General features: G+C 45.7%; 2 protein-coding genes and 1 long non-coding RNA gene across 7 annotated transcripts; all 3 read left to right on the forward strand.

Moving 5' to 3' along the window:
• Positions 1 to 1,969: 1,969 nt before the first annotated feature.
• On the forward strand, positions 1,970 to 202,581 carry coro1cb (coronin, actin binding protein, 1Cb). 5 transcript variants are annotated; one of them, XM_085961356.1, is made up of 13 exons: positions 24,024 to 24,109; positions 38,288 to 38,369; positions 39,141 to 39,213; positions 89,947 to 90,149; positions 139,919 to 140,041; positions 159,561 to 159,690; positions 169,647 to 169,828; positions 174,062 to 174,181; positions 180,352 to 180,456; positions 186,928 to 187,073; positions 196,117 to 196,174; positions 198,790 to 199,023; positions 201,913 to 202,581. In XM_085961356.1, the coding sequence occupies exons 4-13, from the start codon at positions 89,949 to 89,951 to the stop codon at positions 202,030 to 202,032; spliced, it is 1,419 nt and encodes a 472-aa protein (XP_085817482.1). In that variant the 5' UTR covers positions 24,024 to 24,109; positions 38,288 to 38,369; positions 39,141 to 39,213; positions 89,947 to 89,948; the 3' UTR covers positions 202,033 to 202,581. The 5 variants fall into 5 exon arrangements, with proteins under 5 accessions (XP_085817480.1, XP_085817484.1, XP_085817481.1 ...); XM_085961357.1 differs by lacking the exon at positions 39,141 to 39,213; XM_085961354.1 differs by lacking the exons at positions 24,024 to 24,109; positions 38,288 to 38,369; positions 39,141 to 39,213 and adding an exon at positions 1,970 to 4,404.
• Positions 202,582 to 213,627: 11,046 nt separating this feature from the next.
• On the forward strand, positions 213,628 to 232,553 carry LOC147103617 (uncharacterized). The gene is made up of 2 exons (XM_085961359.1): positions 213,628 to 213,837; positions 228,602 to 232,553. The coding sequence occupies exon 2, from the start codon at positions 228,620 to 228,622 to the stop codon at positions 229,841 to 229,843; it is 1,224 nt and encodes a 407-aa protein (XP_085817485.1). The 5' UTR covers positions 213,628 to 213,837; positions 228,602 to 228,619; the 3' UTR covers positions 229,844 to 232,553.
• A 13,935-nt stretch (positions 232,554 to 246,488) lies between these two features.
• LOC147103618 (uncharacterized) lies at positions 246,489 to 262,996 on the forward strand. The gene is made up of 3 exons (XR_015072387.1): positions 246,489 to 246,759; positions 257,333 to 257,415; positions 262,592 to 262,996. It is a non-coding gene; the product is annotated as an uncharacterized LOC147103618 (long non-coding RNA).
• The last annotated feature ends 25,362 nt before the right edge of the window (positions 262,997 to 288,358 follow it).

Raw genomic sequence — 288,358 nt, forward strand, 5'->3', positions numbered from 1 at the left:
ACCTCACCATCCTCGGCCTCTTGCATTGTTCCACGGAAGCTCAGCGTAAGCTCGAGGAACAGCACTTCATCTTTCGATTAGGCACTCTACAGCCCTCTGGACTCAACATAGAGTTCAACAATTTCAGATCATAACCTGGTCCCTATCATCATATATATATTTTTATATCCACACTTTGTTTGTGTCTTCTGTTCTTCTCTCCCATATGGCAGCTGTCTTTCATTCTGCCAGCGCAATTTACACTTCATCTAGAGCCATCCTTTGTTTCTTAACCTGCCCCATTACCATCTCCTTTTGCCTTTAATATCTCTTAATGTCTCTTTACTTCTCCTGCCTTCCATCCTATCACAGACCTTCTCTTTTGTTCTTGCATCCCCTACACGTGCTTAAAAATCTGTTCCATTTCCTGCTTTTTTCCAGTTCTGACGAAAGGTCATCGACCTGAAATGTTAACTGTGTTTCTCTCTTCACAGATGCTGCCTGTCCTGCTGAGTATCTCCAGCATTTTCGGTTTTTATTTCAGATTTCCAGCATCTGCAGTATTTTCTTTCTGTATAGGATAATAGCAGGCTGGTGCTCGGTAGAATGTAATAATGTGGTGATGTAGCACATTGGAGAGCCAATGTGTGGCCCTCGGCAGTTTTTCCTGCTTGTTCTTCCCTCAAGGTGCTTACTCAAACTATTACATAAGAATTAGGAGCAGGAGTGGGCCATAAGGCCCCTCGAGCCTGCTCCGCCATTCAATAAGATCGTGGCTGATCTTCGACCTCAACTCCACTTTCCCGCCCAATCCCCATATCCCTGATTCCCCTAGAATCCAAAAATCTATCGATCTCAGCCTTGGATATACTCAACGATTCAGCATCCACAGCTCTTTGGGGTCAAGTACAGTATCAGATGTGTTGTCAATCCTCCCCACAGTACCTCACCCAAGTACATATACTTTGCATATCACAGCCAGACCTAATCCTGTCCAGACAAATGTATTCTCCTGCACAGTTACTGGATAGCTATCAGGGAAGAATCTAGCTGAGTTTTTCTTTGTATTTCCTCCTCTTTAGCCCGAGACTAAATTTTAACTCTCTAGCTGAGATTTACCACAAATTGGGATTTGAACCTGGGGCTTTCTGCCTTGTGCAGCTCAGTTGCAGAGCAGGTAGTACATTTACCAACTGAGGCATCAGATTCTACTTGTGCAAGTCTTTTAATGCCTCCACAAGTTGACCAGTCGAGGCCTTGGTGTGAATGCTGTTTGGGAGGGGAAGAGAGATCCTATTCAACCCAGTGAAGTCTCTCTGGGATTGAAAGAAAGTGCACTGTGTCCCGTCAAACACAGAATGCAGCATTCAGTACATTTTACAGCCAACAAGCTAAGTAAATAATTGAGATCCTATCTTTTCAAAGAACACAGATACTGGATTTAACCAATGAGCAGATGTAGAGGTTACAATGCAAGCCATTATGCGTGTTGATATGTAAACCAGAGGTCAGTGATCAAGATAAGGGATTGTGCCACTGCATCACAGTTTGCCAGAGCCTTCACCTCAGCTGCTTTCAGTGTGTGTTCTCTGCAAAACTTACTTCTGGTTCTGCAAAACTTACTTCTGGTTCACCTGCAGCAAAAAAACTGGTAAGAATCCATGGGCAAGTAACATTAAACAAACTGGGTTGGAGGAAGTCGAACATGAAGAGTGCGTATACCTCTTGACTGGATTTTACTGCTTGTTTATCATTACTGCAGTGGATTTTCTTGGCATAAGTCATTCTGTATTACTCAACTCAGTTAAACCCAGCCAATCAGCTGTCTCTTGTTTAAATTCTGCTTTCGGACTGTCCGTTACATCACCCTAGTAGGAAAGGGATGAGTACTATGACAAGGCATCCAACAACATAGCTTTAAAAGGACAGTGTCTGGTGCACATTCAGTGGAGGTTGGTTGTCTCTTAAACTGGCTTTGCTTTCTGCTATAACTTATATTTTTTTCTCCCTCTTTATCAAGTGTTAAAATGGAACAAATGAAAAACTCTGAAGACGTTGAGGAAACCCAGGACAGGCTAGATGATGATAGCCTCTCCCAAGCAAGAAGTACAAATGTTGAAGTGAGCTTGAACAAGGTGGAGTCTGTTGCTCCCTTCTACAGCAGTGTGAAGCAGGGCGACACAGAAACTTCACTCCCTGAACAGGGAGTGAAGCACCAGGAACAGGAGGCCAAGGGACAGTTTCACATTGAGGAAATGGATGAAGGGAATTCTGTTTGGAAACTGGGTTCAACTGTTGTAACAAGTGAGAAGGATATAGAAAATGCTAACTCTGAAGAGGAAGCCGATTCCATTCGTGACAGAATGGAAGCAGAAACTAAAGATAAATGCAACAAGGAAAATATTTGCATTGTTTCAACATGCAGGAGCGTTGTGGAAAACAAGCCCGTTTGGCAACAACAGGAAGGTGAATGTCCGAGAGATCTGCTGTCAGCTGTTCAGCAGAATGAAAGTGGCTCAGAAAGTGTGAGAGACAATGAGATGGAGAAAGTCAAAGAACCGAACAGTGCAGTTCCAGAACCCACAGAACAATTGTTTGAGGAGAAACCACTGAATGAGCAATGGCTAAAGAAAGAAGATAACTGCGAAACTACTGAGAGCCTCAGCAGGGCACCACCTGGAGGGCTGAACACCCGGGAAGGTGAGATTGTCTCAAACTCTGTTGTAACCGAGCAAAAAGAGACTGTAGAGCTAGTAGGTGAAATCGATGGAGGTCCATTTGAGTTGGCCACAAACCAGATTGTGTCAGCAGAGAAGCACAGTAATGAGGAAGCAAAAAAACAAAGTGTCAAAGGAGAAGGAACTGAAAACACAACAGCAGATTCATGTAAGAATACCTTGGGGAAAAATCTAGAAGGTGATCATACTGTCGATGAAAAAGTAAAGACGTATGGAGGTGAGCGAAGTCTGAAGCGTTTTCTCTCTCAGACTGAGCTATACATCACTAAACCAGATCAACAAGCCAGCCAACTCAATGAAGCAAGCTACTCATCAGGTCCGAGTGCAATTCCTTGTGGCGATGTAGGTGTGTGCAACCTGAACCCACAAAGGGATCAATATAGTCCATCTGACTACAGAATGCTAAGTCCAGAAGCTGGTGAATGGAATCAAACTAAACAAATAGATGATAAAAAATTTGTGCTGAAGCGAGCTGTGTCTGCTGAAGAGAGTGGATATGTTGCACAAGATGATGAACCTGAGAGGAAATCCAGCTCTTCCATCACTGGGGAGGAGGCACAAATGGATAGTAACATGACCAGCCGTGCCATGGTCAGTCAGTCAAACCAAACTTCGAAGACTGGTGATTGTTGTGACTTCAGCCAGGCTGAGGAGACCAAACTGGGTGACAGTTGGTTAAACCAAAGTGCACCATGCAGAGAGATAGACAGAATTAATACCAAAGAACAGCCCAACACATCTTGTCAAATTGATTGGGTGCAGAGCAGTGATCCGGAGCAAGCTGCATGGCATGAGAATGCCAGCAAGTCTGATCAGAACGGAAAAGGTGCCTCACCGTACCAAGTTCTGGAAAGTGTGCATGGGTCTGGATTGGACCATGTTGCGCTGGTTAGGCAGAAAGTAAATGCAACCCAAACTCTCTGCAGTGGAGAGGCCCGCTTTGACATAAATATCGAAGAGCTCAGTCCATCTCGTAATACTGACAGCACTGGACAGGACAATCTGTCCCAGCAAGCAGATCAATTCACTAAATCTGATCAAACGGTACAGAGTGTACAGAACAAGAAACACCATGTGAAGCACGTCAACTCTTACGAGACTGAAGACAGCCAATCTGATCACACAACACAGAGCAAGGAATACAGTCTTGTACATGGTCTTGTACAGGCTAGCAAAGCTGATCAAACCCCAAAGAAGGGGCAAGTTAGGGAAGTTGACGAAACTTCAGAAGATAGTGAACTGTGCAAAACTCCACTGGGCAAATCAGTTGATGGACATGACCAAGCTAACATTGGTGGATCATCTACCCAAAGCATTAGCAGAGAGGTTGAGTTTGGTCAAAACTTGAAAGGTGGACCGACCAGTGTACCTGAAACAGGCAGCAGAGCTATTGACTCCAGCGCCATGACGGTTGGGCAAGGAAAAGAGCATGTCTACCAGCCAGGAGCTATACCTTCACACACTGGGATTAAAACTGCTGTTGATGCAGCTGCAATGCGTACGCTGCCAGAACACCGTGTCTCGTCTGCAGATGCAGAAATACCAGAAAAGCAGATGTCCGAGATGGCAGAAAGTTTGAGTGAGAGGGAGCCTGATACCGAGCAACTCATTAATGTTTCCAATATGAAAAAGGCATTTGAGAAAAAGGACCAGAAAAAGGAGAAGCCAGATGTCCAAAAGAAACCTGGTAATTGTCTTTTAAAAATAGCTTGTAGCATGGTACCAAAGAAGGGTAAATACAGTGTTTTTCTGCCACCATACTGCTGTGTTGCCAGTCTCCTTCGATATCAGGAGTGGGAGAGTTAACTGGTCACTGGGGAGTCTTGTGCACATCCTGGCTGTTGGCTTAGAACAGTGTTGCATTGATCTGGAAGGAGGTCATCTGACCACCCTGTTTACCACAACTGCTGCATAGCCCGACACCAAGGAGTGGGTTGAGAACATTTATTCTAAAAATAAAATGGGGGTGGGTGTGGCAGAGGAAAGGAGAGCGGTGGTTGGAGGGGGGAGCTAGCAGTGGCTGGGGAGGGTGGGAGGAGAGGTGGTGGCTGGCAGCGGCCTGCATTCTTCAAATGTTCATTTAAGTCTATTCGACTGAGGGAGGGGATTGCATCACAGCTGAGTCCAATCCTGTCCTTGTCCAACAGTTACATTCTTTCCTGCGGGAGAGGTTGGGTGGGGGGAGCTGGTTACTGATTAAGGATTAGGACCAGGAAGAATTGAACAATTTACATCATTCCCCTTCCCACCCCCTCAGCGTGGGAGGCCAATCGAGTGCCACACTGCTGTGTGGCTGAAATCTGAAGTGCAATGTGTTTAACCAGTGAATTCAAATGATTGTGGAGGCTGAGTTTGAGCCTAGAGGGTGCAACACAAGGTTCCGCTGAGCTAGGAGGGGATGGGTGACTGAGTTTTTGATCAATTAATAAAATTACTGATCAGTTTTAGGGTGTGAGCTAACGTGTCAGGAACATCGCAAGTGAAAGTGTAATTACTAACTAAATTCCGATAGCACTGTACAAATCAGAACATACTGAAGTACTGAGGCAAAACTGCACACGGGGCATAGAAGGGTCACGAGACTACTCCCCACTGCCAGGGGGCTGTTAGTAGGAAATGTTGGAAAAACTCAGGCTCTTCAGGCCTGAAAAATGTAAAAGAGTAAGTAGAATATAAACGGTTAATTCGGAGCACGAGTTAAATCATGATTGCAGAGCAAGGCGACATTGGTAAAATGTGAGTTTAGGATTGATGTCAAGAAGCACTTCTTCAAGCTAGAAGTGATTGATTTGTATCTGGAATGGGGAGCCAATGAGCAGAGACCAGACACTTATCCTTTAAAATCTGAGCTACAAATTGCATCAGTGTATTGCTTATCCATATAGTTAGAAAAAGTAACACAGGCTTGCCGATGTAACTCACATACTGGATTTTACACTGGAACATATCACTCATGGTGCTTGTAATCTGTCTGGCTTTCATGGTGCTCTCAAGTTTTACTCTATTGCCCCTGTTACCGATTTAGAGACCTGCTGCTGTGGTTTTCATGTATCAAGTCACTGCTCTAAGAGAACAAGAGCCAGACTGATTGTCAGGAGAAGGGATAATAAACAGGATTACTGGGAGTACAGTGAGATTTATGATGTTCCAAAGGAATGGTAAACCTTCAGGGAATTTTAAAAGCCTTTAAAATGTCGAACAGTAAAAGGGAAGGTGGCGCAGGAGGGTTGTAATGGACTGTTTTGGCCTGATTGGTTAGAGGAGTGATATCAACAACCCCAAAGGCTCACAGCTAAAGACACTATGGCCGATTTTCCTTGCCTCTGCTGGAACATAAGAACATAAGAAATAGGAGCAGGAGCAGGCCATACGGCCCCTTGAGCCTGCTCCGCCATTCAATAAGATCATGGCTGATCATCGAAGGGAATAGGGCAGTAGCGCTCCGAGAATTGTGGCACAGCATTTCCTGTCCTGTTGCAACAACAGACCATTTTGTTGGATGTCTTGAGAAGGGCGGCCCAGGCGTCTGTCAGAAGCAGGCAGAAGCCTCAAATCAGGGTCCTATGACGTAGTACTTGGCAGTACAGGTCAGAAACAGCCATTCCCAGCACTTTTTTTTTAAAGGGGCACTCACCTCCAAATGCTCAGAACTATTGGAATCTATTGGTAAAAAAAACCTTGCTTGATTTATACAGACATTGTTGACTTGGCCATCGCTGCATTTTTTTCTAGAATTTGTTTCAAAACCTTCAGGAAGCTCAAGTACTGATACTGCAGAACATAGGAGTTACCTTGGCCAATCCATTTTAGTTGGAGGAACAGCAGCAGCTGGGGGGAACTTCGGGGAGTTGCAGTTGGGGCTGTTAGAAGTCCACATACGGGGACGACTAATAGACAGGCGTCCTTACGCTGCCATAAGGGTCGATAGGCCCAGTTTACTGAGGAGCAGCGCAATAGGAGGCTGCGCTTCTCCAGAAAGGCAGTCACAGATCTTGTGCAGACTCCTACAGCAAGACCTGTATTGCATTACCTCAGCTGGTAAGACATTGCCTGTGTTATGGAAAGTCACTACAGCCCTCGATTCTTTTTTGCCTTGGGCTCTTTCTAGGCTGCAGCAGGAGACATAAGTAATATTAGTCAGTCTGCACTAAGCAGGTGACTGACACCATCTTTGCCAAGGCCAACCAGCATATCACATTCCCCATAGACACCAGGAGCCAGCAGGAAAGGGCTGTAGGTTTTGCGAACATAGCAAGCTTCCCCCAAGTACAGGGTGTGATTGACTACACCCTGCCAATGAACCAGCAGCCTTCAAGAACTGTAAAGGCTTCCACTCACTGTTCAGCTGGTAAATGATCAGAACCAGGACATCAGCAACAGGTGAATGTGTGATACTATTGAGGAGGGTTGGTGCAGTGTCCCCTTGTGATTGGAAGAGAAGCAGCTGGTGCAAGGGAAGGGTTTGGAATGCTTTGTGGGGGAGGGAGGGGGTGAATGCTGTGGAAAGGTCTCATGCTGAGAAATAGAAATAGCAAGACATCATTCTCAACCTTGCTGTCCAGATAAGGTCACTGACCTTCTTGTGGTGCGCATTCATCCTGTGGATGATGCTTTTTGCATTTATATTCTCTGCCACCTTCCTCCAGGCAGCATCTTGCCTGAACACCTTAATGCCATCGGAGAGGACGAGGACCTGTCTCTGGGTGTTCACCTGCTCCATCAGAACCTCCAACACTACATCATTAACCCATGGAGCTCTAGCATGAGAGCTCTCAACCTAAACCGTAAAATCGTGTCAACAATTTGAATACAGTTAAATGACACCTCTCTTTAAGAGGTGCCAGCACGTTTTAAGCAGGCACTGGGCCCTCCGGAAATTCCGGCCTCGATCAGTGAGCTGCCCATCACCACTGAAATCTCGCGGGCAGCTTGTCAATGAGATTCATTTCAGGCCCAACCATCAAAATGGGTTGGGCTGCTCGATGATGACTTTCGGTGGGCAGACAGATCACCCCATCCACCACCGCCTGCCCGATATGTGCCAAAACTTAAAATCTGCCCCATTGGCTTCAGTGCCAGATAGACCAGGAAGGTTTCAGGTTTGCTTCCTGGTCTGTGCTGCATTTCCTGATCTTAGCTAGAATGGCAGTAGTGGTGCTACTGTACTATATGCCCCTGGGTTAGGGAAGAGAAAATGGACTAGGGTTCCGATTCTTGATCACTATCCAGCAAGCACAGCTAGAAGTTTATGTGTGTGGATACTGGGAGACAAGATTGGGATTCACTGTGATACCCTCCCATAGTCGAATAGTCTGACACTATTGAGGTACCACATATGAACAATGGCCAATTGGGCAAGGTACTGCTGTCTGTGGAACGTTACCCCAGTAAAGAGAGTCAATGGGGGAGAAATTGGTTAGAGCCCTACTAAGGCCCCAAACCAAACAGCAAACACACACACACACGAAAATCAGCCCGAGGTTCTTCCGAAATTTGTCCTTGGGCCTCATGACCATGGAACCAGTGAGCTGCTGGCACCAGTCGGGGGTCCCGATACAGCTTGCCCAGTGCAAGATCGGCCGACTTGGATGTCGGTAGGTTCTGGAAATAGGTGGGGGGCAGGAAAGATACGAACGAGAGAGGGTCAGCAGTGGGCCGTCGTATAGCTGTGGAACAAGCAGGAGCACTCCTGCTGTTGAATGAGGAGGAGCACCCTTGTTCCTCCTGACTCCACGTTCAGGCAAGTGGGAAAAAAGTGCACTTATCTTGTCTTCGGCAGCCTCCAGCGGTTCCTTCAAGGACCGCTGGTTAGGCCACTATGGAGCCTGAAAAACTAGTTGAAGCTTGTGCAGCGCAACCTCCACCTAGTTTTTGACTAATTTAATAGACCCCAAATCAGCACATGCAAGGAGCCTAGCGCGTGTTTAAGGAAGCGGCCAGGGTCGCCTAAATATCGCTCGAGCCAATATATTCTTGGGGCACAAGACATAGCCCAGAGAAATTGGGGGTCATTTTTTCTCTTGTTTTACACCCAAAAATGGATAAACGGGGTCCAATTTCTCCTGCAATGTCGTTAGGAGGGACAGTAAAGTATTTTTTTTAAATGAAGTGGGGCGGTGTTGCTGGAATGGTGATCTGAGAACCAACCCACTGGGCTGTCTCTGCTGGAATGTTCATATTGCAGAGACACTATGTACTTGCTGAAACAATAACTCTTACAATTTTTTTAGATTGTTTTTAATTTCTAACTATGGTACTGTAGATACCGTTGGTGCTGTGATGCTATCAGCTTCCTCTTTGTAGATTCTATTCATTTCTCTTGCATGACACTTGGGGGTTGAAATTTTACTGTGCAATATTAGTAAAAGAACACGTTAATGTATTCAGATGTAATTATTTTTCTGCTCTTTTAATTAAGGCACTAGCCTGAGTAATTTTAAAATACTTTCATCAAAATTGCAGATAGAGGAATTTCATATGACTTGTTGACTTACTTACTAACATTAAACAGCATGATTTCAACCCCCTTGCCACTTTTTAAAAAATCTATCCATTTTATCTGAATATACTAGATTCTAGATAGACCCCGTTTAGTCTTGAGCTTTATATAAACACAATTATAACCTACGCACTGTGCTGAATAAGCTGCTGTTGACTGGGGTGGCAGCTGGGGGCACATTCATTGACTTTAGCATCTGTGGATTAGGGAGAGCAACAGGGGCATACCCAGGGTTTTCGAAAGATACCACACACTAACATTTGATCAGTTACATGGACAGAGGACAAATTTCAAATGCTTCATTTAAAAACAGAGAGGCTATGTGAGAGAAAAAAAATGACAGGTTACTGATTACACACCTGTAGCAGTCCTTGTTGGTTTTGAATTATAAATCTATAGTAGATTAGATTTGTTAATTATGTTGTCCACTCCTTATTTGGGCAACACCAGTCTGTGGCACACAGTCATCTTGCAGCTGCACACTTCTACCACAAGATGGAACTTTATAAACTTAAAGCTGCAGATCTCCATTCCTACACCATAATTAATGCACTCTGAGGAAAATGTACTTTGTCCAGACAGCAGAAAACATATTACGTTGAGAGAAACACACACGGCATGTCTGTCATCATCCTAATTTGAGTTGAATTTTAAACACAAACAGAAAGCATCTGTATTTTGTGATAGTTATATTCTAAATTCTAATACCTGAATTCTAGACTGACAAGAGATACAAGAACCAATCACAAAACATCAAAATTACAACCCGACCTTGGATGCCCCGACCCCCACTCCGTGCTCTTACGCTCATGCCCCCCTTCCCCTCACCACTGATAGACATCAGGGCATGGGTATTAACAGAGTTTTAACTCCACAGCGTGCCTCTTTTCTCCTTGACTGGTTCCAGTTGGGCGGGGAGGACTCAGGAGCAGGTAGATCTGATCCCCGACCCGGGGGGGGGGTGGTGAGATCCAATCCCTGGGGGTCCAATCCCTGACCCCAGGGGTCTTTGTATGGGGGCGTACTGATTTTGGGGGGGGGGGGGAGCTTGAGGGCCCGGGGGAAGCACTCCTGGCTCACAAGCAGTGCTGTAAAGGCACTTACCCTCTCTCTGAAGCTGTCCTCATCTCCCTTAAGCTGCCGGGTTTCCTGAGGCATGGGAAACCCGGCTGGCCACTGTTAAACCTGCAAAGTAGATTAAATCAGAGACTGACAACCTCATTAAAATATTTAAATTGCCAACCCGCCTCCTGGGAGCGGGTTGGCTGCCTGCTCCTTGTCCCGCCCCTGTTAAACCCGGAAGTGGGTGAGTTGGAGGCGGGTTGGGGTCGGGTTTGTGATTTTTAACATTTTAACATCTGACCTGACCCCAGCCCACCCTTTCTTGGGTGTTAAAATTCAAGCCCCAGGAATCCAACAATAAGCCATACATCATATTCGACCCCCCACCCCCTCCCCCAGTTCAGCCATAGTTAATGTAATAGTTAATGTAATAGCTTTCTAAAGTGGTGTGTGTATATAATACATACACACACACCACTTGTTTTTGGTTTACACAGAATAGTAGACAAGGTTGTGGAATTCAATCTCCAAAGCAAAAATCCCACAATACCATTTAATGTAAATAGATTTGGACCTATTCAGTGGTCCTGATATCCCTAATATGGCTTAATATTGTTATAAAACTGCAAATCCAGCGGGCAATACCATTGGTCATCTAATAGTATACATTAAAATATTGTGAAATAGCTCTTCAAATGTTGAGCTGCTCATTTTTTAACCTGGTCGCAGAGCCTATACGTAACTCTTTACAGCAAAGAGTAGCAAATGAACAATCCCTTGAAATATTGAAAAACAATGACATATTTTTTAATTTTTTGGCCAACTGGGTGTCTGATAACCACCCCAACCCCATGCTTGAAAGTCTCCAAACCAAACTAGAAAGAAAAGACTTGCATTTATATAGCGCCTTTCACGACCACTGGACGTCCCAAAGCACTTTACAGCTAATGAAGTACTTTTTTTTTGAAGTGGAGTCACTGTTGTAATGTAGGAAACGCAGCAGCCAATTTACGCACAGCAAGCTCCCACAAACAGCAATGTGATAATGAGCAGATAAACTATAGAGAAATCCACACAGAGTTTCTATTTGCCTGATATGGAGTGCACACACAGACACACATCCCACTCACCTAAGTCCATTTAGGTATCTCCCAAGTGCACACAGGGCATTGTTCAATTTCCAAATGCTTATCCAGCTCGGGCCACCTGGGCGGGCTCAACAAGGTCAATCAAGTTAAAATCGCGTGGATTGGCCACATCTCGATGGAGGCGGGACTACAACCCCGAAAGTTGTAGTCCCGCCTCCTACCTGACTCCTGAATGAAAATCCAGCCCTTTGTGTGCCCAGCCACAGTCTGTGCACTTTGGTCGCTAATCATTCTCTACCCAACTCTCTCTATTTGGTCTTGGACCTATAGGACCTTGGACCAGAATAGTCCCAGCAGCTAGCCAGCAAAAAACACAAGTGAGAGGAAGTCACTTCAGATTATTATATGTACACAAGAGTTTGGATCTATCCTTGGGCGAGTGAGGGGGAAAATTAGCCACTCCTGATTGTTATCCAGTGACCCACTGGAAAGTGTGTACACATGCATGGATGGACATTGGGTGGGGCGGGATTGGGCTTGACTGTGATGTGCAGCAATCAAATAGAACTATAGCGATGGTACCTGCTGTTAGTTACTGTTGTGAGCAACAGTTTCGTTCCTCCATTATTTTAGGCTTAGAAAATGGCTGTATCAACCTTTAACGTCGTCTCTGTAATATGGTCCCCGTTTATATTGGCATTTGAAAACTGAAGCATTTTCCAATTTCTTTAGCTTATGGTTTACAGTAAACAATAGTACAGGCTGCCTGTGGAGTGCACTTCCCCACAGCTGTGATCAGGGATGAATTCACTTTAGGTGGGTCATCAGCATGCACCTGAACCTAAAGAACATTAGAAACTGGTATAGTTTAATTGCAAAGTAACAACAGAAAACGCTGGAAAAACTCAGCAGGCCAGGCAACATCCGTGGAGAGAAACAGAGTCAACGTTTCGGGTCGAAACCCGTCGTCAGAACTGAGAAAAAAAAGGCAGGAAATGAAACGGATTAAAAGGCAGTTTGGGGGCTGGAAAATGGGGAAGGGGATGAAAGAGATTTAAGAGATATTCAAGGTGAGACGAGATAGTAATAGTACAGGTGAAGAAACAAACAATGGCTCTAGATGAAGTGTGAAATGCGCTGGCAGAGTGAGAGACAGTTGCCATGTGGGAGAGAGAAAAAAGGAAAAGGCACAAACCAAAAGTGTGGATAAAAAATATAAAAATATAATAGGGGCCGAGGTTATGATCTGAAATTGTTGAACTCGATATTGAGTCTGGAAGGCTGTAAAGTGCCTAATCGGAAGATTAGGAAGTTTAATTGCAGATTGCTTGGTATTTACCTGCAGGTGGTGCTATGCTTTCAGAAAGGGCTTGCAGCAGGAGATAAGGGATTTTTTCTGTATATAAATTTTTGGTGTGCATTTTTTGATTTTACAGGATTTAGGATCTGGGTTCTAGACTTTTAGATTTTGAATAACAATTCACAGACTGGTTTAACACGAGTTGTTTATATGTATAATGGTGCAGTTAATTATTTAACTATTCCGTTTGCACTGGCTGTGCAATGAATTACTGCCCAAAAGAGACGGGAGATTGTTTAAATATGCAAATCGGGGTCCGATGCCAGTTGTCGGACCCCAATTGCAATTTTCATGGGGAAATGGGTGGCGCATGCATGGCGCATGCTAGTCCCACTTTCTCCAGGCACTGAATGGCCCAGACTGCAGGCCGTAAAGGGAGGCCTCACCATAAAGGCGAGTTTATTCGATTTTAAATTTTTGTGGAGCCAGGATGAGCAAAAGTGCAGCATTTTCCACCACAGGAAACAGGCGAGCTGCTGACAGCTACTTGTTTGATGCTGGCAGCTCGTCGGGAAAATGTTAATGTGCTCAAACCTGAAAATGGTTCAAGCGTCCCCACTGCCACATTCAGAGGACTCAGTTCTGAGGTAATTAGCAAAAGGACCAGAGGAGAGACGAGTAGTAGTCTTTTTACGCAGCATGTTGTAATGATTTGGAATGCACTGTCTGAAAGGGTGGTGGAAGCAGTCAATACTTGAAGGCGGGGGAGAAACTGCAGGGCTATGGGGAAAGAGTGGGGCAGTGGGACTAATTTCAAAGAGCAGGCACAGGCACGATGGGCTGAATGGCCTCCTTGTGCTGTATGTATGATTCTATAATTGGGCGGGGGCCGCACGTTCACTGCCAATATCACACCTGTTTGCCGCCCAAGTATAAAATCTCACCAATTGTATTCATTGGTTTCAGTTTAACTAGCACAATTATTTTGTAATTCTGCAAGTCTACAGAACTGGCTGACCTTGTCTGTGAGACGATGGTGTCTCTGCATCACAGGTCACATATAACTGGTTTAAAAATTAATTCAAAATGGGGCTGAGCCCTTTGATGGCACAGTGGGTAAATGAGTCACACAGACCAGAAATCCCTGATGTGTGCTGAGTTAGCTGATCTTGGCGACGATGGTGGGGATAGCGGCACTATACTTGCCCTCAGGGCAGAGGGGAGGGGGCGGACCTGGGGTTTCTACTCCTGATGTGCTTTCCAGCAACTCCGACTGGGCAACAACAGCAACAATTCGCATTTATACAACACCTTTAATGTGGTAAAATGTCCCAAGGTGCTTCACAGGAGCGTTATCAAACAAAATTTGCCACCAAGCCACATAAGGACAGATGACCAAATGCTTGGTCAAAGAGGTAGGTTTTGAGGAGTGTCTTAAAGGGGGAGAGGTCGAGATTTAGGGAGGGAATTCCAGAGTTTAGAGCCTAGGCCACTGAAGGCACGGCTGCCAATGGTGGAGCGATTAAAATCAGGGATGTGCAAGAGGCTAGAATTGGAGGAGGGCAGAGATCTTGGAGGGTTGTAGGGCTGGAGGAGATTACAGAGATAGGGAGGGGTGAGGCCATGGAGGGATTTGCAAACAAGGGAACAAGAACAAGGCAAAGTAGTCGAGAGCAACCATAACCTATGAACAGTACGCCAGCAATGAATCAAAATTGGCAAGGGAAATAAAAATGACGGAAGATGAGAAGCTTGCTTTAATGCATACTTTCAGTGTAGCAGAGATTTCAGATCAGGCTGTAACATGTACTGGGTGTTTCCTGAAACATTCCCCAACCAGATACCAAAATCTCCCTCTTCAAATATTTCTGTAGCTTTCATCTACTTACGCCAATTGGTTTAAACATTTGTTGAATAGCTGTGTACCTACTTCCCGTTCTGCTACAGGTGATTGTTTAATCGAGCTGTCAGGCTTAAGAAATTCTATTTGATTTCAACTTGATGCATAATTGACAGTATGTGTTTTGGATTTGCTTTAGTGATCAATTATTTATGTAACTTGTATGGGCTGAGCATGCTCATCTTGGGAAATTGTGCACTGCTTTTAAAAAGGAAAGATTTGAGCATATGTAGTGGGATGTAGAAAATATAATGCATATTTACTACATATATTTTATACAGGTATATAAAAAAAACTATAGATTTTGCTTCCTTTTTCCACCAATGTTATTCCTTCTCTGCTGAAGATGTTAACTTCTTGATGCTTGAATATTCCATGGGCTCTAGCACCCACCCAATATCTTGCCCAAGTGATCATTCCTCAAGTGTCAGACTTGACAGTGAGTGTTGACAGATTATTTGACATCCAAGCCCAATCCTGTTTTACCCTGCATCCACACACACACATACTTGCCAGCAGGGGTCACTGAATAGTGATCAGGATTCGGAACCCTGGCTGTTTTCCCCTCCTTCTTAACCCAGGGGTACTAACGTGAATTGTAGCATCCCTACTGCCATCCAATTGAGATCACAAACTCAGTGCAGACCGTAGACTAGATCCTGGCACTTTCCTGGTCTATAAGTGTGCTGCTGAGTCAGACTTACCCAGGGAACCAAAATGTTAGGTTATATCGTCTTGCATAAATGTAAAAAAAATTGGCACTCCTTTTCTCTCTCAGCCTTTCATTCCTCTTTCCATCTACACACTTTTAAAATCGAAGGTGTTCGCCTCAGCTCAGTAAGAGAAGTGAGTCCCACTGTCAGAGGTGCCATCTTTCAGATGTTAACCTGAAGACCCGTCTTCCCTCTCAGATGTGCATAAAAGATCCCATGGCACTATTTCAAGAAGAGCAGAGGAGTTCTCCTGGTGTCCTGTCCACTATCACTAGAACAGATTGTCTGGTCATTTATCTCACTGCTGTTTGTGCGACCTTGCTGTACCCAAATTGGCTGCTGCGTTTGCCCACATTACAACAATAACACTTTAAAAGTATTTATCCTGAGGTTGCAAAAGAGGCTATATAAATGCATGTTCTTTTATTCTTTCTTAAGCTCTGTGCTGCCTCATCACTCCTTCCCCATTCGCCTGTCATTTCTCCTACTCTTGTCAATCATGATGGAGACTTGGCACTTACTTTGGTTTCTCAATTTAAAAAGAGCATTGCAGGGTTGTGTTTAAACAGTTGAGGTTTGGAGTTTCAGCTAATAGCTCTCCATATTCTATAGTTTTATATCAAAACATCTACTTCAGGATATTATTCAGGTGAAGAGCAGAGGTTCGCATATGTCACTGCAGACCACTAGTGGAAAGCTGATATAATTAGCAATGACTGTGAGAAACCTTCCACTCTACTCTGTGACATTGTCCAATCAAGGGGCTGACTAATTGACTTGATCGAAACCCTCGGCGAGTCTTGCTCCATAGCCTGTGGTTTTACCAGGGATCTGAAGTTGATGTGTGTGTGGGAGAGAAGACAAAGTCCAAGTCAGTACCTGCATCCCACCATTGTGTGGTGCAACAAGTTTTGTACATGATTAGATGCCTTTATGACGTAATGAATGTTACACAAATGCAAGTTATTGTGACATTTTGGGCTGGATTTTCATTCAGCAGTCAGGAAGGAGGCGGGACTACAACTTTCGGGTTTTAGTCCCGCCTCCATCGGCGTCTGGCCAATCGACGCGATTTTCCCTTGATTGACCTTGTTAAGCCCGCCCAGCGGGCTCAGCAGACCAATTAAGGGCCACCCGGCAACAGGTGACGTCACAGACTGAAATTTCATCTGTCAAGAGGTGTTGACAGATGAGATATCAGCGTTTTCACAGCTGTTTGAAGCTGTCAAACACTGACAGTCTTACTTCTAACCTGAGTCTTCTACGCAGACTCAGTTAGAACTGTCACCGGCACTGAAAGCTGAAGGCTGTCACTTTTGACAGTTCGCAGCCATTCAGCTTTCAGTGCCAGCTGAGTGATGGACTCCCGACGCCTAGAGGAAGAAAGGCTGTTAAGTACAGGTAATTTAAACTTCTTTACACACTTTAGACACACCAAACACACTTACCTTTGCACTCATGCACCCATCACTCACCTGTACACCGACATCTCGACCCCTCCAAGTCCTTCAACCCGACGGCCCGCCTGCTCTAACCTGGCGTGGTTTGGAGCCGTCGGGAATCCCACACGACACCCCTCAAAATAGGGATTAGGCTAAAAACTGCCTGTTAACTACCTGTTAACAGGTAGTTAATTGGCACTAATCCCTTCCCGCCTCGGGTCGGCGGGTCCCAGTGCGGGGCGGGTACCCGCCTCCTTTGAAACTTGCATGGAGGCGGGTTTTGGGCGGGATGGTGTCGGGACCCCCGAATTCGGGATTTTTGCCCCCCGCACGCCTAAAAGCCCGCCTCACGGCACACTGAAAATCTGGCCCTTTGTATTTACATTGTGTATAAAAGCATCTGTGCTTAAAAGGGCACTGTCAAGAGCCAAGATCACGCTAGTGATAAGAAGTTGGGTGGATGCTGTTGAATCTATTAAAAATTGAATAGACTTTCAAACACTGTTCCACTATAAACTTTATTTGCTACCCCCCTTCTCCTAAAGGCACTGACTCACACAAGGTGTGGTTCCACAGGCACTGACAGCCCTCTTGTACCTCACCCAAATGGACATTCTTGTTTGCAGTAACGGTGAATGTTGTCAGCATAATTCAACTGTGAGGACATTACAGCCCAGCCTGTTCCAGTCCTTAACCGGCATTCACACATACGAGGGATCGAATATGCGATTTTCTGTTACATGCTACATTTGCTGACTGACCCATTGGGGAAGCTAAATCTACCTTTTTCAATAGAATACAAGATTAAAATTGTGCTGCAGATGATGTAGTATTTGGTGCCCAAAATGGCTCTGTAACAGCATCGTTTGTGAACCAGAGCTGTTCCTGGAAATAAAGCTGCCTGAAACGTTCCAACTGAGATGCTTACTCATCGACGCATCTCTGGAAATTTTTATATTTTACTGCCAGAATCCCAACTCTGTTTCTGAAACTTTTAACACCATACATCAACTAATCATTACATGCTGTGATTACATTACTAGCTGCAGCCCAAAGTTCCACAGAGCTGCAATAATGCTATATCTGATCCTATGGAATTCTTCAGAAAATAATCTGTCATATTGCCAACCAAGTGACGTCGGTGTGTGTGTGGAAGTTAATTTTCTTTGCATATAAAATTTAATATTCAGTTTTAACACTTGGGTTTCATTAGTAGATATACCATGGATTTTACTTGTGCCAACAGTAAAACATTTTGGATAGAGTTTCACAAGGATTGACAGTGAAGTTTACTTGCTTACTTACTTTGGAAGGGTTTATAGAGTGATAAACAGTGCTGGGTGGGTAGATTCACTCTCTGGAATACTTCCACTGTGAGTGTGCTTGGTTAACAAGTATGGAGGAAGTATTTTCTTCCTCGAAGTGTAAGTTTTTGGATCTGTTACTTGGCAAGTGAAAAACAAAAATGGCTCCCATCCAGCCTTTTACTCCCAAGACTGCTCTTGTCCAGCTTTGAATTCCTGCTGCCTCCTAACTAAAAGCTGTTGGATGTATTTATATTCTATCAATTCTCACTGATAACTTGGACCCACGCCTCTGTCTCCTCCAGGCACATTTCCTGCAATGCCCTCCTGAAAGGTCTTCTGAGCTCCACTCGACACAAATACCAATTCTCCAAATCAATTCATCCTAACCTGCATTAGGTCCCACTTGCCTATTACCCCAGTCCTTGCTGGCTCCCCAACCCCCAGCACATTGAATTGAACATCTTTGTTCTCATTTACAAATCCCTCCAAAGGCTTGCCTGACACTACCTCTGCAATTCCATCCAACCCTATGTGCTAGACCACACCCTCTGCTCTCCCTCCATTGCATCATATATCTCTGTGTTCTACTATTGCTGGCACAGCTTTCAGCTGTCTTGGTCCCATACTCTGGAAATCCCTTTGTAAATCCCTCAGCCTTGCCTCCCTCCTCATCTTGAAAGACCTTCTCAAACCATACCTCTTCAACGAATCCTTCAGTCACTTATACTCAGTCTGCTATGGCTCAAAGTCCATTCTTGCCTCTGTGAAGAACTTGGGTGGTCCATTCATTTTGCTGTATGCTTTTGGTGTCGCTGCTGCTAAGTGATCTTGAACCACAGAACATGGCTTGAAAGTGTGTTATTGTCCGCTGGCCCTTGCTATTTGATATACAATCTATTTTAATGGGAAATTATTGTACAAAAAAAAACTTTTTTGATAAACTGAGATGTATAGGTTGTGAACTGGCATTAGAGAGAAATTGCAGGATTAAATTAACCTGAGCATTTGTCAAAGAGTTAAAAAAATCAACCAAGTGTTTCAACCTCCAGGTACTAGGAATAGCACACTGTAGAGAGGCACTAGTAGTTCTGTTAGTTTTATTAGTTTCGCCATTTTTATCAGTTGAGTTTTTTTTTGTCAAGTTCTTCCCTCTTCTCTGGAAAGGTTTGACTGTTGCTGGAATATGGTTCCAAGACACCGGCAGCCCTCCTTTACTTCACCTAAGTGGCCATTCTTCATGTGTGAGCAATGTCAGTAAGCAGGGGCTTCACAACTGACCTGACCTGATTTTCACATACAAGCATTTTCCAGCAGAAGTTATTGGACAGTGTTCAGGTGTTGGAATTCTGGTTGGTTCCTCCACCCTCCTTCCTCCAGGGCGCTCAAGCCAATTGTAATGCCCTAACTGCTGTCCAAGCTGACATCGGCTCAACACAGACCATGAATCATCATAAACCTTCTGGTCTGTATGTCTTAGTGCTACATTGGGTGGGGCGTTTACATACTGGGTCGGCTGAGAGCCCTGCAGGTGAATAGTGTACGGTTTCCACGGGCATCAGCAACCCTCCAGTACTTCTCCCAAGTGCAAATTCTTCACCTGTGTGGTTAAACATTGCGTGTTGACACACTATTCAGGGGGCGGAGGGCACATCACAACCATGATGATCCTACAGTCATCTAATGTCCACATAACTGTACTCTTTATCAAAGTGTTGGTGGATTGCACTCAAGAGTGGAATCTATGGTTGATTTCCCTTCCCCAACCGAGGGGCACAGACCCCAAGTGTAGCAACCTCCTACCTCTCCAATTAATCCATTGCAGATTGGCAATTAAATCTGGGTCTTCCTACTCGGTAGGACTTAATTGTACACTTTGCCAACTGAACCAATTAGTGAGCCTTAACCCATGCTCTCCTTTTTGAAATATCGTGACACAATAATTTCTGTTATCAGATGCTAACATTGTAATTTAAGTTGCTCTTTAACTCCTCTTGCGTCACTCATAGTAAGCTCTCAGTCCCGGAACTCAAAGTGTTCTTTATGCTCAAGCTATTCAGAGCAATGCTTGAGCCTATAATTGGGTAGTTGCTGTCATTATAAACATTCCTTTCTGGAATGGCCAGTGTTTGTGGGTTTGCTTAACCTTTTTATTCTCTGACCTTATATTACTGACATCTTCAGTTACTACCTAACATCACAATATTGACCATATTTATATTTTTGATAATTTGACAATGACCTTCATTACGGATGTCCAGTGTTATGAATTGAGTTAAGACATGGATCCCAAGGCTTTTCTGGAACCTGAATGCATCTCATGTACGACCCTTAAAACTGGTAGAAATAAATGAGACTTTCATCCCATTGGACTGGATTACAGCTCAGGTCCCATAGCTGATAATGGCTCAGATTTTGCTGTCGAAATAACGGCGAGTTTAATGGCGCTCACTGTTATTAATGTGTAAATCGTTCAGCAACTTGTGGCGAGGAAGAGATAACCCATGAGCTGCAAATCGCCACAAGTTGCTGGATGACTTGTGCCACTCTGCCATTAGCCTCGCAAAAAAGGGCAGCTCACCCTCAACCTCCCAGAGTTTCATGAAATTGCTGCATTTGCGCATTAGTTCCAATTAAACTCGCCACAGAAAGTTAGGGCTGCTACATAACAGTGTAATTACCTTTTTAATTAGGAGATTTATGTTTCTACAATGCCAATCAACCTCTCCAGCCCAGAAAGGGAACAATTTAAACTGTGGAGTCTTATTTCTACAGGTAGTAAATTATTATTAGAGATTTAAAAATGTTTTAATTTAATTCTTTTTCTTACTTTTCCTGTCTTTTTTTCTCTCTCTTAATCCAATCTTTCTTTCCCTCTTTTAATTTCTTTTGGTGCCTGATTTGACGAATTAACCCTATTTTCATCTTGTTATTCCCGTTTCTTTCTCAATCCTTAAATCTCATTGGTTAAGGAGATAGACGGTTGGTCCCATCATTCACCAACGTTCCATGGAGTGCATCATCTCCCCGGCCGATGTAATTTTAATTAAATTTGATAAGTTTTATTTAAATTTCTATTAATTTACAGTTAATTGGTTCAACAAAAAGACCAACGTCCCAGATGTCCCGTTGCCCTCTCCGTGCTGTTAACAGCTCGCACTTCCGGCAACTTACAGGGTGAAACTTTTTCGAGGTGAAGGGTGAGGGAAAAAGTCTAATTAACGGAGCACACCGTGAGATGCCCCACTCCAGCAAAGTCTGGGTCATTGTTTTTCTACTCTATTGCACTGTTCAATTCATCAACACCAATTCAGGCTCATTAGAACTCTGATCTTCAGTTTGACCCCACACCATAGCCTTCCATAGCCTTAACTGTTTTGTTATCAAATAAACCCACCCTTCACTTCCTGGACTGTAACCTCATTTTGGGCTGTACCTCAAAATTAGGAAACCAATCTACTTTAATAGCTCCCCCACTTTGTCGAGATGGTATATCCACCAATTGATATTGTACACTCTACAAGGTTCCAGGTTCGATTTCCTGGTATCGAGATAGTTGATCACATTGCGCAGCACGGTGACACTCTGAATGGCCTTTAACTTATATCGTCTTCCTGTTGTACAGCAATTGGTAAAAGGTTTTTAAAATCTACCTAACGAGACAAAAAACAAACTCTCTCCGCCCCTTCGTTGAAGACAATAAAGTTTTTGTTCATGGATTATGATTTGTTAGAGCGTCTTGCCAACGGCAGCAGGTTTATATTTTAATTGGCTCCGTATAAGAGGTGGTTTTCCAGTCAGACATGGGCGTGAGCAGGTCCCAGACCGTCTGCTGGTTTTTATTGATTGTATTGTATATCTGAGCATCGAGAAGTTGGATCTATGAGAAGCGAGAGCTTGAGGTTTGTGTTATTATTGTATTTAAGGTTTAAAGAGAGGCATGGACGGACATATGTGTGGACATAATATAAGCTGCGGACTTCGTATTTGCTATAGAGTTTCAGATGAAGGTGCTGGGATTTATAAGGGCTGTTTTGCGCGCGCAAGATTTTGCACTCCATCAGTTTGAATTTTTTCTCCTCCACAGTTCAAGTTAAGGTGCTGTCAGCCCCTTGAGCCTGTTCTGCCATTCAATTAGATAGATCATGGTTGATCTGTATCTTAACTCCATCGACTCGCCTTGGTTCTGAAACCCTTAGTACTCTTGCCTAACAAAAACCTAGCAATCTCAGTTTTGAAAGTTTCAACTGACCTAGCCTCAACAGCTTTTTGGGAGGAGAGTTTAAGATTTCCACTACCTTATGTGTGATGAAGTGCTTCCTGACATCACCCCTGAACAGCCTAGCTCTAATTTTACAGTTATGCTCTCTTGTTCTGGAATCCCCCATCAGAGGAAATAATTTCTCTCTACCCTATCAAATCCTTTAATTATCTTAAACACCTCAATGAGATCATCCCTTAGCCTTCTATACTCAAGGGACTACAAGCCTGGTATCGGCAATCTGTCCTAATAATTTAACCCTTTTAGTCCCGGTGTCATTCTGGTTAATCTGTGCTGCATCCCCTCCAAGGCCAATACATCCTTCCTGAGTTGTGGTGCCCAGAACTGAACGCAGTACTCCAGATGGGGTCTAACCAGAGCTATCGTGAGTGTTCTGAAAGGTTTCTGAATAACGACAGCAATCCAAGAACCCTGGAACAGGAACGATATCCAAAAGAGCTGTCCACACCTGCTCAGTGAGCTGTATGGGCTGGGCAGTAACAGACAGGCTACTCATTGCAATAACATTTGCAAAGTTTGCAAACATTACATGATCAAACCTCCAGGAGTACATCCAACCAGAATTGGCAACCGTACAAGTAGCCTGCCAGCATTCATTGTCTAGACTTGCTAAGGAAGATTGGGAAAAGTACTGAAGGACACCTGTGGAACCATACCTTAGCAAAACTGAGCAACTTCAAGAGAGGAAAATTGGGGTAAGGAGGCAGAAGAGGGCAAGAAAGTCAACGAAATCACCTGACCCAGCTATGTTTGATCATTGTGACTGGTACATAGTATGAACCACCAGTCCATCTGTCAATCACAAACCCAACTCGCTGCGGCCCGTGGCATGGCGGGATGGTTGTTCTGGCTGCCTGCCTCCCTTCCGTGGCCTTGTCCCCACCCAGGTGGGCATGGAGAAGGTGTCCACCGGTATGCTTGAGGCTTTCTGCAACCAGTGGGCACTGCAGGGACAGAAGGCTCAAACTGGATCCTTGGGGTAATATTAAAAACATAATAATCAGGAGTAGGCCATACAGCCCCTTGAGCCTGCTCCCCCATTCAATAAGATCATGGCTAATCTTCGACCTCAACTCCACTTTCCTGCCCTATCCCCACATGCCTTAATTCCTTTAGATTTCCTTAATATCCACAAATATAATACATTTTATACGTTTCCTTTGTTTTACGGTTTAGTTGCTCGATAGCTATGCCTTTATTTGATGACAGTGGGACAAGCAACCCAGTGTCTCTCCTCATGGGTCTTATCAGAAAAGGCACACCCAACTGGCTTCCACTGGATCACACTGTGATTGGTTGAAATACCTGTCCATCACGCGTTGGCCCCGCCTAAATCCACGCACTCACCTAACCGTAAATGTAAATGGTGGCCTATCGGCGAGTTAATCGCGTGGGGAAAACCTTCTCATTTCTGGAACCAATATTGCACCGGGGCACTTTTCAATAAACACTGGCGGCGACGACGACGACCAACCCCGCCCGTCTCTGGCCCGACCATCGCTCATTCCTCCAGCCACTTGCCGCTTCCATATTAGGGCTCCCGGATGCTACTGGATGGGGAGGAGAGGGGGAAACCCGCGATTGGCTGGCCGGGCTGTCAATCAGGCGAGGGCGGTGCCTGTTCCCCGGGGCCCGAGAGCCGAGGCTGCGCAGGCGCGCTGGGCGCAGGGCGTTGCTTCCGGCGGGCTCAGTGGCGGTTTGCGAGTGAGGAGCGAAGCGCTCGGAGCCCGGCGATAGCGCGACACATTGACACACACACACACAGCGAGAGAGAGAGAGAAATAAAGGAGTCAAAACTCGAGGTAAATGGCACCGCGAACTCGGGCTGAGGGAGGCTTGAAATACTGCCGGCAGCGAAGCTCGTTATGAACGGGGATATTTCTGATTCTGTAAATCTGGCATCGGCGCTGGAGAGTTGGCATAGTTACTGTGGGGACCACGAGAGCCATGCAGAGACACTGAGGGGAATGAATGAGCTGCATCCAGGGGCTGCTCAGCTGAGGGTCCCTGCTCTTCATCCTCACTGTGTTTGCCGAAGCCTTTTTTTTGGTTGTAGTTTGCGTTTGTGTAGATTTTTTTTTGGGGTGGGGGCAATTTAATGGTTAAAAGGTTTCCAACTGTATTGGTTTTCAGTTGTGGATGTTGGTAGGGAATCAATATCGGAATTGGTGGGGAGACGTGAGTTTTTTTTAAGGAGTAGTATGTGCAGTAATTAAAACGAAAACTTAATTGAGGATTGAGACGAGCACTTTTTCTGATTTATTGTATTCAGTATTTAAATTCGGAATTGATGTGCAGTTTGGATGTTTGATGTGTTAAATGAATTGCACCTTGATGGTGAGAAGCACAAGTTATTCTATTTAAGAGGAAACATATATTTAATGTGATTTAAAAAAAAAAAAAAATGTAATGCATCTTTTTTGATAAGTTATGGTATTCAGTGTTAAGTCCTTTTTGTGAGTGTTTTGTACCATTGATCCATTGCTTTGGGAATTACCCATGTGTGACCTATGTACCAAATTAGTAGTAGTTGTTTTAAGGCTTTATATTGTAAAAATTGGTTAATAACCTATATCTAATGTACAGGCTTGATTGAAAGAAAAGGGACACATTTGGAGAGTGGGGATGAGATGGAAAGCTTTTACAGAAAGTTGAAGGGTTGAACAGTTTGTGACTACCTGAGTGGTATGTTTTTTGAACTGCAAGAGTTTGGGTGTGTAGTTGGTCCTCATCCTTGTTATAGTTGCATTGGCACAGGAGGCACAATGTGTTTTGAGTTTCTGTAAACTTTGCATTAAAAAAATATATATAAAAGATCCATGAATTGTATTGTCACCTCCAGTAGTTTTCTAGACTTGTAACTCTCCATAGTGTTAAATGCCGGGATGTCAACAGGCCAAACCTATCTGTCTCTGAAATGCTGTAGGATTAACATGGGACAGTTAGGTGCTCAGCATGTGCGACACCTGGTCTGATCATGATTTTTCCAATCAGGATTGATCCTTATGCTGTCTGATATTTTGGGTGACTGGACTGCTAATGTGTTAAAGTTGCAAAAAAGCTTAAATAGCATTGTTGTATCCTCGAGAGTTCAAAGCGTCATTACCAATTTAAAGAAATCAAGCCTGTAATGAATGGAGGATAATGGTTGGGAGTGATCTTATTCAGGAGCTCAGATGACAGCAAACCTCATGAGCTTTGCTCTTGTAGTTTTAGGACAGACATCTGAGGTGAGATGGCAGTCTTTGTAGATATACATTATAAATTGGCTTTTTGTTTAAGATTTTAGCTGGTAGCAGGTGTTGTAAATGGCCAAAGGCAATATACTGTATGCAATGTACACATTGAAGGGATGTGATAAAAAAACTACAAATTTAATTAAGTTAATTACTGTAAAATCCAGTTGATGTGAATTTTCTCATTAGTGATGCCACTTTGTCATTGCTTGCTGTAGAATGGAGGGGGTTGAGGAAGAAGAGATTGGCTTAGAGGAGTTACTGAGCTTAAATGAAAGCTGAATTGACATTACAGTATTTTGTCATTGATATTATTTAGTCATTAATATTGGGTGCTTCAGCAGTCTTGTTTTAAACCTCTTAATTCAGGCCTCTTTACTGTTCCTACTCTATGCCTACAGTGAAGGACCCTGTCTGTCCCATTTTATTTCTCACCAACTATTTTTTGTACTGTAAACCTTGTTCCTCACAATGTCGACTTTAAAATCCTTGGCCTCATTTTCAACCCTTTCTGTGGTCTCACTTGTCCCAACCTATGCAGTCTTGTCTCACCTTGCATCCCAGCAGGCAAGTTATGCTCTTCCAGCTCTAGTCTACTGATCATTTGCTTCATTAGTGGCAGAGCCCTCCGCAATCGTACCCCTGCATTCTGAATTCTCTTCCTAAATCTATTGCCTTACTGCCTCTCAGCACCGAAAACCCCCTGAAAATCTAGGTGTTTGTACTTTTGGCTACCTTCCCTTATTGCTCAGGTCTCCCTTCTCTCTCCTTTCTTCCCCTTCCTTCCTACCCCTGTAAAACTCCTTAGGACATTTCATTGAATTAAAGATACTTAAAGTGCAAATTTAAATTTGATCCCTTGCTGGGAGACCGCGATGAATGTCAACTGGTTATTTGACAACACAACAGAGCCCAAAGCTGTCTCCATCCACTGTCCACAATATGTATGGTTCCAGCAGTGGTTGCTGGATAATGATTAGGAGGAAGAATTCCTGGGTGCTTTTCCAATAGTGAAGTCTGCCCCATGACTAGTAGCTTGACGTCATGAACCTGCAGATGACTAACCAAGTGTTTGTTTCCAGGCCACCTGTTGTCACCATAATACAATCTCCAACTATCTAAACATTTTACATCAAAGTAAATGGAGATGATGCCAGATACTTCCACACATTGAGCTTGACCGTGTCGGCCATGGCTCAGTGGGTAGCACCCTCGCCTCTGAGTCAGAAAGTTGGGGGTTCAAGTCCCGCTCCAGACACTTGAGCCCAAAAATCTAGGCTGACACTCCCAGTGCAATACTGAGGGAGTACTGCACTGTTGGAGATGCCATCTTTTAGATGATACTTTAAACCGAGGCCCCGTCTGCTCACTCAGGTGGATGTAAAAGATCCCATGGCACTATTTTGAAGAGCAGCAGGGGAGTTATCCCTGGTGTCCTGGGCCAATATTTATCCCTCAACCAACATCACTAAACCAAATTATCCGGTCATTATCACATTGCTGTTTGTGGGAGCTTGCTGTGTGCAAATGGCTGCTGCGTTTCCTACATTACAACAGGGACTACACTTCAAAAGTGCTTTGTTAGCTGTAAAGCACTTTGTGACGCCCGGTAGTCGTGAAGGGCGCTATATAAATGCAAGTCTGTCTTGTGTGTGCCTGTCTACCTGAGATCAACTAACTCAGCGCAGACCAAGGACCAAATCTGGGACCTCCTTGGTCTGCATTACTGCGTTCCATGCTAAGCAGTGCTGTTACTAATTGAGATGTCAGAAGTGCCAACGATTTTATTTTTACACTGTTATCCTAGTTGTGTTGGCTACCCGCTAAGCCTGTTGCAGATAGAATCTCAAATTGACCAAAGCCTCAAGTGAGTGACTCAGTCCTGTGAGTTCCAAAATGGAAAAGAATATTTTCATTGTTTTCAGTTTTAAAATGCTGTGTTTGGGTGATCATTGCATAGTGTATGTACTGTTTTGAGCTGCCAAGAATGCCCAGTCTTTCCACTGGGTCTCCCCTTCCTTTACTAAGAGGAAGCCCTGGGACCTCAGAACTGAAAAGCCCGAAGCGCACTAGTCGTGATGACATGGCCATAAATGGCTCCACATTAGCATAAGAATTGCCGTTTGCTATTGTCCATTTAAAAAGTGGCTTTAATTTACCGGTTAATTGTGACTGAGTCATGGGATGTTAGAATGAGCTTCATTGTTGGTATACTGTGCAGAAATGACAAAATATCTTAATTAAATAAAATGCTGTAAATATCCTTATTCACTGCAGCGAGGGATTGATTCCTGAATTTTGCCTCTAGTGTTTCTTGCCACAGTCTCTGAAGTGTGTTCCATATATTAAACTTTGATTGCTTTCTTTAAAGTCTTATTACCAATATTTTTAATGAAAAAATGTAATCCAAGCATTCAATTCATTTTTTTAAATAGTTTTTAAATGCTGGATCTGCATGTTGCAGCTGCAGATACCAATCCTGATTTATTGAGCGATAAAAGAATCGAAAGGGCACTGCTACCTCTGGAGACTCTGAGCCCCACCAAAAGAGATGCCTTTTTTTTGTCGGTGGCAACAGGTGGCAATGTAAACAGTGCTGCTGCGGGTACAGCAATCATTTTTGGTGACATCTTCAGCAGCCTTAGTTTGTGGTTTCCTCCAACATTAAGGAAGGTATGTCAGGCAAAAGTGAAGTTGAAAAGCACAACTGTAAAATTCCTGTGCTTGCACACTTTTTTTTTCCGTGTAGTTGCTGAAGAGTCTGCCATTTATTACCAGGGTGAGATTCCATATCCTCGGGAAGCTGGGTGATGTGATTTTATTGTGCTGTGAAAGAACACTCAGTGGGACTTGAGGTGAAGGTGAATGAGGACGGGTAGTCAGCCCATCTGTCATTCATAAAGAAAGACTTGTGTTTATGCAGCACCTTTCACGACCTCCGGACGTCTCCAAGCGCTTTATAACCAATGAAGTATTTTTTGAAGCGTAGTCACTGTTGTAATGTAACAAAACGTGACAGCCAATTTGCGCACAGCAAGGTCCCACAAACGGCAATGAAATAAATGACCAGATCACCTGTTTTAGGTGTTGGTTGGGGGATAAATATTGAGCAGGACACCGGGAGTGTTCCCCATCTGCTCTTTGAATAGTGCCATGGGATCTTTTATATCCACCTGCGGGCGGAAAGACCCTGCAGGTGCCCGCCTCCCCCTTCCATGTTGCAATATTTTTTTCTTAAATGATCCACGGGTTTCACATTTACACTGCTAAATTTGGCTTTCTTATTCATGGGCCTGCAATTGTCACCGAGACCAAATTTAGCAGTGTAAGCATGAAGGGCTGGCCTACACAACAACTTGCATTTATATAGCATCTTAACATAGTAAAACGTCCCAAGGCGCTTCGCAGGAGTGTTATTAAACTTGACACCGAATCACACAGTAATACTAGGACAGGTGACCAAAAACTTGGTCTTTCTAGAGCATCTTAAAGGAGGAGGGAGAGGTGGAGAGGTTTAGGGAGGGAATTCCAGAGCTTAGGGCCTAGGCAGCTGAAAGCACAAGTCACCAATGGTGGCACTGGACTTATAAGTTTGAAAGCGCTGTTGAATTTTATCTAGATGAATTCAATTCTGAAAAGTAATAACATTTACAACTTTTAGTGCACCAAACTGCAACAAGCTAATAATTTAACTAGAGGGAGAAACATTTTAATGTAAACAGAAAATGCTGGAATTACTCAGCAGGCTAGGTAGCATATGTGGAGAGCGAAACAGCGTTAATGTTTCAGGTCAATGACCTTTCGTCAGACCTGGAAGAAGTTAAAGATTTAACAGTTTATAAGTGGAACAGTGTAGGAGGCAGAGGTCAGAGTGGGACGGAGAATTAAAATGGCAAGCGACCGGAAGCTCAGGGTCACACTTGCAGATTGAAGCTCAGAAAAGCGATCACCCAGGATCTTTTTGGGCCATCCAAGCAATGTTTGTTGCTCTAGATCAATAATACTGCTAGTATCTTGCCCCAGGCTGGCTGGAGAGTGGAATATGCATTTTCTTTAGCTGAGGCATTTTGTTTTCAGTGAGCATTCAGCCCAGTGCCAGAATGAAAGATTAAAAATTGTTGGCACTGATCCTCGCCACTCTTTTTCACGAGAGGCTCATAAAAACACGGGATGTTCGGCATAATTTGTATCCTACTTTCAAACTGTATGAATGACTTGTCTTGCCTGCAGCAAGTCTGGATCTGCTTTGGAACTCATAATATTCTTCAGAGACATTCGAAACAGTGAAAGTATTGGAATGACACGATTAGGACCTCCGTTCTGAGCTTGATTTAATGTTTACAGGCCCTTTCCAATACTGTTTACATCACAGTACTGGTGTCTGAGGCAGCCGTGCCCTCAGTTGCAGCACTGTAACATTGACACTGGTGTCTGTGACAGCACAGCTACCGTGGGCCACTCTTTCTAATTCAGTTTGCAGTCTGCCCAAACACTCCAGGGAAGGTCCATGCTTTGAAATATGGTCAGGGGAACGTGACTTGGAAGCATTTTCTGCAGTGTTGTTGCTGGTGACTTCATTGCTTCCAGTGGAAGCGATTCTGTAATATAAGCACAACACAGTGCAACTGCTTCTTTAGGAGCTGTATAGAACATGGGGTGGAGAACACATTATTTAACACAAAATCAACATCCTGTCTCTCTCATTACTGCGCAGCCCAGTGAGTGTGTTGCTCTTCTCATTTGGTCTGGTTCTTTTGTCATTTTTATGTTCTCTTCATGTGCATGGCAAATCTTTGTTCTGCAAATGACCTGCCACATTATGGTTATCTTTTAAATATTTCTTGTGTAAAAGAAGTATCTGACTACTTGATTTTAAAAGTGACCACCAAGCAGGGAAAAGGGAGAAGCTTTTAAGTGGTGACTCAAAAAAAAAAAAAAAAAAGAAAGTGAAGGCAAAGTGGTTTTCCAGAGAGAATTTTAGAAGGTGGAAGGGTAGTGACTGACCTATGATGGTGGAGCAATAAACCACAGCAGTCCAGAGTCAGAGGAGTGAATGGTATGGGCGTATGGCTGACTAAGGTGAGGACATGGATAGATTTAAACAGGAGGCCAAGAATCTTGGAGCCAAGTTTGAAACTGGGGCACAAGGAGCCAGTGGATCTTGGCAAGGGTGGAGATGATGGGTGTGTTGGACTTTGTAGGTGTCGGCCTTTCCTCGGTGGTAGCACTCAAGTCCGAAGGTTGTACATTCAAGCCCCACTCCAGAGATTTGAGCACATAATGCAGGGTGACACTCCAGCTTTCAGATGAGATATTAAACTGAGGCCCGCTCTGCCCCCTCAGGTGGACGTAAAAGATCCCGTGCCACTACTCGAAGAAAAGCAGGGGATTTCTCCTGATGTCCTGACCAATATTTATCCTTCAATCGACATCATCTGGTCGTGCTGCTTCTTGATGTTTTGGGAGCTTGCTGTGCACAATTTGGTTGCCACTTCAAAAATACTTAATTGGCTGTAAAGCACTTTTTGATGCCCTGTGGTCATGAAAGACACTATGTAAATGCAAGTCTTTTCCTTGTACGGGAGAGGACTTGGTGCCACAAAGTTCTGGATCAGTTGAAGTTTCTAAAAGGTGTACGACAACAACTTGCATTTATATTGCACCTTTTAACATGGTGAAACATTCCAATGCGCTTCACAGGAGCTTAATTGGCTAAAAAAATTGATACTGTTCCAAAGAAGGAGACATTGGGGCAGGTGAACAAAATTTTGATCAGAGTTGGGTTTTAAGGAGAATCTGAAAGGAGGACAGAGGTGGAGTGAATTCCAGAGCTTAGGGCCTTGGCAGCTGAAGGCACGGCCGCTAATGGTGGAGCGATGAAAATTGGGCATGCGCAAGAGGTCCAAATTGGAGGAACGCAGAGTTTTTGGTGGCTTGTAGAGCTGAAGGAGATTAGAGATGGGGAGGGGTGAGGCCATGAAGAGATTTGCGAGTCCAAAGATGTGCGGGTTAGGATGATTGGCTATGATAAATTGACCCTTCGTGTTAGGGGGATTAAATACGTGGGGTTACTGGGATATGTGTTGGTGTAGGGGTTACGGGGATCGGGTGGGATATGTGTCGGTGCAGGCTCGATGGGCCGAAATGGCCTCTATCTGCACTGTGGGGTTTCTGTGATTTGAACACCAGGGTGAGAATTTTAAATTCCAATGTAGGTCAGGAGCACGGAGGTGATGTTAGCAAACGCTCTAGAACATTCATTGCATAATTTCTCCAAGCCTTGTATGTGTGTATATATTTATATTAGAACACCCACCCAATTTTACAAGTATTTCTCATCAGTTCACTCCTTTGATCGGTTGCACACTCTAACAGCTTGAGCTAGCAGTAGGTGTGAAAGTCTGCCGGTTCAGATTTGTGCATCAAATCAAAGGTTTTAGGAGGGAACAGTGTAGCACCAGGTTAAGTTAATACCATATCAGGACGAGGAGACATTATACATCTGAGATTTAAAATACTGTATTTGTGCAGCTGATCAGATCATAGCAGAACAGCTAGAACCTGTAGACCAGTGACTACATGAAGACCGAAAGCTTTGCCCTTTACAAGGCAATAAACTGAGGTCTGTCCAGTGGATGTTGTAGTGCACAAGGAGCAGGCAGTTCGTCCAATGTCCTTCCTCAGCGAATAGCCTTCTGATGGTCATGGCACATTACTGGTGCAGAATGGTTACCCCATTTGCTTCCACAAGTCCTAGAAATTCTAGAAAATAATTTATTTTGCCAAGTGCTTTGAGATGCTTGTGTGATAAAGGTTCCTGCTGATTACTGTTTCAAGTGATGCAAGTGTTTGGTGTCCTGGCCAATATTTATCCCTCAATCAACATCACTTCTGGTCATTATCACATTGCTGTTTGTGGGAGCTTGCTGTGCGCACATTGGCTGCTGTGTTTCCCACATTACAACAGTGACTGCACTTCAAAAAGTACTTCATTGGCTGTAAAGTGCTTTGGGACATCCAGTGGTTGTGAAAAGGCGCTATATAAATGCAAGTCTTTATTTAGTGATATTAAACTGTTGGGCGAATGAAGTGTTACAAAGACAGCTCCATTTTTTTTGTTGACGTGTAAAGAGAAAACCCTGGAACCAACACGAGCGTGGTACCACAAAAATTACAGCTCATTTCCTATTTTGCTTATGATCTTCCTGCAACGTTGATGAAAGGTTCCTTTCCTGATCTGCTATTAGTTATTGCACACTGCAAACAGACGAACCAGGGATGATCATTTTTAACTTTAATCTGGAATGGGTGATTGGAAATTTTCACTTCATCTGCTCTGAGGCGAGGCGAGGTGCATCGCTGAACCTTTTCACGGGAGGGCAATTGCTGCTTTTTCCAAAAGTGCTAGTTTTTCTTTAGTGCCCTACTGGTGGTCTGGCAGTTCTGCAAGTATTTTTCATAGTCCCCACCCTAGTGAAGTCATAACCACTAAGCCTGCGAGCCGATTGGGGGGTAGGTAATTGCTTGCTAAGGGAGTGTTTTAGGACAGCTGGAGTAGTATGATAGCGGGCCCATGTTTTTCCACATATAACTTTATTTAAAAAAAGCCTCCTGTCCTTGAAAGGGCCTAATGTGCTGGGCTGTCGCTCCTTGGATCTTGACCTCCTTTAGTATCTCAACCAACTAGTCATTTTTCATGTAACATTGAATGATGATGTGCTATTTTTCTCTTGAGCCTGACTCTATTCTCTGCTGATGCCCACGAGTGTGTTTTCTATTAAGAGGTCACTGGATAGCGATCAGCTTCAAAAATCTTGGCTGATTTTTCTCTACTTCCCTGAATGATGACGGCGAGGTCAACTGTAGCACATGGTGTCAACTGAGGTCAGCTAACCTACTGCAGACGGAAACCAAATCTGGGACCTCCTCTCTCTCTGACTTCAGTGCCACGCTCTGCCATTGAGGTTTTGACTTGGACCAGGATTAAAGTAAAATAATTTGGCTTGAAGTAATCTCCAGTGATTATACCACTAACAGTAGCTTTGTGCTGAAATAGTTTATTTTCTGTGCTGTTGTGAGCTGACACTAATATAGAGGTTCCATGCTTTGCCAAGTGTGAGTGCTGCTCTAGCTAGCCCCCAGGAGGCTTGCAGTAGGGGAAGGCTGTTCTTGTATTTTATCTTTCTCTCTTTCTCTCTCTCTCTCTCTCTCTCTCTCTCTCTCTCTCTCTCTCTCTCTCTCTCCTTCACCACTTGCCACTATAATGGACGCCACCCTGTTCAATCCACCAGAAAACTCCACACCTTAACTCCCTTGCCCTCTCCCCCATTCCATCCCTTCCTTCCTTGAGTGCTTGTGGGAACATAGAAACAGGAGTAGGCCATTTAGCCCCTCGAACCTGTTCCACCATTCATTGAGATCATGGCTAATCTGTGACCTAACTCCATATACCTGCCTTTGCCCCATATCCCTTAATACCTTTGGTTAACAAAAATCTATCAATTTCAGTTTTAAAATTAACAATTGATCTAGCATCAATTGCCGTTTGCGGAAGAGTGTTCCAAACTTCTATCACCCTTCTATAACTCCTCTCCTGAAAGGTCTGGCTCTAATTTTTAGACTATGCCCCTAGCCCTAGACTCTCCAGCCAGTAGAAATAGTTTCTCTCTATCTACCTTATCTGTTGTTCTTGTTTAACGCTAATCCACCGTAGTGCAATGCCATCCTGTTTGAACCTCAGCCCAAAACCCCATATCCTCTCGATCACTAAGACAGTCCACATCCACCTTCACAACATGGCCTCGCCTCTCCCGCTGCTGTAACCCTCATCCATGTCTTTGCCATCTTCCAGGGTCAAATAGCCTGCTGATATTTGCCCTCTTCAAATGTGAACATGGCTCGTGTGCTAGCTACCAAAGGGCCATCTACACTGGTGTGCCATTTTCTGAACACATTGCCCTCGGCACAATGTGGGACATACGGACTGTTGCTGCAATGCATTGGTCCACTTCATCAGTTTGCAGTGTTACTTCTTTGCCTTGGGGGCACTGATGATTTATTGAAACTATTATGATGCAATTGACTACTGCTAGTTGATGATAAGAGCAACACAAGTCAAGTATGTAGCAGCTTTCCACTCCCAAAAAGGAAGGAGGGTGTAATGGACGCCAAGCATTACAAGAAGAATTAGGGGAGATGATCGAAGGTATGGTTGAGCAAAGGTTTTGTGGTAAACCACTGTTATTGTTATTCACTGTTGTTGTTGCACACTGTTGTACCTATACATGTCTCGGCTGGCTCCACCCACAGGCCCAGGTATAAAGGTGATTGACCTGCAGCCCCCTGCCTTCTTGGAACCCAGTCAACCACGAGAGGCATGCTCTGTTCTTTGCTAATAAAAGCCTTTAGTTACTCTCCTAACTCGCCGTCTTTTATGAGTAATTGATGGCGCATCAGGTTTTAAGGAGCCTTTTGAAAGTGAGGAGAGAAGAAGCAAAGTGTTTAGGGAGAAAGTTCCAGAATTCAGGGCTGAGCCAGCAGTAGGTGAGCAGTGTTGTGGAGGTGGACATGGGCAGCCTTGCTGATGGATAGGACAGAATGCGTCAAGCTGGGCTGAGGGTCAAACAGGATGTTGAGCATTGTTGGGTTAAGCCGGGGCACTGGGGGAGGAGGGTGGAATTGGGGTGGGCTGCTAGGGAGTGGAGTTTGTGATGAGAGCTGGACAGGGTGGCTTCTTGTCTTGCTACTGATATGGCGTGGAAAGTTCTGGCACGTTCACGTGTCAGGCAGCATGTTGGCCATGTGGAGCTGAGCAAGTTGACAGCAAGATAGATTTAGCATACACTTGGAAGTTGGCCCCACACTGAGGGGCAGCGTGTGGGCGAGGGATAAGAGGGTGCCAAGGATGGAACATTGCGCTCCCCTGAGGTGACCATGTAGGTGTGGAGGAAAAGCCATTACAAGAGCTGTGCTGGCCAAGAGGTGGGCAGATGGAATTTAATGCAGACAAATGTAGTGCTGCACATGGGAAGGAGAAATGGGCAATACACACACACACCATGAACAGTGTTGAAGTGGCTATGGCTGGAGCTGGAAAACACCTAGGAATTATCCACACTAAACATGGCCAACTAATGCAGAGTATCAATTGACAAAGCCAATAGAATGTTGAAATGCATAAGCAAGACCGTAGACTACATGTCAGGGAGGTAGTTTTCAAATTGTATAATGCTCTGTCCAGACCGCACCTTGTACATGGAGTCCAGTTGTGGTCAGTGAGACAATCGAGCGCTGGAGTCAGTGGACAGAAGGGCCGTGAAGTTGATCCCTAGTGTCGGGCCTGTGTTATGAGGGAAGACTGGAGACACTTGGGTTTTTCAACCTGGAAAGGAGGCATTTGAGAAGTGATGTTATAGAGGTATACAAGATAGTTGAGGCCTGTTGCGCATCCCTGATTTTAATCGCTCTGCCATTCACAGTTGTGCCATCAGCTGCCTGGGCCCTAAGCCCTGGAGTTCCCCCCCTGAAGCCTCTCCGCCTCTCTACCTCCCTCTCCTCCTTTTAAGACACTCCTTAAAACCTACATCTTTGATCAAGCTTTAGTCACCTGTCCTAATATCTCTTTTTATATGGCCCGGTGTTAAATTTTAGTTGATTACACTCCTGTGGGATGTTTTAGTACGTTCAAGGTGTTATATGAATAGAAAAATTAAGCCTGGAATATTACTTTTAATTTGAAAGTAAAACGAGGTGACACGGTAAATTTAGGACGGATATCGAGGAATTCTTTTGACCGTGATCAATGTGTGGAATTGTGGAGGTGAAAGCTCGAATTATTTAGAACAATTGGTTGCTTCAATTGGGAGATGTTGGGATCTTTCTGATTGGTTCAATTAAAATTGCTCAAATGGCCTTCCTTATCTGTAACTAGGTTGTGATTTCTGGGGAGCGAGTTCTATAATTACAATTTGCAACAGATCTGCGAGGGGTATTTAAAGGTTGACACTAATATTTAATAACCCTGGTAACTTCTTGAAAATCTGCTCTTCAGTATGTAATTAAAAAAAAGAAACACATTTATTGTGTGTACCATCCACTCTTGCCTATCTAGTTCAAATATAGTACAGGTACTGCTTCCAAATTTGAGACTAGCCAGATATACCCTCCAGTCTAAGGTGCTGGGTGAGGCTGCATTTACTGAGATTTGGATTACGAAAGGGATGCAGAGGGAGCACTCCCCTGCCCCATGTCAAAAATAGTACTAGAGGAGACAAAAGAGAGAAAGATGCTTGTATTTACATTGCAAAACCTCATCCGCTAGAAGCAGCGCCAATACATGAGTTCCTGACACTGAATTTTGCCTTGTTTTTAGTATCCTCCTGCGGTGTTTTAATGCTTTAAAAGAAATGTGTTCAACAAATGGAATAGTTGGTCTTTTTTTGAGGGGGGTATATGTGTGTGGAAATAAAATGATGCCTATTTGGGAGCAGCGAGACTGATCCCATGTTAGTTGTCGCTGAAGTATCAGACAGGCTGTTGTTTCATAGCTGCTTTTTAATTGAGTGCTTCAGATGTCATCCTAAATAACGAAGAGGTCACAGGCAGTCAGATCCTCATCCCGGGCCTCTTCTCCCTAAGGGACAGGCCTGATGGGCTCACTGTCGTCTTTCACTCTTCCTCCCCACGGTATTCTCTGGGTTGAGGTTAACCTCAGTTGTTGATGTTTTGAAATGGTCGGTCTGGCTGAGATCCATGAAAGACTCAACAATTGAAATATTTCTGTTTTGGGTGGGGATAGGAAAGGAACAATCAACGCAATGCCTAGCAGTAAGTTTAAAGTAGTCATTGAGTTTACTTCTATCGATATTCCCTCAAGCTTTATTCTTTTGAACACAAAACTGTTGAGTATTGTAGCTCTTTTTCATCCTGCCTTGCGGCTTTCTGCAGTGCTTTATTGATGTAATGTCGCATCGTTGTCAAATGAGTTGATTAAAGCCAAAGTCTATTGCGTTTGTAATGGTTTTTGGCATTTAAACAAAGCCCTTCCTTCACATTGATGAGGCTGCACAGGATTGCGGAAGTCAACTGCTCCGTGAGGGATATTGGATTAGAACATCATGGAATATTACAAACTAGCTACACCCAACAAAAGTCAGGGGAGGGGAGGGAAGGGACTGGGATGAACCTGGTGCTGTCAACCCAGCCTGGCCTCGTTGATTCTGCCACCTTGTGTCTATAGAGGTGTCACCTCCTGTGCGTCCTCATGGTTTTAACCATGAGCACTGAACGTTACATCAGTCTGCGGAGTTTAGCGCTGTGTTTTTTATCTTTAAGCATCTCGATTGCATACAGTGGGGATCCTTAATTGAGCCCTATGCAAAGCAATTTTAAAATGAGACTCAGTATTCCAGTGCAATTTTTAACCCACTCCATACTGGATTTTCTTTGGCTTGGTATAGCCTTTGTGTGACAGCTGAACCTCGGATGTTGTTTTTGCAATGTGTAAAAAGGAATTGTCACATTGGAGTATTCTGACTGTGGGCCCGGAGACCTCATTAGGAGTTACTGGTTGGGAGGGACTCCTGTAAGGAACTGAATTAACATCAGTCACACATGAACCAGGACCGCTTCGACCTAAACGTGTATGTAAATTTTGCTCTTCTCGCATTCAGGCTTATTAATGCTACAAGCTCATTTTTCCTCTGGTAATAGTTATCAGTATTTGTTGCTTATTTTTTTTTCCAGTTAAGCTGATGTGACAGCCCCGTGTCCTCCATTAGGATTTCAGTAAGGGGTAACGGGCGTCCACATATCCATCCAATTTTTGGTAAGAATATTTGAGTTGTATGTCACTATTGTGCAGGGCTGGTGGTTCTAGTTCTTTGGGTTCCATTTTCAGTAATGCATTAAGAGCATTATAGAACAATAAGCATTGACTAAAATGTGTTGCAGTATTTGTTCTCTTTCTGACACCACCCCCACCTCTACAGCATATTTCAACCAATATGCAAAATAAGCCCAGCGCCGATGCTGGTAGCTTCTAAGGCGCACGAACAGCCTGTCTGATACTTCAGCGACAGCTAACATAGCACCAGTCTCTCTGCTGCCAGCCAATTTAGCCTGGTTTTTAATAAGGTGTTTGAGAGCGTCCTGCATGTTGCTGGCTGTCTGTTTGAATGGCAGACGTTGGTTCTGAATTGCTGCCTCTGGCGCAGCAGGTGGTATCTGCAAACCTTTGAATTGCTGAACTGTGAGCTTTATGACACAAATTTGTTCTAACTTCAGTTGCTGCGATGGAGTTTCAAGCTAAAAGCTATTTTGCGCAAACTTGTCTCTTTTTTTGCTCTGGTGTTGATGAACCGGACTCATCGGAGCAAATAAACACTCTTTCATATGCCATTTCTGCGGTCATTTTAAAACCAAAGCTTCCAAAACACAGCATTGCCCTGAGCAGACCATTTTCTGAAAGTTTTCCCTTGTGACAGGCGCTTGTGTTCATTTCATGCATTACGTAACTCGCAGTATAATTAGCCTCATCAAAAAAAAAAAGTTTCAGAATTACTGCAGTACTCACTTCGACCCCAATTTTGTGTTTCAGGATTTTGGGAGGAGGAGGAATGGCTTAAGTTTATAGTAGTATCCCGCAGCTACTAGGAGCCTATGCTATATAGGTGTGTTGCTTTGTTTTACAAAAGTTTTGTATTTTTTATGTAATTTTTTATAGTTCCATCCTGCCTAAAGAAATTATCTTTTTCAAGTCCCACTCCAAAATAGCTGGAAGAATCCTACTGTGTTGTAGTAGGGTGTTATTAAATGCTCTAGTTTTAGATGTGGAGGAAGGAGGATGAAAGAAACAGGAAAATACAAATCCAGAGACTACTAATACAGATCAAAAAATAACGATCCCAGCCCTAGCATACCTCCTTGATTTGGTATGATTTCTGCTTCACTAGAGAATTCAGAGCAAAGTTGTGGGGATTTACATAATCTCTAATTTGTCAGGCTGGGACATGCCTACTTACTTGCCTGAGAGGGAGTGACAGGAGGGTGTTTGCAGCAGCACTGACCAGTTAGGAAGTGCAGTGCTCTTTGTGACTGTGTGCCTGAGCTGGCAAACTCTACATGAAGACTGAAGCTGTGTCCTTTTCCCCTCTTGGAAACTGCGCCTTGGTTCTCCAGGTACCACCATTGCTGATCACCTTTTCAATCTCAAAATTTAGGAAGTCTAAAGAAAGAAAGACTTGCATTTATATGCGTCTATGGCCCAGAATTTGCGGCTTATGGCGAAGCAAGATACTGCCAGTTCGCCGTCATCAGGACCTCAAATTCCAGGCCTGTATGGGCTGTCTCTCCAGTCACAATTTTTCATGCTTGCTCTCGTGCGCTCTGGGAGTCTCTGTCTCATCCATTATTTATATTCCATCATAAAGCAGAATGAGAAATCCCACTTGCGTCTCTGAATTATTTTGACTTTGTTTTTTAATTGGAAATCTGCACTGTGATGTTTCTTTGGTTTGGGTATAGCAAGGCCCTGTAGTTTTAGCTGTCATGATGTAGACGAGCATTTGTGTCAGCTACGCTAGCAAATTTTTGGCTTAATCCAGTGGGGAATATCTCTGGTGAAAATGATTCCCCCCCCCCCGCAAAATCTTTCCCCGCCTTTCCTTTTTTAAAAAAAAAAGCTCTGCGCTGAGATGGTTCCCTTGGCACCTCGTCCCTGACCTTTGATAGCAGGTGTTGGCAGGGTGTTCAACCATAATGGGTGGGGGCTGTCACAGCTGAGCTCAATCCTTTTACTTGCCTGATGTCTGCATTTGTGCACTTCCAGCAGGAGAATCTGTATAACATGCTGAGATTTTGGCCCTTGCTAACGTGGCTCTGACTCATCAGCAGGAGGTGCAGGAAAGTGCCAGACCTCTGCACGCTCTCTTGTGGAGAAGCTTCTTCTGTCGGGACACGATTAAGACAAGTCACTCCTCATACAAGAACCACGGCTGTGAACCTGTATCCATCTACTCTTTTTCTTGCATTAGAGGGTAAACATTCTGGGCTACAGGAAACTTTTTTTTATCCGGCACTGACTGGACCGACGTGGTGCCGGTTCATTAAAAATTCCAGATAACCGAAAGCTATAGTAAAAGCTACGGAGAGCTGAGAGCTCCGTATAAAGCAACAAACCCTGTTGCTTAGCAACAGGTTCAGAACAATGGCCACAAGTTCCAAGTGTCTCTGTAGCTTAGCAACAGCTGCAGCCACACCCTTGCACAGCAACAGATCGAGGAAGGCAAGTAATAAAACTTACCTGAACATACTCCTGAATTTTGCCGGTTAACCGAGATTTCCGGTTATTTTAGGTGCCGGTAAATCGAAAGTTTCCTGTACTTTGCTACCTTTTCCCCCCTGGCCTATTCTGCACAGGCGTTCTTGCTGAAACAAGAGGGCGGTAGATGCCATGAAGCGACTGCTTTGCCACATCCTGACTACATAACCCAAGTATTAAAAAAAAAGGGCTTATTGGGTTCCAGTTGTCTTTATTGCAATAGTGTTTCGACATGATTTAAAACTGACAACTGCATTCTTTGTCTGCACCACAGATCTACCACCGGAAGTGGTTGTGGATCAAAAGCATCCTCAATTGGAACTTAAAGAAAAAGCTTCCAATTGCTTTTTCATAAACGCAGACCTAATGTAAAGTAGAGGATTGGAATTATATTGCAGTGCTGGAAAACAGCTTTATACCAGTATATAACCTTAGTGAATGGCGTGCTGTATGTGAAGCCGTCCGCTGTTTAAAAACTGATTTATTGAAACCGCCTTCTGTACCTGGTTTTGTTTTTATGGTGAGTGCCGGTGACCTCACTTACCACAAAGCCTAACCAGTGTCGGGGAGTTGAATTAACGGATGTAGAAATCCACTCATTTTCTTCCTGTTCATCTTTTTAATTCCAGCTCCTTCAGTGTCTGGCCCACTGGTTACATAGAATGGTCTGTTTCTGTGCTGCACATTCAGCCCAACTGGTCTATGCCGATGTTGATGCTCCAGACACGCCTGCTCCCACCCCACTTTATCTAACCCTATCGGCATATCCGTCTATTCCTTTCTCTCCATGCTTATCTAGCTTCCTCTTAAATGCATCTATTCTATTTGCCTCAACTACTCCTCGTGGTAGCGCATTCCACATTCTAACCACTCTCAGGGTAAAGAAATTTCTTCTGAATTCCCTATTGGAATTATTAGTGACTATCTTGTATTTATGGCCCCTAGTTCTGGTCTCCCCCACAAGTGGAAACATCTTCTCTACGTCTCCCCTATCAAACTCTTTCATAATTTTAAAGACCACTGTTAGGTCACCTCTCAGCCTTCTCTTTTCTGGAGAAAAGAGCTCCAGCCTGTTCAGTCTTTCCTGTTAGGTTATCCATTCTGATCTTATCCTTGTGAATCTTTTTTGCAGCTCCTCCAGTGCCTCTCTATCCTTTTCATATTATGGAGACCAGAACTCTGTGCAGTACTCAAGTGTGGTCTAACCAAGGTCCGATACAAGTTTTAACATAACTTCTCCCAAACCAGATTTTTATCCTAGTGGCCTCATTGGCATTTACTGTTGAAACAAATATTTAAAGGGCAAATTTGGTGAAGCGCTAAATGAAGAATGCTTTCTGGAAAAGACTTGGCAAATCTATCATTTTATGCCTCTGACGAGCACTACTTTAGCTTGGTGTGGATGGGAGGATTTATTCTTGAAGGGGGCAGGCTCGCTCATGCTGGTTCCGTAGCTGCCGAAGAGGCCATTCTTGATGAACCAAGGCAGTATCCGAGTGCTATACTATAAGGCAGATGTGAGGGGCAGAGGGAATCACAACCAAGCACTTAGTAAAACACCCATACCTGCACTGCCAACTCGGGGAAACCAACTCCTCTGGTCTGGTTGATGGTTACATAAAATTGCCATTCTATTCTCTTACCCCCACCCAACACACACATGAAGACTGTCTTCTTGAGTGCTTTAGAAGGAGAATGCCGAGTGGGAGTGTCAAGAGGAAAAAAAAAAAGACGTTCAGAGGTTTTTAAGAGGCTGTTGAAAGAAGAGAAGGTAGAACGGCAAAGTGGTTTTGGGAGAGTTCCAAAGAGCAACGATGGAGCGACTGAAAGACTGGCTACATACAGAGCAGAAGGAATAGGAGACTAGTAGTAATCCAGAGTTAGGAGAAAGGGAGTGGATGAGGAAATATGGCTGGAGAAGATTGCTCGGGTAAGGTGGAGGGATTTGAAAACTAGGATAATGACCTTGAAGTTATAGCTCTGAGTGTAGACTGAATCCTCAGTAAATGCCATGTGGTGGAATGAGCCCAATGAGCCATTTGGGTAGCTGTACAGCTAATTTGTTTCATGGCCAAAGATGTGATGAAGTGCCATATGTCAAGACAATACCACAAGGTTTAGCATTTGGAGAAAGCTCTGCTGCTGAAATGAGCTTCTGACCACATATCCGCAGCATGACTAAGAGAGCCTATTTCCACCTTCATAACATCGCCTGTCTCCGCCCTTCCCTCAGCTAATCCGCTGCTGAAACTTTCATCCATGCCTCTGTTACCTCTAGACTTGACTATTCCAACACACTCCTGGCTGGCCTCCCACATTCTGCCCTACGTAAACTTGAGGTGATCCAAAACTCGGCTGCCCGTGTCCTAACTCGCACCAAGTCCCATTCACCCATCAACCCTGTGCTCGCTGACCTACATTGGCTCCCAGTTAAGCAGCGCCTCGATTTCAAAATTCTCATCCTTGTTTTCAAATCCCTCCATGACCTCGCCTCTCCCTATCTCTGTAATTTCCTTCAGCCCCCCCCCCCGCAGGAGATATCTGTGCTCCTCTAATTCTGCCCTCTTGAGCATCCCTGATTATAATCGCTCAACCATCGGTGACCATGCCTTCTGTTGCCTAGGCCCTAAGCTCTGGAATTCCTTCCCTAAACCTCTCCACCTTGCTACCTCTCCTCCTTTAAGACGCTCCTTAAAACCTACCCCTTTGACCAAACTTTTGGTCACTTGCCCTAATTTCTCCTTATGTGGCTCGGTTTTGTCTTCTAACACTCCTGTGAAGCACCTTGGGACATTTTACTACGTTAAAGGCGCTATATAAATAGTTGTAGATAGTATCGCGACTGTCTTAAAAACTGTGGTGAATTTTTCAGCCTTTTGTGACTTGTTTTGGGCAGAGCACTGGAAATATTTCTGTTTAGCGATGCTAGCACTTTGAGAAGACTTTTGGAAGTGTGTGAATTAATCTTCTAAATCAGCAGAACATGGACGGATGAAATTCGATACAGATAAATGCATGGTCACACACATTAAACAGAAACACCGGTGCCATAAGTATACTGTGGATGATGTAGAATTTAGCTTAAAGTGGAGAAAGTTCAGATAATACGTACCGGACTGGTACTGATTAAGATCAGTACAAATGGCCTTCCTCATCTGTACTGATCTTAATTTATTTCACTAAACTTTGCAGTAGACTTTAGTGGAGCGGTAATTGTGTTTTGTAAGTCCTTAGCATTCATTGTCGTGTGACCCAGGCTGGCAGTAAACCTGTGCTTTAGAGCAAGTGGAAAGATTTGATAAATAATTCATTGTGGCTGATTGTTGGTGCAGGGATTGAAGAAGGCCAACTCTTTGTTCTGCCTGCTTCAAGTGTGTTCTCTCTATCCATGTCGGGCATAGAATCTTCATGCAATCTTTTATCTTTAGATAAGCTCCTGTGGTTCCTACAGCAACCAGATATCAGACACTTGATTTGACATGGCCAGACTTGTGTGAAGCTGCCTGTGCAACCATCTGTGCCAGTACATTAATCTAGTTTGCTGTATCTCCTAGTAGATGGGCAGTTTACAATTCTGTTAATCCTGCCTTAGCCAAGACAAGATGTCATGGATGAGACAGAACCTCCAGCTCAATAATTGACAAACCCTGCTCCCTTGCCACTTGTTCTATTCCTCCCTACGGCCACTTGTTGATGTTGGACTAGACCATGTGCAATCTCGGTGTCCTTATCAAACCTGAGCAGAGCTCTGAACCTCGCACATTATTCACCATCAAGGTAGCCTTTATACACCTCCACCGCTGAAACCCTTTATAAAGTTGTCCCCATCCAACTTCCATTTGCTCCATTCTTATCTATCTAATCGTAGCCAGAGAATCACTTGCTTCTCTTCCTGCTCCCCCATCGTTACCTCTGGTGTCCCCCAAGGATCTATCCTTGGCCCCCTCCTATTTCTCATCTACATGTTGCCCCTTGGTGACATCGTCCAAAAACACAGCGTCAGTTTCCACACGTACACGGACGACACCCAGTTCTACCTCACCACTACTTCTCTCGACCCCTCCACTGTCTCCAAATTGTCAGACTGCTTGTCCGACATCCAGCTCTGGATGAGCAGAAATTTTCTCCAATTAAATAAGGTGAAGAGCGACGCCATTGTTTTCAGTCCCCTGCCACAAACTCCGTTCCCTAGCTACTGACTCCATCCCTCTCCCTAACATCTGTCTGAGGCTGAACCACACTGTTTGCAACCTTGGGGTCATATTTGACCCTGAAATGAGCTTCCAACCACATATCCGCGGCATAACTAAGACCGCCTATTTCCACCTCCGTAACATCGCCCATCTCTGCCCTTGCCTCAGCTCCTCCATGCCTTTGTTACCTCTAGTCTTGACTATTCCAATGCACTCCTGGCTGGCCTCCCACATTCTACTCTACCCTCCATCCCCCACCCCACTGCCGTAAGCTCTAATTTATCCAATTCTCTGCCGATATTGTCCTGCTCATTCGTCACCAACCTACATTATCTCCCTGTTCCCAACATCACTTTTACAAATCCTTGTCTCCAAACCCCCCCCCCCATGGCCTGGGCCCACCCTATCTCTGCAGTCTCCTTCAGCTTGTGTATGCTCCAGTTCTCTGATTTTTGTGCGCATTTCTCTTCCTGTCACCCCCCCCCCTGCCACCTTTGTCCCTCTGGTAGCAGAGATTTTGGCTGCCTTGTCCCTGCTCTCTCTAACTCTCTCACTTAACTTCAGTGTCTCAGACTTTCTTGCAACCTGTCTTTTGGCCACCTCTCCTAATCTCTCCCTTTCTGGCTAGGCATCAGTTTCCTCACTTCTCCCTCTCACGTCCAAACACCGACCAAAACTGTGTTTGTATTTTGGTGCATACTTTGGTTATCAGCCACTGCCATCAAATTCTAACCCTGCAGAGTATTGGCATAATGTCATCAATCTGAGCTGCAGAACAGTAAATTATAACTGCTCAAAAATAATCTGGTCAGGCTGAGGCTCGGCCTTTGGAAGTGGTGCTGGTTTGAGGCTGCAAGCTTGTGTACCAGTGCATGATTCGATTCACAGAGAGCATCGCTGTTAACCCACTGATAAACCACCTGCAGTCAATGTTCCCTGTGAGCTGCGCTTTGTTCTGCGCGGCCTGTTTCTTTTAATGCACGGTCCCTTTAAATTTCCGCGCATGCGCAGTATTTACAATGGAGAAGACGGTGAGCGGCCTGCACGAGGCATTTCCCATTAAAGGAACATTGTCTGCAGTATTGTTATCAGTTTTGGGCACTGCACCTCTGGGAGGGTATATTGGCCTTGGAGGGGGTGCAATGTAGATTCACCAGAATGATACCGGGGCTGAAAGGGTTAAATTATGAGGACAGGCTCCATAGACTAGGCTTGTATTCTCTTTGATTGAGGGGTGATCTAATTGAGGTGTTAAAGATGATTAAAGGAGTTGATAGGGTAGATAGAGAGAATCCATTTGCTCTGGTGGGGGTGTCCAGAACAAGGGGGCGTAACCTTAAAATTTGAGCTAGGCTGTTCAGGAGTGATGTCAGAAAACACTTCACGCAAAGGGTAGTGGAAATCTAGAACTCCTCTTCCACCTGCACCCGCCCACCCCTGGGGGGGGGAAAAAAACAGGCTGGTTGTCAATTGAAAATTGCAAAACTGAGATTGATAGACACTTGTCAGACAAGGGTATTAAGGAACACGGAACCAAGGCGGGCAGATGGATTTAAGATACAGATCGACCATGATCTAATTGAATGGCGGAACAGACTCGAAGGGTTGAATGGCCTACTTCTGTTCCTATAGTAACCAATTTCACCGATTCCGAATTTTTTTTTTTTTTTTTGGTCATGTAAACCTGTAATTTGCTCCGCAGACGATGGCCAGCAGGCAATTTGTTCTCTTAATGCCGCTCTGGATTAGTTTGGGACTCCTTTCCCCACCCATCCTCATGTCGGAAAGTGTGGTTCCCTGCTCAACACCTCGACACAGATTTCTATCAGATCCTCTGTAGCAATTTCTCTCTCTCCTCTCCTCTTACTCCCCCTGACTAAGTCTCCCTGCCCTTGACCCAGCGGCTGTTGGGAAATGTGCAAGACCAGCCTTTGTTTGACTACACCAAACAGGGGCATTGGTGGAGATCAGTAACTTGCTGTGTCGGAAAAGTTGGAGGTGAAGACTGAAGTTGTATCTGACAACTTTTCTAACATTAGACACCCGCGTGCTACCAAAGGAAAGGCTGTACGCTAAATATCTGCAACCAGCTGCTTTTGAAGCACAGAATACAGGAACAAAGAAAAAACTGATACTCAAGTAAATGTTCTTTTATCATACACTAGTTCTGGTCACCACATTACAGGAAAGTTGTGATTGCACTAGAGAGGGTACAGAGGAGATTTACGAAGATGTTGCCAGGACTGGAGAATTTTAGCTATGAGGCAAGATTGGACAGGCTGGGGTTGTATACTTTGAAGCAGAGGAGGATGAGGGGAGACCTGATTAAGGTGTATAAAATTATGAGTGGCCTAGATAGAATGGATAGGAAGGACCTATTTTCCCCTAGCAGAGAGGTCAATAATCAGGAAGCCTAGATTTAAAGTAATTGGTAGAAGGATTAGAGGGGAGTTGGAGAACTTTTTTCACTCGGAGGGTGGTGTGGGGGTCTGGAACTCACTGCCTGAAAGGGTGGTAGAGGCAGAAACCCTCATCACATTTAAAAAGTGCTTGGCTATGCACTTGAAACGCTGCAACCTACAAGGCTTCGAACGAAGAGCTGGAAAGTGGGATTAGACTGGATAGCTCTTTTTAAGCCGGCACGGACACAATGGGCCGAATGGCCTACTTCTGTGCCGTGAATTTCTGTGATACACTTCAAGTTCTTGTTCTGGGCTAATCTAAATGTGTGTTATTGAAAGTGACAGTGAGCACGGCTTTTGTAAGTGTTCTCACTGAGTTTCAGTTCTCCATACCAGACTGGGCTGCGAGTGTTTACTGTGCAGTCTTTACTGGCCTTGTCATAGGTAATGGTACAATAAAACCTGTTTTAATGACCCTCTTTGAGACTTGGGTTGTATTTTTAAATGCAAGCAAGTTAATACAACTTCAGATCTCCTCTGTTGACAGAACGAATTACTGATGGGTGAGCTGTTTGTACAGTTTTTCAAACCGGTTTCACTGAACAGGTGAACGTGTTTTTTTTTTCCCCTCTCGCCAATTTTCTCCTGTCCTGAAGCTGGAGTTACATAGTGCAGCTGCTACCCACAGAGCTGTATGATAACTCCCTTAAGTAGCCGCTGTTCATGGTTGAGCCTAGACGGTGAGCATCAGACTGGCATTGCAGCCTAGCTGGATCTGGTCTTCAGCTGACGTCCACGCACCCGCACCTTCTAATAGAGGTGGCTGGAAAATCCACAGGCGCAGGAACTGCGGCTGATTTTTGCAGCGCAATCTCCCCCACAACTGAGGCTCATTGTAGCCAAGTAACCTCGAACCACTGCTCCACTGTCTAACCAAGCACTGATTAGGAATTGTACCTGGGACCTCCTGCTTTCTATGGCTCAGTTGGGAAATCACATGCAGTTTTGAATCTGCTTAGTCTAGTACCATTTCTGTTCCAAATTCTGCTACAAAATGTTTAGTATTTTCATGATGCATAAATGTACCGTTAAACATAGAGGAGTTGTGAAGTTACGAGGGAAATTTCCACGCTGGTTTTCTGTCTAAAATAAATTAAAATTTGCTGGCAGCTGCCCCACTGGTTGGGGAAGTTCAGTAGAAGCGGGGTGGGGGGGGGGGGGGGGCAGGCAGATGGACTTTACTAATGTTTACCAGTTACTATGCGACTTGTAATTGGTTAGTGACTGCACCTGGCAATTTCCCCTCTGCTGATTCTCCCCACCCTATGTCCAACCATTGTTGGGATACAATTCAACAGGCCCCAGTTGCTCATGAGAAAATGTGTGTTTCCAGAGAGTAAGTGGTTTGCGTTCACACCCCGCAAGTGTACTGGGTGCTTGCAAGTGAACAGCACTCCATTAACGTGAAATACCCTGAATCTACACTGCACCGCTCAAGTAGGTAAACTAGGTACCTCGGGAGCCTACTGTTAACAAGGGCAGACATCGACGATGAAGTCCAACACTGCCTTCAGTGTGCCAGTGCAGCCTTTGGTCGCCTGAGGAGGACCAGGACCTCAAACCCGGCACTAAGCTCATGGTCTACAGAGCAGCAGTGATACCCGCCCTGCTGTATGCCTCAGACATGGGCCATGTACAGCAGGCACCTCAAAGCACTGGAGAGGTACCACCAACGCTGCCTCCGCAAGATCCTTCAAATCCATTGGCAGGATAGGTGCACCAACGTTAGTGTTCTTGCTCAGGCCAACATCCCCAGCATCAAAGCTTTGACCACGCTCAGTCAGCTCCGATGGACGGGCCACATTGTCCGCATGCCCGATACGAGACTCTCAAAACAAGCGCTCTACTCGGAGCTCCAGCACGACAAGCGAGCCCCAGGTGGGCAGAGGAAACGCTTCAAGGACACCCTCAAAGCCTCCTTGGAAAAAGTACAACATCCCCACCGACACCTGGGAATCCCTGGCCCAAGACCAGAGCACAAAGTGGAGGAGAAGCATCCGGGAAGGCGCCGAACACCTCGAGTCTCTTGGCCGGGAGCAAGCGGAAGCCAAGCACAAGGAGCGCACGTCAACCCAAGCACCCGCCCCTTCAACCACCGTCTGCCCCACCTGTGACAGACTGTAGGTCCCGCATTGGACTCATCAGCCACCCGAGAACTCATTTTTAATGTGGAAGCAAGTCATCCTCGGTTCCAAGGGACTGCCCAAGAAGAAGAAAGGAGGCAAATTAATAATGGTTCTGACGAAGCGTCATCGACCTGAAACGTTAACTCTGTTTCTCTCTCCACAGATGCTGCCTGACCTGTGTATTTCCAGCATTTTCTGTTTTTATTTCAAAATTAATAATGGCTTCTGCTCCCAGTTGTTGGCCACTGATGGAAGACGAGTTTGTGTAGATGTTAGATCAGATTGTGTGTTGCTCCTCGAATAAATAGTAAATCTTTGTGAATTGTAACCCAGTGCTGTGGATTAATAGCTTGGAGTTCTCATCAGTGTTATTTTAATGTTTTCTAATGCATTCTTATCTATCTAATCGTAGCCCGAGAATCACCTGCAATGGCTTCTCTTCCCAGTCCCACATAGTTACCTCTGGTGTCCCCCAAGGATCTATCCTTGGCCCCCTCCTATTTCTCATCTACATGCTGCCCCTTGGCGACATCATCCGAAAACACGGCGTCAGTTTCCACATGTACGCTGACGACACCCAGCTCTACCTCTTCTCTCGACCCCTCCACGATCTCTAAATTGTCAGACTGCTTGTCCGACATCCAGTTCTGGATGAGCAGAAATTTTCTCCAATTAAATATTAGGAAGACTGAAGCCATTGTTTTTGATCCCCACCACAAACTCCGTTCCCTAGCCACTGACTCCATCCCTCTCCCTAACATCTGTCTGAGGCTGAACCACACTGTTTGCAACCTTGGTGTCATATTTGATCCTGAAATGAGCTTCTGACCACATATCCGCAGCATAACTAAGACCACCTATTTCCACCTCCGTAATATCGCCTGTCTCCGCCCTTGCCTCAGCTCATCCGCTGCTGAAACGCTCATCCATGCCTTTGTTACCTCTAGACTTGACTATTCCACCGCACTCCTGGCTTGCCTCCCACATTCTACCCTACGTAAACTTGAGGTCACCCAAAACTCAGCTGCCCGTGTCCGAACTTGCAATAAGTCCCATTTATCCATCACCCCTGTACTCGCTGACATACATTGGCTCCTGGTTAAGCAACGCCTCGGTCAAAATTCTCATCCTTGTTTTCAAATCCCTCCATGTCCTCGCCCCCTCCCTATCTCTGTAACCTCCTCCAGCCCTACAACCCCTCCGAGATATCTGCGCTCCTCTAATTCTGCCCTCTTGAGCATCCCTGATTATAATTGCTCAACCTTTGGTGGCTGTGCCTTCTGTTGCCTGGGCCCTAAGCTCTGGAATTCCCTGCCTAAACCCCTCTGTCTCAGTACCTCTCTTTCCCCCTTTAAAATGCTCCTTAAAACCTACCTCACCTACCCTAATTTCTCCTTATGTAGCTTGGAGTCAAATTTTTTGTCGTCTTAAACTCCTTGCGACATTTTACTATGTTAAAGGCGTTCTATAAATACAAGTTGTTGCATGGAATAAACTGAGGGGACCGGGTAAGAAGTTCCATTAGAAGTTTAGTTTTCATGTACCATGTTTCCAGCCGTTCAGTTTTTGGTTTGAAACAGTATGAGGTTGTTTGTAATGGCAGCTATGCGAGCAAATGTTGAACATTCTTTTCATGTTATCTGCCTGATTGCATAGCAGGGCCATGTGCTTCAAACCCTGTCAGCAAGGGATTCTCTTCTGTCTTGTCTGCCTGGGCAAGTCCTGCTTTAAAGCTTGAATGCTCCAAATATTTAACCTTGCATGTGTTTTCTGGGGGGAGTGGTTAGGTAGCGGAGAGAGCAAGCTGACTGTTAGTTAGTGTGCTGCTTGCCCAAACTAGTTCTGTTGTGAAATAACTGACGGTCAGGAATTTTTTTCTAAATTCAACTGCGTGACAGTGAGGGAGAAGTTGCTTTCTGTGAAGGATGCAAAGTGATGAGTGTCCAACCTATTGATCTAACGCTGTCAGATGCCCCAGCCACATTTTGCACAGGACTCCTAGATTGATTGCCATGGGAGACTAGGATGTTCACCAAGCATTAACCGAACTTATTCCATATATTTGCTACACTGTGGGAGGGGGAATCTAGCTGCACCAGTCTTGTTCAAGGCTTGTTAATTTTCTGCAGGGTTTTATTTGGTGTAATTGAGAAGTTATACCCATCAGGAAAGGTTGAACAGGCTGGGACTCTTTCTCTCTCTAGAAAACAGAAGACTGAGGGGTGGCCCGATAGAGATCTTCAAGATTATAAAAGGGTTTGATCGGGTAAACGTAGAGATGTTTCCACTTGCGGGCAAGACCAGAACTAGGGACCATAAATATAAGATAGTCACTAATAAATCCAGTAGGGAATTCAGGAGAAACTTCTTTAACCCAGTGACTGGTTGGAATGTGGAACATGCTACCACAGGTTGAGGTGACTAGCATAGATGAATTTAAGGGGAAAGGAATAGAAGGATATGTTAAGAGGGTTCGATGAAGAGGGGTGGGAGGAGGTTGGTGTGAAACATGAACACCAGCATGGAACTGTTGGGTTGAATGGCCTGTTTCTGTGCTATAAATACTTTGTAATTGTCCTGTTTGAATCTGGTTAGTGTGCTGCTGGGTTTTTTAAACAGTCAGCTGGGTGTTTAGACATGTGTAGAAAGCCATCAGTGTGCTTGCACTCCAAACTGAAGTACTGAGAAATGCACGTGAGTGCCCTGCAACCACCCTTCACCAGAGCTCCTAATTTGTATGTGCTCAAATCCAAGAGTTGTGGCTATTGTCCAGTTCTCTGGACTGAAAGTGAGTAACTTATAAAATATGTAATACTGACTTGGGTACAAAATGGCTACTTGGATAACATGGGAACAGGAGTAGGCCATTTAGCTCCCCGAGCCTGTTCCGCCATTCAGTGGCAAACTCCATATACCCGCCTTTGTCTCGTATCCCTTAATACCTTTTCGTTAACAAAAATCTATCAATCTCAGATTTAACATTAACAATTGATCTAGCATCAATTGCCGTTTGCAGAAGACAGTTCCAAACTTCTATCCCCCTTTGTGTGTAGAAGTGTTTGCTAACTTCACTCCTGAAAGGTCTGACTAATTTTTACACTATGGTCCCTAGTCCTAGACTCTCCAACCAGTGGAGATAATATCTCTCTATCTACTCTATCTGTTCCCCTTAATATCTTGAAAACTTAGATCAGATCACGCCTTAACCTTCTAAATTCCAGGGAATAAAGCCCTTGTTTGTGTAATCCCTCCTCGTAATTTAACCCCTGGAGCCCAAGTCAAAACGTTGGTGTGACCAACATAGTCGCCCCTGAAAGTGATGGCACTACAGGAAACTCTCAATTTACCAGCACCGAAATAACTGGAAATCTCTGTTAACCAGCAAAATTCAGGAGTAGGTTCAGCTAAGTTTTACTTCATATTAGTGGCCGTTCCTGGATCTGTGGCTGTGTAACCGGGGTTCCTGTGGCTGTGTAACCGGGGTTCCTGCACCTGTTGCTAAGCAACAGGGACGCTTGGTCTGTGGCCGGGGTTCCAGCACCCAGGGAAGTCTGGATTTGTTGCTGTGTGCGGAGCTCTCGTACCTTTTACTATACCTCCTCTGTAATCCGGACTTTTTGATAAACCGGCACCACGTCGGTGCCGGATAGAAGAGTTTCCTGTAGGTTTTTTTTGTAGAGTTGCAGATTCCAGTTAAACACATACTGACTTTTTACAATTTGTTACGTACTTGGCGCTGCAGCACCATATGGAGAGTTAATTGAAAAAGATTCTGCAATGAAAATAAAGCCAGAGGAAACACCTTTTGCATTGAATCTGCTTTCTTTGATTATGGGGAGTTTCATGTGACATTTGAAGTGGTTGGCTGCTTATTTCTGCACTGGTTGCACTTGAGCCTCTTAATCGGGATCACTGCAGGGTAGCAAATGGGAGCCGATTTGAATCTTTGTTTTTTGTCGCTGGTGAGTGTGGAACTGCGAGGCTGCGAAAAAGAACCAAAAAAGATCAGTTGGTCCACCGGGCCTGTCCTGTCTACTGTTGAACCCATCTCTCCTCCTTCCCCACAACCACCTGGTGAGGCAAAAACTGAGCCATGAGGTACTGGCAACTCCTAGGTTCAATCACTGGTCTGGGATGTGTTAGCTGATGTGGGGAAAGGGGGTGATGGGAGTCTTACAATGTGCCTCGGTGCTGAGCAGTTGGAGGTCTGAATTGCGAGTGTAAACTAAAGTACTATCAGCTTGTAAGCTTGGTTGAAGATGGTCTATATATTTGTTATGCCTTTTCACTTTTATGGGTTTTGTATCTTTTTATTAAATGCTGCTTTCCCTTTCCCAACCCCATCCCCAAAATAATCTGATTGCACAACATCCCATCAGATCAATTCAGCAGTGCTCCATTCTTCTGTCTAGTTGTTGTTTCGTATGACGGGAAAAGCTTATAACATGATGTCTAGTTTGGCTATCCCATCCGATGGCCTCCTGAGCGGAGAAATAAGGTGTCTCCTGCACCAAAACTTAGTGGGCAGGTTGATGTGATGTGTTCCATTTTCTGGGACTCATGGCAACAATCGCACTTCGGGTCGTCCCTCATCTTCCACATAGTCATAACGGCACAGAGGGAGGACATTCGGCCCATCGAGTCCGTGCCGGCTCCCTGTAGAGCAATCCAGTCGATCCCATTCCCCCGCTCTATCCCCGTAGCCCTGCAAGTTTATTTCCCTCAAGTGCCTATCCAGTCTCCCATTGAAAACATTGAGTGTTTCCGCTTCCACCACTTCCGTCAACAGCGAGTTCCAGATCCTCACCACTCGCTGCGTAAAAAAGTTTTTCCTCACTTTTCCCCCCCCCCGCCCCCCCCCCCTGTATCTCTTGCCCAAAACCTTAAATCTGTGTCCCCTAGTCCTTGTACCATCAACTAGTGGGAACAGCCTTTCCCCGTCTAGCCTATGCAAACACGTCATAATCTTGTACACCTCCATCAAATCTCCCCTCAACCTCCATTGCTCCAAGGAGAACAGCCCCAGCTTCTCCAACCTAACCATGTAGCTAAAATCACTCATCCCTGGAACCATTCTGGTAAATCTCCTCTGCACCCTCTCAAGGACCTTCACATCCTTCCTAAAGTGTGGTGATCAGAACTGGATGCAGTACTCCAGTTGTGGCCTAACCAGCGCTTTATTAAGGTTCAGCATAACTTCTCTACTTTTGTACTCAATACCTCTATTTATGAAGCCCAAGATCCCATATGCTTTGCTAACCACTCTCTCAATATGTCCTGCCACCTTCAGGTCCCTCTGTCCCTGCACTCATTAAAACTGTGCCATTAATTATATATTGCCTCTCCCTGTTCCTTCTCCCAAAATGCATCACCTCTCACTTCTCTATTGAATTCCATCTGCCGATTCTGCTAGCCTTTCTATGTCCTGTTGCAGTTGATTGGTATCATCCTCACTGTTTGCCACACCTGCAAGTTTGGTATCATTGGCAAATTTAGAAATTCTACTCTGTATTCCAATATCCAGGATATATATATCTCTCTCTATCATCCCTCTCTCTCTATCATCCCTCTCTCTCTATCATCCCTCTCTCTCTATCATCCCTCTCTCTCTATCATCCCTCTCTCTCTATCATCCTCTCTCTCTCTCTATCATCCTCTCTCTCTCTCTATCATCCTCTCTCTCTCTCTATCATCCTCTCTCTCTCTCTATCATCCTCTCTCTCTCTCTCTCTATCATCCTCTCTCTCTATCACTCAAAAAAAAACAGTGGCCCCAGCACTAACCCTTTGGGAACACCACTGTCTACCATCCTCCAGTCTAAAAAAAACAGCCATTGTCATAACTCGCTGTTTTCTGTCCTTAAGCCAATTCCTTATCCAAGCTGCCACTGACCCACCTATTCCATGAGCCTCAATTTTGTTAACCAGCCTTCTATGTGGTACTTTGTCAAACGTCTTCCTAAAGTCCATGTAGACAACATCCATTGCATTCCCTTCATCAATCCTCCGTTACTTCATCAAAAAATTCAATTAGATTAGTCAAACACGATCTGCCTTTTACAAATCCGTGTTGGCTCTCCTTAATTAGCTTAAACCTTTCCAAATGCCCATTAAATTTTTCCTTGATTATTGTTTCTAAAACTTTACCCACCACTGATGTTAAACTGACCGGCCTGTAGTTACTAGGATTGTCCTTGCACCCTTTCTTGAACAATGGTGTCACATTTGCCACTTTCCAATCCTCAAGCACCTCCCCCGCAACTAGGGAAGATTGGAAAATTATGATGAGCCCTTCCGCTATCTCCTCCCCCAATTCCCTTGGCAATCTGGGATGCAAGCCATCTGGAGCAGACGACTTATCTACTCTAAGCATACCCAGCCTTTCTAGTACATCCTGTCTATCAATTTTCACCCCTTCCATTACTTCTACCTTTTCCACTTCTATTGATATTTTGTCAGCATCTACCTCCTTAGTAAACACCAATACAAAGCACTCATTGAGTGTTCTAGCTTTGCCCTACACCTCTAAGCATATATCATCACCTTTGTCTCCAATAGGCCCCACCCCGCCTCTCGCAACCCACTTACTGTTTACATGCTGGTAGAAGATTTTTGGGTTCCCTTTTATGTTAACCGCCATTCTACTCTCATATTCTCTCTCTGCCAATCTTATTTTCATAATCACTTCCCCACTCGGCTTATTGTATTTGGTCTGGTTCTCCCTTGAAGAATTCACCTGACATTCATCATACACCCTCTTTTTTGTTTCATCATCTTCTCTATCTCCCTTGTCATCCAAGGAGCCCTTGCTTTAGTTCCCTTACCCTTCCCTCTTGTTGGAATGTACCTAGCCTGTACTTGGAACATCTCTTTAAAGATCACCCATTGTTCCGTTACAGTTTTTCCTGTCAGTCTTTGGTTCCATTTTACCCTGGCTAGATCCTTTCGCATCCCATTGAAGTTAGCCCTATTCCAGTTTAGAAGTTCCACTCTAGATTGTTCTTTGCTCCTCTCCATTGCTAATCTAAATCTTCTGATACGTTGATCACTTGTACCCAAGTGTTCTCCCACAGACACTTGTTCGACCTGGCCCACCTCATTCCCCAGCACCAGATCCAGCAATGCCTCCTTCCTAGTTGGGCCAAGAACATACTTGACAAGTAAATTTTCCTGAACACATTTCAGAAATTCCTTTCCCTTTACCCATACATTATCCCAATCGATATTTGGGTAATTAAAGTCTCCCTATATCACCACTCTATAGCTCTTGCATATCTGTGATTTCCCTGCAGATTTGCTCCTCTACCTCCATCTCACTATTTGGAGGTCTATAGAATATCCCCAATAGTGTGAATATACTCTTTGCTCCTCAACTGTAACCAAATGGATTCTGTCCTTGTCCCCTTAAGAACATCCTCCTTTTCCAACACTACAATGTCTTCCTTAATCAGAACTGCCACCCCACCTCTCTTTTTTCCTTCCCTATCTTTTCTGAACACCTTGTACCCTTGAATAGTAAGTGCCCAGTCCTCACTGTTTTTAAGCCACGTTTCCGTTATAGCTGCAACAGCATATTGCCACGCGGCTAATTGTGCTTGTAGCTCACCAACCTTATTCACCACACTTTGTTTACGTATATGCATTCTAAACCCATTTTTGAATTTTTTGTAGTCTTTCTCAGTCTGATTCTATCTAATCTGGTACTACTTCTGCCTCTAGTACTACTTTCTTCTCTAGTACTATCCAACGCACTCTCACTTTTATGCACCTTATTCCTCTTTTCTACTCCTATATGCTGGTGCCCATCCCCCCTGCCAAGCTAGTTTAAACCCTCCCCAACAGCACTAGCAAACCTCCCCGTGAAAATATTGGTCCCGGCTCTGTTGAGGTGTAACCCGACAGGCTTATACAGGTCCCACCTTCCCCAGAAATAATCCCAATGCCTCATGAATCTAAAGCCCTCCCTTCTGCACCATCTCTCCAGCCACGCATTCATCTGTTCTATCCTCCTATTCCTGTACTCGCTAGCACGTGGCACCGGGAGTAATCCGGAGATTTCTACCTTTTTGAGGTCCTGCTTTTTAATCTCTTTCCTAGCTCCCTCTAGTCTGCCCGCAGGACCTCATCCCTCTTTCTGCCTATGTCATTGGTACCAATATGGACAACGACCTCTGGCTATGCACCCTCCCCCCTCAGTGTGTCCTGCAGCCGCTCAGTGACATCTTTGACCCTGGCGCCAGGGAGGCAACATACCATCCAGGAGTCACGTCTGCGTCCACATAACTTGTGGAGCAGGCGGCCGCATCGTCCATGTCCTGTGCGGATTGGGTTGAGCACTGTCCACTCTTCGAGGGAGGTCGAAGCCAGGGACCTCTGCTGTTGGGTCAGTGGTTCTTTATGTTGCAGGCGTCCCATGATTCCGTCCATCTGGATAGTGGGTCGATACCAGCGGCATGAATATTGACTGCTGTTTCCCAGAATGTCTAGTTAAAAAAAGGAAAACTGTTGTTCATCCAGTCAGAGCTGTAATAACCAAGTGGCTTTGACATGGCATCAGGGTCGTTGGGTTATTGAGAGCACTTAGCTCTTTAAAACTGTTTGCACGTACTCTGTCCCTTGTGCCAGCAGACAGCTTTGATCACCTTTTTAAGCTTTCCCTCCCTTGCCAATTTTCACTGCCAACTCTTCTGTCCTCTCCCCATCCCTTCCTGAAGGTTTCGACTCCTTGCTGGGGTATTATTGGTGTATTGTCCAGTGTCTCGTCAACAGGCCATTATTCATTAGTGAGCGTTGATGAGTGAGCCCAATCTCGACCTCCCAAATGTGTAGCTCTGGCAGGGATCCCTATCATGCTGGGACCCTAGCCATTCCCCCACCCCTAATGCAGGGATGCGGAGACCCAGCTGCAATCAACTAACTCGGCACAGACTGGGGGGTCAAACCCTGAGACCCTCCTGGTCTGCATAGCTTAGTTACTCATGAGACCAAGTCTCAATCCTTGGAGGAGCCTGCTGGTCTGTTATCATTTTAGTAATTCACATACAACTACATCTTCTAGATTTCTGGTGTTCAGTAGAAGAGGAGAGAATGTGTAATCTGTTGTCTGAAAAACTAGCAGTAGTATAGTGCCAGTCAAATGTCATTCTTGCTGTGTGTGTGCGTGTAATTTATGTGACAACTTGCATTTATATAGCGCCTTTAACGTAGTAAAACGTTCACCGGAGCACTGTCAATCAAATTTTGACACCGAGCCACATGAGATATTGGGGCAGATGACCCAACGTTTGGTCAAAGTGATGGGTTTTTAAGGAGCGTCTTAAAGGAGGAGAGAAAGATGGAGAGGTTTAGGGAGGGAATTCCAGCGCTTGGGGCCTAGGCAGCTGAAGGCACAGCCGCCATTGGTGGAGCGATGAAAATCGGGGATGCACAAGTGGCCAGAATTAGAGTGCATAGATCTCTGCGGATTGTAGGGCTGGAGGAGTTTAGAGATTAGAAGGGGTGAGGCCATGGATTTACAATTCACTTGTATGACCCAGTTCACGTTACTGACCTGCATGGCACTTGACCTAAATCAAGGAAACTTTGGTGTTGCCAGCAGGACTTGTCTTCAAATCAAATCAAATCAAATCAAATCAACTTTTATTGTCATTGTTAGTGCACAAGTGCAGTACAACGAAATGTAGGCTTGCGGCTCCCGAGAGTGTACATTTAGATTAAGACATTTAAACATTCAACATACGTTTGGCTTGTAGTATATTAACATAAACATAACCATAATAAAGTGCATTGGCAGATGTGCAGGCTTTAGAGTTTATTTGTGGAGTTCAGTAGGATGACAGCCCTGGGAAAGAAGCTGTTCCTAAATCTGGTCGTATGGGTGCGAATGCACCTGTTGCGTCTCCCAGATGGCAGGAGGGCGAACAGACTGTGGCTGGGGTGGGTAGGGTCTTTGATGATGGACCGTGACCTCCGTAGACAGCGTTTCTGGTATATGTGCTCTATGGTCGGTAGCCGGGTGCCGGTCTTGCAGTGTAACCTGGACAAATTCCGAGCACCAGTGCACTTGACACAATGGGAGAATGGCTCCCACTGGAAGCAGTGGAAATGAGGCATAAACCTCTGTCGTTTTTGCTCTTTCACCTAATTCTTGCGATTGCTATTGGACTCAGCATGCCTTCCACAGAAGGATACATTTGGTGATGTACTCCAAAGAATAGCAAAGCTGGCAGAGAGTTGAAGCCAGTAATTCAGCCTGGCGGTTCTGTTGAGATTAATGGCTTGAGTTTTGCTTTTACGGTTTGATCTGACCAGAACCACACCATTGTCTTGCTGCTTTCTGACTCTATTATTCTATATTAGACCCTTAGACTGAGATGCTATTCATTATTGAATGTTGCAGGTGAACAGTTTTGCTATGGCTCACAAATTTATAGTCCGTGGTAAATGGTTTTCAATAAGCAGCATCAGGCACTGTAGCTGCCTGTTGCCTGCTGCGTATTGACATTTGTACATAATCCTTTAACTGGCTATTGTTTTGTCAAAAATTCTCTCTGTTGCAATCCAGCAATTGATGGAGAATGAACATTGCTCGGGTTGATCCATTCAGAAGACGTGGCATTAATTGTGTGATGATCAGATCATCTCCACCCCCATTAAACTCGGGACAGACTTTTAAACATGCCCACTTCTGCTGTAACTAATGTCTACTGATGTCCCTTTAAAATAGTTGGTTATTGTGGGGGGGAAAAAAAAGCTTAACAGGCATTTGGAAGATCAGGTATCCCTGTTCAAAAACAAATCTTTGAAGGTGACAGGACAAGTTGATAAGGCTATTTATAAAAAAAGAAAGCATATGGGACCCTTCGTTTTATAAATAGAAACTTTCAGTACAAAGGTGAAGAAGTTATGTTAAACCTTTGTAAATCACTGGGTGAGGGACGTCAGTTATGTGGAGACTAGAGAAGCTGGGATTGATCGCCTTCCAGCAGAGAAGGTTAAGGGGCGATGTAACAGAGTGTTTAAAAATTATGAAGGGTTTTGATAGAGTAAATTGGGAGGGAAAAAATGGTCCCACTGACAGGAAGACACAAATTTAAGGTAATTGGCAAAAGAACCAGAGGCAGATGAGATTTATTTTTACACAGCAAGTTATGATTTGGTGAAAAGGTGGTGGAAGCAGATTCAATAGTAACTTTCAAAAGAGAATTGGATATATACGTAAGGAAAAATGTGTAGGGCTATGGGGAAAGAGCGGGGGCAGTGCAACTAATTGGATAGCTCTTTAAGAGCTGGCACGGGCACGATGGACTGAATGGCCTCCTGTTCTGTATGATTCTTTGATTCTGTTGTGTTTTTAAGCAGGCTGGATGCTGCAAACCACTGTAACCATTCCATGCTACTGTATATTTTAAGGAAGTCTTTTATCACAACAACAACTTGCATTTATATAGCGTCTTTAATGCAGTAACAACGTCCCAAGGCGCTTCACAGGAGCGTTATCTGACAACATTTGACACCAAGCCACATAGAGATATTAGGACAGGTGACCAAAAGCTTGGTCACAGGTAGGTTTTAAGGAGCGACTTGGAGAGGCAAGCAGAGTGGACACAACTGAAGTGTTAATGCATGTTTACAATACTAGCTGGGGGGAGCCCGGCTTTGCCAGGGCTGTTTTGGGCCGGGCGGTTTAAATCGAGTGCCAGGCTTTGGGCCCTATCTGTGTCCCTCTGTGAATCTGCTAGCGGGCAACATTTCTACCTTTTTAATACCTTGAAAGATGAAAGTGAAAGTACTTATAAAACGTTTTTGGTAAATCTTGTTATTTTTAAAAGAGATACTAACTTTCAAAGTAGTTTGAGCTGGAAGCTGAAGTCATGGCACTGAAACAATGGCTGCCAGATCCCAGAGATGAAAACGATTAGTCCCGCCCACACACACACACCGATTGGCCAACCATCAGGGGACCGTACTGTAGGATTGGTCAATCGTGACGGCACAGGATTGGTGGAACCTTGACGACAGTCAATCAATGCTAAGTAGCAGATAATGAGTTTAATTTTGAAGGTTTTTTGCATAAGGCGCGAACAATTTTCGTCCGACCGAAAAGTAAATACGCTTACCAGCGTCCTGGAAGCGTAAGCTTTCTTCGGAGGTAACGCGCGCGTAGGTACGCCGTATAACTTTCGAGCGCATAGCCGGACAGACGCACACCCGAGGACAGACCGACAGACAGAAGGACAGACAGACAGATCAACCGCTTTATTATATATATATATATATATATATTATATATATAGATAACAGACATGGATGATAACACCATGCAAGTGTACAATATCCATTCCTGAGATTGAAAAGTTTCGAGTGGATTAGATTGCAAGTATAGGAAACTTTCTGGTATCCGGCACTGACGGGACCGAGCTGGTGCTGTCCCATCAAAACTGCTGGAGAAACCAGCGCTAATGTTAAAACATACGGAGCTTCTGAGCTCCATGTGAAGCAACAAACCCTGTTGCTTAGCAACAGCTTCAAAACAGTTGGCGCAGCTTGAGCAAGCGTCTCTGTAGCTAAGCAACAGCTTCAGCTAGATGCTTGGGAGCCACGACTGGAGAAAAAAAGCAACGAAAAGTGAAAGAACTTATCTGAACCGACTCCTGAATTTTGCCGGTGGATAGAGCTTTCTGGACATTTAACCTCTGGTTAAACGAAAGTTTCCTGTACTGTTACACTTTTTTTGGTTAGAATTCTTTTATTTCCAAGTGTCCCTTTTCTGGGTTGTTTTTGTCTTGGGCTATGGTGTGGTCAGAGCTGGAAAAACTTCCATGAGGTTGAGTCCAATGAGATGATTAAAAACATTCAGTTAAAGGAAGTTTAAAACAATTGAGTGATTTAGATCTGGCTGGAGATCGCTGTCAGTCCTGCACTAGTCAGTCAGTGACAGCAGCCATTAAGCATTCTAAAGTGTTTTTTAAAGCCCTTTTTATTCTCTCCCCACTTTTGTCAATCCATCAGAAAGTTGAGTTTGAGCAGTGTGTGATGAGGCAACTGCATCATCACCACCACCCCCCCCCCCCCCCACCCCCTGCCAAATGGGCCGAGAAGATGGAGCATGTCCTCTTAAAAGCTGAAGGACAAGTAGGATTTCAGCTTGTCAGTTTAATGCTCTTCAGTTTGAAATGCAGGCATTTCCTTTCATGAGCCGTTGAAACATGTTTTTAAGTGTAATTCTTTTTTAAAATGTAGACACATTTTATATTCATGTACGCTTATTGTGGTGCATGACTAAAAATATCCCGTCATGGAAATTAAATTAAATTGCAAAGCTTTTTAGCTGGAGATTCCTGTTGGGTTTAGATGCATTGATAACTTTCGCAACCAGTGGCTCCTTCAATTTACGGAATTATGATTTTGCCAATAAAATGTAGTGATTATAAAGGCGCCTTAAAATGTATCACTCATGATTTTGAAAATCCAAAGTGTAGTAAATGTAATGTAGTAAAATTGACTCTCAGTAATATACTGAGGACAACTAACCAAAATGATTTAATCTCACAATCTGAACTCTTCTGTTTCTAGCCTTATTTCCACTGTAGCCTTACAGTACTGCTCGTGAGATTTAGATTGTAGCAGCACCTCGCGTGGTTGCTCACTGCAACATAATGGAAGTAGGGCAGAATCTCTAACCTTCGGTTTTGAACTGACCCAAATTTGGTCCTTTTGCGTAAATGTTCTTATAATGCGTGGCTTTTTATTTCACCAATCTTCTCTCCTGAAGGTGTTGCAGGAGTAGGGTTCCAAGCATTTGCCCTCTTTCACCCAAATAGCCATTCACGGATGAGCCGCGATGGTGAGTGGTGGCAGGATATTTGACCAGGGGGCAGGAGACGAGGTACCGGAGCTAAGTCTGATCCTGCCCTCACTTGGTATTCACAAGTGCTTCCAGTTGGGGCTGTTGAGAGCCCTGGATGTTTGCCTGTAGATGTCTGTGTTGTGCCTGATTTTTCTGTCCGCGTCTGTCTATCTTTTCTGATGCTTGTTTGTGTCGCCTGATTTTTCTATCCTGTTCCTGTTGAGATCATCTACCTCAATATAGATCAGGGATCAAACCTAGAAACATAGCAGATAGGAGCAGGAGTAGGCCATTCGGCCCCTCAATCCTGCTCCGCCATTCAATGAGATCATGACTGATCATCCAAATTCAGTACCCTGTCCCTGCCTTCTCCCCATATCCCTTTAGCCTTAAGAAATATACTATCCAACTCCTTCTTGAATATATTTAATGAACTGGCCTCCACCGCCCTCTGTGGCAGAGAATTCCACAGGTTCACCACTCTCTGGGTGAAGAAATTCCTCCTCATCTCTGTCCTAAATGGCTTACCCCTTATCCTTAGACTATGACCCCTGGTTCTGGACTCCCCGGCCATCGGGAACATCCTTCCTGCATCTAGTCTGTCCAGGCCTGACAGAATTTTATAGGTTTCGATGAGATCCCCTCTCAATCTTCTAAACTCCAGTGAGTATAAGCCCAATCGACACAATCTCTCCTCGTATGTCATTCCTGCCATCCCAGGTATCAGCCTGGTGAATCTTCGCTGCACTCCTTCCATGGCAAGAACATCCTTCCTCAGATAAGGCGACCAAAACTGCGCACACTACTCAAGGTGCGGTCTCACCAAGGCCCTGTACAACTGCAGCAAGACATCCTTGTTCCTGTACTCGAACCCTCTTGCTACGAAGGCCAACATACCATTTGCCTTCTTAACCGCCTGCTGCACCTGCATGCTTACCTTCAGCGACTGGTGCACAAGAACACCCAGGTCTCTTTGCACTTCCCCTTCTCCCAATCTATTGCCATTCAAATAATCTGCCTTCCTGTTTTTGCCACCAAAGTGGATAACCTCACATTTATCCACATTATAGTGCATTTGCCATGTTTCTGCCCAATCACCCAACCTGTCCAAATCGTACTGGAGTTTCACAACATCCTCCTCACAGCATACTCTCCCACCCAGCTTTGTGTCGTCTGCAAATTTGGAGATATTACATCCAATTCCCTCGTCCAGATCATTAATATATATTGTGAACAGCTGGGGTCCTAGGACCGATCCTTGCGGTACCCCACTAGTAACTGCCTGCCACTCGGAAAACGAGCCGTTTATTCCAACTCTTTGCTTTCTATCTGCCAACCAGTTCTCTATCCAAGTCAATACCTTGCCCCCAATCCCATGTGCCTTAATTTTGCACGCTAATCTCTTATGCGGGACCTTATCGAAAGCCTTTTGAAAGTCCAAATACACCACATCCACTGGTTCTCCCTTATCTATTTTACCAGTTACATCCTCAAAAAATTCCAGTAGATTAGTCAAGCACGATTTACCTTTTGTAAATCCGTGTTGACTTTGTCCGACCCTGTCGCTGCTTTCCAAGTGCTCTGCTATTACATCTTTTATAATAGACTCTAGCATTTTCCCCACTACCGATGTCAGGCTTACAGGTCTATAATTTCCCGCTTTTTCTCTACCACCTTTTTTGAACAGTAGGGTAACATTAGCTACCCGCCAATCCATGGTTACTGTTCGAGTCTATCGAGTTCTGGAAGATGACCAGCAATGCACCTACTATCTCCAGGGCCACTTCCTTAAGTACCCTAGGATGTAGATTATCAGGTCCTGGGGATTTATCGGCCTTCAATCCCGTCAACTTCCCCAACAGCATTTCCCTACAAATACTGATTTCTTTCAGTTCCTCCCTCTCATTAGTCCCTATGTTCCCCGACATCTCTGGGAGGTTATTTGTGTCCTTTTGTGAAGACAGAACTAAAATATGTATTTAATTGGTCTGCCATTTCTTTGTTCCCCATTATAAATTCCCCTGATTCTGACTAAGGGACCTACGCTTGACTTCACCAATCTTTTTCTCTTCACATATCTATAAAAGCTTTTACAGTCAGTTTTTATGTTCCCTGAAAGCTTACTTTCATAATCTATTTTCCCCCTCTTAATTAATCCCTTTGTCCTCCTTTGCTGAATCCTAAACTGCTCCCAATCCTCAGGTTTGCTGCTTTTTTTGGCCAATTTATATGTCCTCTCTTTGGATCTTATGTTATCCCTAATTTCCCTTGTTAGCCACGGTTGAGTCACCTTTTTTGATTTATGTTTATGCCAAACTGAGATAAACAAATTCTGTAGTTCATCCATGCGATCTTTGAATGTTTGCCATTGCCTATCCACCGTCAACCCTTTGAGTGACATTACCCAATCAATCCTACCCAGCTCGCATCTCATACCATCATAGCTCCCTTTATTTAAATTCAGGACATTAGTCTCTGAGTCAACTACTTCAGTCTCCATCTTAATGAAGAATTCTATCATATTATGATCGCTCCGACCCAAGAGGCCTAGGACTTGTATTTGTACGAGTCCACTATTCTCTCGTTAAACTCGCTAAGCCTGTTGGTTTTAAGTTGAATTTGTGGAAATGCCACAGTGGTCAGCAGCTTATTTTAATCTTTTTGAAGGAAATTGTGTGTCTTTATCTAACCTCAGTAAGAATTAAATCCTTATTTATGCCTCAACATAGTTTACAATTAAAGATGTTAAGTTTGGTTTAAAAACCCAAAATGATTTTCAAGAAAGATGATCTTGTCCATGACTTGTATGGAGGCAGCTAAGGTGCAAGAAAGTTGGATTTTATACCATTGTGGGAAATCAATAACTTTAATTAAAAAAAACCTTCTTGCCCTAATGAGCCATGCATGTGCGCAGGGGATACTTGTACTAATGGGGTAATTACTGATGCAAGCGGTATACTGATGGGTTTAGTACAGGGGGATGTCCAGCATTTCAATTTGGTTACTGTATATACTTGTGTATGATTAGCAATGTAGGTCATTGGGGATTGAAAGTAACAAGGTAGGTGACGTTACACAGTTGCGTTGGATGGCATTGTAACTTGCCTTGGGGTGTTCACTTGTCTGCTCCTAATCCAGTCCTGTGGTCATGACCTACTTATTCTGCACTCTCCAGTACTGCTCTCTTCCCTCCCTCAAGGCTCCTGGTCTCGCTGTCTGCATTTGGAGTAGAATCTTGCAGCACAGAAGGCGGCCATTCGGCCTGTTGTGCCTGTGCAGGCTCTCTGAAGGAACTATCCAACTTTGTGCCACACCCCAGCCTTTTCCCCATAACCCTGCAAAATAGTCCTCTCCAAGTACAGTGCGTTCGAGTCTCATTTCCCGGATTGTGGGGAGGCGGTGTGACTGAGTTAGGAATTGTTCATTATCTCTTTGGGCTTTGCTTGGAAAGTAGGGTGTGGTTGTCAAACTTTGGGATGTTAATTTTTCTCAAAGGGTTGGAAAAAGGTTACTTTTAACTGTTTGGGTTCTGTTGCCTCAACAACAACAACAACAACTTGTATTTATATGCGGCCCTAAGCTCTTTAATTCTCTGCCTAAACCTCTCCGCCCCCTAACACACTCTCACTCTTTTAAGACGCTCCTTAAAACCTACCTCTTTGACCAAGCTTTTGGTCATCTGCCCTAATTTCATACGTGGCTCGATGTCAATTTTTTGTCTTCTAACACTCCTGTGAAGCGCCTTGGGACATTTTACTATGTTAAAGGCCCTATATAAATACTTGTTGTTAAAGCAAAGTTCATTCATACACGTTTTAAAAAAAAAAAAAAAAAAAGGCAATGATGCTCGTTTCTCAAGTCTCTGTAATCAATTAAACACCTCACAATACCATGGTGTTGGGATGTTTTTGATCCCCTGCGCTCAACAATAGTTGTCTGGCAGGCTTTCCCTTCTGGTTCTGAACACTTGAGTGATTCAAAACAGGTCTTCAAGCAGACATCTGAGGGGCAAAACTTTGACCAGGCTCAGACGTTTTGAGTGTAGGAGGGAAGGAGTCATCAAGTCAAGTAGGATGACCAACTGATGTGGGGGAGCATAGCGTGTAATTTTTTTTTGTAGATGAGTTATGTTGAATTTGATTGAGAGTTCAGTCATAACTGTTGATCTGTACGTTCACTTGCTGAGAAATAGAGATTCTCAAAAATAAAAGTGCACGCAGTTGGAGGTAACCTTTGTACTGTAATATGGGTTGGCAATTTGTTGGGCGGTCGGAGACAGTAGGGATAAAAAGAATGTACTCTGGTGGGTTGTGACCAGTGGTGTTCCCTATGGATCTGTACTGGGGCTTCAACTTTTCACCATATACTGTATAATGACTTGGATGAAGGAATAGAGAGTTGTGTTTCTAAGTTTGCAGATAACACTGTTAGGCACAGGTCATTGTGTGGGTGGGAGGAGGAAGTTACAAAGGGGCATAGACAGAAGTGAGTGGATAAAACTGGCAAATGGAGTTGCATGTGGGGAAGTGAGGTCATCCACTTTGGAACTGAGACAAATCAGAATTTTTCTTAATGGAAAGGCTGAACTGGAGGAGCAAAGGGATTTGGGTCCCCATGTATACCAATCACTAAAATCTAGTGCACAGTTACACAATGCAATCGAAAAGGCTAATGCAACGTTAACCTTTATCTCCAGGGGGCTGGAATACGATGGGGGAGGAAATTCTGCTTCAGTTATACAGAGCATTAATGTGACTTGTATTCCCTTGAGTTTAAAAGGTTGATCTAATTAAGGCCTTTAAAATGATGAAGGGATTCAATAGGATAGATAGATCTGGTGGGAGAATCCAGAACAAGGGGTCACAGTCTTGATTCAAGCTAGTCCATTCAGGAGTGAAATCAGGGAGCATTTTTCACAGTGGGTAGTGGAAATCTGGAATCCTCCCACAAAAGGCTGTGGATGCTGGGCCAATTAAAATGTGCAAAACTGAGCGATAGATTTTTGTTAGGTAAGAGTATCTAAGGATATAGAGCAAAGGTGAGTAAATGGGAGTTAAGATACAGATCAGCCATGATCTGATTGGAGGGCTGAATGGCCTACTCCTGCTGCTATGTTCCTGGTCCTTATGTAAATAAAGTAGCTTAAAGGATTTGTGTTGGGCCTTGTCTTTCTCGGGTACTTTCTCAGCCTGCCTTTGAAACGATTGCACTTTGTAGGATTCCTACTGTTCCCTTTTTCTAATTGAAGAGCGCTGTGATCAATTCCAAATAATCCAGATTCTAATTTTAAACTATGGAGATATATTTTCCAGATGTGCTTCACAAACTTTATTTTTTCCATCAACACTATCACCCACCCTCTTTCACCACCCCCCCCCCCCCCCCCCCCGCCTCAATGACTGCTTGATCTTCACTGGTACTCTACAACCAGAGCTTATGTACCATCTCTCCACTGTCCAGGGCCCCAAATGCTTCCCTGCGAGACAACAGTTGACATGTGCTCTTTTTCCCTTTCTATAGTGTGTTGCATTTGCTGCTCGTAGCACAGCTTACTGTACATTGGGGAGACATTAGAAACATAGAAGATAGGAAAAGGAGTAGGCCATTCGGCCCCTCGAGCCTGCTCTGCCATTCAATGCGATCATGGCTGATCATCCAAATTCAGTACCCTGTCCCTGCCTTCTCCCCATATCCCTTGATCCCTTTAGCCTTAAGAAATATATCCAACTCCTTCTTGAATATATTTAATGAATTGGCCTCTACTGCCTTCTGTGGTAGAGAATTCCACAGGTTCACCACTCTCTGGGTGAAGAAATTCCTCCTCCATTCTGTCCTAAATGGCCTACCCCTTATCCTTAGACTGTGACCCTTGGTTCTGGACTCCCCGACCATCGGGAACATCCTTCCTGCATCTAGTCTGTCCAGTCCTGTCAGAATTTTATAAGTTTCAATGAGATCCCCTCTCATTCTTCTAAACTCCAGCGAGTATAAGCCCAACCGACCCAATCTCTCCTCATACGTCATTCCTGCCATCCCAGGTATCAGCCTGGTGAATCTTCGCTGAACTCCTTCCATGAGACCAAACACAGACAGGACAGTCGCTTGCTGGGTACCTCCATTCTGTCTGCAGATTTGATTGAAGGGTTCACATGTGAAACCTTAACTTGTCTAACCTACTGTGTCCAGAATTTTTTTTATTTCCAGCATCTGCAGTTTGTTCTTTTGCCAGTTCTGATGAAGTTCTACACCTGAAATGTTAACCCATCTATAACAAAATTTCATCTTGTCACTGTATGTAGGTAGGTAGATAGAGGTGGAATTTGCTTGGCATAGAAATAATATGTATTTTGTAGTGCCAGGTGTAAAGCTATGGTTAGTCTCCAGCATGCCTGATTGCCAGAAGCTGCCCTTTGTCTTTGAGTTCCAAACCGTATTGTGTTAAAGAGAGAACCTGTATTTGTACATTAACAGGCGTGAACGTCACCCACCTATAGATCATTCAATCTGGAAATGGGATTATCTGAGGGAATATTAATCCTTTTGGAGGAATAGTAAGCCACTGATGTGCCGTCTAGACAGTTCCGAGGCTAACTGCTGAATTAAGTCTGATGCCCAAGTGAAAGAGACAACCAGAGAAAGCATGAGAACCAGGCTGGTTCTGGGTGAAACCACTGCAAGCCAGTCCTGGAGCATATTGCAGACTGTTGGTAAAGAGACTGAGTAAGCAGAGTAAAGAAAATAAATATCAGACCATTTACTGTGGCTGTAAGTTTTTTTTGCAGTTCAGTCTCTGTACCTATGGCCACGGGTTTAAATAATCCATTGGTCTTCGAACTGTTTGGGATGTACATCAGTGGCTTAATATTTCCTCAGATGGTCCCATTTGCAGGTTGAATGGTCCTTTCACGACCTTGGGACGTCCGAAAGTGCTTCTCAGCCGACTTTTGAAGTGTAGTCACTGTTGTAATGTAGGATAATGACCAGACAATCTGTTTAAGTGAGGTTGGTTGAGGGATAAATATTGGCCAGTTCTTCTGCTATGGGATCTTTTATGACCACCTGAGGTGACAGACAGGGCCTTGGTTTGACATCTCATCCGAAAGACGGCGCGTTCAACAGTGCAGCACTCCCTCAGTACTGCACTGGAGTATTGGCCTAGATTTTTATGCTGAAGTCTCTGGAGTGGGACTTAAATGACCTTCTGACTGAGACGAGAGTGCTACCAACTGAGCCATGGCTGACACTATTACAGGTGGGTGCTGTTCACACCCATCTTCTAACCACGGTCTTCCTATCTAAACACATTAATACTGTTTGGAACCCAAAGATAAAAGACCTCTTGTGCCCTACTTGTGGAATTTTTGGATTTAAATCTAGATAGTTACTTTAGAGCCAGAGACGAGCGAGACTGTGGTGTTTTGATTAAATACAGTCTTCCGGAGTGGCTTGGAGAAAAAATGTGAAGTGCAGTGAACACTCGTGTTTGAGGATTATTTGAGTCCTAAAGGATGAACAGTCTCTGCAGGGGTAGAAAACAGTAGGTTTGCAGCCTCTGCCTCGTAAGTGACACTATATAGCTTGTAGGAAGTGCGCTGACCATAGCAAGAGGGTATGGCTCATCAAGTGCCCTACGTCGCTCTGTTTGTAGCGAGTTGAGATACCTGTACTGTCACCATCTCTTCCAGCCCTGACAGACTGACGTTTATTTCCACGATATTACGACTTTAATTCTTCAAAATGTAGATTTTATATCTGTGTGTTTGTGTATGTCACTAATTTCTGAAGTAATTACTTACAAGTGTCACTGGGCAATAATTTTTCACAAAAACTTTTACTTTTTTTCAGCTCACTAATTGCAGATAGTTTCCAGATCTCTCTCTCTCTTTCTGATTCATTGCTGCTGCAATCATCCGACATTAAACCCTCACCCCATACTCCGAATCATTCTGTCAGACTGAACTGAGCAGCTTCTGTCATGTCAAATCTCAGATACGTTCAGAAGTTTGTCCCAAATACGGAAACCATACAAAAAGCCTCCATATGCAGCTATTTAATCTTCATTCCAAATTGCCATTCCTCTACCAAAGAGCTGGCACAGGCACAATGGGCTGAATGGCCTCCTTCTGTGCTGTATTACTCTGCTTCACCGTGACCTAGCAGACACAATGAAATGGGTCTTGTGATATTTTTGAGTGATGGAAAGCGAACAGCAAACATCAGGCTATCTCTGCCTACTCTGATCAGTGTTAAATTTGCAATGTTCAGAAACCAAATTAATGTTCATGCATATCTGAAGCTTACCTTCACCGTTGCAATGAAATCTATAAACCCTTGGTCAGCAGTGTCACCGGTGACAGCCGGATCTCAGCTGCAGTATTGATAACCACCTAAAGATGTTAATCTTCTCGGCCACTGCAACATAGTTCAGTAGAAGCTGCCGAATGTTTGAGCATGGTCACTTGAGTGCTCAGATCACCTGTACAGGTCATTGTGATTTTCCAGTTACTGCCCTATACAGATCTTACTCCATTGTTGTAAAATAAAGGAAGCATTAAACACATATTAACCACTCACTGACTGACTACTAGGGTTTTCAAATTAAGGTGAATTGTTAGGGCTATGTTTCTCATTGATGAGGGAAGTAATTATCCCCCTTGGCTTGCAAAAATAAATCTGCAAACATTACATTTTAGTATTTTGGTTCATAATTTGCCAGACAATACCCGAACCATTCATTATGGCTGACTTTCCCTTTACTGTATTTTACAAGATATCACTTGTTTCAGGAGCTCGATAAAGCAAGTAATTTTTCTACCACTTTTTTCTTCGCGAAATGCTGGGTTTCATTGTATAGTCTGCAAAAGCAAAAATTGCTTCAACCAGACATTCTTCCCAGAGGAAGTCATTTACTGAACAAAATAACTTGAATCCTGCTCCGCAAGCGCGCACTGCTGGGTTGAACAATTCAATAGTTGGGGCCCTTCCTGCATTTTAATCCCAGGCAGGATGCATTTCCTTTGGAGTGAGAGGCCGCTGTGCTTTACCTCAACACTACAGCTGTTGGTCTTAAAATAGTTCTGGGGTGGGGGGGGTGGGTGGAAGGAGAAAAGATAAATTATTTAACCAGAAGTTAGTTTTGATGCAGGTGAATCACTGGAGACGAGGGCAATTGTCAAATCCATTCTTAATTGCATGGCATTTTACTGGTCTTTTGGATACTGTGTTCTGCGATTTGTATTTGGGCCAATTGCTGCTTAACGATTGAACAAGCTAAATTACTTTTTCTTATTGATGAGGTAACAGAGGGTTGATGAGGGCAATGCAGTTGACATGGTGTATATGGACTTCCAAAAGGTGTTTGATAAAGTGCCACATAATAGGCTTACCAGTAAAGTTGAACCCCATGGAATAAAAGGGACAGTGGCAGCATGGATACGGAATTGGCTGAGTGACAGGAAACAGAGAGTAGTGGTGAACGGTTGTTTTTTAGAATGGAGGAAGGTATACAGTGGGTTCCCCAGGGGCCAGTACTAGGACCACTGCTTTTCTTGATATATATTAATGACTTGGATGTGGGTGTACAGGATACAATAAAAAAAATTGCAGATGACAAGAAACTTTGAAGGTATAGTGAACAGTGAGGAGGATAGTGATAGACTTCAATAAGACATAGGCAGGCTGGTGAAATGGGCGGACACGTGGCAGATGAAATTTAGCGCAGAAAAGTGCGAAGTGATACATTTTGATAAGAAGAACGAGGAAAGACCATATAAACTAAAGGATGCATGAACAGAGACCTGGGGGTATATGTGCACAAATCGTTGAAGGTGGAAGGGCAGGTTGAAAAAGCATATGAGATCCTGGGCTTCATAAATAGAGGCATAGAGTACAAAAGCAAGGAAGTTATGATGAACCTTTTATAAAACACTGGTTTGGCCTTAACTGGAGTACTGTGTCCAATTCTGGGCACTGCACTTTAGGAAGGATGTGAAGGCCTTGGAGAAGGAACAGAAAAGATTTAAGAGAATGATTCCAGGGATGAGGGACTTCAGTTACGTGGATAGACTGGAGAAGCTGGGGTTGTTCTCCTTAGAGCAGAGATGGTTGAGAGGAGATTTGATAGAGGTGTTCAAAATCATGGGTCTAGACAGAGTAGATAGAGAGAAACTGTTCCCATTGGCAGAAGGGTCGAGAACCAGAGGACACTGATCTAAGGTGATTGGCAGAAGAACCAAAGGCGACATGAGGAAAAACTTCTTTACGCATCGAGTGGTTAGAATCTGGAATGCACTGCCTGAAAGGGTGATGGAGGCAGACTCAATCATGGCTTTCAACGGGGAATTGGATAAGACCTGAGGGGAAAAAATTTGCAGGGCTACGGGGAAAGGGCGGGGGAGTGGGACTAGCTGAAGTGCTCTTTCAGAGAGCCAGCACAGGCTCGACAGGCCGAATGGCCTCCTTCTGTGCTGTAACCATTCTATGATTTTATTACAAAATTTTCCTGGATATTTAGCAGTATTTCCTGCTGTCCTGTTAACATCTATCCCTCAACCAACACCACTACCACAGTTTAATTGGTCGTTTATCTCATTGCTATTTTCGGGAACTTGCCTTGTGTAAATTGGGTGCTGTGTTTCCCTATATTGCAGCAGTGACCACACTTCAAAAGTAATTCATTGCCTGTAAAGCACTTTGGAACGTCCTGAGGTTGTAAATGGCGCTATATAAATAAACCCCACTACCCTCGCTTCCAACAAGTGTAAAGAGTTCATGGACTTCCCTGTCCTAGCAACAGGAACAGGCCATTCAGCCCCTCAAACCTGTTTTGCCATTCAATTAGATCATGGCTGATCTGTACCTCCAATACCATTTATTTGGCTTTGATCCTTATCCCTTGATACACTTGCCTAACAAAAATCTTATCTATTTCGGTCTTGAAAGTTTCAATTGACTCAGCATCCACAAACTTTTGGGGAGAAAGTGTTCCAGATTTCTACTGTCCTTCTCCTTGGACTGGTTGGGCCGAATGGCCTGATTCTGTTCCGTATATCCTATGTAATGTGAAGAAGTGCTTCCTGATTTCACTCCTGAATAGGCTGCCTCAAATTTTACTGTTGTGCCCCCTTGTTCTAAATTCCCCTACAAAAGGAAAGAGTTTCTCTGAATCTACTCTATCGAATCCCTTAATCATTTTACACACCTCGACTAGATCACTCTTTAATCTTCTAAACTTAAGAATACAAGCCAAGTTTATGCAACCTTTCTTCATAATTTAACCTCCTCACAGGCTCTCTTGTGGCCTAGCCTGGAAAACATGTCACTTCCATTTCCCTCGTGCTCTCTCTGCGCTCACCTTGTCCTTGATGCACACCTTTTGCTCCCTTGACCCCATTCTCACTAAACTGCTGACCATCTAACTTCCCTACCATGTTAGCTGACATTGTAAATGGTTCCCTCCTCGGGTACTCACAGAATCACAGAAACCCCACAGTACAGATAGAGGCCATTTCGGCCCATCGAGCCTGCACCGACACATATCCCACCCAATCCCCGTAACCCCACGTATTTAATCCCCCTAACACTAAGGGTCAATTTATCATAGCCAATCAACCTAGCCCGCACATCTTTGGACTGTGGGAGGAAACCGGAGCACCCGGAGGAAACCCACGCAAACACGGGGAGAATGTGCAAACTCCACACAGACAGTCACCCGAGGCCGGATTCGAACCCGGGTCTCTGGCGCTGTGAGGCAACAGTGCTAACCACTATGCCACCGTGCTGCCCTGTCCCCTTCCTTTCAAAACTCCCATCATCACCCCTCCTCTTGGGAAAAAAAATCATCTTTGACCCCTCTGCTGTTGTAAACTGCCGCTCCCTATCCCATCACCCTTTTCTCTCAAGTCCTTGACCGAGTTGTCGCCTCCCGAATTCAGGCTCATCTTCCCCGCAACTCTGTTTACATCTCTCCAATCAGATTTCCACCCCTGCCACAGGACTGATACTGTCCGAACCAAAGTCACACATGACCGTTCTCGATGCCCATGATGCATTATCCCTCCTCATGACCTCTGCAGCCTTTGATGTGATCACCCACACCTCCAACACACCTCTTGCGTTGTCAAGCTCAGGTGGGACGGCCCTTGCATGGTTGCACTCTTCTGAGCATAGCCAGAGCACCATTGCCTCCTCTCTCTGCCACTGCACTGAACACCAGAGTCCCACAAGTATTTATCCCTGGCTCCTTCCTCTTCCTCATCTACATGCCGCCTCTTGGCGAAATCATCGGCAGGCATGGAGTTACCATACACATATGCCAATAACACGCAGCGCCACCACCTCTGTTGTCAACATCCGTTATTGGATGAGTCGCAATTTCTTCCAACTTAACATTGGGGAAAACGTAGCCATCATCTTCGGCCCCAGCCACAAACTTCCATCTCCCTTCCCGGCCATCATCTTGAGCTGAAGTAGACAGTTGGCAATTTTGGTGCCCTATTCGACCCCATATTCTCTCCATTACAAAGACCTTTTGCTTCCACCACCATAACATTGCCTGCCTCCACCCCTACCCCAGCCCATCTGCAGAAACCTAGGTCTTTGACACCTCTAGACTCCATTGTTCCAATGCTGTCATCCTCCTCTTTAAATCCCTGGATACCCTCACCCATCTCTTGCTCTAATATCCTCCAGCTCTACAACACCCTCTCCAGATGCCCTGTTCATTCAACGTTGGCCTGGTGTGTATCTCCCCCTTCCTTCATTCTACCATTGACTGGTTTGCCTTCAACCACCTAGGTCCATGCTGTGTAATTCTCTCCCTCTACCTCTCCACCTCCCTCTCTTCCTTTAAGATCCTTCTTAAATCACACATCTGACTAGGCTTTTGGTCCCCCCCCCTTCTAATATCTCTTCCTTTGGCTCGTAATCTATGTTTCTTCTACTTCTATGCAGCACCTTGAGATTTTTCTACGCTATATAAATGCCACTTCCTTCCTTCCTTCCTTCCACTGGTTCTGTTTCTCTGTTCCTTTCCCTGACTCATCTGTGCATATTTCTGCAGCCAGGAGGAACTGGACCAAGTATACCCTGGAGTTGCTTTGCAGGAGCTGTTGTGGTCTAATGACGAAGAATGTGATTGTCCTATGGTCCTTCCTAGATTGATGGGTGTGGTCACAATTTGCATCAAGTTGGTGACATAGTTGAACTTTGCATTGAATTCTTGTAACCTGTTTGTACAGTATCGATTGATGATATCTTGACTGATCTACGAACAGTATTGGGTGTGTCTAATTGTGAAATGTCATCCAGAGCGCTCTTGGGTTCATTAATCCACTTGTTCAATGACTAACTCCAGTTTCCATTAAACTGTTGCTTTTTAGCCTTTTGTGGGTGGATTAGGTTTCTTTAAGATAGTTTAGCTTCAGGCTGCAGGCCTAAATCAGTAGGTTATCGAGTGCTGCTGGCTAACAAAATGAGTTTAAAATCTGATTTCTAATCCACTCAAAGGGAAAGCATCTGTTTGTTTAAGGCAAGGAATGTGGGAGGGCAGTTTTTAATAACTGTTCAATGCTGGCAATAAATTAGTCCTCCTGCATCTGAAAATAAAAGCTGGGTTAAGGTTAATTTTTGGGGGGTTGAGATGCTAACAGACCTGCTCTGCGATTCCAGCATTTCCTGTATTTAAAAAGTGGAAAAAAGAAATGAGCCCCTCCAATAAACCCTCAAACAGTGAAAGATGTAGCAGGAGCAAATTTAATATGACTAAAATATATATGCAATGGTACGTACAAGATCTTCAAGCCACAGAGTGTTTACCTACTTGTGGCCAAGGTTAATTATGAGGAGCGACTTGAGATACTGAGACTATTTCTGCTGGAGCAGAGAAGGTTAAGAGCAGATTTTAGAGGTCTTTCAAATTCAAAGGATTTTAATGGTGATTAAAGAAAGACACTTTACACGGGGCCATTAATTTCAAATTATTACGAAGGGCATAGGTTAGGAGAAATGTATTTACGTGGCGGATTATTAGATCATGGGATGCTTTGCCGCAGGGACTGGTTGAAACATACACCATTGCACCTTGTAAGTGAAAATTGGATAATTTTTTGAAGCAGAGGCGGATAAGCGATGAGCAAAGAATGATGTAGTGGGAATAGTTTGGATCACTCTACTGAAGAGCTGGCACAGACATGATGAGCTGAAATGCCTCTGGGCTGTAAACGTGTATGGTTCTACATAAGGCAAATGTGCAAAACCAGGAATGAGGAATGGAAAAGAGCAGGAACCAGCCACGTTAATAATGCAAACCTACAAGAAGTGTAGCACAGAAACTTAACAACCTCCCTATCAGACCCAACCCAGTACAAAGGTGGCCCCAACAGTCGAGTGCAAATCTACTGCTCTGGCAACACCTCGATTTTAAAATTCTCATCCTTGTTTTCAAATCCCTCTGTGGCCTTGCCTCTCCCTATCTCAGTAACCTCCTCCCAACCTACAACCCTCCGAGATCTTTGCGCTCCTCCAATTCTGGCCTCTTGCACATCCCCGATTTTCATCGCTCCACCATTGGCGGCCGTTCCTTCGGCTGCCTAGGCCCTAAGCTTTGGAATTCCCTCCTTAAATCTTTCCGCCTCGTAATCTCACTCCCCTCCTGTAAGATTCTCTTTAAAACCTACCTCTTTGGCCAAGATTTTGGTCACCTGTTCTTATATCTCCTTATTTGGCTCGTCGAATTTTGTTAATCGCGCCTGTGAAGCGCCATGGGGGGGGTGGGGGTTTACTACGATAAAGGCGCTATATAATTGCAGTTTGTTGTAGTATGCAGTCTTGCCAGCGCCCCATTACAATAATGCGGAGATGTTTAACCACACCCACATGTCCAGAAAACCTGATTTCTCAGATTGCGCTATTTGCCAGAGTCTTTGAACCATATTGAGTGTGAAGCGCAGCATAATCTGCTGCAAGTGAGCCAGAAGATGCTGGTGTACCACAGAAAGTTCAGTGAGATGAGTTAATATAGACACTCAACGGGATCTCGACCAGGAACCTGAAAATGCACCACGTAATGGGTTGAGTTCCAATGGGCAAAAAACCATCGAGTTTGACCCATGACTACTCCAAAGAATTTGTGGTTTAAAAAGCAGTTTTTTTTTTACGTTTGTGCTGGAGGAAACCGAGAAATGTATCGCTAAGATTAGTGAAAGATATTTGCACGTGTCTTTGACCTTTTGTTACTGCGGCACTTACTGTCATCCTGTCCTGAAGCAGTGCCTTGTGTTGGGGCGAGGTTTCACAGGTACTTGGCAGCCTTCCCATTGTTGGGCAATAGCATTGTGGGAAGCATCATCGTTGTGCTTGATCATGTCTGTGTGAACACGTTCCAGCTAGGTCACTGGGTAGCGATCAGGAAGTGGTGACTCAGGCTGGTAACTTCTATCCTGGCCTAAAGCAGTAGGAGGAAAAGCTCTTAATGTTCACGCCAATACCCTAGCTGGGAGCTGCTAACCTGATGCACAACAGGGATCAAATCTGAGACTTTCTCTTACTGTGTGACTTAGTAAGTCACTAAGGTTGGTAGCACTCTCTCCTGGGTCAGAAGGTTGTGCGTTCAAGTCTCCCTCCAGAGACTTGAGCACAAAATCTAGGCTGACACTCCCAGTGCAGTACTGCACTGTCTGAGGTGCCGTCTTTCGGATGAGACATTAAATCAAGGCCCTGTCTACCCTCTTGGGTAAGCGTAAAAGATCCCATGGCACTATTTTGAAGAAGAACGGGGAGTTCTCCCCGGTGTCCTGGCCAATATTTACCCCTCAACCACCATCACTAAAACAGGTTACCTGGTCATTATCACATTGCTGTTTGTGCGCAAATTGTCTGCCACGTTTCCCACATTACAACAGTGACTCCACTTCAAAAAGTACTTCATTGGCTGTAAAGTGCTTTGGGACATCCTGAGATTGAGAAAGGTGCTATAGAAATGCAAGTCCTTCCTTGTGCAGTGCATTTAACCATTGAAGTGTTATAGACATCTGTGTTGTGATTTTCAGACTGTCAATTGGAGATAGGCTGGGTAACAGTCATTTTGTGTCATGCAGTCCGACAATGTGACGTTCTTCCAGCAACACCATGAAACGGGACTTTGAGTCCATTTCATGTCATTTCAGGGGGCATTCTACACACAATGTATAGCAAGGTGCCTTTAACCAGCAATTCTAAAGTGCAGAATGCAGCATCGGGGGGAGGTAGCAGTATTAAGTGTGTACAGATGTCACACTTGTAACACTTGGGATTAAATTGCAGAAACAGGCCAAGCTCTGATTGGTCTGCAGTTGTGCTAGAAACTCCCACTGACGCGCATATAATATATACACCATTTTGAAGGTGGGAGAATTTGATGCCTGTACTCCCAGACTTATTCACAAATTCCGTGGTGTGAAGGAAAAAAGGTGCTGGCTGCCGTAGAATAAGCCAAAATATGTACAAACTGGAGCCTAACATGTCAACCTTGAAAGTTGTCGGTGTCAAAAGTCTTGGCTTTTGCCTTATTCCTTGCTCTCGAGACCAACAACCCAGAAAGATGGGGGAGGGGAGGCAAAAGGAAATATTCAAGGAAGACTAGCTCAATGTTGTCACTAGGTTTACTGTATTCAGTTCATTACAGGTAGACTATCCTTTATCCGAAAACCTCGGGACCAGCCGTGTTTCGGTTTTCGGAGAATTTTGGATTTCGGAAGGTGGGTGATGTGCCATCAATTACTCAAAAGACTGAGGTTGAGCGAGTAACAATCAGGCTTTTATTAACTAAAGAATGAAGGTCTTGTCTCGAGTGGTCGACCCGTCCAGAGTACTAAGGGACTGGGAGGTAGTCACTTATATACCTGGAATAGTGGGAGGAGTCAGCCGAGGCATGTCCAGACCTGTACCTAGTGGAATACACATACAGACAGGTATGACAGTGGTTTACCACATTCACCCCTTGTTTAAAAATGAGTCCGGCGGGGTGAAGTGTATTTAAAAGTTCGTGTATTGGAGTCTCTCCGGAGGTCTTGTCTGCCGCTGTGATCGACGTGGCGACGGCAGGGGTGGTGGAGCTTCCGGCGTCGCGTCCCGTGTAGGCTGGGGCCCTGGAGTGTAGTCCTCGTGGGTGACGGTCCAAGGCGAGCCGGCTGCTGGGGTTGGATATCGGGTCGTGGGGGGGGGTGGTAATGGGTAGTGGGTTACAGCGGTCCCCGAGGGTGCGAGGTCTCGTATGGAGACTGTGTCCTCCCGCCCGTCCGGGTATGCAATGTAAGCGTACTGGGGGTTGGCGTGGAGGAGGTCGACCCTCTCGACCAGGGGGTCCGTTTTATTGGTCCTCACGTGTCTTCTCAGTAGTACCGGCCCTGGGGACGTCAGCCATGGCGGTAACGATGTCCCCGATGTGGACTTCCTTGGGAAGACAAACATTTTCTCGTGAGGGGTGGCATTGGTGGCAGTGCAGAGCAGTGACCGAATCGAGTGGAGCGCATCGGGGAGCACCTCCTGCCAGCGGGAGGTCGGAAGGCCCCTAGACTTTAAGGCTAGTAGGGCGGCCTTCCAAACTGTTGCATTCTCTCTTTCCACCTGTCCGTTCCCCCGGGGGTTGTAACTGGTGGTCCTGCTTGTGGCTATACCCCTAGCGAGCAGGTACTGGCGGAGTTCGTCGCTCATAAACGATGAGCCCCGGTCGCTATGGATATAGCTGGGGAAACCGAACAGGGTGAAGAGGCTGTTCAGAGATTTAATGACCGTGGCACTGGTCATGTCCGGGCAGGGGATAGCGAACAGGAACCGGGAGTACTCGTCAATGATGTTGAGGAAGTACACATTGCGGTCGGAGGAGGGGAGAGGCCCTTTGAAATCGACGCTCAGGCGTTCGAAAGGGCGAGTGGCTTTTATCAGGTGGGCTCTGTCTGGTCTATAAAAGTGCGGTTTGCACTCAGCGCAGACTTGGCAGTTCTTGGTCATGGTCCTGACCTCCTCGATGGAGTAAGGCAGGTTGCGGGCCTTGATGAAGTGGAAGAACCTGGTGATCCCCGGGTGGCAGAGGTCATTGTGGAGGGCCCTCAGCCTATCGATCTGCGCGCTGGCGCAGGTGCCACGCGATAGGGCGTCTGGGGGTTCATTGAGCTTCCCAGGCCGGTACAAGATCTCGTAATTGTAGGTGGAAAGTTCGATTCTCCACCTCAAGATCTTGTCATTTTTGATTTTGCCCCTCTGCTTGTTGTTGAACATAAAAGCAACTGAACGCTGGTCAGTGAGCAGGGTAAATCGTTTTCCGGCCAGGTAGTGCCTCCAATGACGCACAGCCTCCACGATAGCCTGGGCCTCCTTCTCGACCGCGGAGTGTCTGGTCTCCGGGCCCTGGAGGGTTCGTGAGAAGAATGCCACAGGTCTCCCCGCCTGATTAAGGGTGGCGGCCAGAGCGAAGTCGAACGCATCGCTTTCCACCTGGAAGGGGATGGATTCGTCCACTGTGTGCATGGTGGCTTTGGCAATGTCTTCCTTGATACGGTGGAAGGCTAAGCGGGCCTCTGCCGTCACGGGAAAAGAGGTGGACTTGATCAGCGGACGGGCTTTGTCTGCATAGTAGGGGACCCACTGAGCGTAGTAGGAAAAAAACCCTAGGCACCTCTTCAGAGCTTTTAGGCAGTGGGAGTTCCATAAGGGGACGCATCCGGTCCGGGTCGGGACCGATGACCCCGTGTTCCACAACACGGCCAAGGATGGCGAGGCGGTCTGTGCGGAATATGCACTTCTTGTTATATGTCAGGTTCAGGAGTTGGGCGGTGCGGAGGAATTTCTCGAGGTTTGCGTCATGGTCCTGCAAGCCATGGCCGCAGATGGTCACATTATCTAGGTAAGGGAAAGTGGCCTGCAGCTCGTTTTGATCGACCATCCGGTCCATCTCCCTTTGGAAGACGGAGACCCCGTTGGTAACGCCGAAGGGAACCCTAAGGAAGTGATAGAGACGGCCGTTTGCCTCAAAAGCAGTATACTGGCGGTCTTCAGGGCTGATGGGGAGCTGGTGGTACGCTGATTTCAGGTCAATGGTCGAAAAGACGCGGTACTGCGCGATCTGGTTGACCATGTCAGCTATGCGGGGGAGTGGGTAGGCGTCCAGCAGGGTGTAGCGGTTTATTGTTTGGCTGTAGTCGATGACCAGGCGTTGTTTCTCACCGGTCTTAACGACCACAACCTGGGCTCGCCAGGGGCTGGAGCTGCCCTCAATAATCCCCTCCTTCAGGAGCCGCTCCACTTCGGTTTTGATGAAAACCCTGTCCCCGGCACTGTATCGCCTGCTCTTTGTGGCGATGGGCTTACAGTCGGGGGTGAGGTTAGCAAACAGTGGGGGGGGGGTGGGACGCTGAGTGTGGAGAGGTTGCATCTGGTGCACGGCGGGCAATTTGGAGGCTGCTGGCTGCGGACTGTGAGTGGGGGGAGGGGGCCACCATACGCCATCGTAACGCTTTTGAGGTGGCACTGGAAATCCAACCCCAGTAGAACGGCAGCGCAGAGGTCGGGCAGGACCAGGAGTTTAAAATTATTGAACACAGTCCCGTCTACTACTAGTGTCACCACGCAGTAGCCGCCAATGTCCGCTGACTGGGACTCGGAGGCCATAGAAATCCGCTGGTGTGCAGGCAGGACTGGGAGAGAGCAACGCCGCACCGTGTCGGGGTGGATGAAGCTCTCTGTGCTCCCGGAGTCAAAAAGGCAGTTTAATGCATGGCTGTTTACCTTAACGTCCATTTTGGACCGAGCTAGCTGGTGCGGTCTCGTTTGGTCCAGCGTCACAGAGGCCAGCGCAGGGGTCGGTGTGTCACTGCGAGTATCAGATGGGGGGGGGGGGTTGGCGGTCTGCTGCGTCCCGGCTGGTGTCCAAGATGGCGGCGTCCATGATTCCCATGTGGCTGGAGTCGTCCAAGATGGCTGCTACTGCGGTGGTTCGCACATGGCTGGGGAGGCCCAAGATGGCGGCCCGCACGGCCCACACGCGGCGCTGTTGGGGGCCCAAGATGGCGGCTCGCACGGCCCACACGCGGCGCTGCTGGCGTTCGGGGTGGCTTTGGCCTTGCAGACGCTGGCGTAGTGTCCCTTTTTCCCGCAGCCCGAGCAGGTCGCATTCTTCGCCGGGCAGCGCGCTCTGGGGTGTTTGGCCTGGCCACAGAAGTAGCATTTCTGGCCTTGGGATACTGCTGTCTGGCTTTGGGACACTGCTGCGGTAGTTGGGCCGTTGTTGGGCTGTGGCTGGGGTGGCACGGTGCTATGGGGCTGTCCTACCGTGTCCCAGGTTGTCGTTCCCCGCGGCGTCCACGGTGCAGAGGAGTAGGCATCCATGCCCCGGAAGGCTGCGTCCAGCGTTAGTGCGATGTCGGAGGCTTTGTCGAGGGTGAGGTCACTCTGCTCCAGCAGTCGCTGTCGGGTGTAGTTGGACCTGTGGCCTGCTACGAAGGCATCCCGGATCAGTTCCTCCGTGTACTTAGTGGGCGTTACCGCCTTACACCCACAGGCCCGGCCAAGCACGGACAGTGCTTGGAGGTATTCCTCAGTCGATTCCCCAGGTTGTTGCTTGCGACTCCCCAGAAGGTGCCTAGCGTATACTTCGTTCACAGGGTGCGTGTACTGGGTCTTGAGGAGCTGGAGGGCGGCTGTGTACGAGGTCGCGCCCCGGATGACTGAGTACACTCGGTGGTTCACCTTGGAGAACAGGACAGACAGTTTGTCCGCATCCGTTTCGACCGCAGTGGAGGCAGTCAGGAATGTCTCGAAGCACGTGAGCCAGTGAGCAAACTTGGTGGAAGCGTCCGCTTCCCGACTGTCCAGGTCCAGGCATGCTGGTGTGAGGATCTTCTCCATTATAAAAAATTTAGTTAATAAAATTGGTGTGCCATCAATTACTCAAAAGACTGAGGTTGAGCGAGTAACAATCAGGCTTTTATTAACTAAAGAATGAAGGTCTTGTCTCGAGTGGTCGACCCGTCCAGAATACTAAGGGACTGGGAGGTAGTCACTTATATACCTGGAATAGTGGGAGGAGTCAGCCGCGGCATGTCCAGACCTGTACCTAGTGGAATACACATACAGACACAGACAGGTATGACAGTGGTTTACCACAGTGGGTCGGCAGGGGTCCGTGGGGGGGTCGTGCGCACGACCCCCGCGAACCACCGCCGACCCCGACCCCCACCGACTTATGGTCGGGGCCGGCGGGGGGTCGTGCGCACGACTTACGCTGACGCTCAGCGTAAGTCGGCGGGGGTCGGGGTCCGCGGGGGGGGGTCGGCGGGGGTTGGGGCCGGCGGGGGGTCGTGCGCATGACTTACGCTGGACTTACGCTGACCGAAAAAACCTTCGTTTTTTTTTGTTTTTTTTTATATAGAGGGTTTCGGTTTTCGGAAGTCCGGATAAAGGGTAGTCTACCTGTACCAATATGCTATAGGAAAAGTTAAATGGGCTGATATGTTACGTGGTTGCTGCACTTTAATTCACAACCTTAAATGGGTACCAGTAGCTTCCCTATGAGAGGTTTGCATTTATATAGTGCCTTTATACACCTCTTCAATTTCTCAATGCTTCCCATATCATGAATTAATTTGAAGTGTACTGAGGTGGGAACAGAGTGAGAGTATAAGGGCCTATAAAGCAGATGGGTAAGGAAGTGCTAAGTAGACTCGTTGATGCCACACAAGTAATACAAATTTTAAAGTGGAACAAACTAAACTTAATACGATTTGGACAGGTTGGGTGATTGGGCAGAAACATGGCAAATGCACTATAATGTGGATAAATGTGAGGTTATCCACTTTGGTGGCAAAAACAGGAAGGCAGATTATTATTTGAATGGCAATAGATTGGGAGAAGGGGAAGTGCAAAGAGACCTGGGTGTCCTTGTGCACTAGTCGCTGAAGGTAAGCATGCAGGTGCAGCAGGCGGTTAAGAAGGCAAATGGTATGCTGGCCTTCGTAGCAAGAGGGTTCGAGTACAAGAACAAGGATGTCTTGCTGCAGTTGTACAGGGCCTTGGTGAGACCGCACCTTGAGTATTGTGTGCAGTTTTGGTCACCTTACCTGAGGAAGGACGTTCTTGGCATGGAGGGAGTGCAGCGAAGATTCACCAGGCTGATACCTGGGATGGCAGGAATGACGTACGAGGAGAGATTGTGTCAATTGGGCTTATACTCACTGGAGTTTAGAAGATTGAGAGGGGATCTCACCGAAACCTATAAAATTCTGTCAGGTCTGGACAGACTAGATGCAGAAAGGGTGTTTCTGATGGCTGGGGAGTCCAGAACCAGGGGTCATAGTCTAAGGATAAGGGGTAAGCCATTTAGGACTGCAATGAGGAGGAATTTCTTCACCCAGAGAGTGGTGAACCTGTGGAATTCTCTGCCACAGAGGGCGGTGGAGGCCAGTTCATTAAATATATTCAAGAAATAGTTGGATATATTTCTTAAGGCTAAAGGGATCAAGGGCTATGGGGAGAAGGCAGGGACAGGGTACTGAATTTGGATGATCAGCCATGATCTCATTGAATGGCGGAGTAGGCTCGAAGGGCCGAATGGCCTACTCCTGCTCCTATCTTCTATGTTTCTATGTAATGTCAGCAAAGGGACAGTGATGTGTCTTTCCTGCAAGATGTGGGAGTCTCCAGCACCAGATGTTGACTCGGTTAAACGAAATGTCAACAAGCTCAAAATCTCAAGTTGAGGAGGAGAGGGATACAAGGGTGGGTAGTAGTTTCTGGAGGTAAAGTTTGAGGGTATGAAAGAGAAGAAAAAGGCCTGCATTTATATAGTGCCAAGGTGTTTTACAGTCAATTAAGTACTTTTGAATTGTTCTCCTGTAGGGAAATGCAGCAGACAACTTGCGCACAGCATGCTCCCACAACCAGCAATGAAATAAATGACCAGACCATCTGTTTTTGCTCTTGGTTGAGGGATAAATGCTGACCAGGATACCGAGAGAACTGCCCTGCCGTGGGATATTTTGCATTCATCTGAGAGGGCAGACAGGGCCTCGGTTTAATGTCTCATCTGAAAGACGGCACCTCTATTCGTTCATGGGATGTGGGCGTCGCTGGTAAGGCCAGCATTTATTGCCCATCCCTAATTAAGAGTCAACCACATTGCTGTCTCGCATAGGCCAGACCAGGTAAGGACAGCAGATTTCCTTCCCTGAAGGACATTAGTGAACCAGATGGGTTTTTACGACAATCCGGTAGTTTCATGGTCACCATTACTGATGCTAGCTTTCTATTCCAATTTTTTTTAAATTTAATTAACTGAATTTAAATTCCCCAGCTGCCATGGTGGGATTTGAACTCATGTTCCCCAGATCATTAGTCCGGGCCTCTGGCTTACTAGTCCAGTAACATAACCACTATGCTACTGTACCCAGTATGTTCAATTCTCTGGAGTGGGACTTGAACCCACAACCTTGTGACTCGGAGGCAAGAGTGCTACCCACCGAGCCACAGCTGACACCTTGAGTAGTGGGTCGTCACACCAGTGAGAGATGGGGAGTGAGTGGTGAAGGAGGAACGATGGGTGACTATTCGATGGGCATAGAGGAACGGATAGAACAGGAGCACCCAGAGCAGCTTGTGTTCTCGAGCTGATTTAAAGCTGTAGATTGGTGTGGGGAAAATGATGACCCTGGGAAGGGTCATCGAATCTCAATGGCACCAACAAAGATGATGGCTTTGGAAGGCAGGGTGGGGGGAGATTAACACAGTTAGAAATGTAATAGTGGGTGGGGCATTCAATAATTGGAGCGGCTGACTTTGGGTGTTAATCTCGGCCTTATTTCCCTGGCCAAGCGCTAGACTACGGAATGTTGGGAAGATTAGGGAAATCAGTGCACGGCTGAAGGTGTGGTGTCAGGAGGAGGGATTCCACTTTGGGCATTGCCACCAGTTCTGGGACAAGTGGGAGTTATCCCACCAGGACAAGCTACATCTCAGCAGGCAGCATGCATAAAGTGGACAAGAATGGGAAATAAACATCTTGGGAAATATTCCGGAGGAACAGATGAGGGGTGGAGTGGCAATATTGGTTAAAGGGTAAAACGTGCTGTAGAGAAGGTTGATGTAGACAAGGAAGAGGGGTACAGAGGCAATGTGGCTGGATCACAGAATCACAGAATCTACAGTGCAGATAGAGGCCATTTCGGCCCATCGAGCCTGCACCGACACATATCCCACCCTATCCCCGTAACCCCACGTATTTAATCCCCTAACACTAAGGGTCAATTTATAATAGCCAAATCAACCTAACCTGCACATCTTTGGACTGTGGGAGGAAACCGGAGCACCCGGAGGAAACCCACGCAAACACGGGGAGAATGTGCAAACTCCACACAGACAGTCGCAAAGATAAAGGAGCTTGTTGCATTAATAGGGGTGTATTACAGATCGCCAAAGGAAATGAAAGAGGAAGTCTGCAGTCGGATTAGAGAGATCAGTAGGAATAACTATTGTTCTGGGAGATTTCAATTATCCACTTATCAGTTGGAACAGAGAGGGAGTAAATGGGGGGAAAAAAGGAATGGAATTCCCAAAATGTGTGCAGGATTCCTTCCTAAAGCAGTACGTTGGACCTACAAGGGTGGAGGTGTTGCTAGTTCTGGTTATGTGTAATGAAATAGGTCAGGTAGATGAGCTAAATGTGGGTGAGCACCTTGGGAGCAGTGACCACAATGTGATGAGGTTTAAGATCCAACTCAATATGAAAAAAGTCAGTACAGAAACTAAGGGGGGAATTTTGCCAGCCCTTTGGAGGCGGGACTGCCGGGAAAATGGCAGAAACTGGGAGCGGGTACCGAACCCACTCCCAACCCGCCTCCGTGTCACCTTCCCGGGAGGCGGGTCCCCGACTCGCACACGGACCCGTCTCCTCGAGGCGGGAAGGGGATTACAGCCACGTAACTGCCTGTTAACAGGTAGTTAACAGGCAGTTAAGAGGCTTATCCCCATTTTACCAACACAAGCCCTAAAACACCAGATTGGATTAGGACAGATTTTAGGAAGAGCTGTGAGCTAACTGAGGTGAGGTAGAAGGAGAAATTGGCACAAAGGACTGTCGAGCAACAGTGTGATGGTTTTAAAAAAAAAGAGGCTGCAAGAGTACAGAAGAAGTATATTTCATTAAAGAAGGAAACTACTTGTAGTTTTAGGATGCTATGGATAAATAGAGGAAACCAATGAGCGGGCCAATTAGGACTAAAAGAATAGTGATGGAAAATAAATAGAATATAAGGCAATAGGTCTTGAGCAGATAGGTAAGCTTAGGAGTATGAGGAAAAACATTTCAAAAACATCAAAAGAAAGTCAAGTATTTTGCAAGTATATCAGTAAAAAGAGAATTGTTCAAAGCAAGGTGGGACCCCTGAGCAGAGAGGATTGTCAATTTGCAGATGATCAAAAAATGGCAGAGTTATTTAATAAGTACTTTGCATCGGCCTTTACTAAAGGGAAGGATGTCAGAGGTGTAGTATACTGGAGTGTTTGAGCACGAGATGAGCAATATTATGATGGGTAAATAAACTCAAGGAAGACAAAGCACCCGAGCCTGACGGGATGCATTCCGAGAGGAAAGAAATTGCAAAGCTCCTCGAAATTATATTTCCGGGCTCCATTGAGTGTGGATGTGTGCCAGAGGCCTGGAGAATGGCCAATGTAATACCCATTTTTAAGAAGGGAGACGCCTAATCCAAGTAATTACAGACCAGTAGGCTTAACTTCTGTGGTAGCAAAGATTTTAAAGCCTTTTAATGAAATTACCACATATCTAGATGGAGAAAATAGTTAGATGTAGCCAGCATGGATTTCAAAAAGGATGATTGTGCTTTGACGAACCTCCTAGAATTCGTTGAGGTGGTAGATGATGGAAAATGAAGTGGATATGCTGTACATCGACTTTATGAAAGCCTTTGACAAGGTAGCACATGAGAGAGTACTGGAGAAGATTGGTTAGAAGGAAGAAATCAGAGTAGGGCAGTTTTTCAGAATTGTTGGAAGTGGATTCAGTTTTCGGGCCACTTCTGTTCACTGCGTATATCAATAATTTGGATTTATGGCCTGGAAGGAGTGGTGTCAAAATATGTCGATACCAAAATAGCAAATGTACTTAATTCCTTAGACTGAGGGATAAGATGCGACCCAACTCAACTTTGGAAGGGTGGAACCTACACTTGTGCTGCTGGGTGTTATTTTGCAGTTCAAATCAGCAGAGTGCAAACATTTCATATGCCCATTATAATTTACTGGAATCCTAGTTTTGGGCAGGAAGAGGGAGAAGCCACAGTGCGTCTGCATGAAAATTTCTCACATCCACCATAACGCTACCAAAATCCACTGACCGTGCTGCCATCTGTTCTAGATTGAGCGTTTTTGTTGACTGCATGGTATTAACACGTTTTTTAAAAAATTCTTCCAGAGATGCATCAGCGGAGGGTTGTGCGACAGAGCAAATTTCGGCACGTCTTCGGACAGGCTTTGAAAAACGACCAGTGCTATGATGACATCCGAGTTTCCAGGGTTACCTGGGATAGTTCATTCTGTGCTGTAAATCCCAAGTTTGTGGCAGTAATTGTAGATGCAAGTGGCGGTGGAGCATTCATGGTACTTCCTTTGCAGAAGGTAGGTGTGATACTTCCTATATTAAAAAGCTTGGTGCGATCCTTTTGAGTTGGTAATCTTCTCACAGTTTACTTGGGATAACTTGAGCAGTAATGCTGGACCCCATTTCCTCCTCCTTGGTTCATAAACTGGGAAAATTCAACAGAAATTAAGCATGTATTTGCATTAACTAGACTTTGGAATTTGGAAAAGTAATGATAGATGCCCACCTCACCATGCTGCAACTGTGGGCAAACTTACATTTATTATATACGCCTTTCATTTAGAAATAAGTGTCCCGAGATGCTTCACAAAAGTGTAACTGGGGGGTGGGGAATGGACACCAAGCCAAAGAATAAGATATTGGGATGACCAAAAGCTTCATCGAGGAGATGGTCAAGGAGCCTCTTGGAGAAGAGAGAGGTGGAGGGGTTATGCAGGAAATTCCAGGGTGTGGGGCCTCGTCGGGTGAAGGAGTGTTTGCCATTGTTAGGTGAAATGTTTTGAAGATGATAATGGCGGGTTTGGCAGGGAGTGGGACAGTACCGGAGGAGCGGGAACCATTTACAGTGTTAGCTAGCATAGGGGGAGGAGGGAAGTCGGGTGTTCAGCAATTTAGTGGGAATGGGGTCAAGGGAGCAGCAGGCAGGTCTCGGGCGAGATGAGCTCGGCAAAGGCATGAAAGGAAGGAGAGGGAAATTGGAGAAAGGCGCAGCCAGGACTGGGTGAGGGTTGGGGGGAGCGGGTGGAAGGTTAGGTTTGGAAGGCAAGTGAAGGAGCAGGGATAACTGAACAGATGGTCACAATCTTACTGACAAAGTTCATGAGCTCCTCGTGCTTTTATAGTGGGGGGCAGAGGAGATGGGATAAAGGAGACCTTTAGTAGTGAAGAAAAGAAGCTGGGGGGCTATCTTTGCTACCCAGGATGCCTTTGGAGTAGTGGGTGGTTTTGAAAGAGGCAAGTGAACTCCAATAGCTCTTGATCTGGCCCAGTCAGATCTGGTGGTTGGCTAAACTAGTAGTGTGCCAGCTATGCTCCAGTTTGCACCACTTGGGCTTGAGGGAGCAAAGGTCGGAGCCATTCCAGGATGTATGACTGGAGTGGGAGAGAATAAAATGATGCTGGGGACAAGGGCATCAAAAGTAACGGAGAGAGTGCTTTAGCAAATCGACAGTTGCAGAAGTAGTGATTTTGAGGGTCAAAAGCTAGGCAGTTGGGAGTTGAAAGTACAGTTGTAAGTGACTTGGGGAATTTTTTTTTTCCCTGGGGCAGACATAAAAGGAAGTGGGGTTAGAAGGAGATACAAGGATATGGATGGTGAAAGATGCAAGGAATTAGTCTCGTCAGTGATTGAGAACATGGGGAGTAGAGAAGGGATAGGTGAGTGGGGTGGAATCAAGATGAAGTGTTCGAAGGTATCCGAGGTGTAGGGGGCAGAGACCAAGGTGTTACTTGGTGTTGAGGGCCACACCACTGCCATGGTTGTGTGGGCAGGGCAGGTGGTGGAAAATATAGTAAGCTATCACCACCCATGATGCAAGTTTAAGTCAAAGCAAGGGTGTCAATGCAGTCCTCCATAATCAGATCGTAGATGACAAGGGCCTTGTTCTCAAGTGAATGGACATTTTGGAGGGATATATGGAGGCGGGTGATTTGTTGATTTGATCTGGCAGAGTTCAAAGAGGAAGTGGTGAGTGGGATGAGCAAATGGAACAGAGGTTGATGGAGCCAGCCTCCTCGCGGGTATGCTGGACAGGAAGGTCAGCAAGTGGATAGGATGGATCAGTTGGTAAGGAGGCAACGATGTGTGCCTCGATGGGCCCTTCTAAGAATGCTAAGAGAGGCACAGAGGGTAGCTGTGGGTTTATTCAAAGGTGATTCAAGCCTGGGATGGTGGCAGGAGAGTAGTGATGGCGGGGGGCGCAAAGTATTTATTTTCTCCTTTTTGGTAAGTGGTTAGATTCCCTGCTATGTTTGGACCAGAATGGGCCGTAACAGGTTTATGAGCATGTATCAGTCTTCTCCCCTTCATTGCTAAATGTATTAGAGTACAATGGACTGCCCTACCAGAGTCCAGTTGAGTGAAATTTCAAAACCAGTTGATGTAATTTGCTTGGGGAGGGAAACTACAAACTCAAGTTGAGCTTTGGTTTTTTTTATTCATTGATGGGATGTGGGCGCCGCTGGCTAGGCCTGCATTTAGTGCCCATCCCTAATTGCCCTTGAGAAGATGGTGGTGAGCCGCCTTCTTGAACCGCTGCAGTCCATATGGTGTAGGTACACCCACAATGCTGTTAGGAAGGGAGTTCCAGGATTTTGGCCCAGCGACAGTGAAGGAACGGCGATACAGGTCCAAGTCAAGATGGTGTGTGGCTTGGAGGGGAACTTGTAGGTGGTGATGTTCCCATGCGTCTGCTGCCCTTGTCCTTCTAAGTGGTAGAGGTCGTGGGTTTGGAAGGTGCTGTTGAAGGAGCTTTGGCGAGTTGCTGCAGTGCATCTTGTAGATGGTACACACTGCAGCCACAGTGCGCCGGTGGTGGAGGGAGTGAATGTTGAAGGTGGTGGATGGAGTGCCAATCAAGCGGGCTGCTTTATCCTGAATGGTGTCGAGCTTGCGTGTTGTTGGAGCTGCACTCATCCAGGCAAGTGGAGAGTATTCCATCACACTCCTGACTTGTGCCTTGTAGATGGTGGAAAGGCTTTGGGGAGTCAGGAGGTGAGACACTCGCCGCAGAATTCCCAGCCTCTGGCCTGCTCTTGTAGCCACAGTATTTATATGGCTGGTCCAGTTCAGTTTCTGATCAATGGTAACCCCCAGGATGTTGATAGTGGGGGATTCAGTGATGGTAATGCCATTGAATGTCATGGGGAGATGGTTAGAGTCTCGCTTGTTGGAAATGGTCATTGTTGAAGATGGTCATTGCCTGGCACTTGTGTGGTGCGAATGTTACTTGCCACTTGTCAGCCCAAGTCTGAATGTTGTCCAGGTCTTGCTGCATATGGACACGGACTGCGTCAGTATCTGACGAGTCTCGAATGGTGCTGAACAGTGTGCAATCATCAGGGAACATCCCCACTTCTGACCTTATGATGGAGGGAAGGTCATTGATGAAACAGCTGAAGATGGTTGGGCCTAGGACACTGCCCTGAGGAACTCCTGCAGTGATGTCATGTGATTGAGATGAATAACCTCCAACAACCACAGCCAACTTCATTTGTGCTAGGTATGATTCCAACCAATGGAGAGTTTTCCCCTTGATTCCCATTGACTTCAGTTTTGTTAGCAGGGTTATGTAGTTATAACTGATATATTGCTGTAACAATCAGTGTCAATTCATTTAGCTTCTGCTAATTCCCAATATATCTGCTCACATGGGAGACCCAATATGAGGGCTATGAATTTGAACAATTTTTTCAAACATCCAGCATGATGGTGCTCCTTGTAAACTTGTTAGTCAGCTAGGAATCCTTTTCAAATCAAAATGACTTTTTAAAACTTAAAAAAGACATTTGTAGGAAAAGTGAGCAGACAGTGGTATTCCAGAGTAGCATGGTTACAGATGTGTGGATTTTAACAATACAGTAAATGCTTTTTAAAAAAGAAAATTCTACTTTCTGCCTAATGCAGTATGATTCAAATGATGGTAACAGAGGCTTGTACACACATGGACATTGACTCCCTGGGGCCAAGTACAGGCCACGTTTCAATCAGTTGACTGCCTGTGCTGTCTATAGCTGAAATGTACACTTCTGTTGTACAGTTTAAAGTTCTCTTTCCCACCCCCCTCCCCTTTGCTTTTCGTCACCCTATTTCTTTATAAAACAGTGTGGGTAATTCTCCTCAGTTAGGATCCATGCTTCTCATTAATCAGCTCACCAGAAGGTGTTGTTCCACCGCAGTACTGGACTTTCGTTGAGCTGTAAGCCGTTCAGCCTTGATTTCAACCTGGGGAGATGGCGTCTCCTGGTCAAGTGCTTAAAACGCGGGTGCTCCCATATTGTTAACCCTAGTGGATGCTAGATTTAAACATTGTAGTCACTTTTTGCTGCCTCGAGCAAATTGCAGCAGTTTCAAAAGCCATCTGTTAAAACTTGTACATGAGTTTCTCTATTCCAGCCCATAAATGAATAACACACTCTCCAAGACAAAAACCGCGTCCTTTGTGTGTTGGGTAGATGGCTGGATGGTTGCTTGCTGTACCGGAACGCATCAGCTGCTTCTACTTTTAATCAGTTTTTCTCTCGTGTATTGACAATAGCTTGAGGTAGGATTTCAGTGTCCTTTGGAGAACTTTTTTTTATTTTGTTTATGTATACATACAGCAAAATGGTATTGCTAGAGGGCAAGAAAAATTAGCTATTGGCAGTGATAACCAGCAGCAAAAATGTACTACCTAGGAGAACAAATTAGATTCCAGTAATGGAAAGCATCTCTCAATCCTGAAAGAGGCAAAGGAAATTGAGCTTGACCTGCAGTAACCTTCTGACTGCAGCAGTGTGATCTAATTGGATCGGACTGTCGATACTGTACTGACGGATTAGTGGAGTACGGTATTGCGATTTAAGTGTCCCAGTTGGATGATCCCTCCTTTGTTGGAAAGTTTTTTTTTTGCAAGAGATTTTGGAGAGTTCCTTAATACAAAAATAAAGTCTGCCGTATATCGAGCATTAAATCATGCAGCAAATCCAGATGTTTGCGGGGCAAAGCTGTTTCTTCGAAAAATGCAACGGAAAGCAGATGCCCGACCCCCCACTCCACCACAGGTTCAAACAGTCAGAGACTGCCTTTGAAGACAATGCACCACCCCAAGCAATGTTTTGACCTAGATGTGGTTGTATTTAGGTAGCCTTGATGTCAAGGTGGCGTACAATGCTGCAGTGGATACTGAGTGAATGGTTCCAAGAGTCGGGCTGTATTACGCTGTAGACAGGATGTGGAGAGGGAGAACTGCTGCACACTATAGGGTTTTAACATTTTAATTTAAAATTGGGTGTGAAAAAAAATTGCTCTGCAAAATTAAATGTCTTCTGCAGTCATTAAGGGCCTTAAATCTTTACGTTGTCTCTTTATCCATCTGCTTATTATTTCACTCTCTTGTGCAAGCTTTCTTTAATTTTATTCAGTGAGGGGAATTGAAGCTCATTTTTCTGTTTGATGCTTCTATAGCCTTTCTCCCCTTCAGATTCTTCTGGCACCGTTTCTTTCTGTATTCTGCTTATTGATCAGTGCCTTTTTTTAATGTGTCCTTTACATTGCTCTGCTTTTCCATACAGCTATCTAAGTCTACTAATGCTGGATTGAATTTGTACTAAAGTGGTAGATTCCAATAGCGAGGGTTGCAGGAACTAGGCAGAGGAGTTCTATCCCTGCTGTCTCTTCTGCCCTGCTGTGATGGCCTCAAATTGAAAATGGTGCATTTAACATGAGATACACTTTGCAAGCTGGCAGGGTGGGTCGGGGGTCGGGGGGGACACACCGCATACTAAGAATCTCCCCTCTCCTGCTGAACATTTTCATTTATTAAAAATTGTTAACTTAACCCAAAACAAAATTCCCAGAAAGGAAGGCCATCTAGGTGCATTCACACTCCAACTGTCCTGTTGGTACCATGGTGATTTTGCCTGAATCCAGAATCTGGGCCCTGACCTGACCAGACAAGTGTGAAGATGAATGTGCCCCGGAGAAGGCAGTGTCACTCCACTCCTCCGTTTTGCTTCAGAGTCCATCTGAGCATGGATGACTTTGTTTGTTTAAGCTGAGTTTAGCATCAGTGTGAAGCTAAAAACAGCTTTGCACCAACGATACCTGTCTGTGGAAACACCACAGGGGATGGGGGGGGGTCTCCAGACCTGCTGTAACCTTGGCAGGAGACTGGTGGAATCCCCGGCGAGAGAGTAACTGGCTGAACATGGCCATTCTCTAGGGGTTCTGCTGAAGTTAGTGCAGACAATCCTATGAGTAGCTGAAGTTAACACACAGGTTGAGCAATAAGTGAGGAAACACACAATGAAGAGAATTTCACTAATGGTAATAGAAGCTGGCCTGTTTTTGTTTTTCAGTTTATGGGTAGACAATGACTCATTTCTGGCTAGTTGACTGAGGTTTTCTACGGCTGGGATAAGTAATGTTTATTGAATAATCTGCATTTATTTAGGTTTTCTGTTGTGTACATCCGACATTTGTTGTATCTAATGGAAAAAGGAAAAATTGATAAACAGTGTTTCAGAAACTGGAGCTAAATAAGATAATTTATGGTGGAATCAGTAGCTGTGGAAGTAGTTAGGAATGCTGAGGGATTACAAGATCACTGGATGTGATCCAGGAACAAATGGTCACAAGCCTGCAATATAACATACATTCTGTCCCTAAGACATGGAATGCATCCTGTCTCTGGCTCTTGCCCCATTCACCATGATCCCGGAATCCAGCTTTTGGGGTCGTGGGGTGGAGTGGCTATATGCAAACCACTGAATACAAACAATTCATGAACAGATAGATTGGCAGCTAACATAAAAGGGAATCCAAACGTCTTCTATCGGCATATAAATAGTAAACGAGTAGTAAGAGGAGGGGTGGGGCCAAATATGGACTAAAATGGAAACCTACGCATGGAGGCAGAGGGCATGGCTAAGGTACCAAATGAGTACTTTGCATTTGTCTTTACCAAGGAAGAAGATGCTGCCAAAGTCATCGTGAAAGTGGAGGTAGTTGAGATACTGGATGGGATAAAATTGATAAAGTGGAGATACTAGAAATGCTGGCTGTACTTAAAGTAGATAAGTCACCAGGACCAGATGGGATGCATCCTAGGATGTTGAGGGAGGCAAGCGTGGAAATTGTGGAGGTACTTGCTATAATCTTCCAATCCTCCTTGGATACGGGGGTGATGCCAGAGGACTGGAGAAAATATTACACCCTTGTTCAAAAAAGGGTGCAAGAATAAACCCAGCAACTACAGGCCAGCCAGTTTAACCTCGGTAATGGGGAAACTTTTAGAAATGATAATCCAGGACAAAATTAACAGTCACATGGGCAAGTGTGGATTAATTAAGGAAAGCCTGCGTGTATTTGTTAAAGGCAAATCGTGTTTAACTAACTTGATTGAGTTTTTTGATGAGGGTAATGCGGTTGGTGTGGTGCGCATGGACTTCCAAAAGGCGTTTGATAAAGTGCCACTTAATAGTCTTGCCAGCAAAGTTGAAGCCCATGGAATAAAAGGGACAGTGGCAGCATGGATAAGAAATTGGCTAAGTGACGAAACAAAGAGTAGTGGTGAATGGTTGGTTGTTTATCGGACTGGAGGAAGGACACAGTAGTGTTCCCCATGGGTCGGTACTAGGACCACCGCTTTTCTTGATATATATTGATTTCTTAGACTTGGGTGTACAGGGCACAATTTCAATTTGCAGATGATCTAGAGGGAGTGCAACGAAGGTTCACGAGATTGATTCCTGGGATGGCGGGACCGTCGTATTAGAAGAGATTGAGTAAACTAGGCCTGTATTTTCTTGAATTCAGAAGAATGAGAGGGGATCTCATTGAAGCATAAAAAATTATTACAGGGCTTGATGGGGTGGATGCTGGGAGAATATTTCCCTTGGCTGGGGAGTCTAGAACCAGGGGCCACAGCCTCAGGATAAAGGGTAGGCCATTCAGGACTGAGATGAGAAGACATTTCTTCAGAGGGTGGTGAATTTTTGGAATTCTCTACCCCAGAGGGCTGTGGAGGTTCAGTCATTGGGTATATTCAAAACAGAAGTCGATAGATTTCTGACTAGTAAAGGCATCAAGGGATATGGTGATAGGGCCGGTGAATGGAATTGAGGCAGAAGATCAGCCATGATCTCATTGAATGGCAGAGCAGGCTCGGAGGGCCGAATGGCCTACTCCTGCTCCTATTTCTTATGTTCTTATGACACAAAACTTGGAAGTATAGTGAACAGTGAGGAGGATACTGATAGACTTCAAGAGGACATAAACAGGCTGGTGGAATGGGCGGACACCTGGCAGATGAAATTTAATGCAGAAAAGTGCAAAGTGATACATTTTGGTAGGAAAAAGGAGGAGAGGCAATATAAACGAAAGGGTTCAATTCTAAAGGGGGTGCATGAACAGAGACCTGGGGGTATATGTGCACAAATCGCTGAAGGTGGCAGGGCAGATTGAGAAAGCGGTTAAAAAAACATACAGGATCCTGGGCTTCTTAAATAGAGTTAAGAGTTACAAAAGCAAGGAAGTTATGATGAACCTTTATAAAACACCGGTTCGGCCTCAACTGGAGTATTGTGTCCAATTCTGAGCATCGCACGAATGTGAAGGCCTTGGAGAGGGTGCAGAAAAGATTTACAAGAATGGTTCCAGGGATGAGGGATTTCAGTTACGTGGATAGACTGGAGAAGCTGGGGTTGTTCTCCTTCGAGCAGAGAAGGTTGAGAGGAGATTTGATAGAGGTGCTCAAAATCATGAGGGGTCTAGACAGAGTAGATAGAGGGAAGCTGTTCCCATTGGCGGAAGGGTCGAGAACCAGAGGGGACAGATTCAAGGTGATTGGCAGAAGAACCAAAGGCGACATGAGGACAAACCTTTTTACGCAGCGAGTGGTTAGGATCTGGAATGCACTGCCTGAAAGGGCGGTGGAGGCAGATTCAATCGTGGCTTTCAAAAGGGAGTTGAATAAGTACCTGAAGGAAAAAAAATTGCAGGGCTACGGAGAAAGGGCGGGGGAGTGGGACTAGCTGAACTGCTCTTGCAGAGAGCCGGCACGGGCTCGACGGGCCGAATGGCGGCCTCCTGTGCTGTAACCATGCTATGATAACCTGTTTGATTTTTGTCCTTGGATTACATTGTCAGCTTGCCTCAGTGGTAGCACACTGGATTGGGTCAGAAGGTTGTGCATTCAAGTCCTAATGCAGGACATGAGCACCAGGTTGAAACTTGAATGGACTGCTGCTTTATTGGAGATGCCGTTTTTCAGATGAGACACTGATGGGGTCTTGTCTACCTCTTCAATTGGCTATAAAAGATCCAGCCGCATTTTTTTTTGAAGAGCAGATGGAGCTTTATCAGCAGAACCAATCATGATGTGAGCTGGTGGGGTGGGGCGAGAAGCTGGAAGGTCTGACATTAGCCCAGCTGGCTACAAATATTCAGATTTTCCTTCTGGTGCTTTAACATGCTGTGCCTCCGTGTAACTCAAACATTTTGGATTTTCATGAACATGATGGGAATGTTATACACATCTTGCAATTAGCAAACATGGATTTTTGCCTGTGTTGAAATTTGAACTTTTATTTTGTATTGGTAGAAGCAGCAGGTAATGGTCACAGCATTTTTTCAGAACAGAACCATTCAGAAGAAGGATTGCTTGCAAAGGACTCTACAAGGTGCTAATTTATGGGACAATTACTGTACAATGACTTATCTAAAATGTTAATTGGTTAATCAAGCCCGGACCATTACGTTCAGTTGCAAACATTTTTGCTATTAAGTGTTGGCTGTCTATTCAATATTGACGAATGGCTGTTTGATCTCCTATAAAGAAAGCCGGATTGCAATTCTATGGATAGTCTGTTTCTATTGAGGGGCAGTGTGCAGTTTGAGTCCTGCAGCGAACAGCTACAGAACAGCTTTGTTCTAAGTTTAACTCACCTGGCTAGAGTCGAGCCATATAAACTGCCATGTAAAGTTGCTGTTTCGAGGCAAAGTAAATATTTTTATTATTTTCACGTATCGATCAATGAGGATAGAGAAATGTGCACTTCACACACAATGTTTACTGTTCATTTGTTTTACGTAGATTAAACCACATGGTTCAACACCTGGCTCATCAGTAATAGTTTGTGTGCAGTCTGCTTGAGAAGAGAATCGTATATGGCGGCATGTGATGCATTATACTAGTAGGTATGCAGAGTTAAGGGTTCTCTGTCACAATCCCTGGATCTTGCTACTATTCACCTAAATATTAGGCAGAAAAGATGTACTCTGGATCATTAAGGATGCAAGGTTAGCTTGCTAAGCCTGAGAAAATATCTAGTGTATGTGCTGCACTGATCTTACAATTTTGTGTATGTCCATCTCCCACCCACCCTGCTGGGCATAATAACTCCAGGCTAGTTCCCCATCCTAATATTGGTAGCATTGACTGTTGAGACACGCATTTGACATAGAATAGGGTTAGTAATCCTTTGTAACATTCTAATTTTATTTTTATAAAGGGAATACTGGCGATGAGATGCTCTAATGTGGAATTGACTCTTGCATTTTGCCTGATGCACATCTGCCAATGCACTTTATTATGGTTATGTTTATGTTAATGTATTACAAGCCAAATGTATGTGGAATGTTTAAATGTCTTAATCTAAATGTACACTCTCGGGAGCCGCAAGCCTACATTTCGTTGTACTGCACTTGTGCACAAACAATGACAATAAAAGTTGATTTGATTTGATTACTATCTTGATTTCCTTTTATGACCTTAATGTATGGGATGGAAGACATTAATCCTTTATTCTATGATCATTGTATAGCTGCTTATAGCTCCTGCAAAAGCTGCTTTTCAAATATTTCTCTTTTTGATAATGGTGTCTTAACGCCTCAGGGGCACATTTTTGTTCAAATGGAATTTTAAATGGAAAAAACTGCGCACGCACGATAATTTAAATGGGCCACGCAGCCCATTAAAGGGGCCGTGCGCCCAATGGGATCCCCATGGCATTTTATTTTCTAACCAGAGAAACATTACTGGCAAGATTTAATTCTCGCCTTATCTGAGGAAGGATGTTCTTGCCATGGAGGGAGTGCAGCGAAGATTCACCTGACTGATACCTGGGATGGCAGGAATGACGTATGAAGAGAGATTGGGTTGATTAGGCTTATATTCGCTAGAGTTTAGAAGAATGAGGGGGGATCTCATTGAAACATAAAATTCTAACAGGACTAGACAGACTAGATGCAGGAAGGATGTTCCCGATGGCCGGGGAGTCCAGAACCAGGGGTCACAGTCTAAGGATAAGGGGTAAGCCATTTAGGACAGAGATGAGGAGGAATTTCTTCAGCCAGAGAGTGGTGAACCTGTGGAATTCTCTACCACAGAAGACAGTTGAGGCCAATTCATTAAATATATTCAAGAAGGAGTTAGATATATTTCTTAAGGCTAAGGAGAATCAAGGGATATGGGGAGAAAGCAGGGACCGGATACTGAATTTGGATGATCAGCCATGATCTCATTAAATGGCGGAGCAGGCTCGAGGGGCCGAATGGCCTACTCCTGATCCTCTCTTCTATGTTTCTATTCTAGTTTTCATTTTTCATGGGACATTTCATTCCGAGTTGTCTATCTGGGTATCAAAGCAGCTTAATGAACAGGTTTAAAATAAAAACAGAAAATGCTGGAAATACTTAGCAGGTCAGGCAGCATCTGTGGAGAGTGAAACCGAGTTAACGTTTCCGGTCGATGATCCTTCGTCAGATAATGAACAGGCTGTCTGTTGTCTCAAATGACATTTGAGCATTGGATAGAAAAATAGTGGTTCAGTGGAGTTGTTGGAGAAAGGTTGTTGCCTATAATTCCCCACATGGGAGGTCCCTGATTATCTGGGGTGCCATGAAGCCGAGCTGCAGGGCAGAATTTAGAGTACGTTGCCACAAAGAGAAAATCAGAGGGTGAATTTTGCTCGTGCACTGCCTAATGTGTTCAAAAATAATCTTGGCAGAAACTTGGAGAAAGTCACTTGGCAGCCCCCAAGAAAATGATGGGGTAAGATGAAGGTGGGACGCAGCTCGTGTGGAGCATAAACACCAGCATAGACCTGTTGGGCCGAATGGCTTGTTTCTGTGCTGTAAAATTCTATGTAATTGAGCATAGCTCTCTTTGAAAAGTGCTGGAAAGTCTCTTCCCCCCCCCGGCAGAAATTTTTCTGTGGAACTATTCAGTTTACTCCTCAGTAGCTAGACCTTCAGTGCTGACAACCTAGTTAGCCTGAGTCCTACCAAATCAGAACCACTTCTCCTCCTGGAGCCTTCACCCTGCACATCAACCTCCATTTTATTAGGATCAGCCTTGAAAATGGAGAGCACCTGGGACTATCATGATGCATGTCTAATTCCTAGCATCCCACATGCTCGCCATCTAGGACAACACATCTCCAAGACCAGGATCCCAGTGACTCACCACTTCCAGAGAATGGCTCTTTCAGGGAGTAATGCCACCTAAGTCTGTTTGTGAACTGAAATATTAGATCCTCTGTTTATGTATCTACAATATGTATTGTACTAAAACTATTTGCAGTTTAAAAAAAAAGAAACTAGAGAGTGGTTGAGTACCAACTAAAATGAATAATCATCCCTTTCAAATGTTGGATGGGTTGGTGCTGACCTCACAGCACCATGGAGGGATGTGAACTCACTCCATTGAGCGCCGAATCTTCTCTGTATTGGCGGCCTGCAAATAAGTTGCTATTGTTGGAATGTAATACACTATCACCCAAAACGATCACACTTTCGTGGGGCTGTACAACAGAGATTCTTGCTTGCAAGTTCCTGTTTTGGGGAGGTAACTTCACCTCGAGGGAAAATTACATTGTAAATAAAATTGTGCCGTTGTCGTGCATTCTCTAACAGCTGATAGCAGCATTGCCAAAGACCTGGCAGCAGTTTGTTTCACTTCTTACTTTTAGAATAAATGCGGTGTTAGGGCCGTGCAACCTGTACAATTGCACTGGGCCCTGAGCAGATCCACTCCCCAAGGTACACGCCACCCCTGCTTTAGGAGGAGGGGAACGAGGCACTTTAAAAGTCTGAAAAGAATCGATTTTGTTTTCATGTTTTCTCACACTGGTACGCATGCGAAGTGGTTCCGACATGGCAAGGTGGTTTTGTAGAATTCCCTGAATAATTGTTGGTGATAGTGAAATGTAAAAAGATGGTTATTGCAAAGAAGTTGGTGATAACCAGCATTGAGGAGATGCCTTTGATGTGAATGAGTTGGAACATCTTGTGACAATTGCAGGTTAGGCTTGTATGTCAATTAAAAGTCGTGCTTACTCAGTTCTGAGAAGTATTCCGTGAACTTTATTGTAAACTAAATTGGATGATCAGATAATTTACCTGAAGCACGTGCAGAATCTTTGATCAGCAATTAGTCAAGATGAATACGGAGTGTTTAAACTGCTAATACAAATCTGCAGCGTATTAACTTTACTGTAATTGTGTTGTGTTGCAACGTTAATGAAATCTTTTTTTTATCTTTGAGCGTCTGCATGGTTGTCTAACGTTAAAACTGGTTAAGACGTGTGAAAAATACAGGTTGGGGTTGTGATTATCTCAAACCACCATTGTTGTCTAAGATGTTAGGCTGTTAAGATTCTGCTTGCTTTAGAATCTTTTAAGAATTGCTTTATAACTGCAAACGGGGAAGTAACCTTAAAACACAATAACCTCTGGTTGGCCTTTCAGCTGTAACACCGATATATGCTGTGTGCAGTCTGCTCCATAGGAAGATGGCTTATAGAATTGAATGAAAAGGAGATGGAAGAACGGTGTCTCAGTCAATCATCGTAGTTCCTTAATAACAACAGAAAATGCTGGAAAAACTCAGCAGGCCAGGCAACATCCGTGGAGAGAAATTAGAGTTGACGTTTCGGGTCGAAACCCTTTTTCAAAACTGGAAAGGAAATAAAATAGATCGAAGTCAGGGCTGCAATAGAACAAAAGAAGTAAAAGAGACATTAAGAGGTATTCAAAACCAGACGAGATGCTGGTAACCAGCATCTGCAGTATTTTGCTATCGTCGTAGTTCCTTGTCTTGCAAACTGCCACTGTGTTAAGTAGTATTTTGCCTGAGGAAGGGAGTGTTTGAAGACCAGGACCTCAAACCCAACACTAAGCTCATGGTCTACAGAGCAGCAGTGATACCCACCCTGCTGTATGCCTCCGAGACATGGGCCATGTACAGCAGGCACCTCCAAAGCACTGGAGAGGTACCACCATCGCTGCCTCCGCAAGATCCTGCAAATCCATTGGCAGGATAGGTGTACCAACGTCCGTGTTCTTGCTCAGGCCAACATCCCCAGCATTAAAACTTTGACCACGCTCGATCAGCTCCAATGGATGGGTCACATCGTCTGCATGCCCGATACGAGACTCCCAAAACAAGCGCTCTACTCGGAGCTCTGGCACGGCAAGAGAGCCCCAGGTGGGCAGAGGAAACGCTTCAAGGACACCCTCAAAGCCTCCTTGAAAAAGTGTAACATCCCCACCGACACCTGGGAATCCCTGGCCCAAGACCGCACAAAGTGGAGGAGAAGCATCCGGGAAGGCGCCGAACACATCGAGTCTCTTCGCTGGGAGCAAGCAGAAGCCAAGCGCAGGCAGTGCAAGGAGCGCACGTCAACCCAAGCACCCCGCCCCTTCAACCACCGTCTGCCCCACCTGTGACAGAGGCTGTCGGTCCACAATCTGATCAGTTGTGCAGGTGCTAAGTGGTCTAGAGTTCATATCTTCCACCTTCCAGAATGATGGGAAATGTAGTGGGTGTCTTGCGTGCTCTTCAGTAAACAGTTTATTCTTTTGCATGAGAGAGCCTGGGAAAATCCCAATCCATGACAACCTGGCCATGGTAGGTTGTGATCTACGTTCAGAAGATGTTGGATGTGAACTTGAATATAACTTGCCTTTGGGAGCATTTGTTTCTAATGACTGACTGGAAGGATTTGCAAAGCAGAGGTATTTTTTGTTCATGCTTTCTCAGTCCGAATCAGAAGGTGCAAATAGTGGGCTTCACCACAGCTCTTGAGACACTTCAACGGCCAATGGGGAATTGGCTCAATTTGTTAAGTAATAACCAAACCTCCTGGGACGAGAGGACTGGGATATGGACAGGATTAATAGCCATTCTCATTAACTTGAATGAAAAATAAGGTTCATCTTCAAATCGGGGTCTAGGTTTCAACGTGCAGGCTTATCTCTGTGATTTCAGTGAAATGTATTGGGTGTCTGAAATTTAATGGCCACCTCAATGGTGAAAAAACACCCAGCAGTATACAGTAATTATAGGTGTTGTCCTTCCAAGTTTGAGCTGTCTGATCCTCCAGGATGAAGTAGTGGTGGTTACCGGGCTCTTGCTGGTATTGGCTGCAATTTAAGGTGACAAAGGATCACGCATTGAGCGTGTCTGTGCTGTGCAGCAGCAAATCGGATGACCTTTTAGTGAACACAGCAGTATTTTTTTGTCTCTTGGCTGTTGATGTGACACATTTTGTCTTCCTGTAGATTAGGATTAGTTACTTGTAAACCTGCTCATTTCTAACCATAGTTATAGCTTGCATCAGATGGTTCCTTCAGCCACTTTGCAGTTTCTTTAGTGCATTTTGGAGTTTTGTTAAGGGGCTGTTTTTCCCACGGAGACTAATAACCTCCCTATATAGTTTCAAAATTGAGCAGCCGTCCGGTGCTGTCGTTGGCCACGCTGGTGTTTTTAAACTTCACTTTCTGGAAGGGTGGGGAAGCTTCTGAAGTCATAACAATACAATATGCAGCCTTCTGCTGAAGGGAGATTATTCTTGGCAGGCTGCTAACTCATCCACCACTCTGAAACAAATAGAAATAACTGACATTATCTTGCATTGCGGACACGTCAGGAAATTAGACATTCTAGGAATTCTCATTCCTCTCCCTCTCCCTGCTTTGAAGGTTTGCCCATTGTGGAGTAGATATCCAGTTGGAAGGACAACTGTCGACTTTTTTTCTCCAGTGCACTGTATTGCATACGATTTTAAAATATCTTCAATGCAAGATTTCTGAAGATTGCACACTCGCATTTGACTAACCAGAAATTCACTTGCACCTTCCTGGTGTTTCATGGCAAGAGTACTGTTGGTCAAGTCGTTACCAATTTTATGGGATTGACGATGAAAAAAAGGTGTAGAATAACCAATCAAATTTCCCATTTGGGTTTATGATTGATTCTGGTACTGGAGGGCCACTGGCACTCGAACTGAGTAATGTTTCCTCTAAAAAATTTGTGCGTGGTCCCTTTAAATTTGCTGCGCAGGATATCCCGATCGATGTGCACCTTAGGGAGAACGTTGGTCATGAGGTACTTCAAAAGAGGAAAAAGGCAAAAATTGTTTGGGGGTTGGAAGGAGTGCTTGAGGGTGTATAGCCAAAAGAGCCCTGCGCCACTTATTACAATGTCCTGTGTGGGACATGATGGTACGTGGATGCGATGTACAGTACGTGCATTTCATGAAGGCAGTGTCTCTTTAAAGGAAACTTGAGTGAAACAAAGGTCAGTAAATCGTGTTGACATGCAGCAGTATCCAAAGTCTTGAAATCAGCTGCAATGCATTCAAAGGTTAAACTATTAGCGAATAAGTTTATAGCCACTGCTGCTGTCAGAGTTATACAGCACAGAAAGAGGCCCTTCGGTCCATCGTGTCTGCGCCGACCATCAATCCCTGTCCAGTCTAATCCCATTTTCCAGCATTTGGTCCATAGCCTTGTATGCAATGGCATTTCAAGTGCTCATCCAAATGCTTCTTGAATGTTGTGGAGATGCCGGAGTTGGACTGGGGTGGACAAATGTAAGAAATCACACAACACCAGGTTATAGTCCAACAGCTTTATTTGAAATCACAAGCTTTCGGAGCGCTGCTCCTTCTTCAGGTGAAGTGGAGAAATGCATAAAGACACAGCTTATATAGTCAGAGAATCATGTCAGATGTTTACAGGTAACCTTTCCAACTGCCATTTGTCACACCTCGGCAGAGAGATAATCACAGCAGTCAAAGGTGTGAATGGTGTCCAAACAGGTCAGTCAGGGAAACATTACATCAAAGAACAATGAGGTGGGGTCACAAGGGGTCAAATATTGCAGATGCTGGGGTCTGTATGAAAAACAAAAAAACAGACAAAAAACATTTTTTTTGGCTGGAAATCACAGCAGGTCCGGCCGCATCTGTGTAGAGAGAACAAGCCAATGTCGACTCGAGTCTGGATGACCCTACATCAGGTGGGGTTACATGTAGCGTGACATGAACCCAAGATCTCGGTTAAGGCCGTCCTCATGGGTGCGGAACTTGGCTATCAGTTTCTGCTCGACGATTTTGCGTTGTCGTGTGTCTCGAAGGCCACCTTGGAGAATGCTTACCCGAAGATCGGAGGCTGAATGTCCTTGACTGCTGAAGTGTTCCCCGACTGGGAGGGAACACTCCTGCCTGGTGATTGTTGCGCGGTGTCCGTTCATCCGTTGTCGCAGTGTCTGCATGGTCTCGCCGATGTACCATGCTCCGGGGCATCCTTTCCTGCAACGTATGAGGTAGACAACGTTGGCTGAGTCACATGAGTATGTACCATGTACCTGGTGGGTGGTGTCCTCACGTGTGATGATGGTATCTGTGTTGATGATCTGGCATGTCTTGCAGAGGTTGCTGTGGCAGGGTTGTGTGGTGTCGTGGTCGCTGTTCTCCTGGAAGCTGGGTAATTTGCTGCGAACGATGGTCTGTTTGAGGTTAGGCGGCTGTTTGAAAGCGAGTAGTGGAGGCGTGGGGATGGCCTTAGCGAGGTGTTCGTCGTCATCGATGACATGTTGAAGTCTGCGAAGAACATGGCGTAGTTTCTCCGCTCCGGGGAAGTACTGGACGACGAAGGGTACTCTGTTGGTTGTGTCCCGTGTTTGTCTTCTGAGGAGGTCTATGCGATTTTTCGCTGTGGCCCGTCGGAACTGTCGATCGACGAGTCGAGCATCATATCCCGTTCTTACAAGGGCGTCTTTCAGTGTCTGTAGGTGTCCATCGCGTTCCTCCTCGACACTGCGACAACGGATGAACGGACACCGCGCAACAATCACCAGGCAGGAGTGTTCCCTCCCAGTCGGGGAACACTTCAGCAGTCAAGGACATTCAGCCTCCGATCTTCGGGTAAGCATTCTCCAAGGTGGCCTTCGAGACACACGACAACGCAAAATCGTCGAGCAGAAACTGATAGCCAAGTTCCGCACCCATGAGGACGGCCTTAACCGAGATCTTGGGTTCATGTCACGCTACATGTAACCCCACCTGATGCAGGGTCATCCAGACTCGAGTCGACATTGGCTTGTTCTCTCTACACAGATGCGGCCGGACCTGCTGTGATTTCCAGCCAAAAAAAATGTTTTTTGTCTTTTTTTGTTTTTCATACAGACCCCAGCATCTGCAATATTTGACCCCTTGTGACCCCACCTCATTGTTCTTTGATGTAATGTTTCCCTGACTGACCTGTTTGGACACCATTCACACCTTTGACTGCTGTGATTATCTCTCTGCCGAGGTGTGACAAATGGCAGTTGGAAAGGTTACCTGTAAACATCTGACATGATTCTCTGACTATATAAGCTGTGTCTTTATGCATTTCTCCACTTCACCTGAAGAAGGAGCAGCGCTCCGAAAGCTTGTGATTTCAAATAAAGCTGTTGGACTATAACCTGGTGTTGTGTGATTTCTTACATTCTTGAATGTTGTGAGGGTTCCTGCCTCTACCACCCTTTCAGGCAGTGAGTCCCAGATTCCAACCCACCCTCTGGGTGAAAAAGTTCCTCCTCAAATCCCCTCTAAACCTCCTGCCCCTTACCTTGAATCTATGCCCCCTTGTTATTGACCCCCCTACTAAGGGGAAAAGTTCCTCTTTATCTACCCTATCTATGCCCCTCATCATTTTGTACACCTCAATCAGGTCCCCCCTCAGCCTTCTTTGCTCCAAGGAAAACAACCCCAGCCTGTTTAGTCTTTCTTCATAGCTGAGGCGCTCCATCCCAGGTAACATCCTGGTGAATCTTCTCTGCACCCTCTCCAAAGCAATCACATCCTTCCTATAGTGAGGCGACCAGAACTGCACACACTACTCCAGCTGTGGCCTCACCAGCATTTTGTACAGCTCCATCATAACCTCCCTGCTCTTATATTCTATGCCTCGGCTAATGAAGGCAAGTATCCCATATGCCTTTTTAACCACCTTATCTACCTGTTCTGCTGCCTTCAGGGATCTATGTACATGTACACCAAGGTCCCTCTGACCCTCTGTACTTCCTAGGGTCCTACCACTCATTGTGTATTCCCTTGCCTTATTTGTCCATCCAAAATGCATCACCTCGCACTTTTCAGGGTTAAATTCCATTTGCCACTTTTCCGCCCATCTGACCAACCCGTTTATATCGTCCTGTAGCCTGAGGCTTTCCTCCTTGCAATTTACCACCCCACCAATTTTCGTGTCATCTGCGAACTTACTGATCATACCTTTTACATTCTCATCCAAATCATTTATGTAGATCACAAACAGCAAGGGTCCCAGCACCGATCCCTGAGGTACCCCACTGGACACAGGCTTCCAGTCGCAAAAGCAACCTTCGACCATCACCCTCTGCCTCCTGCCACTCAGCCAGTTTAGGATCCAATGCGCCAAGGCACCCTGGATCCCATGGGTCCTTGACCAGTCTCCTATGTGGGACTTTGTCAAAAGCTTTACTGAAATCCATGTAAACCACATCCACAGCATTTCCCTCATCCACACACCTAGTCACCCCCTCGCAAAATTCAATCAGATTGGTCAGACATGATTTACCCTTGACAAAGCCATGCTGACTATCCCCGATTAATCCTTGCCTCTCCAAGTGGAGACTAATTTTGTCCCTCGGAATTTTTTCCAATAATTTCTCTACCACAGATGTTAGGCTCACTGGCCTGTAATTCCCTGGTTTATCCCTGCTACCCTTCTTGAATAATGGTACTACGTTAGCTGTTCTCCAGTCCTCTGGTACATCCCCTGTGGCCAGAGAGGTTCTGAAAATTTGTGTCAGAGCCCCTGCAATCTCCTCCTTTGCCTCATACAACAGCCTGGGATACATCTCGTCCGAGCCTGGGGATTTATCCACTTTTTGGCCTGCTAAAACCACTAGTACCTCCTCCCTCTCGATGCTAATATGTTCAAGTATGTCACAGTCCCCTTGCCCGATTTCTATGTCTACATCGTCTTTCTCCATAGTAAACACAGATGCAAAAAATTCATTCAAAACCCCGCCTACATCATCTGGCTCTACACACAGATTGTCACTTTGGTCCCTAATGGGCCCTACCCTTTCCCTCGTTATCCTCTTGCCCTTAATATACTTATAAAACATCTTAGGATTTTCCTTTATTTTGCTCACCAGTGTTATTTCATGGCCCCTCCTCGCCCTCCTAATTTCTTTTTTAAGTATGCCCCTGCACTTTTTATACTCCTCTAGGGTTTCCTCCGTCTTTAGTCTTTTGTAACTGCCAAAAGCCCCCCTTTTTTTCCTAATGCATTTTTGTATATCCCTTGTCATCCAAGGTTCCCTTTGCTTGTTGGTCCCACCCTTGACCTTTACAGGAACATGTTGGCGTTGTACTCTCTCTCTATTTCCCTTCTGAAAGTCTCCCACTGCTTTGATGTGGATTTTCCTATAAGTAGCTGCTCCCAGTCCACTTTGGCCAGATCCTGCCTTATCATATTAAAATCGGCCTTCCCCCAATTTAGAACCCTTATTTCCGGGCCGCCTTTGTCTTTTTCCATGACCACCTTAAATCTCACCGAATTATGGTCACTGTCGCCAAAATGCTCTCCTACTGACACTTCCAGCACTTGCCCGGCTACATTCCCTAGAATTAGGTCCAGTACCGCCCCCTCTCTTGTAGGACTTTCTACATGTTGGCTCAAAAAGCTCTCCTGGATGCACTTTAAGAATTCTGCACCCTCTAAGCCTTTCACACTCTGACTATCCCAATTAATATTGGGGAAGTTGAAATCCCCCACTATTATTACCCTATTATTTTCGCACTTCTCTGAGATTTGCCTACATATCTGTTCCTCTATCTTCCCCCTGACTGTTTGGGGGCCTATAGTACACTCCCAGCAAAGTGCTTGACCCCTTTTTGTTTTTAAGTTCTACCCATATGGCCTCATTAGAGGAACCCGCTAATATATCATCCCTCCTTACAGCAGCAATTGATTCCTTAATTAATATTGCAACACCCCCTCCCCTTTTACACCCCCCTCTGCCTCACCTGAAGATTCTATACCCCGGAATATTGAGCTGCCAGTCCTGACCCTCAACCATGTCTCCGTGATAGCAACAATATCGTACTCCCATGTGTTCAACAACAACTTCAGTTCATCCACCTTATTTGCAAGACTCCTTGCATTAAAATAAATGCCTTCCAGCCTTGCCATATTCCCTTTTGCCTTCACATATTTGCTCTGCCTTCCCAGCTGACTTGTTTTTTCCTCCGTATTTGGCTGTAAATCACCCCCTACTATAGTTCCACTCTGTATCCCATTCCCCTGCCAAGTTAGTTTAAACCCCCCCCCCCCCCCCCCCCCCCCCCCCAGCAGTGCTAGCAAACCTCCCCGCAAGGATATTGGTCCCCCTCTGGTTCAGGTGTAAACCGTCCGACTTGTACAAGTCCCACCTTTCAGTTGGCAAGCTGCAGTTTGCGTTCATGGCAGCTATGAAGGCAAATAAACAAGTCAATTTTTGCCTTTTTTTAAAAATCTGAAGACTGAAGGCTAGAGATGTTGGAGAAACGTCAGTAGTAATAGAATTTGGGGGGATTTTTTTTTAATCTGATCAGCGTGGGTTAATGCTGCCATTTATTTTTAAATGGGATGTGAAATGCCCCTTGACTCAGTCCTTTTAAAGGAGCACAATGTAAGTGCTTGGCAAGCTTTGTGTCTACGAGTACATGATGTCTGTTATACAGATAAACTATTGTCATTTGCAAGATAGTGTCACATGACTCCTGGCTCTTTAGTTCTTTTCCCTATTTTTGCCCAGACGCATTTTTTTTCCCCAATGTTTGCTCATTTTCTTCCTTGCTCTCCTGAAGGTGAAACTTGCACGACAATATGGTTGAGTTTGATCAATCCTTCTGCACCCATCCAGACTCTCTGCAACAGCATAAATGGGCTTTTTGACGGTGACCGCGAGCTTCTAGTCTGTGTGGCTCGGCACCAAGTGATGCATTTATCCACTGTACATCTAAGATGGGAAAGATATAAGCCTCGTCTCAGGCAGCTGCTTACTGTGCGCACAGCCCTGGATTTCGCTGGAATGCAGACATTAGACCTAAAATCATCAGTTCTTTTACTTCTGAACTTTCCCCTTGGTTTTTTGCATTTAAATGGTGGCAGATGTCGTCTTTTCTGCAATACTGCAATTTCAGACCTTTAATATAGCAGCATAGACATCTTGTGGCCTTTCTAATCAGGACTGTTTAACTGGCAATTTGTGCCAAATGATCTTTCTATACTGCTCTTGTACACTTGGGTACTCAATCTGAGACTGCTCAAGCTCCTTATTGCTCTTCAGAGGAAACGCTCTAGTACTGTGACAAAACTGGAAAATTGTTTTGTTCCCTGTTTTGTACACTTGCAGGTCGTGTATGATGCAGATTAGAAGAAAAATATCTTAACCTCGGACTCAGTAGAACTCCTCAATTTGTGATGTATTTTTATCTTCTACACTAGTTGACCATGTGGCCTCTGGGATTGTTGAATAAGTAGAGAATTAGTCAGTTTTGAGTTGTGTACTTAGTGCTATGGCCTCCAATCCACTTCAGTTTGTCAGCAGAGTACTTAATCAGTCTGGGCTGGATTGGAACCTGGGTCCTGGAGGGGAAAGGGGAGTACTGCATTGCATCATCCTTGCGTTCGCTCTTCTCTTGATGGCGTTTACAATAATTGTACTGGACAGCAGGAATACAGACTTCCAGGTTACTTTTAATTTGGTTTGGATTACTGTCCTTATAAGTTTGAATATTTTATATATGTAGCAAGTAAGTACAGAGCTTTCCATCCAAGTTGGCTGTGTAAAGCAGCAGCATAGTGCTTTTCCAGACCCGTTGTACTGCCTGGCGATTGTGCATCAATTTAGTCACTTCCAACGCTGCCCTGTTGTGGGATCCTGACGAGACTTTCTCTGCGGGTAGGCTGGGGTCCTTTTAGTTCTCGGAGAAATTATTGTTTCCGTATTTAACAAGGAAGAGTAATTTGGGGGATTTCTGGATGTAAAATGGTTTGAAGTATTAACTGGCCCAATATAATAGGAATTGTTGCTCACTTGGTTTCTGTAGTGTACAAATGTAAGAAGTCACACAACACCAGGTTATAGTCCAACAGTTTTATTTGAAATCACAAGCTTTCGGAGCGCTGCTCCTTCGTCAGGTGAAGTGGAGAGATGCATAAAGACACAGCTTATATAGTCAGAGAATAATGCAAGATGATTACAGGTAATCTTTCTAACTGCCATTTATCACACCTCGGCAGAGAGATAATCACAGCAATCAAAGGTGTGAATGGTGTCCAAACAGGTTAGTCAGGAAAACATTACATCAAGGAACAATGAGGTGGGGTCACAAGGGATCAAATGTTACAGATGCTGGGGTCTGTATGAAAAACAAAAAACATTTTTTTTGCTGGAAATCACAGGTCCGGCCGCATCTGTGTAGAGAGAACCAGCCAACGACGACTCGAGTCTGGATGACCTTACGTCAGGTGGGGTTACATGTAGCGTGACATGAACCCAAGATCCCGGTTGAGGCCGTCCTCATGAGTGCGGAACTTGGCTATCAGTTTCTGCTCTACGATTTTGCGTTGTCGTGTGTCTCGAAGGCCGCCTTGGAGAATGCTTACCCGAAGATTGGAGGCTGAATGTCCTTGACTGCTGAAGTGTTCCCCGACTGGGAGGGAACACTCCTGCCTGGCGATTGTTGCGCGGTGTCCGTTCATCCGTTGTCGCAGTGTCTGCATGGTCTCGCCGATGTACCATGCTCCGGGGCATCCTTTCCTGCAACGTATGAGGTAGACAACATTGGCCGAGTCACATGAGTATGTACCATGTACCTGGTGGGTGGTGTCCTCACGTGTGATGATGGTATCTGTGTTGATGATCTGGCATGTCTTGGCGGTTGCCGTGGCAGGGTTGTGTGGTGTCGTGGTCGCTGTTCTCCTGAAAGCTGGGTAATTTGCTGCGAACGATGGTCTGTTTGAGGTTAGGCGGCTGTTTGAAGGCGAGTAGTGGAGGCGTGGGGATGACCTTAACGAGGTGTTCGTCGTCGTCATCGATGACATGTTGAAGGCTGCGAAGAACATGGCGTAGTTTCTCCGCTCCGAGGAAGTAATGGACGACGAAGGGTACTCTGTTGGTTGTGTCCCGTATTTGTCTTCTGAGGAGGTCTATGCGATTTTTCGCTGTGGCCCGTCGGAACTGTCGATCGACGAGTCGAGCGTCATATCCCGTTCTTAGGAGGGCGTCTTTCAGCGTCTGTAGGTGTCCATCGCGTTCCTCCTCGTCTGAGCAGGTCCTGTGTATTCGCAGGGCTTGTCCATAGGGGATGGCTTCTTTAACGTGGTTAGGGTGGAAGCTGGAGAAGTCGAGCATCGTGAGGTTGTCCGTGGACTTGCGGTAGAGTGAAGTGCTGAGATTTAAAGGTCTTTATTCAGCACAAAAGTTTAACTCCATTTCTTCTCCTTTCCCTGCCCTTCCCTACTTCTCTGAGTTCTCTCCTAGCATGTGCCACCTTCAACAGAGGGAGAGGATTCCACACCTGTTAGCAACCCTCTAATACCTTTCCCAGTCTGAGCACGTGGGTGTCTGCAGGCTAGATAACCAAATGGTGCATCACAGTTGATGCAAAACCTATCTGCACATGTGCCCTTAGCACCATGAGGTCAAATTTGAGATGCCTCCTTGTTATCCATGCGTTTATGATCCTGTGGAGTGCAACCAGTGGAGGGAAAATTGTGCATCTGCCATTGTTTGCACTGCCCTGCTATAAAAGCACCTAGTGAGGTGCTGGGGACTGTATCATACGCAATCTTGGTGTCCTGGGCTCACTTAGTGCATTGATGCCCATTGCTCCATAGCATAAATTACCTTTGGGCCAATATGCTTCAAGGCTGTGCAATATATCGCACGTGTGATCTTAAATTTATCACCTCAATTTGCTCTAAGCCATCCCATTACCATCAGTACGTCACACTAGTGTTACACGGTTCCGAATGTGTCTCAAAACATTTAACCCCAAGTTTGGGGCGGCAAAAGTCTATAATTGTGATTTGTAGATCGCAATTTTTCCACAGTTCAAATGGACGCTGCAGAAATGTTGCACACTCGCTGAAATCTTAATGGTGACATTACCATAAATGGACTGCACTCCAGCGTATATTGTGTAACCGCTTCAGTATCCGATAGCTGGGTAGCAGCTGATTAGATAAATGGTTAATTTGATTTTATGACTACAGTAATTTTATTTTTATGCCGTTATTCACGAGAAGCATCATTAAACACCTCCCTTTTTACCCTGCCAGCTGGCCGATAGTAATGGCAGATATTAGATATGTGAAGAACTGTACTCTGGCTGCCATTTATCACAAGCGTGTAGAGACTGACTGAAGCAGCGTTTTGTTTTGCTGTTTAAATAAAAAGCCTTGCTCCCTGTGCATAGCAAATTTCTGATTTAACATTTTGAGATATTTCCACTGAAACGCTGACTGTTACAGCACCTCCTGCTTGACGGCAGTTTTCACACCTTGGGCAATCAAGTAACTTCCATTCAGGTGACGGGGGCCTCGGTACCTCACCAAAATTGGTAATTTGTGCATTGGCGCTATGGTTATGAGACGCAGTACTGTTGTACAGTGAAGGAGTAACCCGGAGTCAGGTTTGGGAGGAGTCTGCAAGGTTGATTGGCTATCCAAGTGGCATAATATTTTCTGGGTGACAAATGTAGTAATGCACTCGAATAGACTTTGTAATTTCACCTTTTCTTCCACTGTCAACCCCCATTTCAAAATTGTCAACAATTTACTCAATAGTATGGAATCTGTCATGGCAATTAAAGCAGTTGAAAGTAAAGCAGCCTTTCGTGGGCTATAGATTGTTAGAAAGAAAAGACATATTCATGTAGAGCCTTTCATGATCTTAACATCAGAACATAAGAATGTAAGAATTAGGAGCAGGAGTAGGCCATACAGCCCCTCGAGCCTGCTCTGCCTTCAATAAGATCTTATTTTTAATTCGTTTATGGGATGTGGGCATCGCCGGCAAGGCTGGCATTTATTGCCCATCCCTAATTGCCCTCGAGAAAGTGGTGGTGAGCTGCCGCCTTGAACCGCTGCAGTCCGTGTGGTGAAGATACTCCCACAGTGCTGTTAGGGAGGGAGTTCCAGGATTTTGACCCAACGATGATGGAGGATCGGCGATATACTTCTAAGTCAGGTGTGTGACTTGGAGGTGGTGATGTTCCCATGCGCCTGCTGCCCTTGTCCTTCCAAGTGGTAGAGGTCGCAGGTTTGGGAGGTGCTGCCAAAGGATCCTTGGCGAGTTGCTGCAGTGCATCTTGTAGATGGTACACACTGCAGCCACGGTACGCCGGTGGTGGAGGGAGTGAATATTTAAGGTGGTAGAGGGGATGCCAATCAAGCGGGCTGCTTTGTCCTGGATGGTGTCGAGCTTCGAGTGTTGTTGGAGCTGTACTCATGCAGGCAAGTGGAGAGTATTCCATCACACTCCTTACATGTGCCTTGTAGATGGTGGAAGGGCTTTGGGGAGTCAGGAGGTGAGACATTTGCCGCAGTATACCCAGCCTCTGACCTGCTCTTGTTGCCACAGTATTTATGTGGCTGGTCCAGTTAAGTTTCTGGTCAATGGTGACCCCCCAGGATGTTGATGGTGGGGGATTCGGCGATGGTAATGCCATTAAATGTCATGGGGTGGTGGTTAGACACTCACTCTCTCTTGTTGGAGATAGTCATTGCCTGGCACTTCTGTGGCGCAAATGTTACCTGTCGCTTATCAGCCCGAGCCTGAGCGTCGTCTAAGTCTTGTTGCATGCGGGCATGGACTGCTTCATTATCTGAGGTGTTGTGAATGGTGCTGAACACTGCAGTCATCAGCAAACATCCCCATTTCTGACCTTCTGTTGGAGGGAAGGTCATTGATGAAGTAGCTGAAGATGGTTGGGGCTAGGACACTGCCCTGAGGAACTCCTGCAGTGATGCCCTAGGACTGTGAGCATTGACCTTCAACCACCACAACCATTTCCCATTGTGCTAGGCATGACTCCAGCCAGTGGAGAGTTTCCCCCATCCCACCGCCCCCCCGCAATTCCCATTGACTTTAGTTTTATCAGGGCTCCTTGATGCCACACTCTGTGACTGCCCTCGACATCAAGGATGCATTTGACAATCACCTCACCTCTGGAATTCATGTTTGGACCAAGGCTGTAATGAGGTCTGGAGCCGAGTGGTCTTGGCCTTGGCGGAACCCAAACTGGACATCAGTGAGCAGATTTTTGGTGAGTAAGTGCTGCTTGATGGCACTGTCGCTGACACCTTCCATCACTTTGCTGATGATTGAGAGTAGACTGATGGGGTGGTAATTGGCTGGTTTGGATTTGTCCTGCTTTTTGTGGACAGGACATACCTGGACAATTTTCCACATTGTCAGATAGATGTTGTAGCTGTACTGCAACAGCTTGGCTAGCGGCGCGGCTAGTTCTGGAGCACAAGTCTTCACGATAGCCGGGATGTTGTCCGGGCCCATAGCCTTTGCTGTATCCAGTGCGCTCAGACATGGATCATCCACTCTGCACTTCTGACTGATCTTCGATCTCAACTCCACTTTCCCGTCCGATCTCCATATCCCTCGATTCCCCTAGAGTCCAAAAATCTATCTATCTCAGCCTTGAATATACTCAACTTGAGACATCCCAAAGCCCTTCACAGCCAATGAAGTACTTTTGAGGTGTGGTCATTGTTAAAGAAAGACCTTCATTTATATAGCACTTTTCACGACCACCGGACGTCTCAAAGCGCTTTACAGCCAATGAAGTACTTTTGGAGTGTAGTCACTGTTGTAATGTAGGAAACGCGACATCCAATTTGCGCTCAGCAAACTCCCACAAACAGCAATGTGATAATGACCAGATAATCTGTTTTTGTTATGTTGCTTGAGGGATAAGTATTGGCCAGGACACCAGGGATATCTCCCCTGCTCTTCATCGAAATAGTGCCGCGGGATCTTAAACTCTCTCGGGTGGATGTAAAACGTCTCATCCGAAAGACGGCACCTCCAACAGTGCAGCACTCCCTCAGCACTGCAATGGAGTGTCAGCCTAGCTTTATGTGCTCAAGTCCCTGGAGTGGGACTTGAACCCACAATCTTCTGACTCGGAGGTGAGTGTGCTGCCCACTGAGCCACGGCTGACACTGTTGTAATGAAGGGAGACAATTTGTGCACAGGAAGGTCCCACAAACGGCCCTGAGATAAATGACCAATTAAACTGTTTTAGTGAGATTGTTGCCCGAGACGGTCAGGAAATGAGCTAACAAGTTAAGTGTTTATCACCAGAGTTATGCAGAAAAGGATCTATAATTATCCTTGGGACTGGTTCTGAATTGAACTACTGAGAACAAGATACAGCAAAGGAAAGAGGAACTGCTCATTGCACACATTTCTGTTAAAGCATAAATGTTCTCCTGCAGAAAAAAATGCAATTTGTTGCCAGTCTCTGGGTTGTGCTGTGTAAGCAGAGACACAATTGCTATTGAGTGCAAATGCATTTTAATTTGCAGGAACAATTGGACTTGCCCTGGTGGCAAATTTCTAGCTCCAGATTTTCATGGGTCTGCAAGATTGTTGATTCTATTGACCGTGAGTTGTTTATACTAAAGCGGGAGAGCTGCGTGTCTGCTGTTGACTGTACTCCTTTACAAAAACACCGAATCATTCCTGTAACCTGGTATTATTGGGCTGGTCAGGCTGAAGGACCGCTGGACATGGGAGGCAATGTGTTTCAAAAAGCAGTAACAAAACAAACTTTGATCTGTTCGCAAATTATAATGTTCCTGTGCGGATAGTTCAAATGTTTGTTGCACTGTATGCACCCTTTTGGCGACATTATATTTAGGCCTGAAGTCACCTTCCATGTGTATGCTGACCGCTCGCGACTCGCCTCCACTTCACAATCGCCACTGTGCTGTGACTGTTTGCCTGAAATCGCGCCATGGATGAGGCTTGTTCAACACACTCTCAGATGAAACAAAACTTCCTTCAGCTCAATATTGGCAAGAGTGAAGCCATTCTTTTGGGCTCACACTTAACATTCTGCACCCTAGTCTCCAATCCCATCCTTCTCTCTGGCTGTTCACTCAAAGGTTGTAATCTCTGGATTACTCCCGGTGCCACGTGCTAGTGAGTATAGGAATAGGAGGATAGAGCAGATGAATGCGTGGCTAAAGAGTTGGTGCAGGAGGGAGGGCTTTAGTTTCCTGGATCACTGGGTCTGCTTCTGGGGAAGGTGGGACCTGTATAAGTCGGACGGGTTGCCCCTGAACCGGAACAGGACCAACATCCTTGCAGGGAGGTTTGCTAGTACCGTTGCAGGGGGTTTAAACTAATTAATTTGGCAGGGGGATGGGATACGGCGTGGAGCTATAGTAGGGGGTGATGCACAGCCAAATATAGAGGAAAAAACAAGTCAGCCTGGAAGGCAGAGCAAATATGTAACAGCACGAGGGAGTATGGCCAGGCTGGATGGCATTTATTTTAATGCAAGAAGTCTTGCAAGTAAGGCAGATGAATTGAAGGTGTTGATGAACACGTGGGAGTATGATATTGTTCTTATCACAGAGACCTGGTTGAGGGAGAGGCAGGACTGGCAGCTCAATATTCTGGGGTATAGAATCTTTAGGCGAAACAGAGGGGGGGTGTAAAAGAGGAGGGGGTGGTCGCAATATTAATCAAGGAGTCAATTACTGCTGTAAGGAGGGATGATATCTTAGGTTCCTCTAATGAGGTCATATGGGTAGAACTTAAAAACAAATAGGGGGCAAGCACTTTGCTGTGAGTGTACTATAGGCCCCCAAACAGTCAGGGGCAGATAGAGGAACAGATATGTAGGCAAATCTCAGAGAAGTGTGCAAATAATAGTGTGGGATTTCAACTTCCCCAATATTAACTGGGATAGTCAGAGTGTGAAAGGCTTAGAGGGTGCAGAATTCTTAAAGCGCATCCAGGAGAGCTTTTTGAGCCAGCATGTAGAAAGTCCTATAAGAGGGGGCGGTACTGGACCTAATTCTAGGGAATGTAGCCAGGCAAGTGGTAGAAGTGTCTGTAGGAGAGCATTTTGGTGACAGTGACCATAATTCGGTGAGATTTAAGGTAGTCATGGAAAAGGACAAAGATGGACCGGAAATAAAGGTTCGAGATTGGGGGAAGGTCGATTTTAATATGATAATGCAGGATCTGACCAAAGTGGATTGGGATCAGCTACTTGTAGGAAAATCCACATCAGAGCAATGGGAGTCTTTCAGAAAGGAAATAGAGAGTACAATGCCAACATGTTCCCGTAAGGGTCAAGGGTGGGACCAACAAACCAAGGGAACCCTGGATGTCGAGGGATATACAAGAATGGATTAGGAAAAAAAGGGAGGCTTTTGGCAGATACAAAGGACTAAAAACAGTGGAAGCCCTAGAGGAGTATAGAAAGTGCAGGGGGGTACTTAAAGAAATTAGGAGAGCGAAGAGGGGGCATGAAAAAATACTGGCGGGCAAAATAAAGGAAAATCCCAAGGTGTTTTATTTATAAGTATATTAAGGGCAAGAGGATAACCAGGGAAAGAATAGGGCCCATTCGGGACCAAAGTGTGTAGAGCCGGAAGATGTAGGTGAGGTTTTAAATGAATATTTTGCATCTGCATTCACTATGGAGAAGGACGATGTAGCCATAGATATCAGGCAGGGGGATTGTGATATACTTAAACAAATTAGTATTGAGAGGGAGGAGGTACTAGCGGTTTTAGCGGGCTTAAAAGTGGATAAATCCCCAGGCCCAGACGAGCTGTATCCCAGGCTGCTGTGTGAGGCAAGGGAGGAGATTGCAGGGGCTCTGACACAAATTTTCCAAACCTCCCTGGCCACAGCGGAGGTGCCAGAGGACTGGAGAACAGCTAACGTAGCACCATTATTCAAGAAGGGTAGTAGGGATAAACCAGGGCATTACAGGCCAGTGAGCCTAACACCAGTGGTAGGGAAATTATTGGAAAAAATTCTGAGGGACAGAATTAGTCTCCACTTGGAGAGGCAAGGATTAATCAAAGATAGTCAGCATGGCTTTGATGGGGGGAGATCATGTTTGACCAATTTGATTGAATTTTTCGAGGGTGACTAGGTGTGTGGATGAGGGTAGTGCAGTTGATTTAGTCTACATGGACTTCAGTAAGGCTTTTGACAAAGTCCCACATGGGAGACTGGTCAAGAAGGTAAGAGCCCATGGGATCCAGGGTAATTTGGCACATTGGATCCAAAATTGGCTTAGTGGCAGGAGGCAGAGGGTGATGGTCGAAGGTTGTTTTTGTGACTGGAAGCCTGTGTCCAGTGGTGTACCGCAGGGATCGCTGCTGGGTCCTTTGCTGTTTGTAGTGTACATTAATGATTTAGATATGAATGTAGGAGGTATGATCAGTAAGTTCGCAGATGACACGAAAATTGGTTGAGTGGTAAATAGCGAGGAGGGCAGCCTCAGGCTACAGGACGATATAGATGGGTTGGTTAGATGGGCAGAACAGTGGCAAATGGAATTTAACCCTGAAAAGTGTGATGTGATGCATTTTGGGAGGACTAACAAGGCAAGGGAATACACAATGAATGGTAGGACCCTAGGAAGGACAGAGGATGAGAGGGACCTTGGTGTGCATGTACATAGATCCCTGAAGACAGCAGGACAGGTAGATAAGGTGGTTAAAAAGGCATATGGAATACTTGCCTTCATTAGCCGAGGCATAGAATATAAGAACAGGGAGGTTATGATGGAGCTGTACAAAACGCTAGTTAGGCCACAGCTGGAATACTGTGTGCAGTTCTGGTTGCCACACTATAGGAAGGATGTGATTGCATTGGAGATTCACCAGGATGTTACCTGGGCTGGAGTGCTTCAGCTATGAAGCGAGACTGGACAGGCTGGGCGGGGGGGGACCTGATTGAGGTGTACAAAATTATGAGGGGCATAGATAGGGTAGATAGAAAGGAACTTTTCCCCTTACTAGAGGGGTCAATAACCAGGGGGCATAGTTTCAAGGTAAGAGGGAGGGGATTTGAGGAAAAAAAAATTCACCCAGAGGGTGGTTGGAATCTGGAACTCGCTGCCTGAAAGGGTGGTAGAGGCAGGAACCCTCAACATTCAAGAAGCATTTAGATGAGCACTTGAAACACCATAGCATACAAGGCTACGGACCAGGTGCTAGAAAATGGGATGAGAATAGACGGGGCTTGATGGCCGGCGCGGACACTATGGGCCAAAGGGCCTCTTTCTGTGCTGTATAATTCTATGACTCCAAGTAAACCATACGGTATGTAACCTCCTGTTTGATCATGGGTTGTGTTTCATGCCCCATATTCAGTACATCACCAAGACTGCCTATTCCCAGCTTTATAGCAATACCTGCCTCTGCCTTTCTCACTTCAATGCTGAAACATTTTCAACTCCGCTTCCAACTTGTCTCAAGCTCTGCCGCCCACATATTATCCCACTTGGCTGTCACTCCTGTCTACGCTCCCCACAGTTGGCTGGCTGTCGCCCAATGTATCTCCCACATTCAAAGTTACCGCAAACCCTGTTTCTTTGACACTGCCTTCCGTCACCTCTCCTAACTTTTCTAATGTATTGTATCTGTATTTATCTTTTAAGCATTTTTTATTTTAACAAAAATGCCCTAATTGAAAGGTGGTTGGCTATGGAATTGGAGAACAATATCAGAAGAGATTTTCAAAGAAACTTGTCATTCTCAACAGAATGGCAGTATACCAAACTTCCACTCCGCACTGTTATCGAGTCAGCCCAGCTGGAACTGCATGTGTGTGTGGATACCAGGAGACAGCAGAACTGACTCGAATGTGATGTCTCCCGTATGGTCAAATGACCCATTGGCTCTCATTGTCCAGATTCTTGCATGAAGAATGGTTGATTGAATGAGGTACAGGAGGATTGTCATAACCAACTGCAGAACTATTCCTCAGTGGTTTTCCTTCAGGTGAGGAAGTCTAAAGGGAGACAAAGGAATGGTGGGGAAGGGAAATTGCATGAGGGGGAAAAAAATCATTGGAAAGTAACCTGCACAGCAGCTGTGTCTGATTGGAGGTGTAGGTCTCTAATCTGTGCAGACTAGTCATTCAATCAGTCTGGACATTAACGACCTAATCAGAGAAAAAGGTGATTCACCTTTCCGAGTAAACCCTGAAATGTTACTGATGCGCTATCAACAATACCAAAGACTACGAAATGGACTTCTATGAAGTAGGCTTTTATTGACTAAGAACTAGAGCATGCCTCTGCTAGTGAATCCATCCTAAGAGCTCCCGGGGGAAGGGTGGTGAGTCACCTTTATACCCGGGCTTAGGGGTGGAGCCAGGGGCTGAGACATGCCTGGACTTGTACAGGGTTAACAGTGGTTTACCACACAGGCATGTACAGGTTAACAGTGGTTTACCACATTCACCCCTCGTTTAAAAAAGAGTCCGGCGGGGTGAAGTGTTTCAAAAGTTCGTATACGAAAGTCTCTCCGGGGGTCTTGTCTGCCGTAATGATCTTCGTGGCGCTGGTTGCGGCGGTTCTTTGCCCGCGGCCGCTTCTCGCGTGGGACGGAGCACTGGCGTGTCGTCCTCTCGGGGTAGGGATGGCACCGGCATGTCGTCAGTTCGTGGTAGACACCCCGGTGGTGCGTCGTGGGTAGTGGTGGTGGGTGGAGGTAGTGGATGGTGATCGATGGTGTTTCGGGTGGTACCTGAGGGTGCGAGGTCTCGAATTGAGACTGTGTCCTCCCGCCCGTCAGGATACGCCACGTGGGTTGGCGTGGAGGAGGTGAACCTTTTCGACCAGGGGGTCCGTCTTATGGCTCCTCACGTGTTTCCTGAGCAGGACGGGTCCCGGAGACGTCAGCCATGGCGGTAGTGATGTCCCCGAGGTGGATTTCCTGGGGAAGACGAACATCTTCTCGTGAGGGGTGGCGTTTGTGACAGTACAGAGCAGTGAGTGGAGCGCATCGGGGAGGACATCTTGCCAGCGGGAGATTGGGAGGCCCTTGGATTTTAGGGCGAGCATGGCGGTCTTCCACACCGTTGCGTTCTCCCTCTCTACCTGTCCGTTACCCCGGGGGTTGTAGCTGGTAGTCCCGCTCGTGGCTATGCCCTTCTCGAGCAGGTACTGGCGCAGCTCGTCGCTCATGAACGACGAGCCCCTGTCGCTGTGGATGTAATTGGGGAAGCCAAATATGGCGAACAGGTCGTGGAGGCACCTGATGACTGTGGCGCTGGTCATGTCCGGGCAGGGGATGGCGAAGGGGAAACGGGAGTACTCGTCAATAATATTGAGGAAGTACGTGTTGCGGTCAGAGGAGGGAAGGGGCCTCTTGAAATCGACGCTGAGACGTTCGAAGGGGCGGGTGGCTTTAATCAGGTGTGCCCTGTCTGGCCTATAAAAATGCGGTTTGCATTCGGCGCAGACCTGGCAGTTCCTGGTCATGGTCCTGACCTCCTCGATGGAGTAAGGCAGGTTGCGAGCTTTAATAAAGTGGAAGAACCTGGTGACCCCCGGGTGGCAGAGATCATTGTGGAGGGTCCGTAGCCTATCGACTTGTGCGTTGGCACATGTCCCACGGGATAGGGCGTCTGGGGGCTCATTAAGTTTCCCGGGCCGGTATAAGATATCGTAGTTGTAGGTGGATAACTCGATCCTCCACCGCAATATCTTATCATTTTTGATTTTCCCCCTTTGTCTGTTGTTAAACATAAATGCTACTGACCGTTGGTCAGTGAGCAGGGTGAAACGTTTACCGGCCAGGTAATGCATCCAGTGCCGTACAGCCTCCACTATCGCCTGGGCCTCCTCCTCGACTGAGGAGTGTCGAATTTCGGGGCCCTGGAGGGTCCGTGAAAAGAAGGCCACGGGTCTCCCCGCCTGGTTAAGGGTTGCGGCTAGGGCGAAGTCGGATGCATCGCTCTCCACTTGGAAAGGGATGGACTCATCCACTGCGTGCATTGTGGCCTTAGCAATGTCCTCTTTTATGAGGGTGAAGGACGCACGGGCCTCTGCCGTCAGGGGGAAGGAGGTTGACTTGATGAGGGGCCGGGCTTTGTCCGCATAGTTGGGCACCCACTGGGCGTAGTAAGAGAAGAACCCTAGGCATCTCTTCAGGGCTTTTAGGCAGTGGGGGGGGGGCTAGTTCCAGGAGGGGGCGCATTTGGTCGGGGTTGGGGCCGATGACTCCGTTTTGCACCACGCAGCCAAGAATAGCGAGGCGCGCGGTGCGGAACATACATTTTTCTCTGTTGTATGTCAGATTCAGCCGTTGGGCCGTACGGAGGAATTTTTCTAGGTTGGCGTCGTGGTCCTGCCGGTCATGGCCGCAGATGGTGACGTTGTCTAGATAGGGAAGGTGGCCTGCAGCGCGTTCTGGTCAACCATCCGGTCCATCTCCCTTTGGAAGACCGAGACCCCGTTGGTGACGCCGAAGGGGACTCGGAGGAAGTGGTAGAGGCGACCGCCAGCCTCGAAGGCCGTGTACTGGCGGTCCTCAGGCCTGATGGGGAGCTGGTGGTATGCTGACTTCAGATCAATCGTCGAGAATACCCGGTATTGTGCTATCTGGTTGACCATGTCAGATATGCGGGGAAGTGGGTATGCGTCTAATTGCGTGTATCGATTGATCGTCTGGCTGTAATCAATAACCAGGCGCTGTTTTTGGCCGGTCTTTACTACCACCACTTGGGCTCGCCATGGGCTGGTGCTGCCCTCGATAATCCCTTCCCTCAGGAGTCTTTGTACTTCTGATTTAATCAAGCTCCTATCCCCGGCACTGTACCGCCTGCTTTTAGTAGCAATTGGCTTGCAGTCTTTGGCGAGGTTAGCGAACAACGGTGGGCGTTTGACCTTCAGGGTGGACAGGCTGCATACATTGCGCGGCGCCGTGTTTAAATTCTGCTGGCTGCAGACTAAGTGGGGGCAGGGGCCCGCCATATGCCATCGTGACGCTCTCCAGATGGCACTGGAAGTCTAATCCTAGCAGTACGGGAGCGCAGAGCTGTGGCAGGACGAGGAATTTAAACTCTCTGTACTCCACGCCGTTCACGGTCAGAGTCGCTGCACAGTAGCCGCCGACGTCCGCCGTATGGGACTTTGAGGCCATAAAGACCTGGTGGCGTGTGCGCATAACTGATCTGGAGTAGCGTCGCACCGTGTCGGGGTGGATGAAGCTCTCCATGCTTCCGCAGTCGAAAAGGCAATTTGTGGCATGGCCATTTACCTTTACGTTCATCATGGACCTGGCTAGTTGATGGGGCCTAGATTGGTCCAGGGTGATGGAGGCCATCGTCGAGGTCGGTGGGTCGCTGTGGTATTCGCCCGCGCCGAGGGCCTGGTCCCGAGATGGTGTCCAAGATGGCGGCTCCCCCTCGGCTGGTGGTGTCCAAAATGGCGGCCCGCACAGCTCACACGTGGTTGGTGGGGTCCAAAATGGCGGCCTGTACGGTTCACACGCGGCGCTGCTGGAATTGGGGGTCGATTTTGCCTTGCACACTCTCGCGTAGTGGCCTTTCTTGCCGCATTTGGAGCAGGTCGCGTCCTTTGCTGGGCATTGCTGTCTGGGGTGCTTGGCCTGGCCGCAGAAGTAGCATTTCTGGCCTCTGGTCATTGCAGCTGTAGTTGGGCTGCTGGCGGCTCGTGGCCTTACCGGGTCCCAAGATGGCTGCTCCCGTGGCATCCACGTGGCCATCCAGTCAGGGGGGTAGGCGTCCATGTTCTGGAGGGCCACGTCTAACGAGTTAGCGAGGGCCACCGTCTTCTGCAGGTCGAGCCCCCTCTGTTCCAGCAGCCTCTGCCGAGTATAGTTGGACCTGATGCCGGCTATGTAGGCGTCTCGGATCAGGTCTTCCGTGCATTCCTTGGCCGTCGCCGCTTTGCAATTACAGTCCCGGCCGAGGACTCTCAGTGCCAGTAAATATTCAGCGCCCAATTCCCCGGGGCGCTGTTTTCGGGTAGCCAGGAGATGTCTGGCGTAGACCTCGTTAACAGGCCTCACGTATTGTTCCTTTAGTGTCGCGATAGCGGCCACGTAAGTAGTGGCGTCTCGGATGATCGAGTAGACTCGTGGCTCACCCGTGAGTTCAAGACAAGCCGTTTCGCGTCATCTGTAGTGACAGTAGTGCTGGAGGCCTCCAGGAAGGCTTCGAAACAGCTCAGCCAGTGTTCAAAGTTATTGGCTGCATCTGCTGCTTGAGGATCCAGGTCTAAACGTTCCGGCTTCAAGATTTGCTCCATGTTGAAAATTAGTCAATAAAATTGATGCGCCATCAACAATACCAAAGACTACGAAATGGACTTCTATGAAGTAGGCTTTTATTGACTAAGAACTAGAGCATGCCTCTGCTAGTGAATCCATCCTAAGAGCTCCCGGGGGAAGGGTGGTGAGTCACCTTTATACCCGGGCTTAGGGGTGGAGCCAGGGGCTGAGACATGCTTGGACTTGTACAGGGTTAACAGTGGTTTACCACACAGGCATGTACAGGTTAACAGTGGTTTACCACAGTTACGTCTCGTATGCATAATTAATTAGAAAAAATGTCCTACAGATACTCGCCCTTCCCTATCTCTCTGACCTCCTCCAGCTCTACAACCTTCCGAGATCTCTGCACTCCTCCAGTTCTGGCCTCCTGCGCGTCTCTGATTTTCTTCATCATTGGTGGCCGTGCCTTCAACAGTCGAGGCCCTAAGCTCTGGAATTCCACCCCCCCCCCCCCCCCGAAATCTCTCCGCCTCCCCTTTAAGACGCTCCTTAAAACCTACCTCTTTAACCAAGCTTTTAGTCATGTCATCTAATATCTCCTTATGTGGCTCGGTGTCAAATTTTGTTTGCTTTTGTGAAGTGCCTTGGGACAGTTTGCTACGTTAAAGGCACTATATAAATACAAGTTGTTGTCAAATCTGTTAACTGGACGTAGGTCCTGGAGGGTATTTTGTTGGACCAGTAATGAAGTGCTCAAGTTGTACTGTTTCACTTATCTTGTGAAGCCAAGATTTTGAAATTCTGAAAAATACAGCCTAAAAATCTGGGATGTAGAGTGTAATCCACGCTCTTTGTCAGATTCCTGTTGAACGTTAGGCTCAGCATGTAGCAGTATTGTCGAGGCTTATTGCCATACTGTAGTTCTGTCTTGTTACAAAATTCTTTCTTGGGGTGGGGACGAATAAGAGGCCGAGAAAAGACTCCGCCTGCCCCCAGGGCCGGAGCTGCTGACTCGGCCTGCCCCCAGGGCCGGAGCTGCTGACTCGGCCTGCCCCCAGGGCCGGAGCTGCTGACTCGGCCTGCCCCCAGGGCCGGAGCTGCTGACTCGGCCTGCCCCCAGGGCCGGAGCTGCTGACTCGGCCTGCCCCCAGGGCCGGAGCTGCTGACTCGGCCTGCCCCCAGGGCCGGAGCTGCTGACTCGGCCTGCCCCCAGGGCCGGAGCTGCTGACTCGGCCTGCCCCCAGGGCCGGAGCTGCTGACTCGGCCTGCCCCCAGGGCCGGAGCTGCTGACTCGGCCTGCCCCCAGGGCCGGAGCTGCTGACTCGGCCTGCCCCCAGGGCCGGAGCTGCTGACTCGGCCTGCCCCCAGGGCCGGAGCTGCTGACTCGGCCTGCCCCCAGGGCCGGAGCTGCTGACTCGGCCTGCCACAATCTGCTCACAGATGCATGTTTCTCCCCTGAGACATGCCGCTCGCTCCATTGTCCTTTCATATTTTTTTTCTCTCTCTTCCTGTTCCCTGGGACTTGCCTCCTTCTGTGACTAACTGATGTGAAAGGCTGCAGCCTCCACTCAAACTGCTGGCAGCAAGTTTTACCATATATGGTCATCCAGCTCCCAGTCTGTGAGGCATCCAGAATAATGTCCTCCCTTGCTCTCTGATTGGGCAGTCAGGACAAGGACTTGAGCAGTTTCAAGGCAGGAGTGCACTGTAAAGGGAAAAAGTCGGTAATGAATTGAATGTTAACCCTGTCATTGCAGCATTGCCCTGGAATTTTACGGGAGTTCCACATCGTCTTTCTTTAGCTGAACCACCACACGAAAATGCAGATTTTCCAACTTGCTCATGTTTGCGGGATAACCCCCTAGCATTGTAAAGAATTAGTGCACTTTAATATGCATTTAACTCTTTGCTTACTTACTGATATATTTTATATCCGAGACTAAATACAGGGTTTGTGATGACAAAGCTTTACAAGAGGGCAGGGGCAGAGAACAGAGGAGACTTAAACAACTGTAAGCCCCCAGGTAATTTGGCTGCACCTAGCACACTTGGCACTGGAGTTTTAATCCTCAATTCTTGGATTGGAAGGTCTAGAAATGTAAAATTTCAGTGATGTTTTTAAAAAAAACATTTCAAGTCCCCTCCCTCCTTTCTTAAAATTTTCTTCCACTCTCTCTAGGTCTGTTTGTCCCATTCTCCAGCCAAGATGGCGAGTAGATGACTTTATTCCCGGGTTTCTGCCAGTGCCACTCTGGATGTGCACAAGAACGGCTCACTGTCAGTCCTCCTGTCTCTATTCTGTGTCTCTCCCTCTCCCTATAGGAGGGGGTGGGGGAAAGAGTGCTTCCTTTGTCCTTTGCCCCAGCATTTAGTCTCTGATCAGGAACTTGCTGTGTGCGGACTATTGTGGGCGCTAACCCCTTTGTCACACTGCTGCAGGGGCTCGGAGCAAATTCACGACAGAAAAAACAAACCTTAATCAAGGCAGCCAATGTGGGCATTGTGCAATTCCAGCAGCCCATATTTGATCTGCTCTCGGATCCTGTCTGGCAGATTGCTGACGCTTGCTGTGACCACAAAGCAAATGCTGTAATGTATTTTTAGTCTCGTAGCCAGCCAATTTGTGCAGGTATTGGCTGGGAGGGAGAGAAATGTGGATGAGCTGGTGCCCTGCTGCGATGAACTTTAACCCTTCACATTCATTGCAAGGCACTAAATTGCTCGGTTAACCGGGAAACTGGAGCCTTTCTGCGATTTGCTTGCAAATATTAAACTCTGCGTTTCTGTCACAGAAAATTAAATTGTAGTTGAAGCCAAATTACAGCAAAATTAATATTTAAAAAAAAAAGCTGTAAACTAGGTGTTTTTAATTTGTTCATTTAGCAATATACGAACAAATGCATGTTTCAAAACTATTGCATACCAGTGATTAGAATTGTTAAACCCTCGTGTCTTGAGGGTTGAGTGTAACAGCACTTTGCGCCTCTGCCTGACATGATCAAACGGGCCCTTTCATCTGGAGTTGGCTTCAAAAAAATAACTGGCTTGGCATAGAGCTAAAGGAATCCTAAAAATTACAGCACTCAGACCATTTGCCCCATCACACTTGTACTGGCGCTGTGTGGATGCTGCTTTGTTACCTCTGGTCTGCAGGCTGGGTCCCTCCCTGATCACAGTTGGCAGGAAGTGAAAGTCTAAGGGCGAGTCATTCTGCGTCACAGCTTCAACCTAGGAGCGAGTTGTGTAGCCAGGCCTTTCAACAACAACAGCAACAACAACTTGTTTATATATTTCAGACGGTGGAAAAGGGTGTCTTAGGGGGGAGGTGGGGAGAAATCGAGGCGAAAGGAGATTGCGGGGCAAAGTAACTTGTAGGTTCTTGAAATAAACTCCAGCTTGTTTTCCTTTTTAATTTTCCCCCTTCCCTTATTAGCTGTTGGCTGTGGCTCAGTGATGGCACTCTTGCCTCTGAGTCAAAATCTAGGTTGCAAAATTTGAGGGGGCAGACAGGGCCTCGGTTTATCAACTCCTCCGAAAGACGGCACCTCTGATGGTGCAGCACTCCCTCAGTACTGCACTTGAGTGTCAGTTAAATTTTGTGCCCAAATTTCTGGAGAGGGAATTGAACCTGCAACTTTCTGACTGAGGCGAGAGTGCCACCGACTGAGCCAGGACTGATGCCTGCCACCTTTTGTGATCTTTGCAAAAAAATCTATGATCTTTGTAAAAAGCATTGACAGACCCTGATACTTCAGATAGATGTGCTACAAGACATCCTGTCATCCCACGGCATTCTGCTTATTGGCCCAGAGTTGGATGATTCAACAATAATAATTTTTGGGGAACTGCATAATCAGAGTGCCTTGAAAGAAAGAAAGACTTGCATTTATATAGTGCCTTTCACGACCACCGGACGTCTCCAAGCGCTTTACAGCCAATGAAGTACTTTTGGAGTGTGTAGTCACTGTTGTAATGTGGGAAACGCGGCAGCCAATTTGCGCACAGCAAGCTCCCACAAACAGCAATGTGATAATGACCAGATAATCTGTTTTTGTTCTGTGGATTGAGGGATAACTATTGCACTGAACATTCAAGCTAACCGAGTCTTTGATAAACTCATAACTAAGTCTGCTTTTATGTTGATCTTTGACTGCTGGCTCTCGTAACTAGGGTACCTTGCAGCCAGATGAAGGTAAAATTGTTGGATCGGCAGCCAGGAAGAGACCTATTTCCCTTGGTTTTGGTGCCTGCCAGTAGTCTAACTCACGCCACTAAATGCACTTCACTGGCAGCAGCTCGATTTTTCAAGCATTTTCAGAACCCCTCTTGCTGACATCATAAAGCGGTTACTTTGCTGGTTCGCAGCCCATTAATCGAAACCACTTGGCACAGGTGCATTACCCAGAATGCCCTTTGCTGCCAGTTCAGACGGAGACCAGTGGTGTGACTGGATTTTAAATTCGGGGATATGGCGTTCCTGGGCCAAGACCTGGCAGGTAGTATAGAAGGGCCTTAAGATGCTATCTCTGGATCAGGTCCTCTAGCAGTGCAGCGCAAGGGAAGGAAATATTGCGATATTTGTGATACTGTTGTGACATGTTGCTCATATCAAATCAAACAGTTTTCATTTCAAGTGATACTGTACAAAGATATGAACAAAACTGCTTTTCTGCAGAGGTGTTGATGTGGAACTATTAGACCACCAATGCGCTGTGTGGTTTGACATGTTGGCGGGGGGGGGGGGGGGTGGCAGTGATCAGCATTGATGTGACCCCACTCGAGAGTGACATTTGGATCACACATTGAAGTTTGTAGCCTGGGTCAGGGATTTTGTAGAATGGTCGAACTATCTTGTGTGTTTGGGTCCCAGTTTTCTATAAACCTACATATTATTAAATCGAGGATAAGTGACTGAGAGCGATGCAGGGAATACAGTTGATTTATAACGCACTGACCTCGGTCAGAGGCTCGAACGATCGCCTGGACTCTGAAATTGGATTACGGTTCTCGGAATTAAAAGAATACTTTCCACTGGTCTTTTGGAGAAATGGAATTCAACTGGTCCCACGATTTTCATTCCGTGTGGCAGTCATAATTAATTCACAGTCGACGGTTGCCGGGCTATTTAATCATGGAGGGGCATCACAGCTGGTCACGTCCGCACTTTCCACAGGAGTTGCTGGAAACTGATAACCCTGCTGGCTTTTTGGCTTCAGCATCTGGGAAAGTTGTAGCATCCCCATTGCTGCCACCCTAGCCTAGGTAGGTGAAATATAGTATTTTAATTTTTAGATTATACCTCCTGAGTTATGCACTTATGATTTTGTTCATTGTTCGAGCATGTCATTTGTAAAAATAAGTGTTTAATGGGATGGGAATTGGCTTTATCGTACTGGTCTTTTTGGACTTTATTTCTTTCAAGGTAAACTTAGGGAGGGAGGAAAAAACGGATGACGTGGAAATATTAAAGAATCCGGCATAAACGTTTAACCAAAATATCCAAGTACAGATGCCATGCAGCTCTAACTGAAGTAAACCGTGGCAAGTCTCGATGGTGTTGGCATTGGGGAAAGAGGATAAAGAGCCCTCGAGTTGTACAGTCATCAGTCTCGCAGGCAGCTGATCAGTGCTTGTGTAGTGCAATCAGTATTTCAAATATCACAATAGGCTGACTTAACCCTCTGGGACTGAATGTGAATTAAACCGTACCGAGGAAACAGCTGGGGATGGCGAGAGATTGATACTCCACACAAAAGTGAATTAAGTGCACCTCCTTTCAGTTCATATCATTAGTTACACTGGCCCATGGCATCCTTGGCCAATGAAGGCCCCCTAGGCTGCTGTGAATGACTCTTCATGCACAAGTCTCTGTTTCTCACTAATCCAAATCGAATGCTTTTATGGGAAGGGGTGCAGCTTTGGCCCAGAAGGAACGACTATAGTTCTTTTCAATTAGAAAACGTTCAGAGTAGCCCAAGAAATATTTGCCTTTTTTTTGCGTATCTTTTTTCCAGCCATTCTCTGGCTGCTCAATACTGTGCATCCTGCAGCTGGGAGGTTTGAAGGAACCGGCGGTGGGACAAAGGGAGTGGGCGATCACAAGATGAAGTTTTGGTCGCCTTATCTGAGGAAGGATGTTCTTGCCATGGGGAGAGTGCAGCGAAGATTCACCAGACTGATGCCTGGGATGGCAGGAATGACGTATGAGGAGAGATTGGGTCGATTAGGCTTATATTCGCTGGAGTTTAGAAGAATGAGAGGGGATCTCATTGAAACTTATAAAATTCTAACAGGACTAGACAGACTAGATGCAGGAAGGATGTTCCCGATGGTGGGGGAGTCCAGAACTGGGGGTCACAGTCTAAGGATAAGGGGTAAGCCATTTAGGACTGAGATGAGGAGGAATTTCTTCACCCAGAGTGGTGAACCTGTGGAATTCTCTACCACAAAAGGCAGTTGAGGCCAATTCATTAAATATATTCAAGAAGGAGTTGGATATATTTCTTAAGGCTAAAGGGATAGGGGGAGAAAGCAGGGACAGGGTACTGAATTTGGATGATCAGCCATGATCTCATTAAATGGCGGAACAGGCTCGAGGGGCCGAATGGCCTACTCCTGCTCCTATCTTCTATGTTTCTATGCCACAGTTGAAGGAATACAGAGTTCCTGGAGGGTAGCTCGGCTGGAGGAATTTACACTGATGGGGCAGAGCGAGGCCATGAAGGGTTTTTAATACATGGGTGAGAAATTTAAATTGGAAGCATTGTGAGGTACGCAGTCAATGTAGGTCGAAGAACACAGGTGATGGGTGAACAAGACTTGATGTGGGATTGGATACGTGCAGCTGAGCTTTGTGGAGGTTGGGAGGCCGACCAGGAGAGTTAGCGAAGGGAAAAGTCCAGCCAGGGTTCCCATTTCTGATCGCTTATCCTGTTCTTCTATTTGGTAGTGGATGTGTTTACCTCTGAGGACAGAACCAGACTTAATGACTCCCACCTCCCCTGTCAGTGATCCACCAGCTCGCCAGTGCTCACTATCTAGTCTTGCACGTGAAGATTGGCATCTTGTGTGAGGTATGGAGGGTTGCGAGTACTTGTGGAAACCGAGATTAGGCCGCCATCTTCAGGAGTTGAGAACTTCTGATTGAAGATGACGCAATTAAAAACAGGAAGCCTTTAATGTTTTATTTTGAACTACTTGCATTGCTTTTCTTTCCTCCTATGTGTGTGTTTTTTCCCAGTTAAAAGTTTCCTCATCTTGTGCATTCTATGATTTTCCCTTCCCTCCCCCCGGTCAAATTTAAACAAAGTAATTGGATGACTTCAACAAAAATCCATACACTTGATTTTGATCACATCTGTGAGCAATTAGTTCTCACTTTTTAAACTTTATATAGCTAGCATGCATTTTATCCAGCTCACAACACTTTTTTCACAGGGTAAGAAGGGGCAAGCGACAGAAATTATAATAATTTGGTTGCTGATTATTAAAATACATTTGCCAGTACTTTACCAACACGGGGAGTCAAATGTTTTTTCTTTTGTGTACAGCCCCTTGAATTAACCTGCCTGAAGAAGGTGGGGGGGCTGCTGGCTGCAGTTTACCATTGTCCCCAGCAATCAGTTTCCTTTTACTGTTCCTCCAGGATTGGCTGCGAACATTGCAACCAGCTGAGCTATTTGACTGATAGTCACTTGTCATGGTTATGAGCATTAAATGGCTCCAATTATCAGCTGTTACATTTCAAAATGATGGCTTTTGTCTGGTTTACTGGCCATCTGGTGCCTAATGCAGGAGGAGTAGAGAATGGGGAGTGGAAGCGGGCAAGGTGGGTTTGTGGCACACACTCCGTGGTTCCAGCCTTGGCTTATGTCTCCTCCGAGCCATCGCCACCTGCCCCCTCCAGTCTCACCTCCAACAATAAGTGCGAGGACTTCATGGAGTTGTCACTAAGATTTGAGACCATGTGTTAAACAACCTCTGCTGCTTTTACCCCTCCCCCCCCCCCTCGCGAACATACGTATTTTTCTAACATCCCTTCTATCTCCCCTCATTCCAGCTTCGAGCTCATCTTGTGCATGAGACCCACCTACTGCTCCCTAGATCTTATTCCCACTAAACTGCTGACCACTCAATTTTCCTTCCTAGCCCCCTTGCTGGCTGACATTGTAAATGATTTTCTCTCCTCGAGTACTCTCTCTCTCTCTCTCTCTCTCTCTCTCTCTCTCTCTCTCTCTCAAAACCACCATCGCACACTCGACCCTTTATCTATAACTACCACCTATCTCCAACCTCCCTTTCCTCTCAAATCTTTGAATGTTTTGCCTTTCAAACTCGTGCCCGTCTTTCACACAACTCCAAGTCAAATCCCCCCAACCAGGTTTCCAACCCTGTCGCAACATTGAAACAGCCTTAATCAAAGTCATAAATGACATCATCTGTGACTGACTGTGGTGCATTTTCCCTCCATGTCATCCTCAACCTCACTGCAGCCTTTGAGGCCAACACAACAACCTCCTCCTTTGCCTCTCTTGTCCAGCTCAGTGGAACTACCCTCGTTTGGTTGCCCTCTTACCTATCCAGTTGTAGCCAGCAAAGGCTTTTCCTCCCCGAGCTGTTGCCTCCGAACTCCTTCAAGGATCTATCCTTGGCCGCCTCCTCTTCCTCACCTACATGCTACCCAACAAAACGGAAACACGGCAACCAATTTGCTCATAGTGGGGACCCACAAACAGATATGAGATGACCAGATTTTCTGTTTTTGTGGTGCTATGTTGAAGAATAAATATTGGCAGGGCACCAGGAGCAATGTTCCCTTTAAGCTGCGTGGCCGTGCAGCTCCCGCGCAGCCGGCTCACCGGCTTTTAAGTAGGAAAACCGCGCATGTGGTATTTGAAGGGGTCGCACACCCAAATGAAATTAAAGGGATCATTGACCAGGAGAACACTCCTGCTCCTCATCAAATAGAGGCCCTCTGTTTAATTCCCATCCGAAAGACAGCACCTCCGACAATGCAGCACTCCCTCAGTACTACACTAGATTATATGCTCAAATCAGCGAGTGGGGCTTGAACCCATGTCCTTCTGACTCCGAGTACTACCTCATGCTGTGGAATTTTCTCCCTAAACTCCTGCACCTCTTCAATTCCCTATCTCCTCCTTTAAGACCCTCCTTAAAATCCACTTCCCCATCTAATGTCTTCCTCTTTGGCTCAATGTTCATTGCCTGATTACACTGCTGAAGTGCCTTGGGGTGTTTTTCTAATTTAACCGCACTATAAACCCAAATTGTAGAGAATTTGCTTCCATTTTTGGAAGACAAAAGCTAAAGAATGTTGCAGGTCTATTAAGCCTAGTTAAACTGCCTATAATTGTTCCAGATGAAAGTACACCATTTGCAAACACTGTCAACAAAAGGAGCCACAAGTCTGCTCTACTGTAATATAAAAGCACCTTTAGAGAGGTTGATGCTTACAGCAGTAATCGAAGCAAATTCATTTACAGGTAGTATTGTTTTTAAAAAGTGGGACTTATTTAAGTGGTGTTTCATTGCCAAGGTATTGATCATCATGGACTCCTCACCTCCTGACCTTGTGTTCCTAATTTGGTGCTGTCTGCTGTATTTTGTTACTTCCTGCTATTGCCTGTACTGTTTGTATTCTCTGTTAACCTCTTTAATACTTTTGGGTAGAGTGGGGCTGTTTTCAGTCCCTTCTGGACTTGTGTCCCATATCTGCAAAAATTGAGAATATGTTGCTTTACACGAGATGCTGCAGCTGTTGCATTGACTGGACAAACCTTCGTCATAATGAGCCTTGGATATTATTTTCAGGTTGCAGGTTTTTAAACCTGATTTGTACACCAGATTTTGCAGGGCATTGTAATTGCTAACTTGAAGTGGACAAGGATGTAATCCAATCTCGAGATTAAGAGGAATATAAACTGAGTTTTGCTCTTGAGTTATGACATCAGCGTCCCCTTCAATTGGATTACTGCGTTATAATTCAGATCCCAGGTAATATGACGCTTTTAATGGTGTCATGTGTACCCAGAGATTAGATTACTGCCTCAATCATTTCCTCCTCCTGTCAGACATTTTTAATGGGTTTAACTATTTTCTCGTGTTCTGCATTTCTGTGGTAAACTGAGTAGTACAGTACAGTGAAGTGTTAAACCTGTCTGTGGTATGACTTGCAGTAGCAGTTTACTGCAAGAAATACTTGTCTATTGAAAAACCTGCCGGGTTGAGCAGCAGTGACGGAAGCCTGGGCGAGGCCACCTTTTCAGTGTGGGAGAGAGTGTGGTTTAGAAGAAAGGGGATGTCTGTGTTGAGCCAGCACCTTGCAGGGAAGAGAGGAGTGGCACTGCCTATAACCTAGAGGTTACAGCTCGTGTTTCCTGGCCAGCTGGCGACAGATTTGAATCCATAGGCAGGATCATTTCATGAGGCCAGCTGTTGCATTTTCTCTACTCCTGTGTGGACTGTGGACACACAATTGTCGAATCTCAATCGATAAAGAAGCTTTTGAGAAATGCTTAGTATTTTCAAAAGGCTTCACATGTCGTTTGACACTGCAGTGTTCCTTCAGCTTGGGTGATCCAAAAAAAGGAATAGTTCCCTATCATGTGTTTAAAAAGCCATGAACTTTTTTTATGTCGACTTATAAATTTTGCTCGCTAAATGACATTGTTTTAATTTTCGCACACTAATGCTGGCCTCATTAAAACAGTGACGATCTCTCTTGATAAAAGTCCAGACCACTGGAATAGCTGGGCGCCTGTAAAAGACAATGTGTTGGCAAGGAGTCATGAACTTCCTTCTGGCTCACTGTTATTGCCGGAGTTCTGTGAACCAGAGCTTCTCGCAAAAAATGCGTTTAAAAGTGACACTTAGTGCTCTGAATAACATGCCATCACTCTTGAGGTGAAGAATGTACATTGAACAAAATCACACAATTTATAACTGATTCCTTCTGCAGGAGGTTCACCTTAACCACAAAAATGTTGCCTCCGGATTGGCACTTAGCTGGTCTGTGAATTGTTAACCTGTTGCAGGATTCCTTTTCATACTCCAGGTGGAACAATCTGTAAAGCACAGTGGCTTTCTAAACCCCACAGTACAAATCAGTACCATTAACTTGCCAACTGCCGCATTTTATTTCTGACAAACTCCCCCCTGCCCTCGATCCAAAATGTACTGATTTTTACTATGTCTTTAAACTCAAGTCACTGAAGCAGGATTTCCAACCCAAAATCTGTCTGCTCTTCAGTTCCTGTTCTGATGTGGGCTCTATTGTGTAATTGGCACTTACCCGGTCAACCATCTTCAATGCTTCTGTATTGAAGTGTGGCTCACTAACTTTGGGCTGCGATCCCACTCTGTGCTGCCATCAGATGCTTCCCTCAAAGAAGGGGGGAGGGTGGGAGGGAAGAGAGAGAGGCGGTGGAGAGTGGAGGAGCAGGGAATCCAAGTAGGACTGCGTTCGTGAACCTCCTGACTGCTAGTTCAAAGTGCCTGGTAGGAAGTTAGTTGGAGTTGGTGCATGGTCTGGAGCCAAATGGTGAGGAGAGGGGGGAGATTGGGAAGGCAAGCGCAAGAAGGAAGAAGAATGAAGGAAGTTCGCTCGTGTGACTGCTCAGTTTTAAGATTTTCCCAAAAGTGTGAGTGTCTAGTGCAGTAATGGCTTGAGAACCTGTGCCATTTCCTGTTTCTCACAGGCATTCTCTTAAGTGCAGCATTTGACTTGCACCCTTCTAAGTTGGAAATACTAGTGCTGCCACTCCCTGTGCTGCTGGCCTATGTAAACACTAACACAGGCACAGCCGCCCATTTTGCGTGATGAATCCCAAACGCAGTATGCATATATGGGTCAGGACTTGCCTACAACAAGCTAGGTAGTATCTGTAGCAGTTTATTATAAAGAGAAAATTGGGGACTCGAATTTGCTAAAGTCAGAACTTTGCCAGGCATTTGCTAATGTCAGGTTCACTTGCGCATTGTGTGAGATATTTGTATTTCTGCCTGGAGTTGAATGAATAACTGTGCTTACCAAGGTGAAGAATTTCACTCGCTGTCGATTGAGGTGTGATACAGGCCAGATGCAGAGCCATACTTCCTGTACTCTGCCCCACTGATGTACTGAAACAGCAACATCACAAGAGCATCCCCTGCTGCCACTTCTCATACTAATCATTGTAGTATGTCTGACATGACCAGTTTAGTGCTAAATTTTGATTAGTTCTGCACGGGCGGTTTTCAACTGAGTAACTACGTAGAGATTTTCCTCGACTCCTTTCACGTGGCAATAATGACCAGCATTCGGGTGGGGTGGGGCAGGAATTAGTTCCCACCATCTGGACTGAATTTGTCATCAGACCCTAGAGATGTATGATGTGCTTGGAGCTTATGAGAATTGTTAGTCCTGGCATTTCGAACAATATGTTGACATGTGTCATTCTCTGTTCACAGACAGGCCGAATCGACAAGGCATATCCAACAGTTTGTGGGCACACAGGACCAGTGCTGGACATTGAGTGGTGTCCGCATGATGACCATATTATCGCCAGTGGTTCAGAGGATTGCACAGTCATGGTAAGTTTGACTGTACCTGTGCTTTATTTTCAAAAGACTGCTAGAGAAGAGTATGGAATGAGCGGGCTATTTAGCCTCGTGGGCTCATTCCTCTACAGATAGTGGATTGTGTTTAATGCCTTTGAGGGTGATAACCACAAGGTTTAAAAACTTCCAAGATCAAAGTCTGAACTTTCTTCTTGATCCAAAAGATAATTGAACAAATTACCTTTTAAGAAAGCTTAATTCTTGTAATGTAAAGTTTATTGATATTGAGCTATGTGATCATGTGTTAAATGTAAGAGAAATAGACGGGGATAGTTCAGGGATCTGGGCCAGCCACACACCTGGTCCAGGGAATGGCCGATGGACTTGATGCAAGGCAATACACAGTCAGAAAACCTGAACCTACATGGAGTTCTGGGTAATAAAGGTGGAAATGGACTCTGGTGTGATCGTTAATCCACTAAAAGTTTCCAGTCAATGTGCAGCTGTTATCAAAGCCAATCAACATAGTAGAATGCTTATTGAGGCTACTTTGCAAGTCTCGCAAGTCGTTTCAGCTACACCAGGAGAGTTTAAATTTGGAAACTGCATACAGCTCGGGCACCCCACTGACCAAGATACTTCTGCATGAGACCAGCTTAAAAGGAGTAACCGAGAGCACTATTCTGTGGATTGTGGGTCTGTATGCACAATACTAAAGGTGTTCTGAGAGATGAGCTACTTCCACTTGTTATCCTGTGACCATGCAAAGCACTTGGGCAATATGACATCCAAGTCAGGTGTGGTGAAGAACTCCCTGTAAATTGTCCTGATACTTGAAAGCTAAAGCTATTTTTAAGTTCACACATGATGTATTATTATTTCTTTCCTGATCAGTATTGAATTGCTTTTCAAATTGCTATGTGGTTTTCAGTTTTGGGCCACATTGCATTTTCAAAATCAAGTTCTGTTTTTAAAATACACAATATTACTATATTAAAGGATGTGTAAATCTCAGTATCTTTTATATCAAGTTCTGCAGATGAAGGTAAGCTGATGTTTTCTATTTTTAGCTTGTTTTCTGGGGCACCACTTAAGATGCTGTCAGTCTTACCTGTGTCTAAAAGCAGAATTTCACTGAATAAGTGAGTTTGGGTTGCTGAATGAAAATGCCTTTCAACAAAATGCCCTTGTGAACTATACAAACATGCACATGCTGGCTGGCCAGTGAAGGACCTGCCCAATGCTCTGGTCTCAACACTTACCTGCTGGAGATTTAGGTTTGAAACTTCAGCTATCTAGGAGAGATGAAAATTGGGCAGTTTGAATTTGGTATTCTTTTACTGAACAACAGCAACTTGCATTTTATATAGCACGTAGGGAAATGTCCCCAGGCACGTCACAGAACCATAATCAAACAAAAATTGACACTGAGCCAAAGGAGGAGATATTGGCGGATGTGATGTTCCCGTAATGCGTTTCGTTGGTGAGGAATGGAACACTTCGACTCTTGAAACACCAGTGTTAAATAGACCTGCCAGACGTATGGATTTAATGCAGGGTGAATGTCTCTTTATTCAAGCCTCCAAGGAGCAACTTTCTAAACAAATGATTTGCACACCCTACCCACCCCACCTTTATTGCTTTCTCTCTCCTGTTGGTTTTTCTCTTCCCACATCACTACTGTCTCCTGCGTGCGTGCGCGTGCGCCAAACTACCAGGACTAGGAATTCTTGAAACTATTTTCAGTGAGATTATTAGTTCGAAAGAACAACAACTTGTATTTATAGAGCACCTTTTAGTGAAATGTCCCAAGGCGCCACTTAGGAGCAATTATCAAACACAATTTGACACCGAGCCACATGAGATATTAGGGCAGGGCTTGGTCACAGTGATCGGTTTTAAGGAGCGTCTTAAAGAAGGAAGGAGAGGCAGAGATGTTTAGGGAGGGAATTCCAGAGCTTGGGGCCTGGGCATCTGAAGGAACGGCCACCAATGGTTGAGCGATTAAAATCAGGGATGTTCAAGAGGCCAGAATTAGAGGAGTGCAGTTTTCTCCTGGGGGGGAGGGGGCGGTTGTGGGGCTGAAGGAGAATACAGAGATGGGGAGGGGCGAGGCCATGGAGGGATTTGAAAACAAATGAGAATTTTTAAATCAAGGTGGTGCTTAACAGGGAGCCAATGTAGGTCAGCGAGCACAGTGGCGATGGAGTGAACGGGACTTGGTGGGAGTTAGGACACAGGCAGCAGAGTTTTGGATGACCAAGTTTACGGAGGGTAGAATGTGGGAGGCCAGCCAGGAGTGCCTTGGAATAGTCAAGTCTAGAGGTAACACTGGTATGGATGAGGGTTTCAGCAGCAAATGAGCTGGGGCAGAGACGGAGTCGTGCGATGTTAGGCGGTCTTGGTGATGACGCGGATCTGTGGTCGGAAGCTCATTTCAGGGTCAAATATGACGCCAAGGTTGCGAAAGCAAGCAGCAGTTCTGGCTGTGGGCCAATGCCCACGTGGCGCTGTATTGTGACCTGCCTAATTTCACATAGGGCTGGGGTATATACAAGTGTTTTGGCTTTAAGGGCCTCAAGTATAGTTTGCATCCTTATTCCCATTAATTTGCGCCCGTCTTGCTGCTAACTACCGATCTTGGTGTTCTGATTGAAGATTTATCCACTTATGAGATTCATGACTAATTTATTCACTGATGAGGTAACAAGACTGAGAACAGCACTGTCCAAATCTCCAGACCCACAAAATTCAAACTGGAAATGCTAACAAAAGACTGAGTTGCCTGTGTTTTATAGGTCACAGTTTGGATTCTGACACGGGACACATTTTATAACCATCAGGGAGAGGACACTTGCATCCCATCAACCCTGGTTTGATTTCCTCCCCTCTGCATTCCAGAGTGAAATGACTTTTTTTCTGATTGTGCTCAATATTCCCCTGACTAAGGAAGGTTTGTATTTACTGGAATATATCTGTTTGATTTTTTAATTCACTGCACCACCCCATCGTTGGGCTCCTGTGCTTTAGTTTGTCCAGCAATCATGAGATCTTAATTTGCCCACCAAAAAGAGATCAACTGATCACTCATCTGTGTTTGTGGGATCTTGCTGTACAGAAAACTGCAACCACCTTTGTCTACACAACAATCATTCCAGTTTGAATTAATTTGTTATGCGAAGATGTCTTACAAATGAGGTTTTTTTAAAACATTGTTTTGAGGTGAATAAATTTGGTACAGGAAAAGCAATAGGAACTTCATCCGTAACTGCTTTACCATGAAATGGAAAACCCGTTGTGCTTTTAGACAACGCCTCACTCTTGAGGGAATTTCTTGTACATTATCTGTTGCAGGAAAAAGCACATAAGCGGCCTCGAACACTCGAGCGGTGTCACTAGGATTTCGGATTGAGATTCTGAACGGTGACCATGTGCAACTCTTTGTATTTTGCCCACTTGAAATTTGAAAAAAATCCTTGCACTGTAACTATCGATTCTGTTCTTCCAATTCTGGGAGTGTTGTGAGGCTGTGGAATTCACTCCTAGGGTTAGTGGTTGAGGCAGATCAAATCAGATTGAAATAGGTGGATAAAGGAAAAGAGGTTGAAGGGATATGGGAACAGGGTGGGTAAATGTGATTAGAACTATTTCCTTGTGTGGAGGGTAGGTGGCCTGTTTCCGTGTTGTAGCTTCAATGTGTGTATAATAGACTTTAATGTGCCAATATCAACCTTGTGCAATGCTCTTAATTCATCATTTCATTTCGTCCCATCATATCACCACCAGCACTTCACCTTGATATCCTCCAGTGCAAAATGCTCTTTTTAGATACAACCCCACCTTGGAAGGAAAAAAAATCTCTTCCTGTACTAAATGGTTTTCAATTTGGATGTAGAATGAAAATTTCACCCAGCCATCAATGCACTTTACTGGCATCCTCACGACTAAAGTTGGCTGGTGCAGGAAGTCACTGAACAGTAGTGTTGCAGTGTGTGCCGTGTTGTAAGTGCACCTGGTGTCTGTCTGTAATTAAACTAATTTGCATTTGTAAATAGTAATCAACTGCTAATTAGACCTGTCTTTTCCCAGTTGCTACAACAAATATTCCGTGCAAATTTCATAATGATTTTGTTTTTAAAACCAATGCTGCAATCTTCCATCTCCCAGGTTCTCTTGTGCTGTGCCTACATAAAGGTAACAAAAATGGCAATTGATTCCTGTGGCATACATGTTAAAGGGGGTGATGACCTGATGATGCAGTGGGTTGGTGCATCAGTGTACTGTTTAAAGTGACGACCCCCTTTTTGTCTACTTGTTTTTTTTCCTCTTCTCTCTTTCTCCCCCCCCCCCCCCCCCCCAAAAAAAAAAAACCCACCACTGTCCAATGCTATACGTTACTGTTTCCCACAATAGGGAGGGTACTTCCACAGGCAGAGACTGAAAACCGTTTCCTCCATGTTGTGGCTGTGTACTTAAATTGCATTTACATTCCCTTAAACCTCTACCTCCCCCTCCTCCTTAAAACCTACCTCTTTGACCAACCTGTTCTAATATCTCCTTATGTGGCTCGGTGTTAAATTTTGTTTGGTAACGCTCCTGTGAAGCACCTTGGAACATTTTACTACGTTAAAGGTGCTATAGAAATGCAAGTTGTTATATTGCAGCTCAAGCCTTAGGAGAGCAAATTGACACAGTTTTGTAATGTGCAGCCGGTCTTTCTAAAAACTATAGCTGCCTTGTATGCGGGGCCTAAGGTCCTCTCTACACACACTGAGGTCGTGCACCGGACATCTCCATTATCTCCGTAGTGACTTGACGTCACTACAAAAACATTTATGTCTAACATCGCCACCAAAATGTGCTGCTAGTCCTACATCAGTGTGCCGACTAGGCCCAGGAAATCTGGCGGCAGGCAGGAAACCCAATGGAAAATGGGTCGTCCTCGCTGCCAGATTAAGAAAACCAGATCATTTTAGAAACATGCCTGCCCTCTTGGTGCATAGTACGGGAGATTTAGATGAATGGAATAAAATATTCGAAACAGAAAATTGGCAGGTCACCTACCGTTGAACCTAAGCCCCATGAGTGGAAAGGGCAGTGTGGCACATGCTGTGCACTGAGTGATGCTGTGTTGGTTTCTGCAGTTGATTGTGCTCTATTTGGAGAATTGTTAATCCTGGCAGTGCTGCTGAGTGGAGGCCAGGAGCTTCTCCACAGCAAACCAATTCAAACTTGTTGATGGAGAAACTGAAAACATTAGCCATATGGCTCTGTGTCAACCAGTAATGTCTGGGTAACTTTTTATTCTCCCTTTCCAGAATGAATTTGAATCTGGGTTGCAGAAGTTGAGTAGTTATACTGAGGAGGAGGGAACAAATCAATTCCAGACCGTCAGATTTGGACTAGATCACCGAGGGCTGTTGCTACTGTGATTGGCTATGACACAGTTATATTGCAGCTCAAGTCTTAGCAGAGCAAATTGACTTGAGCTTTGTAATGTGCAGCTGGTCTTTCTAAAAACTAACTGCCTTGTATATGGGGCCTAAGATTCTGTCTACACACGCTGAGGTTGTGCACTGCTGTGGTCATAGCAGAACATTTTGCTGGTGATATCATGCATGGACGTCTCCATTATTTCCGTAATGACATCATGACGTCACTACAGAAACATTTGGCTATGAAATTCCTCCTTTTCCCTTTTTCCACTCCACTTGTTATGCTCAAAAGGTTCATCAGAGAATTGCATCTCCGGTAATACCACAATCGATGCGATTCATTCTAAGAACTTCTGAAGGGTGTTTAGTTATAGGACGGAAATTTCCAATCAGAGACTTTTTGAACCCTGCCAGTGATGTGCTATTGCGGGACCACTGGTGTGGTGATGTGTGCACCACCATGTTTAATTCAGTTTGGTGCCAATAACTTCACTGCAGGCATTAAAATCTGATGTACGCGCAGCGTTCAGTGAATGGGCCACATGAGAGAAGCAGGGGATTTTAACAATCTACTGTTGCACTGAAGTGAGAAGCCAACATCAAACACTTGACTTGTTTTTCATCCAGACTTGTGTTCCATTTATCTCGCCATCTAGCCTAAATTGGATGTCCAAGCCATGTACTAATCTGTGGTTAGCAGATTCTGTTTTCCTTTGATGAATTTCTCTCTGTGCCACACATACACCGTGGCGAGAGGATGAATAGATAATCAGCTTCCAGGCCTCTAGCAGTTTCCTTTGAGTTCAGGACTGTCGATCCTGTGTTCCATCGTACTCTTCTGTAACTGTAACTACACATTGGGATTGCATGTCACAAGCTCTTGCCCCACCTCTAGCTTCACTGCTTTTCCTCCAGTTGGCGTTGGTGCCAAGTACTTGCTGAAGCTTCTAAAGGGGCTTGACAAGGTAGATGCAGAGATGTTTCCCCTCGTGGGGGAATCTAGAACTAGGGGGCATAATTTCAGAATAAGGGGGCACCCTTTTAAATTGGGAATTAGGAGGAATTTCTTCTCTGAGGGTCGTGAATCTTTGGAATTCTCTGCCCCAGGGAGCTGTGGAGGCTGGGTCATTGAATATATTTAAGGTGGAGATAGTCAGATTTTTGAACAATAAGGGAGTCGAGGGTTATGGGGAGCGGGCAGGGAAGTGGAGTTGAGGCCACGATCAGATCAGCCATTAGTACGATAGCAAAATACTGCAGATGCTGGAAATCCGAAATAACAACAGAAAATGCTGGAAAAACTCAGCAGGCCAGGCAACATCCGTGGAGAGAAATTGGAGTCGACGTTTCGGGTCTAACCCTTTTTCAAAACTGGAAAGGAAATGAAATAGATCGAAAGGCAGGGCTGGGAGAGAACAAAAGAAGTGAAGAGACATTAAGAGGTATTCAAAACGAGACGAGATGGTGATCGGACTAGTGGAGACAAAAGACGGCTCAGATTAGGTGTGAAATGTTCTGGCAGAATGAGACACAGCTGGCATGTGGGAGAGAAAAAAAGGAAAGGGGGGGGGGGGGGGGGAAGGGAAAAGCCAAAACAAAGGGGTAGATAAAAAATATAAGTAAAAATGTAATAGGGGCCGAGGTTATGATCTGAAATTGTTGAACTCGATATTGAATCCTCAACCGAGGATTCCCCTCTACCGTGATTGACATGGCCCTCTACCGTGGTTGATGCGGCCCTCGACCGTGTCCGTTCTATCTCCTGCACTTCTGCCCTCACCCCTGCCCCTCCCCCCGGAACCACGATAGGGTTCCCCTTGTCCTCACCTTTCACCCCACCAGCCTCCACGTTCAACGGATCATCCTCCGCCATTTCCACTACCTCCAAAGTGATCCCACCACCAAATGCATCTTCCCCTCCCCTCCCCTTTCAGCATTCCGTAGGGACCGCTCCCTCCGAGACACCCTAGTCCACTCTATCACCCCCAGCACTCCTTCCCCTTCGCCTGGCACCTTCCCGTGCAAGCGCAGGAGATGTAACACCTGCCCCTATACCTTCCCACTGTCCAGGACCCCAAACACCCCTTCCAGGTGAAACAGCGATTTACTTGTACTTCTTGCAATCTAGTATACTGTATTCGCTGCTCACGATGCGGTCTCCTCTACAATGGGGAGACCAAATGCAGATTGGGTGACCGCTTTGCGGAACACCTCCGTTCAGTCCGTAAGGGTGACCCCGAGCTTCCGGTCGCCTGCCATTTTAATTCACCGCTCCATTCCCACTTGGACCTCACCGTCCTTGGCCTCTTGCATTGTTCCACGGAAGCTCAACGTAAACTGGAGCAACAGCACCTCATCTTCCGATTAGGCACTTTGCAGCCTTCCGGACTCGATATCGAGTTCAACAATTTCAGATCATAACCTCGGTCCCTATTACATTTTTACTTATTTTTTATCCACCCCTTTGTTTTGGCTTTTCCCTTTCTCCCCCCCCGCCCCCCCCTTTCCTTTTTCTTCTCTCTCCCACGTGGCAGCTGTCTCTCATTCTGCCAGAACATTTCACACCTAATCTAGAGTCGTCTTTTGTCTCCACTAGTCCTATCACCATCTCGTCTCGTTTTGAATACCTCTTAATGTCTCTTCACTTCTTTTGTCCTGTCCTAGCCCTGCCTTTCGATCTATTTCATTTCCTTTCCAGTTTTGAAAAAGGATTAGACCCGAAACGCTGATTCCAATTTCTCTCCACGGATGTTGCCTGGCCTGCTGAGTTTTTCCAGCATTTTCTGTTGTTCTATCAGATCAGCCATGACAGGCTCGAGGGGCCAAATGACCGACTCCTGCTCCTACGTCTTATGTTCTTATGATGTACATATGCCGGTGTTGATTGTCGTCTTGCCTTGCTGAACTAGGCGTTGAAGTAGCATAGGAGCTTCAACTGGCTGTTTATTGCGAAGGATAAATCAGCAAGTATCGCACTGTGACTAAACGTATCATTCTCTTCCCACAGAATGTTTCACAGTCACAAGACACACTGCCTTGTGGCCTGGCCAAGACCTGGCACAACATATTGCTGCCATGACTGGCAAATTTAAATGACAAGGGCCTCTGGGAGTCTATCCTGTGCACTTCTTGCCTCCCCTCAAAAAAAAAAAAAAAAAATTCTTGATGCTCCTGATACCTTTCTTGGGGTTGAGCATGACCACATTCCATCCTGCCTAGCCATTTGGGTCATTTCCTAGCTTGTACTTATTTCCACTTTACTTGAGCTCACTCCGACTCTCGCACGATCCACCATTAGCTATTTTAAGTTCTGCCTCGTGCTAGCTTTTCTTGCCCACAGATACTGAGCAGAGCAGTTTGCTGTCGGACTCCTCGATTGTGGTGAGCTAGAATCTGTTTCCCATTGTGTTAGCAGCCGGTTTCATCACTGGTTGGGAATTCCAGTGCTTTAAACACTAGCACATGTTTATAGTTTGATGTGTGCGTTACACAGCCTTTAACACTTGGGTATCTGGGCTTTCGACTCTTTAATTTCAGCCCTTGAATTTCGATAGGACAAGTAAGTTCCTGGGCTGGAAGTTACATGTGAGTTCAGGAAACAGGAGTTGTACTGGAGCCTTTTTGTTTTGGAGTCTATTTTAGGCGAATTGCAGTCATTTTATTAAAAAAAAACACAAACTAAATTTTAACCTTCCTTACTCATAATGTTACAAGGGTTTGCCACTGAACTGAGAATTATTCATCTCTCTAATTTAGAGCCAGATGAACCAGTTATTTTTGTTTAACATCTGCAGAATTGATGGTTCAAAGGATGATGTGTTAGGATATGAGTCATTACATTGTTTTTTTCCCCCTGTGAAGTGAATAGATTGGAAAACCTGAATGGGACTTTTTGGAAGAGTGCAAGATTAAAAAAAAAAGTTAGGCTTATTCCCTGCGCTTCGCTCCTCCTGCCCACTTGTAGATGGTAGCTGTCAGCGTTCAGCTGAGTTGGCAGGACTCGTTTATCTCTCAAGGTTGTATCTTGTACTGCTGCTCTTGCCTGTGTAGCTCGTCGACATATAATGCAAAGAAACCCTTCCTGGAAAATGCAGTTTTTTCATTTTATAGGGAAAGTGTTCAACCTAGGATAGATCCATCCAGCCCACTGCAAGGTTGTTGTAACCTTATGGTAGGAAAATGCCCTGTAAATTGCCTGAAATATAATCAGATGTCCTCAAGATTGAGTTTCGTCTTAAAAGTGGCCACAAAAAATGGTCAGTAGTTCAAATGAATGCTGGAAATTGGAACTAATTAAGACCGTGAAGTTTATTTAAGCAAGCAGTCCTTACTGGCAAATAGAGGTTGGCATTAAGGATTGAGCTCAGGAATAACTCCTAGTGGGACATAAATATGTCTTGCCTTATCTGGTCCTGTGCAGGACCCTTTCCAAAAGGAAGATTGAAAAGTTAGGGGAGTGAAAATGGGACTTGGTATATCTAGGTATCCGTGCCTCATTAACTTTGACATCTTCCAGGACATTTACGTGATTGTTAGAAATGATTGGTGCCAAAGGAGGTGAAACCACCTACTACATGTGTTAACCAGATTGGTCAATTGAATAGAGAACTGTTTTCTTTGAACTTGGGGTTTATAAGAGGGTGCTTGGCATACCTCTCAGCAGACACTTTGTCTTTGTTAGATTAGCTTTGTTAGTTAGAAGATGATTCTTTGTCCTTTCTAGATGTCTTTTGCAGTAATCTTTACCTCGTAGGCATAGAAAGGTACCTTTTCAAGTACAATGTATGTTCAGGACAGAGAGTAAGAGGTTACATAAGTCAAATTCTACGGCTACACCAACCAATTACAGGCAGAGGTAAGTGCGTCACTTAATTGTACAAGTTGCTTGAGATCATAACATAAGAAGTAGGAGCAGGAGTAGGTCATACGGCCCCTCGGGCCTGCTCCGCCATTCAATAGGATCATGGCTGATCCGAATCTAGACTCACGTCCACTTCCCTGCCCTCTCCCTGTAACCCCTAATTCCCTTGTCTGCTAGGAAACTGTCTATCTCTATTTTAAATTTATTTAATGTTGCAGCTTCCACAGCTCTCTGGGGTAGCAAATTCCATAGATTTACTACCCTCTGAGTGAAGAAGTTTCTCCTCATCTCAGTTTTGAAAGGGCAGCCCCTTATTCTAAGATTATGCCCCCTAGTTCTAGTCTCACCCATCAGTGGAAACATCCTCACCGCATCCACCCGATCAAGACCCCTCACAATCTTATATGTTTCGATAAGATCGCCTCTCATTCTTCTGAACTACAATGAGTAGAGGCCCAACCTACTCAACCTTTCCTCATACGTCAACCCCCTCATCTCTGGAATCAACCGAGTGAACCTTCCCTGAACCGCCTCGAGAGCAAGTATACCTTTTCTTAAATATGGAAACCAAAACTGCACGCAGTATTCCAGGTGTGGCCTCACCAGTACCCTGTATAACTGCAGCAAGACTTCCCTGTTTTTATACTCCATCCCCCTTACAATAAAAGCCAAGATTCCATTGGCCTTCCTGATCACCTGCTGCACCTGCATACTAACTTTTTGTGTTTCATGCACCAGGACCCCCAGATCCCTTTGTAATGTAGCACTTTGCAGTTTCTCTCCATTTAGATAATAACTTGCCCTTTGATTTTTTCTGCCAAAGTGCATAACCTCACACTTTCCAATATTATATTCCATCTGCCAAATCTCTGCCCACTCACTTAGTCTGTCTGTCCTTTTGCAGGTTTTTTATGTCCTCCTCACTCACTGCTTTCCCTCCCATCTTTGTATCGTCGGCAAACTTGGATACGTTGCACTCGGTCCCTTCCTCCAAATCGTTAATATAGATTGTAAAGAGTTGGGGTCCCAGCACTGACCCCTGCGGAACACCACTAGTTACTGATTGCCATCCTGAGAATGAACCATTTATCCCAACTCTCTGTTTTCTGTTGGATAGCCAATCTTCCACCCATGCCAGTATATGACCCCCCAATCCTGTGATTTTTTTTATCTTGATCAGTAATCTTTTGTGTGGAACCTTGTCAAATGCCTTTTGGAAGTCCAGATACACTACATCCACTGGTTCCCCTTTATCCACCCTGTATGTTACGTCCTCAAAGAATTCGAGCAAATTTGTCAAACATTACTTCCCCTTCATAAAACCATGCTGACTCTGTCCTATTAAATTATGTTTATCCAATGCTCTGTTACTGTTTCCTTAATAATGGACTCCAACATTTTGCCAACCACAGATGTTAAGCTAACTGGTCTATAATTTCCAGCTTTTTGTCTACTTCCCTTCTTAAATAAGGGTGTTACATTAGCAGTTTTCCAATCTGCCGGGACCTTTCCTGAGTCCAGGGAGTTTTGGAAAATAATCACCAATGCATCCACAATCCCTACCGCCACTTCTCTCAAGACCCTAGGATGTAGGCCATCAGGTCCAGGGGATTTATCCGCCTTAAGTCCCATTATTTTACCGAGTACCATCTCCTTTGTGATTTTAATCGTGTTTAGCTCCTCCACCACCCCCCCCCCCCCCATTGCCCCCTGTTTGTCCAGTGTTGGGATATTTTTAGTGTCCTCTACTGTAAAGACTGATACAAAATATTTGTTCAGCATCTTTGCCATCTCCATGTTCCCCACCACTAGTTTCCCGGTCTCCTCCTCTAAGGGACCAACGTTCACTTTAGCCACCCTTTTTCTTTTTATATAGCTGTAGAAACTCTTGCTATCTGTTTTCATATTTTTTGCTAGTTTACTTTCATAATCTATCTTCCCTTTCTTAATTAATCTTTTAGTTATTGTTTGCTGGCTTTTAAATGCTTCCCAATCTTCTATCCTCCCACTAGATTGGGCTACTTTATATGCCCTTGTTTTCAGTCGCATACTATCCTTTATTACTTTACTAAGCCACGGATGGCTGTCTTTTCTTTTACTCCCCTTTTTCCTCAGTGGAATATATTTATCTTGAAAGATGTGAAATATCTCCTTGAATGTAGACCACTGCTCTTGTACCATCTTACACTTTAATCTGTTTTCCCAGTCCACTTTAGTCAATTCTACTCTCATACCTTCATGGTCTCCTTTATTTAAGCTCAGTACGCTGGTTTGAGATCCAACTTGAGATCGAGAAAGCTGAGAGTTAAGCCAGCTAGCTGAGATACCGTCACTAGTCCATAAGGTGAATTCAGATGGAACATAACCCCACCACTGAAGGGGGCTCACCAACTTGATGTCCCAGGTGCTAACGTGGAAGAGGTCAACTCAACCATACCGTGCATAAGGTCACGGTTGTATAAGCTCTGGAAACAGTAATAATTTGGCAAGAAAGGGTTAATTCGTTCACTCAATAGCTTATTGGGTCTTAATTGAGGATTGGCAAAGTAACCTCAAATTCAATCCAAACTGAGTGATGCAAGACAGTTCAGCGAACCAAACTTGGCCATCATTCAATCCTAGACCTAAGCTTGGCGGTAAACCTCTGACGAGTCCTTAGTGTCAAATGAAGCGAGGTTGGGCGTTGAGGATTCGTCTGGTTCCTTGGCATATATTTGTCTGGATGCCAAACTCTGCATTCTTGCTTTATCCTCGATGCGTGAATGCAATGTTTCCTACTAAGGTGCCCACTATCCATTATTGAAATGTTCACGTATTGTTTGAGTAAGAGACCATACCGCACACCTGGAGAAGCGAATGTGTGGAGTTGTTGCTTTTGAGCTGAAAGCATTGTTGCTGACCCTGGGTTGGCGCTGCAGAGCTGGTGTCCAAACTACAGCCCTTGGCCATGTGTGGCTTATGAGCACTGCCAGTTCAGCCCATGAAGCCCAGGCGACTCTGTTCTATTTGCACTTTTTGGCAAAAGGCCATTCTTTGTGCTGTTAAATCTTAAATCAGCAAGATCTGTTGGTATCCACACCTTGAGATGTATGTAAAGTAACAAGAATATTGAACTGAATTTTTGTGGCCCGCAAAGCTCCATGGGATGTAACTAAACTGCCCACGAAGATGAGCTTGTACTGCTGTACAGTACAAAGTTACTGGTTTAACTACATCACTGCCATCTGCTGTTGGAGGCCTTTATTACATACAAATTGCAACACGGAAACAGCTTGTTTGCCCTAACTAGTCTGTGTTGGTGTTCAGTTTCCACATGAGCAGTACTCCTAATCCCATGTGCCAGTCCTGTTCCCATATCTATTTATTCCCCTTTCATCCAACCACCTATCTAATCTATTTTTAAGACCTGTTTGAAATGGCCTCTGCTCAGTCACTGACAGATGTAGTGCACTAAAATAGTGCATTCCACAGCCTCCCAAACCTGTATAAACAAAAAGTAAGTTTCTCCTGCTCTCTGTCCTAAATCTCTTGTAGTCAATCTTCTGTCCTGAATAGACAGCAAATCTTTTTTCTCTCGATTCCACCCGTCCTGCAAAAAGTGCTGACCAATGATGGGATGCGGTTGGCACCAACATTCCCGCTAAGCTGCACGGCCGCGCAGCTGTCTGGAGGTCCCGCGCAGCCCAGGACCACTTGCCCCAAAAAATGTTAGGGGAAACATTGTTGACACAGATGCCATTAGCCCTCTGCTACTTTGCTCAGTTGCCGCTCTTGCATATGGAGGCGATGGCGGGGTGATCTTATAGAAGTGTACCAGACAGTCAATGGAGTGGGAAATGTAAATCCAGAGTGTTATTTAAAACTAAATTGAGAGTAGAGGCAGCATCCTATATTTAGCTGCTTCATCAGAGAGCTTTTCTCCAGATCAGAAGTCATAGAGTCATAGAGTTATACAGCACAGAAAAAGGCCCTTCGGCCCATCGTGTCTGCGCCGTCCATCAAGCCCTGTCCGATCTAATCCCATTTTCCAGCATTTGGTCCATAGCCTTGTATGCAATGGCATTTCAAGTGCTCATCCAAATGCTTCTTGAATGTTGAGGGTTCCTGCCTCTACCACCCTTTCAGGCAGTGAGTTCCAGACTCCAACCACCCTCTGGGTGAAAAAGTTCCTCCTCAAATCCCCTCTAAACCTCCTGCCCCTTACCTTGAATCTATGCCCCCTTGTTATTGACCTCCCTACTAAGGGGAAAAGTTCCTCTTTATCTACCCTATCTATGCCCCTCGTCATTTTGTACACCTCAATCAGGTCCCCCCCCTCAGCCTTCGTTGTTCCAAGGAAAACAACCCCAGCCTGTTTAGTCTTTCTTCATAGCTGAGGCGCTCCATCCCAGGTAACATCCTGGTGAATCTTCTCTGCACCCTCTCCAAAGCAATCACATCCTTCCTATAGTGAGGCGACCAGAACTGCACACAGTACTCCAGCTGTGGCCTCACCAGCGTTTTGTACAGCTCCATCATAACCTCCCTGCTCTTATATTCTATGCCTCGGCTAATGAAGGCAAGTATCCCATATGCCTTTTTAACCACCTTATCTACCTGTTCCGCTGCCTTCAGGGACCTATGTACATGTACACCAAGGTCCCTCTGACCCTCTGTACTTCCTAGGGTCCTACCACTCATTGTGTATTCCCTTGCCTTATTTGTCTGTCCAAAATGCATCACCTCGCACTTTTCAGGGTTAAATTCCATTTGCCACTTTTCCGCCCATCTGACCAACCCGTTTATATCGTCCTGTAGCCTGAGACTTTCCTCCTCGCAATTTACCACCCCACCAATTTTCGTGTCATCTGCGAACTTACTGATCATACCTTTTACATTCTCATCCAAATCATTTATGTAGATCACAAACAGCAAGGGACCCAGCACCGATCCCTGAGGTACCCCACTGGACACAGGCTTCCAGTCACCAAAAGCAACCTTCGACCATCACCCTCTGCCTCCTGCCACTCAGCCAGTTTAGGATCCAACGTGCCAAGGCACCCTGGATCCCATGGGCTCTTACCTTCTTGACCAGTCTCCTATGCAGGACTTTGTCAAAAGCCTTACTGAAGTCCATGTATACCACATCATTTCCCTCATCCACACACCTAGTCACCCCCTCGAAAAATTCAATCAGATTGGTCAGACATGATTTACCCTTGACAAAGCCATGCTGACTATCCCCGATTAATCCTTGCCTCTCCAAGTGGAGACTAATTTTGTCCCTCAGAATTTTTTCCAATAATTTCTCTACCACAGATGTTAGGCTCACTGGCCTGTAATTCCCTGGTTTATCCCTGCTACCCTTCTTGAATAATGGTACTACGTTAGCTGTTCTCCAGTCCTCTGGTACATCCCCTGTGGCCAGAGAGGTTCTGAAAATTTGTGTCAGAGCCCCTGCAATCTCCTCCTTTGCCTCACACAGCGGCCTGGGATACATCTCGTCCGGGCCTGGGGATTTATCCACTTTTTGGCCTGCTAAAACCGCTAGTACCTCCTCCCTCTCGATGCTAATATGTTCAAGTATATCACAGTCCCCTTGCCCGATTTCTATGTCTACATTGTCTTTCTCCATAGTGAACACAGATGCAAAAAATTCATTTAAAACCCCGCCTACATCATCTGGCTCTACACACAGATTGCCACTTTGGTCCCTACCCTTTCCCTGGTTATCCTCTTGCCCTTAATATACTTATAAAACATCTTAGGATTTTCCTTTATTTTGCTCGCCAGTGTTATTTCATGGCCCCTCCTCGCTCTCCTAATTTCTTTTTTAAGTATGCCCCTGCACTTTTTATACTCCTCTAGGGCTTCCTCCGTCTTTAGTCTTTTGTAACTGCCAAAAGTGGGGTTGTTTGGTGATGATTAGTGTTGAGGCCCATTAACAATTCCTCAGATAATGAAGCAGTCTATGCCTGCATGCAACAAGACTTGGACAACATCCAGGCTTGGGCTGATAAGTGGCAAGTAACATTCACATCACACAAGTGCCAGGTAATGATCTTCTCCAGCAAGCGAGAGCCTAACCACCTGCCTTTTGACATTCAATGGCATTACCATCATCAACATCCTGGGGGGGTCACCATTGACCAGAAACTCAACTGGACCAGCCACATAAATGTTGTGGCTGCTAGAGCAGGTCAGGAGCTCTGTATTCTGCGGTGAGTGACTCCCCTCTGACTCCCCAAAGCCTGTTCACCACCTACAAGGCACATGTCAGGAGTGTGATGCAATACTCTTGCCCGGACAGGTGCAGCTGCAACAACACTCTAGAAGCTCAACCCCATCCAGGACAAAGCAGTCTGCTTGATTGGTAATTCAACCACTGGCCTAAACATCCACCACCAGTGAACTGTGGCTGCAGTCTGTACTATCTACAGTATGTACTGCAGCAGTTCACCAATGCTTCTTCAGCAGCACCTCCCAAATCTGCAACCTGCATCATCCAGAAGGACAAGGGCAGCAGGTGCATGGGAACACCATCACCTCCAAGCTCCCCGCCAAGTCGCGCACTATCCTGACTTGGACATATTGGCCATTCCTTCATTGTCACTGGGTCAAATTCCTGGAACACCCTACCTAACAACATTGAGGGAGCACCTTCACAACACAGACTGCACTGGTTTAAGAAGGCCCATCACCATCTGCTCGAGGGCAACTAGGGCTGGGCAATAAATGCCAGCGATGCCTACATCCTAAGAATGAATAATATAAAAACGAAACAGAGCACATTGAAGTTCTTTTCAAAGATGAAGGTGTGGAATAGACTTCCAGATAGAGTAGTTGCATGAAAATCCTGGAATTTAAGAAACCATTAGATGCTGCAATGGGATGACTTCATTATCTTTCTGAATGAGTGAATTAAGATGGACTGAATAACCCTTCTCATCCAACATGGGTCTCGACAGTAAGTGTTGGCAGGCTGCTTAACTTTGTAGCGTATCTCACACCCACGCACTTTCCAACAGGGATCACTCAATTACAATAGAGCGTGGGAACCCTGGCTGACTTAGTTTTTTTCCCTTCTCCTCAACATGGGGTGCTGAGGGCAAATGTAGCAACTGTTTTCCTGGCTAACTGGATAGCTAACTCACCAAAGACTGGGATCTTCTCATCTGTGTGGCTAATGAAAAAGAAAGACTTGCATTTGTATAGTGCCTTTCATGACTACCGGACGTCCCAAAGTGCTTTACAGCCAATTAAGTACTTTTTGAAGTGTAGGCACTGTTGTAATGTAGGAAACGCGGCAGCCAATTTGCACGCAGCAAGGTCCCACAAACAGCAATGTGATAATGACCAGATAATCTGTTTGTGATGTTGATTGAGGGATAAATATTGGCCAGGACACCAGGGATAACTCTCCTGCTGCTCTTCGAAATAGTGCCGTGGGATCTTTTACGCCCACCTGAGAGAGCAGCCAGGGCCTCGGTTTAACGTCTCAACTGAAAGACGGCACCTCCGACAGTGCAGCGCTCCCTCAGCACTGCCCTGGAGTGTCAGCCTAGATTTTTGTGCTCAAGTCTCTTGTTAATCTCTAACCTCTAACCAGAAGCGTTGCAGCATATAAAGTATGGCGAATTGAGAGATTCAGAGATTAAATCTCCCTTGGAAACACTTGGGACTAATACCAGGAAATCCTTCACACAAATGATTTAACACATGAAATGACCTTGTGGTTGGGGTTGTGGAGACAAAATTCCTGGATTAATTTAAATAGTTGGTACTGTGATGGGGGGAATTGTAGATTTATTTATTTTTTCCCAGATGGGTAAGCTAGGCTGGCCTGTGGTCATCTTCACCCATATCCATCTATGGAACACTTCACATGAATACAGTTCTCCTATAAGATGAGCCAGACAGCATATTTTTATTGGGAGAGTCCTGTTTTCCCTTGCACAAATCCTATTGTACCAATAAACTGCCTCGATTATTTAATCTCCGGTTATACGGTTGTTATTGATGAGAATACTTATTTCAATATGGTTTGCAAACTTCTGACTTGGAAAACCTTTCACAGTTTTTACATTGAATGCTGCACCTACATTACTAAACTGGTTCTGTCATACCCTGGGCTCTGGATGTAGTGAAATTCTCTGTGTTATTGTGTGTATGGGGATTCCACACTACTACCAGCAGCAGACAATTGAAAAATCACAATTTTCAGCTTTATTCTTTCACCACATCATCTCTTCCCAAGGCTGGAGAAGGTCCACACACGCTAGTGACCGTAAAACAGCATTGCTAGCCTGTGTGGATTGTTGGACAGAGGCTTAGAAACTCGGACACTGAGGAAGGCTAGGTTTGGTCTTTCATCTCACATATAATTATATAGAATTTACAGCACAGAAACTGACCATTTGCCCCAACTGGCCTGTGCCGGTGTTTATGCTCCACACGAGCCTCATCCCACCCTACTTCATTTAACCCTCATCATCATATCCTCCTATTCCTTTCTCCCTCATGTACTTATCTAGCTTCCCCTTAAGTACATCTGTGCTATTTGCCTCAACTACTCCACATGGTAGTGAGTTCCACATTCCTACCACTCCCTGGGTAAAGTTTCTCCTGAATTCCTTGTTGAATTTATTGGTGACTATCTTATATTTATGACCCCTAGTTTTGGACAATTGGAAACTTTTTCTCTAGGCCTACCCTATCAAACTCCTTCGTAATTTTAAAGACCTCGATTAGGTCACCCCTCAGCCTTTTCTTTGCTGGAGAAAAGAGCCCGACCCTGTTCAGTTTTTCTTGATAATTATAATCTCTCAATTCTAGTATCGTTCCTGCAAATTGTTTTTACATCTTCTCCAGTAACTTAAACTTCTGCACTCTGTTCAATCCACCTCATTCCTGCTAAGGTTCACTCTGGGTGCTTCTGTATATGCCCAGACACTGGTCTGGTCCTTCAGTAATGATCTAACTCACTGCTCACCTAACATTCCCCACTTAATTCAGTTACTGCCCTGTAAAAGGCAGCCTGTTCTACTGGGCACAAAGGTTTATGATGGCACCTGATGGTGATGCCCCTGGAGGCATTGAGAAGGCATGCAACAGCAGCTCAATAAATCTTTAAACACCTCACCTGCAGGTTGTCATTCCCTGATTGTAAATCTGGCCAGAATTTAGAATACATGTGCAGTGTGATTTGAGGATGATTTCCTGAGCCTTCATTCCACTTGGTCCAGTTTAATTCACCTTTTGTTTTTCCTGCTAACAGGTCTGGCTGATCCCAGAGAATGGACTGACACTTCCCATCACGGATCCCGTCGTCGTCTTGGAGGGACATACCAGGAGAGTTGGGATTATATCTTGGCATCCGACCGCACGCAATGTTCTTCTCAGTGCAGGTGAGGCGATCGGATTATGTGCTCTGGAATTATTGATGTGGACTGGTGGTGATTCTGCAGTGCAAGGAGGGATCTGGGGAAACCAGGGGAAAGAGGCTCCTGTAACATCAGTTTTGCCACCCCCCCCCCCCCCCCCCACCTTTCCTGAACGCTAACTTGTCATGTTAGTAACTTAAAAGTGAGTCTCCGTTCGTTAATATTTAAGCAAAAATATTTCTAACTCCAGTGCCTTTTTTTTTATTTCTGTAAACTTTAAAATGCTGCCATGGTAATTCTAATGTGCTTGGGGTGGTAGGAATGTGCACATGCAGTCCATGTGACTAATCCCAAAGATTTAAAAAAAGATACTCTAATATCCCTCAGCCTCTTCTTCAGCTATCCAGCTCCATTTTAAATTTGTTGTCTGAGCATTCTAACATACATTCATCACCTTTGTATGTTTTGTTAAATCTAAACTATTCATCTCTCCTGGGCTTGAAGTCCAAAGTGCCTTGCTTATCCTTTTGTTTCTGTTTTTAAAATGCTTTATAATTGTTCAAAGGAATCCTTGGAGCAGATGCATTCTGTTGCACTCCCTTTGGCACTTTGGAGATTATGAAAATTCTGTAGATTATATGTCTCCTTTAAATAATTTTGTTAAATTGACAAAAGTATTTCAATGGTTCAGTTCTTGTGGGCAGCAACGGTGAGGTTCCCTTTATCCAAAAAAAAAAGGCTTTCACTTGATGTGAGCAGAACCCCTTCAACTCATTAGCCTTTTTTTTAATAAAGTAGGCTCAGAATTGCCCATTAGTCTCGTTCACTCATCTGTAAGTACTGATGTGAGACCCATTACTTATACATTTCATTAAAAGTCTAGGAATCCTCAAGTGATTTCCTCTGCCTGTCTGGCTCTCTTTCCAAAATGGAGGCTCGGGGGGCCTGCGTACACCAAAGTGTGCCACTGCAAGCTTTCACTAATCAAGCATTTAATGAGGCCTCAATAACATCAAAGCAGTCATGATTTCTATAAAAGTCTGAAGCTCATTAAAGGAGAAGTTTTTTTTTTGACAGTCAAGCTTATAGTTCCTATAAGTAGGCAATTGTATAAATTATGTTGAAATGGGTCACTTGTCTGAGGAAAGGTGCATATCTTCTGCCATCGCAAAGTTTTCCAGCAACTTCTATATAAAAGCTGTGCCCTTAAGAGACAGCAAGCCCTACCAAAAATGATTCATACCCCAATTGCTTCCTAATGACTGTTGATGTGTGCATTGCCAGGGTGTGGTGTTGAGACATGCAGACCAGGCAGGTTCCAGATTAGATCTGTGATCTGTGCTGCATTAGCTGATCTGACACTCTGCTGTTGTAGAGGTGGTGCAATTGAGGTCAGCGCCCTTTAGGCTAGGGCGTGAATATTGGCACTGCTTCCCTCCCCCGACTGCGCTGGGACGTGCACATACGTGGACATTGGGTGAGGGCCAAGTTGTGTGCTGTGATGCCTCCACAGTTCAGCAGCCTGCCTGATGCTCACCATTTAGGTTCACTAATGAAGGCTGAGCATGTTGTGTGAGGTACCAGCTGATGGATGACACGGTACTGTAGCCCCGTATACTTTAGAGTCCAAATGATGAGCGTTATGAACCAGATTTTTTGTACCTAAACAATTTAGCATTTCCAGTAGTGTCTAAAACTGATGCAGAAGTAATCTATACCAGTGTGTCCTGCCTCAGTTCAGAAAACATTGATTTATTTTGACCTGTTTATTTCAGGGTTTAGTACAAATAAGAAGGCACGGGAAGCCTGGCTTTTTAAATGGCACTTCAATTGGACTATAACAATAAAAAATGCTTTAAGAATTCGCCGCCTGATTTCTGTTTTGCTAAATTTTAAGTCGGATCTGATTAGCCGCACCCCTCACTTCCAAAGGTTAAAGTGCAGTGATATCTTGGCAAATTGAGGGTGTGCTCTGCAAAGAATCATGCACTGAGGCAGGTCGGTATTTGCACCAGCAAATCCATGGCCGTGTTTGGAGGCATTCTTGTTTCCTTTGAAGAATCCTGCAGTAAATGAGCAGCGTTAGACCCCAGCTCTGCTGTGTGTGCCGACCTGCATTTATATAGCATTGGGGGGGGGGGTGCTGCGGTAGTGGCTAAGAATGTAACGAGGTTACATGGAGGTTAATTCAGCAGCAGGAAAGAAAGCTCTAGTTTAGTGGGGGTTGGGAAAGAGGAGAAGAAAAGTGTTTAACTTGCTTGACCTGCCTCTGACCGACCAGGAGATAGTTCATTAGGCTACTGTGGTCGATCACAGTTAGGGCACTGTCATTTGTTATTGGCTTGCCATTGGTTGGCCAGTGTTGACTACTGCAGTTTAAAGGAGTGGTTTTCAGTGGCAGAATGTAAACGTGCAAGGTGTTGAGTATGACTCTTAGCCCGAATGGGTTCATAAGTCCTTCAGATCAGACCACTCCTTCCTTTACCTGTCTGATGCAGAGTTCCTAGCTGTGCCCTGCTAATTGATATCCCAGGATTACCTGCCCAATTTGAGTCTTTTTTTGATTGGGGCCTTTTACTGATTACACACTTGGCAGGACAGCTCTCTAATATACAGGGCATTTTGAGGAAATTGTGTTAAGAACATAACATAAGAATCAGGAGCAGGAGCCTGCTCTGCCATTCAATAAGATCATGGCTGATCTTCGACCTCAACTCCACTTTCCCATCCGATCTCCATATCCTTTGATTCCCCTAGAGTCCAAAAATCTATCTGTCGCTTAGCCTCGAATATACTCAACGATTCAGCATCCACAGTCCTTTGAGGTAAAGAATTCCAAAGATTCACAACCCTCTGAGTGAAGAAATTCCTCCTCATCTCAGTCTTAAATGGCCGACCCCTTATCGTGAGACTATGCCACCTAGTTCTAGGCTCCTTGTGTTCCACCTTGTGTCCCTGTTTTGCTTGGTAAAAAATGTGAGAATGTGGGAAGTTGGTACCACAGGGGTGGCATAGCACTTTTCCCAACCTGCCTCATCTTTAGCTCTAATGTATGGATGTCCAAACCGCTCTCCCAATGATGGCCTCTGCTGGAGGAGTTCCACGTGTGGTATTAGTTGATTAAGCTACAGAAATGGGACCACAAAGCTTGCCTGTATCCCAGTACTGGTATTAGGAACCTGAAGAACACCAATTGCTCCACTGATGTGGAAATAAACACAGAAACAAGCCCCACATAAAATGAAAATGTTTCAAGTGATCAGTCAACTTTTGAGCAATATACCAGCCATCCAAAAGTCCTAGTTTATGGTCTGACTGGAGTTGAATGAGTGGACATGGAGATCATGTTTCTAATGAAATCTCAGGATTTAAGCGTGATCCTGATGACTGCCATTGAGGGCTGCGTGCATTACCTTTAAGTGGCGCTACAACATTGTTTGAGCCCCGGGGTTGGTGGGGTGTGGTATAGTTAGTCCAGTAAAATAATGGACAGTGATCTGCTACAGGCCTCCGACACTCCCATCACTTTGTGTTTCTATTTCCAATTCCCTTCTCTCAGCTTCCCCAACCTTTACCTCCTCCTGCCACCACCACCTCCCCCCCCCCCCCCCCCCAAAAAAAATCCTGGGAAACGGTCTTTTCTGAACCTTGGGTTCTAGCTCCAGCTGGATGGGGCGGGAATGGTGGGGAACTAGAGGGATAAACTTTGGGTCTTTTTCTCATACCAGGCTTTTTCATGTTCTGCTCAACATCTGTGTGCTCATAAGAGAACTGCTGTCGCTGAGAGCAGATCCTGGGCACGCAACTTTGAGGTGAGATTTTTTGCAGCCTTGTTCTTTAATGATGGAACTGTCATGACCCGGAGTGTGAAGCCTTGAATCTCTAGCTGTCTGACAGTGTGAGAGAGCAGTGTTGTATATTGAACACGCTGCCTCAATGCTGGTTATATATTATGTCATTCTCTTTCCCACGCACCCCGCAAAAGTGGGGGGGGGAAGAGTGGGGACAGGCCAGTTTCGGCATCCCCACTACCACCTTGGCAAAGTACTAAGTCAACACGTATCTGAGCTCAAAACTGAAAGCTTCCTGATCCATGTGGCTCAATACATAAGAATTAGGAGCAGGAGTAGGCCATACGGTCTCTCGACCCTGCACCGCCATTCAGTAAGATCATAGCTGATCATCTACCTCAACTCTGCTTTCCCGCCCAATCTCCATGTCCCTTGATTCCCATAGAGTCCAAAAATCTCTCTTTCAGCCTTGAATATACTCAACAATTCAGCATCCACAGACCTTTGGGGTAGAGAATTCCAAATATTCACAACCCTCTGAGTGAAGAGATTCCTCCTCATCTCAGTCTTAAATGGCCGACCCCTTATCCAGAGACTATGTCCCCCTAGTTCTAGACTCTTCAGCCAGGGGAAACAACCTCTCAGCATCTACCCTGTCAATCCCCTTCAGAATCTTGTGTTTCAATGAGGTCACCTCTCACTCTTTCTAAACTCAAGAGAGTATAGGCCCACTCTACTCAATATTACACAATACAATGCATTTACCCACTAAGACACAGAGGCCTAGAAATTCGGTGGGCTGCGCCACCAGTTAGTGCCTAAAGAGGGCACTCAGTGGCTTTAGCGCCACTGGCCACGCCTCCTGCGATATTTAGCGGGGCGCTAATGGCGGCGTTAGCCTGTAGCGCTGCGCCGCCACCGATGATGTCATCGGTGTGCGCAGCCCCCCGATCGTGATATTTGGTCGCGCCCACCTCTAACGCCGGTCGCAAATCGCGCTCGGTTCACGGGGCCTACCTGTGGCGGTAGTGGCGCAAATTAAGGTGGAGGTGCGGGGCGGCCATTTTTTCCGGTGGCCGCCTGCCAGCACCTCAGTCCCCGGCCTCCTGAACCCCCCCCCCCCATCCCGCACTTCTCGGTGCCGGGCTCTTTTGCCGGCACTCGCGATCGGTCATCACGCTGGTGCAGGCCCCTCCCCCTTAAGAAGGGGAGGAAGGCCCGCCACACACTGCGGCACGTTGCGCTGCGATATTCAGTTTCAGCGCCCCAAGAGGGACGCAGGGAGCCTCGAGCAGCGCCCCGCGTCCCTCTTGGGGCGCTCAAACTGAATTTCCGGCGGGCGCAACGGCTCCGTTCGCAGCGGTAATTCCGGCGCCCAGGCAAGCAATGGGGCGCCACCGAATTTCTAGGCCAGAGTGTCGTGTCTCTGAACTAATATTTTATCATTCCAAACTTGGGCTACAATTTGAGGAAACAATTCTTATGTAGAATTACATCGAATTTACAGCACAGAAACAGGCCATTCGGCCCAACTGGTCAATACCGGTGTTGATGCGACACACAAGCCTCCTCCCACCCGTCTTCATCTCGCCCTATCAGCATATCCTTCTATTTCTTTCTCCCTCATTAACTTATCTAGTTTTCCCTTTAAGCAATAAGGATCAAACCTCTTTTGACGTCGAGAGAAAAATTAATAATTCTTTTGGAAAACCATAAAATAAGAGACTGTTTTGCGCCTGGGACATCTCATCTAGCTTTAGTTTTCCCTCATTTTGTGGGTCTATTTTTCCATCTTGCAGCAAATGCCCTTTGAACAGACAGACAAACAAAGCAGTAACTCACAATTCTCATTAATAGTGCAGTTTAGTGTTTCTAGTAGAGACCCTTTGTCAACCCAACCTGTTATTTCTGACTAGGGATCTCCACCCAAGATAATAACCCAAGAATTTTGGATGCCATACATTCTAGTATTTTCTGGGGTTTTTTGAGTTTCCAGCGTTTTTTAAATTTCCATTTACAGCATCAGCTTGCTTATTCCACTAAGACATTTTTTTGTCCCTCTATGCTTCATTAAGAACCAGGCTCTCTACAATTACTTTTCTTGTGCCCAGTGCAAATGGTCATTCTGTAAGCAAGCCCTTGCTGTCTCTGAACCATAGCATGACCTCATGCACAAACTATCTGATAATGTAGTGTGCCCAGGTCGAACAATCAATCCCTTATGCTGCTGATTAACTGCCTCATAATTCTGGACTCTCCAACTGACAACACTGACACACCATATGATCTTGAGCTATAAATTATATGTTGGGTTTATTAGGTGATCAAATTAAACAAAATGAGAACAGAAACAGCAGTTTATCAGATTATGGTAATTACTCCTTGATTTCTTGTCAGTACATAGGAACAGGAGGCCATTCAGCCCCTCAAGCCTGTTCCGCCATTCAGTTAGATCATGCTGATCTGTAGCTTAACTCCATCTACTTGCCTTAGTTCTGTAACCCTTAATACCTCAACAGTTTTTTTGGGGGGTGGCAGGGGAGAGGAGAGAGAGAGAGTTCCAGATTTCCACTACCCTTTGTGTGAAGAAGTGCTTTCTGACATCACCCCTGAATGGCCCAGCTCTAATATTAAGGTTCTCCACCCTTGTTCTGGACTCCACCACCAGAGGAAATAGTTTTTCTCTCTCTACCCTATAAAATCCTTCAATCATAAACACCTCAGTTAGCTCACCCTTTAATCTTCTACACTCAAAGGAATACAAGCCTAGTCTATGCAACCAGCCTTCATAATTTAACCCTTTTAGTCCCGTTATCATTCTGGTTAATTCTGTGTCAGTTGTAGCTCAGTGGGTAGCACACTCTCCTCGGAGTCAGAAGGTTGTGGGTTCAAGTTCCACTCCAGGGACTTGAGCACAAAGCTAGGCTGACACTCCAGTACAGTGCTGAGGGAGTGCTGCACTGTCGGAGGTGCCGTCTTTCGAATGAGACATTAAACCAAGGCCCCGTCTCTGCTCTCGGGTGGACATAAAAGATCCCATGGCACTATTTCAAAGAAGAGCAGGGGAGTTATCCCTGGTGTCCTGGCCAATATTTATCCCTCAATCAACATCACTAAAACAGATTATCTGGTCATTTTCACATTGCTGTTTGTGGGAGCTTGCTGTGCGCAAATTTGCTGCTGCGTTTCCTACATTACAACAGTGACTACAGTCCAAAAAGTACTTCATTGGCTGTAAGGCGCTTTGAGACATCCGGTGGTCATGAAAGGCGCTATATAAATACAAGTCTTTCTTTAAATCAGTGCTGCAACTCCTTCAAGGCCAATGTATTCTTCCTGAGGTGCGGTGCCTAAGACTGAATGCAGTACTCTAGCTGGTGTCTAACCAGAGCTCTGTGCAGCCGTAACTTGTATTCCAGCCCTCTTGCAATAAAATCCAACATTGCATTAACCTTTTTTTTGTACCTGTCCACTAGCTCTTGGCGATTTCTGTACTTGGACACTTAAAAACTCTGTTCATGCACAGTTTCTAGCTTCTCGCCATTTTGAAAATACTCTGATCTATCTTTCTTTGGAGCCAAAGTGGATGACCTCGCACTTTTCCACATTAAACTCCATCTGCCACAGTATTGCCCACTCAGCTAATCTATCACTGTCCCTTTGCAACTTCCTGCTTCCAATAACTTGGTGTTGTCAGCATACTTAGATATACGTTTCTCTATTCCTTCATCCAAGTCATTTATAAATATAGTGAAAAACTGAGGCCCTACACAGATCCCTGGGGGAACACCACTAATCACATCCTGCCAGTTTGAGTACCCATTATCCCTACTCTGTCTCCTACCTCCTAACCAATTCCCTATCCAAGCCAACAGGTTGCCTCCAATCCCTTGCGCTCTCATTATTGTTAACAGTCTCTTATTGAATGCCTTCTGGAAGTCCATATAAATAAACTCAATAGACACTCCCTTATCTACCATGTTTGTTACCACCTCAAAAAAATTCAACTAGATTCGTTAGACATGACATACCCATTCCAAATCCATGCTGGCTCTCTGATCAGCTCATAATTGTCTAAATGCTTTGTCACACTGTCCCTAATGAGAGATTCTAGTAACTCCCCCCCCCCCCCCCCCCACAAACGTTAGACTAATAGGCCTATAATTTCCTAGTGTAACTCTAGTACTTCAAACCCATTTCAAAAAATGAGAAATGTCTCTAAATGTCATGCAACTTTGGTATTCTCTGAACTTGGAATACACTTCCACAAAGTTTTCTGTAAACTTGGTTATCCACAAAGCGCTTTACTCTGCTCTGTCCTGCCATAGCCTGACCTGAACTATCAAAGTGGACAGTTCTGAAACCTATATCCTTTTGTAATCTACAAGTCATTTCCTTTAAGTAACTCACGGCAACCAGTTTTATAAGTTTAATTGCTAGCCAGTCAAACAAGATGACAGGCTAACCATCTGCCAGAATCCCTAGACAGGTGACTGTGTATAGATAGAAAGAAGAGCCCTGGCAGAACAAAAACATTTAACCAAATACCAGCATACTTTGGAACATTTTGTTTCCTCACCATCTTGTAGTTGGCTTTGACTGAGTCAAATGCAATGGCTTTTTAAAAATAATTATGTTTTGACTATTTTCAACTTAAAGCCACAGTGAAAGGAAAAAGTAATAAATCATAGACAAAATACTTTGTTTTAATCATGTTCTAGTCTTGTAACAATGACATGACTATTTATGGTAAGAATGTAACTTGGATATGGAACCCCCACAAAAGATCCATTATAAAAAAAGTGCATTGGATGAATATAGTCTTGGCTGGCCAAAACTAAGTCTTGGATCTACTTCCTCTGTTGTTGTATTTGAAGCTGTTACAGTCAATTGGCTGAAATGAAGCAGCACCAAATCACACCTGGGCAGGTAAACAGCCTACCAATGCACAAGTAGCATCTTTCTGAGGGGCGGACAGCTTTTTAATAAAGCAGACCAACTTCCCTGCGCAATGGCAATTAATCCCTAATTGACCTCAGAACATGTCTATTGTATCACTTCTCCACAAGGGGAGGTTCCGAGCAGGTAGAATCATATGTGTGCACTTTGTGGCGTTAAATGAACAAGTAAGGTTATACAATGCTTCATCCATTGTGTGTTTGGAAAGAATCAAGACTTTCAACACTCCTTACTTGTACAACACAACGTACAATATATAATACTCCTGTTATTATAAGTCGCTTGTCCTCTGCCATGGGAGATTTGCTTTTGCATGGGTATGCGTATCTTAAAATAGCAACACTGTGCACTTCCTGTATGCAAAACCTTACTTCCTCAAGTTTTTGTTACACTTCTGTCAACTTTTCCATTATAAATTCTTATGTCCATATTTGCAATCTGAACTACCTATATAAGCTGGTCACACAGTAATTGTACATCATGGATGATCAGCCATGATCTCATTGAATGGCGAAGCAGGCGCGAGGGGCCAAATGGCCTACTCCTGCTCCTATCTTCTATGTTTCTATGTTTACCCTCCCGGGGCAGTGGCCCCTTAATTTGGAGTTTCCCAGCTCCTCCGCCTGTACTACCAAGAAACTCCCATGCTCCAGTCGTCTCTGCTGCCCAACTTGCTGTAAATTTTCCTTAATCTTTCTGGATAATATAAAATTAAAAATAAGGATTGAATACATGACTTTAGAATGGGAACTGGATGATCCTGTTTATCCTGGTCCAGCTATCCTCCTCTCTAATTCTGCTTTACCTCAAGACTGCACTTGGCCTTGACTCCGTGTGTCTCACCATGGAAGACTGACTATATATCAGATCTCTGATCAAATGATTTGATTGTAAACGGTGCGAAAATGAGACACTAAAGCACTTAATTTCTGATATTGCAAATTTTCAGTTAATCTAATGGGAAATAAGCTAAGTATAATGGCATTAAAATGCAGATTTGATTTTGGAAAGTGCTCACTCTTCCCTGAGGGTTGTGTTGAAGGGTTACTTTGATTGTGAAACTGGGTTGCAGGGATGGTCTGACTCGCAGCATGGATACCTACTTGTACCTACTCAAGTACTTCATTGGCTGTAAAGCGCTTTGGGACGCCCTGACGCCCTGAGGTCATGATAGGCGCTACATAAATTCAAGTCTTTTTACTCATGCGATCTGTGTCCTTTGCTGTTTAGGGTGCGACAGTATAATAATCATCTGGAATGTGGGAACCGGTGAGTCCATGATCACGCTCGATGAGATGCACCCAGACCTGATCTTTAACACATGCTGGAACCGTAACGGCAGCCTGATCTGCACGACATGCAAGGACAAGAAACTGAGGGTGATCGACCCACGGAAAGAGGAGATTATTGCTGTGAGTGCTTTCATATTCCCTTCAGTAAAAGTCCCGCGGGGTTCAATGCTTGGGAGACGGCACAAGTTGAATCCGATGTAAGCAATAACTAAACTTCTGTAACAAGAAGTACATCGAATTAAACTGCAACACTTCGTGTTCGAGAGAAAAACATTTTACGGCTGATTAGGGAACGGTAGCATAGTGGTTATGTTACTGGGCTAGTAATCCAGAGGCCTGGACTAATGATCCGGAGTTCAAATCCCATCACTGCAGCTGGGGAATTTACATTCAGTTAATTAAATAATTCTGGAATTAAAAAGCCAGTATCAGTAATGGTGACCATGAAACTATCGGATTATCATAAAAACCCATCTAGTTCACTAATGTCCTTTAGAGAAGGAAATCTGCCATCCTTACCTGGTCTGGCCTACATGTGACTCCAGACCCACAGAATGTGGTTGACTCTTAACTGCCCTCTGAAATGGCCTAGCAAGCCACTCAGTTGTAACAAACCACTACGAGAAACAATAATAAGAATAAAACTGTACGGACCACCCGGCATCGACCTAGGCACTGGCTTCGGACACTACAACAGCACACTAACATCTGAGGACCTGTACCAAAATTGGGAGAACTGTCCCACAGACTAGTCAAGCAACAGCCTGACATAGTCATACTCACAGAATCATACCTTTCAGCCAATGTCCCAAACTCCTCCATCACCATCCCTGGGTATGTCCTGTCCCACCGGCAGGGCAGACCCACCAAGGGTGGTGGCACAGTGGTATATACAGTCGAGAAGGAGTGGCCCTGGGAGTCCTCAACATTGACTCCGGACCCCGTGATCTTGTGGCTTCAGGTCAAGCATGGGCAAGGAAACCTCCTGCTGATTACCACCTACCGCCCTCCCTCAGCTGATGGATCAGTCCTCCTCCATGTTGAACACCACTTGGCAGAAGCACTGAGGGTAGCAAGGGCATAGAATATACTCTAGGTGAGGGACTCCAATGTCCATCAAGAGTGGCTCGGTAGCACCAGTACTGGCCGAGTCCTGAAGGACATAACTGCCAGACTGGGCCTGCGACAGGTGGTGAGAAACAACACAAGGGAAAAACCTACTTAACCTTGTCCTCGCCAATCTAGCTGTCACAGAATCATCTGTCCATGACAGTTTTGGTAGCAGTGACTGCCGCACAGTCCTTGTGGAGACAAAGTCCCGTCTTCACACTGAGGACACCCTCCATCGTGTTGTGTGGCACTACCACCGTGCTAAATGGGATAGATTCAGAATAGGTCTAGCAGCTCAAAACTGGGCATCCATGAGGCGCTGTGGGCCATCGGCGGCAGCAGCAGAATTATATTCCACCCGTCTGTAACCTCATGGCCCAGCATATCCCTCGCTCTACCATTACCATCAAGCCAGGGGACCAACCCTGGTTCAATGAAGAGTGTAGAAGAGCATGGCAGGAGCAGCACCAGGCGTACCTAAAAAGGAGTTGCCAACCTGGGGAAGCTGCAACATAGGACTACATGCATGCTAAACAGCTGAAGCAGCATGCTATAGACAGAGCTAAGCGATCCAACAATCAACGGATCAGATCAAAGCTCTGCAGTCCTGCCACATCCAGTCAGGAATGGTGGTGGATAATTAAACAACCAGGAGGAGGCTTCATGAATATCCCCATCCTCAATGATGCCGGAGCCCAGCACGCGAGTACAAAAGACAAGGCTGAAGCGTTTGCAACCATCTTCAGCCAGAAGTACAGAGTGGATGATCCATATCGGCCACCTCCTGACGTCCCCACTATCAGCCAATTAAATTCACTCCACATGATATCAAGAAACAGCTGAGCGCACTGGATACAGTAAAGGCTATGGGCCCCGACAACATCCAGGCTCTTGTGCTGAAGACTTGTGCTCCAGAACTAGCCGCACCTCTAGCCAAGCTATTGCAATACAGCGACAACACTGGCATCTATCCGACAATGTGGAAAACTGCCCAGGTATGTCCTGTCCACAAAAAGCAGGACAAATCCAATTCGGCCAATTTACTGCCCCATCGGTCTACTTTCAATCATCAGCAAAGTGATGGAAGGTGTCGTCGACAGTGCTATCAAGCAGCACTTGCTCACCAATAACCTGCTCACTGATGCCCAGTTTGGGTTCCACCAGGACCTCTCTGCTCCAGACCTCATTACAGCCTTGGTCCAAACATGGACAAAGGAGCTGAATTTCAGAGGTGAGGCGAGAGTGACTGCCCTTGACATCAAGGCAGCATTTAACCGAGTGTGACATCAAAGAGCTCTTGTAAAATTGCAAGTCAATGGGAATCGGGGAAAACTCTCCGCTAGCTGTAGCCATACCTAGCACAAAGGAAGATGGTTGTGGTTGTTGGAGGTCAATCATCTCAGCCCCAGGACATCGCTGCAGGAGTTCCTCAGGGCAGTGTCCTAGGCACAGCCATCTTCAGCTGCTTCATCAATGACTTTCCCTCCATCATAAGGTCAGAAGTGTGGATGTTCACTGATGATTGCGCAGTATTCAGTTCCATTCACAACTCCTCAGAAAATGAAGCATTCCATGCCCACATGCAGCAAGACCTGGACGACATTCAGGCTTGGGCTGATAAGTGGCAGGTAACATTCACGCCACACAAGTGCCAGGCAATGACTATCTCTAACAAGCGAGAGTCTAACCACCTCCCCTTGACATTCAGTGGCATTATCATCAGATCCTCCGCCATCAGCAACCTGGGGCTCACCATTGACAAGAAACTTAACTGGACCAGCCACACATGTGGCAACAAGATCAGGTCAGAGGCTAGGAATTCTGTGGTGAGTGTCTCACATCCTGACTCCCCAAAGCCTTTCCACCATCTACAAGGCACAAGTTGGGAGTGTGATGATGAGTGGAGCTGCAACAACACTCAAGAAGCTCGACACTATCCAGGACAAAGCAGCCTGCTTGATTGGCACCCCATCCACCACCTTAAACATTCACTCTCTCTACCACCTCCGTACCGTGGCTGCAGTGTGTACCATCTGCAGGATGCACTGCAGCAACTTGCCAAGGCTTCTTCGACAGCACCTCCCAAACTTGCGATCACCTAGAAGGACTTGGGCAGTAGGCGCATGGGACCACCACCTCCAAGTCACACACCAACCTGTCTTGGAAATATATCGCCGCTGAGTCAAAATCCTGGAAGTCCCTCCCTAACAGCACTGTTAGGTGTACCTTCGCCACACGGACTGCAGTGGTTCAAGAAGACAGCTCACCACCACCTTCTCCGAGGGCAATTAAGGATGGGCAATAAATGCCGGCCTTGCCAGCGATGCCCACATCCTGGGATGAATTTTTTTTTTTAAAGTTGAGAAAGGCATAAGAAAAGCCTGGGTACATGAAATAGCAGTGATTCGGTGTTTTAAATGTCTGAAGATTAGAAGAACAGCAAACTGAGGGAGCTAAGGAGAATCCATAGTTTTGAGTGCGTTTGATACATGGCATGAGCTCTGATTTCAATACAGTGAGAATGTAAGGAGGAGAAAGGAGATGTAGGGAGGAGAGAGCATGTAGGATGGAGTATTTGGAATGAGAGAAAATCTCGGGCCAGTAAGCGAGTGTTAGAGTTTCAATAAAAATTAAGGTTACAATCGTGGAGGAAGTGTTGAGGTTTGACCTAAGCGAGTGGTTGCCAATCAGATGAACCTTTTCTTGTATCCTGTCTAGGAGTGTGAAATCCGTGTTCAAGACATGGATGGCCATGGGCTTTAAGAGTTAAAAATCTTTAGCATGAAAAAAAGAAGCCAGATTGTGAAGACAGCAATGGAGATGATGTGTGAATTCCATTATTAGAGGAGATGGGCCAAGATTATCAGGGCTCGTTCTATAAGTACAAACTGGTAACCATTGATTAGACCTGTAAGAGACTTGAGTAATTGTAAATTCATGTGATGATGATTGGGGGAGGGAGGAGGGTAGAAGAGAAATGTCCATCTGCAGCCACTGTGTATACAGACTGGCACAAAGATGTACATGGGAGAGAGGGGAGGGCTGTGTTGTAACTGCAGGAGAAATCTTTCCTGTTGATTTTGGAAACCAAAGATCTCTGATTTTTGATCAGCGTGCAGTTGAAAGAATGTATCTGGATTTCAAACATGTATAATGTAGTAAGGAATTGTTTGCTTTTATTTTCCATTGAAATGAAAGATCTTTTAAATGTTCTTCCTTTCCCTGAATGCTGAATAAATCCAGGAGAAGGAAAAAGCTCACGAGGGAGCACGGCCCATGAGAGCGGTGTTCTTGGCGAATGGCAACATCTTCACCACTGGTTTCAGCCGCATGAGCGAACGGCAGCTCGCATTGTGGAATCCGGTGAGTATGGGGAAGGGGGGGAAAGAGAGGAGTCCATTTGCTCTTGGTAAGCAATTTTTCTAAAGTACTTCCCAGTTAAGTTCTACCTGTTGCCACATGCTAGTTGAGCGAATATTCGGTTAAAACTTTTCTTCTGAAGTAGAATAAAATGACGCAGAGCTGCATTGTTTGGAAAATGGAGAACGTTTGCCAAACATCATCTCCCTCAAAGACAGAGCCCCTCTAACAGGGTGTGCAATCTTAACCTGTGAATCAGATGATCAGAGCTTTACATACTGAGTTAATGTTAGCGTGACATATTGTGAAGTACATTGTGCCTCAGTAGTTGGTTCCCTGCTACAGCTTGGGTACTGTTGCCTTGGGACCTCTAGTGGTAGAATTGTGGGACTGCAGTATTGAACAGTTTGGCACTGCCAGAGGAAGGAAAGGTTAGGGAAGTGCTTGTTGCTCAGACTGCTCCCCATTATATAGTTGAAAAATATGGTTTGTCTTATTTTAAAATGTCTGATTTAAAAGATTTTTTTTTAAATGACCCTAACTGACGCCCATGATGTTGAATCACTTTGTTTGCATCTAGACCACTCCAGTGATGTCACTGATATACCCGAGTGGCTCCATTGACTCTACAAGAGGCTGAATCTTGCCTGATCTATTGCTGCCTAACCCTGAGGTTGGGGGGGGGGGGGGGGGGCAGGAAAGCTCCACCAGTTGGTAGTTTAGTTTAAAAGCTGATGTCACAGAATTTTTAATTTTGATTTGCCTGTAATCTTACTCCATGCATTAAATCCTTGCGTCAGTGTACCCAATCCCCATTTTTTTTTTTCCGAACTCTAGTCTGCCTTCTTGCACACACAGACAGTAGTGGACAACATACGCAGTGAATGAAATGTTCACGCTATTTGTTTGACCAAGTAGCTTGTTAGTGTTTGTAATCGGGTAAGCTCTGCCTTTCACTCTACGCACACCCACCACCAGTGCAAGTTTCATACACGGCTGCCTAGTCGAGAGTGCGGATAGATGTGTGAGAGCTCTGAAATCCCACCAACATTTTAAGGATATGCTTCAACGATGTATTTGACCTGAACATTTTAAAGTTGACAAGCTGGGGTTGTTCTCCTTAGAGCAGCGAAGGTTAAGAGGAGATTTGATAGAGGTGTTCAAAATCATGAACAGTTTTGATGAGAGTAAATAAGGAGAAACTGTTTCCAGTGGCAGAAGAGTCAGTAACCAAAGGACACAGATTTATCCACGGTGTCCTGGCCAATATTTATCCCTCAACCAACATGACAAAAAAAACATGATCTGGTCATTATCACATTGCTGTTTGTGGGAGCTTGCTGTGTGCAAATTGGCTGCCGTGTTTCCTACACTACAACAGTGACTACACTTCAGGGCTGCTTCATTGGCTGTGAGGCGCTTTGAGACGTCCGTGGCCGTGAAAGGTGCTTGCAGGTCGGTCTTTTATTGGCAAAAGAACCAGATACAACATGAGGAAAACATTTTTTTTTTCACACAGCGAGTTGTTGGGATCTGGAATACACTGCCTGAAAGGGAGGTGGAAGTAGATTGAATAATAACATTCAAAAGGGAAGTGAATAAATACCTGAAGGAAAAGAATTTACAGGGCTTTGGGGAAAGAGCAGGGGAGTGGGATTAATTGGATAGCTTTACCAAAGAGCCAGCACAGGCACGCTGGGCCGAGTGGGCTCCTCCTGTGCTGTATCATTCTCTTACTGTATTATTCTGTGTGGCCTTTACTCTGAGCAGTGTTGTGGAGCTTTCAATTGAAGCCCAAGTCCTGAGACTGGCTGCTCTTGGACTCTGCTCTGGCTTCAGAGTCTGCACTTCTCTCTCTTGTAATCTGATAACTGCCAGCGCAGCATTGCCATAAATCATTGTGGCATTGCAAGTTCAGATGCATCCTGTCGATCTGCTTGGAATTACATATTTCACTGGCCTCCTATCTTTTGGAGCCTCCCTGTGGCTGACTTGGGAAGAGGAGCTGCTTCTGTTACTAAGATTTGAAAGCAGCGGGTCAGATATCCAGCACCTTGCATGACAGAATGGTGGGACTTGGGTTCCCCCCCCCCCGCTTCCCTCCTCCCACACAGCCCCCAGGTCACCCCACGTCCTGAGCTCTGGATCCTTTAGTGAAGTGCTCGCTCCTTGTTTGTGGAATCGGGGATGTTCTGTTTTTAAGCGATTGGTGTTTTTGTTTGAATTAGTTTGTCTTTATGAAAAGAAAAAGAAAGACTTGCGTTTATATAGCGCCTTTCACAACCACAGGACGTCTCAAAGCTCTTTACAGCCAATGAAGTATCTTTGCAGTGTCATCACTGTTGTAATGAAGGAAACATTATTGAGATTTGCAGAAATGGTAAAATCTGTCCCTTTTTTTTGAAAACTGGGATCGCGACAGGCAAGTGATGCAACTCATTGGGATATGCAGTGCCAAGAATTGTTCATGGTGGAGCCCTGTGATAGGAAATGCTCCGGGCATTGCTGCACGCTTTGAATCATTTAAAACCAGTCGAAAGGAATGGTAGTCCTGAATGGAGTGGTTTAGGTATTGAGTTAAATTGCAATTATTGAAGTTCCAGTACAGCCTTTGAAGATAATACATAGAAATATCTAAGTTGCAACATGGAAGCAAGCCACTTGGCTCAACCAGTGGGTGTTGCTGTTTACCCTTCACAGAAGGGAATCGTCCTAATCGCATTTACCCGCCCTGTCCCCATCTTATCCCTTTTCCTTTTCTTTCATCCACCTACCCAATCTAATCTTGAATATTGGCATGGTTTCTGCCTCAAATCCTCACCCTGGGATTGAATGCCATTGTTCCACAATGCTGTGTGGAAAGACTATTTTCTTGCTCTGTGTTCTAAAACTCTTGCATTTAATCCTGTACCTATGGCCCCTCATTCTAGCCCTTCCAATGACTGGAAACAGTCAGTGTCAGAGTAGCAGTGCTACCACTGAGCCAAGTGACATCTTACAAAAAAAAAAAAAAAAACTAGGCTCAAACATTTTCCTGGGAAAAGACTTAGCTGAGCTTTTTGTTACAGCTGGAATGCTGTGTACAGTTCTGGTCACTGCATTACAGGAAAGATGTGATTGCACTAGAGAGGGCGCAGAGGAGATTTACAAGGATGTTGCTGGGAGTAGAGAATCTTAGCTATGAGGAAAGGTTGGATAGGCTGGGGTTGTTTTCTTTGGAACAGAGGAGGCTGAGGGGAGACCTAATTGAGGTGTATAAAATGGTGAAGGGTGTAGATAGAGTGAATAGGAAGGACCTATTTCCCTTAGCAATACCTAAACCGCCCCCCACACTCACTCTGCTTAACCTGTTGCCATGAGAGGTGCTGAACGAAGACCAGGAATTGATTCAGAGGGACGGAGGGAGAGCACACTGTTTGGCTCATGCTATAGGACACTGGCGGGGCAAAGGAGGATAAATACCCTAAAATATTGAGTGAAAGGGAAGCACCAGTTGTATGTGGACAATTGAAACACTGAAAGCCAGAACAGCTCTGAAAATCCGGGAAACCATGGTAACGTTTCCCAGTCGTCTGACCCTGTGACAGTCTTCGGAGAGGTGATATTTAGGATGCAATTCTAATCCTTTACTTTAAATGCCCTTAGGTGACCCAGGTGTAATTTTGCTTTAAGGAAAAGACATCGACTTCAAAATAAAAATACCTTCTGAAAATATTAATTCCTCACCAATGTATTCATAGAATCGAAGAAATTTACAACACTGAAGGAGGCCATTCGGCCCATCGTTTCTGTGCCGGCTGAAAAGATCTCTCCGGCCTAATCCCACTTTTTAGCTCTTGGTCTGTAACCCTGTAGGCCACGGCACTTCAAGTGCATATCCAAGTACTTATAACATGTGACGAGGGTTTCTGCCTCTACCACCCTTTCAGGCAGTGAGTTCCAGAACCCCACCACCCTCTGGGTGAAAAAAATTCTCTTCAACTCCCCTGTAATCCTTCTACCAATTACTTTATTGACCTCTCAGCTAAGGGAAATAGGTCCTTCCTATCCATTCTATCTGCACCCTTCATAATTTTATACACCTCAATTAGGTCTCCCCTCGGCCTCCTCTGTTTCAAAGAAAACAACCCCAGCCTATCCAATCTTTCCTCATAGCTAAAATTCTCCAGTCCTGGCAACACCCTCATAAATCTCCTCTGTACCCTCTAGCACAATCACATCTTTCCTGTATTGTGGTGACCAGAACCGTACACAGTACTCTAGCTGTATTGAAAAGCTCAGCTAAGCTTTTTCCAAGGGAAATGTTTGGGCCTAGTTTTTTTTTTTTTTTTTTTTTTTTTTTAAGATGTCACTTGGCTCAGTGGTAGCATTCTCAATTACTTTGTTAGGCTGTGGGTTGAAGCCCCACTCCAGGATTTGAATTTATAATCTCGGCTGACACTTCAGTGCAGTACTGAGGAAGTGCTGCATTGTTGTGAGATGCTGCCTTTTTAGATGAGACGTTGAACCAAGTGGCGGACATAAGATCCCATCGCACAATTCAAAGAGCAGGGAGTTCGCCTGATACATAAATGCAGGGTTTTTTGATCAGTTGTTCTGTACTTCAATCCTGTGTGTTGCAGTACTGTTTCTGACCACCATGTGGCACGGAAGTGCCTTTTAACCATTTTGTAGCAACTCCTGGTTTTACACAGGTTGGTGGAGCCTTTGAATAACTATAGCCTTTATCCCACACTCCCAAACATCTTCCTTCGTATTCCACATACAGTTTATAATTTTTAAACTGTCTGTTACCATCATGCTTCATACCGTGGCTGGCAAAAACACAACTGGGTGGCAGTTCTTTTTGTTCAGAGGTTTAAAGGTCATATTTCGATTGTGAATCATGTGCATTATCATGCGTTTATCCCTACTGCCAGAATCTAATCTAATCTTTTTCTGTCCGTGGTCCTTTTAATGTGTTTTGCCACCCAACTACACGATGCCCTCAACCACCACTCATTGTTGGATTCACTTCAAAGTTGGGGCTTCCATCCATCCCACAGCAGCAAAGCCACCCTGGTCAGCCGCAAGTGACATCCTGAGTGCCTGCAGCCGCAGCTCGCTAGCTTTCCTCATTACCCTCTACCTCACCGCTGCTTTCCATGCCAGCGGGCACTCCAATCTCCTCTGCCGCTTGTTCACAGATCACCTCTGTGGCACAGTTCTCCCTTACGGTCCCATTCCTATCTGTCTCAGTGCATCTGATGCATCTCAATGGTGTCTCTGCCCATGCCTGCGCACTTATCTGTGCTGTACCCCAGGGCTCTATTTTTGGTTCCCCGTCTCATTCATTATTTATGAACTTCCCTTTGGACATCCATAAGCACAGGGTCAGCTTTTATGTTGTCACTTATTGCTCCTACATTTAACTCTCTGCCCCTATCATTGACTCCAAGATTGATGCAGCTTATAGAGGGTTAAATATGAGGACAGGTTGCATCGACTAGACTTGTATTCCCTTGAGTATAGAAGATTAAGGGGTGATCTGATTGAGGTGTTTAAGATGATTGAAGGATTTTGAAAGTGTAGATGGGGAGAGAAACTATTTCCTCTGGTAGGGGAGTCCAGAACAAGAGTGCAAAGCCTTAAAATTAGAGCTAGGCTGTTAATGGGTGATGTCAGGGAGCACTTCTTAATGCATAGGGTAGTGGAAATCTGGAAAACTCTCGCCCAAAAAAACTGCTGAAGCTCGGGGTCAGTTGAAACTTTCAAAACTGAGATTGATGGAGTTTTGTTAGGTGAGTATATCGAGGGATTATGGAACCAAGGCGGGTAAATGGAGTTGAGGTACAGATCAGTCATGACCTAATTGAGTGGCAGAGCAGACTCGAGGGGCTGAATGGTCGCCTGCTGTTCCTATTGTTGCTATACTATCTGTGCATCTGACATCCACTCCTGGACCAATCCATAACTTCCTAAAGCTACGAATTGACAAAACTGAAGCCATTCTGCCTGTGTTCAGCTAAGAGCAGATCGGCAGCTGCTGTCTTGATTATGCTGCACCACACGGGGATATCCAGCAGTTAGGGAGCTGTGGTTAACGGAAGGTGGGGGGGGGGGGGAAACAACAATTTGCAAATATATTTTTCAGTGTTTGCAGAGCTTTTACTGATTCTAGATTCTCTTTCTAGCAAAACATCCAGGAGCCCATAGCTCTACACGAAATGGACACCAGCAATGGCGTGCTTTTACCGTTCTATGACGCAGACACAAACGTCGTTTACTTGTGCGGAAAGGTAAGAACTTGCGTCCTGGGTACTCTGAGCATCCATTTTGTTAATTTCGCCGTTACAAGCAGGACATCGCAACGCAATATTTAAAGACCTCTCCAGCAATGAACTAATTCTGGAGTTTCCTCCTTCGAATCACTGCGCTGTCTTTTTAAACTGCTTTCGTGGTGCAATAGCATTTCTTTGTATGTGTCTGGCTTCCAGTTAAAGCCTGTTTCACAGAAGCTGCAGTATCCAGACGTGGCTCTGTGATCAACGCTGAATATTTGCAGCTGCTGAGAGCATCAGTAAACTTTGACCACTAGGGGGCTCGAGTTAGCGACCCGGCGTTATTGCTGCTTCCCCTCTTGGCATAGCTCAGTCTAGTGATCAATAGGAATTATTTCCTGCTAAGACTAAGTGTAGTGTTTAAAATCCCTTCGCTCTTGAGGGACTCTTGCATCGCACTGAAATACTGCTGAAGTTCCAAAATTAAAAACTTAAGGGCCAGGAATACACGGCAGGTCCGTCAGTCAGTATCTAAAAAGAGAGACTTGTTATTCCTTGGATGGACACGCCCTCAATATCATCTGGCTTCTGATGAAAAGGCTCCACCCAAACTGTTAGCCTGTCACTTCTTCTCTCTCCAGAACCTGACCGACTTGTTTTAATACAAAAAGAAAAAAGAAAATACTGCAGATGCTGGAAATCTGAAATAAAAACAGAAAATGCTGGAGATACTCAGCAGGCAAGGCAGCATCTGTGGAGAGAGAAACAGAGTTAACGTTTCAGGTCGATGACCTTTCGTCAGAACTGGAAAAAAGCAGGAAATGGAACAGATTTTTAAGCAAGCGTAGGAGCTGGGAAAGGGGGGAGGGATGAAAGAACAAAAGGGAAGGTCTGTGATAGGATAGAAGGCAGGAGAGGGTAGGAGATATTCAAGGCAAAAGGAGATGGTAATGGGACAGGTTAAGAAACAAAGGATGGCTCTAGATGAAGTGTAAATTGTGCAGGCAGAATGAAAGACAGCTGCCATGTGGGACTTGTTTTAATGATGCTGCTGTACAAGCTGGTTCCACTGGGTGGTGCTGCCTTGCCATTTGCTTCTTTTATGTGCGTGCGTGTGTAGAAATCGCAGCATACAACCTGGACCGTTCAGTTGCATCGTACCTGTGCTGATGTTAGCTGTTCGACTAGAACCGTCTACTTTAATCCCATTTCACTGTCCTGTACCCTTTTATATTACAGCACAGAAGGAGGCCATTTGACCCATCGTGCCAGTGCTGACTCTTTGAAAGAGCTATCCATTTAGACCCATTGCCCTGCTCTTTCCCCATAGGCCTGTTAATCTCTCATTTTCCAATAACATATCCAGTTTCCTTCTGAAAGTTACTACTAAATCAGCTTCCACCACCAGAAATACTTTTCCAGGTCCTGTTTAAATAATATTACGGTCTCTGCTTCAAAGGCCATTTGTGACAAAGGATCCCATGTTCTAAAACAACAAGCTGAAAATATTCTTCTAACATCCCCCTTTGTTCTAATAATTCAGTGTCTATCGAATCTTTGTTAAAACCATCTTTGACTATTTGCTTCCTTCGATCGTTCAAAATTCTGAACGGTTTTATCGGGTTCTCCCCTTAACCTCAGTAGGGAAAAAAGCCACCTTTGTCATAATCGAACCTCTAAAGCAGGTACCATTCTGGTGAAACTTTCTTCTGTGCCTTTTCCATGGCTCCAATATCCTTCCTATAATGGATGCCATATAATGCAGAGTCTTTGTGGCCTTTTCCAGTTGTGCACACTCAAAGCTCTGTGTATGTGCACCCCTGGATTTCTCCATTCCTCCTCTCTGGGTATTATCGTGTAGGTTATCGCTCCTTTCATTGTTAAGCACACGGCTTCATGTTTCCCTCTACTGAACTGCATCTGCCATCTCTGCTAACCTGTCTGTCTTCCTGCAACCTCCTGCATTGTTCCTCGTAGTTTGTCATGCCTCCTAATTTACAATTTGGATATCATTCTTCTTGTGCCTATATCCAAATCATATATACAAAATGTATCATCAACAAAGCAACTTGGTTTGGCAGAATATAATCTCAAAACCCCAGTAAAATTTGAAGAGTCCCGTTTAATAGAATCTGTAAACCGGGGCTCTGATCTTTGCAGACTCGACGTAGAGTGCATTAATGTGCCTTATTTCTAGTGAGACACTTCAAGGGGCTTTAAATTAAAAAATTAACCCTTTAATCTAAAGAAAAGTTGAATTCCAGATGTAGGTAGGGTTTTCCCATTGGATTAGGTTTTAAGATTCTGTGCGTGATAGCTGCAGTAAGTGTCACTGAACTTAGTTTGACATAGTCACAAACTATAAATAAAGCCTGTATGTTTAAATAGAACCACAATGGTGGCTAAAGTTACAGTATTAAAAATAATTGACGGTAATTTTAGGTGCTCCGCTCCATTTCAGCAAAAGAATAATTGTTGAATAATCCAAAACAAAAGGAGGCCATTTGGCCCATCATGCCTGTGCCAGCTCTTTGAAAGAGCTATCCAATTAGTCCCATTCCACTGTCATTTCCCCACAGCCCTGCAAATTTTTTCCCTTCAAGTATTTATCCAATTTCCTTTTGAAAGTTATTATTGAATCTGCTTCCACCACCCTTTCAGGCAGTGCATTACAAATCATCATAACTCCCGGAGTAAAAGAAATTCTCCTCATTTCACATCTGGTTCTTTTGCCAATTGCCTTAAATCTGTGTCCTCTAGTTACCGACCCTTCGGTCACTGGAATTAGTTTCTCATTTACTCTATCAAAACGCTTCATGATTTTGAACACTTCTATTAAATCTCCCCTTAACCACCTCTGCTCTAAGGAGAACAACCCCTGCTTCTCCAGTCTATCCACATAACTGAAGTCCCTCATCCCTGGTACCATTCCAGTAAATCCCTTTCACCCTCTGTAAGGCCTTGACATTCTTAGTGTGGTGCCCAGAATTGGACACAAGACTCCAGTGAGTTATAAAGGTTTAGCTTAACTTCTTTACTTTTGTACTCCATGCCTCCGTTTATAAAGCCATGGGTCCCATATGCTTTTTTTAACAGCCTTCTCCTCTTGTCCTGCTACCTTCAAAGATTTGTGTACATAGACCCCTGCCTCTCTCTGTTCCTGTACCCCATTTAAAATTGTACCATTTAGTTTATATTGCCTCTCATTCTTCATACCAAAATGCATCACTTCACACTTCTGTGTTAAATTGCATCTGCTATGTGTTTGCTCATTGCACCAGTTTTTCTGTGTCCTCCTGCAGTCTGTTACTATCCTCCTCATTGTTTACTAGATTTCCGAGTTTTGTGTCATCTGTAAACTTTGAAATGATGCCCTGTATACCCAAGTTCAGGTCATTAATATACATCGAAAAGAGCAGTGATCCTAATACCGAACCCTGAGGAACACCGCTCTATACTTCCCTCCAGTCTGAAAACAACCGTTCACCACGATACTCTGCTTTCTGTCTCTTAACCAATTTCATATGCTGCTGCTCCTCTAATCTTATAGGCTTCAGTTTTGCTAACTAGTCTATTATGTCGAAAGTCCACATACATATCAACTGCACTACCTTCATCAACCCTCTCCATTACTTCCAAGAACTCAATCAAGTTAGTCAAACACGATTTGCCTTTAACAAATGCGTGCTGGCTTTCATTTATTAACCCATATTTTTCCAAGTGACAATTCATTTTGTCTCGGGGATTATTGTCTCAAAGTTTCCCCACCACAGACATCGGGCTGATTGGCCTGGAGTTGCCGGGTTTATCCCCCTCCCCTTTTTTTGAACGTATGTAACATTTGCAATCCTCCAGGCCTCTGGCACTGCTCCTATATCTAAGGAGAATTGGAAGATTATGGCCAGATCTTCTTCTTTCTCCACCCTTAACTTCCCTCAGCAACCTAGGATGCATTGCATCCGGACCGGAAGACTTTTCTACTTTGAAGGGTGCCAACCTTTTAAAAATATCTCTCTCTATTTTTATCCTATCCAATTTCTCTCCTAGTTCCTTTTACTGTGACATTGGCAGCATCCTCTTCTTTAGTGAATACAGATGCAAAGTGCACATTTAGTACCTCGCCCACACCCTCTGCCTCCACAAGATGATCTCCTTTTTGGTCCTTAGTCAGCCCCACCCTTTTAACTACTCTTACTCTATATGTTTACAGAAGACTTTTAGGTTCCCTTTTATGTTACCCGCTAATCTCTTCTCCTACATTCTCTTTGCCTTTCATTTCCTTTTTCAGTTCTCTACTCTATTATGAACCCGACATTTATCATAAGCTTCCTTTTTCTATTTCATCTTAATCTCTTTATCTTTAGTCATCCAGGAAGCTCTAGCTTTGGACTTTCTTCCTTTTCCCCCTTGTGGGAATGTGTCTAGTCTGTAACCGAACTATCTCCTCTTTGAAGGCCTCCTATTGCTCATTTACTGACTTACCAGCCAATCTTTGGTTCCAATCCACCTGGGCCAGATCCCCTTTCAACTCGCTGAAAGTAGTCCCCCTCCAGTTGATCTTTTGTTTGGAAGCCCCGCACAGACTATTCCATTTGAGCCAGTTTCATTTGAAAGAGAGTCCCTCTCTCTCTTTGCTGTTCAATGAAAGCTAAATTCATGGTCCGATCAAGCTGCTACGGTTTTGTTTCAGTACGGCGTGCTGGCGTGGAGGCTTGGATTTTCCAAGGCATCTCACTGCTGACTAAAAGATGCTGCTGCTAAGTATTGTGAGGTTACCGTGCTCTTCCAGTGGAGGTGAGACAGTTTACCCACGTGCCCGTGGTTGTGTTTTTGATCAAAAACGTGTAGAAAAGTGACAGTTCGTCAGGAGTATTTCAGGGCAGGGTTTAGACTAGTCCTGCCAGCGAGGGGAAAAAACAAACCTTGGTAGAGAAGGTCCAGGCCTTGGGCATTGGGTGGACTGCATTGGTCTGTGAAAATTCCCTTTCCTAGACTATGAATCAGCTTTATTGCTCTGTGTGGCACAGTGTATCTAATGGATAGCAATTGGTTGCAAAAAAAAAAACAGCAAATAAATTGTCAAATCAACATTTTCTGGCAGGGCATGTCTTCTCCCTCCCTACCCCACCATGAAGAAAACCACAAGTTTGGAGATACTGCTATATTGGGAATTCTACCACCAATTAAATCATTCACCCTCCTTTAATTCTATATTTTAGACATTTAAGAATATATCTATAATGCTTTATCAATTTTATTTAGTAAATGCGCAGCTGGTCTCGCTGTCTCTCTTCAGCGTGTTGGTGGAGAGAGGCTATTTGTGTTGATGTTGCATGCAGGTTGTAACCAGTGTTGACTGCGGAGTTGATGCTGCTCTCAAGGTGTGTAGTGAAGTTTGTAGTGACTCTTGCACACAGCCGGCAGTGATGTACTTGGGTTGAGAGAGCAGTACACACACTCGGCTTGTACTGGGACTAATTCCCATCTCTGTTCCTCATTCTTCTTGGACTTCCGTTTTCAATGTGCTTATTCATATTGTTTCTACACTTTTTTTGTTTCAAAAACCCCCCCCCCAAATGTAGCTTATTTTTCTCACATTTTCTTCCTAATCAAATGGTTCAGATTCGGCTGAGGAATTCATGAAGGAAGATAACTCTGATATGGTGTAGAAGCAGTGTATGGGGCGGAGACTGGTTGAAGTGGTCTGTCTAGGTCCTGGACACTGACCTATATCTGGGGGAAAGGAAGAAGGTGGAAGGAGGGAGGGAGAAGCCACATGGAGCGGAAAGTCCTTTTCTTAAAGTCATGTAAAGTTGCTAGCACTCAATAGAAAACTGAACCAAATAATTTAATATCTGAACATTCAGTACCACCTTTATATTTAGAAAAAGAACGAACCTCCATGTATACAGCACCTTTCACATCGTCAGAACATCCAAAGCACTCCACGGCCAATGGATTACTTCGAAGTGTAGTAACTGTTATTTTGTAGGCCATGTCACCATTGGTTTCCCCATCATCATTGGTAGCGCTGTGAATATTAATTTATTCCTTATTAAGGGGGAGTCTTCCCATCAATGTACAATTTAAAAAATGGAACAGTGAAAAATGATGACGTGCTTAAATGTACATTATTTTCGCGAAGAGCCAAGTGACGACCACCTGTGGTCTTAATTTCTAAAGGGAAAAAAAATCTGTGTTTAAACTATATTTTAATTTAAAGCGGCAAGTCGTGCAGCTTTGAACAGCTACTGGTCTGAGGGAATTAATTAATATACACACCGTGAAAGTGACATGGCTGTTGGAGCATACTGGGTCACTGATCAGCTCTATGCTACCTGGTTTTAACTTTTTTTTTTCCCCCAGCCCACCCAGTGAGGATGCACACATGGGTTTTGATTTTCAGTTCTTTAGAAAGAGTCTTTATGATTCAGTGATTTCTGCAATGAGTCCACCTTGAGGCTTAACTCAACTTCTTGCTTAAAACAGGGTGACAGCAGCATTCGCTACTTTGAGATCACCGATGAAGCACCGTTCGTCCATTACTTAAACACGTTCGGCAGCAAGGAGCCACAGCGAGGGATGGGATACATGCCAAAAAGGGGCCTTGATGTTACCAGATGTGAGATTGCCAGGTAAGGGGCGTTGCGCTGCAGTTCTAGTGAACTGTGGCTTTTTTTAAACCACGTCTTTCCTTTCCTGCAGGCTATTTCTATCCTTCAACTTCTTTTTGTGCAACACATACATTATTCTCTTCTGATGGGAGAAAGGAACCTGAGAAGTCCAGAAGACAACATTGATGATGAATCCCTTCTTGCAAACGAGCTATTTGGTTTGGATTAGCAAAGTTTATATTCACCTGTGCCACACACCATTCATTCCTCCCTCCCTCAGTCAGGAAAGTGAGCAAGCTCCCTGATGTTGAACTGCTGCCTTGTACTAATACTGGCAAAGTAAATCAGTAAACCATCAAAGGCTAGCAGATGAATCTTTGATTTGGAATTGGGCCAGAGATTCACTATTCACATCTAAGTTTTATAGATGCCTGAAATTTAGCTCACCTCTGAAATGCATTATGTTATCCAGTCCAAAATATATAAAACAGTTACAGAAACCAGTCACAGCAAGAATGCTGTACAGTGCTGACCAGTGATTACCAAAAGCCATCAAAGATGAAGTTAGACACAGCTGTGTTGACCAGTAGTGGCTGAGTAGCGCACTCGCCTCTGGTTCAGAAGGTTGTGACTTCAAGCCCCACTCCAGAGACTTGAGCACAAAATCTAGGCTGGCATTTCAGTGCAGTACTGAGTGAGGGCTGCACTGTCGGAGGTGCCGTCTTTTGGACGAGATGTTCGATCGATGTGTGTAAAAGATCCCATTGCACTATTTGAAGAAAGGCAGGGGAGTTCTCCCCGTGTCCTGGCCAACATTTTTTTCCTCAACCAGCATTACTAATGCAGATGATTTGGTCATTGATTTAATTGTTGTTTGTGGGATCCTGCTGTGCACAAATTGGCTGCCGCGTTTCCTACATTACAACAGTGACGACACTTCAAAAGTACTTCATTGGCTGTAAATCGCTTTGAGATGCCCTGAGCAACATTCCCTATCCACGCAGCCCGGGCCTGGCATTTTCAATATTAAGTTTCGCGCATGCGCATAATTGTGAAGGAGCCACGCACCCCAAAAAAAAAATAAGAGGAAACATTGGTCCTGAGGTTGTGAAAGGTGCTATATGAATGCAAGTTCGTTCGTTCTTTCACTAATTAGTACTTTATTAACACGTCCTTGAGTACACGATTGTTGCCATTAGAGGTATGCATTGAAGAATCCACAAAGCTCTTGTGTAGATATTAACTGACGGTCTAAATTGTTGCAGGTGCAAATGTAGCTTGTTTATTTCTGCATTCGCTGAGTTGTGCTTTATAACGGTCTAACTATTATGCTTAGTGCCCAGGATCACCATACAGCTAGCACGGTTAAAGTTTACAGTGTGTGTTCAACGTCACCGACAAGTTAACAGCTTCAAGTATACCAGCAGCACCCTACAGTAAGGTGCAACCTTCTCCATCCGGTAGATTGGCTGCTTAATTTCCATTAGAGTGCCCAGCTCCACTTGAAAAGTCTGTGGCAACAAGGTCGTAATCATTCTACGATAGCAAAATACTGCGGATGCTGGAAATCCAAAATAACAACAGGAAAACGCTGGAAAAACTCAGCAGGCCAGGCAGCATCAGTGGAGAGAGAAACCGAGTTAACATTTCAGGTCGATGACCTTTCGTCAGAACTGGGGGAAAAAAGCAGGAAATGGAAAGCAAGTTTAGGGGTTGGGAAAAGGGGGAGGGGATGTAAGAACAAAAGGGAAGGTCAGTGATAGGATAGAAAGCAGGAGAGATTAAGAGACGAGACATTCTGTAGCATCATAAACAAAAGACTTATAAACTTCCTTGAGGAGCACAATGTCTTGAGTAAAAGCCAAATTGGATTCCTGCCAAACTATAGAACATCAGATCATATCTTCACCCTACAGACCCTAATTGACAAACACGGTCACCATAACAAAAGCAAAATCTACGCATGCTTTATAGATTTCCAGAAGGCTTTCGACTCCATCTGGCATGACGGTTTATTCCTGAAACTTATCGAAAGCGGGGTAGGGGAAAAACATATGATGTAATTAAATCAATGTATACAAACAACAAATGTGCAGTTAAAATTGGAGACAAACAAACAAAATACTTCCCACAGGGGCGGGGGGTGACGCAGGGCTCGCCAATCTCACCGACACTCTTTAATATTTACATAAATGAATTGGCAAAACTACTTGAACAATCTACAGCACCCGGCCTCACCCTATATGAATCCAAGGTTAAATTCCTCCTCTATGCAGACGACCTGGTTCTGCTGTCACCAACTAAGGAGGGTCTACAGCAGAACCTGGATCTGCTGGAGTCGTACTGCCAGACTTGGGCCCTGACAATAAATCCCCAAAAAACCAAAGTCCTTGTGTTCCAGCAAAGATCCAGACATCAGGGACCCAAAATAAATTTCACGCTAGGAACAACCAAAATTGAACAAAACACTAACTACACATACTTGGGCTTAAAAATCAGTTCTACGGGAAACTTCAAACTGGCTGTGAATGAACTGAAAGAGAAAGCAAGAAGGGCTTTCTATGCCATTAAAAAATCAATCCAAATAGAAATCCCAATTAGCATTTGGCTAAAAAATTTCAAATCAGTAATTGAACCAATTGCACTCTATGGCAGTGAGGTATGGGGACCGCTAACACAACAAGAATTTGCAAAATGGGACAAACACCCAATTGAGATCCTACATGCAGAATTCTGTATAAGTATCCTCCGGACTCAAAGGAAAACAGTAAACAATGCATGCAGGGCGGAACTAGGCCAATATCCATTAATAATCACTATCCAAAAAAGAGCCACCAAATCACCTACAAATGAGCAACCCCCAATGCTATCACTACGACGCCCTGAAATGCCAAGAGCTGACCATAAAGAAGAATACCCTCAGTCAACTAGTCCTGGGACTCAGTGAAGTAACTACTAACACTACTAACAATAACCAACCCCAGGACAGTGACAGCGTAACACAAAGAATTTGACCCAACACAATCGTTGCTAAGCAAAAGGAAAAATATCTGACATATTGGGCAGAAACAACAAAAACCCAAAGCAAACTCAATTGCTACTTGGCCCTAAACAGACAATACAACATAGCTGATTACCTGACCATGGTAAAGGACAGCAAACTGAGAAAAATCCTGACAACGTACAGACTTAGTGAACATAGCCTGGCGATCGAAAAAGGTAGACACAGGCAGACCCGGCTACCAAGAGAGGACAGGATATGCTCTCACTGCAGTCAGGGAATGGTGGAGACAGAGATGCACTTCCTCACAGCTTGTAGAAAATATCAGGGCATAAGGGAGAATTTCTACCCAAAATTTACAAAAATATGCCCGGAATTCAGAAAATTGAATGACGACCAAAAACTCCCATACCTACTAGGGGAAGAGAGAAGTTGCATAACACTAGCAGCACACTATGTTACAGCTTGCCATAAACAGAGGGACAACCACTAAATATAAATTATATGAAAGTATATTTATACACTCAGGGATATATCTGTTTATACACTATGGATAGATCTGTATTTTTGTGAACAAACATGAATGTTTTCCGATGCTTTGGCAACATAAGATGTAATTTGTCATGCCAATAAAGCGATTCGAATTTGAATTTGACATTAAGAGATATTCAAGACAAGGGGAGGTGGAAATGGGACAGGTTAAGGCACAAAGGATGGCACTAGATGGGGTGTGAATTGCGCTGGCAGAATGAAGGGAGGGAAGAAAAAACAAAGTGTGGATTAAAAAAAGAAGAAAATATATATGTGATAGGGGCCGAGGTTATGATCTGAAATTGTTGTATCTGTAATCATTCTAACCTAACCAACCTTGTACGTATGTTATCTGTTACTCTCTCTGTTCAGAGACTTGAATTGATAGATAACTGTGATGCACTTTGAAAGTTTATTTTTGTCAGATTAACTTTTTCTTTAAACTTTCAGCTTTAACTCTTGACCCTTCCTCAGCTTAGCCCTGCTTCTTAAGCTCTTGAAATTTCTAACACCTTTTTTTTTCGTGTGTCAAAAGCATGATCCATTTTCACACTTCACTTCACAAAGCGAGACCCCCCCCCCCCCCCCCCTTTTTCCTTGTTTCATCACCAAGGTTCTGTTGCATGGATTAATTAAAAGGCGTCATTTAGTTTAGACATATCAAGGACTTAAATGGTCGAATTCTAATTACTTTGACCAAAGTAAACTGATTGATTAATAAAAACAGAAAATGCTGGCAACACTCAGTAGGCCAGGCAGCATCTGAGGAGAGAGAAACCGAGTTAATGTTTCAGGTCGATGGTCTTTCATCAGAACTGGAAGATGTTGATGAACAGCTTTTAAGAAACTACAGAGCCAGGGAAAAGACAAAGGGGCATTTTCTGTTTTTATTTCAGATTTCCAGGATCCATAGTATTTTGCTTTTGAACAAAAGGGGAGAGGTCTGTTATCATAGAATAGTTACAGCACGGAAGGCCGCCATTCAGCCTGTCGCGCCCGTGCCGGCTCTTCAGCTAGTCCCACTCCCCCGCCCTTTCCCCGTAACCCTGCAATTTTTTTTCCTTCAGGTACTTCTCCAACTCCCTTTTGAAATCCGTGATTGAGTCTGCCTCCACCACCTTTTTCAGGCATTGCATTCCAGATCCTAACCACTCGCTGAGTAAAAAAGTTTTTCCTCATGTCGCCTTTGGTTCTTCTGCCAATCACCTTAAAGCTGTGTCCTCTGGTTCTCGACCCTTCCGCCAATGGGAACAGTTTCTCTCTATCTACTCTGTCCAGACCCCTCATGATTTTGAACACCTCTATCAAATCTCCTCTCACTCTTCTCTGCTCTAGGGAGAAGAGCCCCAGCTTCTCCAGTCTATCCACGTAACTGAAGTCCCTCATCCCTGGAATCATTCTCTCAAATCTTTTCTGCACCCTCTCCAAGGCCTTCACATCCTTCCTAAAGTGTGGTGCCCAGAATTGAACACAATACTCCAGTTGAGGCCGAACCATGGTTTTATACAAGTTCATCATAATATCCATGCTTTTGTACTCTATACCTCTATTCATGAAGCCCAGGATCCCATAAGCTTTTTTAACTGCTTTCACAACCTGCCCTGCCACCTTCAACGATTTGTGCATCACATACCCCCAGGTCTCTCTGTTCATGCACCCCCTTTAGGATTGTACATTTAGTTTATATTGCCTCTCCTCATTCTTCCTACCAAAATGTATCACTTTGTACTTTTCTGCGTTAAATTTCATCTGCCACGTGTCTGCCTATTCCATCAGCCTGTCTCTGTCTTCTTGAAGTCTATCACTATCCTCTTCACTGTACTTCCAAGTTTTGTCTCCTCTGCAAATTTTGAAATTGTGCCCTGTACTCCCACAGCCAAGTCATTAATATATATCAAGAAAAGCAATGGCCCTAGAACCGACCCCTGGGGAACACCACTGAATATCTTCCTCCAGTCCGAAAAACAACCGTTCACCACTACTGTTTCCTATCGCTTAGCCAATTTCGTATCTATGCTGCCACTGTCACCTTTATTCCATGGGCTTCAACTTTGCTGGCAAGCCTATTATGTGGCACTTTGTCGAACGCCTTTTGGAAATCCATGTACACCACGTCAACCGCATTGCCCTCATCAACCTCCTCTGTTACCTCATTTAAAAAAAAAAAACTCGATCAAGTTGGTTAAACACGATTTGCCTTTAACAAATCCGTGTTGGCTTTCCTTAATTAATCCACACTTGTCCAAATGACTGTTAATTTTGTCCCTGATTATTGTTTCTAAAAAGCTTCCCCACTACCGATGTTAAACTAACTGGCCTATAGTTGCTGGGTTTATCTTTGCATCCTTTTTTGAACAAGGGTGTAACATTTGCAATTCTCCAGTCCTCTGGCACCACCCCCGTTTCTAAGGAGGATTGGAAGATTAAAGCCAGTACCTCTGCAATTTCCACCTTCACTTCCCTCAGTGTTCTAGGATGCATCCCATCTGGTCCTGGTGACTTATCTACGTTAAGTACAGCCAGCCTTTCTAGTAACTCCTCTATCAACTTTTATCCCATCCAGTATCGCCTCTACCTCCTCCTTCACTATGTCTATAGCAGCATCTTCTTCCTTGGTGAAGACAGATGCAAAATTCTCATTTAGCACCTCAGCCATACCCTCTGCCTCCATGCGTAGGTCTCCTTTTCAGGCCCTAATCGGCGTCCTTCCTCGTTGAGCCGGAAACATACTGATCCAGAAAGTTCTCCTGAACACACTTCAGAAATTCTTCCCCCTCTCTGCCCTTTACACTATTACTATCCCAGTCTATATTAGGATTGTTGAAGTCCCCCTTTATCACTATAGTTCATGAATCTCTCTGCAAATTTGCTCCTCCATATTTTTCCCGATAGTTGGTGGACTATAGAATATGCGTAGTAGTGTAATGCCACCTCTATTATTTCTTAACTCTCGCCATATAGATTTTGTCCTTGACCCCTCCAGGACATCCTCCCTCTCCAGCACTGTAACATTCTCCTTAACCAATACTGTCACACCACCCCCTATCTTTCCTGAACACCTTCTATACAGGGATATTTAATGCCCAATCCTGCCCTTTTTTGAGCCAGGTCTCTGTTATTGTCATGACATCATATTCCCATGTGGCTATTTGTGCCTGCAGCTCACTTAACCTTGTTTACTACGCTTCGTGCGTTCACATGCATACACTATAAACCTATCTTAGACCATCCTGTGTTCTTAGTCTGACCCCACCTAATACCTTACTATTTATTATTTTAGTGCTATCCCTCTCTCCCAATCCTTTGTGCCCTTTGTTTCTCCTTTCTAATGCAGCATCCTAGTGCCCATCCCCCTGCCAACTTCGTTTAAACCCTCCCCAACAGCACTAGCAAAACCTCCCGCGAGGACATTGGTACCGGCTCTGTTGAGGTACAACCCATCCGGCCTGTACAGGTCCCACCTTCACCTGCCCCAATGCCCCAGGAATCTGAAGCCCTCCCTCCTGCACCATCTCTCCAGCCACACATTCATCTGCTCTATCCTATTTCTATACTCACTCGCACGTGGCACTGGGAGTAATCCAGAGATTACTACTTTTGAGGTTCTGCTTTTTACACTCTTTCCTAGCTCCCTAAAATCTGCCTGCAGGACCTTATCCCAATGACCTACATTGTTGGTACTGAGATGGATCACCCCCCCCCCGCCCCTCTTCAGAATGTTCTGCAGCCATTCAGTGACATCTTTGACCCTGGCACCAGGGAGGCAACATACCATCCTGGAATCACGTCTGCGGCCGCAGAAACGTCTTTCTGTTCCCCTAACTATCGAATCCCCTACCACTATTGCCTTCCCAATCTTCCTCCTCCCCCACCCCCCCCCCCCCCCCCCCGTACAGCTGAGCCACCTCTGTAGCCATGGACTTGCCTCTGGCTGTACTCCCCAGCGGAACCATCGCCCTCACCAGTATTCTGGTTGGAGAGTGAGATGCACTTGGGACTCCTGCCTGGTCCTCCTTGTCTGTCTGACGGTCACCCATTCCCTCTCTGCCTGCACACTCTTACACTGCGGGGTGCCCACCTTCTGAAACGTGCTATCCACGAAGCTTTCAGCCTCGCGGATGCACCACAGTGGCACTAGCTGCTGCTCAAGCTCTGAAACCCGGAGCTCGAGCTCCTCCAGCCGACGACACTTCCTGCACGTGATGTTGTCCGGGACACTGGAAGCGTCCTGGGTGTCCCACATGGCACAGGATATGCATTCTGCGGGACTGAGGTGCCCTGCCATGTCTCAATTTAATAGGCTATTAACTAACTTACAGAAATAAACTTAAGACTTAAGAGTCTTAAAAGTCGGACCTACCTTTATCTCCAGCCGCTTCTCTCGCTCTCAAAGTCTTTATTCACACAATTATTTATATTTATATTGATTGGTTTATCTAGTTACATTAGAATAAAACGCTAACACTCACCCACCAATCACCTACCTGCAGTCCTGTGACGTCGCTCCTTGCTTTTGCTGTTCTTTTGGAATTCGGCGGATTTGTGTCCGCCTCCTCTGCCGCCGTCCTGCTGGCCATACGCCGATAGGGGATCCAAGCACCAGCCCACACCTCCTCCGCTCCCAGACATCCTCCATTACCAGCATCTGCTGTCCGGAAGAAAATGGGAGCGGTGGCTAAGGTCTAAAGTTGTTAAACTCGAGTGTTCAGGCCAGACGGCTGTCAAGTGCCTGGTAGAAAGATGAGCTGCTGTTCCTGGATCTTGCTTTGAACTTCATTGGCATAGTGTAGGAGGCCAAGGCCAGAGTGAGGGTCTTTATTCGCCGCTCACAATGCGGTCTCCTGTATATTGGAAGTCCAAACGCAGATTGGGCCATCGCTTTGCTGAACACCGCCGTTCAGTCCGTAGGTGTGACCCTGAGCATCCTGTTGCTTGCCACTTTATTTTCCATCCCAGTCCCACTCTGACCCCTCTGTCCTTGGCCTCCTCCTCTGTTCCGATGAAGCTCGACGCAGGTCATTTGTAAATAAAATAACATGACAATTGCATAATGTAAGAATACTGTTGCTCTGGGATGAGCCAGAAGTTCATGTCTATGTAAATAGCAGGAATTAGTTTGTCATGTGCATCCCTGTTTGTACTGTGGCTTTTTACAACCCTCCCTAGCTCATCTGGCATACCCGTGTAATAAATTTTAAGTATTATGTAAAGAATAATGGTTAGCAGTTTCATTAAGGTCAAGTGATTTGTACAGCATCTGAAACCGGAGATGAGATTACAGCCTTGAAATCTCTCCAGTCTCCACTTAATTTTTAGTTTTTTTTGGTGGAGGTTTCAAGGGGTGTTACTGTCCGCATTGGGCAGGGTTTACTGACTTACATACATAGACTATTGGTGTGTTATATTGACACTGAACAATGCTTTGCTGTTATGGATTAGTGATATATTTTATACAAATTAATTCAATACTGATGTGACCTTTTTTTGCATCAATTTTGTTAAAGTATTTAAAATATGAATTTCTATTTGCAGGTTTTTTAAACTTCATGAAAGGAAGTGTGAGCCAATCATCATGACTGTACCAAGAAAGGTGGGTGACATTTTAGCTTTTAAAGCAGAACCTCAGTGCATGTGCTTCTCTGTATAGCCAGAGATGGTGTGATGTTAATGATTGGTGTTGATTCCACTGGTGACTAAGTGAATGAAGGCGGTATGGTGCTGCTAAGAGGCCTGAACGGAGGAATAGGCTAAATATTGTAAAGAGGATATGTGATGGTGAGGAAGGGGCAGAGCAACAATAAAATGCTGGTACATTGATGATTCCTCAATACTGGATGTGCTATTAGGGTCAGGCACCCAGGTAGAGGCTGGGAACTTCACGGAGGAGGGCGATCATAGGAACCTAGGAACAGGAGTAGGCCATTTTTTTAAATATTCGTTCCTGGGAATGTGGGCGGCACTGGCAAGGGCAGCATTTATTGCCCATCCCTAATTGCCCTCGATGATGTGGTGAGCCACCGCCTTGAACCACTGCAGTCCGTGTGGTGAAGGTGCTCCCACTATGCTGTTAGGGAGGGAGTTCAAGGATTTTGACCCAGCGATGATGAAGGTACGGCGATATATTTCCACATCAGGATGGTGTGTGACTTGGAGGGGAAGTTGGATGGTGTTCCCATGCTCCTGCTGCCCTTGTCCTTCTAGGTGGTAGAGGTCGCAGGTTTGGGAGGTGCTGCCGAATTTAGCCCCTTGAGCCTGTTCTTGAGTACAGGAGTAAAGAACTCTTACTCCAATTATATAGGGCCTTGGTGAGACCACACCTGGAGTACTGTGTACAATTTTGGTCTCCTTAACTAAGGAAGGATATACTTGCCATAGAGGGAGTGCAACGAAAGTTCACGAGATTGATTCCTGGAATGGCGTATGAGAAGAGATTGAGTAAACTAGGCCTGTATTCTCTTGAATTCAGAAGAATGAGGGGATCTCATTGAAGCGTACAAAATTATTACAGGGCTTGATGGGGTGGATGCTGGGAGAATGTTTCCCTTGGCTGGGGAGTCTAGAACCAGGGGCCACAGCCTCAGGATAAAAGGTAGGCCATTCAGGACTGAGATGAGAAGAAATTTCTTCACACAGAGGGTGGTGAATCTTTGGAATTCTCTACCCCAGAGGGCTGTGGAGGCTCAGTCATTGGGTATATTCAAAACAGAAGTTGATAGATTTCTGACTAGTAAGGGCATCGAGAGGGATATGGCGATAGAGCCGGTGAATGGAATTGAGGCAGAAGATCAGCCATGATCTCATTGAATGGCGGAGCAGGCTCGAAGGGCCGAATGGCCTACTCCTCCTATTTCTTATGTTCTTATGCCATTCAATGAGACCATGGTTGATCTGCAGCCTAATTCCATATACCCACCTTTGCCCCATATACCTTAATACCTTTGGTTAACAAAAATCTATCAATCTCGGATTTAAAATTAACAATTGATCTAGCATCAGTTGCTGTTTGTGGAGAAGAGTTCCAGTAATCAGTGGGCAAGTCACTATTGCTCACCGGCAAGAGGTTTGGGAAAGTGTTATTTGCTTTTTCTGCAACAGAAATGTTGTAAATGGAGGAGGGCGGGGGGGCAAAGCGAACTAGGAATGGGAAATATTGCCCCACCCCAATGCCACAAAAAAAACAAGGACTATGCCACTGCATCAGTCATGTTCAATAAAGAACAGCCATGAATGTTTGTGTTTTGGGTATTTGTGAATCTAGCCGTTGCCCAGCCCTGCCTACAATCCCTTGTATTACAAGTTTCCCTCGATTTTTGATTTCCTTTTTGTAAAGTTGTATATAACGGGGGCACCTCTATCATTCGGTTGATATGAAGGCTTCCTCCGTGTGTAGTACAGGAAACTTTTTTTTTTATCCGGGACCGGCGTGCTGCCAGTTGATCAACAAGTCCGGATTACAGAGAGGTATACTTACTAAGGTACGAGAGCCCCGTACACGGCCACAGATCCAGGCGTCCCTGTTGCATGGCAACAGGTGCAGGAACCCCGGTTACACGGCCATTAATATGAAGTAAAACTTACCTGAATGTACTCCTGAATTTTGCCGGTTGAGAGATTTCCGGTTATTTAGGTGCCGGTAAAAAGAGAGTTTCCTGTACTTGCCACGTTCCATGGATGTGACATATTAAGTAATGAATGGATCGCGCAACAACATGGGGGGTGCGGCTGGAGGTTCCACACCCTCCCCAGAAGCATTCCTTCAACCAGATATAGTTTGTCGGTAAAATTTACAGTTTTTTAATTAACCCCGTGCTGAATAGGAGCTAGGTGATCATTATATCCCACATAGCACCACTTGGACTCCAGCGGTTCAAGGAAGCTCACCCCATCATCATCTCGGGGGCAACTACAGGTGGGCAATAAATGCTGGCCTTGCTCGCAATGCCTGTATCCTGAGATTTTTTTTTAAACTCATGGCATTAACTGTAACTCGTCTAGTCGTCTCTTAATGTCAGTTTTCTAATAATTGCATTTTTTTTTCCTTTTCATCTTGCTCACCTTTTTTGCTGCTTGTCCAGTCCAATCAGAGGGCTGTCCATCATGTCCCATGGCTTGTGTATCCTGTCTCTAGGCTGATGCACGTTTGTTTCTGTTAATTTCTGATTGACTTGTGAAATGATTTATGCTTTTCCCCCCCATCTTTTCTAGTCTGACCTTTATCAGGATGATCTGTATCCCGATACGCCTGGACCAGAAGCAGCGATGGAAGCAGAGGAATGGTTTGAAGGGAAAAACAAGGACCCCATTCTCATCTCCCTGAAACAAGGCTACACACCTGGGAAAAACCGAGAGTTTAAAGTCCAGAGGAACCGTTTAGACAAACCACAGAACAAAAAAAATGAAAGTGGCAGCACTCCCATGAAGGGGACCACAACCAATGCAGTAAGTACATCCTTCAGGCTGCTGTGGTTTCTACTCTCAATCCTTCTAAGCTCCAAATGCACCTCCTAACAAACTGACCCTTCCCAAGTATCGAAATCCAGGCTTGCTGCACTGGCTCCTCTACTCTGACTCATTCTTTTAGAAACTCAGAAGCGCGGAACTCGTTAATTCCATCCCGCCTTCCCCGCTTACTACAATCTGTGGCCTTCTAAAGCCCGAGCTTGCATAATGTAACCCTTAGTCTTGAATTGCCACGCTTTCTCTCGTACTCTTTCCAGCCTTGGTGTCACGCACAGTGGGCCTTGCTCTTTCACCTGGCTTTGTCAATTAAAACAAATCTAGTGTCAGTCATCCCACCCCTGGCAGCACTGTGCTATTAACTTGTTGGGAAGCTTTTTAGAAGGTGCGAGGAATTGAAGCCACAAATTTTGAAGGTGGCAGGACAAGTTGAGAAGGCTGGGTTTTTTTTTTAAAGCATACGGGATCCTTGGCTTTATTAAGAGGCACAGAGTACAAAAGCAAGGAAGATACGCTAAACCTTTTTTTTTTTAAGTGGTTAGGCCTCAGCTGGAGTATTGTGTTCAATTCTGGGCACCACACTTGTTCTCAAACGAGGCAGGAACTGGAACTCTAACCATAAATGTACTTTCAACCTGACTTCTCTCCAAACCATATATCTGAAATGGGTACTCCCAGTTCAGGCAGTGCCTTGTTTCACTTCAGTGTACAGCCAGTCCACTAAACACTGCAGGTTTCTCTTCTGATAAGCTGCCACCCTGCTTCTTAACCACAAACTAACGATCAGGAAGCTCCCAGTGTTGGGCCCCATACCACAACAGCCATCTGCCATCTAGCACGACAAATAAGTACACCCCCCCCCCCGCCCTCCATACCCATTGCTGCATTATTTAATTTAAAATAAAATGCTGCCTACTTTATATTTGTGAATAAAACGCTGGAAAAAAAGTGTTTCTCCAAAATTTCTCAGTGCTTCACACAATTAATTACCTTGTGACTTGTGTAGGTAAACTTGGCAGCCATTTTGAACAGAGCAAGATCCCACAAACAACACGATGACTTAACCAGTTTTTTGATGATTGGTGTTTAACAACCAGTTGAGCCAAACTGATATTGATGTGTGGGCCATTTCCCGTGATGTAGTCAAAAGCACATTTGTACTGTAGTGACCCCATTCAATCATTTTGTAAAATGCAAAGCCTGTCCCCATTAAATCAGATTTACTTGCTCGAGGCAGGACAGCTGATGCAAGATCAATGACACCGGTAACAGCCGAGCCAAGTCTCAGCTAATTGCATCCAGGTCCTCGGGTGAAGGAAAGTAGAAAATAATTAAAATGGGTGCATTTTTAGGTAGGGTTAAAATTAGACCAATAGAAAGAGAGTGTGTGCATTTATATAGTGCCTTTCACGTCCTCTGGAATGCTAAAGCACTTCACGATCAGTGATTTGCTTTTAAGTGTAGTCACTGTTGTTGGGTAGGCAAATGTGGCAGCCAGTCAGCTCTCAGCAAGTTTCCACATACAGCAATGAGATAAATGACCAGATAAGCTGTGTTGGTGGTGGTGATTGAGGGATCATTGTTGGCCAGGATGCATGGGGAACTCCCCTGCTGCTCTTCAAATAGTGCCTCGGGATCTATTACATCCACCTGAACAGACAGATGGGGCTTCGGTTAAACATCTTGTCTGAATTATCTTTGGACGAAGGAAAGAGAGTTTTATATCCAATCATTATTGTATATAGTGAAAAGCTGAGGCCCCAGTACAGATCCCTGGGGAATATCACTTGTTACATCCTGCCAGTCAGCAAACAAACCCTTTTTCCCTACTTTCTCTCACTTCCCAATGCGTTACCAACCCATGTATCGATGTTGCCTCCAATTCTGTGCGCTTTCATTTTGCTAATCTTTTATGTCAAACTTTATCAGATGCTTTCTGGAAGTCCATATAAATAACATCCACAGACACGCCCCTATCTACCATTTTATTGACCTCCTCAAAAAAATTCAGCTAGATTAGTCAAATCCATGCTGACTTTCTTTGAGCAGTTGGTGTTTTTCCAAGTGCTCAGTCACTTTCTCTGATCATAGATTCCATTAACTGCCCCACAATTGATGTTAAACTGACAGGTCAGTGTTTATCTGGTTTCTCCCTCGTTCCTTTCTTAAATAATAGTGACATTTACAATTTTTGAATCCAAAGGCGCAAATCTAGTGAGCTTTGGAAAATTGAGTAATGCATCTGCAATTTCCTCACCTATTTCTTTTAATACCCTACAATGTAAACCATCAGGTTCTGGAGATTTGTCTGTCAAGTCCGATTATTTTCGCCATTACCATTTTATAACTTGTATTAAATCCACTAAGTTCCTCCCCGTGACTTATTTTTAGGTTCTCTTGTATTTTGTCTACTTCCTCCATTGTGAAAACAATTACAAAGTACTCACTTAAGTCAGCCATGTACTTCTTATCCATTATAGTCTGGCCTGCATCCCTCTTGAATGGACCCACATTTCCCATTACCACTCTCTCTTTCCCTTAATATAGTTATCAAAACATTTGCTGTTAGCTTAGATACTCTTGGCAATTTGTTTTTTTTCATATTCCATTTTTGCACCTCATTATGTTCCTCCACCAAATATAAACTTTGATCCTCTACCGCCTATCTCCAGAACTTGGTTCTTCATGGAAATGTGCAATAGCTAATTAAGAGTCGTTCTTGCAGTCATGTTTGTAACCACTACCACTTTTCCAAGGGCAGTGCTTCAGTATGGATGTATGTTGAGAAAAGTTGCCCTGTGGCCACATTGAGCCAATTTCAATACTGTACTGAAAGATGGGAGATTAAGTGTTGTCTTTTTTTTGTTTTAGAATTCGGAATCCAAGTTGGATGAGTTGTTGCAAGAGGTTAAAACTCTGAAGGCCACCATCGCCAACCAAGACGAGCGCATTGCCAACCTCGAGGAACAGATGGCCAAGATCGCTATCTGAAGCCTGTATTATGCTTAATGATGGGGGTATAATTGTCTGGTGTGGATTATCGGGAATCCTCCAGTCGCCAAAACGCCAACCCTCGCTACCCTGCCATTGATGGAAGCACCCTTCAGCATTCCAGTATCAAATTGCCCTCCTTTTTCTCCTTTCTCACTGGACTAACTTTGTTACAATTTGGAAACACGATACACTTTTTTTTTTAATAGAATTTATTTTCAGGATTTTTAACAGAGGAGACAATTGTCTCTTTTTTTCTCCACGCTTTCCACATCGAAAAAATGAGTTTTTTTAAAATTCCTAACTCAAGTCCTATGCATATATAAAGGTGTGCTCTACTCTAATACTAGAGTGATTTCCAGGTTATACGGGCTTGTCTGTCTCTTGTCTGTCAGGTACCTGTTTTTAAAAGTGACTACACATTCCATGTACAAGTGTACAGCACCATTGAAGAACACTTAATGGGTTCCGCTCTTATAGAGCAACAAATGGTGATCTGTCATTAAATATACTTCCAGTTACAAAGATAAAACATTGATTATAAAATTACTCTGGTGTTTTGTGTTTTTTAAGGAACAGGAGGCACGGTTTAGAAAGCACTTGCATTTGGTTTGGCTTATTTCATTTCTCTCTCCCAGATGTAGACTCTTAGACCAGTATCTTTCCCGAGTGGAAGCTCTTCATGTACAAGCCTAGCCACTGAGTGTCAGCAGACTATTTGACGTACACTGAGCGAGGAGCCAAAACTGAGCCTGACACTGTCCTCATCACAAGTCCACATGTGTTTTCCAACACTGCAAACAGGAACCCTGGCTGATTTTCCTCTTTCTGACACGAGCGCTGTGATACAAGGACATAACCCAAGAATTAGGAGCAGGAGTAGGCCATATGGCCCCTCGAGCCTGCTCCGCCATTCAATAAGATCATGGCTGATCTTCAACCTCAACTCCACTTTCCTGCTCGATCCCCGTATCGCTAGCATTGTGCGCTTACTAACTGTGTGGCTGAGGTCAACTAACTGCAGCAGTTCAAGAAGGCGGCTCACCACCACCTTCTTGAGGGCAGTTAGGGATGGGCAATAAATGCTGGCCTTGCCAGCAACGCTCTCATCCCAGGAACGAATAAAAGAAAACTCAACACAGACTGTGAATCACACCTGAGGTCTCCCTGGTGTCAATGGCTCAATAACACACTGGGCCAGCGAGGAGATCCATCTGATTTTTTTTTTTTTTTTTTTTTTTTTTTTTTTAACAGCTACTAATTCTTTTGAAGACTAGTAGAAACAATCTCATCACTACTTCATCAAAACCTTTCATAATCTTGTGCATCAATGTTAAATGGGGACGTAGTTAATTTGAAATTTATCTCTCCAGGATACTATTTATTTACGCACCATTGCTCCAAGGACACTTTTTTTGTCTTAATGGAGCAAATGAGTAGGATAAATGTTTTAGTATTTTAACATACAAGTTGAGGGGCGTTTAGTTCCAGGAGCCCTTTTAATGTAACATGTTCTAAGATGCTTCATCGGAGTGGACAATGAGAAGAGTTGGGGGCCCTGACCAAAGACATAGTCCATAGGTAGTTTTTGAGGAAGATTTTTGAAGGTAGGGAGCTAAGTAGTCAAGCAGAAGGGACTAGGAAGAGATCCAGAGCCCAGGGTCAAGTTGATGGAAGTTTATGACTCCAAAAGCAGGGAAGGAAACCACAGCAGGCCAGATTCTGAATAGTGAGAATGTGGGGCTGAAGGATGTTGTAGAGGTTGGGTGTAGAGCAAGGCTGTGGAGGGATTTGAAAATAAGGATTTTGAAGTCAATATATTTGGGACAGGAATCCATAAAGGTTGTTCAGGATAGGGATGATAGGTGAGTGGAACTTGAAGAATCGAACATGGGTGGCGGAGATTTTGTTGGGACGTGCTCCACCTGAACCGGTGGTCCCAGCGGAAAGGATAAATAGGGCTGTTACAAGGACTTTAAACTAGTAAATGGGGGGGAGGGCTCAGGTGAAAATAGTAGTTCAAAAACAAACGAAAGGGGAGAGAGTAGAGTAACAGTCAGAAATTGTGCTTTAGGCACTTCATGTAGAGGGAAAACGAAAAGATGTAAAGTGATTAAACCAGGTAAGAGAAATGAGAAACAAGTGAGTAAAACATTAGAGCCGAAAGCCAGGCTAGGGTGTGTGGCCCAAGTAAGCGTTCTTTATACAAACATGGAATATAAGGAATAAATTGAATGAACTGCAGGCACAAATTTAAATTGGAGGGTATGACATGGTAGCCATTACTGAGACGGTCAGGACTGGGAACGAAATATACCAGGTTATAAGGTCTACAGGAAAAATGGCAGAGGGGGAGGAGTAGCCTTCGTGATTAAGGATGAAATCACTTCAATAATAAGAGGATATAACGAGAGGTAAGCAGGCAGTGGAGACTTTATGGGTAGAATTAAGAAATAGGAAAGGATTCAAGACTTTAGTGGGTGTTGTGTATAGGCCCCCTGGTAGCAGCTGTGAAGTGCTAGATTGTATAAATGCAGAGATTAGACAAACGTGTAGCAAAGGCAGAGTGGTTTTAATGGGAGATTTTAACTTTCATATAGATTGGGTTAAGCAGACTAGCACCTGTCAGAAAGGTAGTGAATTTCTTGTGTGTCCAGGATAGTTTTCTACAACAATATGTCCCAGAGGCGACAAGGGGGAATGCCATATTAAATTTAGTAATGAGCCAGATTTAGTTAACCGCCTAACTGTGCATGAACATTTATCCAATAGCGATCATAACATGATCGAGTTCAACGTAGCATTTGAAGGGGAGAAACGCGAAACAGCTACTATGATTTTGATGTGGGTAAGGTCGACTTCAAAAGGATGAGATAGAGATTGTCCACAGTAAACTGGGCAAATCTGTTAATGGGTAAAAAGACAGAAGATCAGTGGGAGATATTCAAAATATAATTTAATGCGATACAGAACCAGTTTATACACCCGAGGGGCAAGAGCGCTACTTGCCAATAAAACAGCCATGGACAACTAAAGAGGTAAGCGACAGCATAAAACTAAAAGAAAAAGCATACAAAACTGCAAAAAATAGTGTAGATCCTGGCTAATGGGAAAGATACAAAGAACAGCAAAGGGTCACAAAACAGATAGAGCTACAAAAAGGGAGTATGAAAAGAAACTTTCAAGGGATATCAAAATCAACACTTTTACCATTATATTAACAAAAAGAGGGTAGTCAGGAGCAATGTTGGCTCTGTAAAAACAGAAAATGATATTGCCAATGATAAGGAAATGGCGGACATGTTGAATAATTTGCGTCAGTATTTACAGTAGAGCAAGAGGATAGTGATGTAAGCCCCCAAAGTGTGGACCAAGTGATATACAAGGTCGACGACACCGGCTTTTTGTAAGAAAGACAGACCCAATAATTGAAGTCAAAACGGTTTATTCAGGCCTGGGGAGATATTGCTCTTGCGTCCCAACATAAGACTACCACTCCACCGAATCTCTTGAGGTTCACACAGTTATACACATTTTCCAAGACCTCCTACTCCAGAGGTCCAATCGATTTAAAAGTCTATACTTTAATCACTAACTAGGTGTGTCTAACTTATACAAAGTAGCCTATAACATAAGTTTCACTTTTCACTGCAGGGGCTTGTAGACCCCCTCATTTCTTGGAAATTAGCCATCCAGGACATGTGATTTCTGAGAAACGAGTCATTCTTTCTCTTGACCACTACTAAGTTTTGTTTTTCCAGAAAAGGGTTATGTCAGTGTCTCTTTTTGTAAGTTTCATCTCTCTAAACTGGTATGGTCATTTCTGCAATTAAACATAGAATAATTAGTACACCTCGTCTTTACACATTTTGCTGCCGCAATTGCGTTCTACTAAACGTGCCCTGTTACGCTCATTTTTTAATCTTCAGATAGCATGCTGGAAATCCCAAGGAAACTAATACTGAATCGGGGACAGGGACTCAATAACAATAATGTAAGTAAAATAACAGTAATGAAGAAAATAATGGCACTAAAGAGTGATAAATCCTCAGGACCAGATGGTTTCCATCCCAGGATTTTAAAGGAAGTAGGTGAGCACATTACAGATGCCCTAACTATAATCTTCCAAAGTTCTCAATTCAGGAACCGTTCCTTTAGATTGGAAAATTGCGCATGTCACTCTGCTATTTAAGAATGGCGAGAGGGAAACCAGGGAATTATAGACCAGTTAGCCTAACATCTGTTGTCAGGAAATTGCTCGAGTCTATATTTAAGGATAGGGTGACTGAACATCTTGAAAATTTTCAGTTGATCAGAGAGCCAGAATAGACTTGTGAAAGGTAGGTCATGCCTGACAAACCTGATTGAACTTTTTTGAGGCAGTGACTAAAATAGTGGACAGGGGAATGTCTATGGATGTTATTTATATGGAATTCCAGAAGGCATTTGATGAAGTCCCACATAAGAGACTGATAACTAAGGTAGAAGCCCACGGAATTGAGGGCAAATTATTGACCTGGTTAGGAAATTGGCTGAGCGGCAGGAGACAGGCAGTAGGGATAATGGGCATGTACTTTAATTGGCAGGTTGTGGCAAGTGGTGTCCTGCAGAGATCTGTGATGGGGCCTCAACTATTCAGAGTATTTATTGATGGCATCGAAAGTCATATATCCAAATTTGCTGATGAGACACAGATAGGTGGCATTGTAGGCAGTGAAGATGGAAGCATAAAATTACAACGGGTAGCGACAGATTACGTGAATGGGTAAAACTGGCAAATGGATTTCAATGTAGGCAAATGTGAGGTCATCCACTTTGGACCTAAAAAGGATGGAACAGTGTACTTTCTAAATGGTGAAAGGCTAAAAACAGTGGAGGTCCAAAGAGACTTGGGTGTCCAGGTACATAGATCATTAAAATGTCATGAACAGGTACAGAAAATAATCAAAAAGGCCTTTATATCTGGAGGTCTAGAATACAAGGAAGTAGAATTTATGCTGCAGCTATTCAAAACCCTGATTGGACCACATCTGCAGTGCTGTGAGCAGTTCTGGGCACCGTACCTTAAGAAGGATATATTGGCCTCGGAGGGAGTGCAGCGTAGGTTTACCAGAATGATACCCGGACTCCAAGGGTTAAGTTACGAGGAGAGATTACAGAAATTAGGGTTGTATTCCCTAGAATTTAGAAGGTTAAGGGGTGATCTGATTGAAGTTTTCAAGATGTTATGGGGAACAGATAGGGTAGATAGAGAGAAACTATCTCCACTGGTTGGGGATTCTAGGACTGGGGGCATAGTCTAAAAATTAGAGCCAGACCTTTCAGGAGTGAAATTAGGAAACACTTCTACACACAAAGGGTGGTAGAAGTTTGAAACTCTTCCGCAAATGGCAATTCATGCTAGATCAATTGTTAATTTTAAATCAGAGATTGATAGCTTTCTATTAACCAAAGGTATTAAGGGATATGGGCCAAAGGCCAATGGAGTTAGGTCACAGATCAGCCAGGATCTCATTGAATGGCAGAGCAGGCTCAAGGGGCTGAATGGCCTACTCCTGTTCCTATGTTCCTAATGGGAAATTGGATGTAGGTCAAAATAGCCAAGAATGAGGAGCCACTTGGTGCAAAGACTAAGGATAATGGGAAGAAAAACTTGCTGAAAGATTTGGGAGGGTGGTAGATAAATTTAATGTAAGGATGTTTCACAGTTTAGGTGCAGAGTAAAGCTCACTACTCTGCCTAAGCAGCATGCTTTCCCCAACCTCTGAACTCTCCTGTGCCAATATGACATTTCCAATTCTTAACCTTGTCTGTTACCCAGTCTCTTCAACCTGTGTTTTTTTTAAATCAATTCCATTAATAAACCTCTGAAATGCATTATTTTCATCTGAAGATTAATTGAGAATTTATGAATTAGAAGACATCATATCTGAAATAGATCACTTTTTAACCATCTGATCTACCTTATCTTGCATAGCAAGAGTCACTGCCATTACACATATAGCTCAACTACAGGATACAACAGTGAACCTTGATGAGGAGGAGGAGGAAGTCCCACTGCTCTACAGGAAACCTGCACTTGAGCGAGCTGTTGACTCAATGAGTCATTGTAATGTTGGTCTGGACCTAGGTGGAAGTGGTCAAGAGCCTCTGTTCCAGCTCCACGAGCTGTGAAACACAGCAGCAGACAGCTCTGGCTAGTGCCACTGGACTTTAGACTAGTCTTTGTTTTAGCTACTTGCTTTGTAATGTTCTCTAATCAGGCTGCCAGCAGCTCGCCTTGCATTTAAGATAATTATGTAACTTCCCCTGCATTGTGACATTCACCCTCGTCAAATCTCCAAGGACAGTTTGCATTAGTGTAGGGAGACGACAGGAGTGGAATATACCACAGATCTCACCAATAGCAACAGTGAATTCGATTCACTCCCCATGATATCAAGAAACGGCTGAGCGCACTGGATACAGCAAAGGCTATGGGCCCTGACAACACCCCGGCTGTCGTGCTGAAGACTTGTGCTCCAGAACTAGCCGCGACTCTAGCCAAGCTATTCCAGTACAGCTACAACAGTGGCATCTACCCAACAATGGGGAAAACTGCCCAGGTATGTCCTGTCCACAAAAAGGACAAATCCAATCCGACCAATTGCCGCCCCATCAGTCTACTTTCAATCATCAGCAAAGTGATGGAAGGTGTCATCGACAGTGCTATCAAATTGCACTTACTTACCAATAACCTGCTCACTGATGCCCAGTTTGGGTTCTGCCAGGACCACTCTGCTCCAGACCTCATTACAGCCTTGGTCCAAACATGGATAAAGGAGCTGAATTCCAAAGGTGAGGTGAGAGTGACTGCCCTTGCCATCAAGGTAGCATTTGACCGAGTGTGGCATCAAGGAGCCCTAGTAAAACTGAAGTCAATGGGAATCGGGGAAAACGTTCCACTGGCTGGAGTCATACCTAGCACAAAGGAAGATGGTTGTGGTGGTTGGAGGTCAATCATCACAGCCCCAGGACATTGCTGCAGGAGTTTCTCAGGGTAGTGTCCTAGACCCAACCACCTTCAGCTGCTTCATCAATGACCTTCCCTCCAACATAAGGTTAGAAATGGGGATGTTCGCCGATGACTGCACAGTGTTCAGTGTCATTCGCAACTCCTCAGATAATGAAGTAGCCCATGCCCGCATGCAACAAGACCTGTACGACATTCAGGCTTGGGCTGATAAGTGGCAGGTAACATTCGCGTCACACAAGTGCCAGGCAATGACTATCTCCAACAAGCAAGAGTCTAACCTCCGCCCCTCGACATTCAGCGGCATTACCATCACCGAATCCCCCACCATCAACACCCTGGGGGTCACCATTGACCAGAAACTTAACTGGACCAGCCACATATATACTGTGGCAACAAGAACAGCTCAGAGGCTAGGTATTCTGCGGCGAGTGTCTCACCTCCCAACTCCCCAAAATCTTTCCACCATCTACAAGGCACAAGGAGTGTGATGGAATACTCTCCACTAGCCTGGATGAGTGCAGCTCCAACAACACTCAAGAAGCTTGACATTATTCAGGACAAAGCAACCCATTTGATTGGCACCCCATCCATCACCTTAAACATTCATTCCCTCCACCACCGGCGTACCATGGCTGCAGTGTATACCATCTACAAGGTGCACTGCAACAACTCGCCAAAGCTTCTTCAGCAGCACCTCCCCAACCTGCGACCTCTTCCACTTAGAAGGACAAGGGCAGCAGGTGCATGGGAACACCACCACCTCTAGGCTCCCCTCCAAGTCACACACCATCCTGACTTGGAAGTTTATCGTCGCTGGGTCAAAATCCTGGAACTCCCTCCCTAACAGCACTGTGGGAGTACTTTCACCACACACCACCCACATCCCATAAATGAATTTTTAAAAAGTGAACTATTGGAACTTAGCTTTGGCACTTGCTTTGATTTCTATGTATAGCAATATTGTAAGTACATTCAAAATGAATGTGCTAACAGCAAGTAGAGATTGGAGCAGTTCTACTACTCCCTATATTTTTACTTTAGCCATCCCAAACACGTATACTGTTCCCACCTGAAAAATTCCTTAGATCTGGCATTTTGTTCTTAACCAGCTGCTTTGTTTTCCTCTTCATCCACCTCCCCAAGACAAATCATTCGTTATTACATTTCCAGCTGTTGACCATAGAATCATAGACTAGTATAGCACAGAAGGAGGTCATTTGGCCCATCGAGTCTGCGCCGGCTCTTTTGCAGAGCAAGCCAGTTGGCCCCACTCCCCTGCTTTTTCCCCATATCCCTGAAATTCTTTTCTCCCAAATATTTATCCAATACCATCTCATGGAAAATGCTGATAACAGGACGGATGATTGGAGCTAAAACAGTTTGCTTTGAGCCAAGTAATCTGTTAAAGTGACATCTGACCAGGTTAGAGAGCTCCCTCTGAAACGTTAGCCCGTGTTTTTAGATGCTGACTGACCAGTCTGTTTCCAGGATTTTCTGTTTTTATTTAAGGGCTTGAAACATCAAGTTCCTTGCTTACAGGGTGGATTGAAATCCATGTCATTCAGATGCCCAGAATATACAGGGTACTCTGTAGTGTATGTAACCGTTCCACCTTTAAGAGAACTATTTTAAGGGTTGCACTACTTTATCTTGGCTGCTGTATACTGTAATACCGGTGGTGACCACACCGGTATATAAGTGCTGTGTAACGATCTATTGGGCAGTTCCGCCCTGACCTTCAACTAGTAAAGACCTGTTAAATTTTACTCTTGTGGTCTGTGTAGTAATTCTCAATATAACACACAGACTTAACATACTCTACAGGCCAACTTCAACCTTTTTCTTGTAATGGCCTCAGCATGTCTTGTTGGATCAAGACAGAAATCATTAAAACCAACCTCCTGCCCAGGATTAGCACATTAACCATACTTTAAAAATAAAAGTTTGATAAATTTGTCTGCACTGTTTTCTGATGGGGGAGGGGGAGGCGGGTGGTAAAACTAGTACTTACTAAGTTCAAAAAGCCTGGAGTCTGAGCCCTTTCCCCTCTCCACCTTTAGGATGATAAATACCCAGAGATAGATGATACTTGCCCCAGGGAAATAAAAGAGATGGTAGCAAGGCATTGTGATCATTATAAAGTAGTCACCAGGCACTGGGGAGGTGCCAGCATATTGTAAAAAGGCCAGAGGTGTTCCCATTTTCATTAGTCTGACTTCAACCCTGTGTAAAATAATGGAATTGTTTATCAGTAGACCTGAAGATTATACATTAATAACCTCACGAATAGTGGACGACATGGGCTCGGAAGAAGATCCTACACAATCATTCTGCTTGTCTTCTTTCCGGAAATGTCGCCCTTGAATTTCTGATCTCCCACTCTAACTTCAGCAGAAGATCAGAAGAACCCCCAGCGAAAAACATCTGTTTCAAGAAAAAGACAGAACTTGCATTTATATAGTGCCTTTCACAGGACTCCCGAGAATGCTTTACAGCCAATGAAGTACTTTTTGAAGTGTAGTCACTGTTGTAGGAAATGTGACAGCCAATTTACGCACAGCAAGATCCTACAAACAGCAGTGAGATAATTACCAGATAACCTGTTTTAGTGATGTTGGTTGAGGAATAAGTATTTGCTAGGACACCAGGGAAAACTCCCTGCTCTTTGAATAGTGCCATGGGATCTCGGTTTAACATCTCATCCAAAAAATGGCACCTCCAACAGTGCAGCACTCCCTCAGTACTGCACTGGCGTGTCAGCCTTGATTTTGCACTCAAATCTCTGGAGTGGGACTTGAACCCATAACCTTCTGACTCAGACGAGTGTGCTAACACTGAGCCAATTCAGGCTTGGGCTGATAAGTGGCAGGTAACATTCACGCCACAGAAGTGCCAGGCAATGACTATCTCCAACATGCAAGAGTCTAACCACCGCCCCTTGACATTCAACAGCATTACCATCGCCGAATCCCCCACCATCAATATCCTGGGGGTCACCATTGACCAGAAACTTAACTGGACCAGCCACATAAATACTGTGGCAACAAGAGCAGGTCAGAGTCTGCAGTGTGTACCATTTACAAGATGCGCTGCAGCAACTCCCAAACCCGCGACCTCTTCCACCTAGAAGGACAAGGGCATCAGGCGCATGGGAACACCACCACCTCCAAGTTTCCCTCCAAGTCACACACCATCCTGACTTGGAAGTATATCGCCGTTACTTCATCGTTGCTGGGTCAAAATCCTGGAACTCCTGGATATAGAGACACTGGAGAAGATGCAAAAGAGATTACAAGGAAGATACCAGAACTGAGAGGTTATAACTATCAGAAAAGATTGAACAGACTGGGGCTCTTTTCTCGAGAAAAATGAAGGTTGAGGGGTGACTTAATAGAGGTCTTTAAAATTATGAAGGGGGTTGATAGGGTCAATATAAAGGGGAGAAAATTCCGTATCGCCCATTTTGGGGTGCTAACATCGCCTGGGTGCTAATTTTAGTGCCCGGCGCTAATTAGCGCCGGCGACCACAAAATTCAGTTTTAGCGCCCCAAGAGGGAGGCGGAGCGCTAATTCAAGCACGCCACTTCCTTCTTAGAGCACTAACCACGAATATCGGGGCGGTGCGTTCTGCAGCGCTACGCACTGGGCCACGTAGCGCTGCCGCATGGAAGGGCTCTTCCCCTCATTAACGGGGAGGGCCCAAGCCCACAACTCTGCGGGGCCCGACCTGGATCACCGGGGAGCGGGGTGCCGTGCCAGCAGCCCGGTACACAAGGGGACCGCGGGCCACCAGATCGCGGCACGGACCCCGCGTTCAAAGATGCAACGGGCCGCGACAAGTAAGTCAGACAATTTATTTTCCCCGCCCGCTACCTCCCCTTTAGTTAGCGCCCCGCGAGCCTCCTGTCACTCCGTTCCCGCCTCTGAATTGGTCGCTGTCATCGCCCAGCGCAGATTCAGGGGGCGATCAATTTTGCAGGTGGGGCACTGCGCACGGTGATGATGTCGTCATCGCCTGCGCAGCGGAGGGGGGCGCTACCGGTTACCACCGCCACTAAACCCGCTGAATTTAGCAGGAGTTGCTAACGGCGCCGCGCCCGGGCAAAAAGTTGTTTGCGCCCCATTAACGCCCCCGGAGGCGCTAACAGAAGGTGCTAGGGTACCCAATTTCTAGCCCCTTGTTTCTACTTGTGGGGAATTCAAAACTAGGGGTTATAAATATAAGATAGTCACTAATAAATCCAATAAGGAATTCAAAAGAAACGTATTTACCCAGAGAGAGAACCAAGACGAATAGCATAGATACATTTAAGAGGAAGCTAGATAAGTGCATGAGGGAAAAGGAAATGGAAGGATATGCTGATCGGGTGAGATGAAATAGGATGGGAGGAGGCTCGTGTGGAGCAGAAACACTGACATAGACCAGTTGGGCCGAATGGCCTATTTCCGTGCTGTAAATTCTGTGTAAAGACTGAGAAACTAAGCATTTGTGTGGCATTGCCTGTGAATGACTCACAAAACCTCAACTTCCAACCCCATTCTGACACGCTTCCTGCTGTTCTGTCGAGCAGGTCGTTTTGAAAGTCAATGGTGCATGAAATCTTGTGGTAGCTTCTCGTGGTCAAGCTTGGCTTCAAATGCTTTCAACTAAAACAATTTATTTCTAATAACCTATAAGAAACATTATCAGCTGGAGGTATCGCAGGGCAGAGGCTGGATTGTACGAGCTGTCCGTTGCTTCATTGGTATTGGAAAGAGGTTCTTATCATCATCTTTTCCACCAAGGCTCAGTGAGTTCTTGTATTTTTAATTGTACTTTTTAATTTTTAATGTTAGAACAAATCAGATCTTTCTAAGAAGCTGGTGCTGTAATATTATAGTGTGAGCTTTCAGGCAGTACGTATACTTCGAACAATCAACTTCTATTTTTACCATCGAACACTCATCCAAATCAAACTTAAAATGTTAACTTGTGGTAAACAACTGAGAATTCATCAGTTCGTTGGGGTAGAGAAAGAAAGAAAGATCTTGCATGTATAGGTAGGAGGCTTTCGGAACAGATCCTCCAATTCCATTAATGTGCTTTTATGTAACGTATTTTACTGCCTCCCCTTCTTTCCTCTCCCCTCAGTCATGGCACTTGTAGATACATTGCGTGACAGCTAGAAATAAAGAACAAGCAGACGGTTGGAGGAAATTGTTTTGCAATCAGTCAGCACGAGGATTTGTTAAATTGTTTCCAGTAATCTCCAGATAAATGGGTACTTGATCCCAGCATAGAATCCCAGTGGCTCAACCCCATCGCGTTCACTTCCATTCCATATAAGGTCCAATTCTGTTCTCCCAGAGGGGGAGGCGCTGCAGTTGAGCATGTAATGGGGGCCAGTGGAGAAATCTCTGTCCCTCGGACCAGCTAAAGCAGCATTGACTTCATGAAAAAGGATTTGGGAAATTGTTTCTCCTTTAAGGAGGGAAAAGGCCCACATGTCAATTTCGGCCCAGTGGCTGCACATAAGTGACGTGATGTCATTATGTCATTGTATCCTATTCTTAGAAATAAACAAGAAAAGGTTTCCAAGTAGTTTTGCATGAAGATAGAGCTTCCTTAATAAATGTTTTTCTTAAACATGGGGGACTGGCGCTTTTAGACTCTTTCACCTTCAGGATCTGGATTCAAACCCATTCCAGACTAATGGGAGCAAAGTCTCCATTAGTTGCCAGCTGTGAGGATCCGATATGAAATGTCTTTAGGCAGCTTCAGTTTAGTCCCTTGTGATCCTGGGCCCACTGTACAAACCAGTCCTTAATTTAGGCCTAATTGGCAATCTCAGATAAACTGCGCATCTAACTCTGCTGTACCTGTCCTGGGTATACGTGATATCCTTGAAAGTGTTCTGTTCCCTAATGTTGGCGTATCTCGCCTTAAACATAAACTTAAACATAGACGGTGCCAGGTGAAGTCTGACAATACATTGAGTTCTTGCAACAATACGGACCTCAAATAAAAAGCAGAAAATGGTGAAAGGCACAGGAGCCTCGATCTTCCAATCGACATTAACCAACGTCAAAATAACACTGATTAGTAGATCTAGGCTATCTGAAAAGAGAGTGCAGGCCCACTGTGAAATTAACTTTCTAAAGTACCTGATATTGACACATGTGGACACAGAACTTGCAAATGAATCATTTTACTACACTCTGTGTAGTACTATGCAATCAAAACCATTATCATCATTTAGATACAGAAAAAACGAATTTTCTTAAAACAGGCTCATAGATCATAGAATCATACAGCACAGAAGGAGGCCATTCAGCCCATCGTGCCTGTGCCGGCTCTTTGAAGGAGTTGTCCAATAAAAGAACTTCTCAATATTTTTGCTAGCAACACAAGATCTTGCGAGATGCTATCGAGGTAGGTTGACTTTCAGAAGATGTCTGATAGCACAGTATCTCAAAAGAGACTTGTGGCTAGAAGCTCTTAGCTAAAGGAGGAAATAATAAGTTGCTAAATAATCGGAAAGGTAGGGCGTGACCAGAGAGGATCATTGGCAGTGTCTCTAATTGGCGAATCGAAACCACAAGAGTCAGTCTGGGGCTTTTTGTTTTTCAAAATATTTATAACATTTATAACCGACAAAAGAGTTAAAAGCAGAATCATCCACAGAAGATACCTTGTGTGCAAAAGCAGAATTTTGTGAGTAAATGGGTAAAAAAAACTCCTGAATATGGAAAGACTTTGCATCAGAGCAGTGGAATGGCAGGAGTAAGTTTAACGGGAAATAACATTGGAAACAACCTCAGGGTAAACAATGGGCTAGATTTTCAGTCGCTTGCGCCAGCAGTTAGCGCCTTAAGAGAAGTGATTTCCGGGCGCTATGCGTGTAGCGCCCGGGCGCAGCGCAGTTTGCGCCCCGCCCCAAATTAAGTTGCCCGTTAGCGCCGGCGCAAAGTTTAGCGCCCGCCCGGATGCGCGCGCAGAAAATGACGTCACATCCTCGTGCAACGCCCTTTGGCCGCCCCGATTGCAAACTTCAGTCGGACCGCCCCATTGTGCGGCGGGCGGCCGGAGCGTTTGGAAAAAGGAACGCAACACAACCAGCGCGGGCCCCGGGGGGCGCTAATTAAAGGGAACGTCCTCTCCAGTATAAAGGCCATCCTTTTTTCAGAAAACAGTCTTGTGCAACGCATTTCTGGAGACACAACAAGGAGGATAGCTAACTGGTTTCAAGCAGCAAGAGCCAGGTATTTTTGGACTCAGGCAATAGCGCTGCAAGTGGCCATTTGGAAATTAGACTGTTTGCCAGGATTTGATGGGGGCTGCATGGGGTGCCAACGCGCAGCTGCAGCGCCATGTCCGTAGGGCTCGCAGACGCATTGTGAGAGGGGCAGCCCTGGCTAGAGGCAGAGGGGGCTACAGGCGTCGGCCACGTAGGCCTTACCCAGTCAGGCTATACCGCCAGCAGCGCTCCTACCTAAACATGAGTGCCGCGCGATGTGTTAGAAGGCTCCGATTCCGAAAGGAGGTGATTGCAGAGATCTGCCACCTGCTTCGCCGAGATCTGCGGCCAAAGCTCAGGTGCAGGACGTCTCTGTCGGTGGAAGTGAAGGTGACGGTGGCATTGAACTTCTATGCCACCGGCTCCTTCCAATACGCTGCTGGGGACATAGCAAACATCTCCCAGTATGGCGCGCATCGCTGCATCCGCCACGTGACCGAAGCACTGTTCAGAAGGAGAAGCCAATTCATCTCCTTCCCCATGGCCCTCGAGAGCCAGCATCAGCGCGCATTGGGATTTGCCAGACTCGGGGAATTCCCCTTGGTGCAGGGCGCCATTGACTGTACGCATGTGGCTTTGCGGGCCCCTCTGGAGCATGGCGAGCAGTATCGCAACAGGAAGGGCTACCATTCTCTGAATGTGCAGCTGGTATGTGACCACAAGCAGCGCATCATGGCAGTCAATGCCAGCTTCCCAGGCAGCAGCCACGATGCCTTTATCCTGCGGCAGAGTACTGTGCATGACATGTTCCAGGCACAGCCTTCCCCAAGAGGATGGCTCATCGGGGACAAAGGCTATCCTTTGTGCACCTGGCTCATGACCCCGCTCCGCGCGCCCAGGACCGCTGCTGAAGAGGCCTACAACGAGAGCCATCAAACCACCCGCAACATCATCGAGCTAACTATTGGGGTCCTCAAGCAGCGGTTCCGCTGCCTTGATCGCTCCGGAGGAGCTCTCCAGTATTCGCCGGACCGGGTCTCCCAATTTGTGGTGGTTTGCTGCATGCTACACAACCTGGCTATCCGCAGGACTCAGGCACTGCCACCTGACGTTGGACCAGCACCTCAGGAGGAGGAGCAGGAGGAGCATGAGGAGGAGGAGGAGGAGCAGGAGCAGGAGTACGTTCCCAGGAGGGAGCGACCAGGGCCAAGGGCCGCACGACGCCACCTTATTACACGGTACTTCTAAGCCCCCTGTCAGGGAATGGCCAGGGGCCATGAGGGAAGATGAATGCAGCCGCTCCGCAAGCCCTCAGCCGGCGAAGCCAACAAACACTAAGAAGAACAACCATGGAGAATGCATGAATAAAGATAATTTTTTATTGCACAAAAATGAAAAGCCCTTCCCACATGAATCCCCAAAAACAATAAACGGGCCCCACAAAAAGCCCAACAAACGACTCACTCCCACAAACTGGGGAGGAGCCACTCCACCTTTATTCAAACTGGGCCTCAACGTCGGCCTAACGCAAAAAATAAGCCCTCCAAAAGCACAACCATGGGCAAAATAAAGATGGCCACCGCCATATTAAAGGAAAGCTGCCCACACCCTCTACTGAGTGGCCCGCGAGGGCGAGACCTTGGCCAACATTTTGCCTCCCCTGCCCTGCCTGCTGCTCCTTCGCAAGCTCTGCCCAGTGGCTGCTGCGAGGCTGGGGGAAGGCGCCTGAGGCTCAGATGCCCTTCCACCAGATGCCGCTGGGGGGCGGCCTACACGGCGTTTGGGCCTCGAGGGGCCGTCTGCTGAGTGGCGCACCTGAGCCTGGCCACCATCAGCTGCAGCCGCTTGCCCTTGACGCCCCAGAGGGGGAATGGCGGCGACGGATGGCGCAATGTGGGCCAACTGGCGTCTGGGATGTGCTGGCTGGTGCTGTGGCGCGGTGGCACTCGGCCGGGCCCGCACTGCAGGATCCGCAGCAATCAGCCGACGGGCGGCTTGCTGGGATGGTCCAGCGCGGCGCCTGCCCTGGCGATGCCTGCCTGAGACAGCGCGTGTGGCAGCAGTGAGTGGCCCTGTGGTCCTGGTGTGCGCGCGCATCACATCCGCCAGGGTCTTGACGGCATCAGTCAGCATGCGGCCACTCGCGGCAGTTGCTGCCCCGAACTCGCGCACACTGGTCGCCAGCGACTCGATGGCCTCAGGCATGCGCCCCACCACGCTCATGAGCTCCGTGTGGCACCGGTCCGAGTCGTCGGCCATCTTATCCAGCTTCCGCACCTCCTCCGAAGTGAAGGTGTCCGGACTGGAGTCGCGACTCTCCCGCTGGGGAGGAGGGGGCCGAACTAGGGGACCCTTGCCGCGTTGGTGACGGCGAGTGTGCCGAGCAGCAGCACTCCCCTCTGATCCTTCCCCCCTTTGGGGGGAAGGCCGCGGGCCACACGCACGGCTGCTGGGTGGCTGGACGCCACTGGTCCCAGAAGCTGCATTGCCCTGCGACAGTTCCTCCAGGCACTCGTCCAGTGAGGAGGTGTCAAGCATTTCCTCCTCTCCTGTGGGACGTGACTGTTCCCCCGAAGGTCCGGCTTGCTCCTCCTCCTCCTCCTGGTCGGAGGTGCTGTCACTGGCAGCTTCAGGGTCCTGGTCGTCACCAGCTGAAAGCAGGAATGCACAAGAGTAGCTTCAGAGTGAGGAGACGGCGTCAGCGAGGGAGTTAGGACTGGTGGGATTCAGCGCATTGGTGGGACAGTGGCAAAGGAGGTAGCTCGGATGGGCCAGTGCGACGCGAGAGGGCCAAAAGGCGAGGTCCTTACCATTGCCGGGCAGTGGAGGGTCGGATACACCGCACGCTGTGGGGACAATCACACGGGCTCCCATGAGCACACACACGCGCTCCTCCAGCCAAGTGAGCTTCTGCAGCTTGGCGCGGCCACCCCTGGCACGGGCCTGGCGATTAAACGCTACTTTAGCCTGCAAGAGAAAGGACGGGCTGTAAGTGCGCAGTGAAGCCCTGATGTAGTGTGCACTGCCTCCCATGGTGGAATAGCTTGGACAGAGTGAAGCCCTGATGTACTGTGCACTGCCTCCCATGGTGGAATAGCTTGGACAGAGTGAAGCCCTGATGTAGTGTGCACTGCCTCCCATGGTGGAATAGCTTGGACAGAGTGAAGCCCTGATGTAGTGTGCACTGCCTCCCATGGTGGAATAGCTTGGCCAAAGTGTAGAGTGCCGAATGGCCATTTGATGCTCATGACTGTCCCAATGCTGCTGGCTGAGGGCTGGCCAATAGGACTTTCAGGTCCCTTTGCCCATCATGTCAGGTGTACATGCAAGAATGAGGAGGACACTGGAAAGGCTACTCACCTTCACAATCCTGGTCAGATCGTTGTATTTCTTACGGCATTGTTTGTGGGTCCTGGGGGCCTCGCCGGTGAACGTCACCCTCTGGGCGATCTGCTTCCAGGCTTTGGTGTAGTCATGGTGGGTTGGATTCCTCCCACTCTCTGGAAACAAGATCTTGCGCCTCACCTCCAGAGCTGTGACCATTATGTCCAGATCACCCTCTGAGAAGCGCAGGGCACGCTGACGGGCCTTCTCTGGCGTTGCCATGACTCCCTGGGGCTGAGCAGCAGTGTTGAGGCCTCTTTGCAAGGCTGCAGTGTGCAGGGCGTGGCAGCAGACCAATTCGTCCCTTCCCCCTTTAAGAGCTGGTCGGCACCACGGGGTCTGCTGTCAGTGCAAAAATGACCGCACCCGTGCTGCGCCCCGCCTGGGCGCTATCCCTCTGGACCGCCGGCTTAGCGCCTAAAGGTAGGAGTGGAACGCCTCTTTTAGCGCTCCACCACTCTCTTAGGGCGAAGCCACTGAATTTCCGGCAATGGGGCGCTACTTTGGGGCGGGCGCTAACTTCGGGCGGGCGCTAAGGTTAGCGCCCCAAAACTGTCTATACTGAAAATCTAGCCCCCTGACTCTTAACTTTTAATATATATATATGTATTTTTTACATATTTACTGATGTTAATTCATCCAGAGAGACAATTGCAGGCCCATCATGTCCGCGCCGGCCAACAAAGCGCTATCCAGCCTAATGCCACTTCCCAGCTCTTTGTCCGTAGCCCTGCAGGTTACAGCATCCCAAGTGCATATCCAAGTACTTTTTAAATGTGGTTAGGGTTCCTGCCTCTACCACCCTTTCAGGCAGTGAGTTCCAGACCCCCACAACCCTCTGGGTGAAGAAATTTCCCCTCAAATCCCCTCTAAATCTTCCCCCAATTAACTTTAAATCTGTGCCCCCTGGTTTTTGACCCTTCTGCTAAGGGAAATAGGTCCTTTCTATCCACTTTATCTAGGCCCCTCATAATTTTATACAGCTCAATAAGGTCTCCCCTCAGTCTCCTCTGTTCCAAGGAAAACAGACCCAGCCTATCCAGTCTTTCCTCATAGCTAAGATTCTCTACTCCCAGCAACATCCTTGTAAATCTCCTCTGTACCCTCTCTAGTGCAATCACATCTTTCCTGTAATGTGGTGACCAGAACTAAACGCAGCATTTTAGCTGAGGCCTAACTAGTGTTTTATACAGTTGAAGCATAACCCCCCCCTGCTCTTGTATTCTATGCCATGGCTAATAAAGGCAAGTATCCTGTATGCCTTCTTAACTACCTTATCTACCTGGCCTGTTACCTTCAGGGATCTGTGGACATGCACTCCAAGGTCCCTTTGTTCCTCTACACTACTCAGTGTCCTACCATTTAATGTGTATTCCCTTTCCTTGTTAGCCCTCCCCAAATGCATTACCTCACACTTTTCCGGATTGAATTCCATTTGCCACTGTTCTGCCCACCTGACCAATTTATTGATATCTTCCTGCAGTCTACAGCTTCCTTCTTCAGTATCAACCACACAGCCGATTTTAGTATCATCTGCAAACTTCTTAATCATACCCCCTATATTCAAGTCAAGATCGTTGATATATACCACAAAAAGCAAGGGACCTAGTACTGAGCCCTGCGGAACCCCACTGGAAACAGCCTTCCAGTCACAAAAACACCCATCAACCATTACCCTCTGCTTCCTGTCTCCGAGCCAGTTTTGAATGCAACTTGACACTTTGCCCTGGATCCCATGGGCTTTTAACTTCATGACCAGTCTGCCATGTGGAACCTTAGCAAAAGCCTTGCTAAAGTCCATATACACCACATCAAATGCACTACCCTCATCTACCCTCCTTGTTACCTCCTCAAAAAATTCAATCAAGTTTGTCAGACACAACCTTCCCTTAACAATTCCATGCTGACTATCCTTGATTAATCCGTGTCTTTCTAAATGAAGATTTATTCTGTCCTTCAGAATTCTTTCCAATAATTTTCCCACCACCGAGGTTAGGTTGACTGGCCTGTAATTACTCGGTTTATCCTTTTCTCCCTTTTTATACAAGGGTACCACATTAGCAGTCCTTCAGTTCTCCGGCACCACACCTGAAGCCAGAGAGGATTGAAAAATGATGGTCTGGGCCTCTGCTATTTCCTCTTTGGCTTCGCTTAACAGCCTGGGATACATTACATCCAGGCCTGGGGATTTATCCACTTTTAAAGCTGCTAAACACCTTAATACTTCCTCTCTCACTATGTTTATTTCATCTAATATTTCACACTTCTCCCCCCCTGATAGCAATGTCTGCTTTGTCCCTCTCCTTTGTGAAAACAGACACAAAGTATTCATTAAGAACCCTACCGACGTCTCCCGCCTCCACACACAGATTACCCTCATGATCTCGAATAGGCCCTACCCTTTCTTTAGTTATCCTCTTACTCTTAATATATTTATAAAACATCTTTGGGTTTTCCTTGATTTTACTTGCCAATAATTTTCCATGCTCTCTCTTTGCTTTCCAATATCATTTTTAATTGCACCCCTGCACTTTCTGTACTCCTCTAAAGATTCTGGAGTATTTAGCCCTCGGTATCTGTCATATGCCTCCCTTTTTTTCTTTATCCTACCCAGGGGGCTCTAGATTTGTTAGTCCCACCTTTTTTCTTTATGGGCACATGTTTGGTCTGAACCCTCCGGATCTCCTCCTTGAATGCCTCCCACTGCTCTGACACTGATTTACCTTCAAGTAGCTGTTTCCAGTCCACGATGGCTAAATCCCCTCTGAGCATGGCAAAATTAGCTTTTCCCCACAGCGGACAAATACCTTGAAAATAATCTGGTGCTCACGAGCACCTTTTAAGAATCAATTGCAAAGAATTATGCGTTTTGCTGGATTATCTTTGGGAGTCATGGAGTATTTACACAGTTCGTGCCCTCAGGAGATGAAATAGGGGTTAGAGTCCGTGATAGGGTGAATTGTCCTCATGTTTAAATTCCTTCATGGCCTCACCTGTCCCTATCTCCGTAACCTCACCAGCTCTACAAATCCACCCCCCCACCTCGAACTTCTTTCCTCTTATTCTGGCATCTTGAGTGCACATTCCCTTTGGTCAACCATTGGTGGCTATGCCTTCAGCCAGCTGGGCCGCACACACTGGAATTTCCACCCCTCAACTTTCCAATCACCCTCTCCTCCTTTAACATCACCCCATTGGCCAACTCTAAAGATAAGGGGTAAGCCATTTAGGACTGAGATGAGGAGGAATTTCTTCACCCAGAGAGTGGTGAACCTGTGGAATTCTCTACCACAGAAGGCAGTAGAGGCCAATTCATTAAATATATTCAAGAAGGAAATGGATATATTTATTGAGGCTAAAGGGATCAAGGGATATGGGGAGAAGGCAGGGACAGGATACTGAATTTGGATGATCAGCCATGATCTCATTAAATGGCGGAGCAGGCTCGAGGGGCCAAATGGCCTACTCCTGCTCCTATCTTCTATGTGGTGGTCGCCCTCTCATAATATCTATTTCTTTGACTCGGCATCATGACACCTCTGTGAAGCACTTTGGGGCAATTTTCCACATTAAAGGCGCTGCATAAGTGCAAGTTGTTGTTGAGAGGAAGTCACCAACAACAAAAAACCAGAAGTGTTCAAAAATAAATTGAAGTGAAATCGAAATAAAAGCAAGGCCACTTGAAAAATTCCAAGAGCCAATGCTGATGTTCTTTAAGAGAAGGCGTTTGGAGAATGATGAAAGATGTCACTCGCAGCAGGCTCTCTGTCGTGTGTCTCTATTGTGGTTTGGGTTGACTAAACAGGAAGTCTTGCAATAACGTCCCAGTGAAACCCAAACACGCTACCGGCTACAACTGAAGTTCATTGTTAATTAGCTCTTTGATGTTACAAAGAAGAGCAACAAGAATTATTCTGAGTCTAAAGGGGATAATCTATGAGGAATGATAAGGGGAAACTCCAGTTTTTCCGACTGGTGAGCAGGTGATAAATGTGGCCCACCCATATTTTCCGATGTCCCTACGGGTGTGTACGGGCTGTGTACCCACCCGTAGGGACATCGGAAATGCCGGTTTCAGGCATGCGAAGCACACACACTGAAAACCGGCATTTCCGATCTGTCAGGAATGCTCTTGACAGATCATCCGCCTGCCCTGGAGAAGGGCCTCTACGGGTGGAGAGTTCCACTTTCTGCAGAACCTCCGCCCGCTGAAAACCCTTAGAAATCTTACGCCTGGGGTAAAAGGTCTATCTGTCAAAAGTATGAAGTATAAAGAGGGATTCCCTTCTCCTATTGGCTGGCCTGGCCCACATGATCCCAGGGATGCTTGCGAACCGCATGCGCCTCTGAGATACGTGGGCCCTGCGCATTTCGACTTTGGAGAAGCCCGGGAGCGGAAGTGTCCGGACCTCGGGAGCCCTCAGGTAAGTTCGTAGATTTTTTTCCGATAGGAGGCCTCCGCACGCAGAAAGTCTCCTATCGGAAATTACGGGCCATAAATGAGGGAGACATCAATCTAGGCCAAACAAGAGGACATGAATTTAATTTAGTGCAAAGTACATTTTAAACACATATTAGAAAGAGTGAACATATGGAATGATCTGCGAGGTGAGGTTAGAGACAAGAGGCCATTAGGGCCATTCTAACTACACTTGGATGCTGTGCTGGGAGAGTAAGGGTCCTAGATAGATGCCCTACCTAGGGCCAAATGGCCTTTCCTCATCACTGACTGCTCTTATGTTTCAAAGAGTCCGAGCTCTTCTGAGGCACAGACTTAAATCATTTTCATTTCTTATTCAAAGCCGAAAACCCCCCAAATTTGTCAAGAAATTAATCTTTAAAATAAAATATGAATTATCAGATGGACACATATAGAAAAATAATCATGGCTCGATGTAGAAAAAGTGGGACCATTAGACAAGAAAGGGCAGGGGCAGATTACCATTCCAGCCTATGGGGTCCGTGCCCAGGAGCCCCAGTCAAATATGGGGCCTGACATGAATCAGTCATTCATGTGGAAATGACTTATGAAATAATACTGGGCGGCCTGCTGGTGGCGCTGTCCAGGGAGAGTATAAATACTCGGGCATGGGCCCAGCTTGCTCAGGGCATTCTTTAACAGGAACTAGTGAAGGACAACTAGACCTCCATGTTGTAAAACAGTTGATTAAAGCTTTGTTTAACGCTTAGACCAAGTGCCTAGTAGTTTTCTTACATCAGGGCCCCCAGTAAATCTCACCATAGCACAGAAAAACTGCATGGAACCACTGCATCAGTTTCATTTAAGTATAGTTTATTATGATATAAATTGCTTTATTATTCATGCAGTGTGTAAACATTCTACAGGCCTTTTTCTTCATGTATTTCACTCCACATTTGTGATTTAATGGATGGAAAGGAGTGTTGTGCTCACAGCTCCATAGAATCATAGAAATTTACAGCACAGAAGGAGGCCATTCGGCCCATCTTGTCCGTGCCAGCCAACAAAGAGCAATCCACCCAAATCCCACTTTACAGCACTTGGTCCGTAGCCTTGTAGGTTACGGCAGTTCAAGTGCATATCCAAGTACTTTTTAAACGTGATGAGGGTTTCTGCCTCTACCACCCTTTCAGGCAGTGAGTTCCAGACCCCCACCATCCTCTGGGTGAAAACATTTCTTCTCAAATCCCCTCTAAACCTCTGGCCAATTACTTTAAATCTATGCCCCCTGATTATTCTGCTAAGGGAAATAGGTCCTTCCTATCCACTCTATCTCGGCCCCTCATAATTTTATACACCTCAATTAGGTCTCGCCTCAGCCTCCTGTGTTCCAAAGAAAACAAGTAAGGGGAATTAGGGGTTACGGGGAGCGGGTAGGAAATCGGACATGAGGCTAGGTTCGGATCGGTCATGGCCCTGTGGGTGGCGGAGCGGGCCCAGGGGCCGTGTAGCCTGGTCCTGCTCCTACTTCTTGTGTTCTAATTCTGTGTTAGATTTCAGGAGATGGTTCTATTCACAGGGATTAGTGGAGACCTCGGGAACAGGCTGCCAGCTAGGAGTCCTTCAAGAGTAAATTGGGCCTGTTCCTGGCTGGGGTGGCGATCACCTCTTACAGAAGGTAAGTACTGCAGGAAATACAGGGACAGAGTGATCTCCTGGACGAGTTTCGATCGCCTAGATGGGTCGGAGAGGAATTTCCCAGATTTTTTCTCCCAAATTGACCATTGGGTTTTTTATCTGGTTTTTCGCCTCTCCCGGGAGATCACATGGGTTCGAGTGGGATGGAGAGTGAAAGTAGATTTGAGTTTAGGATCAGATCAGCCATGATCTTATTGAATGGCGGAGCAGGCTCGAGGGGCCGATTGGCCTACTCCTGCTCCTATTTCTTATGTTCTTATGTAACCCCAGCTTATCCAATCTTTCCTCATAACTAAAATTCCCCAGCCCAGGCAACATCCTCGGAAATCTCCTCTGCACCTTCTCTAGTGCAATCACATCCTTCTTGTAACGTGGTGACCAGAACTGCACGCGGCACTCTAGCTGCGGCCTAACTAGTGTTTTATACAGTTCAAGCATAACCTCTCTGCTCTTATATTCTGTGCCTCCAAGAATTGTTAATCCAACTATGACCAAGGGGTAAGAAAAATAGTACATCCTCTGTCTCACCATGAGCAATGCCATAGGGGATCTGCTGGTATACTATAGAGATATATATATATCAACGACGGACTCTTCCCAGTCACCCAGTGGTGTGGAGAGGGGACATTGAAGGGAAATTAGCTAAACAACAGGTTTCATGTGGTTTTCAAAACACTGCATGTTTGACTGTCTCCCCTTCATGTCATGAAACTGGTGGAGATAGAGCGTCTATCATCGTTTCCAGTGAAAGGAGTCAAACCTCCTCCCACCCACCCCCCCTTGCCTCCCCCATAGTCGTGTAGTACACAGCTTTGATGGAAATTGCAGCCACTATAATGACAGTAAGAGAAAAATAATGGAATTGCACTAATGGGAGATTCAAGCAGATGGAGCAAAAAAACAGACAAACTCAGTAAGGACCTTTTTTCTCACCCATCACCCTCAGAAAGTAAGTTATAAGCAAATAACACCACGGAATATGTGGAAAGATGTAGCATGCTTCTACAGACGTTCTTGCAGTTTTGGCTGCCTTGTAACAGCCACCTGGCTGTCTTGCATTCTCTGTGTAATGCGTACAGTGAAAACCTTGACAACATCCCTTGGAACACTTTTTCCTCCCTATCACCTGACGCTGTATCACCACCACTGCTTTCATCTCATTATATTGCCCTTGAGAACTTACAGAGATGAGCAAGCAGATCATTCCCAGTACCTGGAATCTAACATGAGGAAAAGTTAAGGAAGCTGGGCTCGTTCTCTTTTGGGGAAAAAGGAGACTTTCAAGTTTCTTAATGCAAGTTGTCAATGCCTCCCAATCACCCCGTGCGATGTTAGCACCTGTAAAATAAATGGGTTAGCACCTTCAAATACCAAGCAGAGGAGTTTCACACAAACATCTTGGTTATGAATATCACAAAATAGAAGTACAAGGCACAAGGTAATGAAGGAGATTAGGACAGTTGATCAGGACAAATTGTTCACTATTGTAAAGGAGTCAAGTACCAAGAGACACAAATTAAACATTAGAAAGTTAGGAGTAAGTAGGGGAGTCCACTAGAACTCTTTATGAGGGAGAATGTACTTGTGGAACAAGCTGTAAGGAAAGGCCATGAAAGCAGACAGTATAAATGAGTTTAAAGGAAAATTAGACGTGGATCTGGAGAGAGAAGGAATTAAGGGGTATGATAAAGCAATAGGCGGGGTTCAGATCAATCAAGCAATTAACTTGATGAGCCCAATGGTCTGTGTTAAGTTCTGATTTTTTGTCGTATCAGGTATTTAAACACGGTCACAATGAAAGCAGTGGGAAAATGAATCAAAGTCCATGTTACCTGGAACACAAGATGATTGACAGTGCGTTTAAAGGGCTGAACGCCATCTTGGATTCAGATTTCCAAGTTTGTTTGGGCTTTCCCTTTCAGAGGCATTTCTGTAGTACAATCACCATTTCACTTGTTTTCTTTTTAATACACAGATCTGTGAGGCAACCTTAATGTCTTTGAAAACAATGGTGCTGTGACAAATATTTGTTATGTTCTATTTTAGAATCCTAGCACATTAATGGATGAAAATGGTGTCATTGTGGCCGTGGGGGTCCAGAGAGACTTGGGGGGGGTCTAGGTACACAGATCATTAAAATGTCCTGGACAGGTACAGAAAATAATCAAAAAGGCTAATTGAATGCTGGCCTTGGAGGGAGTGCAGTGTAGATTTACCAGAATGCTACCTCTCCAAGGGGTAAATTACACAAAAGGGTTAGATTACACAAATTAGGGTTGTATTTCCTGGAATTTAGAAGGTTAAGGGGTGATCTGATCAAACTTTTCAAGGTATTAAGGGGAACAGATAGGGTAGATAGAGAGAAACTATTTCCGCTGATTGGAGATTCTAGGACTAGGGGGCAAAGTCTAAAAATTAGAGCCAGGCCTTTCAGGAGTGAAATTGGGAAACACTTCTACACACAAAAGGTGGTAGAAGTTTGGAACTCTCTTCTGCAAACGGCAATTGATGCTGGGTCAATTGTTAATTTTAAATCTGAGATTGATGGATTTTTGTTAACCAAAGGTATTAAGGGATATAGGATAAAGGTGGTTATATGGAGTTAGGTCACAGATCAGCCATGATCTCATTGAATGACGGAACAGGCTCGAGGGGCTAAATGGCCGACTCCTGTTCCTATGTCCCTATAAAATACCACCACTGTCCATACAATAAAGCACCAGATACCTGTTGTGCATACCCTGTGTTCAAAGCAATAAAAGCTGTGTGTGTGCTAATGCTGTAGATTTGACTTTGCTATACTGAAGGGATTCTAAATATATATATTTCTTTTAGGAACAGGTTCTTGCTGACATGGAACTGATGTGGTGCAGCCTTCCTGTGTTTCTTGCTGTTGTAGCTGATATGGTTGTGATGGGCCAGAGCACAAGGGAAACATTGGAGACATCTGATTCAATGGAACCAGCTGATGGTGAAGTGACCCAAAACCCTAGCGAATACTCTGAAGGCACCACTGAGCGTTCAACTCTCCCACCTCTCTATCCGACAAGCGCACCCCTTACTGATGCATCTGAAAGCCCTGTCCAACTTACGTCCACAACTGGTCCTCTGCTGACAAGAACCTCAGTTTCTTCCACAATAGGATATCTGTCTGACACAACTCAAGATTTCACTCGACAAGCCAATACTGATTTGATGGAATTGTCCACCTCTCCTGGTCTTGAAGCAGAAACCAACATCAGCCAGGGCACTTCTTCCACTAGTGGATCTGAGCATTGGGCAACCGATGAGCCTAGAAATGGAACAGGCACGCCTGAAGTCACCTCGGCCTCGACTGCAATTGGAACAGGCACGCCTGAAGTCACCTCGGCCTCGACTGCAATTGGAACAGGCACACCTGAAGTCACATCGGCCTCGACTGCAATTGGAACAGGCACAACTGAAGTCACATCGGCCTCGACTGCAATTGGAACAGGCACACCTGAAGTCACATCGGCCTCGACTGCAGTCACCAATACGTCAGAGATTGGTGGACATGTCCAGCCAGCTGTAAAGCTGCAAACCCAGTCTCCTCCAACCAGCAAAACGATTTCTACAAAGAAGCAAACTAAAGGCTTCCATCCTGCGACCACTGCTACCCCAACTCTGACAGCAAAAGCAAAGGGAAATGAATCGCTCCCCTTGAAGCCAACCATTCCCTTTATCAGCAAAATCGCCAAAGCAACCACCAGAAGTTACAATAGGCTTTCAACCGCTCAGGCTACAACCAAGAAAATCGGCCTAGTTACTCAGTGCCTCATAGCCATTGCTATTCTGGCGGCAATCTGTACCGTCTTCGTCGTATGTACCATAGTCCTTTGCACCAAGCTCTCTAGCCAAAGACAGAACTACAGGGTCAACTCGTCAAACGGCACTGAGCTGGTCTGCATTTCTGCTCTGCTGCCCGAAGAAGAAAGTAAGTTGAGGAAAAAAATGAAGCCGAAACGGTTACGAGATTTCAAAGAGACCTCTGCTGGGCATACCAGTGACAGCGACGATGATGACCTTACCCTCCAGAGCTTTGTGACCGAACACTAGACCTTCCCATTAACCTCCAGATTCAGGGCTCCCCTCCTGCTCTCTGCATAATTAAGCATGAATATTTGAGTAATTGGATAGCTGATGGATTGAGTCTCATGCTTTGATTAATGTGAATGTATCTCTGGGGACTTCCCAAAGACCGAGCCTGGGAAAGTGCCGATGGACTCATGGTTGTCTCTTCATTGCATATTTAGGATCTCCCGATCTACTGTGCTCCCTCTGCTCTTGTGAAAGTTTGGCCATAAGCAGTCCTGATTCCATTCAGCTAACACCTGCAAAGGGTCTGGAGTTCAGGTTGCTATGCAAAACCTGTATATGTTATAAAGGTGATACATTTTAAAGAATTTTTATGTATATATACTTTTTTTTTAAAGTGATGAGGACTTGCTTTGTGGGCGGTCCATCGAAGGACATGCTGATTGGATGCAAGGTGCTGAATGTTGATGAGGTCACAAAATGAAGAGACATCATTGAAAAAAGAAAAGTTCCTAAAATTTGCCCAAAGGAATTTGCCAAACTGGAGAGCTAACATCGGAAGCATTGTTTCGTTTCTGGTGGGACATTGGCCAATCCAATAACCCACGGGACTGATTCTTTAACAACACACCTCAAGACAGCATTCCAAATATTCCCTTTTGGCATTGCTAAGTGACACTGTGCAATTTAATAGAGGCTTTTAAAATTAAGAAGAGTTTTTGTAAGGTGAAATGGGGAAAACTATTTGCTCTAGTTGAAGAGTCAGTAATGAGGGGTCATTGATTTAAAATTATCACTGAGAGTTATCAGAGAGCTTAACTGATACTTCTTGCTCTCTGAGAGGGAGAGCTTGTGGCAGAGACCATTGCATCTTCTAAGAGAGAGCATCTGATGCAGAGGAAAATGCAGAGCTATGGGGAGAGATCAAGGCAGTGGGATTAGTTTTGGATTGCACTAGCAAAGAGGGGGCACAGATATGATGGAACGAATGGCCTCCCTCTGTGGTTTTATGAATCAACAATGAAAGACTGGGATGGAGTTACTGCGGACCTTCAGGAAGGAACTGCTCAGTGTAATGCAACAGTCTCTTCCTCACGCAGTAGAATGGTCAACCTTAAAAAATATTGCCCCAAATTTGCAATCCCGCTACTGGTTTGAAGGGTCAGTGGGAGGGCATCACAGTAGTATTGGGCGGGCAGGTACAAGCACTACTAAATTGGAGAGCTCTTTCAAAGAGTCGACACAGGCACGACGGGCCGAATGGTCTCCTTCTGTGCTGTGAGATTCTATGGGGGAAAAATTCAGATGCTTTGCACCTCCCGTTAGCGCCCTAACAGCAAAGCAGCTAGCGTCCGGGCGTGGCGATGTCAGCGCCGCTCGTGAAATTGACCAGTTGTTTTGCGGCGGCGCTAAACACTACCGCCACGATCTCCTGCGCCCGCAGATCATGACGTCAGTCAAGTGTGCAACGCCCCGGACCGGATATTGAGTCGCGCCCCCTGCCTTAGTGCTTGCCGCTAGGAACGACAGGTAGAGGGGAACGTTTTCAAGTCGGGAAGGGGCTGAGGGAGCGCTATTTAAAGGCGGGCACTTCCTGCCTTTTCTTGTCGGCAAAATCTTTGGTTTTAACGCTGTCCTAAGGAGTTTTGGCCTCAGCACCACTTTTGAGGTTCCTAAGCGCCGAGCTCGTCACCTGGGCCTATCCATTATTGCTTCCAACACAATAGCTTTAGAGGTCTCTCCAGGCCGAGATTCAAGGCTGCAATGAGCAGGGATTGGCTGGCCAGCAAGATGGCCCCTCCCCTTTAAGAACTGGACGGCGCCAGTCTGTCTGGCTTCCATGTTAACGGACATCGCCTGAGCTTCGGTAGCGTCCTGAGGTAGCGCCTCGTTCCCTGAAGTTTGTGCCTTATGAGAGGTGTGTAGCGCCTGATTTAGCGCTCAAATCACCTCCAAGGGGCGATAGAGGCAAATTTTGCAGTTGGAGGCGATAATTAGCGCCGGGCGCTAAACTTTGCGCCCAGCCGATATTGGCGCCCCAAAATGGGTGATACCGAATGTCATAAATCTCATCATCGAGAAACTACCTATGAAATAACACTGGACGGCCAGCTGGTGGCGCCGTCCAAGGAGTATAAATACTCGGGCGTTGGCCCCAGCTTTCCAGGGACATTTTGTAAGACAGGGAACTAGTGAAGTACAACTAGACCTCCATGTTCTGAAACAAGTTGATTAAAGCCTTGCTTTATACTCAAACCAAGTGTGTAGTGAGTTTTATTACGTCAACGAATTTTTCCCCCTATGGCTCTATGAAATGATTTTGAAAAGATGAATTCAGAATTAAGAAGAAAAAATATCCCCTCTATAGTCTCAAATATGCATGAGAAGAGCCTGCAGAAACATGCATATAAGCTTATGTGTATCTGGATGTGTGCGATTTCAAAGTGGGGCTTTTAACACCTTTTGCAAGGGGCTAATACCCACCCGGGGGGCTGATGATCAAACTCAGCTTTTGCTTCAATGAAGGACACAAACAGAGTGAAAGTGTGAGTGAACTGCCGACTGGCCCGTGGTTGTCCCTGTAGAGGGGAACGGCGTTTTTTTCAACTGCTTTACAAATTAAGACTGCACTGAAAAGGTTGAAAGTTTTTTTAGCAAATTATCTGTAAACTGTACTGCACTGGGAACAGTGGGATTCACAACCGTTTCTAAATAAAATAAGACAGTATCAGCCTCTCTCCGAGTTTTGTTTTGTTAGAGACGTTTGTTTCAGTCACTGTCAAAAGTAGTTGTGTGATTTCCAATTCCCAATTGATCTGATTTCCACTCTGTTTGGAACTAGCACCGAAATCCCGAGCTGGGGCCTGTTTTGATAGTTCAGCTTCAGGCGAACCTGCCCACGTATTTTAAAGGCCAGAATACAAAACCCTACCTGCACGATGGAATCGTCACACTCGCCAGTTTTGTGCGGCCGCCCTCTCTCCATTGTGCAGCCGGTGTTGCCTTTTCTTTCACCCGTAGCGTACTGCTATGCACTAGGATGCTTACGAGCGCTGACAGTGAGATGCATTTCGTGCATGGGGAGCCCCCGATTTCAGCCGTACCATCGAACGCAGAGGCCGGGTACTTGCTGCCCACAAGAGTGAGCACCGGAAGAGGCCTTCTTGCCCTCTTCCCTTGTATGTTCTCACACGTCAGTCAGGGAGTAGGTTATCCAGCTGGGAAATGGTGCAAAAAATAAAGAGGGGGGACCAGGGCTTTAAGAACATAAGAACATAAGAAATAGGAGCAGGAGTAGGCCATTCGGCCCCGCGAGCCTGCTCCGCCATTCAATGAGATCATGGCTGACCTTCTACCTCAACTCCACTTTCCTGCCCGCTCCCCATAACCCTTGATTCCCCTGTAGCTCAAATATCCGTCTATCTCCGCCTTTGAGTGGGTCCGCAGAGTGGGAACAGTACGGAGCTGTCAGAATTCAAATTATTTGCCCGCGACACTCACTGTCTTAATGCAGTGAGTTTTATTGTAGGTCTTCCAGTTTGGATGCAAAGTCATTGACCTGAAATGTTCGCTCTGTTTCTCTCTCCACAGATTGCTGCCTGGCCAGCATTTTCTGTTTAGATTTCAGATTTCCAGAATCCGCCGTATTTAGCTCCTGTTTTAGTGCAGCCTTTTTCTTTGCATCTCACTGTCTTTTTATTGCGGCGGTCCCGAGCCAGGGCTGTCCCGTTGCCCAGGAATCCCTGTGTGTACGGGACAATGTCGCACAGCTGGGCCCTGGTCAGCGCTATCTCGGCGGATGTGAGCACTCCAACTCGGGAGGGATGCTCTCTGTATGTGGTGCTGTCTACAGTCTACTGGCAACATAAATTAGCCATGAAAAGTAATTAATTACTGAAATAGGCAACATAGTGTTAGCAAATAGTGTTTACAAGTGGCTGATCTTGGAGTAGCTGAAACATGAAAATTTGGGGACATTTTTAAAATAATCCAAAGCGACATTTTAAAAAATTCGTTCCTGGGATGTGGGTGTCGCTGGCAAGGCCAGCATTTATTGCCCATTCCTAATTGCCCTCAAGAAGGTGGTGGTGAGCCGCCTTCTTGAACCGCTGCAGTCTGTGTGGTGAAGGTACTCCCACAGTGCTGTTAGGGAGGGAGTTCCAGGATTTTGACCCAGCGATGATGAAGGAACGGCGATGTATTTCCAAGGTGTGTGACTTGGAGGGGAACTTGGAGGTGGTGGTGTTCCCATGTGCCTACTGCCCTTGTCCTTCTGGGTGGTAGAGGTCACGGTTTGGGAGGTGCTGTCGAAGAAGCCTTGGCGAGTTGCTGCAGTGCATCTTGTAGATGGTACACACTGCAGCCACGGTACGTCGGTGGTGGAGGGAGTGAATGTTTAAGGTGGTGGATTGGGTGCCAATCAAGCGGGCTGCTTTGTCCTGGATGGTGTCGAGCTTCTTGAGTGTTGTTGGAGCTGCACTCATCCAGTCAAGTGGAGAGTATTCCATCACACTCCTTACTTGTGCCTTGTAGATGGTGGAAAGGCTTTGGGGAGTCAGGAGGTGAGACACTCGCCGCAGAATACCTAGTCCTCTGACCTGCTCTTGTAGCCACAGTATTTATGTGGCTGGTCCAGTTAAATTTCTTGTCAATGGTGACCCCCAAGATGTTAATGGTGGGGGATTCGGCGATGGTAATGCTGTTGAATGTCAAGAGGCGGTGGTTAGACTCTCCCTTGTTGGAGATAGTCATTGCCTGGCACTTGTGTGGCGCGAATGTTACCTGCCACTTGTCAGCCCAAGCCTGAATGTTGTCCAGGTGTTGCTGCATGCGGGCATGGACTGCTTCATTATCTGAGGAGTTTTGAATGGAACTGAACACTGTTCAGTCATCAGCTAACATCCCCACTTCTGATCCTATGATGGGGGGAAGGTCATTGATGAAGCAGCTGAAGATGATTGAGCCTAGGACACTGCCCTGAGGAACTCCTGCAGCGATGTCCTGGGGCTGAGATGATTGACCTCCAATCACCACAACCATCTTCTTTTCTGCTCGGTATGACTTCTCCGTGGAGAGTTTTCCCCCGATTCCCATTGACCAGTTTTACTAGGGCTCCTTGATGTCACACTCAGTCAAATGCTGCCTTGATGCCAAGGGCAGTCACTCTCACCTCACCTCTGGAATTCAGCTCTTTTGTCCATGTTTGGACCAAGGCTGTAATGAGGTCTGAAGCCAAGTGGTCCTGGCGGAACCCAAACTGAGCTTTGGTGAGCAGGTTTTTGGTGAGTAAGTGCCGCTTGATAGCACTGTCGACGACACTTTCCATCACTTTGCTGATGATTGAGAGTAGACTGTAAATAGGCAGTGCAGTGGCTGATGGTAGTCACTAGAGACAGGTACAAGGTGATGCCGGGTTCCGTATGTTCATAGCAAGGATGCGATTCTTCCACTGTTGATTGGGCTCGAAGCAATGGCAACTGCAGGCTAGAGCTGAATAGTGGAGATGATCTAATAGAATGGTGGAACATGCACGAGGGGCTGAATGGCCCACACTTGTTCCTATGTGGAATGGAACTATGCCTGACTACATTTGAGGATTAGGGGGAGTACGTGCTGATCTTAGAGTCCATATTAGGGCGGAACATACACGGTCTGTATAAGGAACGGGTTTGATGAGCCTGGTTTCCTTTTCTTGTTCCATGCTTTCTGATGTTCTTTTCAGGCATGTTCATGCAAAGAGGTGTGCTATCACTCCTTCAGAACCAGTGCAGGCCAACTGAGAGCAGTTTGCCTGCAGTATGTGGTTGCAATGACACCCGTACATTTCCTGTGCCAGTTATTATCTTACTCTTAATATAACCCAGAAGGTATTTGTGGAAAAAATGGTGGGCGAGTGAGAACAACGAAAATAGAAATGATCCCATCTTTGTGCATTTTAGCCCACGTGTCACCACCGAGTTTCCCGCACGCAATCATTTTCATTAAAATTATGTTTCAGGAATGTGGGTGGCAATCAGAGAATCATAGAGCACAGAAGGAGGCCGTTGGGCCCATCGTGCCTGTGCCGGCTCAGTGAAAGAGCTCTCCAATTAGTCTCACTCCCCCCCTGCTCTTTCTCCAAAGTCTTGCAAATTTTTCCCCTTCAAGTATTTATCCAATTCCCTTTTGAAAGTTACTATTGAATCTGCTTCCACCGCCCCTTCAGGCAGCGCATTCCAGATCACAACAATTCGCTGTGTAAAAAGAATTCTCCTCATCTCCCCTCTGATTCTTTTGCCAATCACCTTAAATCTGTGTCCTCTAGTTATCGACCCCCCTTGCCACTGGAAACAGTTTAAAAAAAATTAATTCATGGGATGTGGGCGTCGCTGGCAAGGCCAGCATTTATTGTCCATTCCTAATTGCCCTTGAGAATACTTTCTCCTTACTTACTCTATCAAAACATTTCATAATTTTGAACGCCTCTATTAAATCTCCTCTTAACCTTCTCTGCAGTAAGGAGAACAAGCCCAGCTTCTCCAGTCTATCCACACAGAGGTGAGCTGGAGGAAAGGAAATGTTCCCCTCAGTTTCCTCCCCATCTATCCTGAAGGCTTTAGCCCTGAATTTCCACAGGCACTTGACACTTATGCCAGGATCACACTCACCATTCTCTGAACCCACTGGAGAATGTAGGCTCAGGGGAGGCACCTCATCAGCAGGAGCTGGCAGGTGCCCGTGCCACTAGGGGTGCATCTTGGGCGCCCACCTGTCCTAAGCTGACATTAAATCCAGCCTCGGTGCCAGGTCCAGGATTGGGGATGTGCTGGGGGTGCCACGGAACTTAGAAGATCATCCCCTGGCGGGCTGGTTTGTAAAGGGGTCACAGTAAAAATTCACCTTCCATCTTTTGGGGGGGGGGCTTAATCCTCAATTCTGACCTGAACCGCCCAGCAGTGTGGCTCACTTCCATCCTTCTGGAGGCCGGTTATGCCTCTTCTCACTTGGGTCATCAGTTATCACTCTTGAGACACGGGCACTCTCAGCACAGGGAGTCTCCACCTTGGGCCACAACCACAGGTGTCCTTTTAAGGGGCAAGGCAGCGGCTTCGCCCCTTACTAGGCCCTGCCGAAGCTTCCCATTAAGGCCAAGACCCGGGGTATCCAGGCCCTGGCAGAGTTTGTGGCTGTCCCGCTGGTACGGTAAGATTAGCCAAGGAATGGCCAAGGGATTTCAGCCCCTTTGACTCCTTGCCGCGGTACAGTTCCGTAGAAATCAACAGCCCTCCGGTTCCTCAGCTGAATGCTTAGCCTTTATGTGTGAACCTACACAGCGAGTGTCAGCAGGCTATTTGACTGTGGTTGCATCAAAGCTAAGCCTGATCTGAATTTAACATGTGCACTTTCCAGCATAAGTCACTACATATCAATAAGGATGAGCAACCTGGGCTATTTTCTCTCGATAACCCAGGCTCCTGAAGCCAATTGTAGTGCAGCTTACCCCCACCATGGGTGAAATCCTAGCGAGCCACTCAGTTGTCACTTGAGGGCAATTCGGGATGGCCAATAAATGCTGGCCTTGCTGGTGACGCCCACATCCCGTGAATAAATTTAAAAAAAGGCCTCAATCTTTAAAAGAGGGGGAAAAAAGCGACACTTGGATTATCAATACATCAACCAAACCATCACTTTCCGAACAGTCACTCTCCCACATGCAGCCCTCCCGCCCCAGCTCACGGAGGCTGCTCTACCGTGGCTCAGCGTGTAGCACTCTCGCCTCTGAGAGACTTGAGCACAAAAATCCGCTCCAGTGCAGGGCCGAGGGAGAGCTGCACTGTCGGAAGAGCCGTCTTTCAGATGAGTCGTTAAACCGAGGCCCCGTCTGCTCTCTCAGGTGGACGTAAAAGATCCCATGGCCACTATTTCGTAGAAGAGCAGGGGAGTTATCCCCGGTGTCCTGGTCAATATTTATCCCTCAATCAACATCACTAAAACAGATTATCTGCTCATTATCACATTGCTTGCTGTGTGCAAATTGGCTGCTGCGTTTCCTACATTACAACAGTGATGACACTTCAAAAAGTACTTCATTGGCTGTAAAGCGCTTTGGGAGGTTGTGAAAGGCGCTATATAAATGCAAGTCTTTCTTTTATTTTCCTCCAGGACCAGTTCGGAGAGTCACTGTACCCTTCTTCACACAGAGAGTAATTAACCCACGCAATGAACCTCTGGATTGGGCGGTGCATGCTGTGGTGGGGGGTCTGCGGGCTCTTTCAGGACCAATGAGCTGGAACTGGGTGATCTTGTGTAACTAACTGTACAATGTCGCCCTCTTATGGCCACACTTGAGAAGTGGCAAACCCTCCAGAACAGATAACGTCAAAACTGAGGGCAAAACTGAACCATCACCGTCAGCACTGGGGCTATTATGCAATGATTTGTAGCTGGACACAAAAATATCATCTGGTTTTGGCAATGCAGAAGGTAGTCTGTTCCTTTTAGAGCTCCTCAGTGCCTCAGTTATGTTACACAGTGGGGAACTGAGCCACAGGGGAAGGTCCAAGATTTGTTCCGACTTAGTTAATATCGGCAGTAGAGGTGATACAACTGGCCTGACTGCCTCTGGGGAAACCAGGGAAAATCAAACCGAATTCCCAGCCCTGATCACTATCCTGTGACTTCCTATTCCTGCCGTGGCTCAGTGGGCAGCACTCTTACCTCTGAGTCAGAAGGTTGTGGGTTCAAGTCCCACTCCAGGGTGCTTGAGCACGAAATCTAGACTGACACTTCAGTGCAGTGCTGAGGGAGTGCTGCACTGTCGGAGGTGCCATCTTTCAGAGGAGACGTTAAACCAAGGCCCTGTCTGCCCCCTCAGGTGCATGTAAAGGATCCCATGGCACTATTTCAAAGAAGAGCAGCGTTGTTCTTCCTGGTGTTAACATGCAGGTACAGCAAGCAATTAGGAAAGCAAATGGTATGTGGGCCTTTATTACAAGAGGATTTGAATATGAGAGTAAAGATGTCTTACTGCAATTATATAGGGCTCTGGTGAGACCACATCTAGAGCATTGTGTACAGTTTTGGTCTCCTTAACTAAGGAAGGATATACTTGCAATAGAGGGAGTGAAACAAAGGTTCACCAGACTGATTCCTGGGATGGGGGGATTGTCCTATGAGGAGAGATTGAGTAGACTAGGCCTATATTCCTTGGAGTTTAGAAGAATGAGAGGTGATCTCATTGAAATGTTTAAAATTCTTAAGGGGCTTGACAGGGTAGATGCAGGGAGGATGTTTCCCCTGGCTGGGGAGTCTAGAATAAGGGGTCGGCCATTTAGGACTGAGATGAGGAGAAATTTCTTCACTCAAAGGGTTGTGAATCTTTGGAATTCTCTACCCCAGGGAGCTGTGGATGCTCAGTCGTTGAGTATATTGAAGACAGAGGTTGATAAATGTTTGGAAACTAAGGGAACCGAGGGATATGGGGATAGTGCAGGAAGGTGAAGTTGAGGTAGAAGATCAGCCATGATCTTACTGAATGGCAGAGCAGGCTCGAAGGGCCGAATGGCCTACTCCTGCTCCTATTTGTTATGTTCTTATGTGTCCTGGCCAATATTTATCTCTCAACCAACATCACTTAAAACAGATTACCTGGCCATTATCTCCTTGCTGTTTGTGGGAGCTTGCTGTGCGCACATTGGCTGCTGTGTTTCCTACATTACAACAGTGACTACACTTCAAAAAGCACTTCATTGGCTGTAAAGCGCCTCAGTTGAATCGCTTGCTGATGCTCATTGTCTAGACTTACAGAAGAAAAAGAGCCTTTTAGCTGAGATATTGGATTGTATCCCATATATTGGATATACCCGAGCATGGGCCAGCACCTTCAGAAAGAGAGGGAGGGGGGTGGAGAGAGAAAACCAATGGGGAAAAAAATGAACCTTTCTTTGTAACACTCCCTTGTACCTAATGTTCTCAGTTCTAATGCTGCACTTTAATGAATCCCATTTACACCCCAGCTCCGCAGTGTAGTTTACCTGATATGCAGGAGGACACTATAATGCAGGCGGAAATGGTGGCTCTTTCTCACCCAAGCTTGCTGACAGATGTGAAACTGGTCTACGAATATTCTGGCACTGGCAGAGCTGCAGATGAGGATGGCTGAGAGCCCTAAAGAAATTTCAAGAGGAGCCACCACACAAAGGAGGCACCACCTTCATGTTTCTTTCCAAACACAGGATGCATCATGGCATTATCTGCATCTGACAAAGATGGCAGTGTCCTCCTTTAAGTCAAAAAGGGGGTCCGGATGACAAAGCTGCCCCTCTTTCCAGGTTTGTGTTTTTGTTTTTGGAAAGGAGTAAGTGGAACCGGACAAGTCCTGCCAATCACAATCTTCTGACTGCACCAACCAACAAGACGTAGAGGAGTCCGTGTTCCATGTTTATATTCAATGTGTGAGGTTGCAGCCCCTGTTCCATTATTTGAAGGGGCTGCTCCTCGATTTTTGGTTGCACTTCAGTCCCACGCTCCTGATCTTCGGTCACCCAGTGCGGAGGGGAGCGGGCGGGTCGGAGGACCTCCTCATAGGACTGCTCCTGGGCCTGGCCAAAGTGGCCATTATTAGGTCCAGGCAGCGGGCGGTCGAGGGGGTCGTCCGGCCCGATTGCCTGCCTCTCTTCCGCGGCCATGTTCAGCGCCCGGGTGGCCCTGGAGATGGAGCACGCGGTGTCCGCCGGCACGCTCGAGGCCTTCCGAGGCCGGTGGGCGCTGCGGGGACTGGAGTGCATCGTCACCCCGGGCAATGTAATTATAATTTAATTTGATAAGTTTTATTTAAAGTTCTGTTAATTTACAGTTAATTTGGTTCAATAAAAAGAGGACCAACCAAAAAGAGGTTTTGCTGACGACTTTAAATGAATACAGTGCCCCTTTAACTGGCAGCTCCGTTAGATCCTGAAGGGTCACTTGCCATGCGGATGGCCTGTTACAAAACATGTGGACTTTTCTACTGAGACGCCCCTTTTATCGAACTGAAGGCAACAATAATGCCGCAGGCCCCAAGCATTTCTCTGCACTTCCCTCTTCCCACCTCCTTCAATCCCTGTGGCTCTCGGCCTCTGTGTCTTGAACAAGTCTGAGGCCAGTTCCTGGAAGACCCCCCGATTGTAGGAATTCCAGTTCTGTTTTTACAGGCGGCGCGTGTTTATTGAACTGAGTGTTTCTTCCCCTCAAACATGTAAATGTTTATAAAAAAAGGTCAGAATCAGCTGGTTTGCCTCAGGGACTGGTGAGAGTGTTGGGGGGAGCAGGAAATGAGATTGTGATTTGGAGTCCGAGCTGGTTAGAATAAAAAAAAGGATACAACTCTGTTAAGAGGGAGTCTTGCCATTTGGTCTCCTTTTGTAAATACTCGCTGTTCGTGCCCTCCTTAAAGGGGAACTCTCTTTTATCGATGAGTATTTAATACATTTGTTTAAGGAGGGAGTCAAACAGCTGGAAGGGGTTTCCAGGAAATACGGTGATCCGTGTCATCGGGATTCATGTGGCTGCTCGTGCATTTGTGAACACATGAATAGGAGTTTGCCAAATATTTTTTCCTTGAAGACAGCCCCCTTTAAAACCGAGAATCTCACCGCCCAGGGTGATTGCTCCGACAATTGTTCCATCCCCTCTCTGCGGAGAAGCAACTGGACTCCACTCAACACTGCAATGAGATTATCAGAACACCCAGCTAAGAACAGCCTCCCGTGGTGGAATAGCCTGCTGGCCATTCTATTGCCTCGGCTCACACGTGGCGAATGGCTGCTTTCAGCGAGGCACCAGGGGGCAGCAAGCAACAGTGGAACTGTGTCCCAAAACTAAGAGATGAGCTTCATTTAGTTTTCAATTTGCGCACAGCAAGGTCCCACAGACAGCAATGTGACCAGATAATTTTTTTTTAGTGATGTTGGTTGAGGGATAAATGCTGGCTAGGAAACCGGGAAGAACTCCCCTGCTCTTCTTCGAAATAGTGCCGTGGGATCTTTTACGTTCACCTGAGAGAGCAGCCTGGGGTCACGTACAAAAGACGGCACCTCCTTCAGTGCAACCTCTGGAGTGGGGCTTGAACACACAGCCTTCTGACTCAGGCACGAGCACTACCACCGGCCGAGCCCGGCTGACATTAAGTGTACAAATGCACGCTGTCATAGTCTAAGTTCCCCACGTGGAACGAAATCCTCCTGTGACTGAACATAAAGCTGTGTTACTCTGCACAAATCAGGTTTTTGCACAATAGCGCCCGTTATGTGGACCCTAATTTAAGGAGGAAGTGCTGCCTTCATCAGACAACACCGGCAAATGGCTCCATTGGGAAGGACTTCCAGAGAGGACGGGACCAATAGGTCAAATATAAACAAAAAGTGCTGGAGAAACTCAGCAGGTCAGGCAGCATCTGTGAAGAGAGGAACAGAGTTTACGTTTCAGGTCGACGACCCTTCGTCAGAACTGGAAAAAAGCAGGACCTACCTATCAATTCATTCCATGAAAAGCGACGAGTTAAGATAGTAACTATAGGTTTTTATTGGCTAAATAACAGAGCCCACCCTCGTGGGTGATCGGTTCCAACAAGGAAGAATACTAGCCAAGCGGTCACCTTTATACCTGGGCAAGCAGGCGGAGCCATGGGCGGAGTCAGCTGAGGTATGCCTAGGTATAACAGCGTGCGTGGCAAGAGGTAACCTTGTGTAGTGATAACAACAGTGTAAACAGTGATAACAACAGTGTAGCAATAGTGAACGGTTGTGAACGGTAACAGTGGTTTACCACAATGGACACGTGGTCTTTGGCTCTAAAAATCTTTCGAAATGTGATCCAAAGTTACTTTTAAAAAGAGTCCACAAATGGACTTTTGTAGTGGATGCTAATTCTGACGTTTTTATGAATGAGACAGAAGTGTAAGGGTAGGTGAGAGTGGGGATATTTATGAATGAGACAGAGTGTAAGGGTAGGTGAGAGTGGGGATATTTATGAATGAGACAGAGTGTAAGGGTAGGTGAGAATGGGGATATTTATGAATGAGACAGAGGTGTAAAGGTAGGTGAGAGTGGGGATATTTATGAATGAGGCAGGGCATAAGCATGCCTGAATGAATTTATAACATTCAACTTCAATCTTGCAAAGTATTGTTTATATATTTCTATACACAGCGACTGATGCAGTCTGCACTTATCAGGGGTGTAAACCTGCCGAAATGCATATTGTACGGAAGCTGATTGGTACAGAAAATGTTGCTTCCAGTATCACAGCCGGCTGTGGTGCTGAGTGACTCAGGCGGGCTGAGAATGGTTATTAGTCTGACTCGGATATTTCCACAGGGACCTGTGCTCTCCTTTTTAACACCACTGGCGCATTTTCCAAAATGGGTTTATTTAATGACAGCTACCAAGGGGAAAGGAAGAAAGAACAAGCTGCATTTCTTTAGCCCCTTATCATACCTCACAAAGGCTGCGAAGAGCTTCACATGTAATGCTTTTGAGGTGCAGTTGTTAGAACGGATTCTTTTACCCTCAGTCTGGTTCAGTAAACACTGAGTCGAACAACTGGAGAATTCAAACGATTTATTATCCGCGGAGTCTTACTCTGATATATCGACACCGACTCCTGCAAGAGTCTGCGAATCCAACAGAGCAAGCAATTTGCCATACAGTGTGCTACATTATTATACTTGCATTTGAGAAGACATTAACACATCGTACATTCTGAGCCAATCCTGAGCTGTGCACGTATACATTTAATTTGATTTCCTGGCCTGGCAGTTTGAAATAAAGAAGTCACATTTAACTGAATGGGTTACAGTTAAGTAAATATCCTGGTAATGTGCTCACGATCACCTAAACATTATGGTAATGCATTTGCAATCATGGTAATGCGTTTTCTGATCGCCTATTGTCTGTATAACTTCTGCACACTGACTTATATTGTTCCTAACAGCAAGGTGTGACATTTGTGGGCGCCAGCCATATTAGCAGCCAAAGATGAGTTTAGCCTTTTTATTTTACTTCTTGCTGCCTTCGCAGTTTCTGGTTTCTATTTCCTTGACCTTGGTATTCTCACAGTCACTGTTCTGTAATCAGGCACGGCAGCCAATTTGCACACAGCAAGATCCCATAAACAGCAATTGGAGGAATAGCCCGTTAATCTGCGTTGAGTGCTGTTGGTTAAGGTAGGAAGATACTGGGAGAATAACATTTCAGAAAACATTTCCCTGATTACTTTTAGTACTTTTGGTCCTGTTCAGGTTTTTTTTGACTGCAATTCATGAAAAATCTCAGTACAGTAATTGTAAGAACTGATGCCTCCACATTATGAGACACTCCAGTAAATGGGAGGGAGGGGTGGGGGAAATTGGCATGTGTTTTAAGCTAGAGCATTGAGGGCCTATTTCCCAAATGTGGACCCAGGAATGCATGTCGGAAAACCTCGGGCACACTCTCCCCAATTTTCTGTCCATGTGCAGGAAGCGCACACGTTAAAAAAAAATCATCTTGTTCCTGCCCAGCTTATGTTTTAGAAGTTTACAGACACTTTGGGGGCATTCTGCCAGCCCTGGGGAGGTGGGTATGGAGGCGGAATTACCGGGAAAATGGCAGAATCTGGGACCCATCCCGTCCCCAACCCGCCTCCGTGCCATCTTCCCAGGAGGCGGGTACCCGAACCGCGCTGGGAGCCGCCTCCTCGAGGCGGGAAGGGGATTACTGCCAATTAACTGTCTGTTAACTGGTAGTTAATAGGCAGTTTTTTGAATAATCCCTATTTTGCCACCTAAAGTGTGGGCTTCCCGACGGCTCTGAACTTCGCCAGGGTCAGCGAGGCGAGCCATGGGTCTGCGGGGGTCGGAGGGGCCGAGATGTCCGGTGTGCAGGTGAGTGATGGGTGCAGTGTGTGAGGTGAGTGTGTGAGGTGAGTGTTGAGTATTTTAAAAGCTTTACTTACCTTTGCTTCTTCCTCCAGGCTTCATCCCTTCAGGTCTCGGGAGTCTCTCAGCTCACCGGCAGAGAAAGCAGAATGGCCGCTGCACTCTCAAAAGCTGCAGCCTTCTGCTTTCTGCTCAGGAAGGCTTTCTAATTGAGTCTTGAGTAAAGACGCAACTTAGAAGACAGATTGTCAGTGTGTGACAGCTTCACAGAGCGGTCAAACGATGACAATTTATCTGTCAAAAGCTCTTGACAGATGAAACGGCACTCACTGACGTCACCAGTAACCGGCTTTCCCTTAATTGGCCTGCTAAGCTTAACAAGGTCAATCAAGGGACAATAGTGTGGATTGGCCACAAGTCGATGGAGGCGGGACTAAACCCCGACAAGCAGCAGTCCCGCTTCCATCACGTCCCCATTGGCAAAATCACCCCCTTTGCCTAAAACCAAGACTGGGGGGGGGGGGGAAATAAACAACAAACAGGAGGCAGCCCCACCGTGCGGGGAGGTGGGGAGCTGATCAGCAAGTGAAAATTAATCGGACGAAGCGTTTTCGAAAAGAAGCGCTCAGCCCCTGGTGAGGCCATTGTATGTAGGAACCTTCGCGGCAGCATCTCCTGTAGGAGGTTCGGTGAGACCCGACCGCCGCTGGCCCAGGTTGTGCCGGTGCTGAGACCAGGAATTCCCACCTCACCGAGTTAGTGGCAGCTCTCGTTCACTCTGTGACTATTTTGCCCAGAGACAAGCATCTGCGAAACGTCAGTGATTGCACCAGTCGTCTGAACATTGACATTGATACATTCCAAAGTCAAAATCACGGCAGTTTTTACTGGCATCCTATTGTCAGAGTAAGATAATTGTAACCACTCGGTCCAGGCCGTTCTCTTTCCTGACATCCTGTCCTTCTGTTTCTATCATTTCTACTGTGTATCGTTTATCCTCCACTCTCCCACAAGGTCCAGACCTTGACAAAATAAAGTCTTTGACCTTTGCCCTGTCCCTTCGCTTTACGTATCCATTTACATCGGAGTCTGTTTTCCTGATGTGGCAAGCATCGGGTTTCTGATAGATTCCAGGACTTTCTAAAATAAATTTCCCTTTTCCGCAGCCTTGCGAGCAGAAAAAAGAAAAGGAAAAGAAAGACTTGCATTTCTATAGCGCCTTTCATGACCCACCTGACGTCCCAAAGCGCTTTACAGCCAATGAAGTACTTTTTGAAGTGGAGTCGCTGTTGTAATGTGGGAGTAGCCCAGTAATAAGTTCACTCTCAGGCACTGCCAAGGGCACCAGCAACGGATAACTTGATGCTGGGTCCTCTGACAGTCGCTGGGCGGAAAGCCATCCATTGAATTGGTGTACTGTGAGCGATGGGCGGGCTTCACTGTGTGGGGCAGTGTTGTCCAATCTGTTAGGCACCAGCCACATGTGGCTAATTGGGAATCCAGATGTGGCCAATTAGTAAATAAAAACTGAGTAATAGACACTGTTATTGGGCATGTCATCTCATTAATCAGTCACACAGCATATGCATGTGTACTTTAACCTTTTTGTGCACTGTGTTGATAAAATGGTAAGACGACAAGCAGAGTGCTTTCCAATCATAGTGTGTGCTGTACTTCCCGGTTACTGCTGCTTATTGGTTATCTGCTAAATTACTGTGTAACAGAGGTGAAAACACCAGAGTTCAGCACCATGGAAACACCAGCAACATTGTATGAAGAGGGGAGCAGTCATCGTGGTCAGCTCAACCAATCGGAATAATTTGCTCCAGGCCAGCAGAAGAAAACAAGCCCAGCCAATGATGAGCAGCTCCAACAGGGCATGTCACGGCAAAGGGCAAGCCACATCCAATCGTGTTCTGGATGGAGGAGAGCAGGGGCGGGTCTGGCGAGTCAATATTCTCAGCAGTCACTCTTGATGAAGTCAACGTACCGCTTGCAACTGCTGGACAAGAGGAACGGTCATTTATACATAGTAAAACGTCCCACGGCGCTTCACAGGAGAGTAAGTTGACACTGAGCCAAAGAAGAAGCTATTAGGACAGGTGACTAAAAGCGTGGTCAGAGGATTGTTTTAATGGTCAGAAGGTCTTAAAAGGGGGAGAGAGATGTGGAGCGGCAGCAAGGTTTAAGGAGGAAATTCCAGAACTTAGGAACTAGATGTCTGAAGGCACAGCCGCTACCGGCCAATGGGCGAAGGGAATGGGAGCTGTGCAAGAGGCCAGAATTGGAGGGTTGTAGTGATAAGGACGGGCAAGGCTATGGAGAGATTTGAACACAAGGATGAGAATTTTAAATTTGATGTGTTGACGGACCAGGAGCCATTGTAGTTCAGCGAGCACAGGGGTGATGGGTGAACGGGACTTGGTGCGAGTTAGGATACAGGCAGCGGAGTTTTGGATGAGCTCATGTTTATGGAGGGTGAATTCTGGGAGACCGGCCAGGAGTGCGTTGGAATAGTTGAGTCTGGAGGTAATAAAAGCATGGAAGAGGGTTTCATCAGTAGATGGGCTGAGGCAGGGGCGGAGACTGGTGATATTATGGAGGGGTGAGTAGGCGGTCTTTGTGATGGAGAGGTTATGGGGTCGGAAGCTCAGCGCAGGGTCAAATAGAAAGCCAATGCTTCGAACAACCTGCTTCAGCCTGAGAAAGTGGCCAGGGATGGGGATGGAATTAGTGGCGAGGGTCAAAGACAATGGCTTTGGTCTTTCCAATGTTTAATTGGAGGAAATTGTGGCTCATCCGGGACTGGATGTCAGACAAGCAAGTTGATAACACAGAAGCAGTGGAAGGATTAAGAGAAGTGGTGGTGAGGTAGAGTTGCGTGTCATGATCGTACATGTGGAACCTAATGTCATCTCTTTGGATGATATCGCCGAGGGGCAACATGTAGATGAGAAATAGGAGGGAACCAAGCATAGATCTTTGGGAGACTCCAGAGGTAACACTGCAGGAGCGGGAAGAGAAGCCATTGCAGGAGATTCTCTGGCTACGAATGGATAGGTAAGAGGGGAACCAGGCGAGGGCAGTCCCACTCAGCTGGGCAATGGAGGAGAGGCAATGGAGGAGGAGTGTATCAGAGGCTGCAGGGAAGTCGAGAAGGATGAGGTGAAATCGTGCACCATGATCACAGTCACAGAGGATGTCATTTGAGACTTAGTTTAGGACCATTTTCAGTGCTGTTGCAGGAGCAGAAACCTGTTTGGAGAGGTTCAAACATGGAATTGCGGGAAAGATGGGCATGGATTTGGGAGGAGGCAATATTTTCAAGAGCTTTGGAAAGGAAAGGGAGGTTGGAGATGGGGCGGTAGATAGCAAGGACAGAGGGCTCAAGGGTGGGTTTTTTGAGGGGGGGGATAATGGCAGATTTGAAAGGGGGGGGGGAAGTACCTGAGGAGAGAGAACCATTTACAATGTCAGCTTTCATGGGGACCAGGAAGGGAAGTTAGGATGGTCAGCAGTTTAGTGGGAATAGGGTTAAGAGAGAAGGAGATGGGTCTCAAGGACAAGATGAGTTCAGAGAGGCCATTAGGGAGATAGGAGAGAAACAAGAGGAAGATGTGGGTTCAGGGCTAAGGCAGAGGGCAACCTTGGGGGTTCCTAAAAACCAAGAAGGTGCACCAAGGTGTGTCATGTCTGATAAATGCATGCCAGAATTCCAAACTTTGGTGAAAGTTTTGCACAGAATGGTGGTAGATGTTCATTCAGTAAATATACGTGTGACGTGCGTTTACCTGTATTGTGTGTAAGGGGTTTACTACTAACTTTTAACGTGGTTAAAATGGTGTCGTCGTAACCGCACCTGTGGAGAGTCACTAAGGCCTATTTCCATCTCCGGAACATCGCTCGACTCCGCTCCTGCCTCAGCTCATCCGCTGCTGAAACCCTCATCCATGCCTTTGTTACCTGCAGACTTGACTATTCCAACGCACTCCTGGCCGGCCTCCCACTTTCTACCCTCCGTAAACTCTGCTGCCCGTGTCCTAACTCGCACCAAGTCCCGTTCACCCATCACCCCTGTGCTCGCTGACTTACATTGGCTCCTGGTTAAGCAACACCTCAATTTTAAAATTCTCATCCTTGTTTTCAAATCCCTCCATGGCCTCACCCCTCCCTATCTCTGTAATCTCCAGCCCCACAACCCTCTGAGATCTCTGCGCTCCTCTAAATCTGGCATCCTGAGTATCCTCGATTTTAGTTGCTCCACCATTGGCGGCCGTTGTAATGTATATACCTTTAAGGGGGGAACTATCTTTTACAGCTCATGTATACTGCAGTACCGGCAGTGACCACACCTGTATATAGCACTGAGTAGTAATCTGTACAGCTCAGTTCCCGTGTGAGCCACGTTGAGTAAACACCTGTTATACCGTTCTCCTGCAGTCTGTGTCTTATTATACACAGACACAACAGCCGTGCCTTAAGGCTCGAAGCTCTGGAATTCCCTCCCTAAACCTCTCCACCTCTCTACCTCTCCTTCCTCCTTTAAGACGCTCCTTAAAACCTACCTCTTTGACCAAGCTTTTGGTCACCTGCCCTAACATCTGCTTATGTAGCTCGGTAATGCTCCTGTGAAGCGCCTTGGGACGTTTTACTATGTTAAAGGCGCTATATAAATACAAGTTATGATTGTTGTTGTTCAGTCAATGGTTTCAATTAAACAAACAGGTGTGGGGAGGTGGGGGGGATGGGGTGATGCCATAGAGGGGTACTGCCAACCAGTAGCTATGAATAACAATAACCATCACCAGGTTTAACATTTGTATTGGCAAGACTGTGGACTAAAACCGGCATTGAACCCATTTCGCCAAGGGTGGGTTTTTACAACAGGAGGTTGCTTTACATGGCAGTCTTTATTTCAAGGTTGAATCTGTATGAATAGTACCCAGTCGGGAGTGTCGCCCACCCACAGGCACCAGCTCCCATTACTGTTGTGGAATGAAAGCTCTCAAACATATGCTGAGGTCACCCTAATTGGGAGGCTCAGGGGAGAAATGATAGGTTTCCATGAGGTATAGATAAGGTATAAAATTAACAGTGTTTATGATAATGTTATTCTTCAAAGATGGAAGGATTACCTTGTACGGAAAGTGCTGAGGATAACTCATCATTTGCCAAGCCAGTATCCAGCTTTGTGTTGTTTTTACACTGGTTCAATTGTTGCTTTTCTCGAACTTGGGATTCAAACCCTTTCCAGGTGGTGTCACCAGGGAAAGGGACAACACTCCTGACACGATCCTATGGGACATTGATGAAGATGAGGAAGCGCACAGAGCCAAGGACAGTTCCCTGAAGGGCTCTTGCTCACCTGCTGCAATAGGAGAGTCAATGTCAATCCTTCATGACCCAGTGTGAGGAAGCTGCTGACCTTTTGGGTTAAATCTTGTTGATTTGGATCTGGGACTTCTCTACAGTTTTCATCCCTCTTCTCTTGAAGGCAGTTACACTTGCCGGTGTATAGGCACCCTGCTCGTACCTTACCCATGTGGCAGCCAGTGTTGATAGGCAATTCAACCATGGGGGCATTTTGGTTGCACCCAATCCAATCCACAGAGATGCAGTTTCCAGCAGGGTCATTGCACGAAGATCAGGAGCAAAAGCCATGACTGATGTCTTTTCCCTAACCTAAAAAAACTTACATTTCTATAGCGCCTTTCATGACCACCGATCATCTCAAAGCATTTTACAGCCAATGAAGTACTTTTTGAAGTGTGGTCACTGTTGTAATGTGGGAAACGCGGCAGCCAATTTGCGCACAGCAAGCTCCCACAAACAGCAATGTGATTGATGTGCCTCAATAATTCCGAGACTCGAAGGTAGCAGAACAAAACAAGGCTTTTATTAACTTAGAACGAAACACGTAAGCGAGAGAGATGTCGTCCTTCTGGAGAGTGTGGCTAGACTGAAGCTAGCTTACAAACGGGGCCAGGTATGGGCGGAGCCCTACACACAGCACATTCCAGTATACAATACAGCACATTCCAGTACACAATACAATGAGGTCTGGGGGAAGGGAAATGACACTGAAACCGATCTCAGTCACAGGCAGTGATGAATGGAAATATTTCATCACAGTGATAATGATCAAATAAACTGTTTTTCTTATGTTGATTGAGGGATAAATATTGGCCAGGACACTGGGGATAACTCCCCTGCTCTTCTTCGAAATAGTGCCTTGGGATCTTTTACGTCCACCTGAGAGAGCAGACGGGGCCTCAGTTTAACGTCTCATCTGAAAGACGGCACCTCCGTCAGTGCAGCACTCCCTCAGCAGTGCACTGGAGTGTCAGCCTAGATTTATGTGCTCATGTCCTGTGGAGTGAGACTGTGAACCCGCAACCTTCTAGACTTAGAGGCGAGTGTGCTACCCACTGATCTATAGGTGACACTAGAGATACTGAGGCTAATTAGAGTGATACAGAAGAAAGCCATTTGACCCATTGTGCCTGTGCTCCCCACCACTGAGACTGGCTAACGCTGCACAAACCAGAAATCAATGGTCTGTGTTCCTCAATACCGCACCACGTGGCCTATTGAACCATGGAGCCATTGAGGGAGTCCCAGATCTTTATCATCCTATCGTGACATCCACACCAGAAGGCCAGGATTCCGCACCTTGTTGAATAAAATGAAAACGTGAAAAGCTACTGCTCTGAATTAATGTGGAATGTTGAGAAAATGGGGGCAATTTTAACCTAATACACCTGTCGGGAAACTGATGTGAATCGGGTGCGACGCTGGGTTTTATACCGTGCAGATTGAAGTCAGTGGAGAGTAATATCGGCCGGAGTGTAAAACCGGCCTTCCACCCGATCCCGTGGGTTTCCTGTCCGATAAGTTAGGTTAACATTATCCTCAATGGCTCCACTTTCGCTTCAGGGCTGCCATAAGGGGAGGCCATTGAGAAGGAATCCATTAAATGAGATATAGACAGTTTAAAATGCCAGGAGTTTGCCTTTAAAAGAAGAACGTTGACACATGTAGTACTTTAAATATTGTAAACATTAGTTTCCAACCAGGGAAGGAGAACAGGAATCAAGTGGTTATTTTGGGATGTTTATATTCATGCTGGGTGCCTCACCCTACTTCCTCCATTGCCACCACTGCACATAAAGAAGCCAAGTTTGACTTCAGCCCATGGAACCTCTTTGATTTATGGCTCCCAGCTGTGCAAAGTAAGCCCATGGATCTTTGTGCCACTGTGTCGTGCCAAAACCAGACAATGCTGGAAATAGGATACTTTGGGTATTTAGCACTCGATTGAAGATTGTCAGTACTGGGAAATGGGAACATTTTCCCATTGTGCAACTTGGTCAGCACTTCCAGGTCAGTGTAGGTTGGATGCAAAGTAAAGCATCCTTCACATTGTCTTGACAACATGCCTCAATTGAACCTCAGATAGATCCCCCACCCCGCACTTTTCTGTATCATGTGATATTTTCACTCCCCACGCCAGCCTTTCTGAGCGTGAGTTATCATTTAGTGCTGAATTGTGGGCAGTTTTTTGCTGTGGATCAGTGGCCGTTAGGAACCCCATTGAGACCGGCCCAAAGTCATCTGATATAAAACCCTTTCAGTCGGCTCTGCCAAAGGCTCTGTGGGTTCGTCCAATGAGCATTTGAGCCGTACAATCGGAAAGGCTCCCGGATCCAAACCCTGGCCTGTGCTGCATTAGGTGTTGTCAGGCTAAGCCAAACATTAAGAAACTTGTCACCATGTTTGACCCTGAGTTTAGTTTCAGACTCCATGGCCCAGAAATTCGGGTCGGGGGCTTCCCGCGGGTGTAAGCCCCCGACCTGCACTTACCTTGCGCACCGGCAGTTGAGCTGTAGGGCCCCGTGGAATTCCGCTCCGGGGCCTGGCCCAGCTGCCAGTGCGCTGTGCTTGCATGTCCCAGGGGCGCAGTTAGTGCGATGCGTCCCCTGGGATCACGTGAGCCATGGGCAGCCAATCGGAGGAGGGAAAAGCCCATTCATAAGATTGATAGGAAGACCTGTCAAAACTTATAAATACTACGGCCCCAAAATAGCAGTAAACCTTCAAATATTTTTTTTTTTAAATCACACTTTTTAAATAAACTATAAATTCCATTAAATAACTATTTTAAACAATAATTAAAATTTTTGAAAAAAATAATTTTATATTCTAACGGGGCTAAAAATAAACTTACCTTGCTTTAAAGTATTTAAAAATAATAAACCTGTGGAAAAAATGTTTTAATTTTAATTAATTGACCACTTACCTTGTAAAAAGCAGGCCTTACGCCTGCTTTTTACATTTCTAAATACTGCAGGCTTACGATCCCGGGAAAACCTGCAAAAAAAACCTAAGTTCGATGCGCACGCATAGCCTCTCCTGCGTGCGCGTTTGACCTCTGAACCTCTTCGTTCAGAGGATCGGAAGTGCCGGTTTCCCGCGCATGCGCAGTGCGTGCAGAAAACCGGCACTTCCATTCGGCCTACGGGTGAGTACCCCGTGCGTACTCACCCGGGGAGAGCCGAATTTCTGGGCCATTATCCCTTCCAACACAAAGAAATGCTCACTTCTACTTTCACAACCGTGACCGCCTCTGACTCTATCCCTGCCCCATCTCTAGTGAAGCCCTCAATAAATGCCTTTGTCACCTCCAGACTTGACTACTCCAACTCGATCTTTGTTGGTCTCCAACTTGTGCAAAATTCTGACACACTTCCTGTCCTGCACTAAATCCCGCTCATCCATCACACCTGCCCTCCATAACCTACACCTCCAACTTTAAATCCATTGTCCTCATCTTTAATCCTTCCATGGCTTTGCCCTACCCTATCTCTGCAACCTTCTCCAGCCTATATATCCCCCCTAAAAACGTATTATTCCTCTGACTCCTGCCTTTAGTGCGTCCCTCCCTTCCTGCCTCCATGGCGACAGATTCCTACTTTCTGGAATTCTCTCCATACATCTCTCGACTTCCCCTTCCTCCTTCACAGAGCTCCTCAAAATCTATTTCTTCGCCCAAGCCTTTGGTCACCTCTCCCGCTCTATCCCTTCCTGGCTCTGTGTCTGTTCTCCTTATGCCTCTCTGTCAATTGCCTTGGGGTGTTCTTTACATTAAAGACGTTCTATAAATGCAAGCTGGTGTTGGTTTTGAAGTAGCAGCAGGAGTGCTATAATTGACCCCTGGGCCGGGGGAGGGAGGAAACCAGTATGGGTTGCTCTTCCTGATCACTATCCAGTGACTTTTGTTGTATGCGCACCCATGTGGAAATTGGATGAGGACTAGACCACATTTGGCTCTGATGCCTCGTGTGGTTGAGTATTGAGTTGAGAAAAAGATTGGCGAAGTCAAACGTAGGTCCCTTGCAGTCAGAATCAAGGGGATTTATAATGGGGAACAAAGAAATGGCAGACCAATTAAATACATATTTTGGTTCTGTCTTCACAAAGCAGGACACAAATAACCTCCCAGAGATGTCGGGGAACATAGGGTCTGATGAGAGGGAGGAACTGAAAGAAATCAGTATTTGTAGGGAAATGGTGTTAGGGAAATTGACGGGATTGAAGGCCGATAAATCCCCAGGGCCTGATAATCTACATCCTAGGGTACTTAAGGAAGTGGCCCTAGAAATAGTAGATGCATTGCTGATCATCTTCCAACATTCGATGGAATCTGGAACAGTATCCATGGATTGGAGGGTAGCTAATGTTACCCCACTATTCAAAAAAGGTGGTAGAGAGAAAACGGGGAATTACAGACCGGTAAGCCTGACATCGGTAGTGGGGAAAATGCTAGAGTTCATTATAAAAGATGTAATAGCAGAGCACTTGGAAAACAGTGACAGGATCGGACAAAGTCAACATGGATTTACAAAAGGTGAATCGTGCTTGACTAATCTACTGGAATTTTTTGAGGATGTAACTGGTAAAATAGATAAGGGAGAACCAGTGGATGTGGTGTATTTGGACTTTCAGAAGGCTTTCGATAAGGTCCCGCATAAGAGATTAGCGTGTAAAGTTAAGGCACATGGGATTGGGGACAAGGTATTGACTTGGATAGAGAACTAGTTGGCAGACAGAAAGCAAAGAGTTGGAATAAACGGGTCTTTTTCCGAGTGGCAGGCAGTGACTAGTGGGGTACTGCAGGGATCGGTCCTTGGACCCCAGCTATTCACAATATATATTAATGATCTAGACAAGGGAACTAGATGTAATATCTCCAAGTTTGCAGACAACACAAAGCTGGGTGGGCGTGTGTGCTGTGAGGAGGATGCCGAGAAACTCCAGGATGATTTGGACAGGTTGGGTGATTGGGCAGAAGCATGGCAGATGCAATATAACGTGGATAAATGCGAGGTTATCCACTTTGGTGGCAAAAACAGGAAGGCAGATTATTATCTGAATGGCAATAGATTGGGAGAAAGGGAAGTGCAATGAGACCTGGGTGTCCTTGTGCGCCAGTCGCTGAAGGTAAGCATGCAGGTGCAGCAGGCGGTTAAGAAGGCTAATGGTATGTTGGCCTTCGTAGCGAGAGGGTTTGAGTACAGGAACAAGGATGTCTTGCTGCAGTTGTACAGGGCCTTGGTGAGACCACACCTTGAGTATTGTGTGCAGTTTTGGTCGCCTTATCTGAGGAAGGGTGTTCTTACCATGGAAGGAGTTCAGTGAAGATTCACCAGGCTGATACCGGGGATGGCAGGAATGACGTATGAGGAGAGATTGGGTCAATTGGGCTTATACTCGCTGGAATTTAGAAGAATGAGAGGGGATCTCATTGAAACTTATAAAACTCTGACAGGACTGGACAGACTAGATGCAGGAAGGATGTTCCCGATGGTGGGGGAGTCCAGAACCAGTGGTCACAGTCTAAGGATAAGGGGTAGGCCATTTAGGACAGAAATGAGGAGGAATTTCTTCACCCAGAGAGTGGTGAACCTGTGGAATTCTCTACCACAGAAGGCAGTAGAGGCCAATTCATTAAATATATTCAAGAAGGAGTTGGATATATTTCTTAAGGCTAAAGGGATCAAGGGATATGGGGAGAAAGCAGGGACAGGGTACTGAGTTTGGATGATCAGCCATGATCGCATTGAATGGCGGAGCAGGCTCGAGGGGCCGAATGGCCTACTCCTGCTCCTATCTTCTATGTTTCTATGTTTCTATGTTTCTATTCCGCCAACTGTCATTCTCAAGGGTCACGCATGAGAATGGCAACTAAAGTGAAGAGCCTTCGAGTGACGAGAGCCCACGGTACGCCAGAAAAGAGCCATCAGGAGGAAGAGGGGCGGGAGAGGAAATTGGGCAGAAGAGAAATCGAAACCCTTACAAAGTGCGAAGGGCGCGGTTTGGATGCAGGGCCCAGAAGTGGGAGGTCAGGGGTTATGACATTAAAGCAATATTATGGCACAATCAAAGAAAGATGTGGACTTAAAACTCAAGGGCCCAGATGACATTTTAGGTTTTACTGAATCCCTTCTCCCATTTTTCGGATGAGACGTTAAACCGAGGCCCCGTCTGCTCACTCAGGTGGATGTATAAGATCCCACGGCCACTATTTCGAAGCAGAGCTGGGGGAGTTCTCCCCGGTGTCCTGGCCAATATTTATCCCTCAATCACCATCACTAAAAACAGATTATCTGGTCTCATTATCACATTGCTGTTTGTGGGAGCTTGCTGTGCACAAATTGGCGGCCGCGTTTCCAACAGTGACTACATTTCAAAAAAGTGCTTCATTGGCTGTAAAGCTTTGGGACGTCCTGATGCCGTGAAAGGCGCTATATAAATGCAACTCTTTCTTTTTTATCTTTATTTCACGAGTAACGAATAAGGAAAGCTCTGTGACTGGGAGTAGCTCTGGGCTGTGTGGTGAGATTGTCAGCTGCCTTCAAATTGTTTCCAGATGAGGCGAGTGTGCTGTTCGCTGGTGCTGGCTGAAGCACGCCGAGACAGCCAAAGCCTCAATGGAGCAGAATTCTCAACTTCACTTCCGAAAGATGTGCAACCAAAGGAAAACTAGTGAGGGGAAAACAAAATCGCATAATTTCACTCTTTCATTTGCACGGAAAGTTACACACGTTAGGGATATAAGGACGCTTCTAGGAACAGCAAAGGCCATTGGGCCCAACAAGCAGTTCCCTTTAATAACAAGCGAAAACGCTGGAAAAACTCAGCAAGCCAGGCAGCATCGGTGGAGAGAGAAACAGAGTTAACGTTTCAGGTCGAAGACCTTTCGTCAGAACTGGAAAAAAAAGCAGGAAAAGGAACAGATTTTAAAGCAAGTTTAGGGGCTGGGAAATGGGGGAGGGGATGAAAGAACAAAAGGGAAGGTCTGTGATAGGATGGAAGGCAGGAAAGGTTAAGAGGCATTAAGAGATATTAAAGGCAAGAGGAGATGGTAATGGGACAGGTTAAGAGACAAAGGATGGCTCTAGATGGAGTGTGAATTGCGCTGGCAGAGTGAGGGACAGCTGCCATGTGGGAGGGAAGAAAAGAAAAAAAAGCACAAACAAAAAGTGTGGATAAAAAATATAAATGTGATGGGGGCCCAGGTTATGATCTGAAATTGTTGAGCTCTATAAAGTAGATCCCTTTGTTTGACATTACAGATAAAGTCGACCGTGGAGCTCCCTATGATTATAAGGCACACAAATCCCAATGGTGTGTGCTGCAGGGAAGGCCAGGAAATTGGGTGAGTAGGTTGTAAATCAGAACCTCACCTGATTCTAAATCTTGCGATACTTTCAAATGTGGGATGTAAGCTGTGGCACCAACCATGTGAGGGGCTAACTGAAGGGCCAAATCTCGTGCACGCTCGCAATGCTTTGATAGTATTGTCAGCCCAGTTAAAACGGGCACTGGAGCCAAGGCACTGTCTGACCATCGAGAGTTAAATTCCTGGAGGGTGTCGTATTATCTTTACTGTCCCAGTAGGAGTTCGTTTATTGCTGCTTTTTGGAGTCGTTTTGCTGTGTTTTTATAGCGGACTTCCTTTTTGCTTTAGTGAGCTGTTTTTTTTTTACATTTTATTTTCCATCCCCGTTCTTTTCGCAACAGCCTATTGCTGCCAACTGCAAATCTGTTTCCAGCAGCTGCATATCTGAAGAAGGGATTATTTCCCTGGCACTCAGAGATTTAGAAGAGGAAGAGAATTATCAGAGGTGGATGCAGTTACACCTGAGGTGACCTGCCTTCATCTGCCCTTACCCCAGGAGCAATGTTCCCTCTAATTTGTTTTCCTGCGCGCGGTCCCTTTAACTGGCTGCGTGGCCCATTCAAATTTTCACGCATGCACGGTTTCTTCCATATAAAAGCCGATGAGCGGCCTACGCGGGACCTTCAGACTGTGCAGCTTAACGGGAACGTTGCCCAGGAGCCTGGTCTACAGACTCCTTATGTGGCTCGAAGTCAAATTTTGTTTGATAACGCGCCTGCGAAGCGCCTTGGGAAGTTTTACTACGTTAAAGGTGCTATATAAATACAAGTTGTTGTTGTTGAATAGCTGAGGAGGTCAGAAGTACTTCAGCTTTGGAGACCCCTCCAGAATGTTTAAGGGAACATGTTAGTTAGGGCTCCCTTGTAACTGAGGTAACATGCCTATATACTATGAGACGTGCTGCCCATGTGCACGGTGTGTGACGTAAAAAAACTACTAGGCACTTGGTCTAAGCGTTAAACAAAGCTTTAATCAACTGTTTTACAACATGGAGGTCTAATTATGTCCTTCACTAGCTCCTGTTAAGAATGTCCTGCGCAAGCTGGGCCCGTGCCCGAGTAGTTATACTCTCCCTGGACAGCGCCACCCGCAGGCTATTCAGTATCATTTCATAAGTCTTTCTTTCATGAATGGCTGATTCATGTCAGTGTGCCTGTGTGTTACTTAGTGAATGAGTGAATAAAAACCTTGGGAATTGAGGCTAGAATATGGGACTGGATAAGAAGTTGACCTGGAGTTTTACTTGTGTTCCTCCCCCTTTCTACCAGCTTGCTCCCTTCCGCCTAATCCTGGAGATGTTGGCTGCATTCACTGGCACTGGCTGCCCTCTGGTATCTTGCTTACGTGGCCGTTCTTCATGCGTGAACCCAGATAGTTAGGGTCAGTAGACTGTTTAACCTTGGGGGCATCACAAGACTGTTGCTCTCTTCACCCCGTGTTTTCAGATGCACACGTCTAGTGTAGGACAGCAATCAGGAGTAGGAACACTGTCCAAATTTCCCCTCCTTAACCCAGGCGCACCGAGCCCAGTGTAGCATCACTACTGCCTGCCCCAGCTGGTTGAATCTGAGACCTAAACAGTCCGAATGGCTCGATTATATGCAGGGTAAACTCACTGAAACATCATAGGTTCCAAATGATCCGAGACCACCGTCTGCCCTTTCAGGTAGATGTCGAAGAAGAGCAGGGGAGTTCTCCCCAGCATCCTGGCCAATATTTATCCCTCAGTCAACATCACTAAAAGAAACAGATTATCTAGACATCATCACATTGATGTTTGTGGGAGCTTGCTGTGCGCAGATTGGCGTTGCCTACGTTACAACAGTGACTACACTTCAAAAGTACTTCATTGGCTGTAAAGCACTCTGGAACGTCCTGAGGCTGTCAAAGGCACGATAGAAACATAGAAACATAGAAGATAGGAGCAGGAGTAGGCCATTCGGCCCCTCGAGCCTGCTCCGCCATTTAATGAGATCATGGCTGATCATCCAAACTCAGTACCCTGTCCCTGCCTTCTCCCCATATCCCTTGATCCCTTTAGCCTTAAGAAATATATCTAACTCCTTCTTGAATATATGAATTGGCCTCAACTGCCTTCTGTGGTAGAGAATTCCACAGGTTCACCACTCTCTGGGTGAAGAAATTCCTCCTCATCTCTGTCCTAAATGGCTTACCCCTTATCCTTAGACTGTGACCCCTGGTTCTGGACTCCCCCGCCATCGGGAACATCCTTCCTGCATCTAGTCTGTCTAGTCCTATTAGAATTTTATAAGTTTCAATGAGATCCCCTCTCATTCTTCTAAACTCCAGCGAGTATAAGCCCAATCGACCCAATCTCTCTCATACATCATTCCTGCCATCCCAGGTATCAGTCTGGTGAATCTTTGCTGCACTCTCTCCATGGCAAGAACATCCTTCCTCAGATAAGGTGACCAAAACTGCACACAATACTCAAGGTGTGGTCTTACCAAGGCCCTGTACAACTGCAGCAAGACATCCTTGCTCCTGTACTCGAATCCTCTCGCTGTGAAGGCCAACATACCATTTGCCTTCTTAACCGCCTGCTGCACCTGCATGCTTACCTTCAGCGACTGGTGCACAAGGACACCCAGGTCTCATTGCACTTCCCCTTTTCCCAATCTATTGCCGTTCAGATAATAATCTGTCTTCCTGTTTTTGCCACCGAAGTGGATAATCTCACATTTATCCACATTATACTGCATTTGCCATGCATCTGCCCAATCACCCAACCTGTCCAAATCATACTGGAGTTTCTCTGCATGCTCCTCACAGCACACACGCCCACCCAGCTTTGTGTCATCTGCAAACTTGGAGATATTACATCTAGTTCCCTCGTCTAGATCATTTATATATATATTGTGAATAGCTGGGGTCCTAGCACCGATCCCTGCGGTACCCCACTAGTCACTGCCTGCCACTCGGAAAAAGACCCATTTATTCCAACTCTTTGCTTCCTGTCTGCCAACCAGTTCTCTATCCAAGACAGTACCATACCCCCAATCCCGTGTGCTTTATCTTTGCACGCTAATCTCTTATGCGGGACCTTATTGAAAGCTTTCTGAAAGTCCAAATACACCACATCCACTGGTTCTCCCTTATCTATTCTACCAGCTACATCCTCAAAAAATTCCAGTAGATTAGTCAAGCATGATTTACCTTTTGTAAATCCATGTTGACTTGTCCGATCCTGTCACTGTTTTCCAAGTGCTCTGCTATTTTATAATGGACTCTAGCATTTTCCCCACTACCGATGTCAGACTTACCGGTCTATAATTCCCCGTTTTCTCTCTACCACCTTTTTTAAATAGTTGGGTTACATTATCTATATTCCAATCCATGGGAACTGTTCCAGAGGCTATAGAATTTTGGAAGATGACCAGCAATGCATCTACTATTTCTAGGGCCACTTCCTTAAGTACCCTAGGATGTAGATTATCAGGCCCTGGGGATTTATCGGCCTTCAATCCCATCAATTTCCCTAACACCATTTCCCTACAAATACTGATTTCATTCAATTCCTCCCTCATTAGACCCTATGTTCCCCGACATCTCTGGGAGATTATTTGTGTCCTCCTTTGTGAAGACAGAACCAAAGTCTTCCATTTCTTTGTTCCCCATTATAAATTCCCCTGATTCTGACTACAAGGGACCTGCGCTTGACTTCACCAATCTTTTTCTCTTCACATATGTATAGAAATCAGTTTTTATCTTCCCTGCAAGCTTACTCTCATAATCTATTTCCCCCCTCTAAATGCAAGTCTTTCTATATTTTTCTTTTCTAAATGACCTTCTTTGGTAACTTATTCCACTTTGTGTAGTAAAATGTTACTCCTGACTTTTCCTTTTACTCCTAATCTCCTCATTTTTAACTTGTTGCCCCTGGTAACAACCCTTCACCTTGAACCGTTTCCTTCTTAGAAGTGTCAGCAGTATTTAAAAAAAAAAAATTCTCCTCTTATCTCTGCACTCCTGAAGACTTGCTGGGATTTGGTTCTGCCTGATACCTCACCCAAGGAGCCATCCCTTTATGGGTGGGCCTGTACAGCGAGCATCGATGGACTACTCGGTCATGGCGCCCAGCACACCCGATGCTGCCCTCACCCACTCTCCACGTACTTTACAGCAGAAGCCGCGAGACGGCTTGATCAGAGCCCTGAGGCTTCGGCGGAACTGCTCAGTACAAACACTTTCCTTCTACAGTTGTGGGGCGGCGTGCGGAAAAGCATGTTTTGAACCAGCATGCGTTCTTATCTTATAATGAGGATGAGATAAAGTCTGATAACGGACTCAGTGTGAAAGTGAGGCCTTGGGAAGTGAACACAAATCTCCACAGCAAAATAAAAAAAGATACATTTTTGATTTAATTAAAAGTTGGTCTTAATTTAGGGGTTCGAGCCAAGAATTGATAAGCATTTATTATTCTGAGATAAGATGTAGCTTTTTTTCCGAGCAATTTGATACTGAAGTAATCTTTAGCTGCTGCGGCTGATAATCAATCGCACCATCAGTGGATGGGTTCCATGTGTTCAGGGACCTATTGCCAGCCATAAATTTTTGCAAATAGTTGACGCAGACTGGAGGGGGTGGTGGGGTGGGGGGGTGGGGGAGCGGCAGGGAAATCCGCTGCCAGTCTCTCAACAGATTGAGCACCGACCCTCGCACTGGCAGTGCGAGTTCATCCCCTTGCCCTACATCACTCCAGCTTCCTGCACCTCGCAAACAAACGAGGACATGTAGGACTGAGAAGTCTCAGGATAAGGGGTCGGCTATTTAGGACTGGGATGGGGAGAAATTTCTTCACTCAGAGGGTGGTGAATCTTTGGAATTCTCTACCCCAGAGGGGTGTGGAGGCTCCGTCGTTGAGTATATTCAAGACAGAGATCGATAGATTTTTGGGCACTAAGGGAATCAAGGGATATGGAGAAAGGGCGGGAAAGTGGAGTCGATGTAGAAGATCAGTCAAGATCTTATTGAATGGCGGAGCAGGCTCGAGGGGCCGTACGGCCTACTCCTGCTCCTAATTCTTATGTTCTTATAGCACAGAGGAGCCCTTGTTAACATCACCTCTGTTATTAAATGGTGTTTATGCTGGGGTAATCGTGCCCCTCTTTACTGCCTTCCTATCCTGTAGGTGCTGACTCTTGCACTGGCTGCCCTCTCTTCCCACACTAGTGGCACCCGGCTACCGACCATAGAGCACATATACCAGAAACGCTGTCTACGGAGGTCACGGTCCATCATCAAAGACCCTACCCACCCCAGCCACAGTCTGTTCGCCCTCCTGCCATCTGAGAGACGCTACAGATGCATTCGCACCCGTACGACCAGATTTAGGAACAGCTTCTTTCCCAGGGCTGTCATCCTACTGAACTCCACAAATAAACTCTAAAGCCTGCACATCTGCCAATGCACTTTATTATGGTTATGTTTATGTTAATATACTACAAGCCAAATGTATGTTGAATGTTTAAATGTCTTAATCCAAATGTACACTCCCGGGAGCCGCAAGCCTACATTTCGTTGTACTGCACATGTGCACTAACAATGACAATAAAAGTTGTTGATTTGATTTGATTTGATTTGATTTGATTCTTCAGGTTTGAGCCTGAACGGTTACTGTTGCAGGTTGTTTGGCAGCCTAGCCCAATTCAGTCTTTGCCCGTTTTCCACACGGCCACACTATCTAGCAGGAGTCATTGTAGAGCCATCAGGACCAAGAACACTCACTTTACTTTCTCTTTCGGAGCACAGGAACAGGAGGAGGCCATTCAGCCCCTCGAGCCTGTTTAATTAGATCATGGCTGATCTGTACCTCAACTCCATTTATCCACCTTAGACCCATATCCCTTGATACCCTTACCTGATAAAAATCTGTCCATCTCAGTCTTGAAAATTTCAATTCCCCCGGCATCCACAGCCTTTTGGGGAGCGAGTTCCAGAATTCCACTACCCTTTGTGTGTGGAAAAAAATGCTTCCTGATTTCAGTCCTGAATGGCCTAACTCTAATTTTAAGATTGTGCCCCCTTGTTCTGGAATCCCCCACAGGAGGAAACTGAGCTAGGACCGGACACAGAGGTGAATTGTTCTCCACCCCCTCCACTACAGTGGCTGCAGTGTGTACCATCTACAAGATGCACTGCAGCAACTCGCCAAGACTCCTTCGGCAGCACCTCCCAAACCCGCGACCTCTTCCACCTAGAAGGACAAGGGCAGCAGGCGCATGGGAACACCACCACCTCCAAGTTCCCCTCCAAATCACACACCATCCTGACTTGGAAATATATAGAGAGAGCAATAATATCAAAAAATAAAAATGTTATGGAAACAGAAACAGTTGAAATCTGGTCAGCACGGTGGCATAGTGGTTAGCACTGTTGCCTCACAGCGCCAGGGACCCGGGTTCAAATCCGGCCTCGGGTGACTGTCTGTGTGGAGTTTGCACATTCTCCCCGTGTTTGCGTGGGTTTCCTCCGGGTGCTCCGGTTTCCTCCCACAGTCCAAAGATGTGCGGGTTAGATTGATTGGCCATGATAAAAATTGGCCCTTAGTGTTAGGGGGGATTAAATACGTGGGGTTACGGGGATAGGGCTTGGGTGGGATGGCTGTCGGTGTAGGGACCGGGTGCTAGGGTTTGGATGATCAGCCATGATCTCGTTGAATGGCGGAGCAGGCTCGAAGGGCCGAATGGCCTACTCCTGCTCCTATCTTCTATGTTTCTATGTTAGCTACATTAAATAAAGCTTTCTGAATAATATCCAAAAAAAAAGGGATTTTATTGTTATTTTTTCGTATTTTCAACTGTTTCTTTTTGTGGAATGTGGATGATTTTCTCACAGATCTGAGAATTACGTATGCTGTTTCACTTAAGAAAAGCACAGATACAATTTGGACTTTTACATTTGATTTTAGTTGAGGAGGTTCCAAAGATTGTATAAAATAAATATGAAAACTGTAAAATATTTTTTAAAAATTAATCACTGCTTGAAAATCACCTTTCGCTAAGCAAGTTCAAGAAAATTCATGATCACAGTTTTTGTGAAAATATTGTATAAAAAATGTAAAATATCTTTTGTGCTGAAAAGCTTTTATTCCTTTCATAAAATAACGTTGAATTCAGTGAACACACACGTCGCAGCTTCAGACTTGTAGTTTAGAACTTCTTACGTGGCAAAACTGAGCATTTGGAAAGGGTTAATTATGCTATCCTGTGAATCCACAGCAGTAATATAGAAAGAAGGAAAGACTTGCATTTATATAGCGTCTTTCACGGCCTCGGGACGTCCCAAAGCGCTTTACAGCCAATGAAGTACTTTTTGAAGTGTAGTCGCTGTTGTAATGTGGGAAATGCTGCAGCCAATTTGCACAGATATATTTTCAGTCGCTGCCCCTGTGCTTTTCTGTTAAATAAACTTAAAGAGATCTTTTAACATTCATTTATTAGATGATGAAAATTACAAATACTAATCCTAAACTCCATTCGAGTATAATTTATATTGTTAGATTGGCAGCAAAGCCAATATGGGGTTAGGCCCCAGTGCAGGCGATGTACTGGGGCTCTCAAATCCCCCTCGATGGGTATGGACACCTTATGTGCCACCCCGGGTCTGACCCTGCCAGGGCATTCACCACCATCACCATGGAAAAGGGGCCATGAGGCAGACCCAGAACAAGATGGGCTGACTACACAAACATGCTCCTTAACAGCATGAACCATGTTGGTGACAAAGCACAAGTGAGAGCCCGGCGCCGTAACGGTTGGAAGAAACTGCTAGTGACAATGTCCTCTTATGGGTAAGCCCCTAAACCAGAGCACGCGGCAGATGATCTCTGCCTCTGCTCATCCCTCTAATTTCCATCCATAATGTTCAGTTGTGACAGATGTTAACTAGGTGCCCCGCATTTAATATATGTGCTTCTTTAAGAGGGTGCCTGTTATAATACTATTTCTGCTACACCACACCCTCCCTTATTAGTAGGATAACATATTACAAAGCCTTCGGATGACATCATAAACTGCGAGAATGAAGCTAGTTGGACTCATCAAGTGAGCTGAGTTGGCTGATTTCAGTGAGTGGACTGCTATTGATCTCCGGGTCCCTGGGCTGGGGAGGGGGAAATATCAGCTATCCAGTAACCCCTCACTGGAAAGTGCGCACATGTGGACATCAGGTGAGAACAGGATCAGTCTTATCTGTGATATCCCCATCCAATTCGCCCCATACAAAATAGCCAGTTGCATGAGGTATCAGAGTGCAGCAAGCACAATACGTCCCTATTATACAACCCACATTATAAGGCTCTCAGTCACAACACTGTCTCCATTTAGTGAGTCATCCTCATGCTTTAGGCGCTCGATTATAATACTGTATCTTTTTCCCATCTCTGTAACCTTCTCCAACCCTACAACCATCCTCCGTTGCTCCAGCTCTGGCTTCTTGTGCATCCCCCTCTCCCTTTGCCCCACCATTGGCAGCCGTGCCTTCAGTCACCTGAGTCCCACTCTCTAGAATTCCCTCCCCAAAACCCTCTGTCTCTCCCTCTCCCGCTGCTCCTTTAAAACGCTCCTTAAAAACCACCTCTTTGAACAAGCTTTTGGTCACTCCTCCTAATCTCTCATACTTTGGCTCAGTATCCTTTTGGTTTCCCTGGCGCATCTAGGAAGCACCTTGGGGCACTTTGTCCTACTTTAAAGGTGCTATATAAATGCAAGTTGCTGTTGTTGTAACTGTTGATACATGCATCACCCCATTATAAAGCTCTCAGATATAACAACCCCACCATTACAAAAAGCAAGATACTGCGGCTGCTGGAAATCTGAAATAAAAACAGAAAATGCTGGAACCACTCAGCATCCGTGGTGAGAGAAACAGAGTTAACGTTTCATGTCGATGAGCTTTCGTCAGAACTGGAAATGTTGGAGATGGAAGAGGTTTTTAAGCAAGTGTAGGGGCAGGGAAAGGGAGGAAAGAACAAAGGGGAAGGTCTGTGATCGGGTGGAAGGCAGGAGAGATTAAATGACAAAAGAAATCATGGTGCGAGGCGAAAGGAGATGGTAATGGGACAAGTAAAGAAACAAAAGATGGGTCTAGAAGAGGTGTAAATGGGAATATCAGAATCACCAGCAACAGCTGCTGTCCGAAAAAATGGGGGAAAAGGTTATGATCTGAACTTGTTAAACTCAAATATTGAGTCCGGAAGACTGTAAAGTGCCTAATGGAAAGATGAGGTGCTGTTCCTCGAGCTTACGTTGAGCTTCATTGGAACAGTGTAGGAGGCCGAAGTCAGAGTGGGAGTGGTCTGGAGAATTAAACCCCATCATGATTAGGAGGCTATAACAGTCTCTCTATTCTGATTATAAGACTCTTGGTTATAAAGTTCCCTCTGTTATGTGCCTCACTCATTATAACATGTCTGCTATAACAGCTCTGTTATACTTGGGTCTGTGCACATGATGAGCTGAATTCTCCTCTTCTTGGCAGACTAGCATCGGGGTAGGAATTCCCCCTACCACTGTGACCCCACCATCATTTCCACCCGTTTTTCTGCATTGGGGATCATCTGCCATGCAGGGATGGTTCCCAGAAACATCCCACCGTCAAGAGGGAGCCGAGCCCTAAAAAAAAGTAAAGGTCCAAGGCCCAATGGGAGGAAGTGGTGCCCAGTGCGGAGCCTTCTCCCTCTAAAAGGGGCATCAGAGTGCGTTTTGCCGCTGCTCCAGGAACTACCACCACCACACTCCTGACAGCCCATGGGCCAGGGGTAGGAGCAGTGGGAGGCAGGGGAATGTGGGGGCTTGCTAGGACACCGCCTCCCAGCTGTAATTTAAATGTGACAGGTGGGGAAGGGACGGCCGGTGGCTGGGCCAGTGGTGATGTGAGGGAATTGAAGGTTGAGGTGGGAATGTGCCACAAGGCCTCACCATCCAATTTTGACCCATTTTCCATCACTATCCTGCCCGATTTTGGGAAACTCCAGCTCAACATATCTACAATCATTATTAAATATCTTGCTTAGAACGTGCACTTCCTGCCCACAAACCTTACTTCCTATTGTCACAACCTTTTGGTCACACTTTTGTGTCAACATTTACCATTCAAAATCATTTGCTCAACATTTCTCATTCAATTTTGCAATGTCAGCCGTCACAATGTAGTTGCAACATCTGGTCACTAGGTGTCTCTATGAAATAAATTGCTGAATTCTCGCCATAGCGTATATAAGAAAACTTGTGTTGATCAGCTGACCATGGGCAATGCCGTGGGCAATTTACTAGTATATATAATGAAAAGCTAATGTACAGGAAACTCTCTTTTAACCGGCAAAATTCAGGAGTAGGTTCAGGGAAGTTTTAATCTATATTAGTGGCCGTGTAACCGGGGTTCCTGGATCTGTGGCCGTGTAACCGGGGTTCCTACACCTGTGGCCGTGCAACAGGGTCTCCTGGATCTGTGGCCGTGTAACTGGGACTCCTGCACAAGTGCCGTGTAACCGGGGCTCCTGCACCTGTGGCCGTGTACGGGGCTCTCGTACCTTGGTAAGTATACCTCTCTGTAATTTGATCAACCGGCACCACGCCGGTCCCGTCGGTGCCGGATAAAAAAGAGTTTCCTGTATTTATTTTACTCCATTAAAGAAATAACTTGCATTTATGTAGTGCCTTTCATACCCTCAGGACATCCTAAAGCACCTCACAGCCAATCAATTACAGGAAACTCTCGTTTAAACGGCACCTAATTATCCGGAATTCTCTAATAACCGGCAAAATTCAGGAGTAGGTTTTGAGGCTTCCGTATACTGTATAATTGCGGCTGTGTAACCGGGGATCTCGTACCTTTTGCCATGTAATCATGGCTCCTGCACCTCTGGTTGTGTAACCGGGTCCCCTGTACCTGTGTTACGGGGCTCCAGCACTTCTGGCTGTGTTACGGGGCTCCAGCACTTCTGGTTGTGCTACGGGGCTCCAGCACTTCTGGCTGTGTTACGGGGCTCCAGCACTTCTGGTTGTGCTACGGGGCTCCAGCACTTCTGGTTGTGCTACGGGGCTCCAGCACTTCTGGTTGTGCTACGGGGCTCCAGCACTTCTGGTTGTGCTACGGGGCTCCAGCACTTCTGGCTGTGTTATGGGGCTCCAGCACTTCTGGCTGTGCTACGGGGCTCCAGCACTTCTGGCTGTGTTATGGGGCTCCAGCACTTCTGGTTGTGCTACGGGGCTCCAGCACTTCTGGCTGTGTTACGGGGCTCCAGCACTTCTGGCTGTGCTACGGGGCTCCAGCACTTCTGGCTGTGTTATGGGGCTCCAGCACTTCTGGTTGTGCTATGGGGCTCCAGCACTTCTGGCTGTGCTACGGGGCTCCAGCACTTCTGGCTGTGTTACGGGGCTCCAGCACTTCTGGTTGTGTTACGGGGCTCCAGCACTTCTGGCTGTGTTATGGGGCTCTCGTACCTTGGGCCATTGTCACTCCATGTCCCTTCTTCCTTATCTGGAATTTTTAATCAACCGGCACCATCCCGGTCCCGCCGGTGCCAGATACCAAAGAGTTTCCTGTACTTTTGAAGTGCAGTCACTGTTGTTATGTAGGCTAACACAGCAGGCAATTTGCACCCAGCATGAGCAAGCAGTTAATCCCTTTTTGGTGGTGTTGGATGAGGGCTAAATATTGGCAGGGCACCAGGAGAACTCCCCCTGTACTCTTTGAGTCTTGTCATATCCACCCGAACAGGGAAGTATGGTCTCATTTTAACTTCCAATCTGAAAGACAGCACTTTTGACAATTTATCACGCCCTCAGTACTGCACTGAAGTGTCAGCCTAGATCATGAGCTCAAATCCTGGACTGGGGCTTGAGCCCACAACCTCCGGACTCATTGGCAACGAGTACTACCCAGAAGCCAAGCTGACACGTAAAACAAACCTAATGGCAAAATGAACAAAAATGCCATTTTGACACTTAAAAGCGCTCTTCTGTTGATTATATTTAGTGTCACCCTCGCCTCTGAGTCAGAAGGTTGTGGGTTCAAGACCCACTCCAGAGACTTGAGCACAAAAATCTAGGCTGACACTCCAGTGCAGTGCTGAGGTAGCGCTGCACTGTCAGAGGTGACGTCTTTGGGATGAGGCATTAAACCGAGGCCCATCTGCTCTCTCAGGTGAATATAAAAGATCCCACGGCACTATTTTGAAGAAGAGCAGGGGAGTTCTCCCCGGTGTCCTGGCCAATATTTATCCCTCAATCAACATCACTAAAACAGATTATCTGGTCATTATCACATTATCACAGTGTGGGAGCTTGCTGTGCGCAAATTGGCCGCCGCGTTTCCTACATTACAACAGTGACTACACTTCAAAAAAAGGACTTCATTGGCTGTGGGACACCCGGTGGTCGTGAAAGGCGCTATATAAATGCAAGTCTTCCTTATATTTAGAATATCCCATATCCTTCCCAGTAGGTTAAAAGGTAAATATTCCAGAGTAAAGAGTGGAAAACCCTGTGCAATCTTCTTACCGGCCATCATTATTTTCCCTTAGTGAGGATGCGGGGTTGCATTCCAGCCTGTATTTCAGCTTCAGCTTCTGTTAAATAAACACTCAGCAGAAGAGACGTTGGCTCTCCGAGTGTCTGAGCAGACCAGCGCTGGCGTGATTCATACATTTTTTAGGGTTTAGTTCAGGCCCACTTTGCTTCAGTTTTGTTCTCTGTTAACCCTTGGAACACCGAATGCCTGACGAGCCTCCTTTTTTTTAATATATTCGTTTTTATGGGATGTGGGCATCGCTGGCAAGGCCAGTATTTATTGCCCATCCCTAATTGCCCTTGAGAAGGTGGTGGTGAGCCGCCTTCTTGAACCGCTGCAGTCCGTGTGGTGTTAGGGAGGGAGTTCCAGGATTTTGACCCAGCGACGATGAAGGATCGGCCGATATACTTCCAAGTCAGATGGTGTGTGACTTGGAGGGGAACTTGGAGGTGGTGGTGTTCCCATGCGCCTGCTGCCCTTGTCCTTCTAGGTGTAAGAGGTCGCGGGTTTGGGAGGTGCTGCCGAAGAAGCCTTGTCGAGTTGCTGCAGTGCATCTTGTAGATGGTACACGCTGCAGCCACGGTACGCAGGTGGTGAAGGGAGTGAATGTTTAAGGTGGTGGATGGGGTGCAAATCAAGCGGGCTGCTTTGTCCTGGATGGTGTCGAGCATCTTGAGTGTTGTTGGAGCTGCACCCATCCAGGCAAGTGGAGAGTATTCCATCACACTCCTTACTTGTGCCTTGTAGATGGAGTCAGGAGTCATAGCTTTTAGCACTTAGCTTCTTGGAAAGGGATTTTCCTTACAATTCTACCACTTCAACCCCCCCCACCATCCCCCGATTTTCTCTCATGTTTTCCTCACAGAGGCCATTCTTTAATTGTGAACTTGGCCAATGAGCAGAAAATAGCACTAATAGTACAGCAATAAACTGTTGAAATATCAGTAACAGCTTTATTACTTTAATAAACACTCTAAATACCGAAATAAAATTATACATAAAATATTAAACGTTTTCATGCTCGCCATGTCCCCTTTGCATCCATTGTCTCTTCTTTCCCATTCCATTTTTTTAAAATCGCTTTAACTACCTTGTAATCTCAATTGCCCATTATATGATCTGTTAGAATTTTCGCTGGGGTCAAGGCTTCAGCTGGGATCCCATTGGAGTGTCAGGACATGAGCAATGCCAGAGTAGGTCAGCTAATAATATTAACAATTATAGATGCTGAAGAGTGAATGCAAGACGTTAGTGGAGTGGAATCAATGGAGTAGATTTAGTCTTTGTGCGACAGTGTAAAATGGGAGATGACTTGCTGGCAGCCCGTTTTACATCCCTCCCGATTTTTCCTTCCATTCACAAAGCTAATACACAAAAAAAGATACAAATTATTTTTCACCTCATTAACCTCTGTTGTCAATTGTGATCAAGTGGGCCAGTGCCAATGACTGACAAGACTTGTCTTCTCCAATTATCCTGGGGATCTAGAGCGCTCTACCACCATCTTGAACAATGGACTAACCGGTGGGGTATATTGGATGGGTGCCCCCAAATATGGCATGGCTTTGCATGGCCTCAGAAGGAACCAAGATGACATTGATTGAAAGATACAGGGGACGCCTGTTCCTCTTGACGTTTCATATAGGCACCTGTGGCTCAAAGTGATGCCAACATCATCTGGGATTCTGTCCTCGGGACAACACTGTGAAGGGTTTCAGCACAGTCCCAATGAAGATAAACGTGTGGACCCTTCATTTCCACAGGGTTCTTCCAACCTCCCACTGTAATCTTGGTGGAAACCCTGGAGAAGTGGCATAAATGCCCATTTTTAGCCATTTACGTCACTTTTCTCGGTGTTCCGCCAATCTCCCAATGGAAAAGCCCCAATCGGTTCATTCTCATGATTCAGAATTCTTGGGCATGCAAAGGAAGGGCTTCTTCTGACCCATGTGTAAGCTGTGACCTAGATTTATGACAAAAAAGGAAGCAACAGCAGGGAAAGGGAGCTTCAGCTTACACTGACCTGCCACTGATGACCTTGGAGCCTCTTGGCGGGGCATATATCTTTACCAAACCTTATAAGGACCTGGATTAAGCAGCTGGTGATGAGTAAGCCTGGTATGTGGCACTGGACTTAGCTGTCTGGAACATCAAGGTGCCTGGAACAATGCAGGCTACACTATACAGGTCTTTTCACTAGACTGTCAGATGTCTGTTGTATAACTGAGGAGAAAACCCTGAGACTTGGGACAACAAGTTGCATTACTTAAAGACCAGGTATGAGAACATATGCTTAGACACCCAGGCCTTGGTGCCTACAGTGATTGGGTAAAAGTAGATAAACAGCTGCACCTCAGGCTGGTGGAACCAGCCTTCCGTGGAATATAGTGTGTGCCCACGCTTTGGTCAGAATGATAGTGACAATGCATGCACACATTAGATTCTGAGCTGATAGCCACGCCACTTGTGAGGAGTTTCTGGTACCTGCTATCCACTTGATGAAGACTCCAGCTCATGCTTGCCAGTTGTCTAATAACCAACTAGTGACTATCCTCCTTGAGGGAGGGGATAATGGAAGTTATGGGGATATGGAAGTTTGGAACCAAATCTCTGTGGAAGATTTGGTAGTTTTGGCAATAAATCCATAGTGCTCCAGTGCACTGTTGATGGTTCACCAGCCAGCCTGGTTCGCTCATGGAAACTGGAGGCATAGGTCTGTCACCGGGGTCTGGGATTTGCCCCATCAGCTCCAGAATAGCCCTGCAAGCCAATGTCCCAAATGAGTAATGTGTCCCTAGCTGAACAGACATGTTTTACCTAGTTAAACTCCAGCAGAACCTCTGTGCACAACTGGGGTTCCCTGAGCCTTGGCTCTGCCAATCTGCACCTAAACTCTCCGGATTTAGGTACGTGTTTGCGTCCCTATGGGGAAAGTACATTCTGTTGCCTAGCACTGACATCCTAGCACCTTAATTAGCAGCAAATATGTGCGCTAGCCATTCAGCAGACCTTTGTTACACGCCACAACTTCTAATAAACCACACAATATTTATAGTTCCATCTCTACTACAGAAACACGATTAACACCCTTGCTGTAACATGTTCATCATTATAACACTCCTGCACTGCTTATAGTTTCCTCACTAATTGACTGTGTGGTTTTTCTTTGTAACACAGTTTGCATGGCTCTGACAGATTATAATTCAATAGACTACTTGGACTGTCTGTTATTAATAGAAATTGCGACTTTTGGAATCATAAAAGATCTGATGATACAACTTCTTTTACTTTTGAATATTCAAACGGTAAAAAAAACACTTGGGACTCAGTAAGGCGCCTGAGACGGGTTTAATGGAGCTTTAGTAATTATGTGGTTGGCTTTCAAATTGGGCTGCATCGGTCAAGATAATGAGATTTGGCTGCTTTTAAGCTGTGGTAATTCTGCCGGTATGTTGAGAAGCTCAGCAGAACACCTCCAGACATGCTGAGCAAAGTAGTTTGCACCACATGGGACTGTGACCTGAACAAGGGAAAACAATCAAATATTTCCAAGAGATTTTTTATTTGTTGGTTCTTTAAAAAAAAAATTTGATCACAACAACAACTTGCATTTATATAGCGCCATTAACATAGTAAAGCGCCCCAAGGCGCTTCGTAGGAGCGACTATCGAACATATACTTAAATTTTTTCTGCTAATGGCTGGCAGTGATGACTAATGGAACATTCGTTTTGAACCCAGTCTGCTAAGCAATTGGCAAACTCAGATCAGTTCCATATTAAGAGTGCCCCTTATGAGCGTCCCTAATTGTTCAACTGGCTAACAGATGAATAGCTAAAGCATACAGACTAGGAATATCCCAGGTTCAATGCCTGGTCTGTGCTGAGGTAGTTGGTCGCAGTTGTGGGGGGTACTGAAGTTGGCTTTGGTGCCCTTGGGTTAGCAAGGCGAAAATGGTCAATATTCCTATTCTTGATTGCTGTCTAGCGACCCCCCTGCTAGAACTGCATTTTGTGCAGACCTAAAGTGAGGACAGGATCAGGCTCAGCTGTAATGGTCCCTACGGTAAAATAATCTGTTGCCATTCACTATCTAGGCTCACACCTGAAGGAGATACTTGGTACAGGCATGTCCAGTATACCATTTGCTGCCTTCATGCATTTAGCCAAACAGTAACATTTCCACCTCTTCACACTGTACTAGGAGTGAGATTTTATGAGGATGAAGAGCGAAATGGATTAAGAATCCTTGCACAGATGTATTTCTTTTCAACAAATATAGCAATAGGTTCAGCTTTACAGCAAATCTAACTCCAGCAGAGTTTGATTCTTGGCAGGCTAGAAGATTGACCTATTCAGTATAATACAAGCAAACTCACAGCAGCTATTAAATTCGTAAAGTATATGTTTGGCAATTGTACAGATTCCTACTAGAAAAGCCTGTTCTACTTGTACAGAGCTGGGGAAGACCGTCTTCCTTGCTTGGCTGTTTTTCAACTCGTCCCTGAAGCCTACCAGCAGGCAATATAAACTGCCTTTAATTAGTCTATTTATAGAGATCTGAGTTTCAACTTGAATGAAAGGACTCTCACCTAAAACACTTGATTAACTCCTTAAAAAAAAAAGCCACATAAATGTCTGATTAAGAACAGGATTGAAGATTATGAGGGTAGTTACAGAGGGAGATCAGCAAATGCTCTGTGAAACTCTAGCCCCTGCACTGTTGGGCCATGTAAAGTGCCCTCTGTGGAATGCAACTGGTCAGAGCTGAACAAGGCAGCTTGGAATGTTAGACTAATATCCGGGGGTTTCACTAGATTAATCTAGGGCGTCAGGGAGAAATTTTATCTTAGGTTTTTCTTTTATCTGTGCTTATTCACCTCTCAGGTAATTGAATAAATTGGGTAGAGACTAAGCCCTGAAATTCCTGGGACTGGAGAAAGCAAAATCCTAATTTTTGCCCGGAAGATGGCCTGGAATACATTGTGTAACCTGGTTCTGCTGGAATTCTGCTCCATTCAAAATAGCCCTTTAAACACGAGTCAGGGGGATGGTGAGTGGATCTTCCACCCACCCCTCTTATTTCAATGGGGCTGTGTCAGGCGGAGTTCCTGATCTTCACCGGGAAATTTCTCCCTTTATGCCCTTGAAAGGCCTCAGTGGAACTCATGCCAAATGAAACCTGGCACAAGTCTCTTTGCCACCTGAAGGCTTCAAACTGTCACTGGAATAAGGTAGTTGTTCCTGGAGGAGCTTGATCCTTCACTCGTGGCAGACTGGTTCCACTAGAAGCCAAAAGCTTTAAAAAAATTCAGGTCTCTGGGGGATCTCCGGTGGGGCACATTAGATTAGGCCAGGGCAAGCGCTGCTGACAAGTCCTTGCAGGGGCAGCGGTTTGCCCTGACTGTAGTGTATGTACCTTTAAGACAGAACTACTTTTACAGCTCCTGTATACTGTAGTACCGGCAGTGACCACACCTGTATATAAGCCTTGCGCATGCCTCTGTACCCCCAGTCTTGAGACTACCCTCCTCCAGTAAATACCTGTTATTTGTTAAGTTACAGCATCCGTGTGGTTATTGAAAAACATCATACTCTCAGAATCACAGATCTAACAGTGGCGACGAGTGTCGATTTGAATCTACCTGCAACTCTGCATTTCCCTTCGAGGATTCGCTCCGGGAGGGCGGTGTAAGAAAGTCGAGGCCAGGAACACGGGCGTCGACCACGAGCAACCGCCCAGTCGTCCGGCAGAGAGTGAACATCGCAGGGGAGGCTGTGGAGAGCCGGGCTTGGTTCCCCAGCCACGACGATCAGCAAGAGACTGATGACAGGTCCAGCGCAGACCCTTCCCGGACAGCGGCGGCTAGAGCCGACCGACGGCGGAGAGAAAGCCGAGCAGCGTCGACGGGGTAAGACTGAGGGTGAAGCGTACAGGGCGTAGCCGGGGGTTGAAAACCGAGCGGCGTCGAGAGAAAAAAACAAACAAACCGGAGAGAGAGAGGGTAAAGCAACAGCCGGGTTCAGGACCGAGCGGCGTCGAGAAAAAAAAAAGAACGCGCTGAGCACAGGCAGGGCTCAAGGGCTGAACAGTGTCCGCGGGGAGCAGAAGGGAGAGCGCGGGAGACGCCATTGAGCCGCGGAGAAGAAGGAAGAGCGCGGGAGACGCCATTTTTAGAAGCCGCAGCAGAGAGGAAGGGCGAGCGCGGGAAGGAAGGAAAGCGCGGGAAACGCCATTTTTGACAGTTAAATCACACCCAGGGATGCCGAAGAGTGGCAGTATCTCTACGTTCGACAATGAAGTCGAAGATTGGGCGACATATGTGGAACGTATTGAGGTGTACTGCAGGGCGAATGAAGTGCCAGATGCTAGGAAAGCACTGGTTTTGTTAAATTCCATGGGTGCAAAAACTTATGGGTTACTGCGAAATCTAATAACCCCAGAGAAGCCGGTGAACAAGAATTTCGAAAGCATAGTAGAAATCCTACAGGACCACTTAAACCCCACACCGCTGCTGATAGCAGAACGATTTAAGTTCCATAAAAGGAACCAACACAAAGATGAAAGCAATGCTGAGTACCTAACGGAACTGCGCAAGCTATCGAAACACTGCCAGTTTGGAGCGGGACTAGCAGATACGTTAAGGGACAAGTTTGTGTGTGGGCTACAAAGTGAAGGAACCCAGAAACGGCTTCTATCAGAAAAGGATCTTACGCTGGACAAGGCTTTCAGTATGGCAGTATCACACGAAGCAGCCGCAAGGGGCGCTGCAGAGATACAACGGAGACCGCAAGAATATGGCACCAATGAAATGTCCTATGGAACAGGGAAGTGCTATCACTGCGGCAGAACAACACATGACCAGAAGGATTCATCTTCCGATTAGGCAGTCTGCAGCCTTCCGGTCTCAATATCGAGTTCAACAATTTCAGATCATAACCTCGGCCCCTATTTCATTTTCACTTATATTTTTCCACTCCTTTCCTTTTCCCCCCCCCCTTTCCTTTTGTTTCTCTCTCACACCTGGCAGCTATCTTTTGCCCTGCCAGTACACTTTACACCTAATCACAGCCTATTACCATCTCGTCTAGCTTCTAATCTCTTTTACTTCTTTTGGTTCTTTTATTCTTTTGTCCGATCGCAGCCCTGCCTTCGATCTAGTTCCTTTTCTCTCCAGTTTTGAAGAAGGGTCAAACCCGAAACGTCAACTCAAATTTCTCTCCACGGATGTTGCCTGACTTGCTGAGTTTTTCCAGCATTTTCTGTTGTTATTTCGGATTTCCAACATCTGCAGTATTTTGCTATCGTACCAGAAGGATTGTTGGTTCAAGGACCAAATGTGCAGACAGTGTGGAAAAGCAGGACACATAGCAAGAGTCTGCAGGTCTGGGAAGAAAACCAACAGTAAGAAATCTCCACAGGAGAAGTACAAAAAGGTACACCAGGTGATGGACAGTGGTTCAGACGAACAGAAAGGTGACACAGACTCCGGAAGCAAGGAGCTGGGTTGTCTGAAACTACATAATGTAACCAAAATGGAGGATCACCAAACTATCTGGGTCACGCTCAAGATAGACGGAGTCCAAGTGAAAATGGAATTGGACACAGGATCAGCCCTAACAGTCATAAACCAAAGGGACTACAAGCGGCTATTTTCACATATAACCTTGAAAGCTACAGAGATTGTCTTGAAGACGTACACGGGGCAAAAAGTCTACCCCAAAGGAAAAATAAGGGTGAAAGTGATATATAAAGGCCAGGAAATACCTAAAATGGATATATATGTATTGCCAGATGGAGGACCACCACTGCTAGGACGTGAGTGGATCCGGAAGATACAATTAGATTGGCATTCCATACAGGCACTGAAGGTTGAGGCCAAAAAGGATGACGACGTCACACCTGGACGACTGTCAAAAATGTTAACTGACGCAAAAGAAGTGTTCCAGGAGGGACTCGGAACACTAAAAGGCATAACAGCAACGATTGAAATAGAGGAAAATGCAAGCCCAAAGTTTCTTAAGGCCAGACCAGTGCCTTATGCGATCAGACCAGCTGTCGAAGCAGAGCTGGAAGGGTTGGAACGTTCAGGAGTACTGTCCAAAGTGGACTGGAGCGAGTGGGCTACACCCATCGTCCCTGTAATGAAGAGGTCGTTGAGTAATACGCCTGGGGAACCAAAGAAGGTCCGCATCTGTGGGGATTTTAAGGTGACAGTGAACCCAGTCCTTCACATGGTACAATATCTGCTTCCACGAATTGAGGATATTTTCGCCTCGCTATCTGGAGGTAAACGCTTCACCAAAATTGATCTAGCCCAGGCGTACTTGCAAATGGAGGTAGAAGAAGCTTCAAAACAATACCTTACGATTAACACTCATAAAGGTCTCTATCAATACAACCGGCTGGTGTTCGGGGTAGCCTCGGCTCCAGCTATCTGGCAAAGGGCAATGGATCAAGTCCTGCAAGGGATTCCAGGGACCCAGTGTTATTTGGACGACATCCTGGTCACGGGCGAAAATGACAGTGATCACCTCGCCAATTTGGAGAAGGTGCTCACCAGATTAAAGGAGTATGGGCTACGAGCTAATCGCCACAAGTGTGAGTTTTTCCAGAAACAGATCTCGTATTGTGGCCACGTCATCGATGAAGAGGGGTTACATAAGTCCCCTGAAAAGATTGAGGCAGTAGTCAAGGCTCCAGCACCGGAAAATGTGTCACAACTGAAGTCGTTCCTCGGGCTGGTAAACTACTACCACAAGTTCTTACCAAATTTGTCCACGGTATTACACCCACTGAACACCCTACTGCAAGCAGGGGTACCATGGAAGTGGAATGACAAACGTAGACGAGCTTTCCAGAAGTGTAAAGAATTGATCACATCAAAAGAGGTGTTGGCCCATTTCAACCCAGCACTACCAATTCATTTGGCATGTGATGCATCACCCTATGGTATTGGAGCGGTGCTGTCGCACAAATTCCCAGACGGGTTGGAGAGGCCAGTAGCCTTTGCGTCTTGGTCACTAACCTCAGCCGAGCGCAACTACGCCCAGATTGACAGGGAGGCCCTCAGCCTAGTATGGGGAGTAAAAAAATTCAACCACTATCTGCATGGGCAGAAGTTCACCTTGCTGACTGACCACCAACCACTTGTCTCCATCTTTAATCCTAAGAAGGGTGTTCCAGTGATGGCTGCACAACGGTTACAAAGATGGTCCCTGTTTCTAGGGGTGAATCAATATGATATAGAATATAAAGGCACGAAACAGCATGGGAACGCTGATGGGCTATCGCGCCTGCCACTGCCTACTGTGGAGGAAGCACCAGCAGTGGACCCTATCGAGATATTTTATTCGTCAATAATTGAATGGTTGCCAGTAACGAACGCGGATATAGAGAAGGAGACCCGCAATGATCCGACGCTGTCTCGGTATATGATTTGACGGTGAGGGGATGGCCAACACATGGCGACTCACTGTTGCCAGCATTCTCATCCAGAAGAGAACAGCTGTCAGTATGCCAGGGGACAGTGATGTGTGGATCCAGAGTGGTGATTCCACCCAAGTTAAGGGAGAGAGTGCTAAATGAGCTACATGAAGGTCATCTGGGGGGAGTGAAAATGAAAAGCCTTGCTAGGGCTTATGTGTGGTGGCCGGGAATCGATCAACAAATCGAAGACCTAACTAAGAGCTGCTTAGGATACCAGAAGGTCCAAAATGCACCACCACATGCCCCTCTACACCCATGGGAGTGGCCCTCCTCTCCATGGCAACGGGCGCATATTGATTTCGCTGGTCCATTCATGGACTCAATGTTCTTAATAGCAGTGGATGCTCATTCGAAGTGGCCTGAGGTGATAAAAATGTCCTCAAACACTACAGAGAAAATGATTGCAGTCCTACGGACCATATTTGCCAGAAACGGTTTGCCAGAGCAGACTTGCTCTGATAATGGACCACAGTTGTGTCCGAAGAGTTTCAAAAATTTATGAGAAGGAATGGGGTAAGGCATTACACATCCGCCCCGTATCATCCAGCCACAAATGGATTGGCTGAGAGGTTCGTACAAACCTTTAAGAAGGCGATAAAGGCCATGTGCGATGATGAAATTCCACTACAGCATAAGGTGGACAATTTCTTATTAGCCTACCGAAACGCGACACATGCAGTTATCAACCAGACCCCGGCCATGATGTTCTTTAACCGAAGGTTGAGATCTCGTCTGGACTTGCTCAGACCAAATGTGCGAAGAAATGTTGAGGACAAACAATTCCAGCACATCAATGAGAAGCCGACAAGGAGCTTCAATGTAAGTCAACCAGTCTTTGCCCGTGACTACCGAACAGAGAAATGGCAACCCGGAACGATATGCACAAGGCAGGGGCCATTAATGTACACAGTGGATGTCGGGGAGAACATTGTGAGACGCCACGTCGATCAGATCTTAGCGTCACAGGAACGAGTCAACCCCATGTCTCGAGTACCCGGGGATGAACCCGACATACCGGTAGCATCTACCTCAGAACCAGTAGCAGTGGAACCCGATGAACTACCCGATGAAAAGGGGCCAGAATCGCCTCTGCACCAAGAACAAGAACCTCAGGAAAGGCGCTATCCCGAAAGGGTCAGAAAGCCGCCCCAAAGACTGAATCTATAAATGGACTATTGTTGTTTAATGTACATGTTAAAGTGTTAATTGTTATTTGAGTATTAGGGGTACTACTAATCTAAAAGGGGAGGAATTGTAGTGTATGTACCTTTAAGACAGAACTACTTTTACAGCTCCTGTATACTGTAGTACCGGCAGTGACCACACCTGTATAAGCCTTGCGCATGCCTCTGTACCCCCAGTCTTGAGACTACCCTCCTCCAGTAAATACCTGTTATTTGTTAAGTTACAGCATCCGTGTGGTTATTGAAAAACATCATACTCTCAGAATCACGGATCTAACACTGACTAAGCAACTGACCCCATCCCCAGGATTTGCGACAGAGTCTTTGGACTGGAACTAGGGCAGATGGAGTTTCCACGCTGTTGCTTTTACGGCAATGGTGCAGACCCGTAGGAAGTCTGGGGCCTATAACAGTGAGAATTGAACAGGATCTATGAAAGGAACAGTTTTGATGGTTGGAATGGTTCTTCCTGGTTCCATGCTTTTTATAGGTGCTCTCAGGATGTGGCAGGTGGTGTGCAGTATCGGTGTTGTTCTTTGAGGTACCAGGGTGTGACCTCCTGGTCATGATTTCACAGTTGTGGAATTCATGATCCCAGTTTGACCATTATGAGAGGGGCCAAGAAAAAATGAGGCTTCTTTGTATGGCTGACAGAGAGAAGTGGTCAGTTTCAATCAGGCCTTGATGCCTGGCTCTAGGATGGCAATGTGAGAAGCCTAAGGCTTGGGAAAAGGTCCAAGTGGACAGCCAACGAGCAGGGATGGGGTGTAATTGACAAGCTCAACAGCGGAAGAGCAGCAACCTCTGGCTCTGCAACATCTGACTCACGTTCACCAACGCCGTCATTGCATCTTCCCCTCACAGCCTAAAAGGTACCACCCAGAGGGCTTAGTCAGTGACACTGAGGGGCGTTCACATGGTGATGCAGAGAGCATGAGTGGGCAGGAGAAGCTGGAGCTGTTAGATGAGAAGGCAGTCATTGCTGGCTGGAGGAGCAGGACACGTCCGCTTTTGGCTGAGGAGCCTTTGGCCCCAGATCTCAGGGGCTTGGGTTTTAAAAGACAGATTCTGTAAGAGCATCAACCATATTTACAGGCAGTGGAGACCAAGTCCCAGAATGTGCTGCAGATGATGGCTGAGTTAGGAGCAGTCTGTTATAAATCTCATCATCATAAAGAAACTACTCATGAAATAACGCTGGATGGCCAGCTGGTGGCGCCGTCCAAGGAGTATAAATACTCGGGCGTAGGCCCAGTTTTCCAGGGACATTTTGTAAGACAGGAACTAGTGAAGTACAACTAGACCTCCATGTTTTGAAACAAGTTGATTAAAGCCTTGCTTTATACTCAAACCAAGTGCGTAGTGAGTTTTATTACGTCACAGTCCACAACTCGCATCTGCGGCATCATGATGGAGAGTGGCAGCTCCAAAATGAATTTCTGCACAGGCCTCCCCTCACCACCGACCCAACGGCCGTCACACCTTCTGGCGTTGAAGTGGTGGCTGCTGCCACAGATGTCCTGGGGGCCAGAGTGGAGAAGGCTTTCTCTTTCAGCTTCCAAGAGACTGGGACGGCAATACAGACACGTGTCTCTCAGAGCTTCAGTGATCTGATTGAAACCACTCAGGCTGCTTTCTCCCCGCTCAGTCTCCAACTGGGGCCAAGGCCCAATACCAATAGACTGGTAGCTGTGTGCTCCCACAGTGATGCTCCTTCTCAAGAGAGGACCAGATATCTTTCCTCTCCCCAGCTTGCACATATGACAGACGGTGGTCTGGGCCAGGATGCCATTGCAGCAGATGAGACGCAGACTGCAGCAGGCAAGTACAGGAAACTTTGTGTTATCCGGAGGCTAACTGTCCGGAATGCTCGAGCCACCGGCAAAAATCAGGAGCCGTTTTCGTTAGTTTTCTTTTCTTCTCGTTGCTTTTTTCCTCAACAGTCAAGCTCTGCAAGGTCTGCTGAAGCTGCTGCTAAGCTACAGAGACACTACAGAGACGCTTGGACTGTTTAGAAGCTGTTGCTAAGCAACAGGGTTTGTTGACAGATACGGAGCTCAAAAGCTTCTGTATCTTTCAACATTAGCGCTGGAGTGTCCGGCAGTTTTGAGGGAGCGGCAACAGCTCGGTCCCGTCGGTGCCGGATAGCACAAAGTTTCCTGTAGGTGGCACGAGTTCCTTATTGCATCCTGCACAGCATCCTTATGCATTGCTGATTGGAGAGGTTGTGATACAACCGCTGGTGTCTGTAAATATGCTGACTAGCGGGTTCCAGATGCCTCTCATAAGAGCATAAGAAATAGGAGCAGAAGTAGGACATTCGGCCCCTCGAGCCTGCTCCACCATTCAATAAGATCATGGCTGATTTTCGACCTCAACTCCACCTTCCCGCACTTATCCTCGTATCCAAAGGAGCCTGGCCTCCCTAAATTTCACCTCTTTATGCTCCAGCTCTTCAAAGCACAGGCAAAGAGGAATCCCCAACAGAAACAACATTGTTTCCTGTGCTGGATAGCTGTAGATCCAGAAAATGAAGCGCCACAGAACCAGCAGCAATGCCGAAACCTATCAGCAGGTTAGAGAGAGAAAAGGCGCAAACAACACATGAATTATGAGTAATTCATCAGCAAAGTAGCAAATTACCGGCAATCGCCAGACGGAGGCTTTCAAGTTCACTTCCATCCATCGGCAGCCCCGTAACAAGCCCGAATGCCTCTGATGACGGCATTCATTTAGAGAGGCAGAGTGCACGCAGCAAGGGTGGGGAACCTAACAAGGGACACCAACGCAGCGTATACATCCTCGATATGATAGCAAAATACTGCGGATGCTGGAAATCCGAAATAACAACAGAAAACGCTGGACAAACTCAGCAGGCCAGGCAGCATCAGTGGAGAGAGAAACAGAAATAGTGTATTGTGATGAAATAACTCTGTGTTCTGGCATTTGTATTGTTGTTGCTGTTGTTGTTGTACTTGTTAATGTCTGGAATGTTCTACCGGTGTAACCACTAATGCTCCTCCCTAGCCCCGCCCCTCTTCTGGAATGTTCTACCAAGGGCTGGGTCGGTGATGAATGATGGTTGCCCTGTGTTAACTTGATGCCATGTTCTTACTTAATAAAAGCCTTTAGTTTTAAGCTTTAACCTCATGGATTCAGGCAGTTATTTGGCACATCAATTTTATTAAGTAACAACTTTTGGAAGATGGATCGATTTTTGAAACCAAAGCGTCTGGATATCGATCCCCATTCGGCAGACGCGTCAAAGAAATTTACGCATTGGCTTCGATGTTTTGAACACTTCATCGCATCGGTCGATTCGACGGTTAACAAGTTGGGTCTTCTAACCAACTTGGTAAGTCATCAAACTTACTCGATAATTGAAGATATTACTGCATATGAAGAGGCCCTCGCAGCCCTTAAGGCCCAGTACCTTAAGTCGGTTAACGAAGTATACGCCAGGTATCTTTTGTCTACTCGCAGGCAATTACCCAAGGACTCTGTGGACGATTTCCTACTGGACCTTAAGGCTTTGGCTAAGGATTGCAACTACAAGGCTGTCTCTGTCATATTGTATCAGGAAGAGGCCATCCGCGATTCTTTCATATCTGGCCTCCGATCTAATTATATTAGACAGAGACTTCTCGAGAATGACTCGTTAGTTTTAAAAACGGTCGTCGCTACTGCTCGATCGTTAGATGTAGCCCAGAAGAATTTAGAAGTGTATGCATCAGCCCACGCGTCTTTCTCAGCCTCGTGTGTTCCGAGTATGGAGGCATCCATAACACCAACGGAGCCTCCACTCAATCCTATTGTTGCGGCTGTACCCTATGGGTCTAAGTGTTATTTTTGTGGCCAATCTAAACACCCCAGGCAACGATGCCCAGCCAGAGAGGCTACCTGTTTTAAATGTAAGAAACGGGGACATTTTAGTAAAGTGTGTAAGGGTAATCCTGTACCCGATGTCTTTTCTGCTGCCGCCTATCATTTTACTCTAGCCTCGGTTACGGTTGACTAGACCATACCGTGTTCCTTGTCGAAATCTATGATGGACATCAAGATTAATGGTCGTCCTACTGGGTGTTTGATAGACTGTGGCAGTACTGAAAGTTTTATACACCCCAACCTTGTTGAAGGTGTAGCCTACTCGAAGTGAAATTGTGATGGCGTCTAAGTCCCTTACTTCGGAGGTAACTGGATATTGTAAAGTTACATTGACCGTTAAGGATACGGAGTATAAGGATTTTAAACTCCTCATATTACCTCAGTTGTGTGTGAACTTAATTTTAGGCTTGGACTTCCAGTGTCAGCATGAGAGCGTCACCCTTAAGTATGGTGGATCCCAGCCTCCGCTCACAGTCTGCGGCCTTTCTACTTTAAAAATAAGTCCGCCTTCTTTGTTCGTGAACCTTGCTCCTAATTGTAGACCTATAGTGACTAAGAGTCGACGGTATAGTTCAGAAGATAAAAAATTTAAAGAAGTGGAAAGGCTTCAATGAAAGGGAATCATCGAACACAGTAATAGCCCGTGGTGTGCCCAGGTGGTGGTGATTAAAACTAATGAAAAGAAAAGACTTGTGGTCGATTATAGCCAGACTATAAACTTGTATACCCAATTAGACGCCTATCCTTTGCCTCGTATTTCTGAGATGGTGAACCAGATAGCTCAGTACCGCGTGTTCTCCACCATTGATTTAAAGTCTGCCTACCATCAACTCCCCATTAAAATAGAAAACCGACCTTATACGGCCTTCGAAGCTAATGGGCGCCTGTACCAATTCCTTAGGGTGCCCTTTGGAGTGACGAATGGGGTATCCATCTTCCAACGGGAGATGGATCGTATGGTGGATGAATACGCGTTGGAAGCAACATTCCCGTACCTGGACAATGTTACTATCTGTGGGCGCGACCAACGGGAGCATGATCAAAATCTCGCGAAGTTCCTAGAGACTGCAAAGAGGTTAAACCTGACCTACAACGAAAACAAGTGTACCTTCAATACTACACGTTTGTGTATTCTTGGTTACGTTGTGGAGAATGGGGTAATCGGGCCAGATCCTGAAAGATTACGCCCACTTAAGGAATTACCTTTACCTCACACTGTAAAAGCTTTAAGAAGGTGTCTGGGATTCTTCTTGTACTATGCCCAGTGGGTGGCTAACTACTCCGATAAAGTCCGACCTCTTATTAAGTCGACGTCTTTTCCGCTATCGGCGGAAGCTCAGGAGGCTTTCCTTAATAGCAAACGGGACATTGAGAAGGCAGTGGTATGTGCCGTGGATGAGAAGATCCCTTTTCAAGTGGAAAGTGATGCATCTGATTTTGCGTTGGCAGCAACTCTTAACCAAGCTGGTAGACCAGTAGCTTTCTTCTCTCGTACATTGCAAGGACCAGTAGTTCGACATTCTTCAGTGGAAAAGGAGGCATAGGCGATCATTGAAGCAGTCAGGTATTGGAGACATTATCTCGCTGGCCAACGTTTTACGTTCATTACTGACCAGCGATCCGTGGCCTTTATGTTCAACACTAAGCAGAGAGGCAAGATCAAAAATGATAAGATTTTAAGATGGTGAATAGAACTGTCAACATATGACTATGATATTCAGTACAGGCCTGGAGTATTTAATGAGCCATTGGATGCTTTGTCACGAGGAGTATGTGCTAGTCTAGGTATGGATAAGCTTCAAAGTCTCCACGACGCACTCTGCCACCCTGGGGTTACCAGAATGAACCACTTCATTAAGTCCCACAATCTACCCTACTCTATTGAGGAGGTCCGGACAATGACCAGAACCTGTCGTGTTTGTGCTGAATGCAAACCCCGCTTCTATAAGCCGTCCGAGCCAGCTCATCTTATTAAAGCAACTCGACCATTTGAGCGTTTGAGTCTCGATTTTAAAGGTCCCCTTCCATCGAGCGACCGTAATGTCTATTTTCTTAATATTATAGACAAGTACTCTCGGTTCCCTTTTGTTATCCCCTGTCCGGATGTGACTAGTGCTGTTGTAATTAAATGCCTCTGCCAACTGTTTTCCTTGTTTGGCATGCCTAACTATATACATAGTGATAGGGGTTCTTCCTTTATGAGCGAAGAATTGTGACAGTTTTTGCTATCGAAAGGGATTGCAACGAGTAGAACTACCAGCTATAACCCTCGTGGTAATGGGCAGGTCGAGAAAGAAAATGCGACAGTGTGGAAGGCTATCGTACTGTCTCTGAAGTCGCGAGGCCTGCCGACCTCTCGCTGGCAGGATGTCCTGCCAGACGTGCTGCATTCCATAAGGTCTCTTTTGTGTACAGCGACGAATGCCACCCCTTATGAAAGGATGTTTAGTTTTCCAAGAAAAGCTACTAATGGAGTAATGTTACCCACATGGTTGACGACCACGGGCCCTGTGTTGTTGCGCAGACATGTGAGAGGCCACAAGACTGATCCACTGGTGGAGGAAGTACAACTCCTCCATGCTAATCCCCAGTATGCGTATATTCAATATCCGGATGGGCGAGAGGATACGGTCTCTATTAAAGATCTTGCACCTGCTGGCGCTCAAAAAGAGTTCGACTCTGAGAGTAGAGTTTTGAATCGTGGTATTGGACCTTCAGAGACACAAACCCTCAGTGTGGAAAATACTGATGATTCTGGGAATTCGAATGAACAGGAGTTAGTACTCCGGGAGGAGCCTCAGCAAGAGTTATGTCGTTCCCAGAGGATTATCAGACCTCCTGACAGACTGAATCTATAGCAGGGGGTGAATGTGATGAAATAACTCTGTGTTCTGGCATTTGTATTGTTGTTGCTGTTGTTGTACTTGTTAATGTCTGGAATGTTCTACCGGTGTAACCACGAATGCTCCTCCCTAGCCCCGCCCCTCTTCTGGAATGTTCTACCAAGGGCTGGGTCAGTGATGAATCATGGTTGCCCTGTGTTAACTTGATGCCATGTTCTTACTTAATAAAAGCCTTTAGTTTTAAGCTTTAACCTCATGGATTCAGGCAGTTATTTGGCACATCAATCATACATCCTGTTCACCTGCAGTAGGCTATATTTCGTGAGGTGCTGCTGGCACCCAACATCCATATCCGGAAAATTTCAAAGGGTTTATTAAGGGGCAGGGGTTGGACGTTAGCTCTCCTCAACCCATTTCCTTTCCTCTCCATCCTGAAACTGCATGTAACTGGGCAGTAAAACAGAGGAAAATACAAGCCAATATGTATAAAGTTTGAAGTAATTACAAACTTTTGATAATATATCCTTTTAATCCGCAGGCTGTGGCAATTAATCAGACTTTTTTCAGCATTAACATCAGCCTGTATTTATATAGCATCTTTGATGTAGAGAAACAGCCCAAGGCACTTCACAAAGGTGTAATCAGACAAGAATGGCCAACCAAAGAGGTGACCAAAAGTTTGGTTAAAGAGGTGGGTTTAAGAAGGGTGTTGAAGGAGGCGAGGGAGCTGGAGAAGTGGAGGGAGGGAATTTCAGAGTGGAGGGCCTGGGCAGCTGAAGGCACGGCCACCAATGGTGGGGCAAGGGGGGTGGGGGCAGGGTTTGCCCAAGACGTCAGTGAAATGGACAGTTCGCGGGGGAGGTTGCAGGGTTGGCGGAAGTTACAGAAAGAAGCAGGGGGAAGGCCATGATGGGATTTAATACATGAGGATCAGAATTTTAACTTGGAAGCATTGGGGGACCAGGAGCTAATGTAGGTAAGCAAA

The sequence above is a fragment of the Somniosus microcephalus genome, chromosome 19 (genome assembly GCF_052327205.1).
Source record: "Somniosus microcephalus isolate GS21.2 chromosome 19, FLI_Smic_1.0, whole genome shotgun sequence".
Taxonomy (NCBI): domain Eukaryota; kingdom Metazoa; phylum Chordata; class Chondrichthyes; order Squaliformes; family Somniosidae; genus Somniosus; species Somniosus microcephalus.

What these genes read in the sequence shown, in the direction of transcription:
- LOC147103617 (XM_085961359.1), top strand. Translation starts at nt 228,620, where the DNA reads ATGGAACTGATGTGGTGCAGCCTTCCTGTGTTTCTTGCTGTTGTAGCT.
- coro1cb (XM_085961354.1), top strand. Translation starts at nt 2,007, where the DNA reads ATGGAACAAATGAAAAACTCTGAAGACGTTGAGGAAACCCAGGACAGG. An exon ending in CAGAGGATTGCACAGTCATG is followed by an intron (nt 140,042 to 159,560) that starts GTAAGTTTGACT and finishes TCCTGCTAACAG; the next exon opens with GTCTGGCTGATCCCAGAGAA. An exon ending in ACCAGATGTGAGATTGCCAG is followed by an intron (nt 187,074 to 196,116) that starts GTAAGGGGCGTT and finishes TTCTATTTGCAG; the next exon opens with GTTTTTTAAACTTCATGAAA.